Source organism: Oncorhynchus keta, chromosome 20 (genome assembly GCF_023373465.1).
Source record: "Oncorhynchus keta strain PuntledgeMale-10-30-2019 chromosome 20, Oket_V2, whole genome shotgun sequence".
NCBI lineage: Eukaryota > Metazoa > Chordata > Actinopteri > Salmoniformes > Salmonidae > Oncorhynchus > Oncorhynchus keta.
In genome coordinates this window covers 8,262,991-8,508,610 of record NC_068440.1, presented here as the reverse complement: position 1 = coordinate 8,508,610, position 245,620 = coordinate 8,262,991, and the positions used below count along the sequence as shown (strand labels likewise).

Sequence of the window (245,620 nt, the reverse complement as noted above, 5' to 3'; positions counted from 1 at the left end):
CATTTTGCTGCACTTGCATTAACATCTGCTAACCATGGGTATGTGACCAATAAAATGTGATTTGATTTTGTACTGTGCGAGTATGTCACTATATGCCTGTGTGTCTGTCTGTGTTTTAGTGTGTGTGTTTTAGCGTGTGTGTTTTAGTGTGTGTTTGTGCGCCCATGAGAGAGAGGCGGGCTGATGTTTATTTTATGTTGTGTCCTTGATTGACAGTAGGGGATGAAAGGGTGGCAGCCAGTTGATATTTATCTTGAGAGGGAGAGAGGGAGAGAGGGAGAGAGAGAGAGAGAGAGAGAGAGAGAGAGAGAGAGAGAGAGAGAGAGAGAGAGAGAGAGAGAGAGAGAGAGAGAGAGACGATTGACTGGAGGGAGCGGAAGAGGTATGGAGGTACAATGAAGAGAGAGAGAGACAGAGAGAGAGAGAGAGAGAGAGAGAGGGAGAGAGAGAGAGAGAGAGAGAGAGAGAGAGAGAGAGAGAGAGAATTGGACTGGAGAGAGCTGAAGAGGTATGGAGGTACAATGAAGAGAGAGAGAGAGAGAGAGAGAGAGAGAGAGAGAGAGAGAGAGAGAGACAATTGGACTGGAGAGAGCTGAAAAGGTATGGAGGTACAATGAAGAGAGAGAGAGAGAGAGAGAGAGAGAGAGAGAGAGAGAGAGAGAGAGAGACGATTGGACTGGAGGGAGCGGAAGAGGTATGGAGGTACAATGGAGAGAGAGAGAGAGAGAGAGAGAGAGAGAGAGAGAGAGAGAGAGAGAGAGAGAGAGAGAGAGAGAGAGAAAAGAGAAAGAGAGAGAGAGAGAGAGAGAGAGAGAGAGAGAGAGAGAGAGAGAGAGAGAGAGAGAGAGAGAGAGAGAGAGAGAGAGAGACGATTGGACTGGAGGGAGCGGAAGAGGTATGGAGGTACAATGAAGAGAGAGAGAGACAGAGAGAGAGACAGAGAGAGAGAGAGAGAGAGAGAGAGAGAGAGAGAGAGAGAGAGAGAGAGAGAGAGAGAGACAGAGAGAGAGACAGAGAGAGAGAGAGAGAGAGAGAGAGAGAGAGAGAGAGAGAGAGAGAGACAGAGAGAGAGAGAGAGCGACAGAGAGAGAGAGAGAGAGAGAGAGAGAGAGAGAGAGAGACAGAGAGAGAGAGAGAGCGACAGAGAGAGAGAGAGAGAGAGAGAGAGAGAGAGAGAGAGAGAGAGAGAGCAAGGAGCTTGCTGGTAGTGCTGAATGCAGTCCGTTCCTTCGCTAGCCCCACAGGAAATACAGCGAGCCCAATACTGAGGGACAACAGGGAAAGAGGCGTTAAATAGAAAAAAGAGGAGTCAAAAAGAACAGGGGAACAGTTACACAGCTTTCACTCATCTCCAAATGGTCTGGTCTTTATGTAGAAAAGGAGCACCACAGAAGCCCAGAGAGGAGGGGGTCGATTCCTGTCATCTTCTTGTGACAGCCTGTGGAGCCGTAACCGGGGTGTCATTGCGACAGCGTTTGCTCTGCATTTTATTTGAGTGTGTGTATCCGTCTACCTGTCAATAGAGTCTGGAGCTGTGATCGGCTTCATGGAAAGAACGTGATCTGTCGTTCTGTTTGTAAAAGGGGATTTGGACAGGACGGATTTTGGGGAATTCGGGGAATGCTTAAAGGACACAGACCTGATAGGGTCATAGTGTCTCTATTGCGCCTGCAACGCGCAACTCTGCTCTTCTCTCCTCTGCTCCTCTCCTCGGCTTTCTCCCTCGTTTCCCCCCCTTCCCCCTCCTCCCATTCTCTCCTTTCGCTCTCTTTTTCCTGTCGCTGGCACACACACTCGTAATAGCCGTCCGTTTGGTATTTGGCTGAGGGCTCCCTCACTCGCTCTCCGTGGCAGCCGCTAACTGCTGATCTAGCAGGGGCTAACCGTTCGTTCGCCCATGGAAAGGGGACTGAGATGGGTGAGTGTGGGTTTTTCCCTCTCCTCTTTTCTCCCCCTTTTCATCTCCTCCTCCTCCCTCTCTCTCATCCCCGTTCTTATTTCTGTTACATCTTCATCTCGCTGGTCGTTATTTGTTCATTGTTCTCCATCAATCAACCCTCGCCCCCCCCCCCTTTCCTATATCGACTATGGTCATCCATCAGCCATTTTATTGCCCCCCTCTGTCTTTCGCTCCCCTCTTTCCCGTTCCCTCGTTTCTTTCGTCACTCATTCCCGCCATCACCCACCCAGCCACCCATCGAGGGTGCATACAAACTGTATGAACGAGCCTGGATGTCAACCGCCGTTCAACCGGTCAAAAACCGCCACTCACAGCGAACTCCCCACCCCCGGAACTCCTGTTTCTCCACACAATCCCACTCCCTTCTCCCCCCAAGTTCCCTCACCCCTACTCAACCTCCATGATTACCCCCAAACCACTAACCACCAGCATCATCATCTCAGCTCCATAGACTCATATTTTTGGTCAGTGTCTGCAAAGCCATAAGGACTGTAATGGCTGTACGCTAATGCTAACACTAGATGGCACTCGGGGTGACGGGGTCATAATAGCACAAGCTGTGTTCTGTTACTGAGATCACCATCACTCTGTGTGCCTCCGTTGGGTTGCTGCAGCGGGTCTAAACAGCGGGAGGCAGGGTCCTGTTGTCCCGTAGGCTGCAGGCGACGTTCTGGAATAGAACACAGCAATGACAAACCAGTGTCTGTTCAATAACGCTATAGCTACACCTCAGGGGGGGGATGTGTTGAGTTCTCGTGCACATACACACACTTACATTCATTCGCACGCACGCGCGCGCACACACACACTGTAACATACCAGCACACACTAATGCATTCACACACACACACACACACACACACACACACACACACACACACACACACACACACACACACACACACACACACACACACACACACACACACACACACACACACACACACACACACACACACACACACACACACACACACACACACACACACATCCTGCCACACATTCTTTAACAAGATGCCTACAACCATGATGCAGAAAGGGGTACAGACACACACACCTACTGCTTTGCCATCTGGCTGTACCACAGGTTTCTCCATTCTGAGATGTAAATGGTGCTTTACCGTATGAAGACACAAAGATGACCCTGTTACTAAAACAACGTGAAGCCTAACGAATAATGACACAAATGAGAGAGAACTGTGATTTGCAAACAATGACTCATGGGTTTGGAAACAGAAGTCCTAAATTACATTGAAATATTGGAGATGATATCAGAGCAAACCAGCACTTCTTTTGTCTAGGCCTCAATATATAACCCAGATGATGTAAACAGAGATGCTTAGGGGACATTACTCATTTTTAAAAGGCTTGTGATATTTTTTTAACCTTTATTTAACTCGGCAAGTCAGTTAAGAACAGATTCTTATTTTCAATGATGGCCTAGGAACAGTGGGTTAACAGTGGGTTAACGACAGATTTTTACCTTGTCAGCTCGGGGAATCCAATCTTGCAACCTTTTGGTTACTAGTCCAATGCTCTAACCACTAGGCTACCCTGCCGCAGTTGAACCTGTATCTTTCCCACTGGAAAGTTGCCCCTAAGCACAGATCCAGGGACAGTTCATGTTTAATCTCTGAGAGGTTTACGGTTAGGGCAGGGATAAGGAAAAGCTGATCTGAGATATGCTATTAGGGGCATCCTCCGCCTGTGACCTCTCCATCCAGCTAATTTGACTGCCATCACCATTCACCGTCACACCACATGAACTCCAAACTCCTACTCACCGTACACACCACACACACACTTTCAGTTCTCACACATTCAAACATCTATCTATCTGTCTCCCAGGAGTTGGAAGCATCCACACAAAGAACTCGCTCACAATAGCTACATGCGAGCTGTTGTGCTCTGCAGATGCCCTTTCGGCTGGAGTGTTGCAGTGATGCCGGGTAGCTCCATTTGCTAAGTGCTAAATCAGACTGTAGTTGCTAGTCGGTAGCTACATGCGGAACACAAGAGGCCACTTGACCGCCGTCCCCCGTAAAGGCGTGCAAGCTGTGTGGGTTTCGGCTCCCGCTGCCACTGATGGCGTTACGTAAAGGGCGCTAGCGTCAGGCAAATGTCAGTCAAAATGTTGGTAGAATGGTCAAATCCCCAATGTCCATCGCTGTGGCTACACCTTCAAACACGTCCCCCCTTTTGAACAGCCTCTGCATTTTCTGAAATGAACGCCCTTGGTGGTAATGTATATGATATGAACGCGCTGCTAATGTCATGGCAACAGTGAGGAAACATTTAGACAGCGTACGTTTGAAGCAGTGCGGCCTTTTAAGTACAGAGTGTAAATGTTGATGTTACAGGGAAAATACCATGGAGTCCTCCTTGTCTGTGGAAACACTTACTTAGAAGAGCATTCGCTATATGTACAAAAGTATGTGGACACGCCCTTGATTCGGCTATTTCAGCCACACCCGAAGCTGACGGGTGTTTAGAAATTGAGCACACAGCCCTGCAATCCCCATATATAAAAAGATTGGCCTTACAGAAGAGCTCAGAGACTTTCAACGTGGCACCGTTAAAGAGCTTCCACCTTTCCAACCATTTTTTATTTAACTAGGCAAGTCAGTTAAGAACAAATTCTTATTTTCAATGACGGCAGAGGAACAGTGACAGCCTAGGAACCTCGTCTGCTCAGAGGAGTCGATCTTGCAACCTTTCGGTTACTAGGCCAACGCTCTAACCACTAGGCTACCTGCCGCCCTGTCAAGTAGTCAAGCAAGTCAATTAGTCAAATTTCTGCCCTGCTCGAGCTGCCCCCATCAACTGTAAGAGCCGTTATTGTGAAGTGCAAATGTCTAGGAGCAACAATGGCTGAGCTGCGAAGTGGTAGGCCACACAAGCTCACAGAATGGGACCGCAGAGGGCTGAAGCGTGTAGCGGGTAAAAATCCTCTGTCCTTGGTTGCAACACTCACTTCCAAATTTCAAACTGCCTCTGGAAGCGACGTCAGCACAAGAACTGTTTGTTGAGAGCTTCATGAAATGGGTTTCCATGACTGAGCAGCCGCTCACAAGCCTTTGATCACCATGTGCAATGGCAACCGTCGACTGGGGGCTCACCGCCATTGGACTGGAAACGCGTTCTCTGGAGTGAAGAATCACGCTTCACCATCTGGCAATCCGACGGACGAATCTGGGTTTGGCGGCTGCCAGGAGAACCTGCCCGAATGCATAGTGCCAACTGTAAAGTTTGGTGGAGGAGGAGTAATGGTCTGGGGCTGTATTTCATGGTTTGGGCTAGGCCCCTTAGTTCCAGTGAGGAGAAATCTTAACACTACAGCATACAATGACATTCTAGACAATTCTGTGCTTCCAACTTTGTGGCAACAGTTTGGAGAAGGCCCCTTTCCTGTTTCAGCATGACAATGCCCCCTGTGCATACAGAAATGGTTTGTCGAGATCCATGTGGATCCATGTGGCCTGCACAGAGCCCTGACCTCAACCCCATCGAACACCTTTGGGATGAATTGGAACACCGGCTGCGATCCAGGCCTAATCGCCCAACATCAGTGCCCCGACCTCATGAATGCTCTTGTGGTTGAATGGAAGCAAGCCCCTGCAAGTCCCCAGTCACCTGAGCCATGGCGTGTTCACACTGTTACCACCTGGTACACAGTCTCGGACCAGCAAGCTATGAGGATTCTACTACCACTAGACCCATCTGACTGCTGAACAGCTAACTCTAGCTGCCTCCCTGCACAGAACTGCACCTTAGAGACTAGTTTAAACTCAGAGACTATCTGCCCTTTGGAGACTATTTGCACCGACGACCTGCGCATCCAACCCTTACACACAAACCCAGCCACACGCACTCAAAAGTCACACACAGGCATACACAGAGTCAATGCTGCTTTTTCTAGAATCTTTGTAAAGTACGGTCCATTATGACCGTGTAGTACTATGCATTCTACGTCTCATATTGCTCCTATTGCTTGTTGTTCTTGACTTGTTATTGATATTATTGTTATTGACTAATGTGCTGCGTTGTTGAGGGAGTGAGCCCAAAAGCGCTTCGATGCACCCTTTATACCTGCTGTAAACTGCATGAGACATATAATGTTATACTAACATTCATTCCCGAGTTGAACAAATAGTGTTGTTTACCTCGGAAACAAAGTATGATTCAAGTCAGCGGAACCACACAGTTAGAATTGGATGAACAATGATAGTTTGCATAACTACAAAGGTGGCTGTGCCTGCTATACATTTCTTATGAAATTGATGTTGTAATTGAACACTGACAAATAAGTAGAATAAGTCACATAAAATGCGGCCTTTTTACAGTGCATTTTCTGGGAGATGGTGAATAATGACTGGGTATACAATACAGTATGATGTTGAAATGCTGAAACGCACTCTCTCTCTCTCTGTCTCTCTCTCTCTTTCTCTTTTTCTCTCTTTCACTACAGATCTCGAATCACTCCTGGAGACGTTTTCACCTGGCGTCCATTTCCTGCCCTGACAAGGACCACACTTCCCTCCATGGGGCCACTCTTCTGTGTGATCACCTCTAGAGTACCCCTTCACACCTAAAGGCTTGCTTCCTTTCGGTGGTGCCATGGCAACCCGTTCCGTTCACAGCCTCAGTGTTTTGCTGCCACGTTGAGTGACGAGCGGATTTGGGTAATTTTTTTTAATGTATGATGACAAGTGGATGTGAGAACTAAAAGACAGGAAAACCATTGGTACCCGTGAATTTCCTGCCAAGATGTCTCACACGAGGTGATGCGGCTGTCATGTAGGAAGTACAGTCGTGTATTGGATTCCCGAAAATCCTTTAGTTCCAGATAATCTCGTTTCAACATAAACACTCTTTGTATCCTTCTGTGATCTACAAAGCAGTGGATTCACTCTCACAACCCAGAACTGAGCGATCGTTTGAAATTGCAACCAGGTTATTATCTGCCCATAATTTCACGTATGCTTTTGAGTAGCCTAATTATGTTTGGCTTACTCTAAGAGACTGCGTGGAAATCTTCCGGCCCTCCCGGTGAGAAGTACACCTGAAACAAACAAATTACAACTACAACAAAAAGGTGTAGATAAGGAAGAGAGAGGTAGAAAGAGAGAGATTAACCAAGAGAAGCGTGTCTAGCGGGGGAACAGGTGTAGAGTATCTAAAAGAGAAAAGTGAGAGAGAGGGAGGCTGAGAGTCAGGCTGACATTTTCAGAAGCCCGGTTATAGAGGAGAGGGGAGAGAAAGGAGAGAATCCGTAGGGATGGTTGGGCAGGGGGATGGATAGAGTGGGGGGGGTCTGGGTAAGGTTCAGGGGGCCATTTCTGTCAGATAGTGGGGTAACGGTGGGATCCCAACCTTTAGACTGACACCCACCCAGTGTCATTGGCATTCTCTGCACTGCCTTCCTCGCTATTCGTCAGGCGAAGGGGAGAGTGTAAGAGAACAAAAAGAGAGGGGGGAGTGAAAGAGAGAGAGCAAAAACGAGTGCTTCTGAATGATTGTACTGTCGCCACAACCGGGGACAATTAAGAGAATTGCATTATATGTCTTAATCTTACCAGTCAAGTGGGTGAGATATAGACAGAGAGAGGAAGAGAGAGGGAACCCGAAAGAGAGAGGGGTACAGGTGCCACAGACACATGTCATTATTGCCTTCCTCTTTAATTTAGTTTTTTCTTTTCATCTCAGAACGAGATCCCTTTTGAGGACTGTTCGCTCCGTTCGCCGCAAGGGAAGGCGGGAGAATGAAAGAGTTATTTTTTTCCAATTGAAACAGAACGTTCTTTTTCCTCCCGGCTCTTTGATTTGTTAACAGCACACACTCGCTCATTCTGCCGTCTGTTCATCGCTCCACCAGGGCAGAAAGCTAGATACTTCACCTTCACCTCCGTCTAAATCCCCTTTTTCACTGCTGTTGGGTATTTTTCACTCCTGTAGAAAATGCATCCTTTTGCACCCTGAGGGAATCATTTCCTATTAAAGAACAAACCCAGGGGTTGGACATTACTCCTATATAGGTTTCCCCCGTAATACACCGTATCACCATATCAAAAAGAATAGACTACTTGGTGAAAAGAAACAGAAAACCCTCCCAAAGCCCAGAGACCCAGTCCCTCACGACACCCCCCAACTCCTTTCTCTTCCTCCCTCCCTCCCTCCGCCTTCCCCTCCTCTCGGATCTTACTCCTCTCGCTCCATTCCTTTTATCCGTGGGGGCATCCCACTCCCCGCCGGGACTAAGCCGGCTTGCATCCGCGGGAATCTTTTGATATCGGCTCCTGGTGTCGTCTGATTCATTCTGTGAGTATACCTCTCTTTCCTCTCGCTCTCCCCTCTCAGTTGGTGTGTGAGTGCGCCATTGTGTGTCTACTCTACAGGTACCTTGCCTCCTGTTAAGGCGTCTCTCCCTTCGTTTGATTATAGTGGCGAGCTTGTAGTCATGCTCTCGTAAAGGGTAGACCGGTTTAGTCGGTGTGTGTGTGTGTTTTTGTGTATGTTTTTTATTTTTTATTTCACCTTTATTTAACCAGGTAGGCAAGTTGAGAACAAGTTCTCATTTACAATTTGGACCTGAGTGTGTGAGATGTATTTACATGTGAGGAAGGCAGTAGTGTTGATGATGAATGATGCACCTGAGGTACTTTGTGCATGATTGTAGATAATTATAAACTGGATGGTTTGAGCCCTGAATGCTGATTGGCTGAATGCTGTGGTATATCAGACCGTATACCACAGGTATGACAAAACATATTTTTACTGCTCTAATTAGGTTGGTAACCAGTTTATAATAGCAATAAGGCAACTCGGGGGTTTGTGATAAATGGCCAATATACCACGGCTAAGGACTGTGTCCTAGCACTCTGCGTTGAGTCATGCTTTAAGAAGAGCCCTTAGCTGTGGTATATTGGCCATATACCACACCCCTTTGGGCCTTATTGCTTAATTATACAGGTATGCTTCTCGGCAATGTGCTTGTGTTAATTATGTGTGTGTTCGTTTTTTCCTTTTATATGTGTTTGATGGAATGTGTTGATTTACAAGCTTTCATTCTGCACTCCCCAAAAATATTTTGGCTGCCCTTAAGTTTTGCTCTATCATATTTTGTGAACATTACACAATCAATTCATGTTTTCTGGCGGAATGTAATCGTGCCTTTTAGAATTTACTTAACTCGGTGGGACTTGATGTGCACCAGATTCATTCATGTAGAAATTAACTGATCAAATTTCGTTTGGTCACAGAGTTTTTCTTTTTTGGGGGACAGAGCTCATTAGACTAATACCCAGCATGCTTTGCATTCATACATTTGTACATTTACATTTTGGTCATTAAGCAGACACTTTTATCGAGAGTGACTTCAGTCAGTGCATTCAACCAAGTTAGATAAACAATCACATGTACAAAGTAAAACGTTTATGTAACCATTACTGAGAATGTTGTTGTAGTTAAAGCGATACTTCGGGATTTTGCATGCTAGCAAAAAAACATAATTTCCTAACTTCCTTCACTGGACACAGAGACATAAAAATGGTTTGCACGAGATAATCTGACTCTTGGGAAGTATATAAATGGAATTTCCAAGATCCTGAAGTATCCCTTTAAACTGGTGTATTTGGTTGATATGCTGTACCTTCAACCCTGTTGGTTTAGGAGCTGGTAGAAAAGCTCATGGTTGAGCAAGAAGCAGATGGGAATGCCAAGCTCCCTACTTAAATCTTTGTTTGTTGTTCATTTTTTTTTAAGTTAATAAATGCTTTTTTAATTTAGCAGTTAGGATGAATGCAACTCAGAGCTAAAATTGACACAATTGTTTCATTTGGGAGGTACTTCTAATTAGGTCAACATGATTGCCTGAATAGATTTTGGCAATCTGAGGTAATCATTTCTAATTATTATCTCTTAATTCCACAGTGTTTCAATAACACAATGAAATTAAGTAGATCTTTGTCAATCATTTAATGTTAAAAATAACCTGTTTCCATTAGGTGTAACTACTTTCCAAAATTGAATTGTGTGTGTGTGTATCAGGATTGGGCTCATTTCGAATGAATGGCAGTCAATTCGGGAAGTGATTTGAATTTAAAATTCAGAAAATTCAAAACATTTGAAACAACTACTTTTCACTTTATTGAGATGTTGTTGAAAATAAATGCCCCTTTTTTGGGGGGTTTATTGAATTGTCATTTTTGTTTACCTCCTGAATTGACTGCCTTCAATTCGAGTAGATCCCAACCCTGGTGTGTATGTGGCTTTTGATGTACTCTGTGTGCCAAAGCAAAGCCTACACTTTACGTGATGTGTACTAAGTGTTTACCACTTCCCCAGGCTACAATAGAAAAACATCTTATCATACAGAGTGTGCATAACATCCAAATGTTAAAAAAAAATATGACATGCTAAATAGTCTACATGGCAGCAGAACTATACTCATATCATACATTGTATTAACCCTGGGATAGCAATTGATGGGCACACAAAATGTAATTCCACCACATCCAAGGCCTATAGATAGATGGACAATCTGCACCGACTGCATTTCCGAGAAGCACCAAGGACGCTATTTCTGCCAATAAGTAACCGTGGGATATGTTATGATTAAGATCATTTTTCTTTGTGCTCTTTCAGTCCAACTCCACTGACACCTCTTAGCTCTGCAGAGCTCTGTATATTGTAGAGTGCTAAGACCTCCTCTATCACTGTCCAGGCCACACACTGGGCCTTGTCGATAATTCGAAAGCTATATTGATATTCTGCTTGAACTAGATGGAGGAAAATCACTCCCTTTTACAGTTAATCGCTTAGATGGAAATTACCTCTTTTTTTTTCAACCCAGACAAAACTCTTACCCGGAAAAGTCAGGGAGTTTGTGCTATAGCTTGAGAATTGAATAAGAATTGTCAATCTATTATCCATTATTCTGGTTTCAGAGTTGATATTATGCAGTTTGACTCTACGGTGTTGACGCTACGGAGTTGACGCTACGGAGTTGACGCTACGGTGTTGACGCTACTGTGTTGACGCTACGGAGTTGACGCTACGGAGTTGACGCTACGGAGTTGACGCTACGGAGTTGACGCTACGGTGTTGACGCTACGGAGTTGACGCTACAGAGTTGACGTTTCGGAATGTATGTTTTTGAGGTCATCTTTTGATGTGTGGGGAATATCAGTCATCAGAAATCAAATGGCTTTATGTTGATTAATAACAGCTGCATGAGCTTGGACACGTAATCATTCAGTTATGGTGATTCATGTTAGCGATCAGATTGTTTTGTTAATTGGTGAGGATTTCTGTCAGTCACACAGAACACCACTCTATGTTGATTCATTCATAACGATACATGTCAGATCTATCTGGATTCATCTACCCAATGCATGTGAAAATGAAGGACGAACCACAATTCAGCCTACATGTCCAACGTTATACAACACGTCTGTGTTTCCAATTGATAAGCAGTGGGTATAAGTCAAGTATGTATATGAACGATATTCAAATTCCAGATTGTGTGTTGCTAGGAATTATCATTTGAATGGGCATCAATGATGTTGTCCTCCAAAAACAATTGAATTGAAGTCCTCTATTCTTCTCAACCTTGGCAACACGTTCTATGTACCAGCTCACAGGAGACAAAGGGGTCCACATTCGCAGCCAGATAGAAATACACATCACAGACACTTCTGCGAGTGCGCTGAGAGCCGATATCAGTCATAGTAAGTAAGATAGTAGGTTATGATTAGTTAGAGTGATTATATGCCTGGTGGCCTTACATCAGCTGATGAGCACCTTGGCTTGGAGTGTAGTGTGTGCAGCACTGAACTCATGTCTCTGAGCTGAGCTGCTTAGTCAATGCCGCTCGCTGGAGCGGGGCGCTGCTTCTACTGTGGCACGTTGCTGGCTTGTCAGGCTCTGCAGCCACACAGCTCAGCACATGCTGCACACACTGCCACTAGAAACACACACACGCACAGATGCACACGCACACACGAAGAAGCACTGTCCAGCTGTATGGAAGGCGGAGGACTTTGGGTCAAAGCATGTCCTCGTGGGACAGCCTCAGCTGGGTTTTGTCTCCATGCTATTGGTGGATCGGATCGTGCCATTTTGTTAGCAATTTGTCACATAGTTGATGTCGGCAGTAAAGGATGTCCCAGTCGGCCAGTGGCAGAAGTGACAAATATAGAGTTCTCGAGCTTCCTATGTGCTGGGATGTCAGCATTGCAGTCAAATCGAGAGAGTGGGGACTAAAAACGCATTCCCATGGTGTCCTCTTCTATTGCTGCGGAGTCCATCTTTGTTGACACCTTTGGAATTTTGAAATCCTCCTGACCTCTCTTACAGACAATGAGGTAGAACTACCTTTTTCATGTAATAATTTATGCATCAAAGATCATCCTTTGGCATTTTCTTCAGAATGGGCTAGCGACAAAAAGTTTAAAGGCCCAATGCAGCCGTTTTTATCTCAATATCAAATCATTTCTGGGATAATAAATTAAGCACTTTACTGTGATTTCTCAAGCAAGAATTTTGCTTGGACTGTCTGGGAGTGGTCTGAGTGGGGAGGGTAAAACTGAAAACGAGCTGTTATTGGCAGACAGGTTTGGAACTCTCTTGGTCTATCAACTTATTCATCGCCTAGTGATGTCACCAGGCAGGCCAAAACTCCACCCCACCCAAAACAGGGTGAATTTTCAGGCGGTCTTTTCAAACCGCTCTTACACTAAAAGGGCATTATCATCATTTTTACAATTTCAAAGTATTATTCCAACCTCATAGTGTGGAAATATATGTAAAACACAGGAAATCACATTTTTGTCTGCACTGGGCCTTTAAGAGATGGATTCGAAAAGACTACAATGAGTCTTTTCACAGTAAGGGGTGTAAATGTGTATTCAAATGAGTCATTCCTCATATTTAAATGGTATTACCCAGAGCAAATTGACAATAAACCAGCGTATTCATATTTTGATATGTGCAGCTTTGTCAAGGACTTTGTTTGGGAAGGTTGCGGTTCAGTCAGTGCCTGGTTATGTGGTTGATTATTGTTGAAAAGATTGCTGATCTGCAATTGTCACATCTTTGTGTAAAATATCCAGATTTGTCTTAGTTTACCTGCATGTTGGGTGCTGTAGAGTGGAATGAATCAATCAAAAGTATTGGTAGAATAAAGAAACCACATTTGAAATAGAACAGTTGTCATAGTTACCTTTGTAGGTATAGAAAAATGTCAAGCTTTATTAGGGAATCATACAAAAAAACAGTCTCAATGTGGTAGCAAGGCCATTACTTAGTAAACAGCTCTAACATTCACTGACAAGGGACATTTCACCCACAAGGTATAATGGCTAACCAGCTAGGTAATGACATCAGTGTTCACCACCAAACAGATGTTCGTTCGTCCACTAACTCTGTTCTACTGACAAGGTCTCTACTAACTAAGAAGGGTTGCCGTTTGGCGGCTACAGACCGTTTCAGTAATGACATCGCCACCCGGTAATGAGGTAGCTTCTGGACATCAGATGACAGTTACTAACCTCAATTTCGACTTCAAATAAGACTTGAACTCCGACTCAGCTGTTCCACTGTTCATACCGGACCCTATTCCTTTATTCCATGGGCTACTAAAACGCTGCATGCGTAGAGACGGGAGACGAGATGTAGTCCTGGTGAAATTGAGGCGAAGAGGAAACCGAACGGCGCTCCTATCTGTTTTATATGCAAATGTCCAGTCACTCGAGAATAAGATGGATGAGCTTCGTTTCGAGAGTCTCGTAATCAGAAAGACTTTAAGAGCTGCAATATTATAGGTCTTACTGAAACGTGGCTGGAGGATGGCACTATGCACGTGGTACTCGGTGGATTGTCCATGCAGCTTCAGGATCATACAGCGGCTTCGGGGAAGTCAAAAAGGAGGGGGAGTGTGTTTTTTCATAAATAACAACTGGTGGGCTGCTTCAAGTATGAAGGGAATCTCGAGTTTTTGCTCATCTGATATAGAATGGTAGGTTGTAGACACTTATCTATCAAGAGAGTTCTCATCCGTAATTATCACAGCTGTCTACAAGCCAACACAACTATGGACGCTAAAACTCTAGACCTCTTTTAATCTACCGAAAGAAACGCTTACTAGGTCTTCCTTCGCCCCTTATTTGGCAAATCTGACCATGACTCCATTCTCCCGCTTCCTGTTTACACGCAAAAGCTCAAACAGGAAGTACCAGTAATGCACTCAATACGGAAATGGTTGGATTAAGCAGAAGCGAGGCTCCAAGACTATTTTGGTGGTACTGTACAGACTGGGCTATGTTCCAGGATTCATCCGATAGCATTGACCACAACAGTCATAGGCTTCATCAATAAGTGCATTGGCAATGTAATCCCCACAGTGACTATAAGAATGTATCCAAAGCAAAAACCATGCATTACAGGCAATATCCGCGCTGGGCTAAAGGCTAGAGTTACCTTTTCCAAGGAACGGGACACGGACATGGATGCATACAAAAAAGACTGCTACAACCTCCGTGACATCAAACATGCAAGAGGACAATATCATCTCAGACACCCTAGACCCACTCCAATTCGCATACTGTCTCCACAGATGACACAATCTCAATTGTACTTCACACTGCTCTCTCCCACCTGGACAAGAGGGCAAATAATTATGTGAGAATTCTGTTCATAGACTACACCTCAGTGTTAAAAACACCATAGTCTCCAAGCTCATCACCAAGCTAAGGACCCTGGGACAGAAATTCTGGACTTCCTGATGAGCCAGCCCGATGTGGTGAGGGTAGGCAACAACACCTCCACCATGCTGACTCTCAACACGGGAGCCCTTCAGGGGTGTGTGCTTAGTCCACTCTTGTATTCCCTGTTCACCCACGACTGCGTGGCCACTTATGACTCCAACACCATCATCAAGTTTTCTGACAACACGACGGTATACGGCGATGAGTCAGCCTACAGGGATGTCTGAGACTTAGCAGTTTGGTGCCTAGAACAACAACCTAAATGTCAGTAAAACCAAGGAGCTAATTGTGGATTATAGGAGAAAGAGGGGAGAGCACACCCCATACACACTGACGTGGCTATTGTGGACTGGGTCGAGAGCTTCGGGTTCCTTGGCATCCACACACACCTGCACAGTCATGGAAAGGGCACGGCAGTGCCTCGTCCCCCTCAGGAGGCGGAAAAGAGTTGGCATGTGCCCTCGTATCCTCAAAATGTTTTACAGCGGAACCATTTAGAGCATCTTGATGGGCTGCATCCCCACTCGGTATGGCAAATGCACCGCCCATGCCTGCAAAGCGCTACAGAGGGTGGTACGAACAGCCCAGTGCATCACTGGGGCTGAGCTCTCTGCCATCCAGGATCTCTATATCAGGTGGTGTCAGAAGAAGGCATGAAAATGTGTTAAAGACTCCAGCCACCAAAGCCATAGACTGTTCACCAACAGGCTCCGAGACAGCTTCTACCCCCAAGCCATAAGACTGCTAAATAGTCTGCTAAATAGTAAAGGAATGGTACCCGAACTATCTGACCTGACGCTATCTTGCACTGATGCTATTCACTAGACTAAATATACACACTCACACACGTTACATTGACACCCACACAAAACCCACACACACATTCACATACACTACACATGCACACACACATATCGCCACAACCCAAACACACAATCATACACACACACACTTTTACACTTATCATTTGCTGCTGCTACTCTGTTCTTTATTTTACTCATATTATTATTATCTATCTTGGTGCCTAGTCACTTTACCCTGCCTTTATGTACATATCTACCTGAAATACCTCATACCTCTGCACATTGATCTGGTACTGGTACTGTAATTAGCTCCATTCTTGTATGTTTTATTTTATTCTTACGGTAAAGTCAACACCCGTTTTATTCGGCGCTTGTGACTCAAACATTCAAAAGGCACTCGCAGGTCTGAGCTATCCTGCTCCACCCACATCCGTTCAACGCATTGACTGGGGTTGGAGACGAGGGGAAAATAAACGTGTTGCCAAATATAGCCATGTGCATTTCACAAGTATTCTAATCAAATGTGTTCATAAAACGTATTAAAAACACGTCCGTAAACCCACGATGAGGACATCGACTGATCGAGTAAGTTTCCATAAATCATTGGGTACAGTTGCAAGAAAAAAAATGTCAGATCGGCTGAAGTGGTGGCAAATCGGTACATGTGACAAATAAAATAGGATTTGATTGGATTAGCTCTTTGCCTTTGTTATCGGTCAGCTGGAAGGGCCTTGGACTCTTCAATTACAAACAGATTTCCCAAGGCTCTGCCAGGCCGTCCCACACTCATCATTACTGGCCTTGGGAAGGCAGTACGGGAGAAAAAAATCAATGGCCATCTCCCAATAGATTTAATGACTCATTTTAGGCTTGTCGGCTTTACTTTAGGACCACTGGTTGGTGAAGGTAACAGACAGGCTTCTCCCACCATATTGTGCTCAAGTATGAGGCACTGTGAGACCTGAGTTCATGAAAGAACATGAGGAGTAAAGAGAGCTGTTTTAAACTATTGGAGCACAGCCAATGCCTTCGGGCTAATGTATTTTTGTCTGGCATACTTGTCCAGCCAGACCCCGTGCATATGAAAGAGAGATGAGCTATGCATCAAATACATGCCAAATAAATGGATCATCAATAAGGACCAAACTTGGGTTAAAATACAAGTTTATTTGAGTATGTGTTTTTTAAATACTTATTTTCTGTGTATTTGAGTATTTTCGAATAACGTGGCCTGAATCAACTACTTTTGTAAGGGGTGCGAATCTGGTGGCAGGGAAGTCAGACGCAGGAAAGCAGAACTTGATAATAGCCGGAGCAGTTTAATAGTAAAACCAACGGCATAATAAATACAAAGTATGGGCACAATATTCTGACGTGCACCAGTCAAACAAGGAGAGGCTTCGACTTCGGGAGAAGTCGTGACAGCATCTATTTTCAAACAACTTCTTATGAATAGCTTACTACAGTATTTGAAAGCCTTTTCAAATACTTATTTTAAATACAACGTTCAAATACCTGGGCTAAATGCATGGGAGTGTATTTGAATTATTGTATTTGAGTATTTTCAAATACTTTCCAATATTCAACTGTCTTTTCAAATACAAAATATCTCAATACTTACTTCCAAATGTATATAAAAGTAATGAAATACCCTATTTGAACCCAGGTATGATAAGGCTAAGGACGCCAATGTAGTCTGACACATATTTACATACATTTAAAAACATTAACGTACGTGTGTGTGTGTGTGTGTGTGTGTGTGTGTGTGTGAGTGTGTGTGTGTGTGTGTGTGTGTGTGTGTGTGTCCATCAGTTATGCATACATGTCGTTACTTATACACAACAAATACAAATAGGTCACATGAGGGAGACGGTTTGTGCCGTGAGGTGTTGCTTTATTTGTTTTTTGAAACCAGGTTTGTTGTTCACTTCCACTATATAAGACGGAAGGTCATTCCATGCACTCATGGCTCTGTATAATACTGTGCTTTACTTGAATTTGTTCTGGACCTGGGGACTTATGAAAAGACCCCTGGTGGCATGTCTGGTGGGGTAAGTGTGTGAGTCAGTGCTGTGTGTAAGTTGACTATGCAAACAATTTGGAATTTTCAACAAATTAATGTTTGTCATAGAAACAAGAAATGATGCAGTCAGTCTTTTCTCAACTCTCAGCCAAGAGAGACTGTCATGCGTAGTATTTATATTAACCCTCTGATTACAATGAAGAGCAAGACGTTCTGGGCCAGCTCCAGCTTAACTATGTCTTTCTTTGCAGCACTTGACCATATGACTGGACAATAATCAAGATAATATCAAACTAGAGCCTGCAGGACTTGCTTTGTGGAGTGGAGTGTCAAAAGAGCAGGGCATCTCTTTATTACGGACAAACCTCTCCCCAGCTTTACAACCATTGAATCTATATGTTATGACCATGCCATTTTAAAATATAAGGTAACAACAAGTTATTTAGTCTCGTCACCTTGTTCAACAACCACACCATTCATTGCCAGATTCAGCTGAGGTCTAAAACTTAGGAAATGATTTGTACAACATGCAATACAATACTTAATAATCAGGACCAGAGTATTACTGTCCACCCAATCCAAAACAGACTGCAACTCTTTGTTAAGGGTTTTAGTGACTTCATTAGCTGTGGTTGCTGATGCGTATATGGTTGAATCATCAGCATACATGGACAATATACTTTGTTTAATGCTAGTGGCCGGTCATTGGTAAAGATATTAAAAGAGGGCTTAGAGAGCTGCCTTCCGGTACACCACACTTCACATGTTTGACATTAGCGAAGCTTCCATTAAAGAAAACCTGAGTTCTATAAGATAAGTATATACAGTAGAGGTTGAAAAGCCATAACACATACTGTATGTTTTCTCAACAACAGGTTATGGTGAATAATATCAAAGGTTTCACTGAAATCTAACAGTACACCTCGCACAATCTTCCTATTATCAATTTCTTTCAACCAATCCTCAGTAATTTGTGTCAGTGAAGTACATGTTGAGATACCTTCTCTATAAGCATGGTGAAAGTTTATTGTTCATTTGTTTACACAGAAATAGCATTGTATTTGGTAAAACACCATTTTTCCAACAGTTTGTCAAGAGCTGGCAGCAAGCTGATAGGTCTGCTGTTAGAACGAGTAAAGGCCGCTTTACCACTCTTGGGTAGCAAAATGACTTTGGCTTCCCTCCGAGATTAGACAGATAGGAGTGGCTATAGTCAGCTTCTATCCTCAGTAGCTTTCCCTCTAAGTTATCAATGCCAGGAGGTTTGTCATTATTGGTCGATAACAATCATTTTCCCACCTCTCTCTCTCACTAACTTTACAAAAATCAAACTTTTGTTTCATTAAAAAAAAATGATGCATGAGTATGATGGCTCACTGTTCATTGTTGGCACTTCCTGCCTATGTTTGCCCACTTTGTCAATGAAGTAATTATTAAAATAATTGGAAACATCAAATAGTTTGGTGATGAATAAGCCATCTGATTGGAGGAAAGATGGAGTTTAATTTGTCTTTCTGCTTCATCTTGGCTTCATAATACAGTTTCATCTTCTTTTTGTTGTTTCGTCACATCATGTCTAAATTCATGGTGAGTCAGCCAGTCAGATGTGCAGCCAGACTAAGTAGCCACTCCTTCCTCCCCATCTCTTTCAACCATACAGCTTTTCAAATTTCTCATCAATCCATGGAGCCTTAACAGTTCTAACAGTCAGTTTCAAATAAAATGTTATTGGTCACATACAAGTGTTTAGCAGATGTTATTGCAGGTGCAGTGACATTTTTGTGTTTATAGCTCCAACAGTGCAGTACTATCTATCAAGTAATATCTAACAATACACACAATCTAGGTAAAGGAATGGAATTAAGAATATATAAATATTTGGACGAGCAATGTCAGAGCGGCATAGACTAAGATACAGTAGAATAGAATACACTATATACATATGAGATGAGTAATGCACAATCTGTAAACATTATTAAAGTGGCCTGTGATTTTAAGTCTATGTATATAGGGCAGCAGCCTCTGAGGTGTTACTGATGGCTATTTAACAGTCTGATGGCCTTGAGATAGAAGCTGTTTTTCAGTCTCTGTCCCAGCTTTGATGCACCTGTACTGTCCTCGCCTTCTGGATAATAGCGGGGTGAAGAGGTAGTGGCTCGGGTGGTTGCTGTCCTTGATGATCTTTTGGCCTTCCTGTGACATCGGATGCTAACCCTAACCCTGTGGTTGCGGACGGTTGCCGTACCAGGCAGTGATACAGCACGACAGGATGCTCTCAAATGTGCATCTGTAAAAGTTTGTGAGGGTTTTAGGTGCCAAGCCACATTTCTTCAGCCTCCCGAGGTTCAAGATGAGCTGTTGCGCCTTCTTCATCACACTCCCAGGGCCCTCACCTTCTCCCTGTAGGCTGTCTCGTCATTGTTGGTGATCAGGCCTACTACTGTTGTGTCGTCTGCAAACTTGATGATTGAGTTGGAGGCGTGCATGGCCACGCAGTCATGGGTGAACAGGGAGTACAGGAGGGGGCTGAGCATGCATCCTTGTGGGGCGCCAGTGTTGAGGATCAGCGAAGTGGAGGTGTTGTTTCATTCCTTCAACACCTGGGGACGGCCAATCAGGAAGTCCAGGACCCAGTTGTACAGGGCGGGGTTCAGACCCATGGCCTCGAGCTTAATGATGAGCTTGGAAGGTACTATGGTGCTGAAAGCTGAGCTATAGTCAATGAACAGCATTCTTACGTAGATATTTCTCTTGTCCAGGTGGGATAGAGCAGTGTGCAGTGCGATGGCGATTGCGTCATCTGTGGACCTATTGGGGCGGTAAGCAAATTGAAGTGGGTCTAGGGTTTCGGGCAAGGTAGAGGTGATATGATCCTTGATTAGTCTCTCAAAGCACTTGATGATGACAGAAGAGAGTGCTACGGGGTGATAATCATTTAGTTCAGTGACCTTTGCTTTCTTGGGTACAGGAACAATGGTGGACATCTTGAAGCACGTGGGGACAACAGACTAGAATAGGGAGAGATTAAATATGTCCGTAAACACACCAGCCAGCTGGTCCACACATGCTCTGAGGTCGCGGCTAAGGATGCCATCTGGGCCGGCAGCCTTGCGAGGGTTAACACACTTAAACATCTTACTCACGTCGGCCATGGAGAAGGAGAGCCCACAGTCCTTGGTAGTGGGCTGTGTGTTATCCTCAAAGGGGGCCAACAAAGGTTTTTTCGATTGTCCGGAAGCAAGACGTTGGTGTCCATGACGTGGCTGGTTTTCCGTTTGTAGTCCGTGATTGTCTATAAACCCTGCCACATATGTCTCGTGTCTGAGTCATTGGATTACGACTCCATTTGTCTCTATACTGACATTTTGCCTGTTTGATTGCCTTACGGCAGGAATAACTACATTGTTTGTATTAGGTCATATTCACAGTCACCTTGCCATGGTTAAATGCGATAGTTTGTGCTTTCAGTTTTGCGTGAATGCTGCCATCTATCCACGGTTTCTGGTTAGGGTAGGTTTTAATAGTCACAGTGGGTTCAACATCTCCTACAACACTTCCTGATAAACTCAATCACCGTATCTGTGTATTCGTCTACCAGGAACATATCCCAGTCCGCGTGATCAAAAGCAAATTTAAAGCATGGATTCCGATTGGTCAGACCAGCGTTGAATAGTCCTTAGCATGGGTACTTCCTGTTTGAATTTCTGCCTATAGGAAGGCAGGAGCAAAATGCAGTTGTGATCTGATTTGCCGAAGGGAGGGTGGCGGAGGGCCTTGTAGGCATCCCGGAAGTTGGAGTAGCAGTGGTTGAGTGTTTTTAAAAGCACAAGTACTACAGTCAATGTGTTGATAGAATTTCGGGAACGATTTCCTCAAATTTGCTTTGTTAAAATCTCCAGCTACAATTAATGCAGCCTCAGGTAATGCAGCCTCAGGATATGTGGTTTCCAGTTTGCATAAAGTCCAGTGAAGTTCTTTGAGGGCCGTCGTGGTATCGGCTTGAGGGGGTTATATACACGACTGCGACCATAACCGAAGAGAATTCTCTTGGGAGGTAATACGGTCGGCATTTGATTGTGAGGTATTCTAGGTCGGGTGAACAAAAGGACTTGAGTTACTTTATGTTATCACAATCACACCATAAGTAGTTAATCATGACATATACACCCCTGCCCTTCTTCTTCCCGGAGAGATATTTATTATTGTCTGCGCAATAAACTGAGAACCCAACTGGCTGAACGGACTCAGACAGTATATCCCGAGAGAGCTGTGTTTTCGTGAAACAGAGTATGTTACAATCCTTGATGTCTCTCTGGAAGGAAATCCTCGCCCTTAGCTCATCAACTTTATTTTCCAGAGACTGAACATTAGCGAGTAATATACTCGGAAGCGGTGGGGGTTGTGTGCGCCACCTGAGTCGGACTAAAACTCCACTCCGAGTACCTCTTTTCCGCCGGCGGTGTTTTGGAACAGCCTCTGGAATCAGTTCAATTGCCTCTTATTGCCTCTTATTGCCTCAGCTTTTGGAACTTTGGCATTCCTGGATATAGCTGGCTCTATATTGTGATCAATACGTCCAATGGGTATGGATACAGCTTTAGAACAAAGTTCTACAGTATTAGTAAAAATGTGATCAATACATGTGGATGACCTTGTTCCTGTAGTGTTTGTAAACACCCTGGTAGGTTGATTAATAACCTGATCCAGATTACAGGCAATGGTTACAGTGAGAAGCTTCCTCTTGAGCGGAAAGCTTGTTGAAAACCAGGTCCCTTAGAAAGTAGAACTCTCTGTTTACATCACATACACTTTCAAGCATTTCACACCTATTATTTAGATACTGACTGTTAGCACTTGGTGGCCTATAACAACACCCCAAAATAAATGGTTTTAGATGTGCCAGGTGAACCTGCAACCACAACACTTCAATAACACTTGAAATAAGTAAATATATACAGCAACACCTCCCCCATAAGCATTCCTGTCTCTTCTATAGATGTTATATCCTTGTATTGCTACTGCTGTATCATCAAATTAATTATCTAAGTGAGTCTCGGAAATGGCTAGTATATGAACCTTATCTGATGTTAGCAAGTTATTGATTTCATGAACCTTATTTCTAAGGCTGCATATATTACTATAGGTTATTTGTAGCCCTTTCCTGGGTAGCTTAACAGAGATAAACATAATATGGGAAATCGCAAACAAGCCAAAGAAAAATATATACATTCAGCAGTCCATTAATCAGTTGGTGTGTGTAAGTGTGTGTGTGCTGTGGGGTTGAAGCTCCGAATCCACAGGCTTGGCTCTCTCATCCCTTCCAGGCTTTTGGGAGGGAGGGTGAAAAATAAGCATGTCATATCAGATGTAAGCAATGTCCCTACGCGATCTGGCAGCTTTCATGGCTGGGATAAGTTTTTTCCTCTTCTGACGCACAGCTTCAGGATATTCCTCGTTGAGGAAGTTGTACCCTCCTCTCAAGTTCTTGGCTCTTCCGGAACCGCTACAGTACCTTGTCCTTGAACCTCAGGAACTTGACCACTATCGGACGGTGCCTGTCACCTGGGCCAGTGGTGAGTTTTCGAGTCCTGTGAGAGCGCTCCACCTCAATCTTCCGTTTCTCCGAGACCATTTCCCTCACTTTGCCCTCAGACTTGGACCAGGTCTCATGTGGAGATTCTGCAATTCCGTCCACAACAACGTTGTTCTGTCTTGACTGTCCCTAGAGATAATCTGATTTCTCATACAGATCTGTCTTTTCTCAATGACTTACCAATTGCAGTCATCTTGCCATTCCCATGTTTAAACTCATTGAATTGAATTGAATTTATGGGTAACAGACAAACTGTTATGGGTATACAACAAAATGTACAATGTGCACCCAGAGGATATCACTTGAAAGTATTAATTAAAACACTTGTTTCCACAGTGGTCCTCGATGGTAAAAACAATAACACACACAATGATTAAAAGGCCAGATAAAATTACAAACAACCATAAATACATTCATTTACACTGACATCCTAGAAAGTGACACTATTCACTGCACTTTTCCCGAACCTTAAAAATCAACCATGTTCATTTCACATTTCAACCTTTAAAAAACACTCTCTTCATTGCACATCATACCTATCATTCAAATGAATACACCTGACCAGCAGTAGGGAGGCACAAGGGGTAGCGGAGTGGTTTCTCTTACTTATACCACCTTGTCCAAATGAAAACCTTAGCTTGATCTCTAAGGGGAGGCAAATGTCTGTATGAAAAACATGCTCCTCGCAGTACTGTTTACTCTTGTGATTTTACAAGACATATCACTAGCTGGTATTGTAACTGTGTTGGTTATAGACCATATCAATGTATTTTTTCATATAAGCTGGGGCACGATCATTTAAGATGTCAAACATTTCATTAAGTTTAAGTTGGTCAACTCTGGACTCCAAAGGCGACAAGCCCACTTTTTGACTCGCGGGCCACAATGGGTTCTAAAATTTGACAGAGGGGCCGGGCCAGGAGCATTTGGAGGGAGTGTTTGGGCCGGATATACTAAAGCATTAAATGTAGTGTGTGCAAACCTCATAGCACAGTAAGAACACTACAACCCAATTTATTAACTGTCTTTCAAATGTGAAAAATAGCCCTTATCAGTTAATAAATTTGTCTCAAGGAATATGCAAGATATGGCATTTACATACTATTTCGCAGATACTGGGAGGAGGAAATGTAAATAGATTAAAATAACATACGCACTGTGATTTATCAAGATTGCGTCTGTTTTTAATAAGTTTCAGTCGAAGGTGCACAGTTAAAGAAATCAACATTTATTGAAAAATGGAATCACTTTCAACATTCAAAACATATTATTACACAACGAAATACTCAAGCTCAATAATATCTACTTGTGTTAAACTCTGCAAAATCATGGATGGATTGTCCTGACCGCGCGCTCTACAAACTCGCCACGGACGCCCTCGCCTTCACGCGCAAACAGTACACTTGTATAGTTGCCAAGCACACAGACATAGGCTGTATTAAATATCCTACCTGCAGCTGAAAATTTAAATTTAAATTAAGAGCGATGTGCGGAGTGTTAATTAAGCTACTGTACCGCTGCTGTGCGTAAATGCGCATTGCTCTTAATTAAAAGAGCACTTCCAAACTTTCCATATGCATTTTTTCATAACACAGCAGAAAAACTCACCATTTCAGTGGGAACAGTGTTGTTGGTCTCCCTTTTTTGCCAGTGCATCAAAGTCTGGAGTTAGTTTTGTTGTGGCAATTCTCAGGACAGATCTGAGGTGTTGGTCAGTTAACTTGGATCTGTGATGGGCTTTTGTTGAGTCAAGTTCTGTTGACTCTGTAAATTAGCTGCCAACCTCTGAGCAGTAGCCGTCCGTTCTTGTGTTGACTGCTTGCTAGCATAGTTTGCATGCTTCGTGGCAAAGTGACGGCTGATATTGTACTCTTTGAAAACCGCAACAGCTTCTTGGCATATCAGACATACAGCCGTTGATCGGACTTCAGTGAAGAAGTATTTTGTTGTCCACTCCTTATTAAACACTCGGCATTCGCTGTCCACTTTCCTTCTCTTTGGTCCGCTCATTTTCACAGAAGGGCTTAATGGTGACGTGAAACGAAGTGAAAATTAAAGTGAAATAAAGAGAAATACGCGCCACTCCAACAACGGTCAATGTGTTTTGAGTGCGCCATCTATTGGGGAAACATGGGCATTGCAGGGAAAGGGGAAAAAGGAGGTTTTTACTATAATTTGGACAAAAAAGCCTAACGGGCCGTATGTGGCCCGCGGGCCGTAGTTTGCCCATGTCTGTCCTAGGGGGTCATTAAGCATATACCTGATAACATTACTTTGCATGACCTGCATTCTCTTTTTATTTATTTTTTGATAGCCCACTAAACCAAGCAGAGCAGGCATAATAAAAATGACTCTTGAGTCAAGGTTGAGACAAGCAGTTTAAAAAAAACTTTGATGTGAAAATACGATATAAACGATATAAACATTTCAATTTGTTTGCCATTTGAGAAATACTTTTAGCAGCAATCAGGTCTCCAGAAAGGGATTGATCTAAGGACACACACATATAAGTTGCACTTGGTTTAGATTCAATCTCATTGCCTGCACAGTTTACCTTGATCTTGTCAGCCCTAAGCAATACTGAGCTGACTCTGTGAGAACTGCAAACTGTTCTTCAGGTCCTGGACATCTCTGGTCAGGTTCTCCATTATTTTATTGTTGTTGCTTGTAGAACTATTTTGTTTTAGTTTAAAAGACCCTTCACCTGTGATAGAGAGGACTCCACTGTCCTTTTGTCTTTATCATGGTAGCAACGTAGGTTAGGCGGTTCCTCCTGGCAGTTCCAGACAGGATGCAGGGGAGATTGGAAACAACAACAACACACAGCAGGGTTCTAGACAGCCACAAGCCACTATGGCTAAGAAAATCCAGCTAGCTTGATAAGCAGCGAGCTTGATAGGCAGCTAGCTTGATAGGCAGCGAGCTAAGAAGAAAAGTGTTACCACATTTTTCGTCACAGTAACCAGGTTTCCATCCAACCTTTTTATGCAATAATACACATGTCGGATAAAATATGTCATGACGGGCCAGAGTTTTTTCTATTTAACCTAAGAACAAATGATTATTTACAATGACGGCCTACCCCAGGCCAAACCCTAATGACACTGGGCCAATTGTGCACTGCCCTATGGGACTCCCAATCACAGCCAGTTGTGATACAGCCTGGAATCAAACCAGGGTCTGTAGTGATGCTTCTAGCACAGAGATGCAGTGCCTTAGACCGCTGTGCCACTTGGGAGTGGATGGAAATGGCAAATATGTCAGTAAACTTTCAAAATGTCGACAAAACAGAATAATCTAGACAAGGTGGGATATTTTTGTGTGGGTGCAGTAGGGTAGCCTAGTGGTTAGAGTGTTGGACTAGTAATCGGTAGGTTGCAAGTTCAAATCCCCGAGCTGATAAGATACAAATCTGTCGTTCTGTCCCTGAACAGGCAGCTAACCCACAGTTCCTAGGCTGTCATTGAAAATAAGAATTTGTTCTTAACTGACTTGCCTAGTTAAATAAAGGTAAAAAATATATATATATTTTTGTGTCAGTAAAATGTATAATGCTAGAAATGGCGGTGGAAACGTGCTTATGCGCAAATATTGATATAATAACCATCAAACGATATGTTACGTGGTGCACGGTGGTGAGCTTGATACTCCGTTTAAAAATACCCGCACTGTATCTGTGTTGTCTAGAGCGCACAAGCCAACTGTCAAGTGGGCAGATTTGCTATATAACGCAAATTGTTTTTATGTGACAAAACCATCAGTACAGTTGAAAATGGGATGGAAACCCCTTTTCAGAAACCCCCATTTAACCGCAAAAGTTATTTTTATGTGCACTACGTAACCATGCACAGGCGTTTTATCCACAACAAGTCCATTCCTACACAGTGTTTGTGCGTGACCTCTTGTACGTCACCTCTACAAAGTCATTGTGGGGAACAGACTCCCATAATTGACCTACAGTAAAGAAGAATTTTCCAAGGACGTTAATGGAGAGGAGGCCAGATAGATACTGCATCTCAGGGTAAATTGCTTGTGGGTTGAGAGGTGGTTATTTGACTGCAGTCTATTTCCTGTGACCAGGGACCCTTTTAAGCCTGGTCTATGATGACCGCTTTGGCCGCTGCAATAGGGACCAATCAAAAGCCATTGATTAGCAGTCAGAGTGCTGCTGTGTACTCCCCCACGTAGCCAAACAGCCTTTCGACAGCCACAGTGGTAGGGAGGTAACTAATGTGTTATTGAAATGGTACAGGAACTGGATGGGGCTTTTAGGGTTTTTTAGAACATTGCGTAGAAGGTGGATATGATTGTGTGAATAAGCCATTGTCATGACTTTACTTTCATTAATGTGATGACTGTTATTTATCTAATCAACTAACTATGTTTAATTTTTACCAGATGAAATCAATCATGCTAACAATTAACTCATTAGGATTTGGGGCACCACGAGAGCGGTTGTTTAAAGAGTTATCATCTCCAGAATTAAACTCTAAAGGTCTTTACCTATCACACCCATAAAACAGTCAATGTATTAATCATAACCTCGTATCATATCATCATTCATTTTCTTCGTCAACCGTGTATTCTGTTTCGTTGTGTTCTTGAACGTAGCCCTTTTTCTTTGTGTTCTTGAACATAGCCCTGTCTTTGATTTTTGTTCATTGATTTCACCTAGTTACTCACCTGGTCTCATCAGCTCCTTATTTAGTTCAGGTCATTCTGTATGTGCCTTTGTGGGGTATTGTTCGTTTTGACTCTACTAAGCCTTTTCCTAGCTTGTTTGTGAGAACCAGTTATATATAGCCTTCAGTCCTAGTTTTGATTCAACTGCCTGTTTGCCAACCTGTGTATGACCATTGCCTGCATGTGACCACGATTTCTGCCTTCTGCGAAGGCATAATAAACACCTGTTGCGCTCTGCAAGTGAATCCTTTTCTCCCTGAGTATTCATTACATTTAGAAACTTCTCTCACAGTAATCCTATACTTTGCACACAAACTGCCGCCCGTTTGGAGTAAGAAATCATGAATGAAATGATTCTTTGAAGATCGGTGGTTCTCAGTGGGGTGATGAGAGTAGTAGAATACGGTGGTTTGGAGAGTAGTAGAATTACGATGGTTTGGAGAGTAGTAGAATACGATGGTTTGGAGAGTAGTAGAATACGATGGTTTGAAGAGTAGTAGAATACGATGGTTTGGAGAGTAGTAGAATACGATGGTTTGGAGAGTAGTAGAATACGATGGTTTGGAGAGTAGTAGAATACGATGGTTTGAAGAGTAGTAGAATACGATGGTTTGAAGAGTAGTAGAATACGATGGTTTGAAGAGTAGTAGAATACGATGGTTTGGAGAGTAGTAGAATACGATGGTTTGAAGAGTAGTAGAATACGATGGTTTGGAGAGTAGTAGAATACGATGGTTTGAAGAGTAGTAGAATACGATGGTTTGAAGAGTAGTAGAATACGATGGTTTGGAGAGTAGTAGAATACGATGGTTTGGAGAGTAGTAGAATACGATGGTTTGAAGAGTAGTAGAATACGATGGTTTGAAGAGTAGTAGAATACGATGGTTTGAAGAGTAGTAGAATACGATGGTTTGGAGAGTAGTAGAATACGATGGTTTGAAGAGTAGTAGAATACGATGGTTTGAAGAGTAGTAGAATACGATGGTTTGAAGAGTAGTAGAATACGATGGTTTGAAGAGTAGTAGAATACGATGGTTTGGAGAGTAGTAGAATACGATGGTTTGGAGAGTAGTAGAATACGATGGTTTGAAGAGTAGTAGAATACGATGGTTTGAAGAGTAGTAGAATACGATGGTTTGAAGAGTAGTAGAATACGATGGTTTGAAGAGTAGTAGAATACGATGGTTTGAAGAGTAGTAGAATACGATGGTTTGGAGAGTAGTAGAATACGATGGTTTGGAGAGTAGTAGAATACGATGGTTTGAAGAGTAGTAGAATACGGTGGTTTGGAGAGTAGTAGAATACGATGGTTTGGAGAGTAGTAGAATACGATGGTTTGGAGAGTAGTAGAATACGATGGTTTGGAGAGTAGTAGAATACGATGGTTTGGAGAGTAGTAGAATACGATGGTTTGGAGAGTAGTAGAATACGATGGTTTGAAGAGTAGTAGAATACGATGTTTTGAAGAGTAGTAGAATAGGATGGTTTGAAGAGTAGTAGAATACGATGGTTTGAAGAGTAGTAGAATACGATGTTTTGAAGAGTAGTAGAATACGATGGTTTGAAGAGTAGTAGAATACGATGGTTTGGAGAGTAGTAGAATACGATGGTTTGAAGAGTAGTAGAATACGATGGTTTGAAGAGTAGTAGAATACGATGGTTTGGAGAGTAGTAGAATACGATGGTTTGGAGAGTAGTAGAATACGATGGTTTGAAGAGTAGTAGAATACGATGTTTTGAAGAGTAGTAGAATACGATGGTTTGAAGAGTAGTAGAATACGATGGTTTGAAGAGTAGTAGAATACGATGTTTTGAAGAGTAGTAGAATACGATGGTTTGAAGAGTAGTAGAATACGATGGTTTGGAGAGTAGTAGAATACGATGGTTTGAAGAGTAGTAGAATACGATGGTTTGGAGAGTAGTAGAATACGATGGTTTGGAGAGTAGTAGAATTACGATGGTTTGAAGAGTAGTAGAATACGATGGTTTGAAGAATGGTCCCATTTAAATGAGCTTTTCTAGATACCTTACTTAGGACAGCTAGTCAGCCATACCAGTGATTGTCCGGGATGTGACGTTATCGTCTCTACCTTGTGTTGAGATTGAGTTTGAACCACTTTGGACGTGAGCTGGAGCTAAACATCTCTCTGGTCTGATATGTTCATTCTTAACCATTTTATACAGCTCATTTAAAAGGGGCGGTGGGTGAGGCTGAGACACTCTCTGACTTCACTCAAGTTACAGAAAGTTACAAAGTTACAGAAACAATTTCCTCTTACAATTTCTAAGATCACATCCCTCTCTTAACAAATACACTTTCATCATTTTTCATATTTCCTACACAATGTGGAGGATGGAGAATTCGTACAGTTAGTGTATATACTTTTCAAGTTACAGTATTTTTTTAATGACATTACAAAATAAGAACCTGAAATTACATTATTACTCTTTAGATTGCCTCTGACCATCCCCCACGTTCTATGTTGAAACATTGTTCTAGTATTCGCTTTAGGACGTGTTAGAGTTTGTGAAACAAAAGCACATTCCTGTGTGAATTTGGAGAGGGAGATAGCTGAAAGTTCTAATCCTTGATTTACAACAGGGTGTGAACTGTCAACCCCCCCCAGTTCACCCTCTGTGGGTGAGAGAGGGTCTGGCCGAAGTCATCCACCGCAAAGCTGATCCAACCCATCTGGATCCTCACAGGACAATCATGATACCATGTTGTTTGCTGGGAAAGAAGTGTTAAGGTTTAGTCAAAATTTGAATTCAGAAATGTGTTATTCCAAGAAGAGTGGGACAATCATTGAACATTTCGAGAGTATTTAAAGAATACATTGAGATGCTGTCCGTAACAAGCATACAATGCAGCTATCATTTCATAACTGAACTTGCGTGAGCATTGCGTGACTCATTTCCTAATTAATGTGCTATTACAAACAGAGAAATGTTGAACTAAATTGATAATGTTATCATTGTATGTCACACTCTTGATGTGCTCAGCCATGGTACCAAGACATAATACGAGCTAGACTCCAGGAACTTTCAATAATGCCATAGAGGTTTTGATTCCAGAGACAGGATTATTACCAGCGATATTCAGTCATCTACGTGACGAATCAGTGGCAGTGGGTGCCATTTAAGATGAAGGAGGATGATTTTTTGTTTTTGTGAACATGACCTTATTTCTGTTACAGCATATTGGATGACTGTCATTCATATTCCATTCATCCAGCTCAATGTAACATTGATAGGTTTATGCTACTAGATGATACTCTAATTTCCCTGTACCCATCATGAGGTAGCTAAGACCCAGCCTATGAATGAACGTTAACAACGTGGGTGCACACAGGTCGAGAGAAGTTTGAGTAATGAAGGTGACAGACAGTGTCACATCAATACCACCGTGCACACTCTTGCCTGCATCGAGCTGTTCTAGGGAGTAATCATTGTTCCAACAATTGCAAACGAGAGTTTCTATAAGACAAATTCAGGTATGTTTATCCCCGTTTCGTTCCGTTTAAGAAACGTTTCTCAACAGAATCGGCGCAATGAATCTGTACTTTACTATTTATATGTTTGACAACTTTGACTTTTATTTCACTACATTCCTAAAGAAAATGATGTACTTTTTACTCCACACATTTTCCCTGATGCCTAAAAGTACTCGTTACATTTTGCCTGCTTTACAGGACAGGAAAATGGTCTAATTCACACACTTACAGTGCATTCGGAAAGTATTCAGACCCCTTCCCTTTTTCTACATGTTGTTACGTTACAGCCTTATTCTAAAAGTGCTTAAATTAATTGTTTCCCTCATCAATCTACACACAATACCCCATAATAACAAAACAGTTTTTAAAAATATTTAGCAAATGTATTTTTAAAAAATACAATAATTGACATAAGTATTCAGACCCTTTGCTATGAGACTCGAAATTGAGCTCAGGTGCATCCTGTTTCCATTGATCATCCTTGAGATGTTTCTACAAGTTGATTGGAGTCCACCTGTGGTAAATTCAATTGATTGGACATGATTTGGAAAGGCACATGCCTGTCTATATAAAGGTCCTACAGTTGACAGTGCATGTCAGAGCAAAAACCAAGCCATGAGGTTGAAGGATTGTGTCGAGGTACAGATCTGGGGAAGGGTACCAACATATTTCTGCAGCATTGAAGGTCCCAAAGAACACAGTGGCCTCCATCATTCTTAAATGGAGGAAGTTTGGAACCACCAAGACTCTTCCTAGAGCTGGCCACCCGGCCAGGCTGAGCAATTGGGTGGAAGGGCCTTGGTCAGGGAGGTGATTAAGAACCCGATAGTCACTCTGACAGAGCTCCAGAGTTCCTCTGTGGGCATAGGAGAACCTTCCAGAATCACAACATCTCTGCAGCACTTCACCAATCAGGCCTTTATGGTAGAGTGGCCAGACGGAAGCCACTCCTCAGTAAAGGCACTTGACAGCCCGCTTGGACTTTGCCAAAAGGCACCTAAAGGACTCTCAGACCATGAGAAACAAGACTCTGCACCATTCCATATTGTGGTGTACCTTATAGATGTTAGTATGTCAGTAAAGCAATATAGCATAACAGTAGCCATGCATCAAAATAAAAACACTATTTGGCAAGCACGGAACCCCATTATCCATCTAAAGAATCACACTATTTGGCAAGCACAGAAACGATTAGATCACAATATTTCAACCATTCATTTATCATTGAGAAAGTTATGGTTACCACCTCATTAACTTCTAGTAAATGTTTTACAAGGTACTTAATATCCAGAGTACTAGCTAGTTATAAACCACTTATAAGCTGTTATCTATTTACAAATCTGCTTATTAACTAAATACAAACCCTTTAATAGCTTCTAGTAACTACTTATAAACCTTTAATAGCTTCTAGTAACTACTTATAAACCTTTAATAGCTTCTAGTAACTACTTATAAACCTTTAATAGCTTCTAGTAACTACTTATAAACCCTTTAATAGCTTCTAATAACTACTTATAAACCCTTTAATAGCTTCTAGTAACTACTTATAAACCCTTTATATGCCCTTTGAGTTACCTTCATGTAAAGGCTACCAACAAAGGGACATGGTTGTGGTTTTTGTGGTGATGCTCTCTCAATGCAGTGGCAGAGCCTGTCTGGTTGGTTGGACTGGTGCATCGGTTCTCCAGAATGATGGGTCTAATTTCCAGGCGTTGTGAGAACACCTCTGAGATTTTTCAGGCCGCACAATTCTTTGAAGTGCTCCTTATTGGCATATCATAAATAAACATGAGCTTTGGATTAAGGAGGCTAAGCACACAGGATGGAGCAAGGAATAATCATATGCTCCTATATGTTGTGGCCAATGTTTTGCATGTTTTTGTGTGTGTGTGTGTGTGTGTGTGTGTGTGTGTGTGTGTGTGTGTGTGTGTGTGTGTGTGTGTGTGTGTGTGTGTGTGTGTGTGTGTGTGTGTGTGTGTGTGTGTTTGTGTGTGTTGGCGTGGGTGTGCGAGTGCGAATGTAGGTGTATGTGTGGTTGTGTGTGAACAAGTGTGTGTCTTTGGTGTGTGTGTGTGTGTGTGTGTGTGTGTGTGTGTGTGTGTGTGTGAGTGTGTGTCTATGGATGTGAATGAGATGTTTATGGATGTTTGGATCTCATTTTGGATGTGTGTGTGGATGTTTAAACTTCTTCTAAAACGATGAAATCAAGCTGTTACAGTACATAGGGTTAGCGTAGCCAATCTTTTCCCTTTGATCTAGTTGAATTCGTTTTTTAAAAAACACACAATTCATTTGATGTTGTAAGGCAGGGGTGTCAAACTCATTCCATGGAGGGCGTTGTGTCTGCGGGTTTTTGGTTTTCCCTTTCAATTAAGACCTAGACAACCAGGTGAGGGGAGTTCATTACTAATCAGTGACTTTAATTCATCAATCAAGTACAAGGGAGGAGTGAAAACCCGTAGACTCGGCCCTCCGTGGAATGAGTTTGACACGTGTTGTAAGGGGGTCAAAAAATGCTCAGAATAGCTCATTGAAAAAAGTAATTGCATACAGTTTCCATATAACCGGATTACCAGGTAGATGAAAAGATAATCAAAGCACAGAGTCAACTGGAATGTCGTGGAATATGAAAAGGTTTAAAGATAAATGGATAAGAGGATAATAGGAGACTATCTAGATAGTAATGTCTATCAGCTTCAACTGGTCAATTCTACAAGTAGATGGGATGCCCAAAGAATCAATATATCTATGCAAATGTACTTTAATATGCACATCTCATCTTATACTATGACATTTTGTATTTCTCCTTTAGTCACCCAGGTGTATCCCATATACACTATATACAGTACACAAAAGTATGTGGACACCCATTCAAATGAGTGGATTTGGCTATTTCAGCCACACCCATTTGCTGACAGGTGTATAAAATCAAGCACACAGCCATGCAATCTCCATTGACGGTTTGTACAATTTCTGCCCTGCTAGAGCTTCCCCGGTCAACTGTAAGGGCTGTTTTTGTGAAGTGGAAATGTCTAGGAACAACAACGCCTAGGAGCATCAATGCTTTGCGAAATGCCAAGTGTCGCCTGGAGTGGAGTAAAGCTTGCCGCCATTAGACTCTGGAGCAGTGGAAACGCGTTCTCTGGAGTGATGAATCACACCTCACCATCTGGCAGTCCGACGGATGAATCTGGGTTTGGCGGATAACAGGAAAATGCTACCTGCCCCAATGCATAGTGACAATTGTAAAGTTTGGTGGAGGAGGAATAATGGTCTGAGGCTGTTTTTTCATGGTTCGGGCCCCTTAGTTCCAGTGAAGGGAAATCTTAACGCTAGACGATTCTGTAGTTCCAACTTTGTGGCAAAAGTTTTGGGAAGGCTCTTTCCTGTTTCCCGTGCACAAAGCGAGGTCCATACAGAAGTGGTTTGCCGAGATCGGTGTGGAAGAACTTGACCTGCCTGTACCGAGCCCTGACTTCAACTCCATCGAACACCTGAATTGGAACGCCGACTGCGAGCCAGGCTTAATCGGGCCAACATCCGTGCCTGACCTCACTAATGCTATTGTGGCTGAATAGAAGCAAGTCCCTGCAGCAATGTTCCAACATCTAGTGGAAAGCCTTCCCAGAAGAGTGGAGGATGTTCATAGCAGCAAATGGGGGTCCACCTCCATGTCAATGTCCACGATTTTGGATAGAGATGTTTGAGCAGGTGTCCACATACCTTTGGTCATGTAGTATACTCTGACTGTCATATGCCTTTACTTCACTGCACCTATCCTGTGTATGTGACAATAATACACTTATTTCTACCATAAATAAATACATTAAAGTAATTGAAAAGATAGAGTACAATTATACATGATCCCCTCATGGGATTGCAGTAGCCTATGAGAGGCCCAAGGCTAAGATTCGTTAATGGTTTCATTCCGGGCACCATATCATATCTAGATAAGCATATGGAGTAACCCCAAGTGCTTACTAGGAAAAGCAATAGAAGCCATTGACCTCCAAATCTCACTTAGGGCCCCCAGAAGACCAGAGCCGGGCCTGTGTGGAGGTGCTGCTCAGAATTTATCTTGTTAATGTGGAAATCTTTGCTTTGGTTTTCTGTAATGATCTTGACTGAGGTCACCATTCTGGGGCATGGCACATCTTGGCACACAATGAGGTCATTTATGCTGAGCGAGGTTAAGAGAATCCCCACATTACATCCGTCAACAAAATGAGGTGGACATAATACACGGATTACCCCGGCCTGAGGGACATTTATCTTCATTCAACCACACGACTCCATTATGTACCCTTGTAATGGCAAGAATGAAAAGATCACAACACTATGAGTTATACGTTGGCACTTTATTTTACAGCCCGATTAAGCTAACACTAACCTGGTATTGTCACAACTTCCCCCGGAGTCGGTCCCTCTCCTTGTTCCAGCAGCATTCGGCGGTCTTCGTCACCGGCCTTCTAGCTATCACCAATCCACTTTTAATTTTCCATTTGTTTTGTCTTTGGTTTTAACACACCTGATTTCAATTCCCCCATGACATGTTCATTATTTAACCCTCTGGTTTCCCCCATGTTTGTGTGCGTGTTTGTTCTATGTTGATGGTTGTATCTGACGTCTGGTATGTTGTTTCCCGGGTTTTCTATTTGCGCCCGTTTATTCGTGGTACCGGTATATTTCACTCTGTTGTATTGTTTTTTTGGGGTATTAAATACCTTGTCCACGCATCTCAACTCTCCTGCGCCTGACTCCTTTTCACTGGTTACCCAAAGCCTTGACAGGTACGTATTAACTCAGAAACTATGTGGTAAAATGTATCATTTCTGATATTAGGGATGGCTCGAAATGTACAGAATGGTTACTTGGAGGAAAATGGAGGAGGGTCATGATTTTTCAATTTCAGTCAAGAGGAGGGTTTAGTGAATATATATTATTTGTCCAGGGGATGGTCATGTAATTTGTAATTTATGAATTTTCTATATTTCTCAGTGTTTTAGAATGATGCTTATTAGGCTATATGGTCGTGTGCCCAATGCTACCCCTCGTCTCTTATTCTCCGTTGGGCGCACAATATCAAGTGTGCCTATATGCTATTTAGTGTGGTCTCAATCAAACGATCCATAGCCTATAGGCTACAAAGTGCATGCTCGGAGAAGCACAGAGAAAAGATAGTAGTTTCTAAGATAGCTGCTGGGATGGTGTAAATAACACTAGGCTGCATTACACACTGCAATGGACATTCCAACCCTGAGCCCCGGCCTGCTCTCCTCTTGCTAATCAAACACTTTTTTTGTGTGCTGCCTAACCAATGGCTGTGCTGTGAGTAGGCCTAAGGTGGCTGTTCAGGAGGAGAGTCAAAGGCTTCTTCCGAAAATAATTGTTGACTAGGCCTAGCCTATAGACACTTCAAACTCAACGCTGGACCTCGAAACCAGTTCGACTGCATTTTTTTTCATTGTTTTCCCTCTAATCAGGGACTGATTTAGGCCCTGGGACACCAGGTGTGGGTAATTAATGATCATGTAGAACAGAAAACCGACAGGCTCCGGACCTCGTAGGGTAAGAGTGCAGTATAGACTATGTTCTGTTCAGTTTGAGAAGCTCCGGACCTCGTAGGGTAAGAGTGCAGTATAGACTATGTTCTGTTCAGTTTGAGAAGCTCCGGACCTCATAGGGTAAGAGTGCAGTATAGACTATGTTCTGTTCAGTTTGAGAAGCTCCGGACCTCGTAGGGTAAGAGTGCAGTATAGACTATGTTCTGTTCAGTTTGAGAAGCTCCGGACCTCGTAGGGTAAGAGTGCAGTATAGACTATGTTCTGTTCAGTTTGAGAAGCTCCGGACCTCGTAGGGTAAGAGTGCAGTATAGACTATGTTCTGTTCAGTTTGAGAAGCTCCGGACCTCGTAGGGTAAGAGTGCAGTATAGACTATGTTCTGTTCAGTTTGAGAAGCTCCGGACCTCGTAGGGTAAGAGTGCAGTATAGTCTATGTTCTGTTCAGTTTGAGAAGCTCCGGACCTCGTAGGGTAAGAGTGCAGTATAGACTATGTTCTGTTCAGTTTGAGAAGGAGAGTGCAAAGATGAGGACTGGAGGTCAGCTTTGGTAGCTTGCTACTATTATAATTGATTTGATTAAAAACAATATGTTTCTTGCCCATTAGGCATTTATCCGAGTTATTGAGGTCACAATAAGCCAGATTCGAGTAACTTACATTGTGCTGCTGGAACTTGAAGCAGCAGCTGTGGCACAATAAATCGGAAATGGACAAGTCGTGGTGCTGAAAGTAGGCACATTCATGTAGGCATAATTCATTTAAACCGTCTTAATTTGAATTATACATGACTAACTATGAGTGCTTTGTGTTGTAGTCTATTTGCTCCTGTTTAAGAAATAAGAAATACCTGTTTGACAGACAAAATTAGGCTTTTGGCTGTTATATCCAATTCCTCCACCCAACATACACTCTTTAAATCGCTCACGGCTGTGTCATTGAATGGCTTTAAAGTTAAAAACCAAGACTCAAATTGAGGGGGCATGAGACTACTTTTATTAATAAATATAATGGAAAAAAGCACAGGCCTACGCCTTGTTAGCTTAAGATGTTGAATCAAATAAAACTGATCAGATGATATAAAGTGATCTACAGTGTTTTTGGTCCGCAACGCTTTATGCTACAAGCTGTGACTCTGATGGAGATATCTTTGTTTCCTGTCTTTGACATTCAAAGGCTGAGCTACAACCTTCTATAGGCGAGGAGACAAAAGAAATAGACGTTGCTTGGGAAGTAATCTAATTCTGTCCCTATCAATTGATTAGGCTATTAACTTTCTGTACAATAGAAGATGTTTAAACCCAGACATCTTTTTAGGGAAACACTTGTGACCTTCTCTCGTTGGGTTAAACCACTGAAGAAGAGTATCCAGCAAGCTTACATTTCTCGGCATCGGTAGGTCTACTCTGTCTGGGGCGGAAGGGTAGGCCTAACTTTTGAAAGTACCATGCTCAGATACCTAATAATGTCTCAGATTTAATTATTTGCAAACGGAAAATTGTGTCGCAAACGAGTCACACTTATTTGTCAGTAGAGGAATATGATGAGCCTGTAATTTTGGTCATTTTTGTGCTATTAAAAAAGGATTCTGCTAATATGTAAAATGACATAGATTTGCATGACATGTTTAAAAAATAAAATCAATTCTCGGATCTCCAAATACAGTGATAGATTTATGCAATGCTTTTACGATAAAGGAGATCTTTCCACCCCTACTCTTGTCCAAGGTGGTCTGCGAACCCACACCCTTTCCAGCCCGCAGCGCTGTGTGCGATCAGAATTCCTGAGCTGCCATGTAATGCTTACAGGACAAAGAGCAGTTTCTAAAACTGCATAAATAAGGCTCTGGTCTGTCCATGAAGTGAGGGTAAACTGTAGATATGTTCTCTGTTATCGACTTTGTTTTAATTATTGTTTTGGGCATAGGGGAGGGTTTTTCATCCGTTCAAGGGGGGGTTTAGGTCAAATATATTTTGCTGAAGGGAGGGCCATCCATTTTAATTTCAGAGAGATCCGATTTTCTCCATGTAACCCTTATTATAGACAACGTTATCTCCCTTGCTTGCCTCTTGGGTGACAAAATTTCAGGAACGTTCAATAAAATCCCAGATTTTCCCGAAATCCCGGTTGGAAGATCCCCGGAATAAGGAGGGAGTAAAGCAGGAAACCTGTAAGCTTCCAACCGGGATTTCTGGAAAACCAGCAATTTTATTAAGGGTTCCTGGACTTTATTTTGCAACCCTACTCACCTCAAAGAATGAAAAACAAATGGCGACTACCTGGTACCAAATGGTAACCCTTTAGTCAATGAATCTTAAAGGAACTGACATGCTACTGCTATGCAATTAGGTTATTACTGTTTTACTGTAGAAAGTAATTTAATATATATATATACATGCCATTTAACAATATCTAAGTGGTAAACTGGTAAACATGATAGGTGAGCAGTGGTCTTTAAAGGAAAGCGTCACCGGGTATGCTTTCATTCATCCTTTAGATTAAGTTGTTTTTGTGTTTTCGTAGGCGAATTTACTTGCCTGTGTGCCTGTATGGTTGTAGTTGTTACACAACAAAAGGTGATGTTATCTTTTTTTTTACCAGAGAGAGAGAGAGAGCTCAAAGTTGAAACACTTTCGTTATGGAAATATCTCGGCGGCTCGACAACTGTGTAAATAAAGTAACCCACTCCTATCCACAGAGATGATCCTTTGACATCAGGCGTATACAGTATAGCAATTTGCTTTCGGTGTTTTTCTTGGCTCCTCTCAAAATCGATGGTGTCATCCTCTCTCCGAGTATTTTGGTGCGTAGGTGCACGCGTTTGTGAGTGAGCGAGCGAGCGTGTGCATGTGCCTAGAAGTTTAGACTTCATGCCCATTCGTTTAGAATAGGCTACACGTGTATAGTTACAGTACATGCAATAGTTATGTCTCCGTGTTCGGAAGTTGGTGCTTAGATACTGAGAGAGTCTGTATTGTGTGCCTACAGGTTGAGAATACGTGTGCAGATGCCTGTGAGTTAAGAGTACGCTACACGTGTATATGATTAATGCAATACAAATGTGTGTGTGTCCGTGTTTGGACTTTTGCGTGCGTCAGAGAGAGAAATGTGTGAATGTACGTGGGTATGTGTGTTTTACTGTGTGTTGATGTGTCATCATCCCAATACTGTATGTGCAAATGTCCTTTTGAGCGGCCACATTTCTTCCCCCAGTCTGTCTCCTAAGAGGACTGCTGCAGAATGGACAGTGAGAGAAGAGAGACGATGACGAACACTATTTGAATCCACTCGCCCGAGGCTCTCCCGGTTACACATGCAATATAAAAGCCCATAGCACAGAGCTATGTATTCAAAGACACTGAGCTTATGAATGCAAAAAGGAACTTCGCTTCACACAGTCCACGGTGCAGTGTTCTAAGTGTGGCTCTGCCATTGTTTCTGAAGACACACAAATGCCAGGGTTTACATTAACTATACTGAAAGTGAATGAACATTAGAGGGGAAAAATGAAGACAAGGAAGGAACAATGCTCTGAAGGCCATATTCCTGTCCATTCTGTCTGATTTGCACTGTAAGTGCTACAAGTACATGTGAAAAGCACGATAGACAATGTGATCATTTATAATAATGGATGAAAAATGTTTTAATGAATAGCTCGGAGTGGAGAGGTACAGGCAAAGGTAAAGGAAGCCTATTGTGACTGACAATGGATGACTTGCTGTAGCTGGCTTTTGTCATTGTCAGTATGATTGATTGACAGGGTTGGTTGGAAGATGATATATGAATGCGCTTTTCGGGCCTTGGGGACAAGGTGAAGTGACATGAAAAAGCACAAGGTCTTTGGAGCCAGGGACAAGGGCACATCCTGCGTGTCTCTGTCTACGTGTGTGTGTGTGTGTGCGTGCGTGCATGGATGGGTGCGTCCGTGTGTGTGTGTCGGCATGCATGTGTGCTTGCATGTGTATTCTATTCAGAATATGAGCTTCTGCCAGGTTTCAGACTTGGCATGGCACTCGCTGCCTCTGGAGCTATCCGTTGTGAGTGTGAAAAAAACAAACAATTCTGATCTTAATTACTGGCGGTGAAAGAGGGAGAGGCAGGAGGACAAAGGGGGAAGCTGAGCTTTGTTCCAATAATCTAAACCGGTCAACCATTATCCATTCCTTGGCTCCCCCGCCTTTTCCTCAAGACCTCAAAGCCATGAGAAATATCCAGAATATCTAATCAGTCCTAGCCATAAAGACGTGCAGTTCTAGATATTTTATCTTTATGGTCCTAGCTATCACCTGTCAGTGGGTTTGACAGAAAGTGTACATACGGAGATAGAAAGGCTGAAGTGAAGTGAACTGATAGAGTGAGTAAAGAGAAAGGCAGGAGGGTGAAGTGAAGTGGTAGACTGAGTAAAGAGAAAGGCAGGAGGGTGAAGTGAAGTGGTAGACTGAGTAAAGAGAAAGGCAGACATGTCAAGTGAAGTGGTAGACTGAGTAAAGAGAAAGGCAGGAGGGTGAAGTGAAGTGGTAGACTGAGTAAAGAGAAAGGCAGGAGGGTGAAGTGAAGTGGTAGACTGAGTAAAGAGAAATGCAGGAGGGTGAAGTGGTAGACTGAGTAAAGAGAAAGGCAGGAGGGTGAAGTGAAGTGGTAGACTGAGTAAAGAGAAAGTGCATGAGGGTGAAGTGGTAGACTGAGTAAAGAGAAAGGCAGGAGGGTGAAGTGGTAGACTGAGTAAAGAGAAATGCAGGAGGGTGAAGTGAAGTGGTAGACTGAGTAAAGAGAAATGCAGGAGAGTGAAGTGGTATACTGAGTAAAGAGAAAGGCAGGAGGGTGAAGTGGTAGACTGAGTAAAGAGAAAGTCAAGTGAAGACAAAAGAGAGCAGACAGTCTGAAACCCCAAAGGGCCCGTTGTAGTCACCGCAAAAAGTCAAAGCGAGTTTAACAGACTGAGTAAAGAGAAACAGAATGCAACAAGTGGTAGACTGAGTAAAAACAAACACACAGAGGGAGGTGGGACTGGAGAGGAAGGAGGAGGAGAAGGGGTGGGCTGGGAGAAAGAGAGGAGGCAGGAGGGTGGTGAAGTGGTAGAGGAAAGAGAAAGGCAGGAGGGGGTGGGTGGGAGAGGAAAGAGAAAGGAGAGAGGGGGTGGGTGGGAGACTGAGAAAGAGAAAGGCAGAGAGGTCAGGGTGGGTGGGACTGAGGAAAGAGAAATGCAGGAGAGAGGGGGTGGGCGGGGAGAGGAAAGAGAAAGAGGAGAGGGGGTGGGCGGTAGAGGAAGGAAAGGGAGATGCAGGGGGTGGGTGGGATACTGGAAAGAGAAAGGCAGGAGGGGTGGGCGGGAGAGGAAGGAAAGGAGGAGGGGTGAAGCAAAAGAGGCAACAGTCTGAACCCCAAAGGGGGTTGGCACCGAAAGGAAGGAGAGGAGAGAGGGGGTGGGCGGGAGAGGAAGGAGAGGAGAGAGGGGGGTGGGCGGGAGAGGAAGGAGAGGAGAGAGGGGGTGGGCGGGAGAGGAAGGAGAGGAGAGAGGGGGGGGGCGGGAGGGGAAGGAGAGGAGAGAGGGGGTGGGCGGGAGAGGAAGGAGAGGAGAGAGGGGGGGGGCGGGGGTGGAAGGAGAGGAGAGAGGGGGTGGGCGGGAGAGGAAGGAGAGAAGAGAGGGGGTGGGCGGGAGAGGAAGGAGAGGAGAGAGGGGGTGGGCGGGAGAGGAAGGAGAGGAGAGACGGGGTGGGCGGGAGAGGAAGGAGAGGAGAGAGGGGGTGGGCGGGGAGAGGAAGGAGAGGAGAGAGGGGGGTGGGCGGGAGAGGAAGGAGAGAGAGAGGGGGTGGGCGGGAGAGGAAGGAGAGGAGAGAGGGGGTGGGCGGGAGAGGAAGGAGAGGAGAGAGGGGGTGGGCGGGAGAGGAAGGAGAGGAGAGAGGGGGTGGGCGGGAGAGGAAGGAGAGGTGAGAGGGGGTGGGCGGGAGAGGAAGGAGAGGAGAGAGGGGGTGGGCGGGAGAGGAAGGAGAGGAGAGAGGGGGTGGGCGGGAGAGGAAGGAGAGGAGAGAGGGGGTGGGCGGGAGAGGAAGGAGAGGAGAGAGGGGGTGGGCGGGAGAGGAAGGAGAGAGGGGGTGGGCGGGAGAGGAAGGAGAGGAGAGAGGGGGTGGGCGGGAGAGGAAGGAGAGGAGAGGAGAGAGGGGGTGGGCGGGAGAGGAAGGAGAGAGGGGGTGGGCGGGAGAGGAAGGAGAGAGGGGGTGGGCGGGAGAGGAAGGAGAGGAGAGAGGGGGTGGGCGGGGAGAGGAAGGAGAGGAGAGAGGGGGTGGGCGGGTGAGGAAGGAGAGGAGAGAGGGGGGGGTGGGCGGGAGAGGAAGGAGAGGAGAGAGGGGGGTGTTTCAGACGATTTGTTTGCTTCTAAGGTGGAACGCAAATCTGACAGGTATAACAATGGGAGCATGAATAGGTGTCATTATTAAATGCGAGTCTTGGAATGGCGTGCGATAGGCACTCCCGATTAGCCCAGTGTGGTGCAGTCAATGGATTTTCCTCGCTGGCCACCATTAATAGCTATTGTTTTCCTCAGCGCTCACATTGGTCAGAGAGAAGAGGGAGATGAGACTTGAAGTATAAAGTGAGGTTATGGACGGGTGACACTCACAAAAACATGTAGATAAAATAACACACACACACACACACACACACACACACACACACACACACACACACACACACACACACACACAAGCAATATACTGGATATCAAGTATATAGTATATATTGTATCAAGTATATATTGTTTGCAATGGACACATATCTATCTATACAATACAAATAGATGGAAATAAAAACCGCTGATGAAATAGATAGATACAGCAACTAATGATAGCCCCCCCTTGAAAGTTAACTGTAAGTCTTCTAGCAGTGACCAGGGCTCTCCAACCCTGTAGGTTTTTGCCCAACCCCCACTTGTAACTAACATGATTCAGTTTATCATCCAGCTAATTAGTAGAATCAGGTGTGTGAGATTAGAAATGGAGGGAAAACCTACAGGATGGTAGCTTTCCAGGAACAAGGTTGGGGAGTCCTGCACTAGACACACTACAAGTATTGCCAGTTCCTTTTCTGATCCCTCGGCCAAACCACTGACTGTCTCCTTTGTGTGCAATCGTTGCAGTGAAGGTTTTATGCTCTCTGACTTTGTGTTTTCAGCTAGCCAATATTGAGCGACGATTGTCCGGCCCTGAGACTACAGAGAAGAAACGTCCCACGGTGTGGTTGCAATCGACCCGTTTGACAAGCGTTTCGCCACGCTTCACAACATACACCGTTGATCCACGACAGAGACACTCTTTTCGTGGAGCAGAAGCTTCCAACATTCAACTTTTCCCAGTTTTAGTGTGTTGAGTTGCACGCTCAAACTAACTCGTAGCCTTGTACAGTTGCAGTTACCTTTCCTAGCAGTTGATGACTCACTCACTCACTTACTCGGGTGTCTATCTGTCACTCCAATAGTCACTCATCCTCTCACTTACACACTCACCAACTCCATCTCTCGCTAAAGTTATATTACCGATTCTGTCTCTAACACACGTCCACACATAGGCACACAGGCACACAATCACACGTACACAGGCAGGCTGCTCATCAAAATGACCAAGATGGCATTTGCCATTTTGCTCTCCTCCTCCCTCTCTCCTTTCTTCCTCTTTCCCTCCCTCGCTCATTCTTTTTCACACTGCTGCCGTGGCAACAGAGAACCAGGAGTGAAATAGAGATAGATGGAAAGGAAGAAGAGAGGGAGAGAATTGGTCAAAATGAGATTGGCGTCAGGGTCCAGCAACGGTGTGAATCAGAGACGGGGGGTAGATTGAGAGAGGGAAAGGTGGAGGGGGTAGAGGGGGTAGAGGGGAGAGATGTGGGGGTATCGGTCTGCACAGAGTCTGTTGCGTAATTCCTCCACCCTGTCGACCAGAGCTAAAAATGGCCACTTTTATGGCAAGCAATCATTCCGTTTGAAAAACATTGAACAAAAACACACCCGGCACACAAGTGACTGCAGTGAAGGACAGCGGGTGGATTTCATTATGCAATGAAGGCTTACAAAAGCGATTTGCATGTGTGGAGTGTATGTGTGTGTGAAGTGTGTGTGCATTGGCACATGTGTGATTATGCAGGTCCTTGTGTGTGTATGCATGAGCATGTAGTCAATTATCAGTGTATGAGCGGGAGGATGCATGCAATTTTGTTTGTGTGTGTGTTAAGAGCTAGTATGTGCAAAAGGGTATCTGTGTGTGTACACTGTATCAGTGTGAGGGCAGGTATTTTTGTGCGAGAGGAGAGACTATTCTCTCTCAGTCTTTGTAATTAAATGTGAAATGTATTCAGTGCGGCAGGACTACATAACGCTCCCTCGTCATGTTCATTACACAAACAAAAGTCCACCAATCAGGGGCTGTGAACAAGCAGCTGTGTACAAATGCGTATCCCTGCATTCAAAAGGTCTCCTGGAGGCCAACACTGACTACAACCTCATTAACAGGAAGCAAAATCTCGCTCCGGCGCCAGAATCCATGATTAAAGCCCATATTTACCTCCCTTAAATAACAGGATATCAATTTGCTGCAGGGCATTAGCTCCAAATAGGCCTTTATGCACTATTACTTTGCCAGGAAGTCAAGGCGGCTTCTTAGCAGTTAAACATATGCAGGGTTGGGGAGTAACGGATTACAAAAATAATTATATCTGTAATCCGTTATGTCACTAGCAAAAATATCAGATTACAGATACTTTTGGAAAAACTAGAAGGATTACTTTTAAATTCAGAAAGGATGTTTGCAGATTTTTTGGGTGGACACTTCTCTGTTTTCTCAATAACATTCAAATCAGCATTGAAAAAAGGCGCAAGTTTAAGTTGGTTCCACCTGAGTGAGTCTGACCATAAGTCAGAGACCACTATGATGACACACCAAATGGGTTTGATGGATCGCTGGAAAAGAGCAGGAAGAGGCTTCTGTAGGCTACAGTCCAAGCTATGTCTTCCAGTGGTGTGATTGCTGTTGGCATCCAGAGATGATCTAACTTGAATAAATGCTTAGAGGTAAGGATGACAGCAGTGGTGTAGTCTACGGCGATATGGATAACACTTATTAGTGATATCTACATAGCACATTGATGTGAATCTCTCTCGGAGGACCTGAGCCCTAGGACCATGCCTCAGGACTACCTGACATGACGATTCTGCCTTATTATTATTGGACCATGCTGGTCATTTATGAACATTTGAACATCTTGGCCATGTTCTGTTATAATCTCCACCCGGCACAGCCAGAAGAGGACTGGCCACCCCACATAGCCTGGTTCCTCTCTAGGTTTCTTCCTAGGTTTTGGCCTTTCTAGGGAGTTTTTCCTAGTCACCGTGCTTCTACACCTGCATTGCTTGCTGTTTGGGGTTTTAGGCTGGGTTTCTGTACAGCACTTTGAGATAACAGCTGATGTACGAAGGGCTATATAAATACATTTGATTTGATTTGAATCACACTGCTGCTCTCTCATTTAGTTATTTGCGCCTTACAGTTTGTGGTTGTTGTGGATGGCTGTTCACAAATCTAAATGTGTATTTGAACCCAATATTAGTGAAATTCAAGATGTTTAAGCTGCCAATCAATCTTTTTTTTTTTAAACCAGTGGACAGCCAGTGAAAAATGCCCTCTTGCAACAACTGCATAGTGCAGATCCCAGCCTATGGAATGAAAGTGGGGCTGTTATTGCTCAATGTAATTCATGCTGATAAATATAAAATAAAAATCCATAGGCCTAATGGACATATGCTCAATTTCGCACACTTTTGATAGACTTACAAGGACAATCTGTAGTTGCTACATCTATTTTTGGACATAAATGATATATATTAATGTAGAGATGTCATTTAGTTGTATTATATGTAGTAGAAAGTGATGGGTTAGAAGAAGCCTACATAACCAACCCATAAAGTAAAATTTTACATCCACATATGGCCAGCTATGTAAACTTTAACATTGATTTATTCTGCCATAGATGTCGTTCAATTGGTAACATACATTTTTGTCTTCTTCTAATGCCTCTTAAGGGGAAAGTAATCTAAAAGTAACTGAATGTAATCAGATTACGTTATTGAGTTTGGGGTAATCCAAAAGTTACGTTACTGATTGCAATTTTGGACAGGCAACTAGTAACTGTAACGGATTGCATTTAGAAAGTAACCTACCCAACCCTGAACCTACATTATGTTTGTCTAAGTATCTGTTCATATACATGTGTGTTTGAGTGAGTATCAGCTTGGATTTGTGACCTTTGCCAAGTAAATGCAAGTTCATACACTAGCAAAGCAGAAATAGTAGACTGAATGACTAAATGGTTGAGTAGTATGCAGAGACTGTGTGTTTTGGCGAAGCATACTTGCCCTTACACTGCACTGCATGTTCTCCCTAGGGGGTACTTATTAGGCAGGTCCCTCTCTACACTGCTCTCCATTCAGTGAGCTGAGTAGCGTTGCAGAAGAAAGGGCCCGTTTCAGGATCAGCCTATTGATTTGCTTCGCAAATCCACCACCGCAGGCTAGTCCCGTGTGTGTCGTTCTGACTGCACCGTGGTTATACGCCTGAATCGGTGTGGGAGTGTATGTACCGCAGACATTGTCCTACTTTACGCCTGGCTTGACAATAGCTGGTGGATGGAGGTGGACAGTGCAGAATCTCAATGAGCGTTCGTCTGTTGCCCGTGTCTATGATTCAGCATTTCAACCCCCTCCTCTTTCTTCACATCCTTCTCATCCCCCTGTCCTGCCTCCCAACAGGCAGTCTCCCTGGGGACATGATCCGAGGACGCCCCTCCCCCTTTCACCCTGTTTGATCAGAGGGGGCTAGTGCTCTGCCTGTCAGACCGGTGGGTTAGCATTACGCTACACAGGGCCATATGCTCTCGTGAAAGAAGGAGACAGAAAGGGAGGGGGCAGAGAAAGAATAGGAGGAGAGGAGAAGGAAGCCTTAGGGAGGATGGGGAGTGAATGAAAGAACTGGGAAAGACTGTGAAAAGAGGGAGATGAGAGATAAGCAAGTGAAAACACTCAGAAGGATTGCTCTGAAATTTGTGAAACCTGTTATGGCCAGTTGTTACCTGTTGTAGCTAGTTTGCGAACTGTTGTTGCTGGTTGCGACCTGTTGTGGCCAGTTATTTTGACCCATATAACACCTGTGGGTTGTTTTGTCTACTGCCTCTTTTTGAAATGAGATGTTTTTCAAATGAGCTAATGACATCTGAAAGATCGGTGCGACGGAGATGGATTGATAGGTTGAAGATGTGAATTCTTTGGAATCACATAAAAACAAGACCTTTGAAGACTTGAGAAAATACTTAAAAGAAAGCCTTTCCTTGACAATATAGTTATTTTCACACTGATGTGTAGTTTCTCATTACTCTGAACAAAGAAAGGGAATCATGGTCGGTGATTTTTATTTTATTTTTTACCTTACTCAGATTTCTATGGCAACATACAGATGTAGGATCTTAATTTGAGCCAGTTTAGTACACAAGGAAAATAATCCAGGAAATGTGAATTATTATGTGGATTATAATGAATGGACATTTTTGTAGGGGTTGGGAGAATTTTTGTTAGGCCAAATCAATTCTGAAATATTGGAGTGGAAAAACAAACTTTAGAAGCCTTTAAAAAAATAAAATACACGACAAGTTTGCATTTCTTGCTTTGCTGGAGAATTCTCAGCAACAAAAGAGTTATCAAATTAAGATCCTACATCTGTACGGGGCTCCTGCTGCAATCAAAAAAGGATTGAAATCAAAAAGAAGATTATCCTGTTTTTGTAGCGTTTTGAAAAAGACAGATTTAATCGAATGTTTGGTTGAAACCTAACTGTCTTTGTACAAGCTGTTCACCTTTGTAAGGTGCAATCTACAGGAGTAGAGTGGTTTCCTGGCCTTTCATCTGTTAGTTAATGGCCTTAGAAGATAAGTCAGAAGAAAGTCAGTGAGCATAATGATAATAATGCAATTAACACCAACGGTGGTGTTCAATGTACACTGTGTGTACAAAACATTAAGATCACCTGCTCTTTCCATGACATAGACTGACCAGTTGAAAGATTAGGATCCCTTGCTGATGTCACTTGTTGAATTCACATGAATGTGTATGTTGGGCCATTCAGAGGGTGAATGGTCAAGGCAAAATATTTAAGTGTGTTTGAACGGGGTATGGTAATAGCTGCCAGGCACACCGGTTTGTGTCAAGAACTGCAACGCTGCTGGGCTTTTCACACTCAACAGTTTCCCGTGTGTGTCAAGAGTGGTCCGCCACCTGAAGGACATCCAGCCAACCTGACAGAACTGTGGGAAACATTGGCGTCAACATGGGCCAGCATCCCTGTGGAACACATTCAACACTTTGCACTGTAGAGTCCATGCCTCGATGAATTGAAGGTGGAGGACCAAAAATGGGCCATGAGACTCAAAAAAATGTCTGTATTAATACAGTACCGTGACAGAGAAGTTAAAACCATACTGCACATCGTGCAACATCTGAAACATTCTACCGCACACGCTCAGTGTGATCCTAGAGCACAGGGCGGCTTCATCCTGTGTACATACTCAGTGTGATTGGTCTGCTGACCGGTAATTTACAGTAATGCAGGGGTGGCGGAATGATATTTTGACAGGGGGTGAGGGGAACACTGTAAAAAAATGTGTTCTCTTGTTAATGCGGCATGAACACAACCAGGCATGTTGTTTTCATCTGACTGTCAAGCAAATCACTTCAGAACGTAGGCTACTTGCGCACGTTCGATCCACCTTATAATGATTCCAGCATGTAAAACAGTGTAATCTGATGAATGGAAAGAGATGAGATGTTAAAACACCAAAGGTATAATGGCATTTGGCGATCTTCATTAGGCACATTTGTAGCCTGAATTGATTGATGACTCCACCTGCTGTCCCCCGTGTGTCACAGTCCAGGCCAGTCATCTTTGCCTACTCACCACTATTTTAGATAAGCAAATAATATCATTTCCGACATTTGGTAGGCTACTTGTCAGTCAACTTGTCTATAATTAAATAGGCCTTTACATGCAGCTTCTCTTCTGTCATGACTTGTTGCCCTAGAAGACAAAAAAGCGGTGCTCACCAGAACAATGTAATAAATCCATAGAATGAACGCACCAATAGTAAGACTAATCCAACACAAGTTTTCTTTGTGACATTATTCGGATAGTCCAACTCTAAACGCTCTACAGACTATCAGTAACATTTCAACTAGCTTATCTACTAACCCTAACCTTAAACCTTATCCTAAACTTAAACCCCTGCCTTAAACCTAGCCCTAAATTGAACCCTAACCATAACCTGAGCAAGCAGTTGCATATCAACAGATAGTTTGTTGATAGTGTGACCATCTGTAGAGCTCTTCCATTTGTGTTCGCAGAGCAAGGACTTGCAGGGCCCTGGGAGAAACTGCAATAGCCTACCTCTGAAACAATGGAAAGATTTTCTCTGCAACATTTCCAAATGATTTCATTTTCAAGGAAATGAAAAGGTGTGAAAAACTATCCAAGATGAATCTCATTAGATTTCAGTTAGTCTTGGATATTGTATGTGGTAGCCTACTGTCAGCTTTTACGGCACTGACAAAGACAGCACGTTTGCACAGTCCCTCACCTTGCATTCGCATTCTCTCAAGATGCTGAAAGAAATGTATCTTATTTCTCCACTCCTATTCCCGAGACAAAATTAACATTTGTTGTATCGTTATACCGCAATAACTACTATTATATTAGGCTACATGTGAGAGTTATAGGCATTTAGTCTGTGTCCATATTTCACTTCACTTACTAGCGGCTTCCTCACCCCCCAATTCCGTCATCTCTGGGGGAGAGTAGCTAATATGACAGAAGCTCACAGTCTTGGGCACAGTATCTGCTCGGACATCGTTTAATGTGATGAGTCATTATGGATTAACTATGATAAAGGCCAGCCAGGACACACCATGGCAGAACAGGGTCACCAAGCTCCACCAGGCCTGAACTATCACTGTCTGACGGTCGCTATGTCAGAGGAATCACTAAATAAAGAGTTTCGTTTTCCTTCAATTTGATATCGCTATGGCTGACACCACAGTAATTAGGCCTTTGCGTAAATCAACTAGTTATAAATGAATGTATGTACATTGAACAAAAATGTAAACGCAACATGTAAAGTGTTGGGTCAATGTTTCATGAGCTGAAATAAAATATCCAATACATTATCCATAGGCAGAAGAAGCTTATTTCTCTCACATTTTGTGCACACATTTGTTTACATCATTGTTAGGGAGCCTTTCATCTTTGCCAAGATAATCCATTCACCTGACAGGTGTGGCACATCAAGAAGCTGATTAAACAGCATTATCATTACACAGGTGCACCTTGTGCTGGGGACAATAACATTTGCAGTTTTGTCACACAACACAATGCCACAGATGTCTCAACTGCAGGAATGTCCACCAGAGCAGTTTCCAGATAATTGAATGTTCATTTCTTTACCATAAGCATTCTCCAACTTTGTTTTCGAGAATTTGTCAGTATGTCCAACCGGCCTCACAACTGCAGACCACGTGTATGGCGTCATGTGAGCGAACGGTTTGCTGATGTCAACGTTGTGCTTTGCCCCACGGTGGGGTTAAGGTATAGGCAGGCATAAGCTACGGACAACGAATACAATTGCATTTGAACAGAGATACCATGACAAGATCCTGATGCCCATTTTGAGGCCTATTTCTTTCAAAGTATCTGTGACCAACAGATGCATATCTGTATTCCCAGTCATGAAATCCATAGATTAGGGCCTCATGTATTTATTTAAATTGACTGATTTCCTGATATGAAGTGTAACTCAGTAAAATCTTTGAAATGGTTGAATGTTGTGTTTATATTTTTGTTCAGTGTATTTTATTGTACATGTATGTACAGGTAACTGACAAAATAAAGGAAACACAAACAGTGTCTTCATCGGGCATCGGGCCACCACAAACCATTCAGAACAGCTTCAATGCACCTTGGCATAGATAGTGACACCATTCTTCCATAAAAAAAATCCATAATTTGGCACCAGAATCTCCCATGAGTGTTCAACTGGGTTGAGATCTGGTAAAAGACACTCACACTGATACAGCACACACACACACACACACACACACACACACACACACACACACACACACACACACACACACACACACACACACACACACACACACACACACACACACACACACACACACACACTTTAAACCCCGTTGCTTCTTTGAGACCCCTCTTTGAAAGTCACTGAGATCTATTATTTTAGCCATGGTAGCCAAAATAATGGGCAACAGGGCATTTGTATACAGTACATGACCATAAGCACGGTTGGGATGTGAATTGCTTAATTAACTCAGGAACCACACCTGTGTGGAAGCAACCTTCGTTTGATACACTTTATATCCCTCTTTTATTCAAGTGTTTCCTTTGTTCTGGCAGTTCCCTGTAGATGTAGGCTTCCTTGGTCATGAACACATACACATGCATTGATAGGCTGGCATGTATAAAGCAGTCAGTGGAGATTTAGCTAACCACTGAAGATTACGTCGGATAAAAGGCGTCTTTTTGCTCTCCAGCCCAGGTGGTAGGCAAACCGATTACATGAACAAGAGGAGCCGGGGAGGAGGTCATTGCTGAGAAGCGTGTTAAAATATAGATCGCTCTGCCTTGACGTCAACGGGTTATATCTGCCTCCCAGCTAATGTCTTCTGCATCAAACAAAACAACAAAAGAGATCCTAAACTGTACGCTTCTTCTCTCGACCTCTCGTTTAGGGAAGGCAGCGAAAGACACCCCGGCTAAGAGTGGCGAACATTACTCATCCTCTCTCTCTGTCGACTCAAAACATCTCGATGTTGTTACTCATCGTCGTGTTCTGTTCGATTGAAATGTGGATAACTGTCAGTTTGGGTATAAAATGGAAGGTTAGGCTATCACCTTTCTGTTTTGCAGCCCGTGGCTCGGGGCGTCGCGGAGAGCAGTAGTGGTGAGACTGAATGCAGTGTTGGCTATAGACAGCATCTGGAGATGGCTTGGTTGGGGGTTGAGGGCTGGATGCGAGTGAGTGAGCGAGGGGCTGGTGGCGGGATGGTCTCCAATGGCCCGTGTCGCTCCAGCTGTCACTCAGTGCCCCCAGGACTCTCCGCTCACACCTTGTCATCTCCTCTGTTACTCAGGGACAGCTGAGAGATAGGGCAAAAGACAGGCAGAAAGTGAAAGAGATTGAGGAAAAAAGGGGGAGGGAGCCCATAGGCCTACATAGTCATTGGGAGAGAGTGTATGAAAGAGAGAAAGGGAGACAGACAATGACTAAGAGAGAGAGAGAAAGACAGTCTTTCTTGACTAAGATAGCACCGTTTGCAGCCGTCCTTTGATATAGAATAGATATTGTCAGAATGGAGGAGATTAACGGGAACTCAAAACCTGCCAAAGGTGCCTTCTTATAAAATAATCAACCATAAGCCCCACATATCATACAATCTTGCCTTATGTATTGGATGAAACATAGGTGATATTATCAACACAATTTACTTTGTAATTGGCGAATGGGATTGTGTGGTTATGGCAATAGATAAAGATGCAGAAATCGCTCCCCATTTCCTGGTTGCTAAAATTCGAATAGTTTGCCTAATTTCAGAATATGTGACAAAACAAGCAATAGTGTGGAGTATTATTGTACCATCTAAACCGCTGTGAAATATAGTTTCCCAAACCAAAGATATTGTATTTTCAGTTGTTTGAAACCGGTGTTAAAAAAAAAAAACACAACTGAAGAACATGAAGCATAGAAATAGCACACATAGAACAGAGCTACTGCTTCTTAGTCTTGTTTTCAATGAGAAAAGCAGATCTATAAGTCACATTCTATGTGAATTTGGTCAGGTTGCCCAAAAAGTTACATATTGCAGTTTTAAAGTGTAGTAGTAATAACAGTCGTTGTAGTGTAGTAGTAGTAGTAGAATAAGAGCATCTGCTAAATGACTAAAATGTCAATGTAGTAGTAGTCTACTGGATCGGCCATTTCATGCAGCGTATACGATCTAACAATAGCTTTAAGCACTTCATTCGGCCGTGTGTGTGGATAGCTCTGCATGTCCTTTCATTTACACAGTGTGCTACAAAGGGATATACCTCAATCACATTACTGCCCCAAATATTGAAACCAAGATTCAAGAGAAAAGGAGGGAATAACAGAGGATGATATGAGAGACTTAATAGCCTATAATACAATTGATATTTTACAGAGAAGTCTGGGTCTGTGGGTCTCAGCTGGGGCTCGTGTTACTGCACTAGTGATATGCCTGAAATTGGGTCTGCATTCACGCTGCTTTATACCTGTAATCCGGCTTTGCTTCTAGTACCTGGCTGTAATCTGCAGGCATGTTGGTAGTAATCTACCTCAAATGTGTAACGGCATTCAGAGGTGGAAGAAGGATCGGACCAAAGCGCAGGGTGGTAAGTGTTCATGATGTAATATTTAATGAATCGAACTGAACACTGGAATACAAAACAATAAAGTGAACGAATGAAAACCGAAACAGTCACGTGTGGACCAAACAGTACCGTGTGGACCAAACAGTACCGTGTGGACCAAACAGTACCGTGTGGACCAAACAGTAACGTGTGGACCAAACAGTACCGTGTGGACCAAACAGTACCGTGTGGACCAAACAGTACCGTGTGGACCAAACAGTACCGTGTGGACCAAACAGCCGTGTGGACCAAACAGTAACGTGTGGACCAAACAGTCACGTGTGGACCAAACAGTACCGTGTGGACCAAACAGTACCGTGTGGACCAAACAGTCACGTGTGGACCAAACAGTACCGTGTGGACCAAACAGTGTGTGGACCAAACAGTCACCGTGTGGACCAAACAGTCACCAAACAGTGTGGGACCAAACAGTACCGTGTGGACCAAACAGTACCGTGTGGACCAAACAGTCAAACAGTGTGGACCAAACAGTCACGTGTGGACCAAACAGTCCGTGTGGACCAAACAGTCACGTGTGGACCAAACAGTACCGTGTGGACCAAACAGTCACGTGTGGACCAAACGTGACCAAACAGTACCGTGTGGACCAAACAGTCACGTGTGGACCAAACAGACCGTGTGGAAAACAGTACCGTGTGGACCAAACAGTACCGTGTGGGACCAAACCAAACAGTCACGTGTGGACCAAACAGTCACGTGTGGACCAAACAGTCACGTGTGGACCAAACAGTACCCAAACAGTGTGGGACCAAACAGTACCCAAACAGTCGCCGTGTGGACCAAACAGTACCCAAACAGTGTGGACCAAACAGTACCGTGTGGACCAAACAGTACCGTGGACCAAACAGTCACGTGTGGACCAAACAGTACCGTGTGGGACGAAAAACAGTCACGTGTGGACCAAACAGTCACGTGTGGACCAAAGAGTCACGTGTGGACCAAACAGTACCGTGTGGACCAAACAGTACCGTGTGGACCAAACAGTCACGTGTGGACCAAACAGTACCGTGTGGACCAAACAGTCACGTGTGGACCAAACAGTCACGTGTGGACCAAACAGTACCGTGTGGACCAAACAGTACCGTGTGGACCAAACAGTCACGTGTGGACCAAACAGTACCGTGTGGACCAAACAGTACCGTGTGGACCAAACAGTCACGTGTGGACCAAACAGTCACGTGTGGACCAAAGAGTCACGTGTGGACCAAACAGTACCGTGTGGACCAAACAGTACCGTGTGGACCAAACAGTACCGTGTGGACCAAACAGTCACGTGTGGACCAAACAGTACCGTGTGGACCAAACAGTACCGTGTGGACCAAACAGTCACGTGTGGACCAAACAGTCACGTGTGGACCAAACAGTACCGTGTGGACGAAACAGTCACGTGTGGACCAAACAGTACCGTGTGGACCAAACAGTACCGTGTGGACCAAACAGTCACGTGTGGACCAAACAGTACCGTGTGGACCAAACAGTACCGTGTGGTGGACCAAACAAACAGTACCGTGTGGGACCAAACAGTCACGTGTGGACCAAACAGTCACGTGTGGACGAAACAGTACCGTGTGGACCAAACAGTACCGTGTGGACCAAACAGTACCGTGTGGACCAAACAGTCACGTGTGGACCAAACAGTACCGTGTGGACCAAACACTCACACAGAGACCAAACACTCAATCAGAGACAACTAACGACACCTGCCTCTGATTGAGAACCCTACTAGGCTGAACACAAAAAACAACATAGAAAAACAAACAGACTGCCCACCCCAAACCCCAACTCACGCCCTGACCATGCTAAAACAAAGAATAAAATAACAGAACTATGGTCAGAGCGTGACAAAATGCTTCTTCTCCGTTTAACCTCGCTGAAATGGTCCAAAATTATTGACAACAATATTTGTTGACACTCTAATGTACTTGTCCTCTTGCTCAGTTGTGCACCGGGGCCTCCCACTCCTCTTTCTATTCTGTTTAGAGACAGTTTGCGCTGTTCTGTGAAGGGAATACTACACAGCGTTGTACGAGATCTTCAGTTCCTTGGCAATTTCTCACCTGGAATAGCCTTCATTTCTCAGAACAAGAGCAGTGTGACCGTTCAGGACGGGGTATTGTGATGGCTGTTTAACAGTCTGATAGCCTTGAGATAGACGCTGTTTTTCAGTCTCTCGATCTCAGCTTTGATGCATCTGTACTGACCTCGCCTTCTGGATGATAGCGGGTTGAACAGGCCATGGCTGGGGTGGTTGATGGCCTTCCTGTGACATCGGGTGCTGTATGTGTCCTGGAGGGCAGGCAGTGGTGATGCGTTGAGCAGACCGCACCACCCTCTGTAGAGCCCTGCGGTTGTGGGCGGTGCAGTTGCTGTATCAGGTGGTGATACAGCCCGACAGGAAGCTCTCAATGGTGCATTTGTAAAAATTTGTGAGTGTCTTAGGGGCCAAGACAAGTTTCTTCAGCTTTCTGAGATTGAAGAGGCGCTGCTGCACCTTCTTCGCCACACTGTCTGTGTAGGTGGACCATTTCAGATTGTCAGTGATTGTCAGTGATTGTCAGTGAAGCTTTTCACCTTCTCCACTGCGGCCCCATTGATGTGAATGGGGGCATGCTCCCGCGGCTGTCGCCTGAAGTCCACTATCAGCACTTTTGTTTCGTTGATGTTGAGGAAGAGGTTATTTTCCTGACACCACTCCCAGGGCCCTCACGTCCTCCTTGTAGGCTGTCTTGTCATTGTTGGTAATCAGGCCTACTACTATTGTATTATCTGCAAACTTAATGATTGAGTTGGAGTCGTGCGTGGCCACGCATTCATGGGTGAACAGGGAGTACAGGAGGGGGCTGAGCACCCATCCTTGTGGTGCCCCTGTGTTGAGGATCATCTTAGTGGAGGTGTTGTTTCCAACCTTCACCAACTGGGGGCAGCCTGTCAGGAAGTCCAGGACCCAGTTGCACAGGGCAGGGTTCAGACCCAGGGCCCCGAGCTTAATGATGAGCTTGGAGGGCACACTATGTTGAAGGCTGAGCTGTAGTCAATGAACATCATTATTACATAGGTGTTCCTCTTGTGCAGATGAGATAGGGCAGAGTGCAGTGCAACGGCGATTGCATCGTCTGTGGATCTATTGGGGTGGGTCTAGGGTCTCAGGTAAGTTGGAGAAAATGTTCATGTTTTAAAGCAGATTTCCTGCAATTCTACACATATTATCATGGGGCAGAGAGAAAGATGTGTAGTTGTATAGCTAATCTCATGCTATTCTACACATTGTGCAATGAGACTGAGAGAATTTTGCATTTTTAAAACTAAATTCCTGCTATTTTACTCATTTTGCCATTAGGCTAAGGGAAAATGTAGCAGTTTTACAGCTAATTTCTTGTAATTCCATTTTTTTTAGATCCGCCTATACAATCAGAGGTGTGTGGTACGTCATTGTCTAAGATCCCTCCCAATGTGTTCTCCAACTCATAAAACATTTTCAAAAAAGGCTCAGTGCCATTATCCTTACAAGATGAGGTGTTGAAAGGTACTCAAAACAGGGTTGTCAATAATTTTGACCCCTACTTTTTGAGGAAAATTATTATTACTTGTTAAACAAAATATGTTTCCCTGAGCAATTGCAGTAGTATTAAATAATATAATTTCCCATTTTGTTTTGCATACAATAGCTCCGTATTTTGAATTATTTATTTTATACAGTCATATTTCCTCATCTTTATCGAGGGTGACAGCAATTTCGGAGCCCACTGTAGTAGGTCAAGTTGTATGCATATGGATTACAACAAGAGGGAGGCTGATTCGTACAAACTCAATTTGAATTTGATAAATCTTTCTCATCCACTACAGAACGAAATCCCCAAAGATTTGCGCCGCCTCTTACTGACCAATGAGCCTGGTAAATGTTGAAAGCAAGATATGCTTAAAAACATTCTGGTTTTTAAATATGTTTTGGGAGGAAAATAAAGAATGATGTTGATAGAAACCAACGAGGGTCGATGATGAGGCTATTGACGAATGTAAAAATGTAAGTGTTATTCATTTCGGGATATGACATTTGACTCTAATTACTTCAATAGGTCACATTGGAGCATAGAAGAATCACCACTGTCTCCACCCTTCTCTAAACCTCTCTTGCTCCCTCTCCCCCCTTTAAACCTCTCTTGCTCCCTCTCCCCCTTCTCTAAACCTCTCTCGCTCCCTCTCCCCCTTCTCTAAACCTCTCTTGCTCCCTCTCCCCCTTCTCTAAACCTCTCTTGCTCCCTCTCCCCCTTCTCTAAACCTCTCTTGCTCCCTCTCACCCTTCTCTAAACCTCTCTTGCTCCCTCTCCCCCTTCTCTAAACCTCTCTTGCTCCCTCTCCCCCTTCTCTAAACCTCTCTCGCTCCCTCTCCCCCTTCTCTAAACCTCTCTTGCTCCCTCTCCCCCTTCTCTAAACCTCTCTTGCTCCCTCTCCCCTTCTCTAAACCTCTCTTGCTCCCTCTCCCCCTTCTCTAAACCTCTCTTGCTCCCTCTCCCCCTTCTCTAAACCTCTCTTGCTCCCTCTCCCCCTTCTCTAAACCTCTCTTGCTCCCTCTCTCCCCTTCTCTTCATCCACCCTTCCCTCCCTCCTTCTCCGTTCCCCTCTGTGTTAATCTACCACTTTGTTTTGATTCATCTCTCTTTCAGTGCAAATCCTGGCCACCTCTTCCCCTACGCGTTGTACAGCGTTACATGAGGAGCCGTATGTCTACATTTCCTTGTTTGCAGTAGACATGAAATATGGATATCAGACCGTATCAAACAAACTGTGATTTCCTCTACTCTAATAGGCCATTTCAAAAGAACCAAAGCACTGACAGAGAGAGAGTGAGAAGGGAGAGGAGGAAGAGGGGAGAGAGGAGAGAAGAAAGGCCATCGAGGGATTTTTCACTCAGTACTCGCTACCCAGCACAAATGTACGGTTTTTTTCCCCCTCCACTATCCACCCCGGGGACGATGCGTTTCATAACCACAGGCTGTGATTGATGACAGACTTGGTATTTAGCGCCCAGATCTGACCATTTTGGAAAATTACATTCTGACAGAAAGCAAAAGGAGGACATTATTGCCATGCGGGAGGCGGAATGCTCTTTAAGCCATTTCATTTACCTCCCATAAATCTAGCCTACTCACCCTTTTTTCTTTGGATGTGGAGGGGAGATAAGAGAGGATGGTAAGGGGCCTTGGTGGGGGGAGGGGAGAGGGGGAGCGGGTTCAGGTACATTTCCATCAAACACTAGCCAGCCTGTAATGAATCTGATATGACACACGTTGGATGATTTCATGCAGATAACAAGGCATGAGGGAAATGTTTCCCTCTTCCTCAGCCTCTCAGAGTATATGCAATTTACCGAGTGTGAAATTGTTTCTTTTCCCGATGGTATTTACAGTTTCTTATACCAAGTGACAAGTCTGAACATTCAGAGGCTGTGTTTACACAGGCAGCCCAATTCTGTATTTCAGATGTTTTATAATTGTGCTTTTGACCAATCAGAACAGCCCTGAAAAAGTGCGGATGTGAAAAGATCTGATGTGATTGGTCCAAAAAACAATTAGTGGTTCAAAAAGATCACAGTTATGCTGCCTGTGTAAACTCAACCATACTATCACACATGATGATGTAAGCCTATAGAATGAAGTAACATACATGCTATACATACTAAGTAGGGAGTAAGTATGTATACTGAGTATGTATACTACATATGGTAGGTTTCAATTAAGCCTGGCTGCATGGCACTTCAAACTGAAAACAATCCCTCTATTTATCTGTTGCACAGATTGTGAGGGCATGGCAAAGCTGGTAGAATATGCTGCTGGCGGCAGAAGCTAGTGGCATATGGAGTGACTCGGTCGCTATAGGGACAGCCCGGCATTCGCAGTATTCCCTTTGTTTCCACGGCGATGGAGGTAATTAAGAGGAAGTGTATCCTTAGCGACTCCAGAGGGGTCATTCCCAGCTCCGCTAACTAACTCTCAATGTAAATACTTAATGTACAACAGTTTTCATAAAGCATGCAGCAATGAAAACAACCATGATGCTACTACTGCACTGGGATCCCGCTGCTAGCTATCGGCTCCCTGCTTTTTACAAAAACTGTCTCAATCCCACTTCCATCAACCAATTCCAAGAACTGTGTCCTCTGTCAAATCATCCAACGAGAAGGATTGAGAGCGATAAAGAGAGAGAGGGCATTCTCTGTCAAGTACAGTAGCGCGTAACTCCATAGAGCAGAGCGGAAGAACCTGCCATAGCTCGGGGGCCATTTTGTTTAATTTTAGCAGCACTCTGACTAACTCATATTAGACTTAGCATGACTTATAGGAGTGGTGGATGTGGGGAAGGCTCTAGGGGTGTTAGACAGTCATTTGGCTCGCTGCTGACAGTGAAAGACTGGCAGAGAGCCTACTTTTGCAATTGCAATTTTAATGCACCCCAAATTAGTGAGTCTCTAGTAGCATCCACAATGTTATCATATCAAATCAAATCAAATTTATTTATATAGCCCTTCGTACATCAGCTGATATCTCAAAGTGCTGTACAGAAACCCAGCCTAAAAACCCAAACAGCAAGCAATGCAGGTGTAGAAGCACGGTGGCTAGGAAAAACTCTCTAGAAAGGCCAAAACCTAGGAAGAAACCTAGAGAGGAACCAGGCTACGTGGGGTGGCCAGTCCTCTTCTGGCTGTGCCGGGTGGAGATTATAACAGAACATGGCCAAGATGTTCAAATGTTCATAAATGACCAGCATGGTCGAATAATAATAAGGCAGAACAGTTGAAACTGGAGCAGCAGCACGGTCAGGTGGACTGGGGACAGTAAGGAGTCATCGTGTCAGGTAGTCCTGGGGCATGGTCCAAGGGCTCAGGTCCTCCGAGAGAGAGAAAGAAAGAGAGAAGGAGAGAATTAGAGAACGCACACTTAGATTCACACAGGACACCGAATAGGACACAAACTACTGCAGCATAAATACTGGAGGCTGAGACAGGAGGGGTCAGGAGATACTGTGGCCCCATCCGAGGACACCCCCGGACAGGGCCAAACAGGAAGGATATAACCCCACCCACTTTGCCAAAGCACAGCCCCCACACCACTAGAGGGATATCTTCAACCACCAACTTACCATCCTGAGACAAGGCTGAGTATAGCCCACAAAGATCTCTGCCATGGCACAACCCAAGGGGGGGGGTGCCAACCCAGACAGGATGACCACATCAGTGAATCAACCCACTCAGGTGACGCAGCCCTTCCAGGGACGGCATGAGAGAGCCCCAGTAAGCCAGTGACTCAGCCCCTGTAATAGGGTTAGAGGCAGAGAATCCCAGTGGAAAGAGGGGAACCGGCCAGGCAGAGACAGCAAGGGCGGTTCGTTGCTCCAGAGCCTTTCCGTTCACCTTCCCACTCCTGGGCCAGACTACACTCAATCATATGACCCACTGAAGAGATAAGTCTTCAGTAAAGACTTAAAGGTTGAGACCGAGTTTGCGTCTCTGACATGGGTAGGCAGACCGTTCCATAAAAATGGAGCTCTATAGGAGAAAGCCCTGCCTCCAGCTGTTTGCTTAGAAATTCTAGGGACAATTAGGAGGCCTGCGTCTTGTGACCGTAGCGTACGTGTAGGTATGTACGGCAGGACCAAATCAGAGAGATAGGTAGGAGCAAGCCCATGTAATGCTTTGTAGGTTAGCAGTAAAACCTTGAAATCAGCCCTTGCTTTGACAGGAAGCCAGTGTAGAGAGGCTAGCACTGGAGTAATATGATCAAATTCTTTGGTTCTAGTCAGGATTCTAGCAGCCGTATTTAGCACCAACTGAAGTTGATTTAGTGCTTTATCCGGGTAGCCGGAAAGTATAGCATTGCAGTAGTCTAACCTAGAAGTGACAAAAGCATGGATACATTTTTCTGCATCATTTTTGGACAGAAAGTTTCTGATTTTTGCAATGTTACGTAGATGGAAAAAAGCTGTCCTTGAAATGGTCTTGATATGTTCTTCAAAAGAGAGATCAGGGTCCAGAGTACATTTAACATTTTACATTTACATTTAAGTCATTTAGCAGACGCTCTTATCCAGAGCGACTTACAAATTGGTGCATACACCTTATGACAACCAGTGGAACAGCCACTTGCATCTAAATCTTGTTGGGGGAGAAGGGGGGAGAAGGATTCCTTACCCTTACTTACCCTATCCTAGGTATTCCTTGAAGAGGTGGGGTTTCAGGTGTCTCCGGAAGGTGGTGATTGACTCCGCTGTCCTGGCGTCGTGAGGGAGTTTGTTCCACCATTGGGGGCCAGAGCAGCGAACAGTTTTGACTGGGCTGAGCGGGAACTGTACTTCCTCAGTGGTAGGGAGGCGAGCAGGCCAGAGGTGGATGAACGCAGTGCCCTTGTTTGGGTGTAGGGCCTGATCAGAGCCTGGAGGTACTGAGGTGCCGTTCCCCTCACAGCTCCGTAGGCGAGCACCATGGTCTTGTAGCGGATGCGAGCTTCAACTGGAAGCCAGTGGAGAGAGCGGAGGAGCGGGGTGACGTGAGAGAACTTGGGAAGGTTGAACACCAGACGGGCTGCGGCGTTCTGGATGAGTTGTAGGGGTTTAATGGCACAGGCAGGGAGCCCAGCCAACAGCGAGTTGCAGTAATCAAGACGGGAGATGACAAGTGCCTGGATTAGGACCTGCGCCGCTTCCTGTGTGAGGCAGGGTCGTACTCTGCGGATGTTGTAGAGCATGAACCTACAGGAACGGGACACCGCCTTGATGTTAGTTGAGAACGTCAGGGTGTTGTCCAGGATCACGCCAAGGTTCTTAGCGCTCTGGGAGGAGGACACAATGGAGTTGTCAACCGTGATGGCGAGATCATGGAACGGGCAGTCCTTCCCCGGGAGGAAGAGGAGCTCCGTCTTGCTGAGGTTCAGCTTGAGGTGGTGATCCGTCATCCACACTGATATGTCTGCCAGACATGCAGAGATGCGATCGCCACCTGGTCATCAGAAGGGGGAAAGGAGAAGATTAATTGTGTGTCGTCTGCATAGCAATGATAGGAGAGACCATGTGAGGTTATGACAGAGCCAAGTGACTTGGTGTATAGCGAGAATAAGAGAGGGCCTAGAACAGAGCCCTGGGGACACCAGTGGTGAGAGCGCGTGGTGAGGAGACAGATTCTCGCCACGCCACCTGGTAGGAGCGACCTGTCAGGTAGGACGCAATCCAAGCGTGGGCCGCGCCGGAGATGCCCAACTCGGAGAGGGTGGAGAGGAGGATCTGATGGTTCACAGTATCGAAGGCAGCCGATAGGTCTAGAAGGATGAGAGCAGAGGAGAGAGAGTTAGCTTTAGCAGTGCGGAGCGCCTCCGTGATACAGAGAAGAGCAGTCTCAGTTGAATGACTAGTCTTGAAACCTGACTGATTTGGATCAAGAAGGTCATTCTGAGAGAGATAGCGGTAGAGCTGGCCAAGGACGGCACGCTCAAGAGTTTTGGAGAGAAAAGAGAGAAGGGATACTGGTCTGTAGTTGTTGACATCGGAGGGATCGAGTGTAGGTTTTTTCAGAAGGGGTGCAACTCTCGCTCTCTTGAAGACGGGAGGGACGTAGCCAGCGGTCAGGGATGAGTTGATGAGCGAGGTGAGGTAAGGGAGAAGGTCTCCGGAAATGGTCTGGAGAAGAGAGTAGGGGATAGGGTCAAGCGGGCAGGTTGTTGGGCGGCCGGCCGTCACAAGACGCGAGATTTCATCTGGAGAACGCCGAGGTCCTTCACAGTTTTATTTGAGACGACTGTACAACCATTAAGATTAATTGTCAGATTCAACAGAAGATCTCTTTGTTTCTTGGGACCTCGAACAAGCATCTCTGTTTTGTCCGAGTATAAAAGTAGAAAGTTTGCAGCCATCCACTTCCTTATGTCTGAAACACATGCTTCTAGCAAGGGCAATTTTGGGGCTTCACCATGTAGAGTCAACTTACTCTGTACATCCCATGATGTTAGCTATCTTCATTCCCTGGCCAAGCCCCTGTTAAATGTACCTTAGTTGAATGTGTCTCTGTGTAAGGTATATTCTTGTTATAGGTTGTACTGTGGACATTTTTACCAGGAATCTGTTTACTATGGACATCCCTTGTAGCTAGCTAGCTCTCTGTATTCTTTAGCCAAGTTCGTGCTTGTAGAATTGAGAACGTTTTCTCAGAACCAGTCAAGGTTGTGTTGTGTTCCATACTTAGAACCTTGCCATACATGTGTAACCTTGGTCAAGTTGGACAGTAAATGCTCTTTTTTCCTCAAATTTGACCAATGTCTGTGCTCTCTAGGCTCACATTTTATATTGCAGTTACCCTCCTGCCCATATATAAAATATATCCCCCCTCCCCTTCTCCTCCCCATCTACCTCTTTCCCCCCACTTTCGTTCTGTCTTTGCTGACACTGTACAATCTCACTCATTCCCCGCTGGTGTGATGTCTCATGTTCTCCTCTGCAGCTGAGCGCAGTCAGGCCACAGAGGTTCAGCCTCACCTTCGCACTGTAGAAGCAATACCCTCTCCTTCCTTCCTCCCTTCCTCCCTTCCTTCCTCCATGTTTGTGATCGAGTGCTTTAACCATGATTGGAGTAGAGAAACGCAAGAGTAAACCTGGAAAGAACAGCTGAAGCAATATAGAATAGAGGCACAGTGCATGATTTTAATCCATTTATTCACAAACCCTATATATACAGTACAGCCTACAGTGCAGCCAACTGTACACATACACAGTTGGTACCAACAATGGAACAGCCATTTGTTGGACTGTGCAATACATTAACAATACAGTTGAGTGTCCAGGTGGTTTTCCCTACCCATCTGTGTCAGACAATGGGCCGCCGTTTAAAAGAATACAATTCAAGAAGACACAGAGACGTTAAGCACGCAATTAGTGGAGTCAACGTAAACAATATAGCTAGTTACCACCATTTACCATCCACTGCCCATGTTTTTTTTACCTTTATTTAACAAGGCAAGTCAGTTAAGAACATATTCTTATTTTCAATGACAGCCTGGGAACAGTGGGTTAACTGCCTGTTCAGGGGCAGAACAACAGATTTGTACCTTGTCAGCTCGGGGGTTTGAACTCGCAACCTTCCGGTTACTAGTCCAACGCTCTAACCACTAGGCTACGCTGTGGTGGCATGCTAGCTGTCGGAAGAAAGCACAGCGGTAAGGGTGTGCTCGTGTTGAAACCATGCCACTGTTTGGAGGGAGAAATGTATGTCATGTGCATGGGGCTAAATGAAAGGATTACCATGTCATTATCGCATTTGAGTCAGCAAGACGGCTCCATGATGCCGGCTAAGCAAAACAAAACCGTCTTATCCCCCAGGAATATAATGCTAATATTCTATATTTCGGGACGGTATTAAGTCCCATTACCCAACAGACTAACAATTGATCCGGATGGATTCTTTTAAATATGTTATTGGACCATAAACATATTTGGCTCATTAAACTATAAGGTCCAAATAATGATGATCCATGCTGCTTTGAAAATAGAATAATTTATCAAGCCTACAAGCAATACAAGACTCTATTATTATGGTGGGAGAATATAATACAGTTTTAAATAACTCAATGAATCGTAAATGTCATGCCCTGATCTGCTTCACCTGTCCTTGTGCTTGTCTCCACCCCTCTCCAGGTGTCGCCCATCTTCCCTATTATCCCCTGTGTATTTATACCTGTGTTCTCTGTCTGCTTGTTGCCAGTTCGTCTTGTTCGTTCAAGCTTACCAGAGTTTTTCCTGTCAGCTCCTTTCGTTTCCCGGCCTCTCTTTGCTAGTCCTCCCGGTTTGACCTTTGCCTTTCCTGACCCTGAGCCTGCCTGTCGTCCTCTACCTTTGCTCCACCTCTGGTTTACTGAACCCTGCCTGTCCCTGACCCTGAGTCCGCCTGCCGTCCTGTACATTTGCCTTACCCTGGATTTCTCGACCCCTGCCTGCCTTGACCTGTCTTTGTCTGCCCCTGTTTGCTACAATAAACAGTGTTACTTCAAGAGTTTGCATCTGGGTCTTACGTCGACCCCTGATAGGAAAGGAAACCACATTATAAACTATCAACCTCATGCACGAATATCATGGATATATTGGAATGAGTGGATATACAGTATGGAGGCTTAAAAATCCTGACCTAGTGAGATATACATGGCATAGGCTCAATCAAGTCATCTTGATTAAATTATGTAATTCTTAAAATTGTTGATAGGGGTCAAATTTGCTCTTACAGAATCTCCATGTGGGAGAGGATATTGGACATTTAATCAAAGCCTATTGGATAAAAACATTTTTTGACTAGACCCCAAAAATGTATAACTAACTTTTTCCAACATACCATAGGTACAGCAAGATCCCCTTGTTGCTTGGCCTTTAGAGGCAATTGAATACTCATCTTTAAAACATAAGCAATTTAGGTGAAAAGAGTTCATATTCGCAAAGGACATTGAGGGACTAATAGTACAGATAGATAACAATAAAAACTGTACCATAGAGGCACAGAATAAGTTAGAGGAACTTATTTAAGAGAGATTAAGTGTAGTATTTTTTTATTTAATTAAGCGTACTGGATGGAATATGGGGAAAAATGCCCCAAATTCTTTTTTAATCTTCAACATAGAAATGCTACCAAAAATGATTTACTAAAACGGATTACAAATGATGGAGTCACCCGTGATTCACTAAACAATATTTTGAAAGAGGGACCAAAGAACTTTACGAATAAGTTTTCATTTCAGCTTCCTCCATCTCCACTAACCAAAGTTAATTTCTATTAATAATGTACAAATAACGCTGTACAGAAAGATTCATGTGAAGGCCAAATTACAGAGGTGGAACCTGATGCAATTAAAGCCTTTAACTCCAGGGCTGGCATACCAGGTACACAGCCTGGAGGCATATCAAACCTTTTTGATGTACTCAAAAAAGGTTTGTTATTGTTTTAACCACTCCTGTAAAAATGGTAGATTATCAGATACTCAACCAGGTTTTATTTCACTATTACTAAATTCAGGACTCAGGACTTTTCCTCCAGGTAGGTTAGTTGAGAACAAGTTCTCATTTGCAACTGCAACCTGGCCAAGATAAAAAATATAAAGATCCAGTCCATTAAAAAAATTGGAGGCCCTTTACACTTCAGTGTTGTGCCACAAATAAAATGAGCAAAATGCATAGCGCATTGTCGGATATTATTCATCCTAATCAGACAGGTTTTTTACATGGACGATACAGTGGAGATAATATAAGACAAGTACTGGAAACAAAAGAACACTATGAAATATCTGGGAAACCAGGCCTGGTATTCATAGCTGACTTTAAAAAGGCTTTTGATAAACTAAGAATGGAGTTTATACTGAACAGAAATATAAACGCAACATGTAAAATGTTGGTCCCATGTTTCATGAGATGAAATAAAATATTCTTTACACAGGTGCACTTTCTGCTAGGAACAATAACAGGCCACTCTAAAATGTGCAATTTTGTTTACATCCTTGTTAGTGAGCAGTTCATCTTCGCCAAGATAATCCATTCACTTGACAGGTGTGGCATATGAAAAAGCTGATTAAACGTCATTATCTTTACATTACACAGGTCCACCTTGTGCTGGGAACAATAAAAGGCCACTCTAAAATGTGAAGTTTTGTCACACAACACAATGCCACAGAGGTCAAGGTTTGAGGGAACTAGCAATTTGCAGGCTGACTGCAGAATGTTAATTTCTCCACCTCCACATCTGGCTTCTTCACCTGTGGGATTATCTGAGACCAGCCACCCGGACAGTAGATGAAACTGTGGGTTTGCACAACTGAAGAATTTTGAACTGTCAGAAACCTTCTCAGGGAAGCTCATCTGCGTGCTTGTTGTCCTCACCAGGGTCTTGACCTGACTGGAGTTCGGTGTCGTAGCCGACTTCAGTGGGAAAATGCCCACCTTCGATGGTCACTGGCATGCTGGAGAAGTGTGCTCTTCACGAATGAAGCCCGGTTTCAACTGTAATGGGCAGATGGCAGACAGTATGTAAAAGAGTGTTGGAGGCTGCATCAGATGATCTGGCCTCCACAATTATCAACCCAATTGAGATGAGTTGGACCACAGAGTGAAGGAAAAGCAGCCAACAAGTGCTCCTTCAAGACTGTTGGGAAAGCATTCCAGGTGAAGCTGGTTGAGAGAATGCCAAGAGTGTGCAAAGCTGTCAAAGGCAAAGGGTGGCTACTTTGAAGAATCTCAAATATATATTGATTTGTTTAACACTTTTTTGTTTTTTGATTCTATATGTGTTATTTCATAGTTTTTATGTCTTCACTATTATTCTACTATGTAGAAAATAGTAAAAATAAAGAAAAACCCTGGAATGAGTAGGTGTGTCCAAACTTTTGACTGGTACTGTGTATATATGTAATCTGCAGATCAAACAATAGCCAAGCCACCACACCACCACTGTTTTGGTGAACAGCTGAGGGATGGGTCTGGTGATATGTAACCGGTCAAATTCATAGACAGAGCTATGGATGCAAGGACTCACCATCGATCAACACAGTTCTGACCATGGTTTCTGATGGGGTATGACAGTTTAACTAAGCTCATGAGGTGTTTAGAAGTTCTACTCTTCAAGACTCAATGGCTATATGTATCATTCATTTAAAAGTCCCCCAAAAAATGGATGTGGCAATCAAAGATTGCCTCTTTAAGCTAACGCACCCAGAGGTGCCGTGTTTTGTAGCAGTGTACTGTAACAGCAGGCTCACGACATGACACCACTTGTAGCCTAGCGGAAGATCCTAATTAATTAGGATCATTATAATATTTATTTCTACCAGGCACCATTTCTCATTTTCTCCTACAATTTGTACCGTGTCTATTCCTACTATATTTTCTGTCACTCAGTGCAGCTGTCTCGTGCTCTCTCTCTCTCTCTCTCTCTCTCTCTCTCTCTCTCTCTCTCTCTCTCTCTCTCTCTCTCTCTCTCTCTCTCTCTCTCTCTCTCTCTTCATCTAATATTAGCTCCATTCGCTTTCTTCATCTATTACCGCTCATCTCACTCTCTCGCACTCCTCAGCCTCTTGCCTCGTCAGCCTGTCCTACTCAACTCTTTCAATTCAAATTCTTTTTGGAATCCAGTTTCAACGCACGCAGGAAGGCGTGTCCTTGTCAGGACAAATAAGCATTTAGCAGGGCTAACAAATCAGACAGTTGACAAAACAACTCGCTGTCCAGAGTACAGATGAAGTTATGGGATGTGATGGAACGATATTGGATTTGTTATACCCTGTGGCTACATCCTGGCACTCCCTAAATCTCACTACTGTAGCTGTAATCTACTTTGAAGATTCTTTGCACATTTTGCCATCCCTCCCCAACTAATTATCCTATTTTTCGACACCTTTATCTCTCTTTTTTCTCTCGCTCCATTTCTCTCTCTCCTGGCTTCCCCTATTTCTATGTGCTCGCTTTGTGCTCTTTAAGTTTTCCTTGAGTGACTAATTCTGGTAACCATGTGAGTTTCTATGCGAGTGGGACCTATCTGTGTGTGTGCTGCCTCCTTACCTCTGAAATATAGACATGAAGTCCTGGGGAGCATCTCAATGACGTACTCCACACGTCCTCTCTCCTCACCTCCTTCGAGTATCAAGGACCCATTGGAGTAGAAGGTCAGAGGGGAGGGGCCTCTGGCTTGTTCATCCAATGGATTTTAAGGTGGCGAGGAGAGAGGATGCGAGGAGTACGCAACTGAGATTCTCCCCTAGTCAGGTGTGTATTATATCACTTAGTTGTATATTATGTTATAATGAGTCCTCCCATCCAGCAGGTGGTGGACCAGGCAGCCAGAAGACCGTTCTCCATGAGGAGTAGTGGAAGATGCCGGCTCTGCCAGCGCTGCTGCTGTCGATTTACTTCCTCTTACTGTTGCTGACCATGGCCCCGCTCTCTTTCACCCAGGCTCCCGCACTCTCCTCCGTCAGAATGGGTGGGATTTCTACTAGTTACCACAGCCACAAAGTCAAAATGGGCTATATCATAAATGGGATTACAAATGTAGAATGTAATAAAAATATAGGACAGAACACATGACAAGAGAGACACGACAACACTACATAAAGAGAGACCTAAGACAACAACATAGCATGGTAGTGACACATGAAAACACAGCATGGTAGCAACACAACATGACAACAACATGGTAGCAACACAACACGGCAGCAGCACAACATGGTAGCAGCACAAAACGTGGTACAAACATTATTGGGCACAGACAACGGCACAAAGGGCAAGGAGGTAGAGACAACAATACATCACGCGAAGCAGCCACAACTCTCAGTAAGAGTGTCAGTAAGAGTGTCTGGTAACACAGGAAGCTGCAGTACAGTACAGTTCACAGTACAATGTTCTATCAATGTCTCCATGGATACGCATACTGTAGGCTAATTGAAGATCAGGAAGACAAGGCTTGGATCAGAGAATGCCTCATTCCTCAGTAATTGTAATATAAACAAGGGTCGTTACCATAAGGATGATAGGATCATTTATCAACTCATTTGGTTATGTACATCTCGCTTCATTCAGTGATCGTCCTAAATGTCAGATGACAGGTTGTCCAGTTTTCCCCCTGACTAACCTTTCCTTGAAAATGTCTCTCGTCCGTGTGATTCTCTGTGACTCACCCCTGGTATCCATTTTGCAGATGGGTTGAATGTTAGTCAAAAGGTCAGCCTTATTGGAACATAGATCAGATAGACTTACTTTGAAAGGAATCCAACAGTGGATTTGAATCTATCTGCCCCCGGGTCTGGTTTTTCATGCTCCTTTATCTTCTCGTCTGTCTTTCTATCGTTCTATTTATCCCCCCAGCGGCCATTTTGGACGACCAGTCGGTGTGTGGGCGAGGGGAGCGGCTAGCGCTGGCCCTGGCCAGGGAGAACATTAACAGTATTTTTGAGGGCCAGTCCAGAGCCCGGGTGGAGGTGGACATCTTCGAGCTGCAGAAGGACTCACAGTACGACACCACCGATACCAGTAAGCATGATCAGTACAAACCACTATTTTCCAAATTGAGCAAGGTTACTCATCACATGAGTTACACCGACATACACTCACACACTCACAGTGTACAGCTGACAGAAGTCATTGTCTTGGAGAAGGACGAATCGACCGAGGAAGCTAAGTGTGTGTGTCCGAGATCATTATTTTTCACGTCATAGCCTTTTGTACTCCCACCATCACAAAGGGAGGCAATATGGTAGTGGGGGTTAACAGTTGCTCTTTAAACAGTGAGTGACCGTCAAGTATTCACGTGCAAACACACTCACACACACATACACACCACAGGAGGTTGGTGGCACCTTAATTGGGGAGGACGGGCTTGTGGTAATGGCTGGAGCGGAATGGGTGGCATGGTATCAAATACATGGTTTGATGCCATTCCATTTACTCCGTTCCAGCCATTATTGTGCCCTTTCCTCCCCTCAACAGCCTCCACTGATACACACACACACATTGCTGATCTGTCTCGGATCTGGGAGAGCCGTGCAGGTTTTTATGAACAGAATAATAACACTCATCTCCAATAGACAGAGTGTGGATTCAGAATGCCGTTATGGCTACAATTAATCAAAAGTGTCCAGCATTGACTCTTAATTTGATATATCATCCAAGAACTGGACAGAGACAGAACTGGACCTCTTCCAGAACTGGACCTCCGTCTTGCTGGTGAATTCTCTCTCCTTACTAATTCCCCTCTTTCTCATTCCCTCCCGTCTGTCCGTGTCTGTCTGTCTGTCTGTCTGTCTGTCTGTCTGTCTGTCTGTCCCCTCGTTTCTCTCCCCCCCCCCATCTCGCTGCTGTCTGTCTCTCCTCTCTATCTCCCCTCTGTCTCAGTGTGTCAGATATTGCCAAAGGGAGTGGTCTCTGTGATTGGCCCCGCCTCCAGTCCTGCCTCAGGGTCAACTGTCAGTCACATCTGTGGAGAGAAGGAGGTGAGCTAGCTATCTCCTCTAAACCACATTCACACTGCTACTCATACTATATCCCCAAACTCCCATAAACCACTACTCCACTACTTGTCTGCTTACTGGATGATTACCAATCATTGAAAGGACTGGATAGGTTTCGGACATTTTCTTTATACCTATCCTGCTGGGGTTTACTTATTAAAGAAGTGTACTCTCGGATTATTAGGTACACCCATCTAGTACCGGGTCAGACCACCCTTTGCCTCCAGAACAGCCTGAATTATTCTGGGTGTATTCTACAAGGTGTCGGAAACGTTATACAGGGATGTTGGTCCATGCTGACGTGATGGCATCACACAGTTGTTGCAGATTGGACGGTGGTACATTCATGCTGCTAACAGCCCGTTCCATCTCATCCCATTATGCTCTTGTAACGGATGTGAAACGGCTAGCTTAGTTAGAGGTGCGCGCTAAATAGCGTTTCAATCGGTGACGTCACTTGCTCTGAGACCTTGAAGTAGTGGTTCCCCCCTCTGCATGGGCCGTGGCTTTTGTGGAGCGATGGGTAACGATGCTTCGAGGGTGACTGTTGTTGATGTGTGCAGAGGGTTCCTGGTTCGCGCCCGGGTATGGGCGAGGGGACGGTCTAAAGTTATACTGTTACACTCTATTGGGTTGAGGTCTGGGGACTGACCAGGACACTCTAGTAAACTGAAGTCACTGTCAAGTTCCAGGCAATGTTTGTGATTGCGTGCCCACTGGAGCCGCTTCTTCTTGTTTTTAGCTGAAAGGTGTGGAACTTGGTATGTTCGGATGTTGCAATAGCCCATCTGTGACAAGGATCGACAAGTTGTGGGTCCCGAGATGCCGTTCTTCACACCAATGTTGTACTGTGCTGTTATTTATCTGTTTATGGCCCACCTGTTAGCTTACACGATTCTTGCCATTCTCCTTCGACCTCTCTCATCAACAAGCTGTTTTCGCCCACAGGACTGCCGCTGACTGGATGTTTTTGTTTGTCGCACCATTCTCGGTAAACCTTAGACACTGTTGTGCGTGAAAAGCCCAAGACGGTGGCAGTCTCTGAGATACTGGATCTGTCGTGCCTGGCATCAACAATCATACCACGCTCAAAGTCGCTTAGGTCACTTGTTTTGCCCAGTCTAACGTTCAACTGAACAGTAACTGGATGTCTGGATGCCTGCTTTATATAGCAAGCCACGGCCACGTGACTCACTGTCTGTTGGAGCGATCCATTTTCATGAACGGTTGGTGTACCTAATAAACTGGCTGGTGACTGTATGTAGCACTGCTATAAATTCAAATCAAACTTTATTTGTCACATGAGCCAAATACAACAAGTGTAGACCTTACCGTGAAATGCTTATTTACATCCATTAACCAACAGTGCAGATCAAGAAGAGTTAAGAAAATATTTACCAAATAAACTAAAGTAAAAAATAATAAAAAGTAACACAATAATAAGGCCTTTTACAGGGGGTACCGGTACCGAGTCAGTGTGCGAGGGTACAGGTTAGTTGAGGTTATTTGTACATGTAGGTAGGGATGAAGTGACTATGCATAGATTATAAACAGCAAGTACCAGTAGTGTACAAAACCAATGGAAGGGGGGGGGGGGTCAATGTAAATAGTTTGGGTGGTGATGAATTGTTTAGCAGTCTTTCTTATGACTTGGGGGTAGAAGCTGTTAAGGAGCCTTTTGGACCTAGATTTGGTGCTCCAGTACCGCTCGCCTTGCGGTAGCAGAGACAACAGTTTATGACTTGGGTGATTGGAGTCTCTGACAATTTTATGGGCTTTCCTCTGACACCGCCTATTATATAGGTCATGGATGGCAGTAACCTTGGCCCCAGTGATGTACTGGGCCGTACGCACTACCCTCTGTAGCGCCTTACGGTCAGATGCCGAGCAGTTGCCATACCAGGTGGTGATGCAACTGGTCAGGATGCTCTCGATGGTGCAGCTGTAGAACTTTTTGAGGATCTGGGGACCCATGCCAAATCTTTTCATTCTCCTGAGGGGGAAAAGGTTTTGTCGTGCACTCTTCACGACTGTCTTGGTGTATTTGAACCATGATGGTTCGTTGGTGATGAGGACACCAAGGAACTTGAAACTCTCGACCCGCTCCGCTACAGCCCCGTAGATGTTAATGGGGTCCTGTTCGGCCCACCTTTTCCTGTAGTCCATGATCAGCTTCTTGATCACATTGAGGGAGAGGTTGTTGTCCTGGCTGTCTCATAATTGTCGGTGATCAGGCCTACCACTGTCGTGTTGTTAGCAAACTTAATGATGGTGTTTGCTTTGGATAAAAGCCTCTGCTAAATGGCATATGTTTTAAGTCCTTTCAGGTCAGTTGATGTTAGGGAGAGGAGACGTGGAAACAGTTCATGTTGGGACACAGCCCACATCACTCTAGGAAATGTCCTCTCTGACCTCTCTCTCTCGGTCGTAGTTTAGTGAACTCTGTAATGAGTTAACTGTGGCTCATTCAGTTCGAACCTGCATGGTCACACTTCGGTCATGCAGAGATTTAACCTGGTTAATACTCCTTCTTTCACTAGCTATGATAATGAATCAGTCTTAAACCGTGGTTAGATTACGATCTCTCGTCATATAAATCTGCAATGGGATGCTGTCAATCATCTACCAATGGAAATCTCTTCAGGCCCTTTCACATTAGATTTAATTTCAGTACGGGCCAAGCAGCATTTCATCCCAGGGGCGAAACAATTCAGACTTGGCCCTTAGCCAGATGAAGTCAAACAAGGGTTTAAAATCTCGCAATAGGAAGAAAATGCAAATGTGAAGAAAATAGAGCCTGTTTGCCGTCTATGGATAAAACACCAGTATATAAACAGCTTTTGCTTTGTTTGGGTTGAATTGGGTTGAATATGTTAATGTGATGGACAGTGCATGATAATAATGTCCAGGGTAAAAGCTTGAATGCTTGAAAAACTCCCAAATGCAGCCATTTTTCAAAATATCCATATCAAATAATTACCTTGCTGTAATAGTTCTCAAGCAATACTTTTTTTTTGTCTGGGAGTGGTCTGAGTGACCACTCAGGGGTAGAGATATGTCATCTGAAAACTAGCTGTTATTGGCAGAAGTCTTAAACTCTCTTTGTTATTGGTCTATATGAACGTATTCTGGTTGGTGATGGCACCAGGCATGCAAACAACTCCACCCATGCCAAACCTGCTGATTTAGAAGGTCTTGTGTAGATTGTATCTTCAACCAGCAACTATCAGGAAATATCCCCGATCAAATGTTTTCCCACTTTTTACAGTGTTAGTTTCATCAGCTGCTGTACAATATGATACAAAACATAGGGAAATATCATTTTGACTGCACTGGGCCTTTAAACCCAACCCCTTCATCTCCCTTCCTTTACTCTTTGTGTATGATATGATAATAATAATTGTGCTTATTATAGTATACACAAGTACGATAATAATAATCCATGATCATCATACGTGACCATCATTTATAACATACTCACATAAACAATTGTGCACACTTCCCATGATCGATTCATGAGGCCTAAAAGAGCATTTATAACGCCTTATGTTGCCTGCTGTCTCAGATCCCTCATGTGAAGGTGGGCCCGGAGGAGACGCCCAAACTCCCATACCTCCGCTTCGCCTCGGTCAGTCTCTACCCCAGCAACGAGGACCTGAGCCTGGCTATTGGGGCCATCCTCCACTCTTTCAGCTACCCCACCGCCAGCCTCATATGCGCCAAGGCAGAGTGTGAGTGTATATGCCTCAGGTTGTCTGATACTGCATGCATGTTCCTATAGTTCCCTACTTGTAGAATTCCGTACTACAATATTTCCCTACGTACACATTTTGTGGAAAGGATTCTACATGGAACCCAAAAGTGTTCTATCTTGAACCTAAAATGGTCCTTTGGCTGTCCCCATGGGAGAACCTTTTGAAGAACCCTTTTTGGTTCCATGTAGAACCCTTTCCACAGAATATTTTACATGGAACCAAACATGGTTCTACCTGGAAAGCAAAAAGGGTTCTCCTAGGGGGACACCTGAAGAACCCTTTTGGGAACCCTTTTTTCTAAGAGTGTACAGTCTACTTCCTTTACCTCCATACATCAACTCTCCACAGTTACGGATTGATCTGAACAAAGGTTGAGTGTGAGTGCAGGATGTTTGATACTGCATTTGTCTCGTGCTTCTAGACCTTGATTATAGTTGCAGTATCACCTGTGTGAGCTTGGAGAGTGTATAAGAAATTATACATTGTATACGTTGTCAAATGAGATGCCCTGCGTTGCTGTTTTCCTCAAGGTGCATGTTTACATTTGAGTCATTTAGCAGATGCTCTTATCCAGAGCAACTAGGGTTAAGAGCCTTACTTAAGGACACATCAACAGATTTTTCACCGAGTCGGCTCAGGAATTCAAACCAGTGACCCTTCGGTTACTGGCCCAACGCTCTTAACCGCTAGGCTACCTGCCGCCTCCATGCTCATGTAATCCTTTATTTAGCAGGTTCAAGTAGTCCAAGTAGCTTCAAGTAGTGCATATGTAACCGATGTGAAATGGCTAGCTAGTTAGCGGTGGTGCGCGCTAATAGCGTTTCAATCGGTGACCTCACTCGCTCTGAGACCTTGAAGTAGTTGTTCCCCTTGCTCAGCAAGGGCTGCGGCTTTTGTGGCACGACGGGTCACAATGCTTCGTTGGGTGTCAGTTGTTGATGTGTGCAGAGGGTCCCTGGCTCGAGCCCAGGTAGGGGCGAGGAGAGGGACGGAAGCTATACTGTTACACATAGCTATCTGTTGAGGTTCATGTATTGTGTGTATGTTTTGACACTTTAGACTTGTCAGCGTACAGCCGATGCCCCTGAAGCTTCAGCAGAGCAATAGTGCGTATCATTTTGCATTGGTCTGATGCTCCTCTCTTCAAATAATACAACTCCAACAAAGACCCTGAACTGTACAAGAGTACTCCAGTAGCCTGGAGCCATTCATACAACCCCTCTATCACCCTCCCATCATTCCTCCTGCGTTCCAGTGTCCCCTGCACACAGAGTGCAGCCACCCAGCCAGTCCAGGTGGTGGAAAAAGCCCAGCTCCCCTCCATGGGGGCTTATGCCTTCCACTTATGAGCTGCTGCTCTACTCGACTGCTCAGGTCTAGGCCAAGGTTGGGTGTGCCGAACGCATCTTTTAACAGTCCGCGCCACCCTCCCTCTTTATGGAGCCCACTATTTTCCACTTGGCTGGTCTAGTCTGCGCTCTGTGTAATGTTCTTTCGCAAAATGGTTTTCTATTCTTTCCTCTTCCCTTGGTTTTTCTTGTTTTATTTTCCAGTCAGCTATATTGCCACTGTATTGGTTTGTCTTTTCCCTGTTCAAGGCCCAGATTATCAAGGTCAGGTATGTGATAGACTCGTTTCTGGATAGAGTAACTCACTGGTCACTGAATGTTATGAAAAGGGGTAGGAAGTAAAGGTGGACATGTACTTTCTGCCCAGGGATGAAGAGGAGGATGGTCCTCCTCATTCATTTCAGGAAAAAGTGAAACAATTTAACACGTTCAGAAATCCTTCTTGTAACTCAAATGATACCTTTGTTTACACACCTCACCTAAATATCTGATTAAACATACTGGTAACAGAGAATGTGAAAATATGTGTTAACAGCACCAGCTAGACATGTACAGTTAGTTACCTTCTGGTTGCCAAAGTAGATTTAACGTTACTACACAGCATAATATAAAGTGATGGGGGGGAGAGAAATAGAGCAAAATATCATGTTTTTCCGGTAGCAGTAATCAAAATGTCTTTTGAAATAGCAATACATTGCTATAGTACTCTGTAATGTTTGGTTGAGGTATCACAAAGTATGTGTTTCATCAAGCCTCTGAAGTGCTCCGCCTCCACCCCCTAGGCCTGCTGCGATTGGAGGAGCTGGTGCGGCGCTTCCTGATCTCCCGGGAAACACTGTCCGTTAGGATGCTGGATGAAAGCCTGGACCCCACCCCCCTGCTAAAGGAGATTAGAGACGATAAAGTGGCTACTATCATCATCGACGCCAATGCCTCCATCTCCTACCTCATCCTCAGAAAGGTCAGGGCCCTCACCAGGCTACAGTCACAAAGACAACTAACAACAGTCTGGTCCTCTGTAGCTCAGGTGAAAGAGCAAGGCGCTTGCCATGCCAGCATCGTGGGTTTGATTCTCGGGACCACCCGTACGTAAAATATATGCACGCATGACTGTAAGTCACTTTGGATATAAGTCCTGCTTAACGGAATATACTAGTATTATATATTTAAGCAATAAGGTCCAAGAGGGTGTGGTATACAGTATGGCCAATATACCACGGCTAAGGGCTGTTCAAACATGACGCAACGCAGCGTGCCTGGATACAGCCCTTAGCTGTGGTATACTGGCCAATTACCACAAACCTCCGAGGTGCCTTATTGCTATTATAAACTGGTTAACTGGTTATTATTATTATTATATATTATTAACAATCTAATTAGAGCAGTACAAATAACTGTTTTGTCATACCCGTGGTATACGGTCTGACATACCACGGATGTCAGCCAATCAGCATTCAGGGCTCGAACTATCCAGTTTATAATACAGTTTAAAATCTTTCAAAGAATCAAGTAGCACATTATTTGAAGGTTACCTAGAGCTACATAAGGACTTCATAACACATGTATAACTCACACATAACACATTTGTAAGCAGCACATAAGCATTCCCTAAATGCTTATGTCAAGTTGATAATTGTATCATAGCAACGTCACCATGATATAATTCATCTACTTGAAGGCGTTGACATGAGCATTTATTACATTCAAGAAATGCTTAAGCACTGCTTATGAATCTGCTATATCTGAATTATTCATGTTTTAGCAGATCCTTATGTAGGTTCGCCTTGCCCAGCTCAATGTCATTCTCTGCGGTATAAAACACACAGCACCATTTATCCTACTCAAATATTGTGGCCAGAAGGCACATTATATATGTATGCTTTGAAATGATGTATTATTCTGTTCTGTAGTCTACTGGTGGCACCAGTACTGTAAGCTATGTAAACGCTAGATGTAGTATTCACGTAAGCCATGTGTATGCACGTGTAATCAACTGTCAAAAATAGCAGATATGCGCTGTTAGCTTTCAACGGTCAAAGTTCTACATGCCAAACACCTGCTCATATGTCTAAAGCTAGCAAACTTGTTACCTGAATGCCATATAATAAAGTTACTGCATCACCCACAGTGCAGTGCAATTCAGTGTATCAGCACTGTTACAATGCCCCCCCTCACCCCTCTCTCCTTTTCCACCCCTCAGGCATCAGAACTGGGGATGACATCAGCGTTTTACAAGTACATACTCACCACAATGGTAAGAGCATACCAATCAAAATTCTCCTCCCCTCCCTCTCCGTACCCTACCCACAATCCTCTCTGCTCGGCCTGTGGACGGCTATCGCGGCAGATCTCATCTGAAATGCATGATGGGAGTGCACCGCTTGTCATCATTATTTCTGTGCCTGGCGCATGCCCTTGTGCGAGGTGACTTACATAGCTAGTCATATTTTCTACATCGTATCCCGTCCCGTCTACAGCGCAGGTCATTTTTGCTGTGGTACTTACAAGGGCGCACGCCTCACACACCCAAGTGAGAAACAGCAGTTCCCTGAACATTGGAGAGGGACCAGAAATCTCTAAATCATGACCCTTTTCATTTTCATAGCTGAATGGCACGCCGCTCTACCGTCTGGAACTGGAACCGTTGGTGTCCTGCCTCCCGGTACCAAAACGTTGTCCCTGTATTGTACCATGGTCTCCTTACTGTATTCAGCTACTGTGAGATGCTGTGGTAAACTGTTACTACCGCTGTCCAACTGCAAGGAACTTTTCCAGAGCCGTATTTCAGATAGGCTGTATTTCAAAATTATTTTATTATTTTCCCTTTGTTTGTGGACTTCAATGAACAGCATATCAGCTGCATGTGACCAGGCGAAAAAACCTCTCCAAACCATGTCATAACCGCTACACACAGCCTACATCGTTGTCCCCATATTTGCCAAAGTAACATCCTAGTCAATATAGCTAATAGAACTAATGCGTTAGTAAACCCGCTACAATCATGCAGTAACGTTACATTGTACAGTCAGTAAGCAGTTAGGCAATATATTTATAAAACCAAAAGCTTACCTTGACTTGGAAAAGTTTCAGTGTTGTGTGGGATAGTCATAGCCAGCTAGCTAACATAGCATCCCTCTGTTTGAGCCGGGTGTTTGAGTAATTAAACTAGCCAGCTGCATTTGCTAGCTAAGTGAAACTGAAAGTGAAAAAATGACAATCTCTCTCACTTGCTTCTCCTTCATTTTTGAAGAAATGAATTTGTTCAAAACTGTTCAACTATTGTCTTTCTCTCTTTTTGAGTAAACTGCTCACCACATTTTATGCACTGCAGTGCTAGATAGCTGTAGCTTATGCTTTCAGTACTAGATTAATTCCCTGATCCTTTGATTGGGTGTCAGTTCATGCTGCAAGAGCTCTGATTGAGCTCTGATTGAGCTCTGATTGGAGGACATCCTCCGGAAGTTGTCATAATTATAATTATGGAAGGGGGTAGGAACCAAGAGTCTCAGTTTTGTATGGAAGTCAATGTACCCAGAGGAGGATGAAAGCTAGCTGTCCTCCAGCTACACCATGGTGCTACCCTACAGAGTGCTGTTGAGTATCCTGTAGACCTTCATTGCGAAACAGTGTGTTTTAATCAATTATTTGGTGACATGTGAATATATTTAGTGTAGTTTTATCTAAAAATATATAACTTTTTCAATGTAATACCATTTTTGTTCTTGTGAAATTCACTGAGGAGGATGGTCCTCCCCTTCGTCCTCTGAGGAGCCTCCACTGCTCACTGTTGAACAATAATTTATTTGACACGACACGACAGGGGGAAAAACATGAATATTTTCCCCTACCTGTATGGTTTAGCTAGCTCTCCCAAGCCCCTCCCACCTTCTTGTGCCAATCAGGACTTTCTCCTGTTGCGATTAAACTAACTCCCGAGCCCCCCTCTTTTGTCAATCAGGACTTTCCCCTGCTGCGATTGGACGACGTGGTGGATGACCAATCCAACATCGTAGGTTTCTCCATGCTCAACAGCAGCCATCCCTTCTACCTGGAGTTCATCAGGAGTCTCAACCTGTCCTGGAGGGAGAGCTGTGACCTCAGCCCCTACCCCGGCCCGTCGGTGAGAACCGGAATCCTTGTATGTGGTTGTACTCATACACTATTACTGTGACTAACACTCATACTCATACTCACTCTCTTTCATAAACTGTAACTCATATCTTCTTCAAACACTCATATATTGTGTAGTCTTACTGTCACTCGTATACTAATTATTTACCAGCACTCATATACTTGTTACTCATATCGTTTTCTCATACACTGTCACATACTGTTACTGCTGTCACTCATATACTGCTACAGTAATTTACATATATACGGTCAGCTAAGTATGTTTGTGTTCTCCCTACTGCTAAGTTATCCACTTGCTGTTACTCGTATACTCTCGAGTATAGTATCGAGATATAGTATTATATATGTTATATAACATATATAATACTATATCTCGATACTATACTCGAGAGTATACGAGTAACAGCAAGTGGATAACAAGTATAACAGTTATACTATAACAGTGTAATGACATCCAGTTCTACATTCTCACTCACACTTACTCGTACGTGCAATGCCACACATTTATGCGTACATTTCTAAGTCATACACAGCGGAGGGGGCTGGTGGGACGAGCTATAGGAGGACGGGCTCTTTGTAATGGCATATTGAAACCACAAGTTTGACTCCGTTCCATGAATTCTAATCCAGCCATTACAATGAGCCCGTTCTCCTATAGCTCCTCCCAACAGCCCCCTCTGATTGACAGACTTTATCACTATTCCTTTTTACACGGTCAAACTGCCAGTTGAAGTACACATATTGTCATGCTGTCACTCACAGTCTGCGTGATTCTCACTCTGCCAGGTTGACTGATGCCTGATCAGATATCATACATTTTTAAAGGGATACTTCGGCATTATGGCAATGAGGCTCTTTATCTAGTCAGGTGAACTCATGGATACCATTTTTATGTCTCTGCGTGCAGTTTGGAGGAAGTTGCTAACCTACACCTATCGCAACTGCTAACTAGCGTTAGCACAATGACTGGAAGTCTATGGATATCCTATTAGTATCTGCTAGCATGCTAGTCGATACCCATAGACTTTCAGTCATTGCGCTAATACTTGTTAGCATTGGCTCGCAAAACTACCTCTAACTTCCTTCATACTAGACACAGAGACGTAAAAATGATATACACAAGTTAATCTGACTCTGAGGAAGTAGATAAAAGGCCTCGTATCCAAAATCCTGAAGTATCCCTTTAAGGTTTGATTGAATCACACATCTTTGGCACAGACCACAGTGCCACCTTGTTGACTGAGTAGCGTTACATCTATCCCAACGTTTCACACTCTTTTTGTCTTTCTTTCTCGAGCTTCATGCCTGCCTCTCTCATCTTTCTCTCCATCTCTCGCTTTCCTTCCCTCCCTCCCTACATCTTTCTTACTCTCTCTCACATTTGTATCAACTATTCTCTTACTCTCTGCTTCCCTCCCTCCCTCCCCCTATCCCCCTATCCCCTATCCCTCCCTCCCCCTATCCCCCTATCCCCCTATCCCCCTATCCCCTTCGCCCCCCCTCTCTCTCTCTCTCTCTCTCTCTCTCTCTCTCTCTCTCTCTCTCTCTCTCTCTCTCTCTCTCTCTCTCTCTCTCCTCCACAGCTGTCGTCGGCTCTTATGTTTGATGCGGTGCATGTGGTGGTGGGGGCGGTGCGTGAGCTCAACCGGAGTCAGGAGATTGGAGTGAAGCCGCTCAGCTGCACCACTCCTCAGATCTGGCAACACGGCACCAGCCTGATGAACTACCTGCGCATGGTACTAACACCTGCTCTCTCTTTACCCAACGCTGTCCCAATGCTGTCCCAATGCTGTCCCAACTATCCCGTTTTGTATTAGCCAACTGATTCGTAACGTTGTTGACTACAGAAACCGTTAGTTCACCTGTGTGTCCCAACTAGCCAGTTGTGCCACCTGCATATAAGCCAACTGATTGCTGTCTTGCCTAGGAAACTATGTAACATTGTTTAACCTTTTCCTGCAGTAGGCTAAATCAGGATAGAGTGTCTCTTGATAGTCTTAAGTACACACATGGTTATGGGCTTGAAAAAAGAAGGCACCTGTACCATGTCAGATATAGAATTGAAATGTATTACATTTTGAGTTTGCTTCCTAATATTACACATTATGAAATATAACAAAACTGTTTGACGTAGAAACACCGGATCTTCTGCTGTTTTTTAAAATTATGTTGATTAATTATGAAATCATAAAAATGATTAATAACATTCCACCTATGAGGTCATTTGACTGCAGGAAAGAGCTACGACAGGTTGTGTCCCAATAGGTCCAGCGCTTAGTTGAAGTATGCAACATGGCATGGTACATTCACCTGTTACTGAACACTCTCCCAACTAGCCTGGCTAGCTATTTATGCGTTTTCCACCTTAGCCAACTCGTTCTCCTGCCAAGGCAGCAATGTAATGTTGTTGAGTACAGAACAGTCAGGTACCAATAGATTCCATGCTTAGCTAAGACATGGCCGCCTTTGGTCCTGAACTACAGAAGTGACAAGGGTTGTGGGACAAATCCATGTAAATTCAGTACATTTGCAGAATGAATGGCATTTCAGCTCATGAAATAAATGTGATTGAAATGTTCAATTCATGAAGTGAATCCTGAATTATTGAGCAATTGACTGAAATGGATTGGAATTTACCCCAACCATACCAGTAGGCTAACTAGTGAATAGCACAGCTCCACTTCGCAGTACATTAGAGCTTGAAGCACTGTCCTATAACCTTCCTGTCGCCTTTGGGAGTTTCGGTCGTTGCCATGTATACCACTGCTCTTGTTTTGTGGGCGTTGTTGCTGTTAGGGTGGTTGGTGTGTGTTGTGGTCTTGATGGTATTCTTCCTATCGCTGGGCAGCGTATTTTCTCTATTTTCTCTCCATCCTCTCCTCTCCTCTCCTCTCCCCTTCCTTCCTTCCTTCCTTCCTTCCTTCCTTCCTTCCTTCCTTCCTTCCTTCCTTCCTTCCTTCCTTCCTTCCTTCCTTCCTTCCTTCCTTCCTTCTTTCCTTCCTTCCTTCCTTCCTTCCTTCCTTCCTTCCTTCCTCCTATCCTATCAGAGTCTACCACTTCTTATCTTCCCCCCATCTGTTTCTCCCCTCATCTCTCTCTGTCTCAGACAATGTTTTCTCGCTCTCTGCATCATTCCATCATTCCTACACTCTCTTTGGCAGTGGTTCCACTCTTCTCCCCCTTTCTCCCCCATCCTTCCCCCGCTTTGTTGTTCCTCGTTTGGGCATCTCTTGTTCTTCCTCTCTTTTAGGGTGCAATTCATCCTGAATCTCTCTTCACACCCTCCGTCTTGCTTGCCTGCCTTTTGTTTTAGCCATACATCTCTCTGTCTTTCTCGCCACTGTCAAGCCTAGCTATTGTCTGTCTGTTTGTCTGTGCTGAATCTTTCCCTCTCCCTTTCTCTCTGTTCCTCTGTCCCTCTTCTCTTTCGGTTCCACATAATTCTTCTCTCTATTTGCCGCTCTCTCTTTCTCTGGCTACTTGAAATAATAAATGTATGTTTTTCTCTCTATCTTGCTTCCCCTCCCTCCCTCCCTCCCTCCCTCCCTCCCTCCCTCCCTCCCTCCCTCCTCCCTCCCTCCCTCCCTCCCTCCCTCCCTCCCTCCCTCCCTCCCTCCCTCCCTCCCTCCCTCCCTCTCTCCCTCTCTCCCTCTCTCCCTCCCTCCCTCCCTCCCTCCCTCTCTCACTCACTCACTCACTCTCTCTCTCTCTCTCTCTCTCTCTCTCTCTCTCTCTCTCTCTCGCTCTCGCTCTCGCTCTCGCTCTCTCTGTCTCTCTGTCTCTCTCAGGTGGAGTATGATGGGTTGACCGGCAGGGTGGAGTTCAACAGCAAAGGCCAGAGGACAAACTACACCCTGAGAATCCTGGAGAAGCACCGTGGGGGTCATAAAGAGGTCAAGGGATCATGGGTTCAAATGTCACTGGGTCATGGTGGGGTCGGGGGGGAATGGCTCAATTTAGGAGTTGATTTGACAAGCACAATACTTTTTGACTAAAACATACACATTGATCATGGGTTAAACCTTATTCTCTATCTCTTCCTCTTTATCCCCCTCTCCTCTCTTTCTTTCCTTCGTCATCCCTGTGTATAGATCGGGATCTGGTACTCTAACAACACATTGGCGATGAACTCGACATCTCTGGACATCAACATGTCGGAGACGTTGGCTAACAAGACGCTCATCGTCACCACCATATTGGTAAAGACATATTGGTTTCGCACATTTGCATTGGTAGATGTGAAACTGTTGGTTTTCTGTTGGCCATTTTGGGTCAAACCACATTTCTCAAGTGTTCAAGATTCATTTGAGGGTGGCAGGTAGCCTAGTGGTTAGAGCGTTGGGCCAGTAACTGAAAGGTTGCTGCATCGAATCCCCGAGCTGACGAGGTAAGAATCTGTCATTCTGACCCTGAACAAGGCAGTTAACCCACTGTTCCCCAGTAGGCCATCATTGTAAATAAGAATTTGTTCTTAACTGACTTGCCGAGTTAAATAAAGGTAAAAAATATATATTTTAAATGACATAAAATTGACCAAGAACAAAAAAGGAGCCAGTTAGGGGTACCCTAATGATTTAATTGTACAGTAACTTGTAATATCAGTTCTATACACCTCATCAAGTCAGTGCTAAGTACTGTAGATGTTAATGTCATTCATGGCTAATAAGTCACATATAGCCCCTTAATGACAAATCATTTCGCCAGTGACCTCTATGCAAGAAATTACAATATATGTAAATGTGGGTATGTGCTCGCATTACAAGTAAAGAGTCAGCTCCTTCAGGACACTGTTCCTTCTTTGAATAATGATGAAGAAATATTCAGCAGCTGTTTGTAGATATATATTACATGTAGATTTCCATTTCAGTCACTGAGCACACAATCTTATCCAGAGCGACTTAGTTAGTGCAATCATCTTAAAGGTAGCTTTGAGAGACAACCACACATCACAGTCATAGTAAGCAAATGCATCCCTTAATAAGTGTCTGTTAGCAAAGTCAATGCTACATATAATAACAAAAGACACGCGGGGGTATTCTTTTTTTATTTATTTATTTAAATCAACATGTTTCGGGAAAATGTCTTCGCCTTCTTTGAATTATAGCTCTTGAAGGACCTTTTGATGTCCTTCTATTGCAGGAGAACCCGTATGTGATGCATAAGTCCAACTACCAGGAGCTGCGGGGAAACGACCGGTACCAGGGCTTCTGTGTGGACATGCTAAGAGAGCTGTCGGACTTGTTGAAGTTCTCCTTCAGGATCAAGCTGGTGGATGACGGGCTGTACGGAGCGCCTGAACCGAATGGATCCTGGACAGGCATGGTGGGAGAGCTCATCAATAGGGTAAGCGCACACACACACACACACACACGCAGGCACACCGTCTAGACGACTGGCTGTAAAAGTGGGTCAATGAGTGGGTCGTCAATCAGTCAAAGGCAGCCTGAGATCGCCACGATAACTCATGAGAAGGCTGTCTAAAATCCTTGGCCGTAGAGAGCTATAGGGACGGGCAGGCTTTGCCCCTGCTCTGCGCTACAATACGTGATGCAATTAGTCTAAAATTGTGATGAATAGTTGATTCATCGAATCAGGTGTTAGTGCTGGGATTGAGCAAAAACCCGCTGAGTTCTCTAGGACCATGGTTGGTGACAACGGATCGAAAGGGTGTGAAGTCATGCGTCTCAATCAAAGTCTGCTGATCGCCAGGTTAACCTGAAGCTCTCGGAGAACTTCCCGGGCTCAAAGATATGCTTATTGAAACAGTCAGATCATTGAAAGGGCCTGTGACGAGACGTGTCTGTCAGGGGCTGGTATGTCAACTGAAGCTGACACTCGACATTTATCAAACATAACCCAAAGAGTGTGTATCAAGGTGGCTTTCACTGGCACCCACCTGCAGTTCAGAGGAGGGGTTGAGCGGGAACCGGTCCCTGAGGAAGGGGGAGCAGGCAGCCAGGACCACTTTGTGACGCAGAGCAAAATGTACCAGAATCCGCAAGTCACTTAATGCTCCTTCGACTGCTATTGCCATAGTAACAACACAGTGTCTAGCACTACTGTTGCTGCTACGTTTGTGACTGATAACGATATGTTCGCCACAACGCCATAGACTCACCCGTTACTTCTACCGCCACTGCTGTTGCCACAACTAAAAAGGACAATTGCAATTACCGATGCTATCTGTGTGACTGCTGGCCCTATCTCGACTCCCAATAGCATCTAATAATGCCGTTACTGAAAATGGTAATGATAATGATGATGGCATCCATAATGACCTTACTTTCCCCCAGTGTGAGTGGAGCTGGTGGGGTAGTGGAGCCATGCGTGACCTATCCGGCGCGTTAAGAGCTTAATCAAATGTCTCTCTGTCGCTAATTATACAGTGGTGCAGCCTGTGATGCCCTAGCGTAGGTCGGCACGCACACACCCTGATGAACGCACGTGTACACACACGTGTGTATACACTTAGAAAAAAAGAGTTCCAAAAGGGTTCTTCGGATGTCTCCATAGGAGAACCAATTTTGGTTCCAGGTAAAAACCTTTTTGGTTCTAGGTAGAATCATTTTGTGTTCCATGTAGAATCCTCTGTGGAAAGGGTTTTTACATGTAACCAACAATGGTTCTTCAAAGGGGTTCTCCTATGGGTTCTAGAGAGCACTTTTCTTTCTAAGAGTGTACACACTCTGAGTGCACACACATGCGCTCATGTGGAGTGAACACGCTCTTGGTGGCACACACGGAGAGACACACACTAATGGATATGCAGAGTGAGCCCTCACACACAAAGTTATGTAAATTCCATGAAAATATACACTCACTAGATTTTTTAAATATGCATACTTGTGCAGTAAACACACACACACACACACACACACACACACACACACACACACACACACACACACACACACACACACACACACACACACACACACACACACACACACACACACACACACACACACACACACACACACACACACACAAACTAGCATTGCCTAAACAGTTCATTGAATAACACACTAACCCACCCCCTTCTCTCCCTCTCTGATACGGCATGATGAAAGAGGGTGAAACTCGTTAACGAGCCTGTCCTCGTTAATCAATTAAGCTGCAGTTAAGGAACTGAGAGGTGTCTGGGGTCTTGTTTGTGTTGGAGCAGCCATGCACTCTATGATGACTATGCCCTCTATGGTGTTTCCCGCCCCTCTACTTCCTCTAGACCTCCCTCTTGAAGACTCTTCCCCTCCTGCTTTCCTACATGTCAAGACTGCTCTCAAGTCCTCCTCGATAACATCCTTTTACATGTTTTTATATATACAGACTCCCCTCTGTCTTATATCTCTCTCCATCTCTCTGCTCTCTCTTCGACTCCCCTCTGTCTTATATCTCTCTCCATCTCTCTGCTCTCTCTTCGACTCCCCTCTGTCTTATATCTCTCCATCTCTCTGCTCTCTCTTCGACTCCCCTCTGTCTTATATCTCTCTCCATCTCTCTGCTCTCTCTTCGACTCCCCTCTGTCTTATATCTCTCTCCATCTCTCTGCTCTCTCTTCGACTCCCCTCTGTCTTATATCTCTCTCCATCTCTCTGCTCTCTCTTCGACTCCCCTCTGTCTTATATCTCTCTCCATCTCTCTGCTCTCTCTTCGACTCCCCTCTGTCTTATATCTCTCTCCATCTCTCTGCTCTCTCTTCGACTCCCCTCTGTCTTATATCTCTCTCCATCTCTCTGCTCTCTCTTCGACTCCCCTCTGTCTTATATCTCTCTCCATCTCTCTGCTCTCTCTTCGACTCCCCTCTATCTTATATCTCTCTCCATCAATATTTTTCTCTCGCTCTGTTGTCTTTTCTCTCTCTCTCCCTTCCCTCTCTCTCCTTATCTCTCTCTCTCTCGCACTTTCTTTCTCTGTCTCTCTCTCTCTGTCCCTCTACCCCCCCTCACCATCCCTCTCTCCTACAGAAAGCAGACTTGGCGGTAGCTGGGTTCACCATCACCTCAGAGAGGGAGAAGGTCATAGATTTCTCCAAACCCTTCATGTCCCTGGGCATCAGCATCCTGTACAGAGTCCATTTGGTAAGATGACCACGGAGACCAGTCCATTTAGTTATGATTTACCACTAATGGTTCTGCACTGTCATTGAGTACAGATTATGTGTGCTGTACTACGTTGGTGCTTTTCCACTGTGAGAGTTGTCACGGCTCTTGCCATGTCCTGAGTGTCATTCCTAGCTATGAAAAAGCAATGGAAAGCAATGGAAAGCAATGGAAAGCCTCCAGCTGGACCAGGGGTGCAGTGGAATGTACACTGTTTTATACATTGTTGTTACTACCTCGGCTAACACTTTGTTTGTGTGCCTATAAACTGTTTATAGGCCGTGATAAAATGGTTTGTTAAGCATTAGCAAAATGTCTATCAGACGTGGATGTATATAGTCCCATAGGCGAGTACATTGCATGTATCAATCATTTCTTATGAGGACACGTAATCATATACAAGTCATGAATAAGGATGTATTCAAACTATGATCATGATGAGTATTTTAACGTCTGCTGATAAAGTGTCACCCCCAACTGGATTCATCCAAAAAGCAATTATCACATATGGACAACAAACAAAACAAACCACATTACTCTGTAGCCTAATACATTCCATTATCAATGTAATTACTCAAGCTGTCGTGGGTCGTATTCATTAGGTACCAAATTGAAGAAAATGGACTGAAACAACTTGTTTCCATTTTTCTGCTGCAAAACCTTTTGCTCTGTTGAGTCCTAATGAATACGACCTTGTACTCACATTGCCCAGTCTGTGATGCAATCAGTGCCAATACTCTGCCCCATTGTGTTTGAAATCTGAACTGCACCGTCCGCTATCGATCGCCGTTAACACTAACTTTGTCCTCGTCCTCCAATCAGGGACGGAAGCCAGGTTATTTCTCCTTCCTGGACCCGTTCTCTCCGGCCGTGTGGCTCTTCATGCTGCTGGCCTACCTGGCTGTCAGCTGTGTGCTCTTCCTAGCCGCCAGGTAGCTAACTACGCCACCTAGTGGGCTGGGGGACACCTCAACCTTCATATACACTGGTTAGAGTAGCCTGGTGGTCCTATATCTGTTGGCTATGCAGCACAAACAGATCTGGGACCAGAGGTTATACAAGTCTTCTTTCCCTCATCTACTAATCTAATAGAGAGAAGCTAAATGCAATTTTGGGGATCTTTTTTTCACTCATTAAGACACGATGCTAGTATGTGTGAATCATGTGTTGAAGACATAAATCATATGTCGATGCTCATAGTCCACCTCTCTCACTGTCCACCTCCCAGGTTGAGTCCGTATGAGTGGTACAACTCCCACCCGTGTCCTATGGGGCGAAAGGACATGCTGGAGAACCAGTACACCCTGGGTAACAGCCTGTGGTTCCCGGTGGGAGGCTTCATGCAGCAGGGCTCTGAGATTATGCCCCGCGCCCTGTCCACGCGCTGCGTCTCCGGCGTCTGGTGAGTGTGGTAGTTTTTTTGGGGGGGACGTGTGTGTGTGTGTCTATCTACAGTATCAATCTCTATATTTCTTCCTCCGCTCTTCCTCCACTTTACTCTTGTCTCAAAGCTACTGTTCATCAGATCAAGCAGATGGCAGTCATATACTGATGGGAATTATATTGTGCCGCAGTATTACACGCAACCTCACCCACTTCTCACTCTAGTTTGTTAGCTCCGTTAACTCTGAATTGTCTTGATACTGCAATGCACTGCTCAGAATAAAACTGGGTTCAACCTAAAGGGTAAAGTAGTGCAATAAGTTACTTTTTTTGAAAACTATGTAGATGCTCAGATGATCAACAAACGTTTCATTATATCAGTGCAACAGCGTTCTGTGAATGGGAAGAGTTCAACAATTTGTCATTTTGACCTACACAAGGATTCAGAAAAAGAGCAGAACTTTGAGGTGTAATAAAATGGGATGGTCTCCTGGACACAAATGAAGCCAGTTTCTGAACTAGGGTTCTGGTAACTTACCCACATTTCCCTGAAATCCTGGGTGGAAGATTCCAAGAATCAGGAAGTAATAACTAGTGAAAAAGCAGGAAATACAACCAGGATTTTTGGAAAGAAAATGGCATTTTGGGAAAGGTACCATAATTCTGCCACCATATTCTGGACAACAACTAAGATCTTATTGTAAGGGTTGTCGTCGATGGAAGAAGGATCGGACCAAAGCGCAGCGTGGTAAGTCTTCATGATGATATTTAATTGAAACGAACTGAACACTGAAATACAAAACAATAAATGATGTGAACAAAACGAAAACCGAAACAGTACCGTGTGGCCCAAACACTCACACAGAAACAAACACCCACAAACCAAAAGTGAAACCCAGGATACCTAAGTATGATTCTCAATCAGAGACAACTAACGACACCTGCCTCTGATTGAGAACCATACTAGGCCGAACACAAAAACCAACATAGAAAACAAACAGACTGCCCACCCCAACTCACGCCCTGCCCATACTAAAACAAATAATAAAATAACAGAACTATGGTCAGACAGCATGACAGTACCCCCATATCCCCGCACCCCCTCCCCCACCCCAAAGGTGCGGACTCCGGCCGCAAAACCTGAACCTATAGGGGAGGGTCTGGGTGAGAGTCTGTCCGCGGTGTCCGGACAGGCGGGAGACTCTGTCGGCTCCTGGCTGGCTGACGGCTCTGGCGGCTCCTGGCTGGATGGCGGCTCTGGCGGCTCCTGGCTGGCTGGCGGCTCTGGCGGCTCCTGGCTGGCTGGTGGCTCTGGCGGCTCAGGACAGACGGGAGACTCTGGCTGGCTCAGGACAGACGGGAGACTCTGGCGGCTCAGGACAGACGGGAGACTGGCGGCGCTGGGCAGGAGAAAAGCTCTGGCAGCGCTGGACAGGCGGGAGCACCTGTCGGGGGAAGACGGAGAGACAGCCTGGTGCGGGGGGCTGCCACCGGAGGGCTGGTGTGTGGAGGTGGCACCGGATAGACCGGACTGTGCAGGCGCACTGGAGCTCTTGAGCACCGAGCCTGCTCAACCTCCCCTGGTTGAATGCTCCTCGTAGCCAAGTCAGTGTTCCCTCGTATCGCTGGCTCCTCTCTCCGGCTGCCTCTGCTCTCCTAGCTGCCTCCACCTGTTCCCATGGGAGGCGATCCCTTCCAGCCAGGATCTCCTCCCATGTGTAGCAACCCTTGCAGTCCAAAACGTCCTCCCATGTCCAGGAGTCCTGACATCGCTGCTTCTACTGCTGCCCGTTACCACGCTGCTTGGTCCTTTTGTGGTGGGTGTTTCTGTAAGGGTTGTGGTCGGTGGAAGAAGGATCGGACCAAAGCGCAGCGTGGTAAGTGTTCATGATGATATTTAATTGAAACGAACTGAACACTGAAATACAAAACAATAAACGATGTGAACAAAACGAAAACCGAAACAGTACCGTGTGGCCCAAACATTCACACGGAAACAAACACCCACAAACCAAAAGTGAAACCCAGGCTACCTAAGTATGATTCTCAATCAGAGACAACTAACGACACCTGCCTCTGATTGAAAACCATACTAGGCCGAACACAAAAACCAACAGACTGCCCACCCCAACTCACGCCCTGACCATACTAAAACAAAGACTAAAATAACAGAACTATGGTCAGAACGTGACACCTATAGGTATCTTTTTTTAGTCCAGGACTAGGCTAGGCTTAACTTTGCCATAGTGTAACTCGTGGTAATATGCCTGTCCCCTGTCTCTCCATCCCAGGTGGGCGTTCACTCTTATCATCATCTCCTCCTACACGGCCAACCTGGCAGCCTTCCTCACTGTTCAGAGGATGGAGGTGCCCATCGAGTCTCCTGACGACCTGGCTGACCAGACAAACATCCAGTATGGTACCATCCAAGGAGGCTCCACCATGACCTTCTTCATGGTAGGGATTGTATGCTGTGTGTGTGGGGAGGGGGGGGGGGGGGTGGGGGTGCAGGACATGTGAACAGATCATACATGTATGTTTAGAATTGCAGGAAATCGGCTTTAAATATGAAAAAGGCTCATTGCAATATGTGTAGAATTGCAGGAAATTAGCTTTAAAACAGCTACCTTTTCTCTCAGCTTCAATGAAAAATGTGTAAAATGGCATGAGATTAGCTATAAAACTGCAGCAAAAAAATGTGGTTGGGGCCTTGCTCAGATGGGGGGTCCATTCTAAGCTGCGCTATGCCACTGGTGCAGGGGTGTGTGTGTGCGTGTGTGTGTGTGTGTGTGAGAGAGAGAGGGGATGGGGGTTCATGTGTATGTGTTGGGGGTATCACAAAAAGTTCAAAACCCTTCTTGTCTTGCCATGACAACCTTCAACACACCCATCAACAGAACTCGCGCTACCAGACGTACCAGCGCATGTGGAACTACATGCACTCCAAGCAGCCCAGTGTATTTGTGAAGAGCACGGAGGAGGGCATCGCCCGCGTGGTCAACTCCAAATACGCCTTCCTGCTGGAGAGCACCATGAACAAGTACCACCGCCGCCTCAACTGTAATCTCACCCAAATAGGTGGTCTTCTCGACACCAAGGGCTATGGCATCGGCATGCCCCTGGGTGAGTGGAGAGGGAGTGTGGTCGGGGGGGGGGTAAGGGAGAAGGAGTGAGGACTGCCATCAAAATGCCACTGAGTGAGAGTTGGAGAGGGTGGAGGAGAGAGAATGAGGGAAGGAGAGAAGGATGGGTTTGGAGGCTTGCTGGACACCAAGAGTCACGGTTTCACACCCTAACCACTAAGAGCTCTATTCTTATTTGGTGTCATTTCCCTGGAACTTATCATGTTATTACACTTCTCTCATTTTATTTTGATGATAAACCTAAATGTAAACTTGCATGTTCTTACTGGAGGCCCACTTCAACATCAAACCCACCTGGTTTAGATGGATTCCTGGCTATGTATTACAGCCTCGGGACATTTTCCCCCAAAGAATTCCCAGAATTTCAAAACATCAAAGTAGGCCTCAGACATACAGTATCACATTTCCCTCAAGGACTGACCAGGGATACGGTTCCTCTTTCTTTCATCAGCATGCCTTTACATTGCCTGCCAGCTCAAAGGTCAGAAATAACTCACATCTCATCACCCAACATTTTCTTTTAAGAAGCCTGTCGCCATGGCTACAGTTGCTTCTTCCTCAGCAACTTTGATGTTACACAAGTAGGTGGTCCTCAGCGACAGATTTCTTAAGGACAGGCTTGGATCCTTGTTTTTTAGGGGGGAAGTATGTATTTACACGACTCCAGCTATGTGGGAGTTCTTTCGCCTTCCCTATTAGCCGGGGGTGGAATTGGGATGGAACGCTTGGGAACAGAGGTCCCACAGTGAAAATCTCAGGGGGAACATTTTGACATTTAACATTTTGTTAGTGGAGATCCATCTGTGGAGTTCACAGATGGTTCCATCCCAGCTAACTAGCCTATTACTGAATATTAACAGTATGTCTGGCTGGCCTACCTTACAACCTCTGACTTACAAGTACAGTATAATTGGTGTTTGTTGTATTTGCACAACAGCATGGATGCCAACCTCTAAGGTTACAGTTGGCTCACATGTAGTGCAGAGTCCCAACTATAAATGTCTCTCTCTCTCCCTCCCTCCCTCTCGCTCACTCACCCCCTCCCTCATTTTCTTTCTCCATCACCACGTTCTCTACCTCTTTTTAAAGCACTCTCTATTCCCAATCCTCTCTTGCTTCCTCCATCTTGATTCGATTCAATTCAATTAACTTTATTGACACGATTTGTCACTATCTTTAATCGCCAAGCAATGACACAGGAAGTTAAATCAATAATGAGGACATGGTGATACACAATTAGCAACAGTAAATATTGTTCTCTCTCTCACTCCTTCTCTCCCTCCTTGTCCATCCGTCTGTCTCTCTCTCGCTCCCTCTCTCCTTTCCTCCCTCTCTCTGTAACTCTCTCCCCGCCCTCTCTCTTTCACTCCTTCTCTCCCTCCTTGTCCATCTGTCTCTCTCTCTCCCTTCCCCTCCCTTTCTCTCCCCCCCCTATCTCTCTCCCTCCTCCCCCTCTTCCTCAGGCTCGCCGTTTAAAGAGGAGATCACTCTGGGGGTGTTGCAGCTGGCAGAGAACAACAGGCTGGAGATCCTGAAGAGGAGGTGGTGGGAGGGGGGGCAGTGCCCCAAGGAGGAGGACCACCGAGCCAAGGGTGGGTACAGCACCACCTGTGCCATTAGTTTTTATTTGATTGAATCTTTACTTAAACCAGGAAGTCCCATTGAGGTCAGAAGACTTCTTTCGCAATGGAGACCTGGCAAAGTACCAGCACTAATGATCAGGGGGCCCCCCATATCAAGCGTTTCAATGTGGGCCTGCTCATCTGGGATCACTTTTTCCACTTTTTGATCTTAATCAATAAGATTAGATGGACAGGGTGGAGCTGATCCTAGATCAGCACTCCTACTCCGAGAGGATTGAAAATGAATGGAACACTTGTGGGGAAATGAAATAGGACCCTAACCCTAACCCTCACACACCCTCACAGCCCAGCATATCGTATACCTTAAGTTAGGCTAGTAAATACACAACTTTTCCATCCAGGAGTGGCTCTCCGTCAGGTCCTGTTCTTGGTAACGACTGCCCAGCAACCGTCAGCCGTCATACAGCAACCGCTGAGATAATGTTCATTTATTCCAAACCAGCTCCTATGCAGTCACATTAGAATTGCACACGACTACTGTACACAATACCATTTGTACACAATACAATTGCTGACATTTCCTCACGTAGTAGCAAGCACTTGTTCCTCAGATACTCATAAAGTCCATGTCTTTTTAATATCGCAGAATCGTGGTGTACAAGTGAATTGATACGTGTAGTCCATTCTATTCCCATCACAATGACTCACAGCTGGAAATGACATTTGCGTTAGATGTGTGTGTGTGTGTGTGTTTGTTTGTGGTGTGTGAATGTGTGTTGGGTTTATTATGCCTCATCCTTAAAGATGGATTCCGCAGTAGGGGGAAACTGAGTCACTGTCCGCCCCACCACCGCTGTTATTGTCTTGTTGTTGAAGCGGAGGTGAGGTGAGGGGGTGGGGGGGGGGGGGGTACATATTCTGCTGTTCTATAGCGCATGCAATGATGCCTGAGGAGAAAAACAGTGTTGGTTTAAGAACAAAACAAATTTGGAAGATTTATTTGATTAGTGTCATGATTACTGCATTTTAGGGGGATGTAAATGTCTACATGGTGTGTGTGTTTGTGTGCCAAAAGCACATTTGGTTTTTGTATTTGCCCCTTTTCTGAAGTGTTTCTCATTTTTCAGTTCTGCAGTTTCCTTTTGGGACATCTGCTAACCCTTCTCCCATTCCAAATGCTTAGATAGCTACAAGCAACAGACTGAACGATATAGACCCAGACGTAGCACGCTAGATGTTGTTTGCGGTTTGCATATTTGGCAGCCCCGCAGTAAGACACATGTGCGACCCAAATGGCACTCTATCCCTATATAGTGCACTACTTTTTAACCAGACACACTCGCTACAGTTGAGTCATCCATGGGATAAATAAGTGCCCTGAGGTTAAAGCAGGGAGACTTGAGCCTTCGTTTTGATACACTCAACATAACAAGGGTACTTGCTCAGAGCATTCTTATGAGACATTTTGAGGATAAAAAAATAAAATAAAATAAATCAAAACATGTAAAACCTTTGTGTTGAATATTCTGTCTTCGAAAGAGAACAGGAAGAGCTGAAGGGGATTTGTTTGGTTGATTGACTTATTAAGTCAATGAATGCAGGCTTGTTGAATTGTACACACCCACAACAAATCAAATCTGTCACATGCGCCGTATACAACAGGTGTAGACCCTACCGAGAAATGCTTACTTTACAAGCCCTTTAACCAAACAATGCAGTTCAAGAAATAGAGTTCAGAAAATATTGACTAAATAAACTGAAGTTAAAAAATGTAATGAAAAAGTAACACAATAAAATAACAATAAGAAGGCTATATGCAGGGGGTAACCGGTGGTACTGGTTAGTCGAGGTAATTTGTACATGTAGGCTAGGGGTAAAGTGACTATGTATAGATAATAACCGCGAGTTGCAGCAGTGTAAAAACAAAGTCGGGTGGGGGTCAATGTAAATAGTTCCGGTGGCCATTTGATTAATTGGTCAGCAGTCTCATGGCTTGGGGGTAGAAGCTGTTAAGGAGACTTTTGGACCTAGACTTGACGCTCCGGTACCGCTTGCCGTGCGGTAGCAGAGAGAACGGTTCATGACTTGGGTGACTGAAGTCTTTGGCAACACACACACTCCCTGTAGGAACATTAGGCCGCTTAAGGTTCACAGAGCTTTTCGCCCCCCTAAGGCTTTGTATAGAGAGCGTGAAAATGACCTTATGATCCTGTGGAGGCTATTTCATCGTGTCCTGGGCTTTTCCTGTGCCCTATGTGTGTGCCGGGGTAATCACAAATATCTGTGTGCGTGTCGTGCATGTGTATGTCCTTACACACAGCCCTACCATTCCCTCTCTGTCCGTGTGTTCGAACTGTGTACATAATTCCTCTGTTCCTCCACAGGTCTGGGCATGGAGAACATCGGGGGCATCTTCGTGGTATTGATCTGCGGCCTAATCATCGCTGTGTTCGTGGCCGTCATGGAGTTTGTGTGGTCCACCCGCCGCTCGGCAGAGACAGACGAGGTACGCCCTCACTCCTGCCCCGGCCAAAACCACAGACGCACTCCAGTAGGTTACTATGGCAACACAACTCCAGCCCGCCCGCTCGCTCTCTCTCTCTCCCTCTCCTCTCTCTCTCGTGTGGTGTGTAGTGCAGTGAGTGTTGTGCTTCGGCGGCGTCGTGTTGATGTGTAAATGGCTGCAAGCAAACAGAGGGTGATGGTCGACGTCTGCGTTTTCCTTTCTCTGTCCTTTGTTTCTCTCCATTTCTCTCTCGCTCCCTTGTCTCTCTAGCTCTCTGTCTAGGCTGTCTGTGATTCAGTTCTCTCTCTCTCTCTCACTCTCTCTCTCTCTCTCTCTCTCTCTCTCTCTCTCTCTCTCTCTCTCTCTCCTCTGTCTCTCTCTCTCTCTCTCTCTCTCTCTCTCTCTCTCTCTCTCTCTCTCTCTCTCTCTCTCTCTCTCTCTCTCTCTCTCTCTCTCTCTCTCTCTCTCTCTCTCTCACTCCTCTGTCTCTCTCTCACTCCTCTGTCTCTCTCTCTCTCTCTGTCTCTCTCTCTCTCTCTCTCTCTCTCTCTCTCTCTCTCTCTCTCTCTCTCTCACTCTCTCTCTCTCTCTCTCACTCCTCTGTCTCGCTCTCTCTCTTTCTCTCTCTCTCTCTCTCTCTCTCACTCCTCTGTCTCTCTCTCTCTCTCACTCCTCTGTCTCTCTCTCTCTCTCTCTCTCTCTCTCTCTCTCTCTCTCTCTCACTCCTCTGTATCTCTCTCTCTCTCTCTCCTCTCTCTCTCTCTCTCTCTCTCTCTCTCTCTCTCTCTCTCTCTCTCTCTCTCTCTCTCTCTCTCTCTCTCTCTCTCTCTCTCTCTCTCTCTCACTCCTCTGTCTCTGTCTCTCTCTCTCTCACTCCTCTTTCTCTGTCTCTATGTTTTGTGTTGGTCATTGTTATTCCTCCCGCTAGTCCATTGTGTTGTTTATTTCATTGCCGTCTGGGTAAAAAGCTGTTTGTGACTTTCATTTGCCCCTACTTTATCTCTGCTTGCTGCTTTCTTTGTATTTGTGATTCCTGTCTCCGTTGTCGCTCCGTCTTTAGCTTCGTTCTGTATGTGAGATCCTTTTGAATGTGTGTCAGTGTCACTTGAGGTAGCTACTTATTTGTCATATTTCCATTGCCCAGAGGTCACACCGTATTTGAACAACGCAACAAGTTTAGTAAACCTCGGAAGATTTTCCTCTGTCCTTCTCCCACACATTCACACGATCATCCCCTTCTCTCTTTATCTCCCTATCCTGCCTCTCCCTCTCTCTGTCGTTCTCTCTCTCTCCATCCCTCTCTCGCTCCATCTTCCTCTTCTCTCTCGCCTAGGTGTCAGTGTGTCAGGAGATGCTGACTGAGTTCCGCAACGCCATCTCCTGTAAGAAGAGCTCACGCTCTCGGCGGCGGCGTCCCTTGGCCAGCACTAGCGGCGTCTTGCGCCACCCCACCCGCCTCCAGCTGGGTGTCCCGAGACCCATCCGCCTAGTCCGCGAGATGCGCCTCAGCAACGGCAAGCTGTACAGCAGCTCGGGCCACCTGACTGGCGGAGGGGGAGCAGCAGGAGGGGGGTGTGGGGCCGTAGGGGGGGGGCCCTCAGACATGGGTCCGGGGCCACAGCGCCTCCTGGAGGACCCACTGGGTGCCAATACCACGACACCCCCTCCCCCGCCCGAGGCTGCCACGGCGCCACCCTCCCGGAGCTGTGCCCATGTGCGGATCTGCCAGGAGTGTCGGCGCATACAGAGCCTGAGGTCAGCATCGTCCTTCTCACGTATCCCGCCCCACCTCGGCCCACACTCTTCCATGTCCCTGCCCCGCCTCACTCCACCCCCGCCACCCTCATCCACCAACACCGACAGCGAGGGGGGCGGCTGCGGCACAGCGAGCCCCAAGCGACCCAAGCCTAAGCCCACGCCCCCTCCGCGGCCCTTACCCCCGGCGAAGGCGCCCACCACAGACCTGCTGCTGGGGAAACAAGACTGAGGAGGGACGGAGGGATCGGACATGTGACAAAGATCGAGGGTTAAAAGTCAAATGTCAGGGTTCAACAGAGAAACGCGTAGGAACGAGGTGCGGAAGGGGCTGTGAGCTTGTAGTGCATTGACACGGCAGGATCAAACCACTCTGACCTGTTTGAGGGGGTTATTCTCCAGGGCAGAATTTGCGGAGACACCAACCTAGTCAAGGCCGTCCTCCTAAACCAGGAGTCCTGGTAAGCAATGGATCAGGCTGTCTATGGAGTGGGAAATGACTTTTGACCACATATGACCGTTAGCTGCCCTTACGGTGCAGTGAGAGACCATGTGGTGACCGTTCAACAGTAAGCATAAGTGTGTTCAAGCTGCCTGGTTTGGCTTTTGACCTTCTCTCTCTCTTTCACTTGGATCTGATGGGAGGACTTGACCTATCCAACAAGCGCTGGAGAGATTCAGGGGACCATAGAGACTTCAAACACACAGACACTCTTGCGTTTAAAGAAGTCGGTTCTCGCCAAGAAGATGCATATTTTTTCCCCCAGAGCAGCTGGAAGAGCTTGAACTTTGGAATTTGTGTTTTCGATTTGCTTTCTGTCAGAGTCTAACTCGCCTAATTTATTTTCTATCTTTCTTTCTTTCTTTCGAATATCTTTTTATTGTCGTCATTGGTTTCTTGGTCACTGTTTAGTTATTGACTCGTGTTTTTGGTCTGTCATTAAAGATCCTTACGAAAGCCAATGTGGAGATCATGACCATTCGTGCGTAAATGAGGTATCTTTCCCACCAGTCACAAGCCCGGGAACGAAGTTCAAAGGTCAATAGTCTAAAAGAGGTCTTCTCTAAAACACATTCTGACAGTACAGCCAGATCACAGGACTCAATATTACAGTCCATGTTTGCTTGTCAGAGTAGCAGAGAGTGGCCTTGCCTTCCAATGATCAACAAGCCAGTTTTGCCACAGAGTTTTAAACACAGAGTTAGTGTATCACAGCCCCATCAAATTACAACGCAACAGAGCTACAGAGCACAGTTAAACAACACGGTACGTTGTGAATCCTTCAAACAGATCAGAATTGAATAAACTGGATATAAATAGCAAGAGAAAAGGAGAATACCAAAACTCAGCACAAGGAATGACAAATGAGACAAAACAATGATTACATACAAGCAGAACAGGAGAAACGTGATGCACAGTCCTGTCTGGCCAATGGTAATAGGAAACCTGTGTTAATGTGTGTTCTGTGATTCATATGGGGGTCATAAGTGTGTGTGTGTGTGTGTGTGAGTGCATACAGAGGAAAGAATGGTGTCGAAGTGTATTTTGTCATATTTAATGCTCTTTCTTTCTCATTTTCCCTCAGATTTCTATACCAGTGCTAAATGGATTATTAAGGAAATGACGACAAATGTATATTATTACGATTATATTGTTATTATTACTCCTGTTGAAGTGTGGGGTACTGTAAGAGGGGCGTAGTCGTCTGATGTTAAATATATAGACACACAAAGGTATTTGGAATTAAAAAAAAAGCAGTATACAAACGTCTGAATCTGGTGTCGTTGCATATGTCCGTGCCGGTGTGTGCATGGACATAAACCTGATTTAATATCTAGAAGTTGCACTTTCCTGCTGTATCTAGTTGTGTTATCGGTGGTCTGTCACACAGGATGTTGTACACCGCACTGACAGACTCATACAAGTCATGAGAGGCCTCAACAATACATTCTGTCTCAGTAGAAGGAGCTACAGTGCACTAGAGTACAGAATAAGAGTCATTCAGTCGGTAAAAGCGACTTTTTTTAAAGTTCATTTTGAGGTCACGTTAGGACTTTTCATGTCAGCTGTTGGTAAGATTACTGAATACATTATGACTGTTGCATTAAATAGGGGAGCTAAGAAAACAACGTTTCTTGATGTATTCGGGGGATTGTCTCTGTCTTGCCACTGCAGATAGTTTAGCCCGATATCCACGCCATCCACACTTGTAAAACCAATCTCTCTCAGGATACTGCAATGGAGAGGGCATACTGCCAGCTGGCCCTTTGTTTGTGGTACTGGGAAAGAACATCACGTTCAATACCACCCTCAAGCCCTCAGATGTGGTCAACTTTATCACTGTAGCATGGAATTTCAATAGTGGCAGTGGACTTGTACCTGTTGTCACTTCTGTGCCCAGAGGACATACAGTTGAGGCTACGCAGGAAGTGTCATTGAATTCATCTGCCTGCGTCCCAACGTGGACCTTTCATGACGAAAGATAGCAGGATTATTCCCTACTTCCAGGCTTGTTTGTAAATATATATATAATTTTTTTTTAACGATTACAAACTGCTCTGGTATTTTTTTTTTGCATATGTCTGTGTTTTTGTGAGCAAACATATTTTCATTTGGGACTGAGAGATTTTATAGATTTTCACAGTTCAACATCCTCTGGCCATCACTAGTCTAACACAGGATCAGTAGTGAACAGTGGAGTACAGCCACTCCACAGTGCTACTCTGTGCCACAGGGTGTCAGGCCTATAGCCAAGGCATTGAGGCAAACAGGAAAATATATTTCACATAAAGGAGTTCTTAATTCACCTGACTCCTTAAGTCACAGGTTATGAGATACAGTTGAAGTCAGAAGTTTACATCCACTTAGGTTGGAGTCATTAAAACGTGATTTTTCAACCACTCCACAAATTTCTTATTAATAAACTATAGTTTTGTCATATGTATTAGGACATCTACTTCGTGCATGACGCAAATAATTAGCTTGACATGGGAAAATCAAAAGAAATAAACCAAGACCTCAGAATAAAAATTGTAGACCTCCACAATTCTGGTTTATCCTTCGGAGCAATTTCCAAACACCTGAAGGTACCACAATAGTATGCAAGTATAAACACCAAGGGACCACACAGCCGTCATACCGCTCAGAAAGGAGACGCGCTCTGTCTCCTAGAGATGAACGTACTTTGGTGCGAAAAAGGGCAAATCAATCCCAGAACAACAGCAAAGGACCTTGTGAAGATGAGGAAACAGGTACAAAAGTATCTTATATCCACAGTAAAACGAGTCCTATATTGACATAACCTGACAGGCCGCTCAGCAAGGAAGAAGCCACTGCTCCAAAACCGCTCTATAAAAAGCCAGAATACAGTTTGCAACTGCACATGGGGACAAATATGGTAATTTTTGGAGAAATGTCCCCTGGTCTGATGAAACAAAAATAGTTTGGCCATAATGACCATCATTATGTTTGGAGGAAAAAGCGGGAGGCTTGCAAGCCGAAGAACACCATCCAAACCATGATGCTGGGGTGGCAGCATCATGTTGTGGGGGTGCATTGCTGCAGGAGGGACTGGTGCACTTCACAAAATAGATCTCAAGACATCAGTCAGGAAGTTAAAGCTTTTCTATTATATTATTATTATTATTATTATTATTATAAAGCTTGGTCGCAAATGGGTCTCCCAAATCGACAATTACCCCAAGCATACTTCCAAAGTTGTGACAACAAAGTCAAGGTTCTGGAGTGGCCATCACAAACCCTGAGCTCAATCCTATAGAAAACTTGTGGGCAGACCTGAAAAGGTGTGTGCGAGCAAGGAAGCCTACAAACTTGACTGAGTTACACCATCTCTGTCAGGAGGAATGGGCCAAAATTCACCCAACTTATCGTGGGAAGCTTTTGGAAGGCTACCCGAAACGTTTGACCCAAGTTAAACCATTTAAAGGCAATGCTACCAAATACTAATTGGGTGTATGTCAACTTCTAACCCACAGGGAATGTGATGAAAGAAATAAAAGCTGAAATAAATCATTCTCTCTCCTATTTTTCTGACATTTCACATTCTTAAAATAAAGTGGTGATCCTAACTGACCTAAGAAAGGGAATTTTTACAAGGATTAAATGTCAGGAATTGTGAAAAACTGAGTTTAAATGTATTTGGCTAAGGTGTATGTAAACTTCCGACTTCAACTGTATTTCCCCAACAGTGAGGTACTGGTACTAGTGTCAACATAAAAGTGACTTCAAATGTAGGGTACCAGTCAAAAGTTTGAACAGAGAGAGGGTTTCAACATGGCTACTTAAAGACATGTTCCGAGGCCTCTCCACTAAAGGTTGATTATTTTATGTTTTAACCTTTTATTTATCAATATTAGAACACACTTTGCACACCTACTGACTCTAGCAACATTCGGGTGGCATGTATTTGATAGGTCTGGAACTGGGAAAACAAGAAGATGCAAAGAAGACCAGTAACAAGATGGCGGATGCTAACGTTATGGAGATGCTAGCCACCATCCACGCAGAAATGGCTACACTACGCTCTGATTTCATGACCAAACTTCACTCCTCTGTGTCAAGTCTAGGAGCTGAAATTATGATAGAAGTCCAGTCATCTATGGCGACACGACAAACAACTATCGCGGCCCAAACCCAAAAAATAAAGGATATTGTAACGTTGTTGACCGACATAGATAAGCGGCTTACCGAATTGGAGACCAAAAACGATGAGTTTACCTCAGAGAACTTAAAGTTAAAGGTCTAGATGAACAAGGAAACTGTTCCCGGAGACAGAACATACGTGTGGTCGGGAACTGCAAAAAAGGGACGGAAGGGCGCAATGCTACCGAGTTCATGGCCTCTTTCCTGCAAGACGTCTTCGGGGGAGATACTTTTGACAGGCCCCCAGTCATCGAACAGGGCGCATCGCACTCCAGCGGCAAAACCACAGCCAGCTCGTCCTCCCAGAGCAATGCTGAACTGCCTACATTACTTCCAGATCAAAGAGAAAATCATGATATCTTCCCAGATTAGTCGGCAGACCTGGCAAGACTCAGAGCTGAATACAAAGATGTGAAAGCCCGCTTCACAAGGCAGGAGTCAGATTTAGCCTGATACATGAGGATAAAATGAGGACTACTTTCCAGGGGGCTAGCCATACATTTGATGACCCCCAGTCTGCGCTCACTTTCTACCCGGACAATATCCACTCAAATAAGCGTTATGGTGTAATGTAACTAAGCTTTTCATGTATAGAACTGAGGTTTCACTTCTTCTTTTTTATGAATAAGCCAAAGCCCAATGACGTTCCTGTTAATTTGCTCATTTAGTTGAGCCTCAAGGTAGGCGAAGGGGCGTTATTACTAGGCTATATTCATTTACTTTAGGCCTGCAATTTGCACTTTTTAAAATGTATTATATAGGCTAGGCTACATGTGACTGTATGGTGTGTCTGTTCGGGCACATGCATATGAGTGCTATAGCGTTAATGCTTAGGACAATTTGAAAAATTAGGTTATTCATTTTTCATCCACATGTCCATAGATCTATGTTAATTCCCCTTTATTCAACATAGGACATAGTGAAACTTGTTTTTCTCTTTTTTCTTAAAAAACCTGGGCTTCCTGTTAGTAAAGTGACAGAAAACAGGGTAGGTCGTGTGTTTGAGATCAGTCGTATAATTTGGGGACTCGGCAGTGAGGTTCTTCTAAACTTTATTTGTATGTTTTTTTTAGTTTAGGGTTACACAAACATCTTAGTAATTGTTTTCGTTTTTGCAATGCACTACTGGGTTAAGTTATTCTTTACTACTGCTGTAACATAAACAGTTCATTTACAGCAGTCTCCTGGAATGTTTTGGGCATGTGGTCAAGAGGAAGAAAATTCTAACATTCTTTAAAAAAAAGGAAAGGGTTTCAATTGCCACTTATCTACAACATAACATGCTAAACTGAAGAGGGATTGGGTGGGCCAGGTGGAATTTTCTTATTTTAGTACAAACAAAAGAGGCACTGCCGTCCTCGTGAATAAAAAAAATGTGCATTTATATTTGAGCACCAAGATACAGACCCTGAAGGAGGATTTATTTTGATTACAGGTAATATACTTGGGCAACATTTTACTATACTAAATGTATATGGCCCAAACACAGACTCCCCAAAATGTATACCTGACATTATTTCATTACTTAATCATCACTGCAAGGGACCTGGGTTTATTTCAGGAGAATGTAATTGTACTTTGGGTAAATTGGATAAATCATCAACTGCTCCAGTCTCGAATCATAGAGCCTCAAATGCTCTCAGAAGCGATTGTGATTCATCTGGTTTAGTAGATGTATGGAGAGAGTTACATCCTAATGTCGTGTGTGTGTGTGTGTGTGTGTGTGTGTGTGTGTGTGTGTGTGTGTGTGTGTGTGTGTGTGTGTGTGTGTGTGTGTGTGTGTGTGTGTGTGTGTGTGTGTGTGTGTGTGTGTGTGTGTGTACATGTATGTATGTATGTATGTATGTATGTATGTATGTATGTATGTATGTATGTATGTATGTATGTATGTATATATGTATGTATATAGGTAGTGTAGCAGGTTCAAGGGTGTGGGGTTTCCACGTCACCAAGTTCAATAACCAAACACGCACAAGGCACAACTAGAATGCAAATGGGGAGTTTATTATTAGGGAGTTTTGCACACTGGGGAAAAGGGGGGAATTCACCAACCATTTCACAGTCCACAATCCGTTCTCCTTGTCTGTTCCGTTCTCCAGGCAGGGGTAATCCTAAAACTCGGGTCTTCAGCCAATCCGGTTCGGTACACAGTTGGGGTAGTCAGACAGTCCAGGTCACAACGAGTAATCACACAGTTATTTCTCTGACTTCCCTCTCTGTTCTCTGCCCCGTTGTGCAGGCCGCTTCCTCTTTTATCCCCCAGTGCTCCCTGGCTTAATGATCCACAGGCTCGCCTGGGGCAGGAAGACCATAAAATAGTCAAATAATATCCATAAATATATACATACATACACACTGCATATATACACATAGTGTACCTATTGTGCCAGATGGCAGGGAGAGGTGAGGGGGTGGAACCAGCGGGCTGCACGATATCTCCCTTCAATAAACACTCCCCTCACTTCTCCCTGCCATCTGCCACAGTAGGTATGTGTATATATGGCAGTGTGTATGTATGTACATATGAATGTATATTATTTTACTGCTCTAGGGATGTAATTATTCTTTGGATGACCTTACTTACTATTATGTATTTTTTCACTCTTTATGTGATGCGCAATGCAGAGAACGCCGGAAGGAGAATGATCATTTAATTACCATAGTGAATTATTGTAATGTTTGTTTATGTGTCAATTAATCCTATAATGGATGGGTTGCCAATTGGCGATTTGACACGATAAGAGACTATACTTTCTACTCTAGACCCTATAATTCATATTCTAGATTGGACTTTTTTTTTTAATGCCCTCTACTTGCATGCATGTTGTCCAGTCATGTGCTATTGGCTCTATAGTAATTTCCGACCATGCCCCAGTGTATATAGATATTGAAATTGGCAAAACAGTTCCCAAAACGAGATATTGGAAACTTAATACGTCTCTGCTTAACAATGAAGGATTCTGCTCTGTGATAAAAGATAAATGATCACATTACTGCCTCGACAATCAACTCTCTCCTGTTTGAGCTGCAACTGTCTGGGATGCTGCCAAAGCAACCCTAAGGGGTCATATCATTTCCCATGCCTCTCTGATCAAGAAGCTTAGAATGGAAGAAGCATTTAGTAAAGCATTTAGAACTTTTTCATAAACAACCACCAACCCCGTAGAACTGGAATTCACTAAGTGGTGCTGAGGCCAAACTCATTTTAGAGCATACAAAGCATGCAAAAAAAAAAAATTTTTTTTTTTTACCAAGCAAAAATAGAGTGAGTTTGGTAACCGTCTGGGCCGTCTACTTGCACACCAACTTTAAAAATAACAGAATGAAAGATTGATTAAGTCTATAAGAATGGCAGATGGCTCCACTTCTTATGATCAATTATTTTCTTTTGCAACTTCTATGCGTTCCTTTTGTACTTCACAATGTACAAGATCGAACAACGAAATTGCAAAATATCTGAATAAGATTATCTTGCCCATTATATCTGATGAGCATAGAAATAGACTAAATGCACCCTTTACTCCTGAATAGGTTTGGGACACTATTAAGGCAGTGCCTTCTGGCAAGGCACCCGGCCTAGACGGCTTCTCAGCAGAGTTCGACAAGACGTTCTGGCCTGAGACATGCCCTATCTTCATGCCTGCTCTAAATAATATGTCTGAAAGAGACATCACCTGTCAGGGTACAAATTTAACATGGATAAATCCACGGCTTTACCTTTGAATATCCCTTCTACAATCAACTTAGAAACGATGGTCTGAAACAGGCTTAAAATACGTGGGCATATGTGTTACTCCAAATCTTAAAGACCTGTTTACTTCAAATGATATGCCTTTGCTCACAAAGATTAGACAGGATCTGAGTAACTGGTCTACCCTACCAACTCTCTTTTTGGCAGAATTAATGTCGTCAGGATGAATATCCTTCCACGGCTAAGTTACCTATTCCAAAATATTCCCTGCTGTCTATCTCAGTCCTTTTTTTCAGAAAATGAATGCAAATATATCTATGTTTTTTTTATTTATCTGGAACAAAAATAAACCTACAATCAAATGTACCAAGCTAATGAAGCCAAAGGATTTAGAAGGGGTCTCGGCCAAATCTGCAACTATATTACTGGTCTGCACAGATCAAGCACATGATTAGTTGGTGCCTTGACAGATGCCACTCACTTTAGGTTGGAATGGAATCAATAGCATGTCATCCAAGAGCACTTCCTTACCATTTATTAATAGCTTTGAAAAGATCCAGTCTTTATCTGACAATGTCACAGTACATACTGTAATGCACTCTTAGCTTGGAAAGATGCAAGGAGGTACTTGGTCACCGATTGCCCTTAATCCAGATTCCCCCCAAAGATTTCTTTAAAGTACCTACAACTTAGACATTTCATAGAGGGTCAGAAGAAAGCCGATAAACTATGTTTTCAAATGACTGAAGTCGGAAAAACTATTTACGAAATCTACTGTTCGGAGAGGTTTAATCTCAGACATATATTCTATTTTATTGAACAAAAGTGCCTCATCCTATGATGCATTGAGACATGTTTGGGAGGAGACATTGGACATGCATTCGGTGAGGAAGAATGAGCTTCTATCTGCGAAAGGGTCCACCCCAAATGCACCTCTATAAACATACAATAACTAGGTTTCAACATTTTTCATAGTACCTACTTTAAACCGGTCCGCCTTCACAGAATGTTTTCCAGTCCATCACATTTATGTTTTAAATGTAAACAGGATACTGGCACTCTTCATGCATTTTTGTTTGGTACTGTAGGAGAATCCAATCTTGGAATGATATTCATTTACACATCCAAAAGATCTTGGGTAGCTTTTTCACCGAATGTATATTTGCTCTACTTTGATTGTAAGGTTGTGTTTGATCCTGACTCTGAACGTCTGTTCAATACCCTTGTATACTTAGCCAAAAAAATGCATATTGTTATTATGGTCCACACCTGAAGTACCATCAAGCTTCTGCTATCCCACCTCTAGAAAAACGTACCTTTGATGTATACCAGAGGTCTGATACGTTTAGGAAAATCTGGGTTCCATTTTGGTCCTATGTAGAAAACCTCCCATAAATGACCTATGTTACAATTGTGATGTTTTGTATATATTTTTTTTATGACTGCCTTTTTGTATTACGTTTTGCTCTATCCTTATTCATTTTATTGTACTTGGTCTGTGTGGTGCAGTTTGTTTGGTTGTCTGTGTAACCCCTGTTAAAAGAAAATAACATTAAAATATAAAGAAAATTACAAATAATTACAAAACAGTTTAGACACACCTACTCATTCAAGGGTTTTTCTTTATTTCTACTATTTTCTACCTTGTGGAATAATAGTGAAGACATCAAAACTATGAAATAACATATAGGGAATCATGTAGTAACCAAAAAAAATGCAAAACAAATCAAAATATGTTTTTATTTGAGATTCTTCAAAGTAGCCACCCTTTGCCTTGATGACAGCTTTGCACACTCTTAGCATTCTCTCAACCAGCCTCACGAGGAAGTCACCTGGAATGGATTTCAATTAGCAGGTGTACCTTGTTATAAGTTAACTTCTGGAATTTCTTTCCTGGTTAATTTAATTATTTTAATTGAATTATTAATTTGTAATAATGACAATTACAACAATACTGAATGAACACTTATTTGAACTTAATATCAATAAAATCAATTTAGCCTCAAGTAAATAATGAAACATGTTCAATTTGGTTTAAATAATGCAAAAACAATGTGTTGGAGAAGAATGTAAAAGTGCAATATGTGCTATGTAAGACAGCTTCAGTTTTCTTGCTCAGAATATGAGAACATATGAATATGAAAGCTGGTGGTTCCTTTTAACATGAGTCTTCAATATTCCCATTTAAGAAGTTGTAGGTTGTAGTTATTATAGGAATTATAGGACTATTTCCCTCTATACCATTTGTATTTCATTAACCTTTGACTATTGGATGTTATTTTAGGCACTTTTGTATTGCCAGTGTAACAGTATAGCTTCCGTCCCTCTTCTCAATCCTCTCTGGGCTCGAACCAGCAACACAACGACAATTAGAGCTCGCTAATTAGCCAGCCATTTCACTTTGCTTACACAAGCCTCATCTCGGGAGTTGATAGGCTTGAAGTCATAAAAAGTGCAATGCTTGACGCACAACGAAGAGCTGCTGGCAAAACGCACGAAAGCGCTGTTTGAATGAATGTTTTCGCGCCTGCTTCTGCCTACCACCGCTCAGTCAGATACTTAGATACTTGTATGCTTGTTTGCTCAGTCAGATTATATGCAACGCAGGACACGCTAGATTATATCTAGTAATATCATCAACCATGTGTGGTTAACTAGTGATTATGATTGATTGTTTTTTATAAGATAAGTTTAATGCTAGCTAGCAACTTACCTTGGCTTACTGCATTCGCGTAACAGGCAAGTCTCCTTGTGGAGTGCAACGAGAGAGAGGCAAGTCGTTATTGCGTTGGACTAGTTAACTGTAAGGTTGCAAGATTGAATCCCCCGAGCTGACAAGGTAAAAATCTGTCGTTCTGCCCCTGAACAAGGCAGTTAACCCACCGTTCCTAGGCCGTCATTGAAAATAAGAATGTGTTCTTAACTGACTTGCCTAGTTAAATAAAGGTATAAAACAATTAAAAATTACACTTTTTAAAAGAAATTGGCAAATCGGCGCCCAAAAATACAGATTTCCGATTGTTACGAAAACTTGAAATCGGCCATAATTAATCGGCCATTCCGATTAATCGGTCGACCTCTACTCTGCATGTGTGGTTCCCACGTGAAATACGGAGGAGGAGGTGTGATGGTGTATGGGTGCTTTGCTGGTGACACTGTCAAGGATTTATTTAGAATTCAAAGCACACTTAACCAGTATGGCTGCCACAGCATTCTGCAGCGATACGCCATCCCATCTGGTTTGCGCTTAGTGGGACTATCATTTGTTTTTCAACAGGACAATGACCCAACACACCTCCAGGCTGTGTAAGGGCTATTTGACCAAGAAGGAGAGTGATGGTGTTTTGCATCAGATGGCCTGTCCTCCACAATCACCTGACCTCAACCCCATTGAGATGGTTTGGGATGAGTTGGACCGCAGACTGAAGGAAAAGCAGCCAACAAGTGCTCAGCATATGTGGGATCTCCTTCAAGTCTGTTGGAAAAGCATTCCAGGTTAAGCTGGTTGAGAGAATGCCAAGAGTGCACAAAGCTGTTATCAAGGCAAACTAGTGGTTACTTTGAAGAATCTAAAAGGAAGACACGAACATTGTGCCCACAGTACAACTGAACTGTCAAGATGAAACCTTGTCTAGCTTATTCCACTGGGTGTCAGCACTGTCAAGGCAGATGGCAAAATCAAACGTTCACCTTAAACAATTACAGTAGACTACCCTACAATGTTTTTTAGGGTTTGTGTGGTGAATATCTTTTGAAAAAATAAATTGATTTTTTTTCCCTTAGAAATTGTTTCCCATGGTGGAAAAGTAAAGTCATTCCTACATTTCAAGCAGTAAATTGTATTTAGTTTTTCTTAAATGGTTGAATTGCTAAATTCACAGTAATAGTAGCCGTACCATTCTATGAGAAAATATGATGACTTGTCATACATTGTTAGGCTGTTTTAAATATTTTGGGCACAGAACTAGACATAATTTATTCGATATTTTTCATTCTCCGCAGTAGTAATAGTTGGTACTATGTCAAAATAGAGTGTAGTATGTGAATGGGTTGCAATCCATTCTAAGAGGCGGGTTTTCTGATGTTGACACCTTTACTGGGTGTGTACCATGAAGGAGTGTACTCATTCAGTTTGTAAAAGCGACAGGTAGCCCACATTATTCTCTGTCGCAAGAAGGGTTCCAGACATCTGGGATGGATTTGTTTAATTTTAGGTCGCTTGTCATTTTGCTGTCAGCAGTTGGTAAGATTAATGAATATATACATTATTGTTAGCCCTACATGTAATAGTGGACCGAAGAAAACAAAATGTTTGAAGATGTGTTGGGTCGGTTAGGTTTTGGAGGCGCCGTCTGAAGGCGCATTGACGTGGTTCTAGTAGAATGCCTTTTTCAGGCCAATAATATAGGCTACCATTACAAACATTTATTTATAGTTTTACTAGTGCATTGCATATATCTTGCTTCCTTCTTGATGTATATCACACACTTATATGTTGAAGTGAACACCTGTACTCAAACCGGTTTCTCTCAGGATGCTGCAACGGGCAGAGCGTACTCCCAGCAGGCCCGTTGCAGGGAGTACAGGGAAAGAACGTCACGTTCAAAACCCTCATCATGCCCACAGATGTAGGCGACTTTATCACAGTATCTTGGAATTTCAACGGAGGTAGTGGACTTGTACCTGTTGTCACTTCTGCGCCCAAAGGAGAGACAGTTGGCGCAGGCTACGCAGGAAGAGTGTCACTGAATTCATCCACCGGCGTATTGAAGCTGGGACCCTTGACCGCGAAGGATAGCGGGGACTATGCGGTGACCATGGTCACAAGTGCTGCAGTACAGCGCACAGGTGTAACGGCGCTCAAAGTTCTAGGTGAGTAAGACGTTGATTGTGCATACAAGACGTTAATTGAATGCGTAAATGTCCCGAAGTAGCCGACACATTTTGGCATATGTTTGCCAAAATCAACTTTGTTATTTACAGCCAACTGTTTTCGTCTACTCTATTCATTCCCAAGTACGCCCTACTCCACAGATACATTTTGATGCATAATTCCCTAATAATGATTCAAGGGTGTGGCCCTGTGGCTTGGAAAACGAACATTCCAACCTACTACCATGCTCTGGAAATATGGGATGGAGTTATGTCACTGGCATTATACTGTATTGCTACAAACCTAGGCCTGTCTTTAGCAATGTGTGTGTTTGTGGCTCAAGGCATTTCATGGATTAATGCTTATCCATGCCAATATCCCAAATGAGTTTTTGCCATATCTCAGCTAGACACCTCCACAGCACTGGCTTCAGAAAGTATTCACACTCTGTGACTTATTCTACATGTTGTTGTGTTACAGCCTGAATATTCTTTTCTCTCAACCGTCTACACACAATACCCCATAATGACAAATTGAAAACCATGTTTTTAGAAGAAGAAAAATGTTTGCACATTTATTTAAAATGAAATGCAGAAATAGCTCATTTACATTACTATTCCCACTCTTGAGTCAATACTTTGTAGAAGTACCTTTGGCAGCTACGGTATTACAGCTGTGAGTCTTTCTGGGTATGTCTAGGAGCTTTCCACACCTGGATTGTACAATATTTGCCCATTTATTCTTTTCAAAATTCTTCAAGCTCTGTCAAATTGGTTGTTGATCATTGCTAGACAACCCTTTTCAGGTCTTGCCATAGATTTTCCAGTAGATTTAAGTCAAAACTGTAACTCGGTCACTCAGGAACATTCACTGTCTTCTTGGTAAGCAATTCCAGTGTAGATTTGGCCTTGTGTTTTAAGTTATGGTCCTGCTGAAAGTTTAATTAATCTCCCAGTGTCTGGTGGAAAGCAGACTGAACCAAGTTTTCCTCTAGGATTTTTCCTGTGCTTAGCTACATTCTGTAGGCCTTCTTCCTTATGTAACCATACCAAATGTAACATATCATACTAATTTGAGTGTCCCAGGTTTATGTTTACTATGTTACGTCTAGTCTATGAGACCAGGCATTATACTGATTTAAAAACTCTGTCAACTTCCTCTGTGACAACAACACCGAAAAATAGGGGTTTTATGGTTTTAGAGAATCAAAGGACCATGAATGTAATAAGAAACCTTAGGTGCTGGCTTAAGGCCGGTAGCAACCGCCACAGCGCGTCGGGCCAGAACAAGGATGAGGCGGATGTGCAGGTTAAGAAGGGCTTCATGGAAAAAGAGAGCCACATTCACACACGTGTCACAGACAGCTGACCACTCATGGTTCAGAGAACTGAGAATCATGTCCACTGAGAACTGACATTAACTGTGGTTCTGAAAGGAAAGAGGGCAAAGAAAACAGGCTATAGCACTGCTATAAATAAAGGTTAAATTAACAAATCTATATAAATAATATGAATGACATGGCTGTCTAAGCTAGCGCAGGTTAAGTATAAAACAGGAAAGGCTATACACTACAGCAGCATTTAATATTTGAATTAGTATTTATTTTTTCGCATACTGGTTTGTAATTAAGGCATGTGAAAGTTCACATGTTACAGATGGTATTTCTGCCCCCAACAAATGCATTTTGATGCAAAAACGTTTTTATTTTTATTTTTTAACTTTCAAATGCTTCTCCTTTAAAGTAATAACGTCCGTCATTCACCTCCATTTGCATGCTGAGTCACATATTCAAAGCTTGAAGGGTGGCAATGACGAGTCAGAAGTAGGGAAATAGTTTACAAGTAAAACTGGACTTTCAGGTTTATGGCAAAGTGTAAAACCAGTAAGAGGTCATATACCATTTTGTTGGGTCAGATTAGAATGACCCCTGTGTATTTTTGGTCAGTTAAACGGCAATTTATTTTACGACATCACAGCCATCGAATGAGCACTTTTTCAGTTCACAACATGTTCAGAAAGCCTTTGCTGCCAACCTGTGGTTTACTTTTCATCAGTTTAATGCTTTCGCTCCCTTCCCCCTCAGCCTTAGAGTACAGCTTCATCAATATGCCACTCTCCCCTCCCCCTCCCTCTGCCTCAAAACTCAAGCACTGATAACCATTACCCTGAAACCCCATGCCCTCTTTGCCATCACCTCGTCTTCCCATTCACCCACCCCTACCTCCTCCCTCCCCTCCTCAGAACCGGTCGCTGTCGTGACCATCAAGTCCAACCTGAATGAAGCGGTCGAGTTCAACAGCACTGTGGTCTTGACCTGTTCGGCCAAAGGCTCCTTCCTCATGTACAAGTGGCTCAACGGCACCACCCCACTGGTCGCCGATGGGAATCATGTGACTTTGAGTGCAAACGCAACAGTGCTGACCGTGGCTGGAGTGTTCAGGGAGGATCTGGTCGGACCCATCTACTGCACAGCCTCCAACAAATTAGAGAGCGATAGCAGTGCCCCCTTCAACCTCACTGTCAGCTGTAAGTACCTATGTTCTTATAGCCTGGTCTCACATCTGTTTGAGCTGTCTCCTATTCCTATGGTCATTGTTAGAAAGACAGCACAAACAGATCTGGGACCAGGCTAATATTCTTATCCATTGATTCCGCTTCACGTCTCTGCAAGGCCATCTGAAAGGTTCAGGTGGCGTTTAGTTTAGAGTCTTAGGAGGCTTTGTGTGAATTGGGACACTCCCAGTAGGGGTTTCTCCACCCAAACCCAACTCTCCTGTTTACACCATGCATGTGGTCCGATGGTTATGCTGATTTACCCTTATCAAGAGAGTTGAAATCCCGGCAACATTTTCTTTCTCAATTTTATCAACACGTAGATATGATATTGAGCAGTAGATCAATTTGTTTGTGTGACGGCTTTAGAATTAAGTCATGCCAGCCATTTTCTATATTGTAACAGGTAGAGGCTGCTGATCTAAATCAGCCAGCTCAGGGTAGTACAATGCAGGTGTCAGGAAAATGCAGGTCAGATAAGATCCACATTTCCTCAAAGTCCATCTGAGTAGAGCACCTGGGAGGGGATAGACCAAGCATGGCTTGTTTTCGTTAAGAATGTAATGAGCTAATGCTACATTATGGTTTGCAGCCTTAGGCCTAAGCCTACATTTGAAAAATATCTGGACCTAACTCCAACTCTAATATATTTGCAGATGGGCCAGAAAACATCGCCATGGCAGTCACCCCCACGGCTGAGGTCCAAAAGAAGGGTTCCAACATTACATTGTCCTGCTCAGCCCAGTCTAGCCCTGCGGCGGTGATTCAGTGGATCCACAATGGAGTCCCGCTCAATGTGATGGGCCCCAAGCTGGTACTGGCCAACATTGCCGAGGCACAGAGTGGAAACTACTCCTGCATGGCCAGCAATGCCAAAACCTTGCGATACCTGGAATCCACCACAGCCAAGTTCACTGTAGTAGGTGAGTAGAAGAACCACAAGAGCCAATGGGAAATCAAGGTTTTGTACATGGATAGGAAGGGTGCTTTAGCAAACACAAAGGGGAACCATGGACAGTATACTGGTAAAGACCTAGAGACTCAAATCTTACTCTAATGGAAAGCAAAGTAGTGAAAATGGAGGTTGCATTCAGTTGAGCTACAGTATTCTTCTGAGGTTCTTGTCGGTAACATGTTTCTCAGATGTTACACGCATTTGATTTTATTAGACTTATAGACTGACTTGATCTTGTTTAACTAATTACAAGGAAGTTATTATAACCCGTTCTCCATTTAATGGTGAATATTTAATCGAAAAGGTTTGTTACAGTCAACACTTTTAAAACAGTTTCTGTATCGGCAAGATAAAGAATTTGTCATTAGTCCTCCATCCCTGCCTCAAAGAGATGGCATCATCCTTATTAAGCTAATACCATGAACAGACAGACTGAAACCTGTTTCTTGGCTTCGCACCCAGAAGGCATAACACCGAACACTGAATGGATTCCGTATGATTTTTAAGCCTCCGGTACAAGTTTCAAACCCAGTGACCTCGTATCATGGCAACTTTGTACGTTCCCTTGTAGGTTTTTAAAGCTTGTGAAATATGTGCTGCATACCATACGGTACAAAGAGTACATGGCCCGGTGTGTACTGAAACGATTTACAACAGGAGAGAGACAGTCTACCATGTTGTGAGTGACTAAAACCTGCTCGGTTGGGGGGAGGTCTTTCAGAATGCCTGGAGTCTTTGAGTCGTGTGTTGTTTTCTTCAAAGGAAGAGAGATTGTGGGATGTGGGGGGGGGCATTTCAGTCGTTCTATGAATGCTCCCCTCTACTTGGCAAACAGTAGTGACTTAAAGTCCAATTATTCCGTCATGAATCACAGTGACACGTTTTTACTTTTAATGGCCAAACCTGAGGAAATAAGAATTTGCCTCTGAAAATGTTTGCCTTCAAGCCTAACACTTATTGGCCAAAGTATTGATTAGGCAGTTATGAGTCACCATTGAGGGCCATGAACTTAAAATATATGATCCTGGCATTCGTTTTCCAACACTTAATAGTCTGGAAAGAAGACATCAAGATAAACAAGACAGTGGTTTCTCCTGTTCCACCGGTTCACCTGGTCCAAAGCAAAAACACAAACTTGGCCTTAGTCTCACTTTCAAGTGGTCTAGCAAGACAGTGAGCATGTTAATTGCATTGTCTATTCATGTAGGTCATTTGGTTTTGCTTGGTACATCAGCCCATTCAAAGACTCATTATAAAATAACATTCTATTTGATGTCACATTTTATGGAAACATGGCCTGGTATATGCTGTACAGTGATATTGTATAGTAGCTACCCACAGACGTCAAATCAACTATTATTCCATGTTGGTTCAACGTAATTTCCTGGTTCAACCAGTGTGCCCAGTGTTCAGATGTCATGACATTAAGGCATAATGAAAGTACAATGTCTTCCAATTTAGTAGGCATCGCTAAATCCATCCAACTAAAATCGAATGAAGAGTTCATCAAGCTTCATGGGGTTCATCAAGCTTCATGGGGTTCATCAAGCTTCGTATATTCTAAATACTTTGTGGGTCTAGCACTCTGTAGTTGTGAGTGAAACAAGCTGTCTCTCAGTGTTACCATCTGGTCTGTGTAAACCCGAACTCCATTTGTCCTCTGTGTTTGTAGAGGCCCTATCCGGCACTAAGATCACAGGCCCCAATGGAACGCTCGTTGCAGGTAACAGCACGGCCACCCTGAGCTGCCAGGCAAGCGCCGGCACCGCCGGCACCCGAGTGTGGCTGAAGAATGGCGTGGCACTGTCTCCTAGCAACAGGGTCGTGGTCTCGGCAGACAAGAGCTCTGTCACGATCAAGCCAGTGCAGAAGGAGGACAGTGGGGAGTACCAGTGCAAGCTGACCAATGCTGTGAACACAGACTCTGCCAGTCTCAAGATAGGGGTCAACTGTGAGTCTCTGGCCTCTTGACCTCTATGCTGACCATTAACACCAATGAACGAAGTTAGCTTTATGTTTTGTTGTATATTCATAACGTTACAGTATCCAAAAAGAAAAGCTTTGTTGTTCACCCAAATCCACGATGAACTGTCTGAATGCTAAAGTGTAGTATTATTGAGGTCAGAATGGCCAAATCCATCTGAAATTCAGGTATAAATTCTCCTTTCCTGTGTCTCAGTTGGTCCTGAGGCTGTGTCGGTGAAGGGGGATAGTGCCGTGGTGGTGAAAGACCGTGTCACGCTCAAGTGTACCTCAGTCTCCCTCCCTGCTGCCGCCTACACCTGGAAGTTCAACGGGACGCGGACCGACGTGATGACAGCCGAGTACATCATCGAAGCCGCCGTGTACAAGAACACTGGGATTTACACCTGTGAAGCCAGCAACGCCATCACCGGGTTGAGCACCGCCGTCGCCCACCAGCTGTCCGTCAAAGGTTTGATAGCGGAGGCTATAAGAGTATTCCACCATTTGGCACCATGGTTCTTAGGATGTCTTCTCACCCTAACTTTTGTTGGGATATTCTACTCGTAAATCATGTACGGTAGCACTGTACACATTTATCTCCAGAGGAAGCCGCACTACTTTGAGATGTTCTGATGACGATGATAAATGACAGGTTGTTCTTGTGATTCCTCAGAGGAGGGAACACTGGAGAATGGTCTGACGGGCGGGCAGATCACCGGGATCGTCATCGGCGTGATTATCGCCCTAGGGGCCATCATCGGTGGAGTCCTCCTCCTGAGACGGAGAAAAAGACAGTGAGTCCTCTTGGTTTTACCTTTTGATCCACTAGTGCTATTCCATTAAAAGAGCGTATGGCTTTGCAGACACACCTGTTGTGTGTAATGATACCCAATTCCTCCCTGTCTCTTAAGTGCCCTTCCTGTGAATCTCCAGTCCTCGTTTCATTCCTCTCATTCTTTGCCATCCTAGAACTTGTAGTCTTACCAAGTATCTTCACTTTGTTTCATAGCAGTCAAATTCTCTGCACTTCCAAAAACCCTATTTTAGCAAACTCTTTGTGGCTTTTCATTTGCCTCAACACAGATAAAGATACTGATTTTTTTTTTTTTTTTTTTTTTTGGGGGGGATTCATATGGAACTCCAAAGTGGAACTCCAAGGTTATGGAACTCCAAGTTTTCATATGGAACTCCAAAGTGTCATTTCTGATCAATCGTATCACTGAGGTGAAAGTGATGCAAACGACCACATCCTCTGGGTTACCTGCCAGTGGATTCAGGAATCATTATCTTAAAGCGAAGAACAAACCGTTTAGTCAAGGCAGACACGGGCTGACACGCCTCGCACATTCCAGCATTTGGCAACAGAAATCTATGATAACACCCCTTCTGAACAAACCAGAAAGGGAGAAATATAACACAGGTGTCATTGCTCACAGTTTTGCATCAACACCCCTTTTCTCATTGGAACTCTTGTTGTAGTTCACGTTCTCATTCCTCTCCCCTCCCTCGCTAATAAGAGTGTTATCTGGCAGAGCAGACAAAAAAAAAGTGACCTGATGGGACGACCGCCGCTCCAAGGTTCAGAGTTTGTCTCCCTGCTTCTCGCTATCATAACCCGACAAACTCAAACTTGATGTTTGAGGCTATTGTTCCTTGACGGCGTTCGCACTCCTGGAGGTCTTAGACAGGAAACTGTCTGTATCCATTGACTAAGAATGTCAGGTTTGGATCATTGGCGGGCTCCTCTCCCCTGTAACTAATTCCCCAGGTCGTTGCTGCAAACGAGTCGATGCTGCAAACGAGAACGTGTTCTCAGTCAACTGACCTGGTAAAATAACGGATGAATAAATAAATAATTATTGTAAGGTTGTCAATGGAAAAACAGGAACTCTATAAGTGAAGATGAACTACTGGGATTGCTCACTTAATATTTTACCTGGCTGATTTCTAGAGTGTGCCTGCAGATGCATTCCTTGAAATAGTTTTTGTTTCATTTAGTAGACGTCGTACAAAGTAGTATTACGTACATCAGCTTTTTGTGTTTGTGGCCAGTAGAAAATAAAGACCGGAGGTAAAGGCGTAAAGGTTCAAAACAAGGAAAAGGAAATAAAGTTACAGGGATTTCTGATGCAAAGACCAACCGCCTTCATCCAGTCAGGAAGATGAGCCTCCAGATAACCAACCGGCATAACACGCAGTTCCCCCAAAGTGCAGACTTCCTACTGGATTACTTAACAAGCTGATAAAAAAAGCAAAAGATACAACATTTTACTTGAGTTCACTTCATTGTCATGTTTACAGCCGGTGAACAAGGGGAATGCAGTGTGGCGTTAAAAGTAGGCCTGGTTGGTTACGTTTAGACAACCCTGTGTGCACAGCTGGGTTCACACAGACGCACATCTGTTTTAGATGAGAGAGGGACTGGCAGGTTCAAAGCCCCAAACACCATACGGTTCCTGATTAGTGCGATAGGTGACTGGCAAATTGGTGCACAGCAGGCCAGGCCCCTAAGTAAAATTGGGGGGGATTAGTGATTACAGGTGCCGATAGTGTAGATTTCTGGAAAAGGGCACAGTCTTTATAGGGAGCAGATTATTTTCACCGGTAGAGGATATAGATAGATATATGTCTTAGGTGTACACTGAATCTGTTTAACCATGTTCTGATATACCTTGCTGGACACTTTTTACAGAGTATCCAAGATTGATTAAAGCAACTAAGATATGATTCTGTTGATACACCATGACATGTATACAGTAGATAACTGTGAAACGTCACAGATAAACCACTGCCAAAGAAGGTATTTATTCTGGCTCGCTCTCCTCATTCTGCCTGGCCTTGTCAGCCTGGATCAACGCTGTGGGTTTCAGTATTTTGAAAACACAGTCGGACCACATTCCAACACTCTCTCTCGAGCCTCACACTCAGGAGAGGAAGATTCCATCTCAACAGGGGGGTCCGCTTCTTTTCGCCCCTCTCTGAATCACCTTAAGATAACAAGCTGTCGGGGCGTGGTGGCCCCGGGCCGTGGAACGGACACTTCCAGCCGAGCTCAAGCCCCTCCTCACTTCAGATTCAGAGTATTTAATAGTCACGTGCAGTGTTGCAGGTGTGATTGTAGGGTACAGTGAAAATCTTAGCCTTCGAGCTCCAACATGCAGGACTGAGTGAAATAAAATAATGGAGATGGTAATAAAAAACAACAATAGAAATAGCACTATATACATAATAACAACTGTGGCGTTGATAAATAAATAAATTAAGTAGCAGGTAGCTGACTAGTGGTGGCTATTCAGCAGTCTGATGGTCTGAGGGTAGAAACATAACGTTTTTGACACGATGCTCCTGTACTGCCCTTGTCTGAGTGATAGAAGCAGGGAGAACAGGGCGTGGCTTGGGAGGCTGGGGACCCTGATGATCTTCTTGGCCTTCCTGCAACACCTGGTGTTGTAGGTGTCCTGTAGGACAGACGGTGTGCGTTCGGCTGCACGTACCACCCTCATAAGAGCCTTGCTGTCCTCGAGCGGTGGAGTTGCCGTACCAGGCTGCGATGCAGCCCGACAGCATGCACTCGATGGTGCTCCTGTACAACACTGTGAGGGCCCTCGAGGACAGGCCAAATTTCTTCAGCATCCAGAGGTTGAAGAGTCATCACGTCGGTCAGCGTCCAATTGAACTTCCAGGTGTAGGTGGCAGCAGGGAGAGAGACTGAGGTACACTTCAGCGTGTCTTTCACCTCTACGGCACTATCCCCCTTCACAGGACCCAATTGTATAGGGAGGAGTTCAGACCCAGGGTCGTGAGCTTTGTAATGAGCTTATAGGGCACTATGGTATTGAAGGCCGAGCTCTGGTCAATGAACAGCATCCTCACATATGTGACCAACCGGCTCAATCTCATGTAGCAAAATTTGAAATTGTGTTTTTTACATTTAGGTAAAAGTAGAGACTCGGGGCTACAAAATGGTATATCATACACTACAATTGAGGAACAATGGGAAAGTAATTCTACTTTGAAAGTTGATAAACTTGTAATCTCACTTTGGAGAAAATGGCCCTTGAATGTTTTGGTAAACCTACTGGATAGCTCTTTGTCTACACCCATTCAGCATCGTTCACACCATCTTAAGCTATAGCCCCACCCAGCTCTTTAAGGATTCACATGTGAGGCCATATAGTAAACAACCAAAGATTTCAAGACTAAAGGCTGGTTTATACTACGGGTGTGTTCATAAATTAAATCTGGAGTGCCAGAGCGAGCTCAGAGTGCGCTCTGGGCGTTTGTAAATTCAGAGCGTTTTGCTCTTGGAGTGTTCAGACAGCATACTGGACGCTCTGGCCTAGGAGTAGGGTTGATCTGAGCGTTCTGACCTAACAACAGTCAAGCACCCAAACTAATTGACTAACATTGGCTAGCTTGCTAGCTACTTCCAGACACAAATGAGGAAACAGCTCACTCTGACACTTTTACTCACCCTAGCAGAGGTGGTTAGGTTGTTTTTGTTGGTAACTGCAACTGTGCTTCTCGCAACAATTTAATTCAGCTCTTTTTTCCAACGTTTACTGACAGGCCATATTGAACAGGTTTTGAGCGTTCGTAAATTCGTCTGTTATTCTGCTCTCTGGCACGCTCAGACAAGTGCTCTGAAATCGGAGTAAATAGCCAGAGCGAATTTACCTGCTACGTCTATCGTCAGTTGTTGTAGTGGCATCATGAACATTCTATTGAAATGGTTACTTGCATAGTGGAGTCTTTTGTTTAGACATGTAGCTAGCTAGCTAAACAATGAACCATAATCCCAACTCACAACGTTACTACCCTGCATGAATCTGCAGGTAGCTAACCAACCAGGTTCAATGTTAGCTAGCTAGCTAACATGAGGCTATAACTACCAATGCAAATAGCTCTGAGATACGAATAATATTACTACACAGATCATACACGTAACGTTAGCTCGCGAGCCAGCCAGCTAAGGTTAACTAGCTAACTAACAGTACACTTTAACTTGAAATGAAAACAACTTTCTGACAAAATTTGAAATGTGTAATATCTGAAAATGTAGTTTACTATTTAGCCTGTATTCATGGATGGACGCTTCTCCCTCTCTGTCACGGATGCCATTGTTGCCTTAGTTTGAAGATGTAATCCGGAGAGAGGTGTTTTATACAACAGCCTTCAGTGTGTTCTCTTTTCAACTCCGTCTGCATATTTGCAATCAAACGGCAGAATTTTCTCAATCTCCTTACTGTATCATACTCTAATTCCACCCTGCATTCCACTGATTTCAAAACATGGTCCTCCAGAAAGTGGAGAGCAACCGCTTTGCAGTTCTACTATGTGATATCTTTCAAAGAAATCTGCATTAGAGAGGATTACCTACACATACTGACCAGCTCAAATAGACAGTAGTGTGCTACGTGACAGACCAATCTGAACTCATCTCTCGACATGTCCAGCCCACCCATTATCTCAGCCAATCATGCCTAGCGGAAAGGTTCCTGTCTTTTTCTGTGGCTAAACCAACTAGGCTCGTAATTGAACAATTGTATTAATATTTACAGATTGCATATCAGTTTGTTATTCAGGCACATGAATGTTTACATGTTCCAGAAGGCACTTCTGCCAAAAAAAAACGCATTTTGATTTATTTTTTTAAATTAAAAAGTTAACTACGTTCAAATGGCTTTCATGTGGAGTGGTGACGTGCGACATATGTCTAGTTTCCTGAAATGAGTCACATTTGCATTCCTATGGTCCAGGTGGGTAAGGGCAGTGTGCAGTGCAATAGCGATTACGTCGTCCGTGGATCTGTCAGGGCGGTAGACTAATTGGAGAGGGACGAGCGTGTCGGGGAAGGAGGTGATATGGTATTTGACTAGCCTCTCAAAGCACTTCATGATGGCAGAAGTGAGTGCTACTGGTCTGTAGTCATTCAGCTCAATTACTTTCCCTTTCTTGGGCACAGGATGATAGTGGACATCTCGAAGAAGGTGGGTATAGAGGCCGGAGTTAGGGAGAGATTGAAAATGTCCGAGAACACAAAACAGCCAGTTCGTCTGCACATGCTCTGAGGGCACTGCTAGAGATGCCGTCTGGGCCAGCAGCCTTGCAAGGGTTAAGATGTATGAATGACTTACTTGAATGGTAGCTCAGGGTCATTGTGCTCGTTTCTTGAGAAAAAGGTGTTTAGCTCGTCCGGTAGGGTGGCGTTGGTGATCGTTAGGAGCCCCTGCCACATACGCCTTGTGTCCGACCTGCTGAATTGCTCCTCCCCTTTTGTCCCTATACTTGTGTTTCACCATCTTGATCGATCTGCGTATGTCATATTTGTACTGTTTTAACCAAACGATTGTCCGCGGTCACCTTGCTCTGTTTATAAGCAGCATCTCTCTCTTCAGATTTCTGGTACGTTTTGGTGGACTAGAGAGGTGGACAGAGATTGAGTCAGTGGAGCAGCAATGCGATAAGGGAAATGTATGCTCTTCTTTATTGCCATCACTTGGATTTTCCCTCTTTCCATGGGAGTCACTGGTGATAGGGGAGAGGCTGAGTTGAGAGCATGGTTGGAATGCCACCGTCTTGTCTGCACAGGTCTCTCGCTCTCTTTCTGTACATCTCCCTCTTCTTCTCACCTCTTCTGTCTGTTACTGTCTTTTACTCTTTCTAACATTCTTACTCTACATTCCTCTCTTCCACTTGGTTCCATCTGTCCTCGCTTACTTTCCGCTATGATTTAGAGTTTCCTCGACACGGTTTGTCCTGAGGGACATTCCTCACGGAAGTACACATATTTTCTGGAGACATGCCGTAATTCAGCCATAGTACACGGGCATACCTGCAGGATCAAAGTGAAACTGCCAAGTACTCATTGTTGATATTGTAGTTATTGAGTCATCCTCTTCCTGTGTTTGTCCCCATTGTTATGTCTACTGTTCTTATCAATGGCACAAAACTAGGCTAGATGCTTAGATGCTTTCTGAGATGAGATCGCAGCATTACAAAGGTTACAGTACCTACCCACACTGCTCTTATTCGTCAGGGCATTAGGGTTTGTTCACTAACCATTTAAACTCGTAGGAATTGGCCTATATGGATAGGGCTAAATATATATATTTTTTTACAGTAGAAATATGAAAATCATATGTATAACCATGGTAGCAATTAAAAGGAAACAGTTTGGAAATTAGGGGGAAATGATTTAGATTAAAGGCGAGGACAAAACAGTTAATCTGAAACGAGATGGAATCTTAACTTTACATTGTTGATTGTAGGTGAATTTTACATATGTCCTTTTTATTTATTTTTTATTTGCTGATAACGAAATCGGAAAACACTGTGGATACATTCAGCAACATGATAAGGATATACAAATTTGGGGTAGGTACAACATAAGACAAAGATATGAGAAGGGTTTGAGTGAGAGGTCAAACTGGTGTCTCCAAGTGGCTTTCACACCTCTACAAAGTGTCCACAGTTCCTAAGCAATTTCAATGCAATATTACGACTCCAAGAAGAGTCTTCAACAATGAGCTGCTATTTCAAGCTCTCCTAGCTGTGTTGTTGAGGAACCCAGGGTATGACGCCACGGCGTCTTGGAACTGAACATCAAGCACAGTGATCATAAACGTTGACAATGTACTCTATATCACATGAGTCTTACGATATGGGAATGGGAAGTCTTTGGCTTGCTTGTACGGCATAAAAGCCATATTTTATTATAATCCTCAACGTCTCGTCTTTCAAAATACTTTGAGTCCTCTTTTATTTACAGCATTTCCCTCACTCGGACAACAAAACATTTGCTCAAATTGCCCAGTTACAGGGAGGGATGGGGCCAACATCTTGTCACTCGGTGTGCTCAAGCTCAGAACCGCTGTCAGTCAAAACCTATACCGTGCTGTGAAGCGGAGACCATGAGCTCTGACGTCATGTACACTCGGTCGGCAGTTTATTAGGTACGCCACCCCGTTCACGTGGCCATGGCTTGCTATTTTAAAGCAGGCAGACGGGCATCGAGGCACTCAGTTACTGTAGGATTAGAATGGGCAAAACGAGTGACCTAAGTGACTTTGAGCATGGTATTATCGTCGGTGACAATCAAATAACATCCAGGCTAGTTGATGAGGGGTCGAAGGAAAATGGCAAGAAACGTGCAAGCTAACAGGCGGGCCACAAACAGTGGTGTGGCGCTGTACCACAGTGGTGTGTAGAATGGCATCTCGGAACGCACAACTCGTCGATCCTTGTCATGGATGGGCTATTGTAGCCGGCGACCACACCGGGTTCCACTCCTATCAGCTAAAAACAAGAAGAAGCAGCTCCAGTGGACAACGCCATCACCAACACTGGACAACTGAGGAGTGGTAAAAACATTGCCTGTTCTGACGAATCCCGGTTCATCTCGCTGATGGCAGAGTCAAGGATTTGCCGTAAGCAGCATGAGTCCATGGCCCCATCCTGCCTGGTGTCAACGGTACAGGATGGTGGCGGTGCTGTAATGGTGTGCGGAATGTTTTCCTGGCACACGTTTGATCCCTTGATACCAGTTGAGCAACGTTTCCATGCCTGAATAATTCTGGCTGCTCTGGAGGCAAAGGGGTGTCTGACCTGGTCCTTCATGTACCTAATAAACTGGCCACTGAGTGTATAGCATGTCACTAATCGCCACTATTTTCTTTTATGTTCTGTTTCAGTATCGAGTCGCCATACTAGAAGAGTGCCCCGAGGAAAGCTGGTAAGCCGCTCTTTGATAACTCTATATTATCCTGAAGTTGTTTTTGCGTTCCCTTGTCAGGCAACGCAGGCCAGCATTATCCTGTTGTTAACAACAGTTATCAAGGCTGTCTCCACTGACCTGGGACAAACATTTCCTCGTTGAGGACATTTTTATTGCATTGCGTTTGAGGCTATAGCTACTGTTCTGTGGTGCCACTCCGTATCACACACATTTTACCTGAAAGGCCTTTCAGATAAGAATGTTGACTTTATACGTAGGGAGTGAGCACCGAGTCAGAGTCTGGCATAGCTACAGTAAATTAGTGTATCCATCTTTAGTCTGAATGAACAAGTAAGGCAAAGGTCCTCATTGCTGTTATCATTTGATTTTGGCAACAAACACCAGTAGACACTGTATAGCCTAAGTATTGCCAATGTTCACCTAAGAGGACTTTCAGACAAGGGCTGATGAAAACAAGATATTCAACTTCAGAACGTGTTCTTGTGGTTGTGAGTAGCGCTCAGTGGTAAGCTATGAGTTTCTTCTTCCCCACAGGAGCTATCAGCCCAAAGAATCAGCCAATTATTCCCCTCAAGATCAATCTCTGCAGTCGGGAAGACCACTCAGGTGGAAACCTCCCCCAGGTCTGTCCAGCCATACTAGCTATTCATCACAAAGTCCATATAACCCCAGGGGTCACAACATCACCCTCTCCAAAAACATTCACACATCAGAAGACATGGTCATCTCTGTTGAAAATGGTGGTGTCCTTGGGCTTGGATTGGACCCGAAAGCACCAAAACATCTATCCCATCTAACATCTATCTGTCTGTATGGACTTATTTTCCTTCACACACCTTCCCTCTCCATCCATCCCATTGGCTAAGGTAAACAGCTTCCAACATTCCCTGAGATGCTGACTCTTCCCTTTTTTTTTTGCAAAACAGGAATGTCATTGCTTACATCAATTTCTCCACACATTCCTTGGGAAATGAATCGCATCATAGACTTGAGCGAAGGTGAGAAACTGGAGGAGGATCTAGTGGTGTAATACACTGGAGTCCCACGGGACTGTAGAGCTTAGTCACTTGGTCCCTCCTCACTCATCAAGGTGAATGGGCAAGTATCGTCTGAATCTTTCAAACACCTGACGGACACAGGTTCGTAAATCTGACGTTGCCACAGACAGGTGTCTGCTTGATCCCAAGGATTGCTCCCCCCTTTTTTCTTTTCCTTCTTTACCTCTACAAGATCTGCTCGTTAGAACATAATGTGAAGACGGCGATGACAAGATCTGACACGCAGCAAATATTCAGGGGAGGAGAAGAAAAAAAAGGTAGGAATGTTTTTGTGGGCAAAGACATTCTTTGGTTTTGGAGGGAAAATGTGTGTGCTTCAGGGCTGTACTACTGAGTTCTGTTATTTGCTATATTCCACTTTTCAAATGTTTTTAATCATTTGGCCTTTTGTAGTTTAAACCCCCCAAAAAAGACAAAACTATGTTTTTAGAAACATGAATGAACAAGTGACATTTTATGTTAACTGTAACAGAACCCCCTTTGACCTGCTTTTTAGCTTTGTTTTTGTCACTAGTGTTTTTTGAACCCTCCGATGAATACATTAAGCTGATGGTGTTTTTTAAAAATCCAATGAATGATAATAAGTTGTTTCCTGTCAAACAATTAGTTGTTTGACAGCACACACAGGTATGTGACAACCAGTCATACACACCTTCAATTAGAACACACAGAACTATGGGTTAAGAGTTATTTTTATCTGTTAAGTTTTCTCCCACCATTTAAAGTCAATGGGGGGTTTTGTGTGGCATAAACAGTACAGGGCAGTTACTCTAGTAGGCCTGGTAATGTCACTTGGCTGTGGAAGGTGTTTACTCTTGTGGTTTGACCTATTCTGTTAAAACATGTAATTACATAAAGCATTCCGTATATTCAAACAGAAAGACAGATGCACAGACACCAGAACTTGAACACGGTAACCAAATACACTGAACAATAATGTAAACGCAACATGTTAAGTGCTGGTCCCATGATTCATTAACTGACAAAAATATCCCAGAAATGTTCCATACACACAAAAAGCTTATTTCTCTCAAATGTTCTGCACAAATTCGTTAACATCCCTGTTAGTGAGAATTTTATCCTTTGTCAAGATAACCCATCCACCTGACAGGTGTGGCATATCAGGAAGCTAGCTGATCAAACAGCATGATCATTCCACAGGTGCACCTTGTGCTGGGGGACAATAAAAGGCCACTCTAAAATGTGCAGTTTTGTCACACAACACAATGCCACAGATGTCTCAAGTTTTGAGGGAGCATGCAATTGGCATGCTGACTACGGGAATGTCCACCAGAACTGTTGTCAGAGAATTGAATAAGTCGCCTCCAACGTCGTTTTAGAGAATTTGGCAGTAACTCATTCCGATTGGCTGGGCCTGGCTCCCCAGTGTGTGGGCCTATGTCATGTGGCTGCGCCCATGCCCAGTCATGTGAAATCCCTATATTAGGGCCTAAAGAATGTAATTTAATTGACTGATTTCCTTATATATATGTAACTCAGTAAAATCTGAGAAATTGTTGCGTGTTGCGTTTATAGTCTTGTTCAGCAGGTACACTGGTCAAAATTGGTCCAGCCACTGCATGTACTAGTCATTAGTTTTCATAGAGATCTAAGTAAGAAACTTGATTGTTCCGTTTTCGTCTCGTTGGTTTAGTTCTTGAAGATAAACAGGGAGAAATTGACACCTTTTACCTGAAGTGTTTTAGTGAAAAATGGAAGAGCAATAAACCGTTGTAAATATGATTTACTTTATGTAAATGTATACTGTAATAAACATTGTATTTTTTAGGCTTGACATTCTGTTGTCTATTTTGGGGTTTCTTGCTTCATCTTAATTAGAATATTTCAAATGTCAGAAGCTTTTTCTCAGGTTGTTTAGAGAAAGGCCTATTATTCTTTAATGACTGACCAGCCTGTATTCATTCATCATTTTCTCCTTGTATGGACACGCCTCTGAGATGTTTTCTTTTTTTGGTTTATTTATTCTTCTGTCCTTACTGCCACTTGCGTTTTGTTACAGTCTTGCTTCTTTGCAAATGGAACTCCCCTACCTATGTCTCGCTGGTCTCTGTTTCTACACAGCCAATCACCTCTCTCTCTCTCTCTCTCTCTCTCTCTCTCTCTCTCTCTCTCTCTCTCTCTCTCTCTCTCTGGGGTTTTGGAATGACACAGAACATAAAGGCGGTCTTGCTGCAGTTGGTGTGTGTGTGTGTATGCAATGGTGCTCTCCTCTCCTGCCACACCAACCCCCTGCAGTGGGCATGTTGTGAGCTCAGGGGCTCAGGGGTGGGTTAATTAAAGCATCCATATTTTTTCTGGAACCATAATGGACTGGATTTGAAACCACACATTTACATTTGAACTGGATTTGATCCTCTTGCAAACGCGTTCATATAAAATGAGCTAACCTGTCTAGAGTAATTGGGACGGGAATACGAATGCACGGTTGGATGAACAAACACTACAAGGTGCAGGATGCTCTTGGTGGTGACCAGTCTATCAAGTTAATTTGCCTTGCGTCAACAATGGCTTTTTCATTTTTTTTTTAAACTTTTGGTCTGGTTGGGTGTTAAAACAATGGGACAACTGTATCACTGTACTTGAATCTAAACGAAAACTCAATAAAATGTAAGTGTTTCAAAAATATCTCTTTTTAAAGCTGCCTTTATGTCTTATAAGATTACACCACATCTATGAGCTCAAGCTTTTAGTTGCCAGTGTATTAGGTTTCTTGAGTGCAAAGTGTTCTGCATGTCAAACAACAGGCATGAAATCCAATATACTGAATGTAAAGTGCTTTCGAGCAATTATCTTGAATATTAAAGCCAAGAGGAGTTCGTATAATTCTTTACCAACTTGATGGTAACATGTTTGTTGTGGCCATACAGGTTTGAAGGCTATGTTGGATATAGGCTACCTCTACCTGACTTCCACTAACCCTGTCACTGTCAGGAAGTTGTGCCTGCCAAGGACATTAGTTCATAAATAAGTCTGCTTGGCAGATCGAGTGAGTGTCTCTCACCCACAAACAGTGTAGTCTAAAGAATAGTCCCCAGTCACAAATGATGACTCAGTTTTTGCTCATATGTCACGGGGACAGTCCCCAGAGCTCTTGTACAAGGCAGCGCAGCCTTGAGAGAGGAGAGGGGAGGGGAGGCAGTTTCAGTGCTGTGACTATGACTCACCAACCTGACTTTCTGCAGATCAGGGCTGTCATTACCCTACTCTGTAATCACACTCACACCGGCCAATGTGTCTCAGTGTTTTTTGTTGTTGTAGTAGGCAGATTAAAATGGCTGTAACTTGTTGGTACAAGTCTAGATGTATGCAACTTCAAATTGTTCCTTTAAAATGTTTTTTTTTTTTACAAATGAGCTTTTAAGTTTGGAAATCAGTTTTGAACTAAATAATAATGTTACGTGTAAAATAGTGGTAAATTATATTTTGTGATGTGTGAGTCATGACCTTTAACTGTATGTGCATATCTGTCTCAGCTATGAGTGCAAATTCAGGTTCCCAAGTTTACTTTCTTTTTTCTTTTTTGGGGAACTCTCTCTCTCATCCAGCTCTCTCAATCCTCTACCAATGCATTTACACACTTATTCTCAACATAAAGACAGATATTACTTCCTAGATATTAAAACTTGGCGTCAATTACTTCTTTACCGTTGGCTTCTCTTGCTCACAGACCTGAAACGTAAGCAAACAGGTAGCATCTTCTAGATCAGAGTACCTTGGAGTCATTCACCCTCCGTGTGCCAGGCCCAGGGGCCTCATTTATAAACCGTGCAATACAAACTAGATCCCAAAACATGCGTGCACCAGTTCTCACGCAAAAGTTGGTGAACTTGGTGTTCAAATGTAATCATGTTCCCGCAAACTTTAGACCATGCCTACTCACAGTTTCTAGTGGTTAAAATGTTGCATTACAAGCAGGCAAGTATATTAGTGTTTTGTGCAAATGGGGGATATGATGGACTTGGCTTATTCATAACGATAAACAGGTTAATAACAAGATGCAATCCTTTGCCGTTAGTGAGAAGAGTGAACATCTATTTTGTTTATCTTTGCATTTTAAAATAATTACAAATAGGCGTCTATTTCCGGGGCTATTATTTATTTATTTAATTTCATGATTATTGCATAATAAATTCCTCACCTTTTCTGTCATGGTTTCGTACTCCCTAGGTAGTACAGGCCGACAACAAGGATACCATTCATCCCATCTCGTTTAATTGGACTCACTTCACAGTAGTAACGGCTCCAGAAGCGTGCTCTGACCACCGTCTGTCATATGCACGCAGGGAAATAGATCATGAGAAGAAAAATGCATCAAAGAGAAGAAAAATGCATGTTTAGAACTGATCATTGATCGCATGGTGCAAGAATTAATGCAATTAATTGATTATTCAATCAATCAATCAAATGTATTGGTAGCCTAGTGGTTAGAGTGTTGGGCCAGTAACTGAAAGTTTGCTGGATCTAATCCCAGAGCTGACAAGGTACAAATCTGTCATTCCCTGGGCACCGAAGATGTGAATTTCGATTAAGGCAGTCCCCCGCACCTCTGTGATTCAGAGGGGTTGGGTTAAATGCGTAAGAAACATTTCAGTTGAAAACATTCAGTTGGACAACTGACTAGGTACCCCTCCTTTATTTATTTATAAAGCACTTTCTACATCAGCCGATGTCACAAAGTGCTATACAAAAACCCAGCCTAAAACCCCAAACAGCAAGCAATGCAGATGTAGAAACACGGTGGCTAGGGAAAAACTCCCTAGAAAGGCAGGAACCTAGGAAGAACCCTAGAGAGGAACCAGGATCTGAGGGCTGGCCAGTCGTCTTCTGGCTGTGCCGGGTGGAGATTATAACAGTTCATGGCCAAAATGTTCAAATATTCATAGATGACCAGCAGGGTCAAATAATAATAATCACAGTGGTTGTAGAGGGTGCAACAGGTCAGCACCTCAGGAGTAAATGTTAGTTGGCTTTTCATAGCCGATCATTCAGACTTTGAGACAGCAGGCACGGTAGAGAGAGAGAGTCGAAACAGCAGGTCCGGGACAAGGTAGCACGTCCAAAGAACAGGTCAGGGTTCCATAGCCGCAGGCAGAACAGTTGAAGCTGGAGCAGCAGCACGACCAGGTGGACTGGAGACAGACAAGGAGTCATCAGGCCAGGTAGTGCTGAGGCATGATCCCAGGGCACAGGCCCTCCAGGAGGGGAGGGAGAGAGAGAATTAGAGGGAGCATACTTAAATTCACACAGGACACCAGATAAGACAGGAGAATTACACCAGATATAACAGACAGACCCTAGCCACCCGACACATAAACTATTGCAGAATAGATACTGGAGGCTGAGACAGGAGGGGCCGGTAGACACTGTGGCCCTGTACGACGATACCCCCGGACAGTGCCAACTAGGCAGGATATGACCCCACCCACTTTGCCAAAGCCAGCCCCCACACCACTAGAGGGATATCCACAGACCACCAACTAACTACCATGAGACAAGGCTAAGTATAGCCCACAAAGATCTCCCCCATGGCACGAATCGGAGGCGGCGCCAACCCAGACAAGAAGATCACCCACTCTAGTGACGCACCCCTCCTAGGGATGACATGGAAGAGCACTAGTAAGCCAGTGACTCAGTTCCCGTAACAGGATCAGAGGCAGAGAATCCCAGTGGAGAGGGGAACCTGTCAGGCAGAGACAACAAGGGTGGTTCGTCGCTCTAGTGCCTTTCCGTTCACCGTCACACCCCTGGGCCAGACTACACTCAATCATAGGACCCACTGAAGAGATGAGTCTTCAATAAAGACTTAAAGGTCGAGGCCGAGTTTACATCTCTCACATGGATAGGGAAACCTTTCCATAAAAAATGTAGCTCTGTCAAAGAAAGCCCTGCCTTCAGCTGTTTGCTTAAAAATGATAGGGACAGTAAGGAGGCATGTGTCTTGTAACCGTAGCGTACGTGTAGGTATGTATGGCAGGACCAAATCGGAGAGATAGTTCGGAGCAAGCCCATGTAATGCTTTGTAGGTTAGCAGTAAAACCTTGAAATCAGCCCTGGCCTTAACAGGAAGCCGGTGTAGGTAGAGTGGCTAGCACTGGAGTAATATGATCAAATGTTTTGGTTCTAGTCAAGATTCTACCAGCCGTGTTTAGCACTAACTGAAGTTTATTTAGTGCTTTATCTGGGTAGACGGAAAGTAGAGCATTGCAGTAGTCTAATCTAGAAGTGACAAAAGCCTGGATTAGCTTTCTGTATCATTTTTGGACAAAAGGTTTCAGATTTATTTGCAACGTTACGAAGATGGCAAAAAGCTGTCCTTGAAATATGTTTGTCAAAAGAGAGATCAGGGTCCAGAGTAAAGCCGAGGTCCTTCACAGTTTTATTTGAGACGACTGTACAACTATGATGGAAGCAGCTTTGTAGAACCAAAACATACACAGCCTATGCTCTGCAGACTCGAACTCAAGAATGAATCATGTGAGGGGACTGCAGTTCGCTTACCACCTTGCCTGGCTACCTAGACTACTTGTTCCGGCTACGCCAAGCCCACGGACATTAGTTTCTTCTCCATAAAGAGAAGGAAAAGAAGTCTGTAGTGAATGACAGAGCATCGGAAGAGTCGTCAGGCTACTTATCACCCTCGTGACAGTCCAGCCATACATTCCGTCATTCACAAACTAGTCCGGTTGCAGCCACAAATAGACCTCGTTTCAAATTAAATAAGAAATCATCTTATTTGTGTGCCTAGCAATGAACAAATATACATTGTTTAAAGCACATGTTTACAAGTCTCGGTCACAAATGATGGCTCCAATAAGCCCCTATAACTCTGACCTCGCTCATAGTCACAATGCGCATAGCAGATTGAGTAGCCGAGCCTACACCCAGGGACAGGGTCACTATTAGTGACACCAGGGGATAGGATCCTGTGGGGGTTCAGTTTCCACGGAAACAGGGAGAGTAAGTTTAGCAGTGAAACTTGAAGTAGTGAGATTGTGCAACTCCTGCACTATGCCCTCCTTCCCCTTATCAGATGTTTTGAGGCTTCGTCAGTCTGAAAATACTCATGGAATGTGGGTGTTGTGGGTGTTAATTTGTGTTGGGGTGTGTATGTATGTCTACCACCGTGTCATGTACTGTATGTTGGTTGACATGTCCATTTTCTTTGCGCAGTGTCATTGTAATTTTAGGTTATGTGTGTTTACAGCAGGTGTGGTGTGTGCTTCTGTATTACATAGAAGTACTACAACAACCAAACCTGGACCACCTCTCTCGCTCTCTCTCTCAGAACTATCTTCTTGACCCTAACCAGTCAGGCTTCAAGACGAGTCACTCAACCGGAGACTGCTCTTCTCTGTGTAAAGGAGACTCTCTGTCCTGCCAAGCCTGACTGTCTCTCCTCTGTTCTCAAACTCTTAGATACTGCCTTTGACACCGTGAACCATCAGCCATCAGATCCTCCTCTCCACCCTCTCTGGGCTGGGCGTCTCAGGCCCTGCACATCTTGGACTACAGTATATTCGTAAAGTATTCAGAGCCCTTGACTTTTTCCACAATTTTGTTACGTTCCAGCCTTATTCTAAAATGGATTAAATACATAAAAAATCTCATCAATCTACACACAATATCCCATAATGACAAAGTGAAAACATTGTTATTATTATTTTGACAATGTCTGCAGCATTGAAGGTCCCCAAGAATACAGTGGCCTCCATCATTCTTAAATGGAAGAAGTTTGGAACCACCAAGACTCTTCCTAGAGCTGGCCGGCCCGGCCAAACTGAGCAATCGGGGGAGAAGGGCCTTGATCAGGGAGGTGACCAAGAAGCCGACGGTCACTCTGACAGAGCTCCAGCGTTCCTCTGTGGAGATGGGAGAACCTTCAGAAGCACAGCCATCTTTGCAGCAATCCACCAATCGTGCCTTTATGATAGAGTGGACAGGCAACTCCTCAATAAAAGGCACTTGACAGCACCCTTGGAGTTTGCCAAAAGGCACCTAAAGTCTCTCAGACCATGAGAAGCAAGATTCTCTGGTCTGATGAAACCAATGTTGAACTCTTGGGCCTGAATGCCAAGCATCACGTCTGGAGGAAACCTGTCACCATCCCTACAGTGAAGCATTGTTGTAACGGTATTCCTGTGGTGAATTAGAGGCGGACCAAAACGCAGCGTGGTTATATTGATTCATGTTTAATTAAAAAAAAGATAAACACGAACACTACATAACAATACACGTGGAAAACCAAAAACAGCCCTATCTGGTGCAAAACACAGAGACAGGAACAATCACCCACAAACACACAGTGAAACCCAGGTTACCTAAGTATGATTCTCAATCAGAGACAACTAATGACACCTGCCTCTGAGAACCATACTAGGCCAAAACATAGAAATACCCCAAAACATAGAAAAACAAACATAGACTGCCCACCCACCTCACGCCCTGACCATACTAAAATAAATACAAAACAAAGGAAATAAAGGTCAGAACGTGACAATTGTGGTGGCAGCATCATGCTGTGGGGGATGTTTTTCAGCGGTAGGGACTGGTAGACTAGTCAGGATCTGCAGGGAAAAATGGACGAAACTCCCCAAATACAGGTGTGCCAAACTTGTACTATCATACCCAAGACTCGAGGCTGTAATCGCTGCCAAAGGTGCTTCAACAAAGTACTGTGTAAAGGGTCTGAATACTTATGTAAATGTGATATTTTAGTGTTTTTATTTTTTAATACATTGGCTAACATTTCTGAAAACCAGTTTTTTGCTTTTGTCATTATGGGGTACTGTGTGTAGATTGAGGGAAAAAAATTATTTAATCAATTTTAGAATAAGGCTGTAACATAACAAAATTACGAAAAATTCAAGCGGTCCCAATATCTTTCCGAAGGCACTGTACATTCTACCTGGCAGGCCGCTTCTATCAGGTGATGTGGAGAGGATCTGTGTCTGCACCACGTGCGCTCGCTACTGGTGTCCCCCAGAGCTCGGTTCTCGGCCCTCTCCTCTTATCTCTATACACTAAGTCACTCGGCTCTGTCATATCCTCACATGGTCTCTCCTATCATTGCTATGTGGATGACGCTCAAGTACTTTTCTCCTTCCCCCCTTCAGACACCCAGGTGGCGACGTGTGGATGTCGGCCCACCACCTCAAGCTCAACCTCGACAAGACGGAACTGCACTTCCTCCCGGGGAAGGCCTGCCCGCTCCAAGAGCTCTCCATCACAGTTGACAACTCCACAGTGTCCCACTCCCAGAGTACAAAGAGGTTGACTACTTTAATAAGCGTCTTCTTCTCCAGAACCACTGAACCAATTGGCACCAAATTTTATATATAGCATTTGTACAGTATTTCTGTGCCACACCACGCTCACACGAATGTTTATTGGACTATTTTTTGAGATACTATCCTGGATAAACATAATTTGTGAGAGCTTGGTCCATAGATCCTAAGTATCAAGTTTTGTGCAGATCGGTCATTCGGTACCAGAGGAGTAGAGTTGTGTTTCACAAAAATTCAAAATCCATCATGGTGGATCTTATGGGTATTTGAGGCATATTTGTTTGTTGTGAGGAGAGGGACCTGTATACCAAATTTCAGTTCAAATGGGATGAGGGGCGTGAGCTTTCAAAGTTTGCATTTTCTATGGCTTGTTATAGAGCCACCATGTGGCCAATTGGCATGACATTGCATGAGAGGTTGTGGCCCTTGCCCCTTTACCATCAAGCAAGGTTGCAACTTCTGAGGTCTTACCATCTCACTTGAAATCACATTTTTTTCACCAATAAACGGCACCAAATACAATAGGGTTTCACCAGCTTTGCTTCTGGACCCCTAATAATTACGAACGCCAACAAATACAACATATTTAGCATATATGGGGTCGGCCATTTGAAAAACTAGGCTATAAAGGACTAACTTTAGAATTTAAGATGATAACAATGTAATACATAAAAAAATGTAAATACACAACTAAAGGCAACCACATATTTAGCCATTGAGCATGTTCTGATTGGCCAGTGAGGGGCCAAGCAAGACACACCCACAATTTGCTAATTCATCAAATCCCAGCCCTTTTGCGCCGCTGCCCACTACTGCGCCTATAATTCCGGTTTTGAAATTAGAAAAAATATTTCTGTCACACCCCTAAACTATTAAAACACTGCCACCAGCGCTAAGATTAACCAATGCGATAGGTTTGTTAAAATAGAGCCCAGACTGTATCCTGGTTGTGGGTTGAAGGTCTGTTACAAACGAGAGACATAATATAGAAGTATTTGCATTCATCATTTGCGTAGTGTATGGACGGCATAATTAGAAGGAAATCGTGATGAACCGGACCTGCAGGATCAAGAGTGAACTACCGCCACCATAGTAGACTGGGCGAGGTGTCGGTGACAATCTTTTCCAAAAAAGTTCCTTTGTGATGATTCATGAGCTAACTGCTGAGGCAGAACCCAAACTAGTAGCAGCCTTTGCAGCTTCACTGGTATCTAATGTCACTGTTCGCCAAGGAGAAATTGATAACTGTGAATTGTTGTTAAAAGTAAAACATGTCTGTGAAATGTAAACTTAAATGTACCTCTTTCTTTCAATTATTCCCCCCCCTTTTACAAAACACTGACTTACAGCAGTGATAACATGTAATAATGTAAAAAATCATTGACATTATGATTGACTATATTGTCACGACTTCCGCCGAAGTTGGCTCCCCTGCCTGTTCGGGCAGTGGTCGGCGGTCGTCGTCACCGTCCTACTAGCCACTACCGATCCCTTTTTCATTTGTCTGTTGGTTTTGTCTTATTAGTTTCACCTGTGTGTATTTTGGTTTAATTAGCTTCCCTATATGTAGTAGTTTGACCCGCCCTTGTTTTGTGCGGGATTGTCTTTTGTTACGTGTGTACATATTAGGTCGTAGTGTATTTTATTTTCTATACTGGACACCCTGTGGTTTTGGGTTGTCTGGTATAGTGTCCTGCGCCCTGTATTGTATTGGGCTTATCAGTTGGGTGTGCAATAGTAAAGCACTTCACTCCGTTACTCTCTCTCTGCGTCTGATTCCTGCACACACACACCTAGTCCCGCGTGACATGTATTTCATGACTGATATTACAGATAGGATATATGGAGACATACACTGTGCGTATAAAACATTAATAATCAAAGGGAAAGCTATGATCCCTTTATTGATGTCACCTGTTAAATCCACTTCAATCAACGCTGATGAAAGGAAAGAGACGGGTTAAAGAAGGAGTTTTACGCCTCGAGACAATTGAGACATGATTTGTGTATGTGTGCCATTCAGAGGGTGAATGGGCAAGACAAAAGATTGAAGTGCCTTTCAATAGGGTATGGTAGTAGGTACGAGCCGCGCCGGTTTGAGTGTGTCAAGAACTACAAAGCTGCTGGGTTTTTCACGCTCAACATATTCCAGTGTGTATCAAGAATAGTCCACCACCCAAAGGACATCCAGCAAACTTACCACAACTGTGGGACGCATTGGAATCAACATGGGCCAGCATCACTTTGGAATGCTTGCGACACCTTGTAGATTCCATGCCCGATGAATTGAGGCTGTTCTGAGTACAAAATGGGGTGTAGCTCAATATTAGGAAGGTGCTCCTAATGTTTTGTACACTCAGTGTATGTGACAGACTTGGCCTGAAAATCTGACATTCGAAGTGTCACACACCACAAAAGCAGTCTGCAGAAGCCAAAAACATGTCAACCTGTCATTCATATTACTCCTTAGCAGCGTAAAGCAGTGGTGCTGTATGCCCTTCCGTTTTGATACAGTTGGATTGAGCACTGACTTTGTGCCAAGTGGCTCAGAGGATGGAGGTACAGGTTTGGCTGGCAGGCTTTTTCCTGGTATGCCAGAGTGCAAAGGGAGGTCAGAAAAACAAAAAAAATAACCAGACTAAACAATGTGAGGCAGTTCTTACTTTGTGTCCAGATCTCTCTTAACAAACGTAAGAGAAATGTCATCAGGTGTTCCACATGTTTGAGATTCTTTATACCATCACAACTTTTCATTGACCCTAAAAGGTATTTACTACAAATTGAATATTTATGATGAATATGATGTTCATTTAAATCAAGTTTGTTTTGGTTTAAAACTGTTTCGTACATTAGGCTTACATTGCTGTAAGTGTCGCAAAAAAAATATATATATTTGTTTTGTGGTTTCCAAAAGAGACCCCTAATTGTACAAGTTTGGGGTCAATTCTTCATGACTCACTGATTGTGGGAAAGTCTTGCAATAACCAAGAAATAGTAACACCACACTCAGAAAAAAACATTATCCACTGTAATGATGCATCTGATTATGATATTTGGGAATTAATATTCATATGCAATGTACTTTATCATTCAGATGGAAACCGATAACATGATAATGTTTTTAATGATTTTATTTTTTAAATTATTTTATTTAACCCCTCCTGAGGACAAATATCTTAGTTTTTTTTACAGCTTTTATGCTACATATACATAATAATCTATTGGAGAACCATTTTGGGTTAAAGTATAACTTATGTATGAGTGAATCTTTTAGTGAGAGGTTTAAAGCTTTAATATTGAATAATTTTAGCCCCCCAAGCTCATATTCATTATACAAATGGGCACATTTAATTTTGGCTGCCTTAGCATTCCAAATAAAATGAAATATTTTTTTGTTAATTTGATTTTAAAAACAAATCTTCTGGAGTAGGCCATTAGTAAGTAAGTAAACTGTGATAGGACCAAATAGTTAATCAGTGTAATATTTCCGTAAATAGAGTATTTACCTCTCCATGGTTGAAAAATCTTCTCTATTTTTGCTAACTTTCTATTGAAATGAATTGTGGTAAATTCATTTATATTTTTTGAGATGTGAATACCTAGTATGTCTAATTCACCATCCACCCATTTTATTGTTAAACTACAAGGTAATGTAGACATTGTATTTTTTAATGCTCCAATATTTAATATGGTACATTTGTCATAATTAGGTTTTAATCCAGTGAGGCTAGAAAAGTGATCAAGATCTTCAATGAGACTGTGCAGGGATCCAGATTGAGGACTTGAGAAAAACTACAATCATCGGCATACATTGATACTTTTGTTTTTCTCCCCTGGATTTCTAACCCCTTGATGTTCTTGTTGAGTCTAATTTTAATAGCTAGCATTTCAATGGCCATAATAAATAGATATGGAGACAACAGACAGCCTTGTTAAACTCCTCTTAAAAGCTCAATACTTTCTGAGAAGTAACCATTTTTTACTATTTTACATCTGGGGTTGCTGTACATAACTTTAAGCCATTGTATAACAGATTCACCAAAATTAAAGTATTCCAGGCATCTATATATAAATTCTAATCGTACTTTATCAAACGCCTTTTCAAAATCTGCTCTGAAGACAAGACCTGGTATCTTCAATGTTTCAATATGTTCAATTGTTTCAGCTAATTGTCATATTTTATTTCCAATATATAGTCCAGGTTAAAAACCCTTCTGGTCAGGATGAACAGTATCTGGTATAGCCTTTTTTTTAAATGATAACTGCATGATAAGCTTTTTGCCTTCTAAATCCTTACTGGAACTGACCGCTAATGTGTTGTGTGGGTGCGTGCGGTTCGTGACAGGGTGTGTATGACATGGAATGTACACATTGGAGGAAGTCTGCTGTACCTGACTCAGTCGGTCAGTCAGAGACGCAGGTCAGGTGCATGATGGGATAGAGCAATCTATCTGTCTGCCATCCATCACGTCACCTCTGTCCTGCCTCGCCTGGGGGCGTTGGGGCGGAGTAACGCCTCCCCCAGCTTTGTTCCTCTTTGACTGAAACACCATGCCCCGAACGGTGCTGAGCACACACACATACACAAACACACACACACACAGACAGACACTAAAAAATAACTCACTCAGACAGAAACCCAAATAGAGACACACAAACATGCGTACACACACACACATACACACAAGTATTCATACACTAACAAACATACACAAAACAAAATGCATTGACACACACCTTCATACTTGCAAACATGAACATGTTTGTGTCTACTACAGAAGAATAAGTAAGATATTAATGGGGGAAATGCCAAGGTCCAATGCAGCTGTTTTATCCCAATATTAAAACATTTCTGGGTAACAATTAAGTATCTTACTGTGATTGTTGTCAATCAAAATGGTAAAATTCTTTAGCAAAATAGCTTCTCAGCAAGATCAATTTCTCAGGCAAGAATTTTCCCGAGGACTGTCTGGGGGAGATCTGAATGGGGAAAACCGAAAACTAGCTGTTATTGGCAAAAAGGTTTGGAACTTTCCTACTGGTCTGTTAACTAATATATTGCCTGGTGATGACACCAGACAGGCCAAAACTCCATCCCACCAAAACAGGCTGAAAATTAAACTCTAAAAGGGAATCATCATAATTTTCACAATATTTTTCCACCCTCTCTGTGTGAAGCTAAATATAAAATTCAGGAACTCTAGTTTTTGACTGCACTGGGCCTTTAAGGCTGTGCCTTTCAGCCTGGGTGTCACAATAATTGTCGTGCCACCTGATGGTCCTTATATTCCTCTCCTTTTTGTGAGCAGATCGAGTTATCCTCAGTTTCTGCTTGGGTTGGGGTGAATTATATTTAAAATTCAGTCAGTTCAGAAAGTAAGAAAAACTACAATTACAATTACAAATGTGACTGACTGGAATTGAAATGGAATTGACTCTAACACTGCTTTCTACATTACTGTTGAATGTTACTCCCTTTTTGTCTTGGCACTACAGAGGGAGTGGTGCAACTGCTTATCTATCTATGCCTGCACAACATCATAACATCCTTACCAAAAACAAACTCAGAATTCAACGCTGGTAGTTACAGTTGAAGTCGGAAGTTTACATATACTTAGGTTGGAGTCATTAAAACTCGTTTTTCAACCACTCCACAAATTTCTTGTTAACAAACTATAGTTTTTGCAAGTGGGTTAGGACATCTATTACACAAGTATTTTTTCCAACAATTGTTTACAGACAGATTATTTCACTTATAATTCACTGTATCACAATTCCAGTTGGTCAGAAGTTTACATAAACTAAGTTGACTGTTCATTTAAACAGCTTGGAAAATGACTGAAAACGATGTCATGGCTTTAGAAGCTTCTGATTGGCTAATTGACATCATTTGAGTCAATTGAAAGTGTACCTGTGGATGTATTTCAAGGCCTACCTTCAAACTCAGTGCCTCTTTGCTTGACATCATGGGAAAATCAAAAGAAATCAGCCAAGACTTCAGAAAAAAAGTGTGGACTTCCACACGTCTGGTTCATCCTTGGGAGCAATTTCCAAACACCTGAAGGTACCACGTTCATGTATACAAACAATAGTATGCAAGTATAAACACCATGGGAACACGCAGCCGTCACACCGCTCAGGAAGGAGACGCGTGTCTCCTAGAGATGAACGTACTTTGGTGGGAAAAGTGCAAATCAATCCCAGAACAACAGCAAAGGACCTTGTGAAGATGCTGGAGGAAACAGGTACAAAAGTATCTATATCCACATTAAAACGAGTCCTATATCGACATAACCTGAAAGGCAGCTCAGCAAGGAAGAAGCCACTGCTCAAAAATTGCCATTAAAAAAAAGCCTGACTACGGTTTGCAATTGCACATGGGGACAAAGATCGTACTTTTTGGAGAAATGTCCTCTGGTCTGATGAACCAAAATAGTACCGTTTGGTCATAATTACCATCATTATGTTCGGAGGAAAAGGGGGAGGCTTCAAGCCGAAGAACACCATCCCAACCGTGAAGCACGGGGGTGGCAGCATCATGTTGTGGGGGTGCTTTGCTGCAGGAGGGACTGGTGCACATCACAAAATAGATGGCATCATGAGGAGGAAAATGATGTGGATATATTGAAGCAACATCTCAAGACATCAATCAGGAGTTCTGTCAGGAGAAATGGGCCAAAATTCACCCAACTTATTGTGGGAAGCTTGTGGAAGGCTTCCCGTAACGTTTGACCCAAGTTAAACCATTTAATGGCAATGCTACCAAATACTAATTGAGTGTATGTAAACTTCTGACCCACTAGGAATGTGATGAAAGAAATACAAGCTGAAATAAATAATTATCTCGACTATTATTCTGACATTTCACATTCTTAAAATAAAGTGGTGATCCTAACTGACCTAAGACAGGGATTAAATGTCAGGAATTGTGAAAAATTAAAGTTTGAATGTATTTGGCTAAGGTGTATGTAAACTTCTGACTTCAACTGTAGGTTTGCTTGGCTTCAGTCATGCTTGGACAGACTAGCTAGCTAGGCCCTAAAGTAGTGTAGCCTAACGGTAATAATTTCCCCCTGTGTCTGTAACTCCCCTGCATACTATCAGTTGCTTCAAAGCAGTAGTTGGAACACACACATTCTGGCAGGCTTGTAATGGTTTATAATAGTACCAGGAACACAACGTGACATTTCCCAATCCCTTCCCCACCCCCAAATACATACAGTATTACTCGACATCCTAAAGTAAGCAAGAACAGCATTCCCTTGAAAGGAGTCACCCACTTCCCATATCTATTCTGACATGGCCAACTTCCAGATAGTGAATGAATCCAGGGGAGTATCACATCATTCTGATTTGAGAAGATTTATTGACCCAGTAACATATACATAAAAGGGGAGTTAACATTTTGATACTGTCTGGTTCAATGTGATATGTAATGTGTAATCCAGTAAGCCTACACAATGTAAGTTAAAGGTACACACACACAAACACAAAGGGCGCCTAAACACATTGAATTTGCATCATTACAGCAGGTATTGAATTTTAAAAACTCAAAACTGATAACACCAGTTATGTTCAGAACCATTTATTGTGCATTCATTTGGGGTTCCACACATATTTCTCCCCTGAGTCTTTCATGCAAAGTTTCTTTGAGAAATACCATGAGAACCATTTGTGATAGGATCATCATTTAGTAATTTTAACTACCTTTTGTTACGCTACAGCCTTGTTCTAAAATTGATTAAATTAAATTCTATCCTCATCAATCTACACACAATACCCCATAATGACAAAGCAAAAAGATTTTTAGAATTTTTTGCAAATGTATTAAAAATAAAAAACACATACCTTATTTACATAAGTATTCAGACATTTTGCTATGAGACTCGAAATTGAGCTCAGGTGCATCCTCTTTCCATTGATCATCCTTGAGATGTTTCTACAACGTAATTGGAGTCCACCTGTAGTAAATTCAATTGATTGGACATGATTTGGAAAGGCACACACCTATCTATATAAGGTCCCACAGTTGACAGTGCATGTCAGACCAAAAACCGAGCCATGATGTCAAAGGAATTTTCTGTAGAACTCCGAGACATATTGTATCAAGGCACAGATCTGGGGAAGGGTACCAAAACACTTCTGTATCATTGAAGGTCCCCAAGAACACAGTGGCCTCAATCATTCTTCAATGAAAGAAGTTTGGAACCACCGAAAACTCTTCCTAGAGCTGGTAGCACGGCCAAACTGAGCAATCGGGGGAGAAGGCCTTGGTCAGGGAGGTGACGAAGAAACCGATGGTCACTCCGACAGAGCTCCAGAGTTCCTTTGTGGAGATTGTAGAACCTTCCAGAAGAGTCATAACCATCTCTGCAGCTCTCCACCAATCAAGACTTTATGGTAGAGTGGCCAGACGGAAGCCATTCCTCAGTAAAAGGCACATGACAGCCCGTTTGGAGTTTGCCAAAGGGCACCTAAAGGACTCTCAGACTATGAGAAACAAGATTCTCTGGTCTGATGAAACCCAGATTGAACTCTGAATGCCAAACGTCACATCTGGAGGAAACCTGGCACCATCCCTACGGTGAAACATGGTGGTGGCAACATCATGCGGTGGAGATGTTTTTCAGCAGCAGGGACTGGGAGACTAGTCAGGATCGAGGGACAGATGAACGGAGCAAAGTACAGAGATATCCATGATGAAAACCTGCTCCAGAGCACTCAGGACTTCAGACTGGGGCGAAGATTCACCTTCCAACAGGACAACGACCCTAAGCACACAGCCAAGACAACGCTTAGGTATAAGTCTCTGAATGTCCTTGAGTTGCCCAGCCTGAGCCCGGACTGGAACCTGATCGAACATCTCGGGACAAACCTGAAAATAGCTGTGCAGCGACGTTCCCCATCCAACCTGACAGAGCATGAGAGGATCTGCAGAGAAGAAAGGGAGAAACTCCCCAAATACAGGTGTGCCAAGCTTGTAGCGTCATACCCAAGAAGACTCGAGGCTGTAATCGCTGCCAAAGGTTCTTCAACAAAGTACTGAGTAAAGGGTCTGAATTGTTATGTAAATGTAATATTTCAGTTGTTGTTTTCAAAAATAAAATTTAAAAAAGTTTCTGCTTTGTCATTATGGGGTATTGTGTGTAGATTGATGAGGAAAAAATGTTGAATCCATTTTAGAATAAGGCTGTAATGTAACAAAATGTGGAAAAAGTCAAGGGGGCTGAATACTTTCCTGAATGCACTGTAAATGTCACCTTGATACATAGCCTACATAAAGTCTACTACTCTATAGGGAGGGCATGAATGGCAACACCGGGACAAAGTGCCCTTCGCTCCGGCTTGACAAGCACTACGGTCCGGCAACTGCGTGGGAAGTAGCTACCTAGTAGCCAATATCAGGGTGACAGTACACCCATCATAAATACTGCTAATATAAAATAAACAATCGTCAGTATTATATGTACAATTATTTGTGTAAAACTAAGAGACTCATCTTTTGGCTTAAAAACGGAAGTCCAAACTCTGGCGGTACATTAGCTTGTGTGGTAAGAAACGGACGAAGAAAAGCACTCCTCAATCAAAACCGTTGAACCTATGGCAGAGCGTTTTTGACACACCCACTCCTCTCTATACGCCCACTCCTTTCCACATGCAAACCACTTTCCTTTTGATACACCCGCCACCCCCTTCTCATCCAAAGTGAAAACACCACACAAGAAGTGGGACAGCATAAGGTCGCCACGACCTGCGGATTTGAATCAATGTTGAAAAAACATTCATGATTTATCAATTTAGTTTTTGTATTCAATGTGTATGTAGGCCTATACAACTCCCTTTCCACATTTGTCGGTCAACTGATAGTCAATTAATTGTACACACCTTTAATAAATAGACAGTAGTTCACCTACAGGAAAAATTTGACCTCAGACTCAGTCATGAAAATAAAACTGTTTACAGGTACAATGTTGCACTCTAGTGGTTGATCACAGGAAAATGACTGCAGAAAAAAAATGCACCCTTTTATTTATTTTTTACAATAGCCTACATGGAACCATGCTAATCATAATCTGTAGTATATTGCTTGCACTGTATATATACTGAACAAAATATAAATGCAACATGCAAAATTTAATATATACATATATTAATATAAGGAAATCAGTAAATTGAAATAAATTCATTCGGCCCTAATCTATGAATTTCACATGACTGGGAATACAGATATGCATCTGTTGGTTACAGATACCTTTAAAAAAAAATGGGCCTCACAATGGGCATCAGGATCTCGTCACAGTATTTCTGTGAATTCAAATTGCCATCGATAAAATGCAATTGTGTTCGTTGTCTGTAGCTTATGCCTGCCCATACCATACTGCCACCATGGGGCGGTTTGGGCCGGTTTGACGTACTGCCAAATTATTATCTAAAATGATATTGCAGGCGGCTTATGGTAGAGAAATTAGCATTAAATTCTCTGGCAACAGCTCTGGTGGATATTCCTGCAGTCAGCATGTTAATTGCACGCTCCCTCAAAACTTGAGACATCTGTGGTATGTATGTTGTGTGACAAAACTGCACATTTAAGAGTGGCCTTTTATTGACCCCCAGCACAAGGTCACCTTTGTAATGTTCTTTAAACAGTTTCTTGATATGCCACACCTGTCAGGTGGATGGATTATCTAGGCAAATGAGATATGCTCATTAACAGGGATGTAAACAAATTTGTGCACAACATTTTAGAGAAATACAATTTCTGCGACCAACATGTTGCATTTATATTTTTGTTCAGTGTAAATTAGTTCTATTAAATGTCCCACAATACAGACATTAAAAAAACACAAAACGATATATAGGCTACTACTTCAATAGTTAATTAATGGTGTATTAATTAGTACAGTTATTACTTCTTCTTTTTTGCACATTTGTAAAATGTTTTTTTTCTTCAGAATTGTCGTAAAAAATGCATATGTATGGCAATGCACTTATGTCATTACTATGTAATAATATCATTGATCAACAAATTGCTCTAGGCACATGAAACTGCGCAATGTTGAACGATCAGAAACGTCATTCTTCTTGTTGTCCAATGTCCATGCTATATTCCAAAACATGCTCCCCACCTCTGGCTAAATTCTCTGTTTATTTTCACCTCGCATTCACATAATTTGTGACGGGGTGGTATCACAATAGTCTAGTTCTAGCTGCTGAATCAGTTTCTTATTGACGAGGATCACCGTGCGAGAGGCGAGATGGTTGATATGGGATCAACAGCATGCGATGGGATGTATTCTAAACTTATCGACAAAGATAGTCAATATTTGGACGATTCAGAGCTGCGCGGTCCTGAAGTGCACACGGGTAAGAACATCAAAAAGTGTTTTCTGTACAAAGGAATTGATTTAGGGAAATTATACAAATTATCTAAAATGTTACAGTAACGAAAGCAAGCAGGTATTGGAAATATCCTTCATGGTTTTGAAATGTATGGCTTGTGGGACAAGAACAACATTAAAATGACTACAATATGACAAAAACAATATGCATCATTTCCAGCAAAGAGAGCCTGATATGAAGGATTTACATTGTAAAGTTTCGGGAGTTACTTTGGTTATGCAGTGTTCACTCTGGCATGATGTGTATTGCATTCAAAATAAAGTTATCTCAGGGTTGCCATGTCGTGTCTTTCATCATTACCTTCTTGTCCAATCAACTCAATAGAATAGCCACCGCTTCTAATTCATATTCAATATGCTTCCTTCCACGTATCTGACACCATAGCTAAAAGTAAAATAATTATGTAATCGTATATTATAGAACTATCAGAAGTTCTGAAAATCAATAGTTCTTTATCAAGAGATGTTAGTTCAATTAAATCTAGCATCTAATGTGAAAAAATATATTTGCGTGCTGTGTCCTTAATATTGCGAAGTAAAAATCATTTCAATTTCAAAATGTGTCAATCTGGTCATCTGGCACCCCCCAGCAGTTGCCTTCCAGCACTAGCATACCTGATTCAACTAGTCAATTTATCTCCAAGCCATTGCTGCAATATGACAAAATGTGCGACAGCTGGGTTCTCCGAGAAACAGATGTGAAAACACCGAGTGCATACAGTGCACCACAGGAAATATTATTTACAGGAATCCCATATAAAATGGGGAATTTTCTCCAAACGGTTAACAAGCTACACCCTCTTCCCATTCAGCCCACGTAGTGTTCCCGGAATCCTCCCTCGTGGTGTGGTAGCAACGACTCGTCCGAACAAGCTCGTGACATTTAACAGCAAGATACATGTTCTTCGTGTACTGATTGAACATTTGCGTGGACATGTGTAATTTCACAACCTGGAATATCAACAACCATAATCCTGCATTACAAATATGATGGGAGATGTGATTCAACAACAGGCATTGTGTGAATCATCGGGGAGTAAGAGGTAGCCAACTAGCAACACAGAAGAGCAGAATAGTCAGGAGTTTTCTTCTTTGCATAACTTCTGTTCCTCTTTTAACAGTTGGCTCAAACAAACATCAAATCAACAGTTCTTCAACAATTCTACAAGTACGGAATTAAATGGATAGGGTATATACAGTACCTAATGATTAGTAGCCAGTAGCCTGTTTCCTTCTCAAGCACCCACAATAACTATTCTGTATTCCAATCATTAGGGTTATATTTCAAGGATTACAAAATTCTCGTTTTATTTGAACCCTTTTCCATTAAAAAATGCAGTCGCCCCCACAATACTCTATGCATTGGTTGAAGTTCAATGTTACATGAAAATCTCTCTACCATCATATGTCATGTTGGCTTAGATCAATGTCGATTAAAATGTGCAAATCAACTTCATTGGAGGTACACAAGACATTCCCCGCCTTTCGTCCCAGCCGTCCGGCCGTTACCGAGAACAACATAGCGGATTTTCGTGTTAGAAGAAAAATATAATTATTGCCCTGACCTAGCTCAGCATAGACGTTGGATAAAGAACAAGACGAGTGTCCATAAAGTGACAATTAGACTTAACACCTTTCGGACTGAAAACGTTTGTAGGGGCGACAGTTATGGAAACATGTATAATGTATCCTCTCACGTGAAAATCCCTGTCCATTAAGAACCAACGATGTGCTGCTTCCTTTTTGTAACATTTCTGACTATGCTAACATCTTTTCAGCTGAATCTCAGTTCTAAAACCAGACCAAAGCGTTGTTGCGCAGCAACCGTCAGTATCTAAATAATATGTTCGAACAGTCAGTATCTAAATAATATCTGTGAAATGCTTGATAGTGTATGTGTTGTAAACAGAGAGGTCTACTTTCTCGGGAACCTGAATATTGACTGGTTTTCATCAAGCTGTCCTCTCAAGAGGAAGCTTCTTACCGTAACCAGGTCCTGTAATCTGGTTCAGGTTATTAATCAACCTACCAGGGTGTTTACAAACACTACAGGGAACAAGATCATCCACATGTATTCATCACATTTTTACTAATACTGTAGAACTTTGTTCTAAAGCTGTATCTGTACCCATTGGATGCAGTGATCACAATATAGTAGCTATATCCAGGAAAGCCATAGTTCCAATAGCTGGGACTAAAATAATGTATAAGAGATCATAGAAAAAAAATTGCTGTGACTCTTATGTGGGTGAGGTTAAAAATATTTGTTGGTCTGATGTGATTAATGAGGAGCATCCAGATGTTGCACTTGATCAATTTATGAAATTGTTTCTTCTAATTATTGATAAACAGGCACCTGTTAAGAAACTGACTGTTAGAATTGTTAAGGCTCCATGGATTGATGAGGAATTGAAAAACTGTATGGTTGAAAGAGATGGGGCAAAAGGAGTGGCTAATAAGTCTGGCTACACACCTGACTAGCTTACAGATTGAGAAATGTGACTAAACTCAACAAAAAGAAGAAACTTTATTATGAAGCCAAGCTCAATGATATAAAGAATGATGGAGGAAAACTTGATTACTTCAAATTAAATTATGGGCAGAAAGACAAATTCAACTCCATCTTTCATCGAATCATATGGCTTATTCATCACAAAACCATTTGATGTTGCCAATTATTTTAATGAGTATTTCATTGGCAAAGTGTGCAAACTTATGCAGGAAATGTCCACGACAAACAGTGAGCAATTATATTCATGCATAAAAAACAAATAATGAAATAAAAGCAGTGCCAGTTTGAGTTTTGTAAAGTCAGTGTCGGAGAGGTGGAAAATTATTGTTAATGATCAACTTAGATGGAAAGCTACAGAGGATGGTAGCTGACTCTATAGCCACTCCTATCTGTCATATTTTTAATCTGAGCCTAGAGGAAAGTCTTTGTCCTCAGGCCTGGAGGGAAGCCAAAGTAATTCCGCTACCCAAGAGTGGTAAAGCAGCCTTTACTCGTTCTAACAGCAGACCTATAAGCTTGCTGCCAGCTCTTAGCAAGCTGTTGGAAAAAATTATGTTTAACCAAATACAATGCTATTTCTCTGTAAACAAATTAACAACAGATGATTTTCAGCATGCTTATAGAGGGGCACTCAACTGTCATGCCACAAGGTGAGACCCAGATGCCGACACAGGAGGCAGATGGTTGGAGTCTTACAATGTTTATTAATCCAAAGGGGTAGGCAAGAGAATGGTCGTGGACAGGCAAAAGGTCAAAACCAGATCAGAGTCCAGGAGGTACAGATTGGCAGACAGGCTTGTTGTCAAGGCAGGCAGAATGGTCAGGCAGGTGGGTACAAGGTCCAGAAACAGGCAAGGGTCAAAACTGGGAGGACTAGAAAAAGGAGAATGTAAAAAGCAGGAGAATGGGAAAACCGCTGGTTGACTTGGAAACATACAAGACGAACTGGCACAGAGAGACAGGAAACACTGGGACAAATACACTGGGAAAACAAGCGACACCAGGAGAGGGTGGAGACAATAACGAGGACAGGTGAAACTGATCAGGGTGTGACATCAACATGTACTGCACTGACACAAATGACTGATGATTGGTTGAAAGAAATTGGTAATAAGAAGATTGTGGGAGCTGTACTGTTAGATTTCAGAGCAGCCTTTGATATTATTGACCATAACCTGTTGTTGAAAGCACCTAAGTTTTATGGCTTTTCAACCTCTGCCAGATCGTGGATTCTGAGGTATCTATCCAATAGAACTCAAAGGGTTTTCTTTAATGGAAGCGTCTCTAATGTAAAAAATGTAACGTGTGGTGTACCGCAGGGCAGCTTTCTAGGCCCTCTTTTCTATTTTTACCAATGACCTGCCACTGGCTTTAAACAAAGCATGTGTGTCCATGTATGCTGATGATTCAACCATATACGCATCAGCAACCACAGCTAATGAAGTCACTGAAACCCTTAACAAAGAGTTGCAGTCTGTTTTGGAATAGGTGGCCAGTAATTAGCTGGTCCTGAACATCTCTAAAACTAAGAGCATTGTATTTGGTACAAGTCATTCCTTAAGTGCTAGACCTCAGTTGAATCCAGTAATGAATGGTGTGGCTGTTGAACAAGTTGAGGAGACTAAATTACTTGGCGTTACCTTAGATTGTAAATTGTCATTGTCAAAACATCTAGATTCAATGGTTGCAAAGATAGGGAGAAGTCTAGCCGTAATAAAGAAATGCTCAGCTTTTTTGACACCACACTCCAAAAGGCTCTAGTTTTGTCTAATCTTGATTATTGTCCAGTCGTGTGGTCCAGTGCTGCAAGGAAAGACCTAGTTAAGCTGCAGCTGGCCCAGAACAGAGCGGCACGTTTTGCTTTTAATTGTAGTCAGAGGGCTGATATAAATACTATGCATGCCAGTCTCTCTTGGCTAAGAGATGAGGAGAAACTGACTGCATCACTTCTTCTTTTTATAAGAAACATTCATGTGTTGAAAATAGAGGTCGACCGATTATGATTTTTCCACGCCGATACCGATTATTCGAGGACCAAAAAAGCCGAAACCGATTAATCGGCCGATGAAAAAATAAATAATAATATATATAAATTAATAATATATATTTTTTTTAAATGTGATTTATTTGTAATAATGACAATTACAACAATACTGAATGCACACTTATTTTAACTTAATATTATACATCAATAAAAATATATTTAGCCTCAAATAAATAATGAAACATGTTCAATTTGGTTTCAAATAATGCCAAAACAAAGTGTTGGAGAAGTAAAAGTGCAATATGTGCCATGTAAAAAAGCTTGAGTTTGAGTTCCTTGCTCAGAACATGAGAACATGTGAAAGTTGGTGGTTCCTTTTAACATGAGACTTCAATATTCCAAGGTAAGAGGTTTTAGGTTGTACTTAATATAGTATTTATAGGACTATTTCTCTCTATACCATTTGTATTTCATATACCTTTGACTATTGGATGTTCTTATAGGCACTATAGTATTGCCAGTGTAACAGTATAGCTTCCGTCCCTCTCCTCGCCCCTACCTGGGCTCGAACCAGGAACACATCGACAACAGCCACACTCGAAGCAGCGTTACCCATCACTCCACAAAAGCCGCAGCCTTTGCAGAGCAAGGGGAATAACTACTCCAAGTCTCAGAGCGAGTGACGTTTGAAACGCTATTAGCGCGCACCCCGCTAACTAGCTAGCCGTTTCACATCATTACACCAGCCATTAGGCTGATAGGCTTGAAGTCATAAACAGAGCTGTGCTTGCGACGAGCTGCTGGCAAAATCGCACTAAAGTGCTGTTTGAATGAATGCTCACGAGCCTGCTGCCTACCATCGCTCAGTCAGACTGCTCTATCAAATCCTAGACTTAATTCTAACATAATACCACACAGAAATACGAGCCTTTGGTCATTAATATAGTCGAATTCGGAAACTATCATTTCGAAAACAAAACGTTTATTATTTCAGTGAAATATGGAACCGTTCTGTATTTTATCTAACGGGTGGAATCCCTAAGTCTAAATATTCTTGTTACATTGCACAGCCTTCAATGTTATGTCATAATTACGTACAATTCTGGCAAATTAGTTTGCAATTGGCCAGGCTGCCCAAGCTGTTGCATATACCCTGACTCTGCGTGCAATGAACGCAAGAGAAATGACACAATTTCACCTGGTTAATATTGCCTGCTAACCTGGATTTCTTTTAGCTAAATATGTAGGTTTAACAATATACACTTCTGTGTATTGATTTTAAGAAAGGCATTGGTGTTTATGGTTAGGTACAGTCGTCCAACGATTGTGCTTTTTTCACAAATGCGCTTTTGTTAAATCAGCCCCCAGCGTTGCATTGATTATATGCATCGCAGGACACACTAGATAAACAAGTAATAACATCAACCATGTGTAGTTATAACTAGTGATTATGATTGATTGATTATTTTTTATAAGATAAGTTTAATGCTATCTAGCAACTTACCTTGGCTTCTACTGCATTCGCTTAACAGGCAGGCTCCTCGTGGAGTGCAATGAGAGGCAGGTGGTTAGAGCGTTGGACTAGTTAACTGTAAGGTTGCAAGATTGGATCCCCCGAGCTGACATCGGCAAAATCAGCCATGCCACCAGGGGTCTTTTCATAGTCCCCAAATCAAGACAAATTTCAAGAAAACGTACAGTATTATATAGAGCCCTTATTGCATGGAACTTCCATCTCATATTGCTCAAATAAACAGCAAACCTGGTTTCAAAAAACAGAAAGCAACACCTAGCGGCACAACGCCTCCCCTATTTGACCTAGATAGTTTGTGTGTATGCATTGATATGTAGGCTACGTGTGCCTTTATAAAAATGTACGTAGTTCTGTTCTTGTCTAATGTTGTTCTGTATTATGTCATTATGTTTCATATTTTGTGTGGACCCCAGGAAGAGTAGCTGCTGCTTTTGCAACAGCTAATGGGGATCCTAATAAAATACCAAATCAAATTTTATTGGTCACATATTTAGCAGATATTATTGCAGGTGTAGTGAAATGCTTGTGTTCCTAACTCCAACAGTGCAGTAGTATCTAACAATTCACAACAATACAAACAAATCTAAAAGTAAAAGTATGGAAACAAGAAATATATAAATATTAGATTGAGCAATGTCAGAGTGGCATTGACTAAAATACAGTAGAATAGAATATATAGAGCATATATACATTTGAGATAAGTAAAGCAGCATGTAAATATTATTTAAACATTATTAAAATGACTCGTGTTCCATTATTAAAGTGGCCAATGATTCCAAGTCTAGGGCATCAGCCTCTACACAGGTGCACCTTGTGCTGGTGACAATGAAAGGCCACTTTAAAATGTTTTTTCACACAACACAAGGCCACAAGTGTCTCAAGTGTGCAATTGGCATGCTGACTGCAGGAATGTCCACCAGAGTTGTTGCCAGATAATTTTCTTATTTCTCTACCATAAGCTGCTTCCAACGTCATTTTAGTGCACCTGGCACCTACTACCATACCCCATTCAAAGGCACTTAAATATTTTGTCTTGCCCATTCACCCTGTCAATGGCACACATACACAATCCATGTATCAATTGTCTCAAGGCTTTAAAAAATCCTTCTTTAACTTGTCTCCTCCATTTCATCTACACTGATTGAAGTGGATTTAACAAGTGACATCAGTAAGGAATCATAACTTTCACCTGGATTCACCTGGTCAGTTTTGTATACTCCGTGTATTTAGGCTTGCTAATGACATGTCATAGCACCTCTCTTTCAATTATACTTAATAGTTTTTGATTTCATACTTATTTTCCATACTTTGTACAATGATTCATGAAGTCTATAAAAAAAAAACACAAATGTTTCTTTGTCTGTAGGATCAGTTGAAATTCTGAGAAGATTTCAGTGTAAGCATGTTGTCCATCCCCAACCTGCAGACAGTAGGCTGTAGTATAGTATCTGACTGTGCCATCGTGTTTCCGGTGCACAAAAGCCCCCCAAAACTGCATACAGGGCAATTAGCACCAACATTTTCAACTGAAACAGAGCTCAATACACTGGTGTCATGTACTTCTCTGTCTCCATAACAGTGTCTGTTCCCTCACTGAGAGCAGGCTCCAGACAGAGTGGCCAAGGGCCCTACAGGTTAGCCACGGGCTGCCTAGCCACACTCTGTGCTGTCCTACTGCTGTCCATCATCGCTGTGAGCACCCACTGTGAGTAAATCAAACACACAACGTTGCTTCAATGGTGCCTCCATAAACCACTTCCTGATGTACATTGAGACCCAATGAGGGGAGGGGAGGGTGGATTCATGGAATCTGAATGCAGTGTATTGGGCTGCCAGGGAATTACATTGTGAAACATGTTTAAGTGCTACCAGTAACTTATTTGTGTTGTATCATTTATTTCCCACATCTCAACGGTCCCAAGGGTTAGTCATACGGTTAGCAGTGTGGTTAAGGATTGGTTTAAAATCTGATTTTTTTGTCTCCAGTACATGTGTCATCCCAGTAAATGCAACCTGCATAAAACAACTGATATGAAACTCTACGTGCACACTGACAAAGTGTGAGGTCAAAAAGCGGTGTTGAGTCAGTGATTGCTGCTCCTGAACAAATCTTACCCTGAACAAATCTTAGGGCCGCAGTTGACGATTTCATCCTCAGCTCGTTAATGAATAGACATTTGCTTGTTTTGTTCCATGGGGATACCTTCCCATGACTTATGGCTGCCAAGTTCAACTAGCCTTATCAAAGGAGCCTCGCCACATCTGCCCTACACTCATCTTATACTTTGTCTTTGCCTTCCATTCTTTAAAGACTTGTTGTTTTTCCTGGATGCTTTGGACTGAAGTCCCCTGCTTCTTTGTCTTCCTCTCAGATAAGAACCTTTATCAGAGCTTGCGCAACGAGCATCAGGCTCCTCTGCCTCAGAATGACTCTGGTGGTCAAATCCAGATGCAGAGGCAGACCACCAATGTGACCACCCTGACTGAAGCCCTGAGAAAATTGCAGATGGAGAAAGAAGACCTTGTGAAGGAGAGAGATGAACTTCTGGCTAGGTTGGCCAAATCAGGTCAGCTGTGTGTGTGTGTGTGTGTGTGTGTGTGTGTGTGTGTGTGTGTGTGTGTGTGTGTGTGTGTGTGTGTGTGTGTGTGTGTGTGTGTGTGTGTGTGTGTGTGTGTGTGTGTGTGTGTGTGTTGTGTGTGTGTGTGTGTCATGACTTCAGGGGTGCAACTTTCATTGGGGACATTCTGAAATTGCATTTTTGTCCCCCCCAGTTTTATCATTGGAATGTGATTCAAAACGAGGCAAAGGTGTGCTTTAGGACCATGTGGACGCCTCCGAGCAGTTGGGTAGGCTGTTCGGAGTGTTTATCCGACTGGATAAAAAAATAAAAAAAGTTATGTCTATGGGATCAATATCATGCCAAATGTCTTCGCAAATGTAAATCACTTTCCAAAAATGTAAATCACCAATCAACAAATGTATATTACTATCCACAAATTTCCAACATTTCCAAAAATTACTATCCACACTTTCCAAAAATGTAAATACTCCACAATAGTGTTGCAAATATAAAGTAATCTAGGGCAAGGGTTTCGATTATTTACGTTGGACATACTATGGTTACACATATGGTTAACATATTATGGTTACCATACTATACATTTCTGCAGCCCTGAAAGGCAGGCATCAACATGGCTGAACGAAAGGCTGCCAGAAATGTATAGAAATCGCATTCTATGAGTACAAACCTTTTTTCTACGCCTACAAATCACTTTCTACCGCGATAACTTTTTTCTATGTGTGAGAACTTCTTGGTTACGCATGAGAACCTCTTGTCTATGCATGATAACTTCTTGTCTACGCATGAGAACTTCTTGTCTACGCATGAGAACTTCTTGTCTACGCATGAGAACTTCTTGTTTACGCATGAGAACTTCTTGTCTTTTTCTTGTCGTCAAATCCCTGCCAAAAGTCAGGTGACCTAAGCGCTGGAGTTGCAGGTTTGCCAGATCTGTCATGTTTGCGCATATCTCTCCGATGTGAAAATCTTTATGGCAGTGATTTTACTTAAGGCCCTCGTTTTACAAATACAATTCAAAAGGTGTTTGTTTGTGGATCGTGAATTGCTTTAGTGGAAAGTGATGTACATTTGTGGATTGGTGATTTACATTTGTGAATACATTTGGTATGATATTGATGCCACATATGTCCCCTCCACTTCTAAAACCAAAGTTGTGCCCCTGCGTGACATGATGCTGAAGTAAATCAAACATTTGCTGTCGATCTAAATCCTACCTTCTGCTGTGTATGACAGAACCAGAGCAAACATCACCCACATTACTCCCATCTCCACTGTCACCTCCGTCAATCCCATTGCCCCCTTCAACCCCACTAACCTGTCCTCCGGACTGGCTGGTGTTCAACAGAAGCTGCTACTACATCTCCACCAGGAGTTTGACCTGGCCGGACAGCCAGACCTGGTGCAAGGAGAAAATAGGACACCTGGCCATCATACACACTGCTGAGGAACAGGTGAGAGAGAGGGGAGAGCGAGGCAGGGATGGGGGAAGAGAGAGAAGGGGGTGGAGTTAAAGATGGAAGGAGAGGTAGGAAAAAAGGAGAAAGGAGGGTGGGAAAGAGAGTAGAGGAGGAGGGATGTGGTGGATTAGACACTGTTGATTTTCTCTTTTCTCAAATATCTGGCAAGGCTGGAAATAACCAATCAATAGGGAAGAGAAAGTCCAACGTCAACAAGAGAGTGTTGGGGTTCATGATAATAGTCTCAACCAATTTCTCCTGGTAGAATGGAGTAATTGAGGGAATGCTCTTTAATCATGTCTCCTGTTGTAGACGTCGCCATTCACATCCCAATGTAATCGTGTCCCCTGTTGTAGACGTCGCCATTCACATCCCAATGTAATCGTGTCCCCTGTTGTAGACGTCGCCATTCACATCCCAATGTAATCGTGTCCCCTGTTGTAGACGTCGCCATTCACATCCCAATGTAATCGTGTCTCCTGTTGTAGACGTCGCCATTCACATCCCAATGTAATCGTGTCTCCTGTTGTAGACGTCGCCATTCACATCCCAATGTAATCGTGTCTCCTGTTGTAGACGTCGCCATTCACATCCCAATGTAATCGTGTCTCCTGTTGTAGACGTCGCCATTCACATCCCAATGTAATCGTGTCTCCTGTTGTAGACGTCGCCATTCACATCCCAATGTAATCGTGTCTCCTGTTGTAGACGTCATCATTCACATCCCAATGTAATCGTGTCTCCTGTTGTAGACGTCGCCATTCACATCCCAATGTAATCGTGTCTCCTGTTGTAGACGTCGCCATTCACATCCCAATGTAATCGTGTCTCCTGTTGTAGACGTCGCCATTCACATCCCAATGTAATCGTGTCCCCTGTTGTAGACGTCGCCATTCACATCCCAATGTAATCGTGTCTCCTGTTGTAGACGTCGCCATTCACATCCCAATGTAATCGTGTCTCCTGTTGTAGACGTCGCCATTCACATCCCAATGTAATCGTGTCTCCTGTTGTAGACGTCGCCATTCACATCCCAATGTAATCGTGTCTCCTGTTGTAGACGTCGCCATTCACATCCCAATGTAATCGTGTCTCCTGTTGTAGACGTCGCCATTCACATCCCAATGTAATCGTGTCTCCTGTTGTAGACGTCATAATTCACATCCCAATGTAATCGTGTCTCCTGTTGTAGACGTCGCCATTCACATCCCAATGTAATCGTGTCCCCTGTTGTAGACGTCGCCATTCACATCCCAATGTAATCGTGTCTCCTGTTGTAGACGTCGCCATTCACATCCCAATGTAATCGTGTCCCCTGTTGTAGACGTCATCATTCACATCCCAATGTAATCGTGTCTCCTGTTGTAGACGTCATCATTCACATCCCAATGTAATCGTGTCCCCTGTTGTAGACGTCATCATTCACATCCCAATGTAATCGTGTCCCCTGTTGTAGATGTCGCCATTCACATCCCAATGTAATCGTGTCTCCTGTTGTAGACGTCATCATTCACATCCCAATGTAATCGTGTCTCCTGTTGTAGACGTCATCATTCACATCCCAATGTAATCGTGTCCCCTGTTGTAGACGTCGCTATTCACATCCCAATGTAATCGTGTCCCCTGTTGTAGACGTCGCCATTCACATCCCAATGTAATCGTGTCTCCTGTTGTAGACGTCGCCATTCACATCCCAATGTAATTGTGTCTCCTGTTGTAGACGTCATCATTCACATCCCAATGTAATCGTGTCTCCTGTTGTAGACGTCATAATTCACATCCCAATGTAATCGTGTCTCCTGTTGTAGACGTCGCCATTCACATCCCAATGTAATCGTGTCTCCTGTTGTAGACGTCGCCATTCACATCCCAATGTAATCGTGTCTCCTGTTGTAGACGTCATCATTCACACATCCCAATGTAATCGTGTCTCCTGTTGTAGACGTCGCCATTCACATCCCAATGTAATCGTGTCTCCTGTTGTAGACGTCGCCATTCACATCCCAATGTAATTGTGTCTCCTGTTGTAGACGTCATCATTCACATCCCAATGTAATCGTGTCTCCTGTTGTAGACGTCGCCATTCACATCCCAATGTAATCGTGTCTCCTGTTGTAGACGTCGCCATTCACATCCCAATGTAATCGTGTCTCCTGTTGTAGACGTCATCATTCACATCCCAATGTAATCGTGTCTCCTGTTGTAGACGTCGCCATTCACATCCCAATGTAATCGTGTCTCCTGTTGTAGACGTCATAATTCACATCCCAATGTAATCGTGTCTCCTGTTGTAGACGTCATCATTCACATCCCAATGTAATCGTGTCTCCTGTTGTAGACGTCATAATTCACATCCCAATGTAATCGTGTCTCCTGTTGTAGACGTCATAATTCACATCCCAATGTAATCGTGTCCCCTGTTGTAGACGTCGCCATTCACATCCCAATGTAATCGTGTCTCCTGTTGTAGACGTCATAATTCACAATGTAATCATGTCTGCTGCTATAGACATTGTCACATCCCAATGTAATTATGTCTCCTGCTATAGACGTTTCTGTGGAACCAGTTACCTCGGGGCCACTGGAATGCCTACTGGTTTGGAATCAGTGACGAGACGGCTGAGGCAGACTGGCTTTGGGTCGATGGAACCAAATTGGTCGGGGGGTAAGTTTTTGGCTTTGCTGGGCTACAACAAAAATGTGGGCGGGTTTCGTGGATGCCTAGATTCAAACAGATCAGGCGTTAACTGGCAATAGCAGACACCCGCACAAGGGGGATGTTTTGGCGGAGTGTCAGAGGTAGAACTGCGTTGGAGCCGTCATATCGCTGCTCTTGCTATCATTGTCACAAGTCACCCCCACCCTACTCAGATTAGAAGTTCAGAGCGAGAAAGTGCAGGCTGTATAGAAATAATGACGCTCCAATGTAAATATCCTGAAATAAAATAATAAGGGTTTCTGTCATCGTAATGGAGGTGTAGATTACATCTCACATTCTAGTGTTCCAACTTGTAAACGGGGCTGCATGGGATTTCTGTTCATGTGACTCCCTGCAGCCAATAGCAATGCCCGCTTCAGGTATAATGCCAGGACAGCTAAAGCAGTTCCACCTCCGACACCGCCAAAACAACCACTATGCCGATGTCTGCTAAAGCGGATCTGGTTGAATAGAGCCCTAAATCTACCCCAGGATTATATTGGATTCAATCAACACTAAATTATTGGCTTCATACACATGGCCTATATTATCTCTGGACTGTGGTGGTTCATTAAAAACATATTGAATCACAGACCGTAGGTCTAACTAACCATGTAAACCACGATTGGGGGATGTTCATTAATCAATCAATCAATCAATCAATCAATCAATCAAATGTATTTAAAAAGCCCTTCTTACATCAGCAGATGTTGCAAAGTGCTGTACAGAAACCCTGTCTAAAACCCCAAACAGCAAGCAATGCAGATGTAGAATCACGATGGCTAGGGAAAAACTCCCTAGAAAGGCCGGAACCTAGAAAGAAACCTAGAGAGGAACCAGGCTCTGAGGGGTGGCCAGTCCTCTTCTGGCTGTGCCGGGTGGAGATTATAAGAGTACATACATGACCATTAAGACCAGATTGTTCTTTAAGATGTTCAAACATTCATAGATGACCAGCAGTGATTGTAGAGGGTGCTACAGGTCAGAACCTCAGGACTAAATGTCAGTTGGCTTTTCATAGCCGAGCATTCAGAGATCGAAACAGCAGGTGCGGGACAAGGTAGCACGTCCAGTGAACAGGATCAGGGTTCCATAGCTGCAGGCAGAACAGTCGAAACTGGAGCAGCAGCACGGCCAGGTGAACTGGGGACAGCCAGGAGTCATCAGGCCAGGTAGTCCTGAGGCATGATCCTAGGGCTCAGGTCCTCCGGGTGTGGAGGGAGAGAGGGAGAGAGAATTCACACAGGACACAGAATAAGACAGGAAAATGACACCAGATACAACAAACTGACCCTAGCCCCCCAGCACATAGACTATTGCAGCATAGATACTGGAGGCTGAGACAGGGGTGGATTGGGGGACACTGTGGCCCCGTCCGAGGATACCCACGGACAGGACCAACCAGGCAGGATATATAACCACCTTCGCACCCCTACGTCAGACTACACTCAATCATAGGACCTACTGACGAGATGAGTCTACAGTAAAGACTTAAAGGTCGAGAGCGAGTCTGTGTCTCTCACATGGATAGGCAGACCATTCCATAAATATTGAGCACTATAAGAGAAAGCCCTGCCTCCAGCTGTTTGCTTAGAAATTCTAGGGACAATATGGAGGCCTTGTGACCATATCTGTACCTGTAGGTATGTACGGCAGGACCAAATCGGAGAGATAGGTAGCCCATGTAATGCTGTGTAGGTTAGCAGTGGAGTAATATGATCATTTTTGGGGGTTCTATTCAAGATTCTAGCAACCATGTTTAGCACTAACTGAAGTTTATTTAGTGCTTTATCCGGGTAGACGGAGAGTAGAGCATTGCAGTTGTCTAATCTAGAAGTGACAATAGCTGCATGGATTAAAAGTAAAATATTGCTACCTTCCACTTCCAGGGTAGGCAATTTTGGGGCTTCACCCTGTTTCATCGAAATGTAAAGCTGTGTGTCGTGAAAGTTGGCATTCTGTTTCCAAATGACATCACCAAGAAGTAGAATATATAGTGAAAACAATAGTGGTCCTAAAACGGAACCTTGAGGAATGCCGAAACTCACAATGGATTTGTCAGAGGACAAAACATCCACAGAGACCAACTGATATCTTTCTGAGAGATAAGATCTAAACCATGCAATAACTTGTCCGTGTAGACCAATTCCGGTTTCTAATATCTCCAAAATAATATGGTGATCGATGGTGTCAAAAGCAGGTCTAGGAGCACGAGGTCAGATGCAGAGCCGTGGTCTGACACCATTAAAAGCTAATTTACCAAATTCTTATTTTCGATGACGGCCTAGGAACAGTGGGTTAACTGCCTGTTCAGGGGCAGTCTCAGTGCTATGATGGGGTCTAAAACCAGACTGAAGCATTTTGTATACATTATTTATCTTCAGGAAGGCAGTGAGTTGCTGCGCAACAGCTTTTTGTAAATTGTTTGAGAGGAATGGGAGATTCGATATAGGCCGATAGTTTTTACATTTCCGGGTCAAGCTTTGGCTTTTTCAAGAGAGGTTTTATTACTGCCACTTTTAGTGTGTTTGTTACACATCTGGTGGATAGGGAGCCATTTAAGCTGCTCTTTCAGTAGTTTAGTTGGAATAGGATCCAGTGTCAAGAGATACAGGATTAAACAACTTAAGTGTCTCCATTGATCCTAGGTCCTGGATGTTCTGTGCAGACTCAGGACAACTGAGCTTTGGAGAAATATGCAGATTCAAAGAAGAGTCCATCATTTGCTTTCTAATGATCATGATCTTTTCATCGAAGAAGTTCATGAATTCCTCACAGCTGAAGTGAAAGCCATCCTCTCATGTTGAACAGGTTGAACGTTTCTGTCTACTAGATGAGCGACAACGGTTGGGGGGGGCATAGTGTTCATGTTAATGTTACTACTTAGCTTTTTCAGGCTGGTGGAGGTCCTGTAGAACCATGTCCAGATAAAGCATCCGGGGTAAAAGTTGAATGAAAAAGTTGAGCAAAGAAAAAAACGAAGAAATTGGTAAATGTATTAAAAATTCAAAACGAAAAGTTTGGCAGATAGCCAAGTCGCAAGAAACAGCCCAACAGCACGGAGATAAGTCTGTAAACCAGGATTCAGCCATACCTGTTTAATTTGAGTCTGTGGCACTAATGTAATATGAAAACCTGCTTTATCTTGTACAAATTAGCATATTAATGTAGTTTTTCACATTTTTTGTTGTTTACTCAGTCCTATGTTTTCGCAGTTGGTACCTGTGAGGCAAACAGCTTATGGTTCATTTGACTGTGTTTTTCATACCCAGGTGTGTGCTATTCTGTAGGCCCCTAACCCATTTGGTTGTCCATCATTACACGTCTGCAGTTGAGCACCTGCCCATTTGCATTGATGGACAGGATCGCACTGGATGACTCTGCCTTTTTATATGCTGTAAATGTGACCTTTTTGGGTGTTGTAGCTGTCTGATAAATTCATGTTTTGCCTTCTGCACACTCTGAGCCATCCAAAAGATTACCAGAGAGTATGTATACTGTTATGAGACTATCAACATGCTGCCTAAGGAACTTCTGGGCCAAGAATAGCCCCCCCCTGCCCCACCCCCACCCCAGCACAACTTTCATTCAAGATGAAATGTTCCATTTCAGTGGGTTTGTCAAATACTTGCAGCCCAACCCCTCCTCCCCAATGTTGTCAATGTTCTATATTTGCATTCTCATTTTGGGCTAATGTAACTTGCAGCTTATTAGGCCCAGGTCCCACATGTTCAATGCAAATGTGGCATTTGAGCTTCTAGAGGTCGGAAAGACAAGATGTCACTGCAAGCATAAACCTTGTCTTGTCAGAACTGCAGGAGCAGCACATCGGGATGGACAACCTGGCGTTTGTCAGCGTCAATGTGACTTTCATTGCAATCAGCGTATTTGCCAACCTATTTTTTGCCTTCTGCCTCCTCTGTCCTCAGCGCGGCAGAGAGGGACTCAAACAGCCAATAAAGACACTACTGGAATCTTTAGTTTGCTGCACCATTGTTTTCTTGGTTTCTGTTATTGCAATGAAATATTTCCTCTTCACGGAACATCTGAAGCTCAGACTCGCTGCTCGTATGCTAGTGGAGTACACTTTCCCCACGAGTATGACAACCTCCGTGTGGCTGAATTTCTTTTACTACACCCAGATCGTCCCTGCTCGGCGAGCTCTCTTCACCCGGGTGAAGAGGAACATCAAAATCATCATTTACTGGGTCCTGTTTATCAACAGGGTCTTGTTTTTGTTTGACATTTCTCTTCATATTCCAGCGATAGTTTATCTACTCAACAGTGCCTCTGGAAATGCAAACGGCACTTACACATCAATGAACAGCACTGCGTCTGCCTCGCCAAGTGCCCTGTTTTACACTGAGATGACACGTCTTGTTTTGAAAATTCTATACATCTTTTTTGGACTCTGTGTGGTAGTCGGGTCGAGCTGTGCCACTGTGCGCTACCTGCACAGACACATGAAGAGCATGAAGGAGAGCGGCAGCCCCTTCTCCGCGCCCCGCCTGCGCAGTCAGATGAGGGCCACCATTACTGGGATCCTGCAGGGAATTCTCTACGTCATTTGCTTTCTGTGGCTCATCTTTTATGTCTTCAAGGACTTTTTCTTTATAACTTTTGACAATAATAGAAATATCTTCTACACAGTCCTCTCTCTGTACACGTTTGGCACCACTGTAAACCTGGGTATTGGTCAGTCGGTTTTCAGACAGAGGGCTGCAGATGTTTGGCTCAAGGCTCAACAGGCTGTAAGGTTGTCAAAGTTGCGTGGATGAAACAATCAGTCAGGTGTGTTACACAGAGACTTACTCATTGGTATTTTTAAACGCGTAATGCTGCGCTGAGTTAAATAGTCTGCCCCAGGATTATGTTGATATATAGATATAATCAATGCTAATAATAATCATTTGGATTCATAGACATGGCTAAAATGATTTAAGATTCAATAGTTTACCAACAAAATTCTTGTTTTTTTTAACCAGAATTACACCTTCAACTGTAAACCTTCACTTGGATTTATTAATGTAGTTGGCTATAATCTTTTACAAATTAGTCGTTATGCTGTATTTATTGACTTTTTTATTTATACTTTTTTTCAGTTTTTCGTTCATTCTGTGGTCCTCTGTAACTCATCTGGTAGAGAATGGCACTTGCAACGCTAGTCGGTTTGAATTCCGGGACCACCGTAACATGTATGCACACATGACTGTTAGTCGCTTTGGATAAAGGCATCTGCTAAACGGTATATGTTATTATTAGATTTATGTTTCTACATTATGTTTCCCATCTGTATCTGAGATACAAATATGTTATGGTACATTTGACTGTGTTTTTCATCAGGCGTGTGTTATTCCTATTTGTTCTTCCGTCCACTTAAGTGGACTATGATAATGGATTTTAAAGAGTAATAGATGATATATAATCTGTTTAGTACATAATACAATACGAAGATTACCAAGATGGATAACTATAGCAAGATGGATAACTAATTGACCTCTATATTCTCTACTGCATGACTGTACTTAAACGAAACTTGTGAAATGTATGACTGTGCTTTGTGTGCCCCATAAAGAAATAATATAAAACAGAAAAATAACAAAAATGTGTAACCCAATGGATCTACATGCAGGAGAAATGGGCTATAACAAACTACTGTTCGGACCCCAGAAATACAATTACTTCCTGCTTTACTCCTATGGGTACACTCAATATGGCCACCGGTCCACCCATCACAGAGCATTGACTTGAATGGTATTGACCATTCTAGTCGTTCTATTTCTATGGGTCCAAATAACTCCCTATATCTCAGGTAGAGGGGAAAAAGAGAAGGCTGCGGCTCCGGAAACATATAACTGCCACGTTCCTCGCCCCCGCCCCGCCCCCGCCCCCCTGAATCCCCTTGAAAGATCTGTATCACGTTTCGCGCGTGTCTTTCTTTACCTCTACTTTACACATACATTTTTTTGTGGTCACCCTCCCTTCACATTTCTCACTGTCAATCGTGTATGATAATGTTTTAAGCTTTACCAGTGAAACAACCATGCAGCAAATTATACTCTTCTTAGTTATGTACAGTGTTGTTTCGGAAATCTTGTACAGTGAGCAAATCTTTTAGCAGATTGTGTTAAACAAACTATAGCATACCTGTGTTTTGTTTCGATCAAAGCAGATATTTTGCCTAGTGGCGCATGCTGTTGAGTTGTGGCCGCATGAGAGAAAAATGGTTGATATGCTTCAGTTAGCTGCCATATGACTGGTTTCACATTTGTCTCCAGCGATCATACAGTTAAATAGATCGAAAACAATTATAATGTATATTTACAATCACCTTATCCTAGCGACTTACTCATTTACCCAGCTCTTATCAATAGCTCAGCCTCTTATCAATTTGTAAACGACAGTACATGGAGAATTATGTTATTTCTATCATAAAAAAGAAAGTCGCTCCACTTGGAAACCAACAGGTTGCTTAACGTTATTCATTGATTAATTTGATTGTAAAGGGGGCGGAATTACGAGGGAATTAAGTAGACACACCTCCGCCACATCTTCATTTCTTTGATCTCCACCCCCAAGCGAATAGCGAGTGAATAGTCTCACGTCGTGTTAGTCATATGTAATGGGATACTCATGGTGTACATCCTCCTAGGAAATGTTTAACTAGCAGGTTCTTTCGCGACAAATGCAGCAATAACAAATAATAAAAGATAAGAATATAATCATGAAGTAAATGGCTGTAGAATAGAATACACATTTTAGCAAGAGTATAATTTATATTCCAATATTTACACGTGTATTGGGGGATGGGGGGGGGCAAGTGTTATTCTCATGCTTAAATTCAAGGTCAGAATAGACAAGAAAAAATTGCATCAAAGGGGAGTCACGGTCCATTTACGCTCGCAAGTAGAGAATCCTGCACATGCGCAGAGGTTTTTTGCACCTTTAGTCCCCGGAAAGAAAGTTCCAGAGAATATGGAAAACAGAAACAGCTACTAACTTAGCTTGTTGTCAACCGAGCTCTGGTTCCTATGGACACTGACCTCTGGGACTGTGTGCTCAGGCAGCAACAGTATTGATCTACAGTAAAATAGGACAGGACCGTCTGTGTATACACACATTTACTGGCATGTTTTGGTATGCATACTTTGAAAGAGAACCTTTCCCCTTTGGCCCAGTTTCCCTTCCTCATGGGCCCAGAACCTCACTTGTTTTCTCCATGTTCTTCTTCCCTCCTTCAAATTTGTGTCAGCCTGGTCGCCATCATATGATCTCTCTTCCTCATTCTTAATGTGTTTTCAAAGCATATTAGTGTTGCTTCAGATTCCCTTCTTCTTCCTCTTTTTCTGCTTGTCTTACCCTCCTTCCCATTCTTCAGCATTTCTTCCTTATTTCTTCCTCTTTTCTTTCTTATATATATATATATATATATATATATATATATATATATATATATATATATATATATATATATATATATATATATATATATATATATATTTTGACATATTCCACTGCTTCGTCTTTCATTACTACTGCTGCAATTAAGACGGCAGTGACAGAGTGAAGAATATGGTACATTATTTACATTATCTCACCTTTATAACGGTTTGTCTCAATGAGACAAAGAGAGACCTGTAGAGGCACTGCAGATAACCTAGTTCAGTAGCGCACACCAATGGCCAACAGCTATTCTAGTGAAACATATATTATACGCACACACACATATACATATATATATATACACACACACATACAATTGAAGTCGGAAGTTTACATACACCTTACAAATGCTGATGCTCTAGATACTCAACTAGTCTAAAGAAGGCCAGTTTTATTGCTTCTTTAATCAGTACAACAGTTTTCAGCTGTGCTAACATAATTGCAAAAGGGTTTTCTAATGATCAATTAGCCTTTTAAAATGATAAACTTGGATTAGATAACACAATGTGCCATTGGAACACAGGAGTGATGGCTGCTGATGGTTGCTGATAATGGGCCTCTGTATACCTATGTAGATATTCCATAAAAAATCTGCCGTTTCCAGCTACAATAGTTATTTACAACATTAGCAATGTCTACACTGTATGTCTGATCAAATTGATGTTATTTTAATGGACAAAACATGTGCTTTTCTTTCAAAAGCAAGGACATTTCTAAATGACCCCAAACTTTTGAACGGTAGTGTATATATGTTATTTGTATATGATGTACGTTATACCAAGAGATGTTTTGATTGAATATGTGTTGTTTTTTAAAATAATGAAACCATTTTTGTCCCTTTATAGCTTTTGGGAGGAGGGCGAGCCCAACAACCACATTGACGAAGACTGTGGCTACATCGTGAAGACGCGCAAGCTGGAGCGCAAGGCGGTGAGCAGCTGGTATGACGCCCCGTGCACCATGCACTGGCCCTTCATCTGTGAGATCGAGATGTAGGCCTATGCACCTGCTACTTAGAGATAAGCACTTACCAGACTCGTGTTGGACCCAGAGTTCCTCCCTGTCAACGTCCATAGTGATAGACCAGTGATGACCAACCCTTCACCTGCAGAGCTACTGGGTATTCCGTTTTTTGCTCCAGCCCTGCTCTAACACATCTGTTTCAGCTAACCAAGGTTCGGATGAGCAGCTGATTAGTAGAATCAGGTGTATTAGAGCAGGGAAAGAGCAAGACCTGTAGCTCTTCAGGATGATGGTTGGCCACCCCAGCATTATCAGGTCTGAAGAGCAATGCTTTACTTTAATAGTATCTACTTTCATTTGCTTTTTCAATTAAAATTTTACTCCAGGAGGATCTTATATAGTTACTGTGGTGTCATTGAAGTGGTCACCAAAGTTCAAAATCCTTCTAAAGCAATGTCTGTCAATCAACGGTCATGTTATTTCGATTCATAGAAGAAGAAAAAATATATATAAAAAAAACAAATGATTTATGTAAATGTTTTTCATAAAACAGATGATCAAATGATCTATTCATAACAATGCAAATGCATTTGATTTGGTTTTGTCAATAAAAATGTTGAAAATGGAAAATAATTCAGCCTATTTACTATGACATATTATGTTGGACCACACATTTTTACTTCTAGTGGTTCCGGTTAGTTTTGGGACTGGATCATCCAGTCGAAGGTCAAAGGTAATCTGTCTAGACCAACGCGGTTATAGAGTATGTCCTTTTTCAGTGTTGTTCTCTAGGTGATTAGTGTTTGGGGCTGTCAATCGCCAAAGGAAATAACAGAATAGGTGTTATATAGGTGTACAGTTAGTGTATAAGTTACTTGTTTGCTAAATGATTGCTTTGCCTCGCCTGTTTACATGTGGGGTGTTGAGCTATTTGAATACTGTGGAGTGAAATCATTCTAGAAAAATGGTACAAGATTTAGGACAATCTAACAAGATTTTGAAGCTTATTGGGCTTTCAGAATTATTACAGGTACTTCAAAAACGGAATTACTTTGCTTTTACGATGAAAAGCATACACTACCGGTCTACATTGTAGAATAATAGTGAAGACATCACAACTATGAAATAACGCGTATGGAATCAAGTTGTAACCAAAAAAGTATTAAACAAATCTAAATATGTTTTATATTTGAGATTCTTCAAATAGCCACCCTTTGCCTTGATGACAGATTTGCTTACTAGTGGCATTCTCTCAACCAGCTTCACCTGTAATGCTTTTCCAACAGTCTTGAAGGAGTTCCCACATATGCTGAGCACTTGTTGGCTGTTTTTCCTTCACTCTGCGATCCGACTCAAGCCAAACCATCTCAATTTGCTTGAGGTCGGGGGATTGTTGAGGCCAGGTCATCTGATGCAGTGCTCCATCACTCTCCTTGGTAAAATAGCCCTTACACAGCCTGAAGGTGGGTCATTGTCCTGTTGTCCTGTTGAAAAACAAATGATAGTCCCACTAAGCCAAAACCAGATGGGATGGCATTTCGCTGCAGATTGCTGTGGTAGCCATGCTGGTTGAAAGTGTGCCTTGAATTCTAAATAAATCACACACAGTGTCACCAGCAAAGCTCTCCCACACCATAACACCTCCATTCCTCCATACTTTACGGTGGGAAATATACATGCAGGGATCATCCGTTCACCCACACCAGGTCTCACAAAGACACGGCGGTTGGAACCAAAAATCTCCAATTTGGACTCCACACCAAATGACAAATTTCCATTTGTCACATGCGCCGAACCCAGCAGGTGTAGACCTTACAGTGAAATGCTTAATACTAGTAAATGTTTGTTCCCGAAGACTCACTGTTGGACTGTTCTGCATAAAGTGCTGCCCTGAAAACATGGACCTTGACGCTATTAGACCGACCTACATCAGCCCGGTTGTGTACTTTGTCAGCTTCTGCCCAGATAAATGTGAAATCGCCTCGGTAGCAGTAGGTGAAATGGCAGTATTGGCATGGGGAGAGATACTGGGATAGATTCAATCTGCAAACTAACACTTTACCTCGACCTTCCGTCCCGAGACCTACTTAACACTGTGGCTGGCATCATACTAGTAATGTAACATGGCATAAGCTCTCAATAGACATGATAGCTTCGGACAGACAGCTTCAATGGCAAGTGTTACCACACACTATATCTGAACATGCACCACAGGGGAGAGAAAAACACAAAACTGAGGAATAGACACACAGACATATACATACCCCTGTCATACACAGACCACAATCCCACATATTTACCATGCGTGCATTTCTATATCAGAATAACATGGGAAAAATAAAAGCCACCTAAAGATTCCTGCATTTTCACAGACCCCGTAACCAAAATGCAGGTATGGTGTCTGTGTGAATGGTTCTCTGCTTCATTAAAGGTAAATCCATGAACACTTCCATTGTTTATCACCTCCCTAATTTGAACTGCAAACAGACCCCATGTATAAAAGGGGTGTCAATGCAAATAGGTGGTAAATAAGGGTGTTTGAAAGGGGGTGACATACACATTGCTGTATATATATTTTTTCATACAGCTAACATACCAAGTCTTCGGTCTGAATTGGGTAATAGAGAGGAGGGAGAGAGGTGAGAGTGTGCAGAGAGAGAAGCGAGAGAGAGAGAGAGAGAGAGAGAGAGAGAGAGAGAGAGAGAGAGAGAGAGAGAGAGAGAGAGAGAGAGAGAGAGAGAGAGAGAGAGAGAGAGAGAGAGAGAGAGAGAGAGAGTTTTGTTGTTGATGTTGTGTCTTGTCACTTTTGTTTTTTGTTTATTTCACTTGTTTTGGCAATGTCAACAACACATGTTTCCCATGCCAATAAAGCCATTTGAATGAGAGAGAGACAGAGACAGAGAGAGAGACAGAGACAGAGAGAGAGACAGAGACAGAGAGAGACAGAGAGAGAGAGAGAGAGAAAGAGAGACAGAGAGAGAGAGAGAGAGAGAGAGAGAGAGAGAAAGAGAGAGAGAGAGAGGGAGGGAGGGAGGGAGGGTAATACTAGGTGTCCTACTGGGGCCTGATAAATGCACAGCCTTGCACAAACACTGAGGGAAAAGGGATGAGACGATGGCCAGGTTTAACATAGTAACTAACAACATCACAGGAAAGCATCTGAGGCTTCACCCCCTTGCACTGCTTTGAAGGGGCTTTGCAGACCTTTTCAGTGCCAACTGCAGAATAAAATCGACACAGGACAGCTTCTAAAATGGATTCTAAAAACTTGGATCGAATGCCAAATACTTCACTTTTCAAATACTTGACCTGTGTTTGATTGATTTTGAGTGGTACAACGGAACCGATAGAATAGCTGAATAAAGCACTGATACACATTTGCACAGGTCTGTAAGGTGTCAGAACTTGTTCCCAAATATTCAAGCAACATACTCTATGGTAAAGATTATGACATTCACAATTGGCTGTTGGGGGGGCCAGGGGGAAAGCGTTTCATGCCTGTTGAAACATTTATCAATGCCGAACAATAAAGATAAAGAAATGATTGTGCATTTTATGCAGAGGATATTCAAAGATATCAAATTTGGCCATCAGTGCCACTTCCCTCCCTCGCGAAAATAGTTGCGGCTCAACGTATTTATTGGGAACTCTTGGTCCACAGCCCCCTGGTGGTAGCCAGGTAGCAGTGCATCATCTGTCAAATCAATGGATTACAGATCAGGGGGTCTTTTGACTGGTGAAGGTGTGAATCCAATCCGAGTGTCCAACAGTCACCTCAACCTTTAACTATTTCTGGCCCATTGGTTTATTGCACCGATTTGAAACCAGTGGAAATAGACCAGATAAGTGGTAGTGTTGTTTCTACGGTGCAACTGAATGCATGACCTCCTGACTGCATATCTAAGTCTTTTTTGTTGTTGCATGCTTTCCATTGAAGAGGATCCAGCACATTTTCACTATTTCTGCACATTGTGACTAGGATCTTAATTCCTGTTCATTTAGGTTTTCACTTGTACTGTTTTGCTAGGAGTTCAAGGTGCATTGTCTCGTTAATACCAGAGGGTTGCATAGCATAGAATAGATGTGGGGTCACATGGGGTCTAATACGACCTATAAAGTAATCATTGCATGGGCGCCGTTTAGAATATCAGTATTGTGCCATATAGTGTGCATCTAGGTACAAGGTTTGTTTGTTGGCATTCCTTGCAGCGAATAATGGCATTTCAAGCAACAAATCTTGTGTTGTTTCATCGAGCGGTAATTGCGGGAACTTATCAAGGCACCAATGACCTCTTGAACTCTTGAGGGTGAATCTGTACATCTGAATCTGTATACTGCAGTAATATTACAGGTATTACTGCAGCAGCAACCCCCCAAAGTTCTCGTTCCCATCCATCCCGATCTTTAACCCCGCCCCGATCTTGTGGGATCTGTGAAATCTCTCCCTCGGAGTCACAAGTCAGTTTTACGTCCCATGGCCGAGAAAGGACGATCAACTCTCACTGTAACATTCTCCCTTTATCTACCAGAATTGCAAAGGCTTGTCATTTATTCCCAAATTCATTCTGTAACTGCACTGGCATCTTCACACCCAAATCTCTATTTTAACCCTCTGGTTGGACTGCTCTAATTCCTTAACGAGATTTCAGATTCCCCCGGATTTCCAATTGGATCCTGATTAACTGGGCTCAGCTCATTAGCTCTGACAAATGAATTCAACCCCCTTCATCCTCAACCCCTGCCAATCTCTCAGAGACCAGACAAAATTCAACCGCCCCATCAATACAGTCAGACAATAATACGAGGATGTCTGATCATTTCTGACTGCTGCATCAGATGACTAGAAATGAAGGCTGCCATCGATAGACTGGATAAGAACGCAAACACCACTCGTTAGTGATGTGCACAGTAGAGCTTCCATGCAATTGGCTCAAAGTTGGTGATATAAATGGTGATATAAATCATGAGCCAGTCCAGGTCAGCAAAATCAAATACACTCTGTTGAATGATGTGAGTGATTGAATGCGGAAGACATCAAATGTGTTCCTCTACCAGCTTTATGTAGTAGCCATTGACGTGGATGTTCTGACTATCAGTGTCTCTCTACTTTCTAATATTCTCACATTTAAACCTCCGCCTGTTCCATCTCTTCCTTCGTTCCTCCTCTCTTTACCCGCTCTTGACTTTTGACCTCATAACCTGATTTCCTCCTCCGATCGGTTTACCTGCCTCCTCTTGTCATGCTCCCTGCTCTCTCTGCTCTCTCTCTTTCCCTCTCTCTATTTCTATCTCCGGGCTTATCCCTTCATCCCTGATCTCCTTCATCCCTCCAATCCTCATCTGTTCCTCACAGGAGGAAGGGAGAGAGAGTTTTCACAGGATTTCCTGCAACCAGTCTGTGGGTGAAAGCGTGAGAGGAACGAGAGAGAGATAAGGATAGCAGGGCTGACTTGAGTATTGTGGGACATAAAAAGCTGCTCCAAAGGGCTATTGAGGCGGAAAAGCCCAAAAATAAGAAGGATCACATTTTGTGTGGAAAAGGTGAGTGATTTTTGTCCACTTTGGTTGCACATTTTTCTGGGCATTTACATGGAACTATGTGGAACTACATTGACTCCTCTGATGATTACCACCATGGATCCACATAATCCTGGAAAGTATCCCATTACCAATCTCAGTGTTCTCATCCGTGATAAGATTTCCCAGTTAAAAGAATGGAACTTCATCTGATTTGCAGTACGGGCCAATGGATTGAATATGAGCCGAAAGAAACCGCTCAAGGGTCGGCCAATGACAGCCGAAGTAATTGGAGTTCTCAGTGGTGCTCATTTCCATCGCAAAATGAACTCCAATGGCATGCCTGCAACAAGTGTGCTGTAGTCCGTGGAAAAGATACGGACTGATGTCTGTGCAAGTGGGAGAAAGAGAGAGGCGGAGAGAAGTAGGTAGTTACAGTGACATCGAGGGCTTTTCTTCTCAGAATCAGTCTCCTTTATTAGGTAACAGCAGGATGCACAAGTATTAGCAGCATTATCATGAAGGTGGCAAATCCTCCCACATTGAAGTATAAAAAAAATCAGGCCTGAAAGCAGCAAACTGCAGAACTTTCTTTCTCAGTTGTTTCTCGCTTGACAAAAGGATTTTTTTTGCAGGTGGCAATGTCTTACAGATAATAGTAATAATAATTATATTGCTAATAGAATTGTGCACTTCTAGAGTACTTTTAGAATAGAGGAATAGAGGCCTGTCTGTGCACTTCTAGAGTACTTTTAGAGTAGAGGAATAGAGGCCTGTCTGTGCACTTCTAGAGTACTTTTAGAGTAGAGGAATAGAGGCCTGTCTGTGCACTTCTAGAGTACTTTTAGAATAGAGGAATAGAGGCCTGTCTGTGCACTTCTAGAGTACTTTTAGAATAGAGGAATAGAGGCCTGTCTGTGCATTTGTGCAGATATATATTCAAAGGAAATGACCAAACAGGAAACTGACGAAAACTCAAATGTATACCTGATAGGCCCCTCTATCTTTGCCTATTCTTGCCCCCTCTATCCTCTCTCCCCCCCCCTCACTCCCCCTTTCTGATCCAGAGGTGAAGAGCGGTCTGTAATCGGATGACAGGAGATTTGACTGGAAAAGACTCCCTTAAGTTCTGGGGCTTTAAAGCTCTTTTCCCACTGGACACAGACATCTTTTCAACATCTAGTTTTGATTTACATTTGATTGAGTTGTGAACTAACGTGAATTCAACAAGAAATCCAAATCATTTTTACCTTATCATTGGATTTAGGTTGTAAGTTGGGTGGAAGAAAAGACACAAATTCCAGAAATTCCTTTACGTTGATGACTTTTTGCAAGTTTGCAAGTTTGCAGTTTTGCACATTGATTCAACTTTTTTTGTTTGATGACGTGGAAACAACGTTGATTTAACCAGTTTGAGCCCAGTGGGTTCTGCCCACCCCTCCTCGCACACTGTCTCCCTGGCTCTCGTCCTAGGTCGAACTACTATGCTTTGTCAACACGTGAGCAATTGTTTCTGTGAAAGTAATACGTTTTTTGAACACCATGTTTGCAGGGATGTGTGCTGTAGTTAGTTGGACACATTTTTAAAAAACAATTTAGAAAGTGGTGTGCGTTGGTAATCGGCCTCCAAATAAGAAAACGTCAGCATCCAATTAAGAGTATTAGGGCCATAGACAGCTAAGCACTAATTACTTCTCGATCATTAAATATTCTCTCTTAAAAGGCATTGAAAGTCAGAGTGAGAGCTGACAGAAGAAGGTTCATGGCAAATTGTCTCTTAAACTTGTTTTAATTGTACCAAAACATTTACATAATTGAAGTCATGAATAGGAAAATGAAAGTAATAAAGTAAAGGTGCCACTTTGTAAAGTTGTGGTAAAACAGTCATTCTAAAAAATAAAATAAAAAAGACAAGTACTCTCGAAACACAGGCAACACTTCTGTAATGACCTATGAAAACCAAAATGGCTGTCTGTGTCACAGAAAAGATGGTCAGTAATTTAGCCCTAATCTTCAGACAGGTGAAGGTAGAGCTTGGATATATCACTATTAGACAGCGGGTGTGGGATTATACCTCGTACCGTACTCAAGAAGGCCAAGCTAGGCTCTGGCACCAGACTAGATGACGAAAGCACCTGAGCGATTTAGTTTAGGGGGTCAGAGGCCATGGGGGGGGACAAACAGTTACGTTCTCCTCAACAGGTACCACTGTACCACTATGTTACATATTTGAGAACGTTAATTCTTAGTTCTATTTAAGGTCTTCCTTATATGATTGAGCTCTACATTGTATGAATTGTACAAAATAACGACAGCATTTTTGCCTAGCCCTGATTTGCATAAATATGTTTGTAATCATATAATCCTTTTCTCTTTCTCCTAGTCTGCTAGTTTCTTTCTCCGGCGGTAACAGCCCCTATCAGCCGTTGCCATGGGTGAAATGGACACGTTGAAAAAGGAGGCCGATGGCCTGAAGAGCCAGATTGAAGTGAGTCTTCCTGTCACAGCATGCATTGATGTTGGGGTCACCATGACAATAGACATACTCATCAAGCACATTTCTGTGACGATATTCAATATCACCTCCAGTCTAAAAAAGGGCTCATCATCAGATAAATAACTTGGAAGCACAGTACCAATAATGCACAATAATTGACGTACGTACAGCCTACATAGAGTTTCCTCCACATACCAAAACTGGTACTGAGCTAAAGTTAAGACATTTTGAAGCTGTGTCTGGTTCCTGAAAAATTGAAAAACACCAGAAGTATGGAGAACATTCAATGTATATATGCTTATTTTTCGACAACTATTTAACTCTTCACTAATCTTATTCCTCTCCTATGTGTATCTCCCCCTCACACCACTAGGCTGCCCGCAAGGCGGTCAATGACACCACCATGGCTGCCGTAGCATCTGGTGTGGCGGCTGCACCCCGTGTCCAGCTGAAGAACAGAAAGACATTGAAGGGCCACTTGGCCAAAATCTACGGCTTGCACTGGTCTGCTGATAACAGGCGAGAAGGACTTCTTCTCCAGATAGCTGGGAATCAGGATAGCGTCAGGGACAGTCTAGCTCACCACAGACACCCCACCACTACCACGAGCCAGTGTGATATAGGGGCTTATGAACAACATAGAGAAGGTCTACTTTGCGCAGGTTAGAGAAGGTCGATAAGAGGGGTTGTCTGATGCACCGCTGAAACCTAAGTGGACTCGGATATTGAAAAGTCCCATTGTTTAATGTCTCCACTCTAACATGCAAGTGTTATGGGGTTCGGTGAAAAGGCTTTTTCAAAGGCCTTCATTGTTTCAAATGTTGCATTAAACCAGATTCATACTGGATCTCGTGCCTGAACCCGGTTTAAACAGAATTTGATAGACTGACCTACCACTTGTCTAACTCGCTTTCTCTCTCCAACAGGCACATGGTCAGTGCCTCACAAGATGGCAAGCTTCTTATTTGGGACACCTACACCGGCAACAAGGTAAGGGCTGATTACTGATCAGTCACCATTTTCACAGTTCTAACTGTTTTCATAATAATGCATAGGACTTACATCGAGAGCTTTCCACTTGGTCTACAGTGTATGGAGTAGATCCCTCCTTCAACCACCGATGTGTAGAAGGAGTATCGACTTCTGTTTCAGATTGTCTTGACTTTGACAACACACTCTACGAATGTATTTATATGGTAAAAGTCAGCTGGCTTGGTATATTATGTATTCTAACCTTTAGACAAAGCGAACTAGAAAGTGAGTGGTTAAGTGTTCTTCTCCCTGCCCTCCAGGTATATGCCGTCCCCCTCAAGTCTTCCTGGGTGATGAGTTGCTCCATGGCCCCTTCTGGCAATCTGGTGGCCAGTGGAGGTCTGGATAACATGTGCACCATCGTCAACATCAAGGGTGCCAGCCCAAAGACCCTAAGGGAGCTGGATGCACATGAAGGTAGCTACCCTGCTTCACCCGTGTTATGGTTTACTCCGTGACCAACTGGGTTACGGTCAACTCTGTGACCAACTGGGTTACGGTCAACTTGTGACCAACTGGGTTTACGGTCAACTCTGTGACCAACTAGGTTACGGTCAACTGGTGACCAAATGGGTTACGGTCAACTCGTGACCAACTGGGTTACGGTCAACTCGTGACCAACTGGGTTACGGTCAACTCTGTGACCAACTGGGTTATGGTCAACTTGTGACCAACTGGGTTACGGTCAACTTGTGACCAAATGGGTTATGGTCAACTCGTGACCAACTGGGTTACGGTCAACTCGTGACCAACTGGGTTACGGTCAACTCTGTGACCAACTGGGTTACGGTCAACTGGTGACCAAATGGGTTACGGTCAACTTGTGACCAACTGGGTTATGGTCAACTCTGTGACCAACTGGGTTACGGTCAACTCGTGACCAACTGGGTTATGGTCACCTCGTGACCAACTGGGTTATGGTCAACTCTGTGACCAACTGGGTTACGGTCAACTCGTGACCAACTGGGTTATGGTCAACTTGTGACCAACTGGGTTACGGTCAACTTGTGACCAAATGGGTTATGGTCAACTCGTGACCAACTGGGTTACGGTCAACTCGTGACCAACTGGGTTACGGTCAACTTGTGACCAACTGGGTTATGGTCAACTCGTGACCAACTGGGTTACGGTCAACTTGTGACCAAATGGGTTATGGTCAACTCGTGACCAACTGGGTTACGGTCAACTTGTGACCAACTGGGTTACGGTCAACTCGTGACCAACTGGGTTATGGTCAACTCGTGACCAACTGGGTTATGGTCAACTCGTGACCAACTGGGTTACGGTCAACTCGTGACCAACTGGGTTATGGTCAACTCGTGACCAACTGGGTTACGGTCAACTCGTGACCAACTGGGTTATGGTCAACTCGTGACCAACTGGGTTACGGTCAACTCATGACCAACTGGGTTATGGTCAACTCTGTGACCAACTGGGTTATGGTCAACTCGTGACCAACTGGGTTATGGTCAACTCGTGACCAACTGGGTTATGGTCAACTCTGTGACCAACTGGGTTATGGTCAACGCGTGACCAACTGGGTTACGGTCAACTCGTGACCAACTGGGTTACGGTCAACTTGTGACCAACTGGGTTACGGTCAACTTGTGACCAACTGGGTTACGGTCAACTTGTGACCAACTGGGTTACGGTCAACTCGTGACCAACTGGGTTACGGTCAACCCGTGACCAACTGGGTTATGGTCAACTCTGTGACCAACTGGGTTATGGTCAACTCGTGACCAACTGGGTTACGGTCAACTCGTGACCAACTGGGTTATGGTCAACTCTGTGACCAACTGGGTTATGGTCAACTCGTGACCAACTGGGTTATGGTCAACTCGTGACCAACTGGGTTATGGTCAACTCCAACTGTGACCAACTGGGACCAACTGGTTACGGTCAACTCGTGACCAACTGGGTTATGGTCAACTCTGTGACCAACTGGGGTATGGTCAACTCGTGACCAACTGGGTTATGGTCAACTCGTGACCAACTGGGTTATGGTCAACTCTGTGACCAACTGGGTTATGGTCAACTCTGTGACCAACTGGGTTACGGTCAACTCTGTGACCAACTGGGTTATGGTCAACTCTGTGACCAACTGGGTTATGGTTAACTCTGTGACCAACTGGGTTATGGTCAACTCCTGACCAACTGGGTTATGGTCACCTCGTGACCAACTGGGTTATGGTCAACTCGTGACCAACTGGGTTATGGTCAACTCGTGACCAACTGGGTTATGGTCAACTGGTGACCAACTGGGTTACGGTCAACTCTGTGACCAACTGGGTTATGGTCAACTCGTGACCAACTGGGTTATGCGTGACCAACTGGGTTATGGTCAACTCTGTGAGCAACTGGGTTATGGTCACCTCGTGACCAACTAGGTTATGTTCAACTCTGTGACCAACTGGGTTATGGTCAACTCTGTGAGCAACTGGGTTATGGTCACCTCGTGACCAACTGGGTTATGGTCAACTCTGTGACCAACTGGGTTATAGTCAACTGGTGACCAACTGGGTTATGGTCAACTCGTGACCAACTGGGTTATGGTCAACTCTGTGACCAACTGGGTTATGGTCAACTCTGTGACCAACTGGGTTATGGTCAACTCGTGACCAACTGGGTTATGGTCAACTCATGACCAACTGGGTTATGGTCAACTCGTGACCAACTGGGTTATGGTCAACTCTGTGACCAACTGGGTTATGGTCAACTCGTGACCAACTGGGTTATGGTCAACTCTGTGACCAACTGGGTTATGGTCAACTCTGTGACCAACTACAATTCAGAGAATTCATTAAAACGGTGTTCATAAATTGGATGTCCTCAAAATATGTAGGAAATAAGTAGAACAAACAATAATATCTCTGTCCGTCTCCTTCCATCTCAGGCTACCTTTCCCATAGCCGCTTCCTGAACGACAGCGAGATCCTCACTGCATCCGGTGACACCACTTGTTGCCTGTGGGATCTGGAGACTGGCAAGCAGAAGGTGATCTACAAGAGCCACGTGGGTGACTGTATGTGCCTGGCCTTGTCACCAGACCAGAACACTTTCATCTCAGGGGCCTGTGACTCCAGCGCCAAGCTGTGGGACATAAGAGATGGTGGCTGCAAGCAGACCTTCATTGGCCACACGAGTGACATTAATGCCATTGCGGTGAGCAGATAAATCCTGGTCAGAATGACTCTTCTTTTTCAAAATTTTTTAGTGACCATAACCCAACAACTAGCGACCTCATCAAGGTGTTGGGTTGCAGTTACAAGATCCTGGGTTCAAGCTCCGGTTGAGACTACCCCCCCGACTACAATATAAGCAAGACATGAGCAGTGTGATCCAAAATCAAAACATAGTTTAGCATCACAACACCAGCTCTTTCTATGGAGTCTGTACTCTGCAAACTCAGTCAACTCAGCAGGCAACTTACCTTCAAGCTCAGTAAATGTCAAAACAAAAAACAAAACATGCTGAAATAGCCCTCTCCTCTTCTTTTTTTCCCCCTACCCCAGTACTACCCTAGTGGCACTGCAGTTATCACGGGATCCGATGACTGCACCCTCAAAATGTATGACCTCCGTGCCGACCAGGAGGTCAATGGCTACCAGGACGCTGCGTTGAACGCAGGCGTCACATCAGTCTCCCTCTCCAGCTCTGGACGCCTCATCTTCGCCGGCTACGACAACTTCAACTGCAACATCTGGGATTCCCTGAAGGCCGAGAAAGTCGGTGAGTAAAAGTGGGAGAGAAAAGAGCGGGAGAGAGGGGAGGGGACTGAGGGGATATTTGGGGGGAAAAGGAGAGTAGTTGCAGAGAGAACCGAAGGGAGAACAGTCAATGTAAACAGAGGGAGGCAGACCAAGAGATAGATGGCATAAGTGGGTGGTTGAAACAGATGCAATGAAAGGGAGAAAGTGGATTGTTAAAAAAAAAAGTCTGGATGAGATGTTTGTGGAGGCAGTCAATTAAAGAAATCATTTGCATCAGTGTATATGACTTCTTCTCTCATCTCTCTCTCTCTCTCTCTCTCTCTCTCTCTCTCTCTCTCTCTCTCTCTCTCTCTCTCTCTCTCTCTCTCTCTCATCTCTCTCTCTCTCTCTCTCTCTCTCTCTCTCTCTCTCTCTCTCTCTCTCTCTCTCTCTCTCTCTCTCAGGTGTTCTATCTGGCCATGACAACAGAGTGAGCTGCACTGGGGTGCCAGATGATGGCTTGGGTATCTGCACAGGATCCTGGGATAGCTTCCTGAAGATCTGGAACTGAGCTGGTGCTCCAGGGGCGACATTAGGAGAGGGAGAGGGGGGATGGATGGAACTCGAGGAGGAGAGGAGAAGGGGGGATGGTTGGAACTAGAGGAGGAGAGGAGAAGGGGGGGATCACAAGCCTGAGAAATAAGGATGCTCATTTTGGGATTGGGGAGATACCAGGAGGAGGATGTTTGCCGTACCATTTCACGTCATTTGTAACCGCTAGATCTTCCCTTCTCTTTCTCCCTCTTTCTCAGCTATGTGTGCAAATGTGGGAGGTGGTGAATGGGACTTCATAGAACATGCTGCATAAATGGCATCGACAACAGCACAAGATGCAGTCCCGCTACATGTACACGAGAGTTTTGAAGTTATGGTTGACACTATCAATATCTAGACAATGACAAACACCAAAAAAATAGGATATTTGAAGTCATTACTTGAAATAACAAATTAATCAAATAAAATAAATGCTCTACTTGTGTCTAAGGTGAGAAATATAATGCACATCAGTAACGATTTAGTATTGATTAATAAAGCCCGCAGATAGTAGCTGAAAGTTGATATGTACATTTATTTACATGTAGGTATTTAATTAGAGTGCATAGTTGATGTACAGTGTGATTTCTGTTTGGTCATACATATCCGATGTATGTGTCCCACAGGAATATGACTATCGCCATTTTGGACCTATGATGACACATGCTAACCAGCAGCACCCTCTGACTTTGCCCCAAAATGGCTGCAATCACCAGGCAAATCCATGATGTAAAAAACAAACTGCAACGCCTGTACTATACTTCAGGGAAAAGCGTTGTTGAGGTGTTACATATCAGATACCAATACATTCCCTCCCAACTGCATTTTGTTGCACATTTACACATCTGCAGTATCTCTGTAAAAAAGGGATTGCTTGTTGAAAAACCTTTGTAATAAACATTGACTTCTGCATTAACACCATGTCTGTGTATTTGTGTATTAATCGAGTCCCATCATTGTCCTCCAAGAGTTGCTGAATTGTCTCTTCACTAAAGTCTGGTTTATTGCAAGGTATATGTAGAGCAGGGTTTCCGTTATGTAAATGTGGCATGGGACATTTGACCGGCAGCATTTCAATTTACCGGACCCATGTGCATTTGGTGAGTAACGTGATTAGTGTGTCCACCCACGGTGCTCAGAATGACAGAAATCACATTTCGATTATGATAATCACTCTTAACAGAACAGCCAAGTCGAGGATGCAACGACGAGTGTCCTTACCGTGAACTTTGAAGATGTTAGAATCAGTGGAGGCGCCTCAGAGGAGAAAGAGGAGGAGGACCATCCTAATCATTAAATTGAATAAAAATGTTAAAACATTTCAAAAGTTATATTTTTTTTGATAAAACTATTCTATATGATGCGTTGTGTTTTGAAGTCCACAAGTGAAGGGAAAAGGTGAGAGGAGGAGAGTGCAGAGATGCGAGAAGGAATACAATGTGGCTGCTATGAAAGTGAACTGTGTTTATGCGTGATCAGGGGTGTATTCATTCTGCCGATTCTGTTGAAAAATGTTTCTAAAATGGAAGCAAATGGAATGAAACGGGGATAAACATACCTGCATTTGTCCAATAGAAACTCTCATTTGCTACTGTTGGACTAATGATTACGCCCTAGATCAGCTAGATGCAGGCAAGAGTGTGCAAGGAGGTACTGAATGTGTCAGTCTGTCCATGTGTCTGTCCATGTGTCACTGTCACCTCCAATTTTTCTCTCGACCTGTGTGCACCTACGTTGTAAACTTTCATTCATTGGCTAGGTTGTAGCGACCTCATGATGGGTATAAGGAAAATTAGAGTATCATGTAGTAGCCTAAACCTATCCATGTTACATTGAACTGGGTGAATGGAATATGAATGACAGCCATCCAATATACTGTAATGGAAATAAGGCCATGCTCATGAAAAAAAGTGTCCTCCCTCATCTTAAACAGCACTGACCGCCACTGGTTAGAGCAACTTTCTACATTTAGGCCACTGTTCCTCAGCCAACAAGAGTATTAAAGAAAAAGCATTGTGTGAGTTTGAAGTTTGGGGAAGCACATTTTCACCTTAAAAATGCACCTGTATAATAGAGCATTCCATGCATTATCGCATTTGCAAACGTGTGTAAAATAGCCTACTATTAGTAATGTAATGAGTAGATTGGATAATCATAATTGAACAATATAACTCAATCACTGTTCACAAAAAAGACTGTGCTGAGCTTGTATAGTGTAGAGACCTGGGTTATCGGCTCTATCAGATACCTTTCTTATTTCTTTGCATGTGGAAAAACACATTTCATGTGTTCATTGAATAGTACAATTACAGGGTAGCCCACTCTGCTGACACTGACAAAGGTCAATGAAAACGTTGTTGTCCATATAATAGGCCTACGAGACGGGGAGACAAATATAATATGACGTCCATCTAAACTGTCCAAATACAAACTTTTAACTGGCACTGAACCAACAATGATAATGAATGAATATGCACAGTGCCCACTCACCAGACCACCGGGCGTGAGCCAGGTGCCCCGGTCTGGCTCACAAAACAAAAGTGATGTAGGTTAAGCACGTGGAGTAATGAGCAGGGTTCTGTGTTTTCATGTCCAAAAGTGATTGATTTGGATAAAAGCACTTTATCTGCCTTCCCAATAAAAACGAGTTTGTACGTTTCTGAACAGTGCAACATACTGCATTGTTGACAATATGACCGAGCAGGGAGCGCCTCCCTCACCGTTTTCGCCCGGGCATGTGACTGGCCATAGCCCAGTTCAACTTTGGGCAGCTTAATCGAATTCCCTCACTGTTGTTGTAAGAGTTGAATAGGGCGGTTGCTTAGAGAAAAGACAGGAGGAGATCTACTATTGGAGGTATTAATGTTATTGTGGAGAATTGAGAGACTGGGTGTCGTAGTGAAATTCTTCTGGATCCCAGAACATTCGGGTGTGGAAGTGAATGAAATTGTAGACCAGTTAGTCAAAAGAGCTTTGAGTCGAGATATAATTGTTCCACTGGGTAGAGTTGAGGTGAAATCAAATCAACATCAAATCAAATTTTATTGGTCACATACACGTGTTTAGCAGATGTTATTGCGGGTGTCGCAAAATGCTTGTGTTTCTAGCTCTAACAGTGCAGTAATATCTAACAATTAATATCTAACAATTTCACAACAATACACACAAATCCAAAGTAAAGGAATGGAATGAAGAATATTATCAGGTATGATGGTAAGACGCAGATGCAGACGTCGAATGAATGCAGACGTATTGTTCACGTCGAATGAACAATAGTTTAATGTTCCAACAGGAGCAGGCAATAGACAAGTCAAGGCAGGCAGGGGTCAGTAAACCAGAGATGGGGCAACGGTACTGGGCGGCAGGCAGGCTCAGGGTAAGGCAGAGGTCGGTAATCCAGAGCGTGGTAAAGGTACAGGTCGGCAGGCAGGCTCAGGCAGAGTGGTCAGGCAGGCGGGCTAGGAGTCAGGACAGGCAAGTGTTGCAACCGGTCAGGATGCTCTCGATGGTGCAGCTGTAGAACTTTTTGAGGATCTGGGGACTCATACCAAATCTTTTCAGTCTCCTGAGGGGGAAAAGGTGTTGTCGTGCCCTCTTCACGACTGTCTTGTTGTGTTTGGACCATAATAGTTTGTTGGTGATGTGGACTCCAAGGAACTTGAAACTCTCGACCCGCTCCATTACAGCCCCGTCGATGTTAATGGGTGCCTGTTAGGCCTGCCTTTTTCTGTAGCCCGCGATCAGCTCCTTTGTCTTGCTCACATTGAGGGAGAGGTTGTTGTCCTGGCGCCACACTGCCAGACCTCTGACCTCCTGTTGAAGAGAGGGAAAGATTGAACTGTCGGGTCATTGAGGTTGGACGGGGTTGAACAGGGGTTGGAAGGGATTTGGGGGATGGGGGAGGGTCTATTAGAAGTTAGTAGGACTCTTTTTTTATTTTCTCAGAAGTACTGAGTTAGAAGTGTTGTCAACCATGATTGACCACACACTCCAACACATTAGGTGGTGACATGCACCTTTAACATTTGTTTGCAAAGCCCCATTATATCATAGAAGAAGAAGAAGAAGAAGAAGAAGAAGAAGAAGAAGAAGAAGAAGAAGAAGAAGAAGAAGAAGAAGAAGACGGGGGTAGGGGTGCTCATGTTGCTGGGGTTCCAAAGTGTCCGGTGCGAGAGAGGAAGGTTGAAGTGGCCAGAGTCAGAGTAGTGCAGAGGATGTTGAATGCTGATGCAGTGAAGAAAGTAGAGCAGGATGGGTCAAGGGTGAGGGATCCTATTGAGTAGTAGATTTGTGCCAGCACAGAGGGATAGGGTAACGAGTGAGTTATGCTTCAGTAAAGTTGGCTTCTTTAGCGTTCATAGCAATCACAGAGAAAAGATGTTGAGTTACAGGGTGTGTTGAGGGGTAGTTTCCCATCCTCCCAGGCCGTTGGCATGGTGCAGAAGCAGATAGTGTAAAAGTAATGGAATGGGGGTGGTGGCTTTTAGTGTAGGTGGTAGCTGCAGTGAAATAGGCTACCTGTTTACATGTAAATATTTTATTGAAGAAGAGGCGATTTGTATTTTTCTGAAATAGTGTTATTTAGGTGTAGGGTTAGTTGTTGGTGCAAGTTTTTCCTTTTAGGAACAGGAATAATTAAATTATTTGACTGGCCTCACACTTTGGTACAGTAGGTGGCGGTGTATGCACCTTTAAATTGGATGCGACCCGCAAACCAATCCCAAAGAAGACGAAAAAGACAGCTTCTGTTTGCCCGCTGTTTGTATCAAAAGCATCACCTCCTAGGCCCGTGTCGTCGTTTTTCTAGTATCATCTACCGCCCAGCCATCATGTCGTCCAGAACATTCTTCGTAGGAGGAAACTGGAAGATGAACGGTGACAAGAAGAGCCTGGGCGACCTCATAACGACTCTGAACACCGCAAGCCTCCACGATGAAACCGGTATACAATGTTTTGTTTTTGTCTCAAAGTATGAGACCAATATCCAATACTTGCATGTAAAGAGTAAATGTGAAATATTTTTGTTAACACTATGCGTCAAACGACACCATAACATTGTAGTTTCGTGACATGTATCTTTTGACCGCTCCATCCATGCAGGGTTGTTGGCCTAGCGCAAGCTGTGCTCATTGGACTGAGCGTTGTGTATCATATCTGAGTGCATCGATGACACCTGGGCCTTGAATTCCGAATAAGCCTGCTTGTCTGCAATGACTTTTGACTTGAGAGTGAATGGCTGAACATGGTCCTGAGTCAATTTTTCCACAGTCCTAATCATCTGTCACTTGCAAAGAAACCTTATGCTTGGCCAGTGTTTATGGGATAGGCCAGGGTTCCCCAACTGGTGGGCCGAATTTGGCCCGCGGGTGGTTTTTCATGGGTCCCCATGTTTTCAGATGCAACTTCTTTTTTTAATGTCATTGTTGGACACGAAGACTAAAATCTAGAGGTTGACCGATTATGATTTTAATGCTGATACCGGTTTATTGAGGACCAAAAAAAGCAGGTACCGATTAATCTGACTGTTTTTATATATATATATATATTTGTAATAATGACAATTACAATGATACTGAATGAACAAGGAACACTTAAAAAAAAACTTAATATAATACATAAATCAAATCTATTTAGTCTCAAATAAATAAGGAAACATGTTCAATTTGGTTTAAATAATGCAGAAACCGTGTTGAAGAAGAAAGTAAAAGTGCAATATGTGCCATGTAAAAAATATTACATTTAAGTTCCTTGCTCAGAATGTGAGAGCATATGAAAGCTGGTGGTTCAATATTCCCAGTTAAGAAGTTTTAGGTTGTAGTTATTATAAGAATTATGATGCGTCGACTATTTCTGTCTATACCATTTGTATTTCATATACCTTGACTATTGTATGTTCTTATAGGCACTTTAGTATTGCCAGCTTAATCTCTGGAGTTAATAGGCTTGAAGTCATAAACAGCGCTGTGCTTCAAGCATTGCTAAACGCTGCTGGCAAACGCAGTAAAGTGCTGTTTGAATGAATGCTTACGAGCCTGCTGCTGCTGCCTATCACTACTCAGACTGCTATCACATATCAAATCATATACTTAATTATAATATAATAAACACAGAAATACGAGCCTTAGGTCATTAATATGGTAAAATCCGGAAACTATAATTTCGAAAACAAAACGTTTATTCTTTCAGTGAAATATGGAACCGTTCTCTATTTTATCTAACGGGTTGCATCCCTAAGTCTAAATATTGCTGTTACATTGCACAACCTTCAATGTTATGTCATAATTATGTAAAAATCTGGCAAATAATTACGGTCTTTGTTAGGAAGAAATGGTCGCATATACCCTGACTCTGCTTGCACTGAATGCAAGAGAAGAGACACAATTTCCCTAGTTAATATTGCCTGCTAACATGAATTTCTTAACTAAATATCCAGGTTTAAAAAAAAACAACATACTTCTGTGTATTGATTTTAAGAAAGGCATTGATGTTTATGGTTAGGTACATTTGTGCAATGATTGTGCTTTTTTTGCAAATGCACTTTTTGTTAAATCATCACCCGTACAGAAGTGTCCGTACAGAATATACAGCCTCTGCAGAAGTCAGGGCTTTCATACTTCTTTAAAATAATAATTATAATAATTTAACTCGGCAGGTCAGTTAAGAACAAATTCTTATTTACAATGACGGCCTACCAAAAGGCCTCTATTTTTGTCCTATATTTTTTATTTAAAACGCATCACGACAAGAGATGATGCAACACTACATAAAGAGAGACATTAGACCGCAACACAGCATGGCAGAAACACATGACAACACAGCATGGTAGCAGCACAACATGACAACACAGCATGGCAGAAACGCATGACAACACAGCATGGCAGAAACACATGACAACACAGCATGGTAGCAGCACAACATGGTAGCAGCACAAAACAGACATTGTTGGGCACAGACAAAGGGCAAGAAGGTAGAGACAACAGTACATCATGCAAAGCAGCCACAACTGTCAGTAAGGGTGTCCATGATTGGGTCTTTGAATGAAGAGATTGAGATAAAACTGTCCCGTTTGAGTGTTTGTTGCAGCTTGTTCCGGCCACTAGCTGCAGCCAACTGAATAGACAAGCAACCCCGGGATGTGGGTGCTTTGGGGACCTTTTAACAGAATGTGACTGGCAGAACAGAAGCACCCAGATCCAGGGGTTGCTTGTCTATGTGGAGGATGAGGGCTACATTAGACACGAAGAAAGCTTTGCAGAGCTGTTGTGAAAGAAGTTGTCGAGGTGAGTTTGTGTTTATACAGGACCTCCCGCCCCCACCTACCGTCAACCAGTCATGTCAATGCGAAGCTATAAGGTGCCCTCTGCATAGTCAAAACATTTGGGAGGCGTACAACGATGCGGTACGGAGCTCCGTTTGGCCTCCGGAGGCTCTGCGATTGCATCACACCCTCTGTACGCAGCCTACAGATTGCATTTCTGGGGCAAGGATGAATTGGCTTTTACAGTGCCTCTCAACTGATGACTATGTGGGCGATGAAACTATGGAAAGCCCTTCATTTCCAAGCGAAGTGGGCGGAGGACTGTTTGGGCGACGCGAGCATGGGCAAAGGGACGTGAACTGGGTTGGACCAAAGTTGGGGAAAGTTTAACTTTATGCAAATACTTTGTGACATCACTAGGGTTGCACATTTGTGGAATATTCAGAGGTGGAAACTTTCTATGGGAATAAATGCAAATTAATAACATTTTAAATGTAGATTTATTTTGCATTGGATATATTTACCATATCATAAAGAGACAGAAACATAAACCTTTTACCTTAAGTAGACATAATTGTAAATGTTTAAGTCCTTCCAATATAAATAACAATTTAGTTACGAGTTGAACTTTAATTAAATGAGTTGACTCTTCACATGGGAGGATTTCACTGAACATCAAAAGAAAGGGAATATTGAATGATCCCCAATGATCCAACGCATCTCCCAAAAACGTTTTCAACATGCATCTGTAAAATGATAGTCTAGAAACTAAAGCTTTGGTTGTCTTCCTCTCAGGCTTCCATGTCTTCTCCCTGGACCTCCTCAATGTCCACCTCTTGAACATCAGAATCTAAGGCCTCATCTTCACTGTCACTTTCTTTTTCATCAATTTTTCAACCCTTGTATTGGTCAGCCTGTTACATGCTTAGGTGTGTGTGTTCCCAAACAAAGACCAGTTGCACTCTGAGGTGGCTGATATTGGTGGGATTTGGAGGATGATGGAGGCAACAGGAGAAAGAGCCTAAGATTCACAAAGGTCCTTCCACCAGGTGGCTGATGAGATATGTTGGCACGACTGCCATATTGCATCTCTATCCCAAAGACCTTGGTTGGAAGTGTACTTCGCCAGACTGCCAAGAAACTTGTCCTCTTCCAGGCCAAGGTGGCGAGACACGGTAGTGATGACACCATAGGTCTTGTTTATCCATGCACCAGACAGGATGCTCTTGCCAGCATTCTTGGGGTCCAACATGTACACTGCGGCGTGTATGGACTTCAGGCAGAAGTCTTTACGCTTTTTGATGCATTTCAGAACTGCAGTTTTTGCAATAGTCTGCTTTCTCAATTATTTGCCTGATCTTCACTTGAACTCTGCATCCAGCAAATTAGTATATAAAGCATGTCTGATTGGAGGGGTGTATGCTGGGCGAAGAACATTAAGAAATCTCTTCCAATACACATTGCCTGTGAGCATCAGAGGTCAACCTGTTGAATACACAGCTTGAGCAAGACATTCATTAGTATTTATCTGACTACATTCCTCCATTGAGTCAAAAAAAAACTTCTGATTTCAGGAGGACCATGAGCTGTTGCTATCAATAAGGTGTCTGATTAATAATTTTCACCTCAAATAGAAGTAGAGGGACTTTTGTCAGAGGTTACTTGTTGTGAGCACTGAAGGAACTTTATGCACTTGGCCAGATGATTCTGCATCTTTGTTGCATTCTTCACATATGATTTGGCACAGTATTTGCAAATGTACACAACTTGTTATTCTACATTGGCTGCAGTGAAATGTCTCCACACGTCAGATGGTGCCCGTGGAATTTTCCTGTAAACATTAGAAAAATAAGTTTAAACATTTACACAATTCTGTGTACAGATAAATAGTTAAGCAGTTAGATTAAACAACTCCTTTGTAAGATAAATGTTTTAAAATGAAAGGGAACACTAAAATAACACATCCTAGATCTGAATGAATGATTTTTTTTTTATTAAATACTTTTTTCTTTACATTGTTGAATGTGCTGACAACAGAATCACACAAAAATTATCAATGGAAATCAAATGTATCAACCCATGGAGGTCTGGATTTGGAGTCCCACTCAAAATTAAAGTGGAAAACCACACTACAGACTGATCCAACTTTGATGTAATGTCCTTAAAACAAGTCAAAATTAGGCTCAGTAGTGTGTGTGGCCTCCACGTGCCTGTATGACCTCCCTACAACGCCTGGGCATGCTCCTGATGAGGTGGCGGATGGTCTCCTGAGGGATCTCCTCCCAGACCTGGACTAAAGCATCCTACAACTCCTGGACAGTCTGTGGTGCAACGTGGCGTTGGTGGATGGAGCGAGACATGATGTGCTCAATTGGATTCAGGTCTGGGGAACGGGCGGGCCAGTCCATAGCATCAATGCCTTCCTCTTGCAGGAACTGCTGACACACTCCAGCCACATGAGGTCTAGCATTGTCTTGCATTAGGAGGAACCCAGGGCCAACCGCACCAGCACATGGTCTCACAAGGGGTCTGAGGATCTCATCTTGGTACCTAATGGCAGTCAGGCTACCTCTGGCGAGCACATGGAGGGCTGTGCGGCCCCCCAAAGAAATGCCACCCCACACTATGACTGACCCACTGCCAAACCGGTCATACTGGAGGATGTTGCAGGCAGCAGAACTTTCTCCACGGCGTCTCCAGACTGTCACATGTACTCAGTGTGAACCTGCTTTCATCTGTGAAGAGCACAGGGAGCCAGTGACTAATCTGCGAATCTTGGTGTTCTCTGGCGAATGCCAAACGTCCTGCACGGTGTTGGGCTGTAAGCACAACCCCCACCTGTGGACGTCGGGCCCTCATACCACCCTCATGTAGTCTGTTTCTGACCGTTTGAGCACATTTGACACATGCACATTTGTGGCCTGCTGGAGGGCATTTTGCAGGGCTCTGGCAGTGCTCCTCCTGCTCTTCCTTGCACAAAGGCGGAGGTAGCGGTCCTGCTGCTGGGTTTTTGCCCTCCTACGGCCTCCTCCACGTCTCCTGATGTACTGGCCTATTTCCTGGTAGCTCCTCCATGCTCTGGACACTACGCTGACAGACACAGCAAACCTTCTTGCCACAGCTCGCATTGATGTGCCATCCTGGATGAGCTGCACTACCTGAGCCACTTATGTGGGTTGTAGACTCCGTCTCATGCTACCACTAGAGTGAAAGCACCGCCAGCATTCAAAAGTGACCAAAACATCAGCCAGGAAGCATAGGAACTGAGAAGTGGTATGTGGGTTATCACCTGCAGAACCACTCCTTTATTGGGGGTGTCTTGCTAATTGCCTATAATTTCCACCTGTTGTCTATTCCATTTGCACAACAGCATGTGATATTTATTGTCAATCAGTGTTGCTTCCTAAGTGGACAGTTTGATTTCACAGAAGTGTGATTGACTTGGAGTTACATTGTGTTGTTTAAGTGTTCCCTTAATTATTTTGAGCAGTTTATATTCACCCCACCCAGTATTGTAATCAAAACTTAGCAGAAAGCATGTGGTCCTGGGCTCAGACAGTGTAGTAGTGTGGGCTCAATAGCATCTCATTAGTGTGCAAGATTTTGAGAATCAGCTGTACATGTGATGGAAGAATGCACTGTGCATGCAGAGGGTTGGAATTCCATTGAATTGGGGATAGTTTAACCAAAATATACCACAATACCTATAATTCCCTTAAGTGTATCCCATAAAAAAGGTTTAGTTATAAGCTAACTTCTTTTATGAATTTAAGCAAAATACCCGGGCTTAACTTCCCATGGAAAAATTCCAGAAATATACCGGAGAATTGCCAACCCTTTGCAACCCTAGATGTGACAAATGCAATTTGATTTGATTTCTTCTGATGTTCCTCCTACTGTCTCCCTCTCTTGTCTCCTCACCCCCACCGTTGTCTCCCTCTTATACACTCACACAGAGGTGGTGTGTGGCGCTCCCACCGTCTACCTCGACTTTGCCCGCTCGAACCTGGATGCCAGGATCGGTGTGGCTGCACAGAACTGCTACAAAGTCGCCAAGGGGGCTTTCACTGGCGAGATCAGGTAAGGCTCCACACTTGCGTATGACGACATGTCTTCCACTTTGAGACAGAATCTGTGACAGAACTTGTTAAAGATGGCCTCCTTATTGGGCGATTTTTATTTATTTTTCGGTTCTCAGATTGTTCCTGGTTGGTCCTGTAAAAGGAACTTTATTGGGGGGGGAAAAAGTATCATAATGAAATTGGCCTATTTAGACCTAACCATGCGTCCTGTAAGATCCTATGTTTTGTGGACCGTACATGATACAGACAACATCTTGGCGTTATTATACTCCTTATAGTTTTAGTCATATGGAGAATGTCTAGATTCAAAAATACATATTTTCACATTAATATTACTCATTTATCACCCAGCTACTTTTTCCACCAGAGATGTGTTTCCATCAAACAGACTTGTTGCGGATAAAAGGCTGTGTGTGAACACGTAGTGCACATAAACATTTTGCCCGTTAAATTCCCATGTACCGAATGAGAAAAATACCAGTCAAATGGGTTTCCGTGGCGTTTTCAACTCTACCGATGGTAGAAAAAGTAAAGTATGAGCACATGTGCGACTTATGATTTCATAACAAAGTATTTCTGCCGTTTGTTTCATAAGTGGTAGCTAATCGCACAAAGAACCATAGTAATAAGATTGGTTTCTTATTTCTATGCCAGGAACTACGTAGGGTCCCATATATCCCACCTGACGTGCAGCAACAGTGCCTGGACCGCAGAAACAGTGCCTGGGGTGCTGTGCACATGGAGTGAAGTTGGTTGAATTTACCCAAAAGTCTACTAACGTGACTTTGTCCTTGTTGCTTGGCTATTTACATTATTTTGTTCATACACTAGGTTGTTACTCATAATTTGAAGAGCAGACATTGTGGCTATTTATATTTTGCAGTAAAACTGTAAATAAGACAATCTCAAGAGTAGACAGGTTAAAGGTGTAATATGTAGAAATCGATCTGGCATTTCCTGGCTGCTAGAATCCTAATAGTTTGCCTAATTTCAGTTTGTGACAAAAACAAGCTCTCATTATGCAGAGAATCATTGTACCATCTAAACCGCTGTGAAATATATTTTCCATAACCCAATTTATTGTATTTTCAGTTTGAAGCTGATGTACAAAACCGCAAGTTAAAGACGCAAAAACTTACGAACGGGAAGCATGGAAATGGCGCACTTAGAACACATCTACCGCTTCTTAGACTTGCTTTCAATGCAAATGACAGATCTATAACTCACATTTCTATGTGAATTTGGTCTGGTTGCCAAAAAAAGTGACATACTGCAGCTTTAAATGTTTAATATGCTTTTACTTAGAAAATAGTCCTGATCATATAGGCCTAGACAGTATCCAAAATAACTACAAATACACTGAATTCATACATTTCCTGTAATTTAAATGGTAAAGTCATGTCCTTCTACACACAATGCCACAACTGTTTCCAATCTGGATGGTACATTTGATAATGTATTCAATTTTGCGGTGTTTCCCAGATGGAATCGAGGCATTAAAATGTACCAGAGGCCACCAAAATATAGGTCATTTGTCCCTGGAAGGCCTGGCTCACTACTTTTTATTTTGGGCTGGCTACACCTGGTCCTAGTGAAACTCGTTTCACATTCCTCCTTTAGGATTGCACATTCAGCAAGTCGCCAGCAGAGGGAGTTACCTCTTTGAATCCATTTTCCCATTCACTGTGTTGATGGTGCACATAACATTGATCATACCTTCAGAAATCCCGCACTGGAAATGGGATGTACCTGTAGAGTGTATTGTTCCAAACAATACCTTTAAAATTAACATAATCAAAACGGGTAGTTGACCATTCTCACATTGAATAAATTAATGTGAAAATTTAATTTCAGAATCAAAAATGGACACTTTCATCATGATTAAAAAAAAAAATGGTTTGATACAAATGTAATAAAACATTTCAAACATCCTTCCTCCCAATGACGTTTGTGAGAATTGCCAGAAAAATATGAGATACCAAAAATGTATTTTGCGCTATTTTCAATTAAATCTACTATTAGTGGATATATTGAGTCTCCCTCTTTCGCTTCCTCAGCCCTGCGATGATAAAGGACTGTGGCGTGGAGTGGGTGATTCTGGGCCACTCGGAGAGGCGTCATGTGTTCGGGGAGAGCGACGAGCTGATTGGTCAGAAGGTGGCCCACGCCCTGGAGAGTGACCTGGGGGTGATCGCCTGCATCGGAGAGAAGCTGGAGGAGAGGGAGGCTGGAACCACAGAGGAGGTGGTGTACGCCCAGACCCAGGCCATCGCAGGTAACAGCTGGGATCGAACTCTGGGTCTGATGTGCGTCACAGGACTGTGTTAGTCATGTGACTAACCCCGTAATCTTTCTTGTGATATACCACACCAGCACATGATGTACAAGTACATACCCATTGAATCATTCTGTGGGATTTTTTTATTTTTTTAATGTCCATGAAAGCTCAATTGTATCTCTTCTACCCACTCTAGATTCATATATCCAGCTCCGCATAGCACTGTTGCACACCTTCCAATTTTTTTTTCGGTTTAAGTGGAAAATGTTAGTCTCAAAGGGGAGATTTGGGGGAATTTTGTGCCTGTTATTCAGGAGGTAGTCAAAGGGGTTGGCAGTAGTTCACTAAACGGTGGTGTTGCATGAATGGAACCCTTGCCTGAGACATAAAAATTGGTTTACCTACCTTGCCTTATCATTATCTTACCTTACCATTATCTACATACAGTGCCATCCATTATCTTGATAATAAGCTGTTGTGTTGTAGACAACGTGAAGGACTGGAGCAAAGTGGTGCTGGCTTACGAGCCTGTGTGGGCCATCGGTACCGGCAAGACGGCCTCACCCGAGCAGGTACGACTCATCACAGTTTCTTAACAATATTGACTTATTTACATACATTGTGCATATTTTACTATGTTATTTAATAGTTACAAGCCGCTCTGTGGGGGGGATGCATATTGGTTTTTCCCTCCCCACTCAGACCACTCCCAGACAGTCCTAGAAAAATTATTGCTTGAGGAATTGCTCTTTGCTATGAAGATGTTTTTATTATTTAAAAAAAAAATGAAAACAATCACAGTAAAGTACTTAATTGTTAACCAGGAATAATTTGATATTGAGATGGCTGCATTGGACCTTTTCAATCTTTATTTATCCAGGCTAGTCTCAGAGAATCTATTTCTCAAGAGACCTGGTCCAAGAGAGATCTGGTTCAAGTGTGCATGTACCTATTTACTATACAGTGCATTCAGACTTAATCTAAAATTGATTTAAATATTTTTCCCTCAATCTACACATAATACCCCATAATGACGAAGCGAAAACAGGTTTTTAGAAATGTTTGCACATTTATAAAAAATAAAAAAAATGTACACAACTCATTACATAAGTATTCACACACTTCACTCAGTACTTTGTTGAAGCACCTTTGGCAGTGTTTACAGCCTCGAGTCTTCTTGGGTATGACACTACAAGCTTGGCACACCTGTATTTGGGGAGGTTCTCTCTTATCTGCAGATCCTCTCAAGCTCTGTCAGGTTGGATGGGGAGTGTTGCTGCACAGCTATTTTCAGGTCTCCAGAGATTATCGATTGGGTTCAAGTCCGGGCTATGGCTGGGCCACTCAAGGACATTGAGACTCGTCCCAAAGCCACTCATGCGTAGCCTTGGCTGCGTGCTTAGGGTCGTTGTTCTGTTGGAAGCTGAACCTTGACCGCAATCTGAGCTCCTGAGTGCTCTGGAGCAAGTTCTCTCTGTACGTTGCTCCGTTCATCTTTCCCTCTATCCTGACTAGTCTCCCAGTCCCTGCCGCTGAAAAATATCCCCACCACATGATGCTGCCATCGCCATGCTTCACCGTAGGGATGGTGCCAGGTTTCCTCCAGATGTGATGCTTGGCATTCAGGACAGTTTAATCTTGATTTCATCAGACAAGAGAATCTTGTTTCTCATTGTCTGAGAGTCCTTTAGGTGCCTTTTTGCAAATTAAGCGGGCTGTTATGTGCCTTTTTACCGAGGAGTGGCTTCCGTTTGGCCACTCTACCATTAAGGCATGATTGGTGGTGTGCTGCTGAGATGGTTATCCTTCTGGAAGGTTCTCATGTCCACAGAGGACCTCTGGAGCTCTGTCAGAGTGACAAAGGTCGTGACCAAGGCTCTTCTCCCCTGATTGCTCAGTTTGGCCGAGCGGCCAGCTCTAGGAAGAGTCTTGGTGGTTCCAAACTTCTTCCATTTAAGAATGTTGACGGTCACTGTGTTCTTGGGGACCTTCAATGCTACAGAAATGTTTTGGTACCCTTCTCCAGATCGGTGCCTCGACACAATCCTGTCTCGGAGCTCTACAGACAATTCCTTCGACCTCATGGCTTGGTTTTTGCTCTGACATGGACTGTCAACTGTGGGACCTTTATATAGACAGGTGTGTCTTTCCAAATCATGTCCAGTCAATTGAATTTACCCCAGGTTTCTACAACTTGATTGGAGTCCACATCTCAAGGATGATCAATAGAAACTGGACGCACCTGAGCTTAATTTCAAGTCTCATAGCAAAGGGTCTGAATACTTATGTAAATAGGTTATTTGTTTTTTATGTTTAATACATGTGCAAACATTTCTAAACCTGTTTTTTTTGCTTTTGCTTTGTCATTGAGGTATTGTGTGAAGATTGATGAGGAAAAACATTTCATACATTTTAGAATAAGAATGTAACGTAACAAAATGTGGGAAAAGGGGTCTGAATACTTTCCAAAAACACTGTAAATTTGTGTGTGTGTGTGCTTCTCGTCTCGCCCCAGGCCCAGGAGGTGCATGAGAAACTGAGGGAGTGGGTCAGGGCCAACGTCTCTGAGGCCGTGGCCGACTCTGTCCGCATCATCTACGGAGGTCAGTAGGGGACACCCTGAACCCAGCGCTGGGAACCTTATCTTATCAGAGGGTCTTTTCCATTCTCTACAAGGCTGCTGATAGCTAAGAGATAATCCCCAGAGACACTGTTCCTAATGGAAATGTAAAGTATGTATTAGGCTGAGTAGAGTTGGGGCCAATTAACACTGACAATCAAATGGAGTTTAGAGCATGTATAACGTATAACATTACTTTGGTAGATATGTACATTGGTATTTTGAGAATGATATTAATTAGTGCTCCTAAACCTTTGATATGCAAGAATTCCATCAAAGTTTTTACAATATATGTACAGACACATGCTTGTGAAGTTATTTTGTTTAACCAAAGTCCCTCCCTTCTCCTCCAGGCTCAGTTACAGGGGCCAACTGCAAAGAGCTGGGCTCCCAAAACGACGTGGACGGCTTCCTGGTTGGCGGAGCCTCCCTCAAGCCAGAGTTTGTTGACATCATCAACGCGCGTGCCTAGAGCGCACAAGAGCAACCTAACCTGCTGCTAGTAGTGTCCTGTGACTGTCCCTCTTCCCAGAGTCTCTGTGTGACAATGTCTTACCTGTGTTTTTGTCTGTCAACAAGGGACTATTTGACTCACGTTGTACGACACTGTAGTTTAGGCCCGCCACAGTAAAAGTCTCCATTGGTTGATGCAGATGGTATTCTATGTGTTGAGGATGGGACTTTTTACATTGGAACGGCCCTTTGGGTGCAAGTTCCTAACAACTGCTATATCAGTATACATTCTAAAATATATTTTTCTGATATATTAATAAGTACTGCACTTGATGTTCCACACTGGATATGTGTTCACTCACAACTGTAGAGGGACCAGTACTTAGTGTATTGCTAGTGACTGTACAAGTTGCATTAGTCACTAGAAGCACAGTCATGCACGCGCTTGGTTTAGTCCTGCCCTTTCTCTCCTATTGGTTGAAGCACATGTCAATAACTTTCCCCAGCAAAAGACTGTCAAGACAAACCCACAAGGCTGAAGACTACTTGAATAAATGGTTTAGTCTGTGCTGTGAACTTGCCTGTGTTCTCCCTCCTTTGAGTCTGTTGTCGACCTTGAGGCATTGCATCATTTATTAGAGCCAACTGAAGTCTCTCCAGTTACTGCATGACTCTAGAAATGACTCCTTCCATCCACCAAAAGCACACTGGATAATACTTTCTTATAAACAAAACGATTGAAAAGGAAAAGGTGGAACAATCACTCACTATTAAGATGTATTTCTGTTGTTTAAACAATTTAAAAACTTGATGTTTCAGCCATCAATGGCCTCCATCAGAACCTTTACAATGATTCCGTTTTGTCTGCACCTCTACTCACCTGGTTGAGCACCCTCCACTTCTTTCCATTCTAAACCATCAGGATTTTAGTGTTTCTGCTATATTCATTTAGCAGCAGTGTGCTGCTTTTAAGATCAGAGTAACAAGTTAAATATCTTCCTCAGAGAAACCTCCAAGGTAACTAGCAAGCTGTCTTCTAATCCTGAAAGTGTATTCAACCCAATTTTAAAGGGATACTTTGAGAATTTCGTCTACTTCCCCAGAGTGGTGAACTCGTGGATACCATTTTTATGTCTCTGCGTTCAGATTGAAGGAAGCTGCTTACTAGGGTTAGCGCAACGACTGGAAGTCTTTGGGGATCCACTACCTGTTCCTGTAGACTTCGTCATTGCGCTTACGCTAGTTAGCATTGGCTCATTGGGGCGGCAGCATAGCCTAGTGGTTAGAGCGTTGGACTAGTAACCGGAAGGTTCAAACCCCCGAGCTGACACGGTACAAATCTGTCGTTCTGCCCCTGAACAGGCAGTTAACCCACTGTTCCCAGGCCGTCATTGAAAATAAGAATATGTTCTTAACTGACTTGCCTGGTTAAATAAAGGTAAAAACATTTTTTTTTAAACTACCTCCAATGGCTGCATTTACACAGGCAGCCCAAACTCCCTTCAAAGGGCTTCATTGCTAACATCCTGAAATATCCCTTGATATTTTAGAATTGTTAGCTAAGATAGTAACTTTACACTAGCTAAAGTTTACAAAATGGTATAATCAATTCACTTGCCAAACATGAAATAGTGTTACAGGAAGTGTTTGTCATCTGTTCTGTATTTACATGGGAATGTTGTGTGTGTGGGATAGTGGGAGCATACTGTGGCATCCAGCGCCGTAAATTGGGAACTACACGTAGAGCACACAGATGTGCATTGGTTGTAGAACCAGAAAAGGTTTTAACATCAGTCATTTACATTTGTGTGTAGGTAATGATGTAGGAAGAGATCAGCATTTGGGGGCAGTCATTTTTGTATAACAAAAGCGGGGGCGGTTGTAAGCCGATCCTAGATTTGTTAAAGAGTGGTTGAAACTGTAAATTACCATTTTATTTCACATATGTCCTTTCACGACAGGCTTTTCAACACAGCAATTCTGCTGCCAGAGAAACCAAAGGAAAGGTAGGCAGAGGAAACGGGGACCAGCATGGAGGAACAGGCCAATTCCTGCAAACATAGTAACACCAGGAGAGCCTTTTGAAGTAACCAAGAAACAACAAAAACGAGGGATGACTGCAGAGCCAGGAAAGGAAAGTGGAGAAGAGGACGAAGGAGGGAGAGCACAGTTGTGTCGTCATGGGTGAATGAGCGCAAACAACTGCAAAATACAACGTGTGTTCTTTTTATTCTCAGTCAGCCTGTAGTTAGTGTGTCCTTGTCAGCCATCAGTCGGAGTGTTGTTTTTTTTTGTATACAGCGCTGTGTGTTTCATTTTCTCTTTGATGCTCATACCTGTCTTTCTTAGGTGCCCTGCAGGCTTCATATCTACACTTGTGTGTCTATGTGCACGTTTGTGTGTGTCGGTCGGTCTCTTTATATCTTGATCTGTCCATCTGTCTTTGTGTCTCAAAGTAACGGTGCATCTGGTTGGCGGCGATGTGTCTGTCTGTCTGGTCTCACAGGGCAGTGGGGTTTCTGAAGTTATAGCCTGCAAAGCGAGCTTGATCCCCCAACTCCTCCTCGATCCTAAAGAGACCAACAGAACGGACAAGGAGGGAAAAGAAAAAAACAGGTAAATGCATGTGAACAGAATTTGAATCTGACATCCATTTGCTCAAGGTAAAAGCCCAGGCGATCTGATCCTAGATCTGTGGTTAGGTTAGGGGGTGACTTCTACCTGCAGCTATAAACCCAGTGATCAGGGAGTTATAGTAGCTGTTAATGCTGCTGTGGGTGGGCAATCAGATCCGTGGTTACATACACCTCCACCTGCAACTATTAACCCAGTGATCTTCATGGGTTATGGGAGCTGTTATTAGGGGGTCATGCAATCTGATTCTAGATCTGTAACTCCTAACTGGAACCATTAACCCAGTGGTCAGGATGTTATATAATGGCTGCTAATGGTGCTGTGATTGGGTAAGAGGCCCTCCTTCCCCTGTCCTGCTAAGAGCCCAATGGGACTACACTGAGCGGATCCCAGGTGCTCTCCGTGCTCTGACTGGCTCTCACCGGTGTGTCGTTAGCATGCGCGTGCACAGCAATTAGCTTGGCGACGCTTGTTTAGAATGGGATATGTGGGAATATGCTCTTGGCTACGGTCTTATACACTGCTCAAAAAAAAAGGGAACACTTAAACAACACAATGTAACTCCAAGTCAATCACACTTCTGTGAAATCAAACTGTCCACTTAAGAAGCAACACTGATTGACAATACATTTCACATGCTGTTGTGCAAATGGAATAGACAACAGGTGTAAATTATAGGCATTTAGCAAGACACCCCCAATAAAGGAGTGGTTCTGCAGGTGGGGACCACAGACCACTTCTCAGTTCCTATGCTTCCTGGCTGATGTTTTGGTCACTTTTGAAGCTGGCGGTGCTTTCACTCTAGTGGTAGCATGAGACGGAGTCTTACAACCCACACAAGTGGCTCAGGTAGTGCAGCTCATCTAGGATGGCACATCAATGCGAGATGTGGCAAGAAGGTTTGCTGTGTCTGTCAGCATAGTGTCCAGAGCATGGAGGCGCTACCAGGTGAGACAGGCTAGTACATCAGGAGACGTGGAGGAGGCCGTAGGAGGGCAAAAACCCAGCAGCAGGACCGCTACCTTCGTCTTTGTGCAAGGAGGAGCAGGAGGAGCACTGCCAAAACCCTGCAAAATGACCTCCAGCAGGCCACAAATGTGCATTTGTCTACTCAAACGGTCAGAAACAGACTACATGAGGGTGGTATGAGGGCCCGACGTCCACAGGTGGCGGTTGTGCTTACAGCCCAACACCGTGCAGGACGTTTGGCATTTGCCAGAGAACACCAAGATTGGCAAATTCGCCACTGGCGCCCTTGTGCTCTTCACAGATGAAAGCAGGTTCACACTGAGCACATGTGACAGTCTGGAGACGCCGTGGAGAACGTTTGGCTGCCTGAAACATCCTCCAGCATGACCGGTTTGGCGGTGGGTCAGTCATGGTGTGGGGTGGCATTTCTTTGGGGGGCCACACAGCCCTCTATGTGCTCGCCAGAGGTAGCCTGAGTGCCATTAGGTACCGAGATGAGATCCTCAGACCCCTTGTGAGACCATATGCTGGTGTGGTTGGCCCTGGGTTCCTCCTAATGCAAGACAATGCTAGACCTCATGTGGCTGGAGTGTGTCAGCAGTTCCTGCAAGAGGAAGGCATTGATGCTATGGACTGGCCCGCCCGTTCCCCAGACCTGAATCCAATTGAGCACATCATGTCTCGCTCCATCCACCAACGTCACGTTGCACCACTGACTGTCCAGGAGTTGTAGGATGCTTTAGTCCAGGTCTGGGAGGAGATCCCTCAGGAGACCATCCGCCACCTCATTAGGAGCATGCCCAGGCGTTGTAGGGAGGTCATACAGGCACTTGGAGGCCACACACACTACTGAGCCTCATTTTGACTTGTTTTAAGGACATTACATCAAAGTTGGATAAGCCTGTAGTGTGGTTCACCACTTTAATTTTGAGTGTGACTCCAAATCCAGACCTCCGTGGGTTGATAAATTTGATTTCCATTGATCATTTTTGTGTGATTTTGTTGTCAGCACATTCAACTATGTAAAGAAAAAAGTATTTAACAAAAATATTTCATTCATTCAGATCTAAGATGTGTTATTTTAGTGTTCCCTTTATTTTTTTGAGCAGTGTATGTAGATACAGGACTAGATTCAGTTTACTGTAACTGAGTACTAACCTTGAACCATTGAGGGAGGAAGGTGAAACTGACCTCAGATCAGTGTCTAGGAGCAACGTTGTCCTACTCCTATTCTTCCTTTTAGGGATTGTTGACCAGGAGCTTGTTGGTCTCTACATAGTACAGCTATAGTACATGTTCATGCATGCTTGTGTAGCACGTGGGGATGTGTGAAACCTACTTCACAAAATAGATGGCATCATGAGACAGGAAAACTATGTGGATATATTGAAGTAACATCTCAAGATCCCATTCTATGGTTTTTACTAGTTTTTCATGTTGTTTGTCTGTCATTTTTGTAATGACTCGGTGCTACCTATCTTGGCCAGGACGCTCTTAAAAAAGAGATTAAATCTCAATTAGCCCTTCCTGGTTTAATAAAGGTTAAATAAAAATAAATAAAAGTCATCAGTCATGAAGCTTGGTCGCAAATGGGTCTTCCAAATGGACAATGACCCCAAGCATACTTCCAAAGTTGTGGCAAAATGGCTTAAGGACAACAAAGTCAAGGTATTGGAGTGGCCATCACAAAGCCCTGACCTCAATCCCATAGACAATTTATGGGCAGAACTTAAAAAGCGTGTGCGAGCAAGGAGGCCTACAAACCTGACTCAGTTACACCAGCTCTGTCATGAGGAATGGGCCAAAATTCACCCAACTTGTGAGAAGCTTGTGGAAAGCTACCCGAAACGTTTGACCCAAGTTAAAAAATGTAAAAGCAATGCTACTAAATACTAATTGTATATGTAAATTTCTTACCCACTGGGAATGTGATGAAAGAAATAAAATATTAAATAAATCATCCTCTCTACTGTTATTCTGACATTTCACATTCTTAAAATAAAGTGGTGATCCTAACTGACCTAAGACGGAATTTTCACTAGGATTAAATGTCAGGAATTGTGAAAAAACCGAGTTCAAATGTATTTGGCTAAGGTGTATGTAAACTTCCGACTTCAACTGTACATGCAATAATACACATACAAGTATATTATCATTCCTTTCCGATGCAGTATTTATTATGGAAAGATGATGATTTATGGTTTTGAGGTGCAGTATGCTTTCACAAGAAGCAATAGAAGCCACTGAGTACAATTTGGAGGGATAGCTAAAGAGGATCATGTTTGACCACTGACCTCATGAGCTGGTTGTACTTGGCCAGCCTTTCAGATCTACATGGGGCTCCTGTCTTAATCTGAGAGAGATACATAATTAGAACAGATTTAGTGAAAGCAATACAATGTTGTGGTCAGATTTGTATAATGGTTGGGGTCTTCTGTATGGGATGCTCCACATGTCTGAGTGAGTGAGTGAGTGAGTGAGTGAGTGAGTGAGTGAGTGAGTGAGTGAGTGAGTGTGTACCTGTCCAGTGCAGAGCCCCACCACCAGGTCAGCGATGAAAGTGTCCTCTGTCTCTCCTGAACGGTGACTGACCATCACCCCCCAGCCATTGGCCTGGGCTAGCTTACACCTGAGACACACAGACAGACAGACAGACAGACAGACAGACAGACAGACAGACAGACAGACAGACAGACAGACAGACAGACAGACAGACAGACAGACAGACAGACAGACAGAGAGAAACAAAAAAAAAAAAAACAAAGGTGGGGGCTCGGAGACAAAAGAGAGGGAGAGTGTAAGAGTAGAATAAGCATGAGGGTACTAAAAGGAGATTAAAGTAAATGTATGAATGATGGCTATATTAATACATTTTAATTGAACGACTTTGAATGACTGTTGGCTGTACTTGCGGCCAAGATTGATGAGAACAGTTATAGATGATGGATAGCTGTAAAATGACAATGATTGATGGCTATGAGTGTTGTAACATTTGACAAGTATATACAGTGGGGCAAAAAAGTATTTAGTCAGCCACCAATTGTGCAAGTTCTCCCACTTAAAAAGATGAGAGGCCTGTAATTTTAATCATAGGTACACTTCAACTATGACAGACAAAATGAGAATAAAAATCCAGAAAATCACATTGTAGGATTTTTAATGAATTTATTTGCAAATTATGGTGGAAAATAAGTATTTTGTCAATAACAAAAGTTTAACTCAATACTTTGTTATATACCCTTTGTTGGCAATGACAGAGGTCAAACATTTTCTGTAAATCTTCACAAGGTTTTCACACACTGTTGCTGGTATTTTGGCCCATTCCTCCATGCATATCTCCTCTAGAGCAGTGATGTTTTGGGGCTGTTGCTGGGCAACACAGACTTTCAACTCCCTCCAAAGATTTTCTATGGGGTTGAGATCTGGAGACTGGCTAGGCCACTCCAGGACCTTGAAATGCTTCTTATGAAGCCACTCCTTCGTTGCCCGGACGGTGTGTTTGGGATCATTGTCATGCTGAAAGACCCAGCCACGTTTCATCTTCAATGCCCTTGCTGATGGTAGGCTTTGTTACTTTGGTCCCAGCACTCTGCAGGTCATTCACTAGGTCCTCCCGTGTGGTTCTGGGATTTTTGCTCACAGTTCTTGTGATCATTTTGACCCCACGGGGTGAGATCTTGCGTGGAGCCCCAGATCGAGGGAGATTATCAGTGGTCTTGTATGTCTTCCATTTCCTAATAATTGCTCCCACAGTTGATTTCTTCAAACCAAGCTGCTTACCTATTGCAGATTCAGTCTTCCCAGCCTGGTGCAGGTCTACAATTTTGTTTCTGGTGTCCTTTGACAGCTCTTTGGTCTTGGCCATAGTGGAGTTTGGAGTGTGACTGTTTGAGGTTGTGGACAGGTGTCTTTTAGACTGATAACAAGTTCAAACAGGTGCCAGTAATACAGGTAACGAGTGGAAGTTACAGGTCTGTGAGAACCAGAAATCTTTCTTGTTTGTACGTGACCAAATACTTATTTTCCACCATAATTTGCAAATAAATTCATAAAAAATCCTACAATGTGATTTTCTGGATTGTGTTTCTCATTTTGTCTGTCATAGTTGAAGTGTACCTATGATGAAAATTACAGGCCTCTCTCATCTTTTTAAGTGGGAGAACTTGCACAATTGGTGGCTGACTAAATACTTTTTTGCCCCACTGTAGATGGAAGTAAAGTGTTGGCTATATTCAATATGGCTGATTGATGATCATACGAATGTAAAAAATAAAGCTCATTATTTTCTTAATTAAATGATCTTTTACTTAAGTAGGTAACTGCCATTGAGATTGGCATCTCTTTTTCAAGGACTCCCAACCTGGCCAAGAGACAGACTTGATGACTGACGGCTACATAAATGTGCATGACTGACGTCACACTTTACTTGAACCCTACCTACGTCATAAGGGCTACATAACCTTGTTATAGATCATCGTAGTGTTTCTCCTATATATTACCAGGTAATCTCTTTTTCAAGGACAACTTAGCTTGGCCTAGTGACTGAGATTGACAGATTGGCTTGATGATTGACATCTATATATCAAAGTGATTTATTGACCGGTCATGTGATGTGGGGTCATGTGATGTGGGTCACTTACGCCTGGATGGCTTCAGTGACAGAGCCGATCTGGTTGACTTTGAGCAGTAGGCAGTTGCAGGCCCGCTTCTCGGCAGCCTTCTCTATCCTCTTGGGATTGGTCACCGTCAGGTCGTCCCCGACAACCTGGATGCCCACGGAAGCCGTGAGGCGGGACCAGGCGGCCCAGTCATCCTGATCAAACGGGTCCTCGATGGACACCACTACAAAGAGGACAAGGGGAGAAGGGTTTAGTGGAGTGCACACTCAGTTAGGACATGTACTCAGTCATGGTTTGGAACGGAGGTTTTTCTATAGGGAGCAAAGTCGTAGACAGCCATAGTGTTGTAAGAGGAAATGTGTCGTGGGATCTTTCAACGTGAAGGTAGATATGACCTTGAACTTCTCTTTTGAATGTAAATGTAGGATCAGCCTGTTGCCTCTATACTTTCTATTTACATTTTTTCCCCATAAATAGTGGGTATATTGTCCATACCTGCGCACAGCCCACACTGGTAAGTGTAGGATATACACAGGTATAAACCATACACCCACCCCCTTTTTCTCCCCAATTTCGTAATATCCAATTATTAGTAGTTACTATCTTGTCTCATCGCTACAACTCCCATACGGGCTCGGGAGAGACGAAGGTCGAAAGTCATGCGTCCTCCGATACACAACCCAACCAAGCCGCACTGCTTCTTAACACAGCGCGCATCCAACCCGGAAGCCAGCCGCACCAATGTGTCAGAGGAAACACCGTGCACCTGGCGACCTTGGTTAGCGTGCACTGCGCCCGGTCCGCCACAGGAGTCGCTGGTGCGCGATGAGACAAGGATATCCCTACCGGCCAAACTCTCCCTAACCCGGACGACGCTAGGCCAATTGTGCGTCGCCCCACGGACCTCCCAGTCGCGGCCGGCTGCGACAGAGTTGCCTCTATAATTGAATTGAATTGAATGGATTTGAATTGAATTTAAACAAATTGAATCAGTCGAGGGACCCCATTTACTTTTTTTTGTGTTATCCCTGTCTAGTTTTTTTTTTATGATGCACTGTGTGTATTTTTTAGTATCTCAAATAAAATGAATCAATAAATCAAATTCATGTCAGATTGAATTAGGAATCCAATAGGTGTCAAGTGACTGTTTGCCTACCTGGGTAGTCGTTAACGAAGCCTTGGTAGATGTCTGACAGCTCCTCTCCGCTGATGTGCCTGTCAGCGTCCGGAGGAGACTTGAAGTCCAGGTCGTACTTCCCCTCGCGGTAGAACTCGGACGCCGCCACATCCATCCCGATCACCACCTTATCCGTGAAGCCCGCTTTCTCGATGGCTGTCTTTATCAGCTCCAACGCTGAGGGGAGAGACGGAAAGAGGGAGGGGAGAGATGGGAGGAAAGAAAGATAAGTGTTGGGCGGAGGTAGAAAACGAGAGAGGAAGGCTGTAAGGGTAGACTCTACCTAGCCTGTGAACCACTCTGTTTCTGCTCTGGCCTACTTGTCTTGTTGCTTGTTTGGTGACATGATACTGCTATGTTGCTGAATGCAGAAATAGTCAAGTATCCAGGCTAGAGTGATGGTCGAGAGTGAGTCAGAAAGGTTGCAAGACTACACACACCATTCTGTTCTCGATGCTTGAGAGATACTACAGAGCAAAATATATTCTAAGAGCCTACAGCTGACAGTCCTTTAGGCTTTTCACACTTCTTTTTGATCTTGCCAGGGTTTCGACTTCCTGTCACACCTAGCTACTTCTTCAATAGTGGGATCGCGGCATCACTTTTTCCCCAAGGCCCAGAGTTATCTCACTCACTCGCTCGCTCACACGCACGCTCACACGCACGCTCACACGCACGCTCACACGCACGCACACACACACACACACACACACACACACACACACACACACACACACACACACACAGACCAGCTGATACACATTGCCTTGGCTGTTGGGAAATGTGAGAGAAGAAAGCCTTGAGGAGGACACGTTGTGACAAACATACAGATGGGCAGACACTGTACCAGAGGCAGGTTGGAAACTCATTAAAGCATACCACCTTGGATTTATGATTATCTCGAACACTATTTTAGATGTATTGCTGCTGTTGTCCCATAGACATCGCAGCAAAGACTAGATTGTGGGTGAAACGATTTGTCTATTGGTGTAAATGCCCATACAAGAATGTGGGCAACCAAAATATTAATATTGGTACAGTCCACTATTCTCAGTGCCCCCAACTATGACTGTGGTCGCCACGGAATTTCGTCAGCCGGTGATTGACAAGGAAATAACTGTCGGTCTCGCAGTAATTGACCGTTAATTAACACAAACACATTTAGTATCTCCTGGCTTCCACAAGCCACTGATGCAGACCTTTGGAACATCTACATTCTAAAAAGTCTAATAAATCCATGTAATATAGCCTACACCTTCATAATAAATCCATGTAATATAGCCTACACATTCACAATAAATCCATGTAATATAGCCTACACATTCACAATAAATCCATGTAATATAGCCTATACATTCACAATAAATCCATGTAATATAGCCTACACATTCACAATAAATCCATGTAATATAGCCTACACATTCACAATAAATCCATGTAATATAGCCTACACATTCACAATAAATCCATGTAATATAGCCTACACATTCACAATAAATCCATGTAATATAGCCTACACATTCACAATAAATCCATGTAATATAGCCTACACATTCACAATAAATCCATGTAATATAGCCTACACATTCACAATAAATCCATGTAATATAGCCTACACCATCACAATAAATCCATGTAATATAGCCTACACATTCACAATAAATCCATGTAATATAGCCTACACATTCACAATAAATCCAGTATTTATTTTAGACAGGTCTAAAGAAACATAATATGAAGACAATTTCATCTATTTCAGAAGAACAGAATAGCATAGCAGTTGTCCTTATGTTAGGTCCTCATCTGGCTATGCCAAATGGCTGTGGGCTACATTAGTTACTTTAGCAGACAAGATTGTCTTCGAATTCCATGGCATTATGTTATGCAGCGCACAATTGGCCCAGCGTTGTCCTGGTTTGGCCTGGATAGGCCGTCATTGTAAATAAGAATTTGTTCTTATCCGAGTTGCCTAGTTAAATAAAGGTTAAATAAAATAAAAACATTTGGCTATTTCTTCACATTATAAGCGCAGCAATGTGTACACGACAGTAGGCTATAAGCATTAGCGGGAAAACAGCATTATCAAAATGTGATTATGCATGTAATGCTTTTATTATAAAGGTGCATTTTTATGGTGAAAATTACCTTCCCCAAACTTTAAACTCACGTGCTGCTTATGTTTATGCCAGTTAGGCTCTACACTCCTTATAAAGCAGATCAATGTGCCTCATTTTAAGAAGTTATTTGGTCACTTTAGTTGTGATACAAACCTTGTCAAAACATATAGGCTAGGTTACAAGAGGTGTGCAACTATGATAACACAAAGATGCACAAAAAAGGGCATTGTCTCTTGCCTTACGCTGGGCATCATTCACAAGTGATAATATATCATTATCACAGTAATTCGCAAGTGATAGGCTAATATCACCCATCAGACTATTATTGATATAATCTTGTCTTTACATATACTAAATAATATATATGTGAATTTAGTTAAATAGCAAATGGAGGACTGCGTTTGCCTTGATTCATTTTCATGCCATCTAGGTAGGCTATACTCCTGTTGTAGAGATAAGCAATGGTGCTTAGTATTAGGAAAGTTGAGAAATAAACATAGTAGGCCGAGCTGATTGGATTCTCCTCTTTTTAATAGAGGCCATTACTAACGCAATTGCGTCGTCTATAGAAATGTTGAGCAACATGAGCTCTCATTAAGTGTTTGATTAGATAGTCGATGGCATTTGCATTGATGTCAGAGGGTTTAGAGGGACAGTAGAGTGCTGAGTACCAGGCAGTTAGCAAGTTTGGTGGGCTACTAATGACCATCAGCAGCATTCGAGCTTGGAGAAGCCTAATTACCGTGACTAAACGGTGCAACAGTCCTACCCCCAAGAGCATGTATCATTTAAACCCTGGTTAAAGTGTTACCAGAGTCGTGTTCAATGGGGCACACAGCAAAATGTTTTGAAACAGAAAACAAAAACGGAGTAGTCCATACTGCTTTCTTGTGTTTGGTACGTAATGAACATGACCCAAGATAGAGGTGAAGTGCCATGGATATCCTATGGTTGGATTTGTACCGGAGATGTCTTGCTCGGGTAATCCAACGTTTTAACCATTAAATCAACTATAAAATCCCTGTAGACCGAGGGTGACAACTGCTCTTACAGGTCACAAGACTGTGTTTCTAAATTAACTCTGCTGCACTTACCCTCACTGTTCTCCAGGATATTGGGGGCGAACCCCCCCTCGTCGCCCACGTTGGTAGCGTCCTGGCCGTACTTCTCCTGGATCACCCCCCTGAGCGTGTGGTACAGCTCGGAGCCCACCCGAAGCGCGTCCCTGAAAGACTCCGCCCCGACAGGAAGTACCATGAACTCCTGCATGGCTAGCTTGTTGCCTGCGTGGGAGCCTCCGTTGATCACGTTGAACGCCTGGGAAGGAGATAAGGGGAATTAGCAGTTAGGCCAATACCCATGTTCGGCAGATACTGGTACAGTTTCTAATTTCCTATATATTTTTCATATACAGCATCTGTTATTTTTATCATACATACCATTATGGTAAAACCATTCACACAATGACTGTTTCAGTGTTGAATCATTGTTATTATGCTCCTGCTACACCTTCTCTGGTATAACCGTTATATAAGTAGTATCTTACTGGAACTGGCAGCACCAGCTCTGTGTTTCCTGCCAGGTCAGCGATGTGACGGTACAGGGGGACCTCTTTTTCTGCTGCACCAGCCTTGCAAATGGCCAGGGAGACTCCCAGGATAGCATTAGCACCAAACTGAGCTGTCGACGAGGAAGGAAATGTGACAAATTTCAAAAAGGTCTACCAATATCCGGGTTCAGACAAAAGCCCATTCTCTCAGTTGATGGTGGACCTGAATTGATTGGGGGATACATCTTGACACATCTGATCTGTTTGTTTGGTAGGAACCGGGAGACTCACACTTGTTCTCTGTGCCGTCCATTTCAATCATCGTGTTGTCCAGTTGCTCCTGCTCCACAACACTGATACCCTATGGGACACGTCATTTTTACACAACTCATTTATAAGCATATTAAAACGTTCATTATATTGGTAAGTCAATCGGGGACCAATTCTCTAATTCAACAAATGGATGGATGACCCGCGACATATCTGCACACAAGAAATATCTCATATTTGCAGCCACCTATGAGCCAAACCCTCAAAAGTACATATCATAGATATAACCGATTGGATTGTATAGAATCAGAGGTACAACATCATTGAGTTGCAAGATGTTCAGCTTATTTCCATATCTACGTTCTACAGCCGCAGCCCAATGTCTCTCTCATCTGCAAATCAATATGCACTCACACGAAAACATGATGACTGTCACCCTAGCTGACAAAACACGTCCAAATCACAGTCCCCAACTCACCGATGCTATGAGAGCAGGAGCCAGAGTGTCGTTGATGTGGCCCACTGCCTTGAGCACACCTAGAGCAGAGAAACAAGGCAGATGGGAGAGAAGATGGGGAAGGAGGGACAAACATCATTCTGTTTACTCCAGCATTAGATGCACGTGCGCACACACACAAACAAACCTTTGCCCCTGTAGCGGGTCTTGTCTCCATCCCTCAGCTCTAGAGCCTCATAGATGCCTGTGGACGCTCCACTGGGCACTGCAGCCCTGAAAAGACCTGAGACAGAGAGAGAGGGAGGGAGGTGTAAGAGATGGCAACAGAGAGAGTGACGTTAGAGGGGAATGATCCGGGAAATCGTACGAGGCCTTGGACAGCGACGCTCTTAAGAATTTTATTGTAGCTTTTGGCTAATCATAAGGCTCTTTGTACAGTGCGATACTATGCTTTGTAGACAGGCTTGAGAGGGGTCACCTTTCTCTGTGCACAGGTCCACCTCCACAGTGGGGTTTCCCCGGGAGTCTAGGATCTCCCTCGCAACGATGCTGACAATCGACATCCTGTGAAAGAGAGAGAGAAAGAAGGGGGGGGGGAGAAGGGGGGAGGAGAGAGAGAAGGGGGGAGAGAAAGCGAGAGAGATCAAGTGCCTCTATTTTTACCATTGCATTTGCACATACAGTAAGGAAGTGCATAATGGGCGTGCAAACGAAGTGTGCAGAGTGACATTACGGTTGCTATAAACCATCATGATATATGAAAGAGTTTCCCCATGTGCAGTTGGAATTGAATAGATCTTACCAGGAGGTCAGATGGAGCTATTACCACGATAAAAGGACCAGACTAAAATCTATTCTAAGTCCCATGATGCTAAAACATGGCTCACTCAGACACTATGTGGCTATCAGGTGTGGAATCTGTGGACGGTCGGTGACTCGAGCGAAACGACGACATGGTTCCTAGTCACTTGGCCCACGACTCCACGAGACACAGGGAATCCGTCACCGCCATTGGTCAAGATTGGACTGTCTGCGCCCACCATGTCAAGCATTACCCAGAAATCCACAGGCTAAAAGGCTAGGATTTATGTGTTGGTATGGATGTGGGTACGCAGACCCGCGACTCCTCATGACCAGTGCCCATCCCTGCCCTATGCTGTACCATATGATGTCATTATAATGTCCCTTAGTAATAGTACTAGGTCTCTGACAGTCCTTGTTGCTAATTGCTCACTTATTGGACTTAACAAAATAACCTGGATGCCTACAGAACTGCACAGCTATATAATCTCCGGTCTTAACGGAAAGACTGAAATGTTACAGCAACTGAAATATTGTGCACTGAATAATAAGCCCTTGTACACTTACAGCTCCATGACAACCCCCCTCATTCTGTCAGCCATTACCGTGTAAAAATGTATCAACGTTGCTGTATGTTTTGCACTGAAATGTTTGTGGTGTTTGTGGTATTACGTACCTTTCAGCGACTATGAATGTATTTAACCTTATGTTCTTCATTTAAATGCTTGTGATTTAATGGTGCCACAATATGCATAAATCCCTATCCACTTTCAGCCAATCAGCCCCATCCAGTATCGTGGCTCATATATATGAATGCAGCTGAAAGTTATATAACCCCTCCCTCCCAGCAGTGTGCAGCATGAGGACACCCATGTCCACACCGCACCTCCTGAAGATTGCAGCGCTCAGCACAAATACCCAGGGACAGCGTGATAAGAGGGAGGGAGGGAGGGGTGAGGCGATGGGGAGAAAGAGAGATAAATCATTAAATCCCTCCTTTTGGCTGAAGAAGAGAGGAGATTCAGAGATGGAGGGATGGAGGAGGAGAGAGGGACGGTTGGGTAAAAAGGAGAGCAGGAAGGGAGAGAGAGAGAGGGACGGTTGGGTAAAAAGGAGAGCAGGAAGGGAGAGAGAGAGAGGGACGGTTGGGTAAAAAGGAGAGCAGGAAGGGAGAGAGAGAGGGACGGTTGGGTAAAAAGGAGAGCAGGAAGGGAGAGAGAGAGAGGGACGGTTGGGTAAAAAGGAGAGCAGGAAGGGAGAGAGAGAGAGGGACGGTTGGGTAAAAAGGAGAGCAGGAAGGGAGAGAGAGAGAGGGACGGTTGGGTAAAAAGGAGAGCAGGAAGGGAGAGAGAGAGAGGGACGGTTGGGTAAAAAGGAGAGCAGGAAGGGAGAGAGAGAGAGGGATGCAGAAGGATCATTTTCGCAGGAGTGGCACAGATTGCACACATGCCAACACAGACACATGGAGAGCAGTTTAACGCATGGCACACACACACTTTTGCAGACGTTGACACTATCCCTCTTCCTCTCTCTCACATTCACTGTACATATATACACACACACATTTGTACACATACTGATACAGACATTCAAGGTTCTCTCCCTCCCCTTCACCGTCTCTCGGGCACACATACAGACGTGTAGAGATTCTCCTTTCCTCTCCCTGCCTCTCACACACACATACTAGCTCAAACACAATCACATTTTCTCCATACACACACACAGATCATGCACTGAGGCAACTTCATAGAACCCAGACACAAATGCTCTAATACAAAACTGACACACACACACTCACAGTGAATCAATATAACACCTTGAACCCAGAGCCAGGCAGGGCTGGCACATTAGTTAGCATACACAACCGTAATGCCTCACATACAGAACTAAGCAAGCAGCATCATCACCCTCATCATCACCGCCACCTACTCCAACCCAGCACATCTCTGGTACTGGGAGGCAATCAATACAAGATGCAGGAATAATAAAACAGGGGATGACAGCCTGGAGAATGAAGAAAAGAGAGTGGGAGAGAAGAGAATGAGGATGTTCCATCGTTTACCTGCCGTTTGTGTGTTTCCGCCTAACAGGGAAAGCCAGAAAATACTGGAGAGAAGGATGAGAGAGGGAGAGAAACAGAGAGAGGGAGGGGGAGAAAGAGAGAGGGGGAGAGCAGAGGAGGAAAACAGAGGGTGGGGGTCAAATGTGTGACAGAAGAGGGAGGGGATGACAGGATGACTCACAAAAAGACGCTGAGAAAAGAGGAGCGAGAGGGAAGAGAGTGGGGAGGGTTGATTAATTAGACAGAAAGAGGGAAGAGAGTGGGGAGGGTTGATTAATTAGACAGAAAGAGGGAAGAGAGTGGGGAGGGTTGATTCATTAGACAGAAAGAGGGAAGAGAGTGGGGAGGGTTGATTAATTAGACAGAAAGAGGGAAGAGAGTGGGGAGGGTTGATTCATTAGACAGAAAGAGGGAAGAGAGTGGGGAGGGTTGATTCATTAGACAGAAAGAGGGAAGAGAGTGGGGAGGGTTGATTCATTAGACAGAAAGAGGGAAGAGAGTGGGGAGGGTTGATTCATTAGACAGAAAGAGGGAAGAGAGTGGGGAGGGTTGATTCATTAGACAGAAAGAGGGAAGAGAGTGGGGAGGGTTGATTAATTAGACAGAAAGAGGGAAGAGAGTGGGGAGGGTTGATTCATTAGACAGAAAGAGGGAAGAGAGTGGGGAGGGTTGATTCATTAGACAGAAAGAGGGAAGAGAGTGGGGAGGGTTGATTCATTAGACAGAAAGAGGGAAGAGAGTGGGGAGGGTTGATTCATTAGACAGAAAGAGGGAAGAGAGTGGGGAGGGTTGATTCATTAGACAGAAAGAGGGAAGAGAGTGGGGAGGGTTGATTCATTAGGAAAGAGGGAAGAGAGTGGGGAGGGTGATTCATTAGACAGAAAGAGGGAAGAGAGTGGGGAGGGTTGATTCATTAGACAGAAAGAGGGAAGAGAGTGGGGAGGGTTGATTCATTAGACAGAAAGAGGGAAGAGAGTGGGGAGGGTTGATTCATTAGACAGAAAGAGGGAAGAGAGTGGGGAGGGTTGATTCATTAGACAGAAAGAGGGAAGAGAGTGGGGAGGGTTGATTCATTAGACAGAAAGAGGGAAGAGAGTGGGGAGGGTTGATTCATTAGACAGAAAGAGGGAAGAGAGTGGGGAGGGTTGATTCATTAGACAGAAAGAGGAAAGAGAGTGGGGAGGGTTGATTCATTAGACAGAAAGAGGGAAGAGAGTGGGGAGGGTTGATTCATTAGACAGAAAGAGGGAAGAGAGTGGGGAGGGTTGATTCATTAGACAGAAAGAGGGAAGAGAGTGGGGAGGGTTGATTCATTAGACAGAAAGAGGGAAGAGAGTGGGGAGGGTTGATTCATTAGACAGAAAGAGGAAAGAGAGTGGGGAGGTTTGATTCATTAGACAGAAAGAGGAAAGAGAGTGGGAGGGTTGATTCATTAGACAGAAAGAGGGAAGAGAGTGGGGAGGGTTGATTCATTAGACAGAAAGAGGGAAGAGAGTGGGGAGGGTTGATTCATTAGACAGAAAGAGGGAAGAGAGTGGGGAGGGTTGATTCATTAGACAGAAAGAGGGAAGAGAGTGGGGAGGGTTGATTCATTAGACAGAAAGAGGAAAGAGAGTGGGGAGGGTTGATTCATTAGACAGAAAGAGGGAAGAGAGTGGGGAGGGTTGATTCATTAGACAGAAAGAGGGAAGAGAGTGGGGAGGGTTGATTCATTAGACAGAAAGAGGGAAGAGAGTGGGGAGGTTTGATTCATTAGACAGAAAGAGGGAAGAGAGTGGGGAGGGTTGATTCATTAGACAGAAAGAGGGAAGAGAGTGGAGAGGGTTGATTCATTAGACAGAAAGAGGGAAGAGAGTGGGGAGGGTTGATTCATTAGACAGAAAGAGGGAAGAGAGTGGGGAGGGTTGATTCATTAGACAGAAAGAGGGAAGAGAGTGGGGAGGGTTGATTCATTAGACAGAAAGAGGAAAGAGAGTGGGGAGGGTTGATTCATTAGACAGAAAGAGGAAAGAGAGTGGGGAGGGTTGATTCATTAGACAGAAAGAGGGAAGAGAGTGGGGAGGGTTGATTCATTAGACAGAAAGAGGGAAGAGAGTGGGGAGGGTTGATTCATTAGACAGAAAGAGGGAAGAGAGTGGGGAGGGTTGATTCATTAGACAGAAAGAGGGAAGAGAGTGGGGAGGGTTGATTCATTAGACAGAAAGAGGGAAGAGAGTGGGGAGGTTTGATTCATTAGACAGAAAGAGGGAAGAGAGTGGGGAGGGTTGATTCATTAGACAGAAAGAGGGAAGAGAGTGGGGAGGGTTGATTTATTAGATAGAAAGAGGGACCGAGGAGAGGTGGATTGGAGAGAAAAAGATGGGGTGCCGCCTTTTGAACTGCAAATCAGCTGTAAAAGATAGAGGGGAAGGAAGAAGTGGTCTGTCTACCCCCTTCTCGCTCTCTCTCATCTCTTTCCCGCTCTCATCTCTTGTTACCTCTGTCCCTCTCACCTCTCTCATCTCTCGTTACCTCTCATCTGTCTCTTTCTTTCATGATGCTGTAAAGGCTGTGTCGTCGGTATACAAGGCACCGTTCATATACTGTACACCATTGCATCATCTATACTAAACACTGGCTCAGCAATGATGCACCTACAGCGTATACCACTTCTTATATATGACTAACTGTATAGGCACTAAACGGTGAACGGTAATGTTGCACTGTTACAGCATCAAAGTGGATTTGGAAACAATGAATGTATTCCCCATTCTATAGTATATATCGAAATGACTACTATTATCTTGTTGTTTGAAAAATGTTTGTAAACTGTAAGAGAACAATTACACGTTAAGAAATATCAACGCATTTGAAATGTATTTTGCTTTAAGATGTGCCTATACTCAAAACCATCCATGAAAAGTAATGCCCTTCAAAATGGCAATTTGCTGAGTACTGGAAGAGTTGAATGTTTTAGGACTGCATGATGGTTATACAGACAGACAGGGTGAAACAGCGTGTGTGTGTTTGGGTGCACATTTATTTATTTATTTTTACTCTTAAAAAACAAAAAATCAAACCTTTACTTAACAAGCCAAGTCAGTTATTCAGAACAAATTCTTATTTACAATGGCAGCCTACCCCGGCCAGACTTGGCCAATTGTCCGTCGCACTATGGGACTCCCGATCCCGGCCGGATGTGATACAGCCTGGAATCGAACCAGGGACTGTAGTGATGCCTATTGCACTGAGATGCAGTGCCTTAGACCGCTGCGCCACTAGGGAGCACGTGTGTGTGTGTGCGCATTCCTGTGTATGTGCATTTGTGTGTGTGTGCATTCCTGTGCATGCATGTACGTGGTGTGGTGTGGGTGTGTATGCCTAGACAGAGGAGAGTGAGAGATATATAATTCTATAATTAAATGGCCAAGTAAAAATGGGATTATCTTTGCAATACAACAACAACAATGTCCTTGACACCCATCTCACTCAGAAAGAGAGAGAACTGTACAGGGAAAGTGCCTCTATCCAACTGCTATTTTAATCATGGTTGATTGACAACATTTCCTCCGCCCTCTGGTCACACCTCTGTTTCTCCAACCTCTGTTTCAGTCCACACAGCTGCTCCTGTCCCATCCTCCTTCCTCTCATTTCCTATTGCAATGTTTGTGTGGGGAGTGTGAATGTGAGGTTGTTCTGTATGTGTGTGTGTCTGTCATTTGTGAGGAGAGAGGGAGCCAGAGTAGGTGCAGATGTCAGGTGAGGCACAGGGATGTATGGGAGGCCAGTGGACAGAGAGCCAGTGTGTCAGTGAGGGGAGTCTGCATGGACTCCTCTCCTAGGGCATTGTGTGTGTGTGTGTGTGTGTTAATGCATTGGCGTTAACGCTCTAGCTTCTAACCATCCTCTATCGTTTCCAGATTCATGTCGAGATTCACGGACACATTACATTCTATAGGTGGATTCTGGATGACGAGAGGGGTGTGCCAACAGCTGTTCAGTGTGTAGGCCTATGCATGGGTAGATTTGTTTGCAGGTGTATCGGAAAATGTGTGGACTGCAGAATTCCTATACTACCTCATTTATCAGATACACTACACTAGCTCCACATTGTCCAGATGTCTTATGTCCTTCTCGTTTGTTTTCTGCCTTGAACTGTGCCTTCATATCAGGGGTCTAAAGCGGCTTCCTGCTCCTCCTGTCTCTGTATCCTTCGTTGTGATCTGGAAATTGGATTGATAAAAGCAATATGGTGGATGTGGTCTATGAGCCAATGGCTGTCGCTTGTCTAGTTCTTTTAAATCAGTTCAGATATACACTGCCTTCGGGAAAGTATTCAGACCCCTTGACTTTTTCCACATTTTGTTACGTTACAGCCTTATTCTATAATTGATTGAATAGTTTCCCCCTCCCACATCAATCTAAATCAAATCAAAGTTTCTGTCACACGCGCCGAATACAACAGGTGTAAACCTTACAGTGAAATGCTTACTTACGAGCCCCTTAACCAACAGTGCAGTTAAGAAAAAGATGTGTTCAGTAAAAAAATAGGTAAGTAAAAAATAAAAGTAACAAATAATTAAAGAGCAGCAGTAAAATAACAGTAGTGAGGCTATAAACAGGGGAGTAGCAGCAGTGTAAAAGGGGGGCAATTTGAATAGCTGTTCAGCAGTCTAATGGCTTGGGGGTAGAAGCTGTTAAGAAGCCTTTTGGACCTAGACTTGGCACTCTGGTACCGCTTGCTGTGCGGTAGCAGAGAGAACAGTCTATGACAGGGTGGATGGAGTATTTGACAATTTTTAGGGCCTTCCTCTGACACCGCCTGGTATAGAGGTCCTGGATGGCAGGAAGCAAGGCCCCAGTGAAGTACTGGGACGTACGCACTACCCACTGTAGTGCCTTGCGGTCGGAGGCCGAGCAGTTGCCATAACAGGCAGGTGTGGCAGCTGTACAACTTTTCGAGGATAGGCTTTGTTGAAATCTTCACGACTGTCTTGTTGTGTTTGTCTACACACAATACCCCATAATGACAAAGCAAGCACTACAGTCTTGGTTTCATTAGACCAGAGAATCTTGTTCTTTGAATGTGGTTTCTTATGGTCAGAGTCCTGTAGGTGCTTTTTGGCAATCTCCAAGCGGGCTGTCATGTGGCTTTTACTGAAGAGTGGCTTCCATCTGGCCACTCTACCATAAAGGCCTGATTGGTGGAGTGCTGTAGAGATGGTTGTCCTTCTGGAAGGTTCTCCCATCTCCACAGAGGAACTCTGGAGCTCTGTCAGAGTTACCATCGGGTTCTTGGTCACCTCCCTGACCGAGGCCCTTCTTCCCCGATTGTTCAGTTTGGCCGGGCGGACAGCTCTAGGAAGAGTCTTTGTGGTTTCAAACATTTTCCATTTAATAACGATGGAGGCCACTGTGTCCTTGAGGACCTTCAATGCTGCAGAAAGGTTTTGGTGCCCTTCCCCAGATCTGTGCCTCGATACAATCCTGTCTCGGGGCGCTACGGACAATTCCTTCAACATAATGGCTTGGTTTTTGCTCTGACATAGATGGTCAACTGTGGGACCTTAAATAGACAGGTGTGCCTTTCCAAATCATGTCCAATCAATTGAATTTACCACAGGTGGACTCCAATCAAGTTGTAGAAACAACTCAAGCGTGATCAATGGAAACAGGACGCACCTGAGCTCAATTTCAAGTCTCATAGCAAATGGTCCTAATACTTTTGTAAATAAGATATTTATATTTTTTATTTGTAATACATTTGCAAAAAAGTTCTAAAAACTTATTTTCACATTGTCATAATGGGGTATTGTGTGTAGATTGCTAAGGATTTTTTTATTTGATCAATTTTAGAATAAAGCTGTAACGTAACAAAATGTGGAAAAGGACAAGGAGTCTGAATACTTTCCGAAGGCACTGTAGGAAAGGTGACAAGGAGAGCTTAGGACACCACTTTAGAGACTATTGACTATTGGACAGAGTGTGTAGTCTGGAGACTGTTGTACCCACCCTTTGCTGCTACCACACAGCTTCCCATACTTCAGTGCCCTCTTGTGGTCATCTTCCCATTGCTGCCTGAGAGAGTCCAACCTAATGTAGCGTCCCTGTATGTCAGCAATCCTGTATGGGTTGGCATGGGTAGCCTCAAGCTTAGAAAGTCGGGCCAGTACCCGAAGGCTTGCCGGTTTGAATCCTAGGGCAGACAAGAAAAAAAGTGGAGAGAGAGAGGGAGATGGCATTTAGACCTCAGGTGCCACCTACTGCCATTGTGCCCTTGAGAAAATGCACAATAAAGATCTATTCTATAATGCATCAAGAGTTCTGAATGTTATGGTAGGTACAGGACAGGTATCAGTCTTGTCTTGTAGCTGCAGGTTCATGCCCCATCCCTGCTATTCTCCTGATGACTCACACTAAATTTGTTTTCGCTACATACTTTAGTCAGAGACTGCCATCGTTGAAGTTGTTGGTGGTGAGAAAGGGAACGAAGGGTGTTGTAAGAAAACAAAGTCGTCAGAGATTGGATTGTCTCTAACCAATCAGAGTATCAAAGCCTATGACAAATTTTCATACTGCCGCTTTACCCCGTTTCCACTAGATAGCACAGCCACAAAGTCCCAAAATGGGCTATATCTCAGTAATTCATGAAAACAAAAATGTACTTTATGATCTTAATTTAAGGTTGGGGTTAGGCAAAAGGTTAGCAGTATGGTTAAGTTTAGGGTAAGGTTTAAAATCACATTCTAAAGCTGCAATATGTAACTTTTTGGGTGCGACCAACCAAATACACGTAGATATGTGAGTTATAGATCTGTTATTCTCATTGAAAGCAAGTCTAAGACGCGGTAGAGCTGTTCTATGGGCACTATTTCTATGCTTCCTGCGCTTGAGATTCAATTTCGTCATCTTCAAACAGCTGGAAATACAATATTTTTGGTTACTGAAAATATATTTTTAGAGCGGTTTAGATGGTACAATGACTGTCTACACATTGGTTGTTTTGTCACAAACTGAAATTAGGCAAACTTAGAATTTTAGCCACCAGGAAACGGCGAATGCACCTTTAAGATAAATTGTAAAAATAGGCGGGGTATAGGAAAAAAACATGTTGGTGATCAAATTCGACACTCTCATCAACTGCAATACAAAAACTCCTTGCATGGTGAGCGAGAAAAAAAAAACCCACCTGCTGGAGAAGACCAACAAAAGATAGATTTTGGGTCCATTTATCCCTCTCACTTCACCTCTTCCTCTCTGGTGAAGTGTTGGGGGTTACCATAGAGAATTATAGAGGCCTCAAGTAGCCAAAAATCTATTTTAGTAACAGCAGCGCCATTGAGGGCTTCCACCATTTTAATGTAGTCAACTGAGTGGGACTTCTAGCTTCATTGACTGATCCCTCCAGATGACCTGGTTGGAATCATGTCCAATCGGGTCATCATGCTCAAAATAGCGCCGACAGAGAGGGCTGCCTTGCCTTCCTTCTAGTACTTTGCAGTATTTTGCTTTTTTTTAATGTATTATTTACGTATGTGGCAGGGTCTACAGACAATCACAGACTACAAAAGGAAAACCAGCCATGTCATTGACACCGACATCTTGCTTCCAACTAAACACCTTCTTTGCCCGCTTTGAGGATAATACAGTGCCACCAGCATGGCCCGCTACCAAGGACTGTGGGCTCTCTTTCTCCGTGGCCGACATGAGTAAGACATTTAAACGTGTTAACCCTCACAAGGCTGCCGGCCCAGATGGCATCCCTAGCCGCGTCCTCAGAGCATGCGCAGACCAGCTGGCTGGTGTGTTTACAGACATATTCAATCTCTCCCTATCCCAGTCTGTTGTCCCCACATGCTTCAAGATGTCCACCATTGTTCCTGTACCCAAGAATGCAAAGGTAACTGAACTAAATGACTATCGCCCAGTAGCACTCACTTCTGTCATCATTTAGTGCTTTTAGAGACTAGTCAAGGATCATATCACCTCCACCTTACCTGTCACCCTAGACCCACTTCAATTAGCTTACCACCCCAATAGGTCCACAGACTTTGCAATCGCCACCACACTACACACTGCCCTATCCCATCTGGACAATAGGAATACCTATGTAAGAATGCTGTTCATTGCATAGCTCAGCATTCAACACCATAGTACCCTTCAAGCTCATCATTAAGCTTGAGGCCCTGGGTCTCAACCCCACCCTGTGCAATTGAGTCCTGGACTTTCTGACGGGCTGCCCCCCAGGTGGTTAAGGTAGGAAACAACATTTCCACCTCGCTTGATCCTCGACACTGGGGCCCCACAAGGGTGTGTGCTCAGCCCACTCCTGTACTCCCTCTTCACCCATGACTACGTGGCCATGCACACCTCCAACTCAATCATCAAGTTTGCAGATGACACAACAGTAGTAGGCTTGATTACCAACTACGACGAGTCAGCCTACAGGGAGGTGGTGGAGGCTCTCGGAGTATGGTGTCAGGAAAATAACCTCTCACTTAATGTCAACAAAACAAAGGAGATGATCGTGGATTTCAGGAAACAGCAGAGGAACCACCCCCCTATCCACACCAATGGGACAGCAGTGGAGAAGGTGGAAAGTTAAGTTCCTCTGCGTACACATCACAGCCAAACTGAAATGGTCCACCCACACAGACAGTGTGGTGAAGAAGGCGCAACAGCACCTATTCATCCTCAGGAGGCTGAAAAAAAGTGGCTTGTCACCTAAAACCCTCACAAACTTTTACAGATGCACAATTGAGAGCATCCTGTCGGGCTGTATCAACTGCACCACCCACAACCGCAGGGCTCTCCCGAGGGTGGTGCGGTCTGCACAACGCATCACCAGGGGCAAACTACCTGCCCTCCAGGACACCTACTGCACCCGATGTCACAGGAAGGCCAAAAAGATCATCAAGGACAACAAACACCCGAGCCTCTGCCTATTAACCCCGCTACCATCCAGAAGGCGAGGTCAGTACAGGTGCATCACAGCTGGGAATGAGAGACTGAAAAACAGCTTCTATCTCAAGGCCATCAGACTGATAAACAGCCATCACTAAACACAGAGATGCTGCTGCCTACATACAGATTTGAAATCATTGGCCACTTTAATAAATGGAACTAGTAACTTCAATAATGCCACTTTAATAATGTTTACTTATCTTGCATTATTCATCTCATATGTATATACTGTATTATATTACATCTTAGCCTATGCCGCTCTATCATTGCTCATCCATATATTTATATATTCTTATTCCATTCCTTTACTTAGATTTGTTGTGTTATTGTTAGATATTACTTATTAGATGTTACTGCACTGTTGGAACTAGAAGCAGAAGCATTTCGCTACACTCACAATAACATCTGCTAATCATGTGTATGTGACCAATAAGATTTGATTTGATGGTCCAATAGTTAAGAAGAAAAATAACTACTTTAAAATGGAGATGTGACAGCCCATGCTGTCACAGATGATATAATGTCACAGATACAAAAATGTGTCCTCTATCTATCTCTATGAACTATCTCTATGGGAGATCCAAACTACTTGTGTGGGTGTGGCCTAGCATTTGTCCGGAACAAGGAATCTGGATTGCCAGGCAAGCGATCCTCCCCAAAATGTGCTATGCTCACAAGTAACCCACTGTTTAAAAAAAATGCGTTATTCACTCCTGCTAGAATAACATTCAGTCGTGCTTACTCGCCTCACCTAGCTCAAATCTCCTGTGGCATGACTCAGTTCCGGGCTTGCTCTGAACCTGAACGTTTACAGACTCTCAATGTGCACTGATCAGTAAATCAATACTGCAGATTGATTAATTATGTTTAGTGAAAAACGTTTTGCCAATGTCAATCCCTCTCCATTGAAGATCACCTACCTGCCCTAATAAAAGATTTTCAAGGTTGTCTCACCACTTGCCAAGGACAATGTATGTAGGTAGTCTCTTTGGAGGATGTCTCTCTCTTTGGCTCTCTAGATTTTCTTATATAACTAAATGGGAGGGTAGATAAAATGTAGGAGATATACTCACTAGTTGCCATATGATGAGCCACAGATGAACCTCAAGAATATTGGAGGCTGTGTTGAATGAAACGCCTCCTTTACTGTGATCATGTGTATGAATCCCGGATGTGACAACGCCTGTGTTGGATTGATACGGTAGCGAAACTTTTGTAATCTATGTCTGATTTGAGATAAATCGCAAAATGTATATTATGTAGAAAGAGTACATATTTACATTTGGAACAACTTAGTGTATGTATTAATTTTTAAACAACGGCATTAGCAGTTGACACCTAGCTAACCAGCTTGCTAAAGTTAGCTGCTAAGAACGTTAGCTATCTTTTGATTGTTGTTTTTAACCAGTTGACGTTACGTGCTATGTGTCTACATAGCAGCTTGGGAAAATAGCATTCGTTTCTGTTTACTTTACTTCATTGTTTAAAAAAAAATACATGGCACTGAAAATGTTTGAGGCGAAACGGTTTTACAGGCCTCGTCTGGGATTTAGCTCGCTAACAAGCTAACGTTAGCCTAGCGACCTATGATGGGTAACGTTAGCCAGATATAAAACGCTCTGTTTAGTCGGTTTGGCAAGCTCTAGTTGAGATTTAGTATGATTCAAAACTTTACATGTGTTTTTTCCCCCTTTTTTATTGGCTAGTTCGCTTGCTACCATCACCTTACCTCGAACATTGTATGCGGAAGTGACAGCCAGTAACCTTAACGTCAGCTAGCTAACAGTAGCTAGTAAGCAACAATGTAGCAATTAGAAAGGTTTGAACGTGCTACAAAAAAGTTGGTTAGTAAGCTAGCTATAATTGTGCCCATATTATCCATGCATGTTATGGTACAGTAAATAACGTTTTTTTAAGAAAATAACTTGCTTCTTTAACGTTAGATGTTGGCTAGCCTATTCCCCAGTGTTTGCTTGCCTGCAATCCTCGTGTGATAGTTAATAACGTTAAGTCTGATACATTGTCACATTTTTTTTGTTTCGTATGTTTTTGTTGGAAAGCATTTAGAACTAGCATTGATGTTAATTACTTATGTCATACTCTCCCAACCGTCAAAATAATCACAAGACCCTCATTGATGTAAATAAGAGATACTCTATATAATGACGAGATGGTCTTGTCTCTGCTCTAAGAGACTATTTATGCTTGTCCTGAAAGTGTGGTCGGCGGAGCCGTATGGGTGGTGTGACGCAATTCCTGGGCCTCTGGAGGCACTCTGTTCCGCATCGCCTTGGCCTCTCAAATTGTGTAACAATGCGGAGGGCTCGGTATTGCTCCGCATTGACATGATTAGGTGAGGGCGGGAGGTCCTGTATCAATACAAAGTCACTTCCTTGACAACAGCTCTGCGCTGCTACATGACGCGCAAAAAAATATGTTTGGCCTGACTTCTGCGGAGGCCGCATTAAAGTAAATGCTATACGGCCATTGCAGAAAGCGTATTGACCATGTAGCGCATTTAACAATATGAGTCGTTGCTCAGCAACATACTGGTCACAGGGCCTTGTGCTGTGAACGTTGTCTGACAGCCTATTGTGTGCACTTGAGCGATCTAGATGGTTGGAATTCTTACCACTTGTTATTCACAAACACACTGTTGGGTCTGTGGCCAATGAGTCATACAATGGTTGTGTCTGCTCTCACTCTTGTGCCCACCCTCTCATGATGTATTATCTCGCCTCCCTCTCTCTCTCTCAATATATGTTATACTTAGTGAGATAAGAGGTATGTGTCATTGGTTTATCTAAATTATGACTACAGCTACCAAAAAGACATTTGCAGATTTTTTGTATTCCCCGATTGGTCTGAAGTTTCACCAGCATCAATCAGTACATTCAACTCTGTTTCTGTCTGTCTCCATCCAGATGCAGACCATAAAGTGTGTGGTAGTGGGTGACGGTGCAGTGGGAAAGACCTGCCTGTTGATCTCCTACACCACCAACAAGTTCCCCTCGGAATACGTCCCCACGGTGAGTGGCACTGATTGGAGTGTTGTCAAGAAAGGTCTTTGAGCGGGGCATGGCCAAGTGTCGGGGTTTGTCAAGTGTCTAGACTAGGGGGTGTGCAACAGGAGCCGCTGCAGTTTGTGCCGTTTGTTCCAGACTATTTTCTAACACATTTCTGTTTCAACTAATCAAATTTAAACCGCTATTGAAAAAGCCTCCACACACTGTCTGTAATTCTTGATCTGTGCAGAATCTCACATATAGAATGGGTTTTGATAAGATAAGGTATTTGTTTTGTAGCTGAAAAGTAGCTCTTTGATGAAGAGCCAGACTCTTATGGAAGTGGTTATGGACCAAAAAGCAGTCGGGCTACAAGCCTTTTCACCTTTATTTGAGCTTTATTTAACTAGGCAAGTCCGTTAAGAACAAATTAGTATTTTCAATGACAGCCTAGGAACAGTGGGTCAACTGCCTTGTTCAGGGGCAGAACGACAGATTTGTACCATGTCAGCTCGGGGATTCAAACTTGCAACCAGGTAGCTGGCCGCTAAACTGGCTTAGTAATCGAAAACATTTTAGTCAGTCAATTAGCATATATCAGCTATCAGTGACTGACATAAGAAGATAAACTGCTGATGCACAAACAAATTTAGAAATTGCACCTTGTGTGTTCTACTATTCTAACTCTCAACATTAAGTTGAAACTTCGACTAAGCACCCCCCACACAGCACTGTACTGGGGTGCTGCAGACAGTGTGTGATGAGTAGCTATTTCTATCAAGCCCATCTCTCTCTGGCAGTAATGTACTTGGTACAGTGATGTACCAGAGCCTGGCAGAGAGAGTCTGTCGACTCAGTCCTCTATGTCCAGTCAGGTCCAACTGGGTGTGTTCATGTTGGCCTGTAAAACAGACCCAATATTCTCCGTGACGTTTCTCCGTTCCTTCTATACTCACTCACTACAGTGCACTCTTCTCATAAGAATCACGTGGCAATTTAAGTTTTTAAAAATTATAAGCAGATGACTCGACATGCTCAAACAATGCTACTGGTTGATTTGGTAGGTATTGAAATACTCTTACATGTACAGAAATAGGCTGAGATGACCTACAATGGCCTAGTGTATTCTTATATTAGATGCATGTAGTGCATTCTTAGAACCTTTCACTTCATTTATTGGTGAATACAGTCCTTGTACTACTGCATTTGGGAGTTGAAACATCTGAATATGGCTGTAGTGTGGACAGTCACCCTTGTAGAGGCAGTTACTTTTTTTCACCCACCATTCTCTATGGTGTTAGGCCTGGCTCTGTCCAAACAACACATTATCGTCATGGTGATCAGAGATGTGTTTCTGACTTTGCTTGGTTGCTCTTCAATGTGTGCTGCCTGCCGCGCCTTTCCACTGCATGCCCCAACGCCTCACTGTTTTTATGTTTAAACTTGAACTTCCCGTTAAAAGCGCGGCCTCCCATGGTTTGTCAACCCAATACCGGATAAGCAGACCAATGGTGTGTGGCAGACTGAAGTCCATGGCTGCATCCTAATAGTCGAAAGGGGCCTCCTCGTTTTCGTCTTTCAGCGCTGGTGTATAAAAACACACGAGAGGTGAAAGAAATAAGCCTATGAAAGATTGCTTTCACCTCTCCAATTCTTTCATATTCAGGCAGTATTCAATAGTGTGGTCACGATACCAGAAATTTGACTTTGATTCCAGGTTCAGTATCACGATAATCAATACCATCACGATACTCGATACCAAAACGATACCACATTAAAAAGAGACGGCATATTAGCCAAAGTGTACAGATGGAAAAGCAATCTGTTTTCTTTCCATTTGAGACTTATTTTATTGTACTGATCAACAACATTGGCATAAAAGAAGCAATCTCTTATTTTATCAAAGTGTGCTCTTTAAGACCTAATGACATCATTCACACACACAATGAGAGAGACGTGACTGAGGCGAGGAAGACGAAGTGAATGGGTAAAAAGTTTTTTTATTTTTGGTTTTTTACTTCGTCCGGTGCCCTGGCTCGGCATGGTTTGCTCATTTCGACCATCCTATTGATCCTGAGGAGAAATCTCCACCAACCCGGGGCACCGGGCCATGCAAAACAAACTTGCCCAATGAATAACGTTTTTTGGATATGACTGTATGGTTTTTGGTGACAATCAGCTTTGAAATAAGCATATTGTGTGTTATGGTTTGCGTATTATCACAAACAAAGTTCTAGGGTAGTGAATTGATGTGAGCTTCAGCTGTAAGCTTGCATGAAAAGTTGCTCTGAGTAGCTGGAAGCTACCGGTATCTTCTTGCATTGTGACGTGTTTTAGCCTGGAATTAACTTTGTTTTGCGAACAGTAATTAACAGTTGCAAGATTTCTACATGCTGTGTTGCTTTATTGAAGTGTGTTAGCTCCACACACTTGCTGCACAGATGTTAACATGATGCAGCCCAGACTCCCAGCGAGTGCAGGGATTCCTCAGGACAGGCTAGAGCTAGCAATGACTAAGCGGAGAAGATACGGTGCGCTCGCGCTAGAAGGTGACATCAGCTTTGCTGATAGACAGACTTGATCCTCTCTCAATCAGTAGAGCCTCTTTTCATGTTCTAGTATCAAAAAAGTACAAAGGTTTCGGTATACAGTGTAGCACTAGTGTTCAATCATATTCAGTGCAGTTAAAAGAAAGGTGACAAGGAGAGGAAGACATTAGACCATTGAGATGCACCCCAACTCTAGCAAGCATGACTTGTGGGTAGGGCTGTAAGGGTACACATATTCCTACCGAACCGTTCGGTACCGGGACCTCTGTTTGGTACGCACTGTGAACCCGAATTAATGCATTCCAAATTAAAATATATATTTTTAAACTCTAGGTTATGCCTATGCTGTGTTGTATGCCATTGACTTGTGAGTAAATCTGAGTGGGAAAAATGTATGGAATTCCATTAAAACAACTACAGCCTATGCGCACGTTGTAATTAAAATTTGAATCTTAATTTAAACTAACCTCTGAGGTGTAGCCGGGAACTATGTAGATGATGAGTGGTTGGAACGATTAACCAGAATTTAAATCTGCAGTTTAGGAACATTTTGGCTTTACAGTCAACTACAATGGCGATGGACAGAGAGTTGTGGATAAAAAGCTAATATTATGTTCTCCCCTGATCAACGAGAATAGCCTATGCAGAGTGGGGCGTGTAGCTTGCTTTTGTCGGCCAATCACAAGTCATCAAAGCGCCAAGTCATAGAGCCTCCGTGTGTGGCAAAGCAAGTTAGGAGATGATCTAATCAATGAAAGATGGAATGAGTTTAAATGAGAAGTATATGCTATGTGTTATTTGTAACTAACTGTAGGACAGGAAGAAAGTGCATGCAGACTCAATTAGCCTAGCTAGCTCTTAGCTAGCTATTTTAGCCAACTAGCTTCTCTCGGTTTGATGCAGTCGAGAGGTACTACATAATTATATTGGATGATAAATAACCTAGCTATGACAAGTTGGTCTACTCGCGCAAGTCGGCTCGGTTGGTTGCTGCCTGTCCCTCCTTCCTTGCTCCCGTTTCACTTCCTTGCTCCCGATCACAGGACACACACCGCATGGTCTGTCCTCCGCCTACTCTCCTTCACGCTGTATCAGCTCTGGTTAATAAAATAGCTTAGAAGTGGACTTTTCTGCTGCTTCCCTCACTCTGATCCGACCACGTCTATACAGAACTGGTCATCCTCGGGTCTGTTCAGAAAAGATCTCTGTATTGAAAAATATATTTATGCACATTTGTCTTGGTGGGAATGCCCCAGGTCCATTTCGGAACGTGTCCAACTTTTTAGACCTCTACTTGATGGCTAAAAGACAATGCCAGGAACATTGTGAATGATGTCACAGAAACTGTGCCACAAATAGGGTGCTTTTGATTTTTGCTAACTAAAGTAACTGTTGGAATTTTATTTTTCTGCTGTCCCGAAAACTGAACCGTGACCCCAAAACAGCAACAGGTGGGTTTGGTGAACCATTACACCCCTGCTTGTGGGTGCATCTCAATGGTCTGAAATAGCTTCCTCTCCTTGTCGCCTGGGGAGGCTCAAACTCAAGTGTAAGAATGGACTAGGATGAGGCCTGAGATGAAACAGGGAGTGGACAGCCAGGGAAGAAGGTAAATTGGTGGTTTCGTGACTACACAAGGCAGGAATGTCAGGAATCTCCCACCCAAATTGAGGGAATGACCCTCAAGCTCCACACTACAAAGACAAACATGTACACTAAAGTAATAGTAGTTAACACTGTTATTAATTCCCAGGTGACAGCCATAAGACTCCTTTCAAATAGAACACCTAAAAATGGCAGCAGTGATTTAGTGTTTCACGCTAGTCTACATTTTCCAAAGCAACGTCAAGAACTCCCTACAGCAATTTGTCACTTTCTGGAACCCACCTATGTAATGGTGGGAGAAACACCGGTTGGGTTAAAGAGACGATGTGTTTTGAGCACAGGGTTACAATTTTCCTTCAAAGTTTTCTGACCTACAAAAAAAGCTTGAAAATGATACCGCCCGTGAACCTGCCCTTCGGTAGTCACTGTCTACGCAGTATTGTGCGACGGAGACAAAAAAAAAACGAGAAATGGCAATGCAATTCAGCACGAAGCACAGTGGTTTCATCAACACATTATAGATGAGCTGAGTCAGACAATTCCTCATTTTTACTGAACAGTATGTGGCTTCTTTGTCTATACGGGGAGTCCCCTAAAGAGGAACAAGAACGCTGTGAAACATTCTTATACCCTACGTACGCAACACAAGCACGCTACGCAAAATGGCATTATTGCGTCAAGTTATGAATGACTGGGCTGCACGAGTCTACGTAGTTTCTCTACGCAATACCATTTTGTGTAGCTACTTGTAGTTCTTCCATGCGTACATGTGGTATAAATCAGGGCTTACTTAGTTGACGACATGGTTCCCTTTGACCACTTACCACTAAGTACCATACACTGTTCTGTCAAGGGAACCAAAGTGAGGGGTTTTCATGTGTATGTATGTATGTATGTACATACAGTTGATGTCAGAGGTTTAGATACACCTTAGCCAAATGCATTTAAACTCAGTTTTTCACCATTCCTAACATTTAATCCGAGTAAAAAGTCCCTGTCTTAGGTCAGTTAGGATCACCACTTTATTTTAAGAATGTGAAATGTCAGAGTAATAGTAGAGAGAATGATTTATTTCATATTTGATTTCTTTCATCACATTCCCAGTGAGTCAGAAGTTTACATACACTTAATTAGTATTTGGTGGCATTGCCTTTAAATTGTTTAACTTGGGTCAAAAGTTTCAGGGAGCCTTCCACAAGCTTCCCACAACACAATAAGTTTGAATTTTGGCCCATTCCTCCTGACAGAGCTGGTGTAACTGAGTCAGGTTTGTAGGCCTCCTTGAATGCTCACACTTTTTCAGTTCTGCCCACACATTGTCTATGGGATTGAGGTCAGGGCTTTGTGATGGCCACTCCAATACCTTGACTTTGTTGTCCTTAAGCCATTTTGCCACAATTTTGGAAGTATGCTTGGGGTCATTGTCCATTTGGAAGACCCATTTGCGTCCAAGCTGACTGATGTCTTGAGATGTTGCTTCAATATATCCACATAATTGTCCTTCCTCATGATGTCGTCTCTTTAGTGAAGTGTACCAGTCTCTCCTGCAGCAAAGCACCCCCACGATATGGGATGGTGTTCTTCGGCTTGGAAGCCTCCCCCTTTTTCCTCCAAACATAACAATGGTCATTATGGCCAAACAGTTCTATTTTTGTTTCATCAGACCAGAGGACATGGGTGGGTGGGATATAAGTTATGAAAATAGGTTATGAAACAGCATAACCATATTCCTGTATCCACACCTGTACCATATAGATTCAGTAGTTGTAAAGATGGGGAGAGGTCTGTCCGTAATAAAGAGGTGCTCTGCTTTTTTGACACTACACTCCAAAAAGCAAGACCAGTTATTGTTATTGTCCAGTCATATGGTCAAGTGCAACAAAGAAAGACATAGTTAAGCTGGAGCTGGCCCAGAACGTCTTGCTCTTCATTGTAATCAGAGGGTTAATATAAATACTACGCATGTCAGTCTCTCTTGGCTGAGAGTTGAGGAAAGACTGACTGCGTGACTTCCTGGTTTTTATAAGAAACATTCATGTGTTGGAAATTCCTAATGGTTTGCATAGTCAACTTACACACAGCACTAACTCACACACTTACCCCGCCAGACATGCCACCCAGGGGTCTTTTCAAAGTCCCCAGTCCCAGAACAATTTCAAGGAAACGTACAGTATTTTAAGTGAACTGCAAACCTGTTTTTAAAAAGAAACAAATAAAGTAACACCTCACAACGCCTCTCCCCCATGTGACCTACTTGTGTGTATGTATTTGTAACTGATGGATGCACACAGACACACACCGCTCATCCATATATTATATTCTTATTCATTATTTTGTGTGTGTGTGTGTGTGTGTGTGTGTGTGTGTGTGTGTGTGTGTGTACGGTAGTTGTTGTGAAATTGTTAGATTACTTGTTTGATATTACTGCACGGTCGGAACTAGAAGCACAAGCATTTTGCTACACTCGTGTATATCTCCAACAGTGCATTAACATCTGCTAACTATGTGTATGTGACCAATTAAAATTTGATTTGATGTAAACCAAACCAAACCAACACACATACATACACACTACATGTACATGTAAATGTATTTAAATTGTAAAGTCTTTTGTCTGTATTCAAATTTAAATGGTCACATACACGTGTTTAGCAGATGTTATTGTGGGTGTAGCGAAATGCTTGTGTATATCTCCAACAGTGCAGTAATATCTAACAATTTCTCAAAAGCACACGCAAATCTGGGGTTCAATCCTCGGGCCGACTCTTCTCTGTATACATCAATTATGTCACTCTTGCTGCAGGTGATTCTCTGATCCACCTCTACACAGATGACACCAGTCTGTACACTTCTGGCCCTTTTTGGACACTGTGTTAACGTCCGACCGGCCCTCACAATCGCAGACCATTTTGGCAGGACAATCCGGCTTCTTCACCTGCGGGATCAGACCAGCCACCCGGACAGCTACAAACTATCCAGAAACTCTTATCATCTGCGTGCTCATTGTCTTGACCTGACCTCCAAACGAGCTTCAATGCCATACAACTCTCTTTCCGTGACCTCCAACTGCTCTTAAATGCAAGTTAAAATAAATGCATGCTCTTCAACCGATCGCTGCCCACACCTACCTGCCCGTCCAGCATCACTACTCTGGACTGTTCTGACTTAGAATATGTGGACAACTACAAATACCTAGGTGTCTGGTTAGACTGTAAACTCTCCTTCCAGGCTGATATTAAGCATCTCCAATACAAAATTAAATCTAGAATCGGCTTCCTATTTCGCAACAAAGCCTCCTTCACTCATGCTGCCAAACATACCCTTGTAAAACTGACTATCCTACCGATCCACTCTTCCCAGCAAATTAGATGCAGTCTATCACAGTCCCATTCGTTTTGTCACCAAAGCCCCATATCCTACCCACCACTGCGACCTGTATGCTCTCGTTGGCTGGCCCTCGCTTCATATCCGTTACCAAATCCACTGGCTCCAGGTCATGAATAAGTTGTTTCTAGGTAAAGCCCTGCCTTATCTCAGCTCACTGGTCACCATAGCAGCACCCACTCGTAGCATGCGCTCCAGCAGGTATATCTCACTGGTCACCCCCAAAGCCAATTCCTCCTTTGGCCACCTTCCTTCCAATACTCTGCTGCCAATGACTGGAACGACCTGCAAAAATCACTGAAACTGGAGACTCATATCTCTCTCACTAGCTGTAATCACCAGCTGTCAGAGCAGCTCACAGATCACTGCACCTGTACATAGCTCATCTGTAAATAGCCCATCCAACTACCTCATCCCCATACTGTTATTATTTTGCTCCTTTGCACCCCAGTATCTCTACTTGCACACATCTATCATTCCAGTGTTTAATTGCTATAATTAGTTTGCCACTATGGCCTATTTATTGCCTTACCTCCCTTATCCTACCTCATTTGCACACACTGTATATCGACTTTTTCTATTTTATTATCGACTGTATGTTTGTTTATTCCATGCGTAACTCTGTGTTGTTGTTTGTGTCACACTGCTTTGCTTTATCTTGGCACGGTCACAGTTGTAAAGGAGAACTTGTTCTCAATAAAGGTGAAATAAAGGGTCTGAATACTTATGTAAGTGTGATATTTTTTTACTTGTATTAAATATGCTAAAATGTATCAACTGTTTTTGCTTAGTCATTATGGGGTATTGTGTGTCGATTGAGGGGGTAAACAATTTAATACATTTTAGAATAAGGTTGAACGTAACAAAATGTGGAAAAGGTGATGGGGTCTGAATACTTTCCGAATGCACTGTAGGCCTAGGCAGAGCTCTCCGCCTAGGCTACCTAATGGTCGTCATGGCAACCAAAGAACTATCTGATGAATATGGAGGCAGTGCTTAAAAGCCAAAGGCCTGTATTTTGTTCAGGTGTCTCCAGAGATGTTCGATGGGATTCAACTCCGGGCTCTGGCTTGGCCACTCAAGGACCATTCATTGACTTATATTTTGCTCCGTTCATCTTTCGCTCAAACCTGACTAGTGTCCCCAGTCACTGCCGCTGAAAAACATCCCCACAGCATGACCCTGCCACCACCATGCTTCACCGTAGGGATGGTGCCATGTTTCCTCCAGACATGACGCTTAACATTCAGGCCAAAGAGTTCAATCTTGGTTTTATCAGACCAGAGAATCTTGTTACTCATGGTCTGAGCGTCTTTAGGTGCCTTTTGGCAAACTCCAAGCGGGCTGTTGTGCCTTTTACTGAAGAGAGGCTTCCATCTGGCCACTACCATAAAGGCTTGATTGGTAGAGTGCTGCAGAGATGGTTGTCTTTCTGGAAGGTTCTTCCATCTCCACAGAGGAACTCTGGAGCTCTGTCAGGTACTATCGGGTTCTTGGTCACCTCTCTGACCAAGGCCCTTCTCCCCCATTGCTCAGTTTAGCCTGGCAGCCAGCTCTAGGAAGAGTCTTGGTGGTTCCAAACTTCATCCATTTAAGAATGATGGAGGCCACTGTGTTTTTTTTTTGGGGACCTTCAATGCTACAGAAATGTTTTGGTACCCATCCCCAGATCTGTGCCTCGACACAATCCTGTCTCGGAGATCTAAGCACAATTCCTTCGACCTCATAGCTTGGTTTTTGCTCTGACATGCACTGTCAACTCAAGTGTGCACCTTTCCAAATCATGTCCAATGCATTTTTTGAACAAGGCTGTAACGTAACAAAATGTGGAAAAGTCCAGGGGTCTGAATACTTCCCGAATGCACCGTATGTAGCTGGCTATTTGGTTTGAAGTAATGCATCACGTTTTTTTTTTTATCTGCTTGGAATTGACGACAACAACTGCATGCAATGTCCAGGGATGGCAGAGAAGGCTAAAGGACTAGTTCCTAACTACTATTCGTGTGGAGTCTTCTTTGAGCGCTTTTTCAGCAGCCGTGGCATTACCCAGTTGCCACATTTTCGGCAATGGAGGACCAGTACCTGCAGAGAAGCGGCTCCTGCGGATGAACTGAAGGTCAGAGAAACCCGTGTTGGTGCCCTGACGAAACACTCCGGGCCTCTATTTGTTTTTCCCTGGATGTACCAACGATGCCCTCCACTCAAGCTATACTGCCTTTCCAGCCCACTGCCTCAACACCCTTGCCATTATCCAGAACCGACTACTAGAGAGACTTTTCAATCGCCTTTAAAAATATACATATTTTTTTAGGGACGACAATGGAAATAAGTCTGACTTTTTTTGTGATATCCCTGTCACTTACATTAAAAAAAAAATTATGCTGTGTATGATTTAAAAAATATATTTTTTACTGGAAAATAAATACTAAAATAAATAAATACTAAAATAAATGTCAAATCAAAACTCTACATGTTATGAAATCCGTAATGATTGATCCTCTATCTATCTCTTCCTCAGGTGTTTGATAACTATGCAGTGACAGTGATGATCGGAGGGGAGCCCTACACTCTGGGGCTGTTTGATACAGCAGGTAAAACAAAATGGCCTCTCTCTCTCTCGCTCTCTCGCTCACTCTATCTCTCTCTATACACACGTGAGTGCTTCCTAACTACAGTGTCTTGAGCCTCGACTTGTAATACTTTCTTCTCACTCACCATGGTCTGCCTGTTTTACTTTCACACGGTGCTTACAGATTGTGTTTCTCTCCAGGCATCTAAGCATTTAAAATTGCATGGGTAAATAGCCTGTGTAGTTATAGCATTTACCATCGTGTCTTAACAAGTGTTTCTGGGTTAGTCTGCTTGTGTTAGTCCACCAAGCTCAAATATAAACTAGATCATGTAGAGTCCATTGTGCAGTTGTCTTATTTAGACTTTTCCTTGCATATGAAAGGTATCCTTGACGTAAAAAAAAAACATTTTTGTTTTGCTGTCTCTCTCTGTCGCCCTCCCCAGGTCAGGAGGACTATGACAGACTGCGACCACTCAGCTACCCTCAGACAGATGTCTTCCTGGTGTGCTTCTCTGTCGTATCACCTTCCTCTTTTGAGAATGTCCGTGAAAAGGTGTGTGTGGAATACAACTTTATTGTCCATTTGCTAGAACATAAATTTGTTTTCTGCCCTTCCCAACATCCCCAAAACACAACACACACACACGTGTGACTTGTGTTTTCAAGCCCATGTCTTTACACCTAGGTTTCTCTGTAAACATAGCATTGTGTGTGTTTTGTTAGTTGGGGTTAATGTTCTTTTTCTCCCCTTTGCCTTGATGACAGCTTTGTGCACTCTTGGCATTCTCTCAACCAGCTTCATGAGGTAGTCACCTGGAATGCTTTTCTAACAGTCTTGAAGGAGTTCCCATTTATGCTGAGTATTTGTTGGCTGCTTTTCCTTCACTCTGCAGTCCAACTCATCCCAAACCATCTCAATTGGGTTGAGGTCGGGTGATTGTGGAAGCCAGGCCATCTGATGCAGCACTCCATCCGTCTCCTTGGTAAAATAGCCCTTACACAGCCTGGAGGTGTGTTGTGTCATTGTCCTGTTGAAAAAGAAATGATAGTCCCACTAAGCGCAAACCAGATGGGATGGCGTATCGCTGCAGAATGCTGTGGTAGCCATGCTGGTTAAGTGTGCCTTGAATTCTAAATAAATCATTGACAGTGTCACCAGCAAAGCACCATCACATCACCTCCTCCATGCTTCAAGGTGGGAACCACACATCCGTTCACCAACTCCGCGTCTCACAAAGACACAGCGGGTCTTTGCAGCAATTCGAAGGCCTGATTCATGCAGTCTCCTCGGAACAGTTGATGTTGATGTGTCTTTTACTTGAACTCTGTGAAGCATTTATTTATTTGGGCTGCAAACTGAGGTGCAGTTAATTGCCGATTTCTAAGACTGGTATCTCTAATGAACTTATCCTCTGCAGCAGAGGTAACTCTGGGTCTTCATTTCCTGTGACTGTCCTCATGAGAGCCAGTTTCATCAGTGCTTGATGGTTTTTGCGACTGCACTTGAAGAAACTTTCAAAGTTCTTGACATTTTCTAGATTGACTGACCTTCATGTGTCATGCTGTCATTTTTCTTGGTTCTGTATATAACATGAAACCCTCCCATACTCAATCGACATAATATATCCCAAGATCAACCTGGGTGTGACTCAAATATGCCCTCCCCCCTCTCCCACAGTGGGTCCCAGAGATCTCCCACCACTGTCCGCGTACACCCTTCCTGCTGGTGGGCACCCAGATGGATCTGAGGGACGACAGCAACACAGTGGAAAAGCTGGCTAAGAACAAGCAGCGGCCCCTGGCCCCTGAGAGCGGAGACAAGCTGTGCCGGGACCTCCGGGCCGTCAAATACGTCGAGTGCTCCGCCCTCACCCAGGTGTGTGTGTGTGTGTGTGTGTGTGTGTAAACATTTGGGCAAGAGACACAATCTCTACTAAGTCTCTGGCCCTCATTCAGGTAAAACAGAAAATGGTGAGTGTAAGTGACTTGAATGGTTTCTGAAAAGTAACTTCCTCTCACTCTGTCGACCTCTGTCCTTCGTTGTCTTGATGTCATACTTTCTCGCTAGGAACTACTAGCGGATGATGGCGACTGTCGACAGCCTTTCATAGTGCAAATGTGGACATTGTGAAACTAGAATAGTGGATCAATGAGTAAATTGACTTCTCTCTCTCTGTCTCTCTCTGTCTCTCTCTCTGTCTGTCTCTCTCTCTCTCTCTCTCTCTCTCTCAGCGAGGTCTGAAGAACGTGTTTGATGAGGCCATCTTGGCCGCGCTGGAGCCGCCAGAGACCAAGCCCAAGAAACGCTGCGCACTCTTATAAGATATTTTAAATTGGGCCAAAGAGCCAGGGGAAAGACCAGACGGGGGGGGGACAGGCAGACACGGAGAACAGACAAAGCTGGGAGGGAGAAAGAGAGGACGAGTGAGACATTTGTTTAATAGTGCCTTCAGCGATACAGGTGGGGAGGGGCGACGTTGCGTGGATAGGTAACAGAGACCTAGAAATACATCCTAATATGTAATAGAATGTATATCTATGTTTCTTGTAACAAGCTGATCAATTCTCTTCCAGACCAGAAAAGTCCTTCTTAAAAGGAGACCGACAGAGCAATATAGGGAAGAGACAAGATTTTGAAACCTCTATTGCCTTAAAGTTACAGTACAAACAAAATAAGTTAGACAAAAGGAGGAAGAGACCGTGTGGAGTTTATTTTGTGTTTGATGATACTTAAAAACTGACTGGAAAAATGTGCTTAATCTGTGCAATCTAGACGCACACAGGCACCAGTGCTTTACTCCCTTCAACCCACAACTGAACTCTTCTTCTTCACACACTATCTGCCATCACTTGCTCCCATGGAAACTACAAGCGCTTTTTATTCCTCTTGGGATTTCACTGCCCCCTAACATGAACTGAATTTCCACTTGCTTCCTTTTTTTGACATTTATTGTTTTAGAGATGATGGTATATTAATGACGATAATAAGAGTATTATTTTTTTGCCCCTTTATTTCCGGGGACACCCCAAGTGGTTAGCGGTTTGGACAATTGTTTTTTTATTTTATTTTAATTTTTTTTTTTTTTATGGTTGTGTGCCAATGTGTTGAGTGTCACTGGTTTCATTTGACATAACAATCATAATATGCCTCTAATGACTACGTAGCTGGTTGTGATGTCAGTAGTAATAACAGCAAATAGCAATAATGGTTATGAGTAACAGTAATAGCTGTATTGACGCATCATCCAGTTGTTTGAAATAAATACAAAATAACTTGAAAATGGTCTCTAACTTTGAACTCTTCTCAATTTCCCAATAAAGCATACTATAATTAAACAATAAGGCCCGAGGGGGTGTGGTATATGGCCAATATACCACGGCTAAGGGCTGTTCTTATGCACAACGCTACACAGAGTGCTAGGACACAGCCCTTAGCTGTGGTATATTGGCCATATATCACAATACCCAGAGGTGCCTTATTGCTATTATAAGCTGGTTACCAATGTAATTAGAGCAGTAAAAATAAATGTTTTGTCAAACCCATGGTATACAGTCTGATATACCACGGCTTCCAGCCAATCAGCTTTCAGGGCTCGACCCCACCCAGTTTATAATAGAATATTTGTACAGTGCCTTCTGAATGTATTCAGACCCCTTGACTTATCCACATTTTGTTACGTTACAGCCTTATTCTAAAATTGATGAAATATTTCAAATATCTGCAATCTACACACAATACCCCATAATGACAAAGCAAAAACAGGTTTTTAAACATTCTTGCAAATGTATTAGAAATAGTAAACAGATACTTTATTTACATAAGTATTCAGATCCTTTGCTATGAGACTCGAAATTGAGCTCAGGTGCATCCTGTTTCCATGGATCATCCTTGATGTTTCTACAACTTCATTGGAGTCCACCTGTTGTAAATGCAATTGATTGGACATGATTTCGAAAGGCACACCTGTCTATATAAGGTCCCAGAGTTGACAGTGCATGTCAGAGCAAAAACCAAGCCATGAGGTCGAAGGAATTGTCCGTAGAGCTCCGAGACAGGATTGTTTCGAGCCACAGGTCTGGGGAAGGGTACCAACAAATTTCTGCAGCATTGACGGTCCCAAAGAACACAGTGGCCTCCATCATTCTTAAATGGAATTAGTTTGGAATCAGCAAGACTCTTCCTAGAGCTGGCTGCCTGGCCAAACTGAGAAACGGGGGAGAAGGGCCTTGGTCAGGGAGGTGACCAAGAACCCATTGGTCACTCTGATAAATCTCCAGAGTTCCTCTGTAGAGATGGAAGAAGGTTCCAGAAGGACAACAGTCTCTGCAGCACTCCACCAATCTGGCCTTTATTGTAGAGTGGCCAGACAGAAGCCACTACTCAGTAAAAGGCACATGACATCCCGCTTGGAGTTTGCCTAAAGGCACCTAAAGGACTTTCAGACAATGAGAAACAACATTCTCTGGTCTGATGAAACCAAGATTGAACTCTTTGGCCTGAATGACAAGCGTCACATCTGGAGGAAACCTGGCACCATACCTATGGTGAAGCATGGGGGTAGCAGCCTCAAGCTGTGGGGATGTTTTTCAGCGGCAGGGACTGGGAGACTAGTCAGGATCGAGGGGAAAAGGAACGGAGCAAATTACAGAGAGATCCTTGACGAAAACCGGCTCTATAACGCTCAGGACCTCAGACTGGGGTGAAGTTCACCTTCCAACAGGACAATGACCCTAAGTTCTCTGGATGTCCTTGAGTGGCCCAGCCAGAGCCCGGACTTGACCCCGATCGAACATCTCTGGAGAGACCTGAAAATAGCAGTGCAGTGACGCTCCCCTCCAACCTGACAGTGCTTGAGAGGATATTCAGAGAAGAATGGGAGAAACTCCCCAAATACAGGTGTGCCAAGCTTTTACCGTCATACCCAAGAAGACTCGAGGCTGTAATTGTTGCCAAAGGTGCTTCAACAAAGTTCTGAGTAAAGGGTCTGAATACTTATGTAAATGTGATATTTCAGTTTCTTCTTTTTTATTATACATTTGCAAAAAATATCTAAAAATGTGCTTTGTCATTATGGGGTATTGTGTGTAGATTGAAAACCATTTAATCAATTTTAGAATAAGGTTGTAACGTAACAAAATGTGGAAAAAGTCAAGGGGTCTAGATACTTTCCGAATGCACTGTATATACACTACTTTTGTCATTCTAGACAGTTCTTCTGTCCGGTCTGTGTTTTTTCCCATCTTAATATTTTCTTTTTATTGGCCAGTCTGAGATATGGCTTTTTTTTTGTAACTCTGCCTAGAAGGCCAGCATCCCGGGGTCGCCTCTTCACTGTTGACGTTGAGACTGGTGTTTTGCGGGTACTATTCAATTAAGCTGCCAGTTGAGGACTTGTGAGGCGTCTGTTTCTCAAACTAGACACTCTAATGTACTTGTCCTCTTGCTCAGCTGTGCACTGGGGCCTCCCACTCCTCTTTCTATTCTGGTTAGGGCCAGTTTGTGCTGTTCTGTGAAGGGAGTAGTATACAGCGTTGTACTAGATCTTCAGTTTCTTGGCAATTTCTCGCATGGAATAGCCTTCATTTCTCAGAACAAGAATAGACTGACTTGTTTCAGAAAAAAGCTCTTGTTTCTGGCCATTTTGAGCCTGTAATCAAATCAAAGTTTATTTGTCAAGTGCGCCGAATACTTACAGTGAAATGCTTACTTACAGGCTCTAACCAATAGTGCGGAAAAAAGGTGTGTGTGTGTGGGTAAGTAAAGAACTAAAACAATAGTAAAAAGACATTTGAAAATAAGAGTAGAAGGGCTATATACAGACACTGGTTCGTCAGGCTTATTGAGGTAGTCTGTACATGTAGGTATGGTTAAAGTGACTATGCATATATGATGAACAAAGAGCAGCAGTAGCGTATAAAGAGGGGTTGGCGGGTGGTGGGACACAATGCAGATAGCCCACAAATGTGCGGCGGGAGGTAGGATATATAGTTAAAGGTGAACCCACAAATGTTGATGCTCCAGATACTCAACTAGTCTCAAGATGGACAGTTGCATTGCTTATTTTATCAGCATAATAGTTTTCAGCTGTGCTAACATAATTGCAAAAGGGTTTTCTAATGATCAATTAGCCTTTTAAAATGATAAACTTGGATTAGCTAACACAAAGTGCCATTGGAACACAGGAGTGATGGTTGCTGATAATGGGCCTCTGTACGCCTATGTAGATATTCCATGTAAAATCTGCCGATTCCAGCTACAATTAGTCATTTACAACATTAGCAATGTCTACACTGTATTTCTGATCAATTTGATGTTATTTTAATTAAAAAATGTGCTTTTCTTTAAAAAACAAGGACATTTCTTAGTGACCCC

The 245,620-nt window shown here is 43.5% G+C and overlaps 7 protein-coding genes across 15 annotated transcripts; 6 read left to right on the top strand and 1 right to left on the bottom strand.

The window, feature by feature from the left end:
* Nucleotides 1-7,300: 7,300 nt before the first annotated feature.
* Nucleotides 7,301-102,061, top strand: LOC118398945 (glutamate receptor ionotropic, kainate 5-like). 2 transcript variants are annotated; one of them, XM_052472015.1, is made up of 20 exons: nucleotides 7,301-8,278; nucleotides 70,254-70,412; nucleotides 71,294-71,458; nucleotides 72,320-72,417; nucleotides 76,001-76,166; nucleotides 78,322-78,500; nucleotides 79,740-79,793; nucleotides 81,498-81,659; nucleotides 83,254-83,406; nucleotides 85,459-85,563; nucleotides 85,762-85,869; nucleotides 86,810-87,013; nucleotides 89,635-89,748; nucleotides 90,592-90,701; nucleotides 90,998-91,171; nucleotides 93,444-93,609; nucleotides 94,050-94,275; nucleotides 95,759-95,887; nucleotides 98,263-98,429; nucleotides 99,718-102,061. In XM_052472015.1, exons 2-20 carry the CDS (start codon nucleotides 70,304-70,306, stop codon nucleotides 100,369-100,371), a joined length of 3,243 nt encoding a protein of 1,080 aa, XP_052327975.1. In that variant the 5' UTR covers nucleotides 7,301-8,278; nucleotides 70,254-70,303; the 3' UTR covers nucleotides 100,372-102,061. The 2 variants fall into 2 exon arrangements, with proteins under 2 accessions (XP_052327975.1, XP_052327974.1); XM_052472014.1 differs by having other exon boundaries at nucleotides 70,251-70,412.
* A 10,549-nt stretch (nucleotides 102,062-112,610) lies between these two features.
* On the top strand, nucleotides 112,611-131,280 carry LOC118399287 (carcinoembryonic antigen-related cell adhesion molecule 1-like). Its single transcript, XM_035795259.2, has 9 exons — nucleotides 112,611-112,736; nucleotides 113,027-113,365; nucleotides 115,608-115,892; nucleotides 116,576-116,842; nucleotides 118,547-118,825; nucleotides 119,054-119,308; nucleotides 119,513-119,633; nucleotides 127,533-127,573; nucleotides 128,111-131,280. The coding sequence occupies exons 1-8, from the start codon at nucleotides 112,688-112,690 to the stop codon at nucleotides 127,549-127,551; spliced, it is 1,614 nt and encodes a 537-aa protein (XP_035651152.1). The 5' UTR covers nucleotides 112,611-112,687; the 3' UTR covers nucleotides 127,552-127,573; nucleotides 128,111-131,280.
* A 17,759-nt stretch (nucleotides 131,281-149,039) lies between these two features.
* LOC118399286 (C-type lectin domain family 4 member M-like) lies at nucleotides 149,040-171,144 on the top strand. Its single transcript, XM_035795258.2, has 6 exons — nucleotides 149,040-149,303; nucleotides 156,948-157,073; nucleotides 157,741-157,935; nucleotides 159,184-159,401; nucleotides 161,957-162,072; nucleotides 170,394-171,144. Exons 1-6 carry the CDS (start codon nucleotides 149,195-149,197, stop codon nucleotides 170,542-170,544), a joined length of 915 nt encoding a protein of 304 aa, XP_035651151.1. The 5' UTR covers nucleotides 149,040-149,194; the 3' UTR covers nucleotides 170,545-171,144.
* Nucleotides 171,145-175,847: 4,703 nt separating this feature from the next.
* Nucleotides 175,848-184,754, top strand: LOC118399047 (guanine nucleotide-binding protein G(I)/G(S)/G(T) subunit beta-3-like). 3 transcript variants are annotated; one of them, XM_052472013.1, is made up of 9 exons: nucleotides 175,848-176,052; nucleotides 178,412-178,516; nucleotides 178,899-179,044; nucleotides 179,452-179,515; nucleotides 179,818-179,974; nucleotides 182,454-182,722; nucleotides 183,073-183,289; nucleotides 183,714-183,824; nucleotides 184,470-184,754. In XM_052472013.1, exons 2-8 carry the CDS (start codon nucleotides 178,460-178,462, stop codon nucleotides 183,818-183,820), a joined length of 1,017 nt encoding a protein of 338 aa, XP_052327973.1. In that variant the 5' UTR covers nucleotides 175,848-176,052; nucleotides 178,412-178,459; the 3' UTR covers nucleotides 183,821-183,824; nucleotides 184,470-184,754. The 3 variants fall into 3 exon arrangements, 2 of the variants coding, with proteins under 2 accessions (XP_052327973.1, XP_035650701.2); XR_008072567.1 differs by having other exon boundaries at nucleotides 175,849-176,052; nucleotides 183,714-184,156; XM_035794808.2 differs by having other exon boundaries at nucleotides 175,849-176,052; nucleotides 183,714-184,754.
* A 3,794-nt stretch (nucleotides 184,755-188,548) lies between these two features.
* Nucleotides 188,549-201,110, top strand: LOC118399285 (triosephosphate isomerase A). Its single transcript, XM_035795257.1, has 6 exons — nucleotides 188,549-188,784; nucleotides 195,058-195,181; nucleotides 197,241-197,458; nucleotides 197,948-198,033; nucleotides 199,977-200,064; nucleotides 200,435-201,110. The coding sequence occupies exons 1-6, from the start codon at nucleotides 188,673-188,675 to the stop codon at nucleotides 200,551-200,553; spliced, it is 747 nt and encodes a 248-aa protein (XP_035651150.1). The 5' UTR covers nucleotides 188,549-188,672; the 3' UTR covers nucleotides 200,554-201,110.
* A 1,336-nt stretch (nucleotides 201,111-202,446) lies between these two features.
* Nucleotides 202,447-228,468, bottom strand: LOC118399283 (gamma-enolase-like). 5 transcript variants are annotated; one of them, XM_035795253.2, is made up of 13 exons: nucleotides 228,222-228,468; nucleotides 223,181-223,364; nucleotides 214,805-214,890; nucleotides 214,514-214,609; nucleotides 214,348-214,406; nucleotides 213,891-213,960; nucleotides 213,597-213,730; nucleotides 213,145-213,367; nucleotides 209,913-210,110; nucleotides 208,778-208,979; nucleotides 206,658-206,766; nucleotides 206,432-206,490; nucleotides 202,447-203,104 (listed from the first exon to the last, which is right to left on the bottom strand). In XM_035795253.2, exons 3-13 carry the CDS (start codon nucleotides 214,887-214,889, stop codon nucleotides 203,035-203,037), a joined length of 1,305 nt encoding a protein of 434 aa, XP_035651146.1. In that variant the 5' UTR covers nucleotide 214,890; nucleotides 223,181-223,364; nucleotides 228,222-228,468; the 3' UTR covers nucleotides 202,447-203,034. The 5 variants fall into 5 exon arrangements, with proteins under 5 accessions (XP_035651146.1, XP_035651143.1, XP_035651144.1 ...); XM_035795250.2 differs by lacking the exon at nucleotides 228,222-228,468 and adding an exon at nucleotides 227,206-227,347; XM_035795251.1 differs by lacking the exon at nucleotides 228,222-228,468 and adding an exon at nucleotides 227,087-227,225.
* LOC118399284 (cell division control protein 42 homolog) lies at nucleotides 227,184-242,528 on the top strand. Of its 2 annotated transcripts, none has more exons than XM_035795255.2 (6): nucleotides 227,184-227,333; nucleotides 229,057-229,161; nucleotides 239,194-239,266; nucleotides 239,691-239,800; nucleotides 240,926-241,123; nucleotides 241,480-242,528. In XM_035795255.2, exons 2-6 carry the CDS (start codon nucleotides 229,057-229,059, stop codon nucleotides 241,567-241,569), a joined length of 576 nt encoding a protein of 191 aa, XP_035651148.1. In that variant the 5' UTR covers nucleotides 227,184-227,333; the 3' UTR covers nucleotides 241,570-242,528. The 2 variants fall into 2 exon arrangements, with proteins under 2 accessions (XP_035651148.1, XP_035651149.1); XM_035795256.2 differs by having other exon boundaries at nucleotides 227,331-227,429.
* Nucleotides 242,529-245,620: the final 3,092 nt, after the last annotated feature.

Excerpts from the sequence above, each read along its gene's own strand:
- LOC118398945 (XM_052472015.1), top strand. The coding sequence starts at position 70,304 with ATGCCGGCTCTGCCAGCGCTGCTGCTGTCGATTTACTTCCTCTTACTG. Across the intron at positions 71,459-72,319 it reads GTACGACACCACCGATACCA|TGTGTCAGATATTGCCAAAG; the intron begins GTAAGCATGATC and ends CCTCTGTCTCAG. Across the intron at positions 78,501-79,739 it reads CCTACCTCATCCTCAGAAAG|GCATCAGAACTGGGGATGAC; the intron begins GTCAGGGCCCTC and ends TCCACCCCTCAG.
- LOC118399287 (XM_035795259.2), top strand. The coding sequence starts at position 112,688 with ATGGATTTGTTTAATTTTAGGTCGCTTGTCATTTTGCTGTCAGCAGTT. Across the intron at positions 112,737-113,026 it reads CATTTTGCTGTCAGCAGTTG|GATGCTGCAACGGGCAGAGC; the intron begins GTAAGATTAATG and ends GGTTTCTCTCAG. Across the intron at positions 119,309-119,512 it reads CCACCAGCTGTCCGTCAAAG|AGGAGGGAACACTGGAGAAT; the intron begins GTTTGATAGCGG and ends GTGATTCCTCAG.
- LOC118399286 (XM_035795258.2), top strand. The coding sequence starts at position 149,195 with ATGGTTGATATGGGATCAACAGCATGCGATGGGATGTATTCTAAACTT. Across the intron at positions 157,936-159,183 it reads GGCTAGGTTGGCCAAATCAG|AACCAGAGCAAACATCACCC; the intron begins GTCAGCTGTGTG and ends TGTGTATGACAG. Across the intron at positions 162,073-170,393 it reads GGAACCAAATTGGTCGGGGG|CTTTTGGGAGGAGGGCGAGC; the intron begins GTAAGTTTTTGG and ends GTCCCTTTATAG.
- LOC118399047 (XM_052472013.1), top strand. The coding sequence starts at position 178,460 with ATGGGTGAAATGGACACGTTGAAAAAGGAGGCCGATGGCCTGAAGAGC. Across the intron at positions 178,517-178,898 it reads GCCTGAAGAGCCAGATTGAA|GCTGCCCGCAAGGCGGTCAA; the intron begins GTGAGTCTTCCT and ends TCACACCACTAG. Across the intron at positions 182,723-183,072 it reads GTGACATTAATGCCATTGCG|TACTACCCTAGTGGCACTGC; the intron begins GTGAGCAGATAA and ends CCCCTACCCCAG.
- LOC118399285 (XM_035795257.1), top strand. The coding sequence starts at position 188,673 with ATGTCGTCCAGAACATTCTTCGTAGGAGGAAACTGGAAGATGAACGGT. Across the intron at positions 197,459-197,947 it reads CCAGACCCAGGCCATCGCAG|ACAACGTGAAGGACTGGAGC; the intron begins GTAACAGCTGGG and ends GTTGTGTTGTAG. Across the intron at positions 198,034-199,976 it reads AGACGGCCTCACCCGAGCAG|GCCCAGGAGGTGCATGAGAA; the intron begins GTACGACTCATC and ends GTCTCGCCCCAG.
- LOC118399283 (XM_035795250.2), bottom strand. Across the intron at positions 213,731-213,890 it reads GGACGGCACAGAGAACAAGT|CTCAGTTTGGTGCTAATGCT; the intron begins GTGAGTCTCCCG and ends CCTCGTCGACAG. Across the intron at positions 208,980-209,912 it reads CTTCGTTAACGACTACCCAG|TGGTGTCCATCGAGGACCCG; the intron begins GTAGGCAAACAG and ends TCCTCTTTGTAG.
- LOC118399284 (XM_035795255.2), top strand. The coding sequence starts at position 229,057 with ATGCAGACCATAAAGTGTGTGGTAGTGGGTGACGGTGCAGTGGGAAAG. Across the intron at positions 229,162-239,193 it reads CCTCGGAATACGTCCCCACG|GTGTTTGATAACTATGCAGT; the intron begins GTGAGTGGCACT and ends TCTCTTCCTCAG. Across the intron at positions 239,267-239,690 it reads GGGGCTGTTTGATACAGCAG|GTCAGGAGGACTATGACAGA; the intron begins GTAAAACAAAAT and ends CGCCCTCCCCAG.